We start from the raw sequence: 283,524 nt of genomic DNA on the forward strand, positions 1-283,524 counted from the left end.
CGAGCACCGCGCTAACACGCCAGCCCTGCACCTGCTTCTCCAGCACTGTAACAGACCGGTGGGCTGCCAAGTGGGAGCAATCAAGCAATCAGCTTAGTCACAACAGGACCTGACAGAAAAGAGGGAGACGTGTGAGCGAGGGTGAGAGTGTGTTTTCACAAGATAGGCCTTTTAGTGGCAATCTTAATTATTTTTACTGCTCCCTCAAGAAAAGGCAGCAGAATTTGCAGCCAGATGCTAGAAAAGAAATGCATATATACTGTACATATTCAACACTACACACAAACATATATAGCTCTGTAAAAAATAAGAAATCACTTAAAAATTATGAGTTTTTTTTTATTTATTTTCCCTAATTGAAAACCTCTGGAATATAATCAAGAGGAAGATGGATGATCACAAGCTATCAAACCAAGTTGAACTGCTTGAATATTTGCACCAGGAGTGGCATAAAGTTTTTCAAAAGCATTGTGAAAGACTGGTGGAGTAGTGGAGAACAACATGCCAAGATGCATGAAAATGTGATTAAAAACTAGGGTTATTCCAACAAATATTGTTTTCTGAACTCCTAAAACTTTATGAATATGAACTTGTTTTCTTTGCATTATTTGAGGTCTGAAAGATCTGCATATTTTTGTTTATTTCAGTCATTTCTCATTATCTGCAAATAAACGCTCTAAATGACAATATTGTCATTTGGAATTAATTTGGAGAAATGTTGTCCATAGTTTATAAAATAAAACAACAATGTTTATTTTACTCAAACATAAACAGCAAAATAAAATGTCACATTACGGCCACCTCTCAATTTTCCAATTCTAGAAACACTTTCTAGTTCTATAAGCCTGTAGTCCTGTATCTGTTTCTCTACATACTTTATTATCCTCTTTTCACGCTGTTCTTTGAATGTCAGGACTCCACCAGATCCACACCACCACACCACAGAGCAGATATTATTATTTGGGTGGTGGATAATTTTTAGCACTGCAGTTTCAATGGCATGATGGGGGTGTACTAGTAATATTAGTGTGTTGTGCTGGGATGAGTAAGTGAATCAGACACAGCAGTGCTGCTGGAGTTTTTAAACACTTCTTTCTGACTGCTGGACTGAGAATAGTCCACCTACAATGTCCTGTGGGCAGGATAAATAACTAAAGGATGACCAACACAAACTGTGCACTAACAGATCTCTCTCTCTGAATTTACATCTACAAAATGAAGCAGTTATAAGTAGGAGTGTGTAATAGAGTGGAGGACAGTGAGTGAACACAGTGTTTAAAAACTCCAGCAGCACTGCTGTGTCTGTGGTGCCCTATTTTAGGTTTAGAGCTAAATGCAGTCTGATGTTTAATAAAGCAAGTTTTAATTGTAGCTGTAAAGATTAAGGCCTAATCACATTCGATCCCTTGGCCCTATCACTTACCCATACCCCTCTGTTTTGTTTGCTTAAAACAAATTAGTTAAAAATTACAATAACCGCTGTATTAGCATGGTGTATTGTGTAGTTTAAAAGTTTTATGGACATTTGTTTTTCATAACAAGCATTAAAACATCACTAGCAGTCTGTTTCAGTAGCTAGCTAGCTAGCTAAATTTCCTATTCCACCTTAAATAGTGCACTTATATGGTGCAGACAGCAATGGCTGTTTCATATAAGGTGGAACAGACAAAGGAAAAAATAATTCAGCTCCCCATCACAGATAAATTAATGATGAATAATTAATTGCTGCACCACCTACACCCTTCTGAAGACATACGATGCTCTAAAGTTAACTAAACTTCAGCAGCTAGGTTGCTGAACTTTAGCGTTCCACTGCAATTCCATCAGCCCACAGGGTTGCCTACAGGTGACCTACAGGCTTGAAGGGTTGTCCTAATTCTTGGGGGGAGAATTTAACTCCTTCCCCTTGTAGCTCTGTTCCACAGGGAAGGGTTACACTCAAAAACAAGGGGCCAAGGTTTAGGCAAATAACATAATAGTTAATAATAATCTTAATCTTAAAAGGATGAAGACAATTTTATAATACACCATAGCTTTCTCCACACAGTCTGGGCTCCATGTTGTGCAGTATGTGGCGTTTTCGTTTTTATGGCGCTGCCCTCCAAACAGCCTCTGAACCACTGAAAATATATCATCACACCCTCAAAAAAAAGGGCACAGAATTCACAGCCACAGCTAAATGTAAACAAGCTGAAACAGGACCTTAATAACAGCTCACAGCCCTGCCCTGCCCTGACCTGACACCTGTCCACTCCACCGCACTGACCCGGCCTGCTTCTGTCACTCATTCACAATTAAACACACGCCTCCATTCAGACTGAATGGGGTTAGCGCACCTGCGCATCATGTTGTTAACAGTTCGTCTAAACCTGTTTGGGGGCATTTTAATGATGGTAATGCATTATTAATTAAGTAGCTGTGGCGAATTAAAGCATAATCAATTCCTGCCTAATTATTCCAATAATATTCATGTTCTGGAATCCTGTGTCTTGTCTGTCAGGTGTGAACAAAATTAATGTTGCTGCGCAAAACCGGGTACACCATCAACACATTACTCAAGAATGGTAATGTGACATTGATATGCGCATACCAGCGCAATTAAAATATGCAAATACGTCGCGACAGAAAACAACCTCATCTGCGCGTGTGCGTCAGAATAGACGGGCCGGTTAAAAATTCATGACACGGCGTCTCATTTTCCACATCAAATGGCTTCCTATTAGCAAACAGAAAGACTTTACCACGTTGCAGGGAAACAGTAAGTTAGGGGAAGTTCTTCCTCGTTCTCTGCGGAAAATTGGTAGAGCCACGGCTGACACTGTACATATAAACACATATAGAAATAAACATAGAGACAACACTGGGCAACTATTTTACTTTCTTTCTTTCTTTCATTTTTTCTTTTCTTTTTTCCCTTACAGAACCGCGCTGAAAAAGGACTGGAGCGAGGCTGTGAGGTTCGTTAAAATGATTAGGGGTTACAGGAGGACATCAGATCCGCTCAGATCTGTCTTCTGGAAGTAATTAAGCTGCTCAAAAGAGAACGACCAAAAAAATCCCTTCAGAACATGAAAGTTCTTTCCATTTTGTCGAATGTAAATCAAAAACATATTCATTAGCATCGGAAAACTAACATGCAAATCCGCGCCGCTCCGAAAGGCACGGCTAAATATGTACAAGAGCATAAACAGGGGAGCCATCTGGTGCCATGTGTGGAGGGGTCTTCTTCTCCGAGTTCGGGGTGTTTTATCTGCCAACCCCCGTCCTCCACCCACCCGTCCTCCACCCACCCGTCTGAGGGGTTTGGTTGCGGGGAGCCGGGCTGAGCTGCTAGTTGAGGGTGACGTGTGATGATAAGCCAACGTCCAATGTGTTTTACGCTTTCTTCCCAGTTCAAACGACTCCGACACCAAATAATGATGTCCCACCATGTGAGAAATACACCACTGATAGGGAAATAAAGGTCTGTTTAGAGAGCAGCAAACCACAAGTGCGCAGAGAGAGAGAGAGAGAGAGAGAGAGAGAGAGGCAGAGAGAGAGAGAAACAAAGATAAAAGGGAGAAAGGCACAGAGAGAAGAGAAGAAACAAAGAAAAAATAAGAGAAAAGAAAAGGAATGAGGTAGAGAGAGAGAGAAATCCAGAGACACAGACAAAAAGTGTGTATGAGAGAGAAAGAGTAAAGAAAGACGAAGAGAGACAGGGAGAGAAAGAGTCAGAGACAGGAAGAGAAAGAAGGGCAGAGTAATGTGACTGTAGGAAAATGAAGGAAAGCAGAAAGAAAGGAAGCACAGAAGGTGCAGGGTTTAAAGCGTCGGACAGTCTCTGATGTGATGAGGCAGCGCTTGTGCCCAAATTAGGCCGGGGTCTGGGCGACAGAGGGCAGACGGGAGGAAAGGAAAGCGCGAGAGGAGAGCGGGAGAATGTGTTACATCACTGACAGTGAAGAAGGTGTGGGCATGGCTGCCCTGCAGTGGCTGCTGTTCATCTCCAGGGAGAGATTTACTTTGCGTCTGGCACAAGCACAGCAGCCCTCTCTGATCTGCCTTCCCATAAATGCCCCCCCCCCTCCCTCGCTCCCTCCTAGTGTCGGTCTGGGCCTGGTGATGTGTGTGTGTGTGTGTGTGTGTGAGTGTGTGTGTGTATGGGGGGGGTGGTGTTAAGGATGGCACGCATCTCATCAGTCATGCAGCGCTCGTCCTGCCAACACTGTGCCCAACAGAGAAAGACCACAAAACTCTGAAGTCCTGTTTCTGCTTTTCTTAAAGTGATAGTTTGGCACAGAATCAAATTCACACAATTTCCCCCATTACCTCAACTGCACAAAGTCTCTGATGTGCAAAAATTGCTTTTCCATTTCCCCACTGAAGCTACAAAGCTACTGTAGCTAGCAAGGAATGGATGCTCATAAACATCATACAAACTCGCACATTGGCTTTAATCTAAACTGAGTTGAGCTGTTATTTACAATAAGATGGACTCAACTGTGTGCTTTCTTTCTGTCACTGTATGACACACTGCTATCTGCTATCTAAAAATGGACCAATGTATCAGCAAAGGTCAGGCTTTAACATGACACCAATGCTAATATCAAGCTTAACTTAGTTAATATGGGAATTTTAAAGGTAACAGCATGCAATTTTCGGTTATAATCTTGATGTTGTTCGAGGTAAGCGTGTGAAGATGCATTATTCTTCTTAAAGCTAATTGGTGTAAAATAATTAATGTTCATTATTTGGAAGCTATATTAGCATCATAGCTGCATCCTTACCATCTATCTTCTGATTTCCTTCCTCAAGGTCAGGGTCACAGTGGGTCCAGAGCCTACTCAGAATCAATGAGTGCAACCCAATCAGAGTGAAAGTCCTAAGAGTGTTCAGAAACATTTAAAAAAGGTTTCATAAATCACAAAAAATAACAATTTTTTGACATTCTGAAAGCATTTGACTGTCACGCCTACTGGTTATTCCTCCATTCAGAGATTAGCTTCTCCAGACTATTGAACTGAATTGAATTGACTCCTCCCACACACACACACACACACACACACCTGTTTGGAATGAACTCATTAGCCATCCCTTTAACACCTAACCTCTTACTCTGCCTCGCTGCAAGGTATTTCCACTCTCTGTGTCAGTATCAAGCGTTATTCTTGTATTTCTATATGTTTTTTTTTTTCTGTTTTTTGGTTTTTGACCCCTCGCCTGTCTGGACTCTGATTTTTGCCTTGTGTATTTTGTAATCGGGTTTTTAACTTTTCGCCTGCCTTGATTTGGATATTGCCTTGTGAATTTTTGTTATTAAACTCCTTTTTGCATTTTCATCTTTAAATCTTTGCCCTAATGTGATTAACAGCACTTGAATATCTGACAGCTCCGTGATGTCATCATGGAGGAGTGGAAAAGCATTCCAGTGACAACCTGTGAAGCTCTGGTAAACTCCATTACTCAGGAGAGTTAAGGCAGCTCTAGAAAACAATGGTGGCCACACAAAATATTGACACTTCAGGAACTTTCACTAAGGGGTGTACTCACTTCTGTTGCCTGTGGATTAGACACTAATGGCTGTATGTCGAGTTATTTGGAGTGAGGAATAAATGTACACTGTTATTTAAGCTGCACACATTTTGTCAGTGTTGTCCAATGAAAAGATTTACAGTACAGGTCAAAAGATTGGATGCACCTTCTCTTTTTCAATGCGTTTTCTTTATTTTCATGACTATTTACATTGTAGCTTCTCACTGAAAGCTTCAAAACTATGAATGAACACATGTGGAGATTTATGTACTTAACAAAAACAGGTGAAACAACTGAAAACATGTTTTATATTCTAGTTTCTTCAAAATAGCCACCCTTTGCTCTGATCACTGCTTTGCACACTCTTGGCATCATTCTCTCAATGAGCTTCGAGAGGTGGTCACCTGAAATGGTTTTCCAACAGTCTTGAAGGAAGGAGTTTCCAGAGGTGTTTATTAGCACTTGTTACCCCTTTGCCTTCTTCACTCTGTGATCCAGCTCACCTCAAACCATCTGGATTGGGTTCAGGTCCGGTGACTGTTGAGGCCAGGTCATATTTTGTTAAGTATAAAACTCCACATGTGTTCATTTATAGATTTGATGCCTTCAGTGAGAATCTACAATGTAAATACTCATGAAAATAAAGAAAACACATTGAAAAAGAGAAGGTGTGTCCAAACTTTTGGCCTGTACTGTACTTAAATGTCTGCAGAAATGTGAGGGGTGTACTCACTTTTGTGATACACTGTACACAGTACTTGTAGTTCTGAATTTTTACATCAATATTCAAAGCTCGTTAGAAACGTTACTTTTAGCAATAGGTAAATAAATGTGACTGTATGTAGAAGTATACTTTACTGAAGAGTGTTTTGGTGTTGCATCCTTTGCTTTTTTTTTTTTTAAGACTCATCACAATGCTCTAAGCATGTTGGGTGTTCTCAACAAACACACAAACTTGCGCTGTTTCCTTCATTCACAAAGCCTATAGCATCTCTAAAGAGCTGTTATGTTGTTCCACACTCCTCAGCCCTAGATGTTCTCTCCAGCAGTCTGTGTATGTGTGTGTGTGTGTGTGTGCGTGAGTGTGAAGGTGGTGGTGTTTGTGTGTAAAGGCGTGTTATATCCATCACTTTCTTGCTGCATGGTTCGGCGTGGCTGACCTCCCAATCGTGTTTAGCTAGTTTAGCTCAGGCCCTTTTTAACCTCGGCCAACAGGGCTGGGCCTGCGGGCATCAGAGGAGTTGGGGAGAGTGGAAAACCCACGCTTGGCCCCTAATTTGTTTACCACTGGATTTTACACAGCACTCATACAAGAGGCGAAAAACGCAGAGCCTCGCACAATGCGGACAGTCTGCAGCTTTCACCTCAGCTGCCTCCATCACCGCCAGCTTTCAGCTGTTAACAGCAGAGGCTGAGCTTCACTACAAAGAGCCACACAGTTCAGAGCATACACACACACACACACACACACACACACACACACACAGAAGCTGTCAAATAAGCTTGTGCTATCAGCTAGATAATCCACTTAGGGGAACTACTTGTTGAGGCTCAGTTAAAGTTTCAACAAACACCTTTAGAATGAGCTGCTGAGTTTTAGAGGCAAACTAGTTGTTCTCAAATCCAGATTTTTCCTTTACAAAGTTTAAAGTGGGCTATAGTCCCTATAGGAAAGTCTGTTTACCTGACAGCCATCTTTTTAGCACTGCCGGGCACTTCCTGTCAGGTTGGAACAGGAAGGAGACATGGAGAGTGGACACAAGTGCAAGTTTTTTTCTTTAAATAAACACAAATAAACAACAACTAACAAACCAAAAACTGAAGAAACAAGGAAACACTAAAAAAAAAAAACACTACATAGAGATATAGATAACAAAGGAATCACAAAAGCCGACTGACGATAAACACACAACAACCACAGACAAGGGAGACTAGAACAAAGGGATCTATATACGCACAAAAGGGGACAGGAAACAGGAAACACCTGACGACAGGTAATGAGGGGGCGGAGCTACAAATGAAACACAAGTGAAAACGCTTAAGGCGGAGACACAGGAGGAACACACACGATCACATGGGCATGACACAGGCCCGCCCAGGAGGAGGAAGGTAAATAAAAAACACAGAGCAGTAAAAACACGGAGAAAGACAGGAGACGACAAGGAACAGGGCAAGAATGCGACACCTACTTCCTGTCACACAAGACCCCAGGCTCCTATTTCTATGAATGAGAAGAGACAAAAAAACAATCAAATTAAAAGGTCTTCACTTACTACAAAATTCACAATGGACTACCTTTCCCTTCCTATTTTGTAACAGGTCAAATTGACCCGTCCTGAAGTATGAAGATTTAAAAAAATAGTTAAAAGTATTTGTACTTGCCTTAATTAGTGTAATTAACATATAATATGAAAATGGTTCATCTCACATATTTGCAACCACCCCCTGTAAAAACTAAACTAAAATAAAATTGTAACGCTGTTTCAGTTTTATGTAAAACTGTTGTGTTTTATATATTACTTTCAAAAGTAATACAGAAGTGAACCTCTTTTTTTTTTTTACGAAAAAAGAGTGAACTATCCTAATTGAACCATTACCTGTTAGAGGTAAGAAACACTATTGCACTAAATATTGCTAGAATAATAAACAATGGAGTTAATAATGAAATACTCACACTGCTTTTTAGGATGCTTTTGGTTTCAGACATCTTTTGACCCAGGAACACCATTGCTGTTCCTGACAAATGAACATAACAGGAGGGTTAAGATGTGCGAGCAGAAGGTTTATTCATTGTTAAATTGTTAAATCAATTTGTGGATAGAGTTTAAATGAGCAGTGCAGCAGGGCTCATTTGGGGCTCATGTGGGTGAAACACGAGCTGGGTGGGTTTCAGGTTGGCATAAACGCTGATATGGACTTCCCAAAAGGGCTCCATAATAAGAGCCCACTTTAATCTCAGATATACAACACGGTTGGGATCGATGTTTAACCCCTCCTGGTCCCATCATTGACCCTAATGGTACACCATCAATGACATTTATCACCTTTCTGTGATCGTGTTGGACTCCTTACGCAGGCCCCACATGGACATGTAATCTGTAGAGTAGTACCAGGAAGATCATGAAACTCATGTAGATGTATACCCTTCATAGACAGAACAAGACCTCCACAGTATTTTGTCAGGTGAAGCTTAATGGTAAGTAAAGTAATGTTTAAACATCGCCTCAGAGGTTCAACCAATACATTATGACAGTGTGATATATTTGCTGAAGCCTTCCAACTTCAGCTGATGCTCAAACACTTTTCTGCTAACATTGTTTGCAGACTGTGAGCTCACTGCTGGAGTTGCTATCAGCTCGTGGAGATCCCACAGGGTCAGCGCTTACTCACGGCACTCCTGCTGACGGAAAGCTTCAGCTCCGAGTGACGGCCGGTGATTTAAAGCACCTTTGGGCAATACACTCAATCTCCTCCAGTTCCTGCACTCACCCTGAGAGCTTGTAGCTAATTGTCACAAAACAAGATAACACAGAGGAAACGCTCCCCTAAGGTCTGTCTGCAACAAAGGAGAAAAGCGCCTCTCTTCTAAACATCGACCGAGCGCAACAATAAGGTTATTTCAAGCAAAGAACACACAGCTTAAAGGGCTTTAAATGAGTAAAGAACATTTAGAATGCATTGATGGGAAATGGCTGTAAATTGTGTCTCTAATTCTGATTCTATTTTATACGGTACTTTTACCTTATCCATTCACCCTGAAGTTATAAGGGGAGTTTCAGCATAGACTGATCCAGTTACAAAGGAGTTTACATTTACATAAAGCACACTATTTAGAAAAAGTAATCGAACACCAGATCATTCATGGTTCTCTAAGATCAAGGGTATTTGGTTATGGGTCAGGGTATTAAAAATATAGAGTATATCATTCACAAAGTCACTAAAAACAATAGCATATTTAATTCTAAATTGTAATGGTTGTAAACGGCTTATAATATATATTAGTACAAAATGATGATTACCTTTTAAGTACATGAAAGACTTCATTGGTAGATTTCAAAGGAAACCATTTAAAATATATTTACTAGAGGAACTAGAGGAACCTCAGTGTTTCAGGACCTAAAGTGTTGTGTGCAATAAGGAGAGTAACTGAGCTTTTTCTTACATGGGAAAGATTTGGTTAAGTTAATAAAAAAAGTTTTAGAATCAGCAACTAACTTTTCTCAAAGAAAATCTAAGAGGATTTATAGTTCTCGGAAAGTGTAAATGCAGAATGAGAGATTTCTGAACTTAATCTTTTTGTCTGTTTGTTTGGTTTGTGAAAAAAGAGCCGTTTGAAGCGAAATTCATCTTCTGAGCTTGCTTTGTCTTTTAGCATCTGTTTATAATATCTGCGTTTTCATCAGGCAATTGCAGAACCATAACCAGAACAGTCCAAACACCATAAATCCCCACTTCCACAGTGAGATTTTTAAACAAATTTCTCATTTCTTTTGAAATCCACTCGACTGTTGGGGCCACCTCACATGTTTCCGCAATCTGACAGATTCAGAGAGTAAATAATAAGCTCAGGAACACCAACGAAGGGGGAGGCATGTGGCAAACGATGAAGCAATTATGCTCATTTGCAGATATCCTCACAACACGCTCGACTGAGCATAGCTTCACGTCAGCTCGTGCTGTATGCCTCAATCACACCGGGACAAGGTGGCCAGAGCACGGCTCAGCCTGTATCTGCTCTACCTGCACTATAGATACACTCAAAGGTTCAGTCATTCTGTTGGGTCTTATGTTACAAACAAGAGAGAAGGAGATATTTTACTTAATTTTCTTCTTTATCTCCTTGTGGACTGCAGGACATTATATATGCAGTATATACTATATATACTATATACTATATAGACAAAAGTACTGGGACACCTGGAAATTCGTTGTTTTCCCCAAATCAAGGGCATTAAAAAAGTGTTTATTCAGCTTTTGTTGGAGTAACTGTTTGTACTGTTACTTTATCTTCAACTCCAGAACACATCCCAAAAGTATTAAATGGTGCAAAATCATTCCAGAGAACATAGTTCTACTGCTCTACAGCTCAGTGCTGGGGTGTTTTACCCTGGCATTGGGAATGATCCCACAGGTTCATGATTTAAATCTTTACAGTGTGCTATTCTATTGGCACCTTCTACTTTATACGGAGCGTCGCAGTACTCATTGCTATCTTACACCTAACCAACAACCTATTTTCATGCCTTGCGCCTGTGTAGTTTAAATAGCAATGGTGCTTGTGAATATATCTACGCTGATGGGTGTGGTGGTTTGGAGGTGAGGTGTGTTCAGGTAAATTTCTGGCTTGCTGCTATTTTAGTAACATAAAAAAACACAGATGCAACACTGACTGATTAAAACCCTGATAACAGTAAATTGTCAGATGTTCATTGCTATCTTGGCAACGTAGGCACACCACTTACACACAAATGTAAAAATGAGTTACTCGTGCACCTTCACGTGCAAGTCAGTTTCCTCCTAATAGCAATCCACCAATATCTTCATTTTTGTTGATTTTTTAGTTTACTACTGTCACGAATGAGAGGAATGGAGAGGATGGACGTAAGTGCAGATAAATAATTGTATTTGTTTTTCTTGTTTATTTAATAAATACAATTATTTATCTGCACTTACGTCCATCCTCTCCATTCCTCTCATTCGTGACATAATTGTTTTGTTATTGTTCTGTCTCCACCCTAGCCCCGCCCTAGCCCAGCCCTAGCCATTAGTGTTGTCACCTTGTGTCTTGTTTGTAACCCCGCCCCCTCATTACCTGTCTTCACCCTCCTTGTGTATAAATAGCCTCTTGTATGAGTGTTTCCTTGTGGAGTCTTTTGTATCTATGTGACTGTATATTCGTGAGTAGAGTTTGTGTTTTGTGTTACTTAGAATCTTGGTCAGTTGTTTTGTATTTTCTAGTTATTCTTTGTTTAAAGTTAGAGTTTCTAGTTTAATTAGTTTTCCTTGCATTTGTCTAAGTTTAATCCTTATCCTAGTCTTGTTTTTTTTGTAAGTTTTTCATAAGTTTTTTTGCATTACCCGTGTTTTGTTTTCTGTATTTATTTTTCTTGTTTATTTAATAAATACAATTATTTATCTGCACTTACGTCCATCCTCTCCATTCCTCTCATTCGTGACATAAGACTCCACAAGGAAACACTCATACAAGAGGCTATTTATACACAAGGAGGGTGAAGACAGGTAATGAGGGGGCGGGGTTACAAACAAGACACAAGGTGACAACACTAATGGCTAGGGCTGGGCTAGGGCTGGGCTAGGGCGGGGCTAGGGTGGAGACAGAACAATAACAAAACAATGCCATGTGCTCAAAAAAGCACATGGCTGGAGACACAAGACAGGAAAACAGGGCAGGAGCACAGAAAACCAAAAGAGGGAAAAACACAGGACAGACAGGCTAATATGTGACAACTACACAATTTGAACAGACAAACTGTCCCTTAAGGGCCAAAAGAAATACTTAAAAATGACCTGAAATAAACTATTTTTACATTGACTTCCACTGAAAGTCTAGAATAATTTTTCTCTCTCCTGTAAAGTTGCTGTTCTGGAGATACTGTTTTTTCATTGGAGAGCAACAATATGAAGGATTATAATGATTGTGACCAGCAGTGTCTGGCTAGAATTGTCCATGTGTCCACAAATAAGCAGCTATGGCATAAACCACACCCACATTGAATGCAGGAGGACCATCATGCATATCAGTACAGTATTTTTTGGCTTCCATGGGACATGGCAAAAGTCATGGGAGTCACACTAAACTAGTCAATACACTAGTGTGGCATGTTAGTGTCCAAGCTTAAAACACAAAGGGTTCTTCTATGGTTTTGCCCAAGAACACTTTGTCACTTTTGCATCTTTATTAATAAAACTAAATTATTTCACATCTTGTAATAATTAAAAAAACTCTGGATTGTGATTTGATGCAGAAAGACAGATCACACCTGTTGATCATACGTTTGGAACTCGTACAAAATGAATCATTATTTACAGACAGACCATCTGAAAGCACCCAACACGGCAGCATTTGTTTCCTCCCCGGTTTCCTGTTCAGGCCCATTTGAGGAGCTCCTCCGGCTCATTGATAATTTAATACATGGTGCCAAATGCCAAATTGTCACTTCCGCTGAGTTATAACAGTAGGCTGAGTGAATCCTCCACGCTGCTAAATGAGGGTGAGTGAGCGCTGACGTCAGCTCCATTTCTCCACTGATGTGCGGGCCTTCCTTTAATGGGGCCAGATCTCTCGCTTATGACTAAATGGACGAGAGCACTGACAGTGGAGTAGTGACCTCTGTGTGCTGAGGTGAAGTGTGTAAAAGCCTGTGTGTCTCACACAGTGTGGGGGTTTCAGGGAGAACTCCCTCAGGACTGCACTTTCTGCAGAATAGTACAGATGTTTCTGCATTCACTAATGGTGAAAGATATGGAGGATGGAGCTTTACAAAGTGTTTAAGATTCTTCTGTAGAAAATATGAGATACAGTAACTATATGTACACTAACAGTATAGTGCCATTTTTTTTTGCTTGTTAATAAGTAAAGAAAGAAGGAACATGTCATTTTTTTATTGTTGTTACCATTTAATTCAAAGGACATTTATATTAAACATGAACTATGGGTAATGATAATGCAATGACATGCAATAGTAATTTAAAAATAATATTGTAATAATGTAAAACAGGAATTATCGAAATTATTTATCAAACTAATTAAATAGTTAGGTACAAATTAACACTTGTAATTACCTATGCATGCAATATTGCCATACAATATACTAATGTAATAATGTGTTGTATACAGATCTAGAAAGCAGTGTGTAAGACTGGTGGAGGAGAACATGTCAAAACAGGGTTATTCCACCAAATATTGGTTTCAGAACTCTTAAAACTTTATTAATATGAACTTACTTTCTTTGCATCTTTTTTGTTGTTTCAGCCATTTTTCATTTTCTGCAGATAAATGTTCTAAATGACAATATTTTATTATTGTCTTATATCTTATTTTTATTATTTTTTATTTATCTTGTTTTTTTCCATAGCTGTATATAATGATATATCATGTAATAACATTTTTGGCTTTAAAAAGTTGTTTAAAATAATCTTATTATTAATTAAACATGAAATAATTAGAATACAGCATTATCTAATTCATACAAAGGACCATGTACTAATAATGTAATAGCATGTAATAATCACATTTGCTAACAAATTAAACAGGCTTGAAGATGTCTCTTGTTGGTTATCATTTGACCCAATTTTGTTGGTAATAAAACCAAAATTCTAATAGACATTACATGTAATAGCTCTGTTATAAAATGTAATTAATATTTAATAAGATTAACATTAATGCAATATCATGTAAAACAAAAAACAAAACATTTTTGCTAAATCAATGCATTCTGGACTTACTGGTTGTTATTTCCCAAATTTTAATATAGTTAACATCTGAACGTGTTGAAGAGATGTTTTTTAGAAGAGATGCTGTAAAAGAACAGATTTTAAAATAAGCAGGTTTTTCTCTGACAAACTATTTTTAATATATAACATTTAAAATATGTGTGTAATAACCATTTGATAGTCTATAAAGCACCACAGGATGTAAAAAGTATATTTATTCATAGAACAAATATAAAAAAAACATTCACAAACTTTTATGATATGTAATGGATTTTTAATAGCGTACCAATTAAGGTGTTTTCCTCAGGTTACACACACACACACATTTATTACAGTTTACTGTTCACCATTAGTCCTATTTAGCACCATCATATTTAATAGGAGACAAATCTTAGGCAAAATGAGGACCTGCTACTGAAGAGAGAGAGAGAGAGGAAAGAGAGAGAGAGAGAGAGAGAGAGAGAGAGAGAGAGAATATTTGCCTGAGGAAACGTGGGTTAGAGTACTGAAGGAAAATGTCAGGCTATTTTGGTTCCTCTAAAAAGAGAATTTACAAACAGTGACAGTGGGGCTCTGGGTACAAAAGAAAGCCGGCAGACGAATGAAAATCCCACATTATTTAGTTCACTTTTAATTGCCTGCAAAAAGAACAATCACACAGGAAAACCAGTTGAAAGAGCAAGGTAATTTAGTTACACTTTCTGCTAAACACTGTTTAATTTCAGCTTTCAATAAATCAGACACCCACCAGGCCAGAAACTTCAAATTAAAGCACAGCTCATCTCTGAACGATGGGTCTCAGATCTGTTTTCATCTCTGCTTTTTGGAAAAACGAGGTCTCTATATTGGCTCTGATGCAATCACTGATTCACTGATATGTCTTCTTGTTTCTGAGTTTTACACAGGAATAAAAATGTTTTTATTTTGTCCAGCATTATTTTAAATCTTAATCTTTTTATGAAGAACATCAGTAAATCCGAAGCTACAGTAGAGCATGTAGTCTGTTTTCTCCTGCTGAGCTGCACATTTATTTTGCATATTTGCCCTTTGCACTTTACACTGAACAGTGGTTCATCTCTCATCTCTACTGTTCACAAAACTGTTATTTTTCCCAGCTATTTATTCATGGCTGAATTAACCTCAAATTAAAGGAGAATCAACGCTGAATAATGTTTAAAAATCAATAGTTCAAATCTGACAGTTTACTAGAATTCAAATTACTGTGCTTTTACTACTCTATAAGACATGTGATGTAAGGGAAATAATAAAAGTGATATAAAAGATACAGATTATGATTAGAAAAAGCACTGAGTGGAGGGTGCTACTCCTTCATGAGCACCAAAGAGTCTGAAACACTCTAATCTCACTTGAACCAGTAAAAAAAATAGCTCTTTCATGTATACAAGGTGTCTTGTATACACCTATTCAATTTATTTCTACACTTTTTGATGCCATTTCTAATGTAATTTAGCAGTTACTAATTTCCTGATTTACTAATTACTAAGACAAACCCAACACTATTCAGTGTGTGATGGTGTGATATAAGGGTTTTAAGGCTAAGACCACAAACAAAACACACAATATATATATATATATATTTTAGTCAATAAACAAAAAAAAAAAATTAACTCAATCTTTAAATTGCTGAATAATTGAATTACTAGACTGTACACAAAACTTTGATGTGAAATGTACTGTATGATATAAATCTGCACTGTATGAACTAGATTTCTTATAGTAGAATAGAATACAATACAATACAATAGAATAGAATAGAATAGAATTGCTTCTTTGATCCCAAAGAAAACCATTTTTCTTTACTTTGGGTGATTTTTAGTTTACTAAAATATTTGAACACAGCAGATGTTTTTCATATTGTTTTCAATACATATTTCATTTTGTATGCAAAATATGTAATATCAGAGCAATAATCTAAATTACTTGGAATAAACACCTCTTTAAATTATCTCACAATGAAAGTAATGAAGGCTTTTTCCTTCTTCTGTAAGTTATTATTTTGGAGATACACTTTTTCTTTGGAAACAGAAAAAGTGTGAATCAGAGATGTGATATCTACAACACAAAAATAAAATTTATATGTACTATACATAACCAGCACCAGTAAACCTTTTCAACACATTTTCTGTTGTGAGAAAAATGTTTAATGTTGTGTATGTAGCCTGACATGTGCAGAAGTATGAAAAAAGAAAAGTTTATATTAATTTGCTCATTTTTTTTTACAAATTGGCAATAAAAACCAGTGTAAATGTGCAATAATGCTAAATTACTAAATGCTCAACATGTTTTACGATGTGCAGAACTATGTTCACTGTTTTTTTTTTTAATTATTGAAAATTCTTCAAATTTTGTGCATATATGTTTAATGTATATATCACTATTCCCTTCCTACATACATTTTTATATTAATAACTCTATATGTTTTTTTTGGGGGTTTTTTTTGGTGTATGTTTGTTCAGTATTGTTGTTTTATTGTATTTTATATATACCATCTATCCTTTTATTAACTTTTTATAGTTATATACTGTATATAGTACCATATGTTTAATTTAATTATTCTCAGATATTCTCAGATATCATATTTGTATTTATCTTGTTTAACAGTTTTCAGAGCTATTAAACACTTTAACCATTAGGTTCCATTTAAGACCACTGTAAATCTGAATTACTTTATTTATACTACAAACATTTTATTAAACACATTAAAGAGGGATAAAGAACAGGTGAAATTCCCCTTCGAGACTACACGAATCTGCAGACTCCTCTCTTACACTATGATGATTTTTGATTGAATCCCTGTGCCTTTCTCCATACTACACACAATTTCCCTCATCCAGAGAATAAAGTGAGTTCAGATCCTGCATGTCCTGAGTAGTTTGATAGTTGTTAAAAGGAAAGAAAGAGATAAGGAGCTTCAGAATCAGTAGATACAGAAGATCTGTTACTGTCAGCTGATCTCACTGAATCCCACTGTTCCAGTCTGGAGCTGCTGCTGAGAACTCAGTCCTCTGTCCCATAACTCAACCAGCCCAAATATCTCCCCCTGGTGGGGAGCGCTGGTTCTGTGTCTGCTGAGATCTCTACTCGGAGATGTTCAGGGATTCTCTTACAATTTCTCCTCAAACACATTTTAAATTATATGATTTTATTATGTATATGTTGCACTTCTTGCAAAGTATGCACTGACTATAGTCACTTCCTCCACTTATTCATTTTTGGCTGTTATCACGGTTGGGTCGTTCTTTATACAGTTCTGGAAACCACCAGAAACCAGTTTCTGAAGCAGTTTCTCAGATTTTGCTATTTATAGGTGTATAATTGAGTAAAATGAACATTGTTTTTTATTCTATAAACTACAGACAATATTTCTCATAAACTCCAAATAAAAATATTGTCATTTAGAGCATTTATTTGCAGAAAATGAGAAATGGCTGAAATAAGAAAAAAGATGCAGAGCTTTCAGACCTCAAATAACACAAAGAAAAGTTTTAAGAGTTCAGAAAACAATATTTGGTGGAATAACCTGGTTTTTAATCACAGTTTTCATGCATCTTGGCATGTTCTCCTCCTCAAGTCTTACACACTGCTTTTTTTTTGGAGCATTTCTTTTGGGTCATTCTTCATATATGTGATTTATGATGTTAGTTCAGGTGAGCTTCTGATGGAAATTAACACATTTACTAGGGCACTGGCTTTGTGAAATTTGTGTTTATTTTTTACTGTATTTATGTTCATCAGAATCTGCTCTAGGTAATCTCTTTTACTACTGAAAGAAAAAATGCTTTTAAATGTTTTGTGATCATGTGAATGTGGCAGTTGTTCTTTATATTGTCAATGTTATTGATTTCTTCTTAAATAAGCCAATATAAATGATCAAAAATGAATCAAACCTTTTTATACTAACTTCCATCGAAAGTGAAAACATATATTTGCTGTAATGCAAAAACTGTAAAGTAGAAGGAACAATCTTTTTAACTTTCACAGTATATGAGTAAATACAACCATATTCAGTAACATATTTCAAAAAATATTTAAAAGAAAAAAACACAAACACATATCTCAAAAATTGCAACTTTTTCTACCTTAAAATTTTAATATAAAAGTGATTGTATTCCAAATCATTCTGAAGTTCTTCTATTGGTCTGTTAATCCTGCTAGATACATTATTAGTACATCAAAAAAGAGTGCAGAGGATTTAGACACCTAAGTCTGGTCTAAATCTGAATGTAAATTATCTAAGAGAGGTTTAACTCTGATCATATTAGAACAGATGGAGGAATCACCAACTCGCCTGATTTAACCCAAAATAACACATGGTGATATTTGTGTTACAGACCCTTTAAATGCTGCGTAAAGTCCCTTACAGCACTCTGTACTTTACTTTAACTCATGAAGTTCCTACACAAACTGAACATCCTGAAAGCATCAATTTAGTGTGTGAATCTGTGTTTATTTATATGAACTTATTTACAGAATGTAATGTAGAAGTACTGGGTTAATTCTGATTTAGCTTATTATAAAAGTCTATTTAAATTAGCTTTGACTGCTCTGTTCCAACCATTTAACCATTCAAATGCTTTAATGAAGGTTTTACATTCCATACAACTAGTTCTGACCTGATTTCTAGAACAAAATGTTAATAATAGTTATGAAATTGTCGTTTTGTTATTGTGTTACATCATGATTTTAACCTTAAAATATTTAGTCATGTGCCCGAAATAAGAAACAAATATGAATGAGCTGCTCACTGAATTTATGTGAATAAATTTTAAATTAAAATGGATAACCCTCTAAATCCTAAACCCTCTATAGCATGATTTTACATTTTTTATACTTTTTTCTTCTGTTGAAAATTGAAAATTAAGAACCACTAATTTAGCATGCATGCCTTATTAAGAAACTACATAATGTTTCCCTAAGGCAACAACTTAAAAACACTGTTTTAGATAGTACATAAAAACTAAATGGCAACATCAGTGCCAGTCAGAATTTTTCATTATTTATTACTTTATTTTTTTCTACATTATAGATTAATATTAAACACATAATACAACTAAGGGACACATATGGAATCCCTAAACCTGATGAACTGAGACTGATGTGATTTGAGGTGATTTAATTGAGATGAGTTGGAGCTTCACAGCCTGAAGGAAAAGCAGCAACTATTGTTCAGCACCTCCAGAAACTCCTTCCTTCAAGATGCTGAGAAAACTATTCCAGGTGACTCATGAAGACACTGAGATTAAAATACCAAGAGTATGCAGGTCTGTCCTTAAAGATAAATGTGCTACTTAGAAGAATCTAAAATATAAAACTCTGAAAATTCTGTTTAACACTTTTTTTTTAGTTTACAAAATAATTCTGCATATAATGTCCCTGAATAGCTTTAATATTAAAGTTACGATGTAAAAAATACAATATAAAAAGAAAGAAAATACTTTGAATGAGAAAAGGTGTGTCCAAACTGGTATTTTATTGTTCCAGAAACAATTGTGATAAATTATATTATTGATCAATTCATTGCAATTGGAATAATGATAATATAATAGCATAGTAAAGAGGTTGTATTCATTTAAATTTTATAATTAATACAATTCCCGAAATTGCAGGTGGAATATTTTTTTTATCCTAAATAAAAGAACTTTTGACTGGTACTGTATATGTCCAATAATAATAAATGAAAACAATGAAAGGGCAATGAAAACACCATGCTATACAGAGTTAAGCTCTGATTTACCAAACCAAACTTTAACCATACCAAGTTATAAACAATTATATCAATTATTATAAACTTTGGACAAAATTTCTCCCAAATTCCAAACAAAAATATTGTCATTTAGAGCATTTATTTGCAGAAAATGAGAAATGGCCAAAATAACAAAAAAGATGCAGAGCTTACAGACCTCAAATAATGCAAAGAAAACAAGTTCATATTCATAAAGTTTTAAGAGTTCAAATTCTTAATTATTATTTAATGGAATAACCCTGGTTTATAATCCCAGTTTTCTTGCATTTTAGCATGTTCTTCTCCACCAGTCTCACACACTGCTTTTGGATAACTTTGAGCCACTCCTGGTGCAAAAAATCATATATATTCATATATATATATATATATATATATATATATATATATATATATATATATATATATATATATATATATATATATATATAATGTTCATCTTTGTACACAGTCACATTTTTTTTACTTCCTGGAACTTTTAAAAAACAACAAAATACACAAGTCTACACAATCCAGGAAGTGAAGCAGTCTGTGGCCTGTGGGATATTAGTATAATGTGTGATTATATTTTTAGCGATGTGTTTGGACATTGTAAAGACGGAGAGCGCCGTGCCTCTTAAGCAGGGATTTGGATGTATTGTGTTTGTATTTATGCTCCAAAATATTTGTCAGGAAATATAATACTCTCGCTCACAGCAGGGCGTAGCAGAACAGCCTGCAAGTGCCACTTTCCATTCGGCCGGCAGATTTCATTCACAGAGACACACACACACACACACACATATATGCCCACATACACACACACACAAGCTCTGGTGTTTGAGGCGAAGCGTCTAAAAGTCTTGGAAATTTAAACAGCAGAAACACTTTCCAGCCTCTTTCCAGCCTCAGCGTGTCTGGACTGAACAGCTGGGCTGATGGCTGCTGTTATTTGTAAGTATACTGCAGTCCTTCAGCAGGCGGTGTGTGTGTGTGTGTGTGTGTGTGTGTGTGTTTCCAGAGGACGTGGTGTGTGATATTACCGGGTAAAGCATCCAGACCTCAAACAGGTGACAATCTGTGTGTGTTTTAGCCAACATAATTGCAGATTGATGGTTTAATTGCAGCGTAACCTAGGCTGGGCTTTCTTTCTCGAGCTTTTCTCCAACGGCTTTCGCTCATTCACCCGATTTTCACTGCGACTTATCAACAACCGGCTGGCTTTCCTGAGCTGCTCATTCTGATGATGAATTGCTTGGCAAATATGCAGTTCTACATACAAACTAATTTATCAAAATACACCTGAGTAAACAGTTTGATTGCCTTTGATTGCTACTTAGCTCTAGGATCCATATGTTTGTGATTTACAGAGATTTTTCACATTTTCTATAAACTATTTGACAACAAAAACTCCCTCAAACGTGCAAATTTATTTAGCACATTTTTCACAGTTCACAACTCCACTAACTTCATTTGAGCTGCACTACAGCCTGGAACTGTTGCGTGTGTTATGTGTGTGTGTGTGTGCTGCTTCTCTGATACTGCTAAAAGGCTCACTGTTTAGGAATCACAAGGGAAATATATATATGTATATATATCCTGTCCTTTAAGTAATACACTATTTATTAAACATGGTTCTCTGAGTAAAGGCACAAAAAAAACAGATTTTGTTGTATTAAAAAAATTAAAATGCAATTTTATAATTCAAATGTGTCAGAATTAACCTTCCTTAAGCCTTTAAACACTTCTTTAAACTTTAATACAAACATCTTTTACAAGCATGGTAATATATGTGTGTCACAGAGCCTTTAAACGCTGTGTAAAGTTCCTTACAGCACTCTGTCTGTTCTTTACTTTAACTCATGAGGTTCCTGAGTGACACATGCTAAACATTCTGAGAGCATCACTACAGGACAGTGTGTGTGAATGTATGTTCATTCATCTGACCTTTACATTTACAGAATGTAGGAGTTCTGGGTTAATCCTGGAGATAAACGTAAATAAAGCTCATTTAAAAATGTTTATAAATTAGCTTCTACTGCTCTGTTCCAACTATTTAACCATTTAAATGCTTTAATGAAGGTTTTATAAACTATAAGACTAGTTCTGGCCTTTATTTCTTGAATAAAATGTTAATAACAGTTATCAAATTGTTTTTGTGTTATTTGTTAAACTTCAACACATAGATCTATTACAAATACGGTTCATAATTAGAGCTGCACCTGATGAGTGTTCCTTTCAAACTATTAATTATATATTAATTATTTTTTACTGTACAATTATTCTAATGACTACAATTTACAGATTATTCTAAAGGGTTTTTCGCGGCTGGTTTATAGTAATTAATGATTTATACTACACATGTGTGCTCTGTTATAATATTTTAACCACAGCAATAAAATAAATATGTAAGTAATGACATTTAAAATATATATTATTATTATTTCAATATTTGCTTTAACCATTTTCTCTTGAAAAAAAATACATAGCATGCACTCTAGAACATTATTCTCTGGGTTATGTCATAGCATAGCAACACACTAAATAACCTATAACTTTAAGCATTAGGCTGTGACGTTGGTTTAAACTATTCTCTCACTCGTACATAGTCTTTAAAGATTAGGACGCTTGCATTTTGATTGCTCGTCTGAAGCATTTTCTGCAGCTTGCTCTAAATCCATGCCTGCGTCCCAAACCACACACTTCTACACTTTACTCACTTTTCTCACTGCATTAAATGAAGCACTTCTGTTTTTATCATATTATTTACAGTGTTAATGTGTGAATTATTGACGGTCCCTGTTTTCAGAGGGCGTGGCCATCTTTGCAAAGCATTAATGCGTGTTATGCAAATCGACATATTGATATGCGTAATCAGTGGCATCATTGATGAGTTGCCCCAGAGTCTTCCTAAACTTGATGTTGTTGATTATGTTACATCAGTCCTATTATTTAAACATAATCCAAACTATATTGCTTAAAGACCCTTTTGTAGCACCTCTAGCTTTATTTCTGGTTTACCGTATAGACAATAAGCCTAGTCCTAGATTTTTTCTACATTAAATGGAAAATCTCCATTCAAAGTGCTGTGTATTCCAGGACTACACTTAATCCCAGTCTGAGAAACTGATCCAAAGTGTGTATATTAAATGGTTAAATCAGAAATAATAAAAATGAACAGAAATCTGAGATATAAATACAGCTGTGAAAAAAATAAGAGACCACTTCAGATTCTGAATCAGTTTCTCTGATTTTGCTATGTATAGCTATATGTTTGAGTAAAATGAACATTGTTGTTTTATTCTATAAACTACGGACAACATTTCTCCCAAATTCCAAATAAAAATATTGTCATTTAGAGCATTTATTTGCAGAAAATAAGAAAAAAAAGGAAAGATGCAGAGCTTTCAGACCTCAAATAACGCAAATAAAACAGGTTATATTCATAAGGTTTAAAGATTTTAGAAATCAATATTTGGTGGAATAACCCTGGTTTTCAATCACAGTTTTCATGCATCTTGGCATCATGTTCTCCTCTACAGTCTTACACACTGCTTTTGGATAACCTTATGCATGTACTCCTGATGCAAAACTTTTAGCAGTTCAGTTTGGTTTGACGGCTTGTGATCATCCATCTTCCTCTCGATTAGATTCCAGAGGTTTTTGGTAAAATCAAAGAAACTCATTATTTTTAGGTGGTCTCTTATATTTTTCAAATTCCCAAACAAATATGAATAAATATAGAGCAAAAATTAAACTATGTTTAAGGCAATGAAATCTGGTTACATTTGAACAGAAAAATACATGTTTATTTCTGTATTTTACCAAAATTACCTTTCTGAATTTCTGGATTGTGATACCAGCCTGAGTGGAACCTGAAACAAGGGAACACAGCTCACAGGAACCATAACCAATACTTATCTGCACTTTTCTCCCAGTTAAACATGCTGAACTGCATTGTGCCATATCGCCTAATGTAAGACGTGTGCTTTTCAGCCTGGCTCACACGCAAAAATAACAATCCCTGGGTTCAACTGACTCTAATCACATCGCTCCCTGGCACGGTCCCTACGTTTCCCCTTAAGAGAGAATTCATAATGAGTAGCGTACATAAATCAACTCTATTGAGTTCTACACTGGAGGAGGGGGGAGCGAGCCCTCCGCTCCGAGCTCAAATCATACACGTATCTGTAAAAGCAGAACGGCAAGTCTGTAATTCACTTACAGCCGGGGCTTCGCTGCTCAATCAGCGCTGAGATGGAGGGTCGCAGGAGCACTTCCAAAGCCCATGTGCTGGATCCATTACCTGCGCTCAGGCCCGCGCCACATGTGGGATGAGTAATATATTCCTATACATCGCTGTACATACCATGTATTTCCTGGCAATGGCACTCCATTGCCAGCGTAATAAACATATTATTTTATCCGGCGCAGACAACTGTGCTATTATTCACAAATACGGGGCTTTTTACTGCGGCTGCTGGTTTTGATTTGAAGGACAAGCCGTGGTACGTGAAACATATGGGCAGCAGGTTTTTCGGACTCCGGTTTTGGTGTATTAATAAAATCATCGCTGCAGTCTCGGCCATATTAACAGATGCAGGGTTGCAGCCAGCGAGAGAGAGAGTGTGAGTGTGAGAGAGAGAGCGAGAAAGAGAGTGTAGAAGAGATGAAGGATAGTATTTAAAAAAAAGTTTTCCATGATTGTGGTAGTCTCAAAAAATAATTAATAATAATTAATAAATCCTTTTTATTTTAGTTTTTCTTTAATTATTGAAACTTTTTATGTCCCCAGGTTTTAAAATGATTTATTCTTTATTATTAGATAAATAGCTTAATAGCTATAAATAAATTACATACCACCAGAATGTATAGAAATATATATCTCTTTGGCTCTGTCCCCCACCTACAATTCGAAACAAAAACAATAGGATTACAGAATATGTTATTTAGCTTCCTATCTTTCCAACTTTGACATATTTTAAACAATATATTTGTAGCTTTGTTATGTTGTTGTTTACTTGTTTGATGTGATGCTACTTCTTACTACAATGTTGTAAACAAGGACTGACAGATAACCACATGGCTTTCTTGTATTAGTAAAATCTTGATGTCTGAAAAAAGTGTGTAATTAGTTCATTAGCTCTCCTGATCAAGGAGTAGATTTATTTAGTGCCACTACCATTTATTATTTCATGCAATAATAAAGAATAAATATAAAACTAACTGTTCAGATTGGTTTATGTGTATTTTAAGTGCCTGTACTAACTGTTCAGTAATTGTAGAAAAGCTATGATCAAGGATCTTTTCTCCAGAAATGGTAAAAATTGTCATTGTCCTCAAAAAACTACACTTTTAAAACAATTTTTTTGTTTATGAACTTTATGTGCTATGCCACTGAAAGCAAATATAAAACATTTTAATTGTATATAAAAAAAGTTTTGGCCATCACTGAGTCTTTTTTATATCATCCTTAACCCTTGTAAACTCTGTATGTGGCTTCACCAATCATAACTATAGGAATCATAAGACAATAGGAGGCTGTTTCTTGGACCCTAAAATAGAGCCCTGAATTATTCCGCAAAATTCAATTAATTACCCATTAACATTATAACGTTAATTGTGATAATAAAGAGAAATGTCTTAAATTTCATGAGTTTGTGAACAAGAGAAAAGTCTTCATATGAAAAAAAATATTAATGTAATTACACGCTAATTTCCAAAAACACGTCTCCGGTTTAGCTCTTTTATGTTCTTTCAAAAGCAAGCGGAGGGCCGCAGATAAAAGGTGGAATAATAGCAGGAAGAGAAGTTGAGGAAGATGCAGGGAACATGACTTTGGAGCGTAAAGTAAGTGCTCCTGACAGAACGTCTGTGTGCATTATTCATCTTAGCTCGCCCTTCAGAATGGGCCTGTGAGTTTTGAAACTAGTTGCAGCTCAAAGGTGCTGGGCATTGTTTGTTCTTTCCTGCGCCGGCCTGTGTTCTAGGTGAGCGGCGTCGGGCAGTCCGGTCTTATCAGCAGGACTGCAGGGCAGGGGCGGGCTAAGCCTGTCTCGCAGGGGGCTTGGAGGGCAGCCACTGGGTCACTGGCTGCCCCGTTGCCTCCGGGGGACAAAACCCTGCTCGCTGGTCTCTGGAAGCGAACGTTTCTCCCTGGCTCTGAAGGCCTGTTTGGCCGTCCCCTCGCTTCGATTCGCCCGGACCCCCTTCCCTTTCCTATCCTGCTCGTCCTCGTCTTGTTTTGTGGTTGTTTGTGTGTGTGTGTGTGTGTGTGTGTGTGTGTGTGTTAGACCTGGCATCACCCCAACCTTCTCTCTGAGGGGGTGGCCGTCTGACAGCCTCGGCTGCTGTGAAGATAAAATAACACTTGCTCACAAACAAACATGGGCACACACACTCTTGCTCAAACACTCCTGGGCATATCGCCGGCGCTGATAAACAACAAAACAACACAACAATGATGATGTCTCTTATTTACAGAGAAGACTCTTCTCAAGTCCATGTTAAGATCATTGTCAAAAATAGAGATGGACACGGATTCCCTCCACTGTTCCGCCCAGAGCATAACACCAACACCAGGCAACAGATCGACAAGCAGCCAGTCATTTACTCTTAGAAAACACAATTTGTAGGCGCGGTAAGAGGCAAATTATATCAAAACAAGTTAATGAAGAGTCTGCCCACTTCCTGTTTTCCCCTTTATATCAGAAATCAACTGCAAAAGCTTGAGGGAGAGCAGAGTCCTCAATAAATGGAAAAAAACTCTAATTTAAATATATAAGTCTAAGTACAATCCTTTCATTTGGAAAGGAGAATGCAGAAGTTTGCTTAAACAGCAAACAAAAACAAACAAAAAAAAACATATATATGTCTATTTTTCTAGAATAAGGCATTAAAGGAGCTGACTGGTTTGTAAGCTGATGCTGAGCAAAGAATTACAGCATCTTTAGGCTGAAACCTAGAGTGTCTTAAAAGCTAGGAAGACATTTCCAAGAGGTATATCTCCTCTCTAAACCAACTGGCCAAACAAGCCTTTGGAACCAATCACAGACATGGGAGTCCGAGGTCCCCAGCCATTGCTCTCTGAGCTTTTGCTAGCAGAGAAGCCCCCCTTGCTGTGGAGATATGCGCAGGTGCAGTAGCCATTCAAGCCCAAAAAAAACAGATTTTATCAGTAATGTAAAATTAGTTGTTTCAGTAACAATAATCTGACCTTCAGTTTCCAGTACTTTAGTCCCTCCCTATTCAAACAGACAGGAGGCTGGTCTTGCATGGCTGGAAATAACTGGCTGTCATGTTGCAAAGGTGCCTATATGGACTTTAAACACACCCACAAGAGATGAACTTGGGGGCATTGCAAGCAACTTCCAAGTCATCTGCCAAAACCTGCAGGGTTAGGCCACTGATTCAGCCTTTCAGCTATTCTAGCTGCTTTTTATTTTAGATAGATAGATAGATAGATACTTTATTTATCCCGAAGGAAATTTAGGCAAAATTTGATCAATTATGAAATTGATAACAGCATTTCTCTAACATTCTCAGCAACAGAAAAGACAAAAGTGCATAGAGCACGGAGCGCGGAGCACCCGCGAGTTATCCCAGTGATCTACGTTTTCAATATGCACGTATTGATTAGCAATAGAGCTAAGGACAATATAAACTTAAAACACGGTCATAAAGCAAACCCGAAAATGCGATGTCGCCCAAAGATAAGCGGCATTACTCTGGAGCGGCGGGCCGTAAATATCCCCGTCCCCTGACTAGCGCTAGCTAGTTACCCGGATATTTATAGTTATGGCCAGCTAGGTGAAAATAACCCCTCTGTTAACCTGTGCACTTTATTATGAAGTTTATTGGGCTTGTCTGCGGCCGTGGAAATTGCGGATCTATATACTTCATCATGAGGAGTGAGCCCGCGGAAAAAGCAACATGCTATTTACTCCAGTCAATTTATTTTACGGGCTCTGCGGCTCCACTCACCCTGTTTATGTGTTGAGCAGCCAATTATTTCCCAACGGTACACAGGCCCATCCCCCTCCCCCTCACACCTTCTTTTTCTACTTCTTCTTCTTTTTTTTCTTTTTTTATTTATTTTGATAATGGGCTGGTGTGTGAGAGGTCTTACAGTCTTAAATTTGAATACTGGAGCAAAGAATAAATACAATTCAGCGTATATTGGAGTTTCAATTTAGATGTCTGCAGCGAGGCAGGCTCGTTATTTAGAGGTGGAGACAGAGGAACTGGACTGGCGGGCTCGGAGGGTCCCCTGTAAGGGTGCAGGCAGGTGGAAGGGCTCCGGACTGAAAGCCAGTGAGCAGAAACAGGTCATACGTTAACAAGCTCTATAAAAGCAGAGTGTCTCCTGGGCTTGAGCTGCAGGCTGCAGGTGAGTGTCGGCTTTAGATAGGCTGGAGGAGATGATGTCGGGGGGAAATGGGTTTTTTTTTGTGCTGTTTTTTTGTTCCTTTTTTAATGTAGTTTAATTGACACGTTTCATGTGCTGAAGTTTTTTTTTTTTTTAGGTTTGGAAAAGTAATGCTCAGGAGAAGAACTGAAAACTGATTTAAATTCTTTTGGCATCTACAGTGGCAAGAAAAAGTATGTAAAGCCTTTGGAATTTCATGGTTTTCTGCCTAAAGTTGTCATAAAATTGTTTATTGTATTTATATGTATCGATATATTTTATCTTTTTGTAACTTTGTGTACTATACATACCTGCTGCTGGATGTCTAGAATTCCCCCTCGGGGATCAATAAAGTGTCTATCTATCTATCTATCTATCTATCTATCTATCTATCTATCTATCTATCTATCTATCTATCTATCTATTAAATGTGATCTGATCTGAGCTGGTCATGCAAGTCAAGGCTATTGACAAATATAATGTTTCTAAAATAATTACAAAACATTAAGATTAAGAACATTAACAACTATAAAACCTCATAGTGCTCATGAAATAGTATGTGAACCCTTATGTTAATGACTTCTTACATACCTGGTTTCTTGCTAGTTTGACAGTGTGGACTAAACCACTTAACTTTTCAAGCTTGCTCTACACAAGAAGGACACGCATATGTGAGAGAAAAAAGAACAAAAAAAGAGCTTTCAGAGAATCTAGAATTTTTTATTTATTTATATGAAGCTGGAAAGGATCACAAAGTGATATCAAAGAAGTTTGGGACTTTTTCTACTCTGCCAAGAAGTGGGCACACAGTTAAAATGATCCCATAAGCACATCATAGACTCATCAACGAGGTAAATAAGCAACCTGACAGAGACAGTGAAAGATTAGAAGGCATTACTGGTACAGAATAACATCTGTGTTTAAGAGTCTACACTATGTAAATCTTTAACTTCCTGGTTGTTTGTGCAAAAAAATGATACATGCCCTTGAAATCAGCACTAGGTTGTGGTTAGTTTGCTGTGTTGGGAAGCAGTCTGACCAATGGCTTATGTAGATACAGATACATGGAAAAGGCATGGCTTTAACAGATATTTTAGTTTCAGTTGTGAATATCAGCACACAGCACACAATCAGCAGAGCGTAGAAGCCAAAGCTTATGTAAAATCAATTTTACACAATTTAGCTAGTTAGACACACTTTTTACATCCCAAGAAGATCCCAAACAGGTTGTTTAGTGTTTAGTGGTCTTCAGCCTAAAATGTATAATGCAATATTAAAAATATAAAAATGTATAAATGCAATATTAAGCATGTACAGCTCTGTAAATAAATAAAATACTTAAAAATAAAGAGTTTCTTTAATCTTACCAAATTGAAAACGTCTGGAATATAATCAAGAGGAAGATGAATGATCACAAGCCATCAGACCAAGCTGAACTGATTGAATTTTTGCACCAGGAGTAAAGGCATAAAGTTATCCAAAAGCAGCGTGTAAGACTGGTGGAGGAAAACATGCCAAGATGCATGACAACTGGGTTAAAAACCAGGGTTATTCCAACAAATATTGATTTCTGAACTCTTAAAACTTTATGAACATAAACTTGTTTTCTTTGTATTATTTGAGGTCTGAAATCTCTGTGTCTTTTTTGTTATTTTAGCCATTTCTTATTTTCTGCAAATAAATGCTCTAAATGACAATATTTTTATTTGGAATTTGGGAGAAATGTTTTTCATAGTTCATAGAATAAAACAACAATGTTCATTTCACTCAAACATATACCTATAAATAACAAAATCAGAAAAACTGATTCAGAAACTGAAGTGCTCTCTTAATTTTTTTTTCCAGAGCTGTATATCGGTGCTGTTCAATAAAAACACTTATCTCCACTTTTGTCAATTTTCAGTTTACTACATAATTTGAACAGACAAACTGTCCCTCACACTTTGCCAGTTTTTGTTGATGAACAGACCAATAAAAACTATTCAAAATGACCTGAACTTAATTCTTTTTACGTTGACTTCCATTGAACGTTTACAAGGTTTTTTCTCTCTCCTGTAAAGTTGCTGTTTTGGAGATAAGTGTTTTTCATTGGACAGCGACGATATATTCTAGGCAGATTTCTTCTTAGATACTACAGATAAAAAAAATCTACACAGACTTTTCCAACTGTCATTCAGGCAACACATCTCCAGAGCTATTGCCAAATCAACTTTCAGCTTTCTCAGCCCCCCTTTACCAACAATGGCACAATAGATAGATGGGAACACCCCCAGAACAAAGCGCATTAAAAACGTTCTCAGGCTACTATTGGGACTGTTTAAGATCTGTTCACGGGCATGACTAACAAGGCTATATAACTCACTCCAGACTAGCAGCATTCTCTTTAAACACCACGGTGGAAGCCTTTAGCTTCACACAGAGCATTTATCTCGATTAGCAGTTCCCTCCTCTTTTCTCCTCCATTAGCTGTGGTCAGACTGTCACAGTTATTTAGACGAACAAAAGCCTGCTTGTTTTGACATATGGCTTCTTGGTTTTGTTTTTGCTGATAATGAGAACCACGTTTTCTTGGCTGCGAGTGCAGAAGCATGAAGCGCCGCTGTTGCCTACAGGCTCGGAGAAGCTGGGAGGAAATTACCTGAGGCATTTATGCTGCTTCGCATTCGGCACCAGCTTCGCTAATACACAGCGGGTGCCTCAGAACTGCCTATAAAGCTCTGAGTGACAGATAAGCTGCAGAGTGAGCGGCTGGATAGGCTAATGCTGATAGCAGCGTTCTTTGACTAGCAACGATAAACAACGTAATAATTAATTAATAAACAATTCAATACATTTTCAGAAAATACTTACATCCCCTCCCACTTCTATAGCTCAGATAAGTTGCTAGGCTGTAGCTACATATCATTGCTGTCCAATGAAAAACAAGTATCTCCATTTTTGATGAATTTTAGTTTAATACATAATTTGAACAGACAAACTGTCTCTTACACTGAGCCACAATTTCTTAATGAAGGGACCAATAGAAATACTTCAAAATGACCTGAAATAAACTCTTTTTACTTTGACTTCCATTGAAAGTTTAGAAGGTCCTTTCTCTCTCCTGTAAAGTTGCTGTTTTGGAGATACTTGTTTTTCATTGGTGGTTGCGTTGGTAACCCAGGTGGTTGCTAACTGGAAGCTATAGTGTTGCTAAGTGCTTGGATTGAGGTTTCTATGCAGATTTTGCATTATGCCTGATGGCTGCTGTGTTGTTTCAGGTGGTTGCTACAGTGTTCCTACTGACAAGACACCCGAATTTACAACTGTTGGGCACACAGATACACTTGTGAGCACAGCAATATGTCATGAGCACACGTTTATGGAGTATTGGGCAGCCAATGTAGTGAGGATTAAAGGAGAACTTTGGTGTAAAATAGATTTTTGGTGTAGTAAAATATGATAAAGAGCACTAACTTTTGTTTAATAGCTCACCTTCTCTCTCCCGCAGTTTTCTGAGATCCAGTTATTTTGTACTTTTTGCCCAGCACTCTTTACAATGGCCGCTTTTGGGCTTCCACTTGCCCCTGCAGATAAATTGCTTTTTATACCGTTATCCAAAAAAATAGCTCCACACTTCATTGGTAGATTGCGGAGAGCCCTGAAATTTAAAACGAGGCATTAATAACTATAAAAGTAAACAAGAAGCTTATTAAAATCTGTGTTTACACCAGTTTTCTTCTTTAAGAGCCATCCTCAAGCACCCAACAGTGTCAGCTTGCTAAACCCAGCTATCAAACCCACAACATTGCACTGTACAGTACTGTAAGGTTTGCATTTCATTCACTTCTATGAGAGAAATCCTTACAAAATCATTTTTAAGTTTACAGAAATCATGCTTCAGAGAAATTAAACTTTTTTAGTTTACTGTTTATTCCCATCTGTATATTAAAATCTTTTGACAAGCAGGCAGTTAGACAGTCATCCTACTCTAAAGCTGCAGCATCATATATATATATATATATATATATATATATATATATATATATATATATATATATATATATATATATATATCGATATCAAAGAAGGAATGCAAAGGTAATTATAATCAAAAATGTGTTTTTATATAGTGTTATTTTACAGCTCTAGAGTGGCCCTACTGTCAAACTGCTGCTCATCAATTGTGAGGAGATTAAAACAGCAGCAAGGTTTCATCACTCAGAAAGAGCTCATCTTCTGAGGCTGGTGATTTCATGTGATAGAATATGTATTAATATGTATTGTTGAAAATATAGAATATAAGAACTAAGTTGATTGAATTTGATTTAACAAAAATGCTCTGTGATCTGTAAATCTCAGTAACTACATCATTTTAAAATTGGTGTCCTTTTTTTACAGTGTGTGTAATCTATTTGATATGACACTGTTTAATTACATGCGTGTTTAGCAAGTCATATCAGGTACATTAATGTTTACTAAGCAACATCTGCTAAAATAAATCATACCAATCAACAAGCTATGCTAAAAACCGCGCAGGCAAATCTCCTGCGAAACACTTCCTGGCAGCGTGCCATCATTGCGGTGCTAATGAGCTAGTCTGGCCCGTGCTTGTGCATCTCTTCGTCTGCTGCAATCTTTCCGTGCAGGTGCATTAGAGAACGTGCACACAAAGGTGCTCCTGTACGGGCCGAGTGTGTGCTGCTCTGGCGGGGCTCATATTTTCCAGCCAGAGTCTGGACCTGTATTATTTTTTTCTTTCCTCTCGAGCCTCAGATGGAAGAAAAGCTGATTCTGCTTTAGCGGACGGTGGAAATGGAGTAATTTGACCCTGAGCCTGTAGAGCTTGACCCGGCTCCTCAGACGAAGGTCTTCTACGTCCGCTCAGGGTTAGCAAGGTACCTAATCAGCCTCAAAACTGCACCACAACCAAGAGGGAAGGACAGAGAGAACATGTGAAAGAAGATGAGAGAAGTACCCAATGTTCAGGTGTGTCTGTGTGTGTGTGTGTGTTAGAGCCATAAATAAGATTTTATATTTGTTTTATTTGTTTTTGAGTATTTTGTAATATTTGTATTATTTCATGAAGGTAATCCTAATGCCAGTGTAATTGAACTGTAAATTTAATACAGGACTCTTATTTTGATAGTGAGCAAAAGGATGCTCTTGAGCTGGTAGAGCACTAGCTGATTTAGTGAAGGATTGGAGAGCACGGATTCACACAGTTTTTTGACCGTGCTTACTGTGTTTGGAATTGTTGAAAGGGAACTGTAAAAAAGAAGATTTTTGATTTACATTTTTCTTATATAAAGACTCTTTTTTGTTGAACTCACAGTTTCACGCGTCCATTACTTTTCTGAGTGCTCTTAAATCCTGAATGGCAAAGATACTGGATCTGCTGGCATAACAGTGTGTGTGTGAAGGGACGATTTGGCAAACTTTTTTTAATGGAGAATCTATAGCTAGTCAAATATAAAATACAGCAAATATCTATTGTTTTTTATTTTTAATTTAATTTTGTATTAATATATTGTTTGTTTGCCTGTTGGTCTGTCGCTCCTTAAGTTGCTTTTTTGCTTTCTAGGACATTACAGTAAATAAGAACTTGTTCCTAATGACTTCTCTGGTGAAATTAAATATACTATATTTATTAAAAATAAATAAAAAATGGGCAAAGCAAATAAGGCCTCATTTTATTTAAAATCAGGGTTAAGAAACAAAGCCAAATGACATTAGAACTGTAAACAAATAAGGGGTACCTTTATACCTATTTATAAGTGAGGATGGTAAAACTAAACTAAAAAAAATGGGGACTGTTAAAAAAAAACTTAAAGATTGATGTTAAATAGAAAAATAATCCTCACTCTACAAACAATCTGAAGACTCAAGTTATGTAATGAAGACAGTGCTCAAATACAAAAATCCTTACTAATTAATTTAAATGCTCTTTACATTTGTTAAGTTAAAACAGTTTAAAGAGGAAACAATGAGATGTTTTATTTGCCACAGAAGAACAGAATCTCTTTTGAGATTTCATTTTTCAGCCACTTTACTCCAAACTGGAGTCACTGAAGGTACTTCAAATTCAGGACATAAATCAGCTTTAAAAGTGGGCACCTGGCATGGCAAGACTTTCAAGGTCATCCTTCTACTGTGGCTGTTTCTGAAGCCTCCAGGTGCAGCGAGTGAGGATACGTCAGACTGTCTTCAGTAATCACTGTCAGGGTCCTGATCAGGATGTGGGGAACATCCTCCAAGTCTCTACAGTCCCAACAGCATTCAAAAAGGCCAGTGACAAAAAAATGAATATGGTACTCTATGGTACCATACAAATGTGGCTGGTCTGTGGAGGACTCGACTATAGACTCTAAAACCACTAAAAGAAAGAAGAATTTTTATTTACCATATCCATATTTGTTTTATCATCAACTGTGTAGAGTAGAACTGTTTTTCTACTGATTTTAAAAAGCATTAAGCCTCAAAATACATTGAACATGGTAATATCTAGAATGTTTTCTGCTACATGTGTAAGAATTTCTCATTTAGTAATTGTGCTACATCAAATATTAAATTAGGTTAACAAAAATAATTAAATTTGAGGCCTAGATTAAGTCAAGTTAAGTCAAGTAGTCTTATTGTCAATACTGTATAGGTACAGGACATACAGAGAATTGAAATTAATAATTAATTTATTCTCCTTCCCAAAAGTTACAACAAGTACAGAAAATAAGATTATAAATATAAAAGAATGGGAGAATTGTGATGGCCTCACTTATTATGCTTTTCTACAGACATCTGGTTAAACAAGTTGCATACCTAAAAAAACATTAGATTTGAAACCAGATAGAAATGTGATATGAATCTGATTGGAAAAATGAATAAATTAATAAATGAATGAAGTTACACTAGCACCTTTCTAGAAACCCAACAATGCTTTAGAACCACACAACCATTCAAACCAAGTACTCATCAACACACACACACACACACACACACACCGGTGAGAAGTGCCGGCCAATCGTGCACAGCATACTCTCAACCGGAAATAGCCGTCCATCTGAAGGACTGTATCGGGCCAAGTGCCAATCCATATTTGGGCATTTACACGTACATACACATACAAACCAGAACAATTTAGTTTTCTAGTTTACCTGATCTGCCTTAATCAATGTTTATTACTACTCACTACATTGATGTGCCAAAAAATATGGAACAGGAACTAGTATTGTGTCCCATGAACACTGCACTGAACTGCAAGATGTGGGTGTGGGGTCTATGAAGCATTCCCCATACACCCATATATGTGATGCTATTGATTGAGGAATATTAAACACCCACAATTTTGGAAATGGAAAAAAATCACTCACAAGATAATACCTCAGAATGTATGTTACTGGTGTGGGATTTACCAAGCTGCCCCTTTGGTAACACTTTTATGTGTGAAGTTGCCTATTGGTATCCCATGACTTTTGGAATAGCACTATGTACTATAAGTACAGGAGTATGTGTGTTAGAACAGTAACAGCAGTTCTCTAGCTATAGCACTTCTACTGCTCTAATGAAAGTAAATTAAAGTCATTTAAAAGTCATATTAGAAAGCCGTTATCTATCCTCATACTGCGTACCTGAGTAAACAGGTAAATGATGTACAGCAGTGATGTGAACTCTGAGACGGTTTTTAATCATGCTTATCATGTAAACAGCAGACGAACGAGGCAACAGAAGAGCTGACATCAGCACAGTTCCGGGAAGAAGCACCCTGATGACTGTCTATTGCTTTATTCGACCTTGGCAGGTCAGGCTGGAAAGTTTCTCACTGTTGGGGCAGATCTTCTCTGATCCAGCAGCTCTTTTCATGCCTCTGCGTGGGTGTCTTTAAATGCTGCCTTTTGAACTGTCTGCCTGCTTTTCCTGCACTGAAGTTAAAATGTTCCACAGACTATGATTTCACTGAGCTGTTGTTTAAAAAAAAAAAAAAAAAAACGAGTTGCTTCAAATAGTTTATTCTACATATTTGGGGGAAAAAAATACTTACACTGTAAAAAGAAAAAAAAGCTATAACCTTTATTTTACAATTTTAGTTGCCAGGAAAATTATTATACATTTACATTATGAGAGTGTAAAATATCCGTAATTTTACAGGACTAAAAATCACAATGACAACTTATAATATAATATACAGTATGGTCATGTGATTAGATTACACTAAAGCTAATTATTTATATTTTTGTAAAATTAGGATTACTCAAAGCTAAAATAAGCCCAATTATTATAAATTAAGAATATGGCACTGTATAATATTTTAGTGTAGTTTTAGCATAGTGTTTATAAATAAAGAGTACAGTAAATATGTATTTACAGTAATCATTTCTTTTATAAATCAAAAAATAAATCTGAACCTAAATATGTTTTTATATTGTTAATTTGCTCAAAGACATGAGAATTAAAATGACTAATATTCAGGAACGAAAACGAAAAAATCAACACTTTTACAAAGTGCAACACAATATATAAGCTATAAATATAAATACATTTAAGATGGGATATCTAATAGACAAACAATTTAATGTACTAACTGACTAAATGAACAAACAAAACCTACAGTATTTGTATACAAATGAAATATATACAGTTAAATTACTTTTAAATATCAGTTTAGTTTCTAATACCTTGAGATAAATGGCCGCAAAAGGGCACTTGCAGAACACAGTAATATAAAGTAATCTCTGAATTAATAATGTAAAGGTAATTGTACATATTGTGTATTCGTGTACATATAGTGTACTTTTGTTTTACTCGCCCCCGCCCCAGTGTCAGACTGCAATGGTTTTCTGAAGTTGTAGAGGTTCCTAATGATGTCCTACAATAATCTATCCTATTCATCTTAAATATTACAGCAGGTTTTGAGATAGGGGTGGAATGTTAATATCGTGTTCTATAGCATCCCACACATTTTCGATCAGGAATAGGTCTGGCGATGTGGCTGGCCATTATACTCTGTGTTTTTAAGGTAAGCTCTTGAGATGACAATATATAGACCAGCATTGTCCTGTTGGAACAACATAGATAGGGCCACTGGTTGCAGGACCATGTTAACATAATGTTTGGCTCTCAAAGTGCCTGTATTGAAGACCAATGTTGATCTTATATTGTTTAAAATTGCACCCAACACTAGGGTGACACCAGACCTTCTTGATGTGTGATGAATGAAAAAAAACATAAATTTTGGCACTGTCCACACTTGGTGTAAAATTGTTATTGAAGATCCTATTCATTTAGTTTATTAGTTGTGGTCCCTTCAAAAATATATATATATATATATAAAAGATTGGGTCAATAAAAGAGATGTCAATACTCTTAAATTATAACTCCCAGTTTATACTATTGAACTTGCTTTTGTTCAATTTCTAATTCAGTGTGGTACAGATATAAAATAAAAAAAATATCACTGTCCATCCACACAGGGACAGAAGGACTGTAATCCTTGTCACACTCACAAACATCTAATTATGACATCATGATCCAACAGTCAAATAACTTTAGCCTTTCTCCTCTCAAACTGCAGCTTCTGGCAATCTCAGTCCTCCATTGTTCCATCTGTCCACAACAAAGCTGACCTCTGAGCATGTGGCCAGATTACACAGCTAAAGCACGCTGGGTTAAGAAAGCTAAACTGAGCAGCCCCAAAAAACAAGCAACATTCACAGTGACAAATTGGCAGCGTGTTCAGCTCTGTAACAGTCCAGGGCAGGCGCTGCACAATGACAGGATAATATACAGTAAACCCGAGCACCCGTTTTTGCCTGACTGGAAAAATGACAAGAAAGTAGCAGGCATTTAAAGCCTCATTCCCCAGGGCGAGCATTTCCAGCAGCAGCTGTATCACTCTGGATATTTGTGCAGGGATAATTACGAGGTTCTGCATTGTCGACAAACACATGAAGGTTTGTTTGAGAGGAAGATTTCTGCATATAATCCCATCCAAGGTTATTAGCTGAGCTCACTCAGACGCAGCGGCTTGGGGGAGATAAAGGAGCAGGGCAGCGTGGGGCGAACCCATAAAGGCATCACCTAAAGGCAGGCAGGAACAGGCACCAGGAGATTTGCACATTTCCAGTAAGTTACATGAAGGTTATTGGAAAGGGATGAACAGAAGCGTCCACAGAATTATGGAGGGACGCAGAGTAAAGGATAGCTGGGGTTCAACCAATTTCCGTAGCAGAGACTCTATCCTAGAGAATTTATCCTAGAACTTCCCATCCCGTCTAGCTGTCACATGGGTTGTTAAAAAGTGGCGTGTCGATGAGAATTTACAGTGTCTCGGCCTTGGGCAGGGCACAAGGACACGTGGAGGAGACAGGTTGGGTCCAAAACAGGTACACATTCCCGAGAATTCAGGATCACCAGTCACACTGCTGCACTCCAAGAGACAGATGCATCCCACCACTGGCTGATTACAGAAGGGGTTGTGTTTTATTCACATGGTACAATATGCTGTGTTATCTATTCATGGGCAAGCTTCATACACAAGCCGACTGGCTCATAAAACATTTACTATGTTCTGAGACCGAGGCAACCTGTCGCGCTCCTTGCCATGACATTAAAGGGACATGTTTCTCCAGTCGTACAGACAAAGTGCCATTTCAGATTTGCTCAAAACACACCAGTTTACAGAGCGGCACAGCTGTGCTGTCAACACGCAAGTCATGAAACAACATAAGCGTTAACACTGTCCAGAAATGGCCCATCTGTAAGAATGTGTCTCTTGAAAACTCCCACTCTGCCCAAGCTCCATGCAGAACCCTGTCCCTGCCACGCAAATGCACAGAGGGGGCTTGCAATCGATCGGAATGGCTGATAAAATATTTTCCACCGGGACTTGGCACAGGACGGGCCCATTTGGCAAGCCCGACGACCGTGGAACAAATGTGTATGTATACTGTGTGCATACGGATTACGGAGATAAAGACCAGATGCAGGGGGAAAGTACGGACTGAATTTAGAGAGGCTGTGATTGAGATAACACTCTGTGGAGAGAGAGAGTGAGAGCAAGCAAGAGTGAGAGTGAAGGAGCTCAAAAACAAGCTTTTAATGACCTGTTCCAGCTCTGCTCTGGAGGACTGTGAAAGACCTTGCATCACCCGACCAATCACCAATCAAGCCCTGCCACGCTTGACGGAGCTGCCAAAGTCTGCCTTTTTCGGCAGCTTCACTCCCTGACTTAGATCTAAAGCAAATATGCAGAGTGTCTCGGCAAGCCAGGTTTGAGAGATCCCATCATTCATTAGCGGCACACTGCTACTCTTCGCGCACTTTGTGACCTCCGTGAAGCTTAGGGAGAAAAACATCGAACATTGTTGCATCGAGTCAAACGCCCACGACCTCCCTGCGCTGCCTGCCATCCTCTATGTTCCCTCACACTGCCTCCCTTCCTCACATCAGACCACATGTCCTTTCTCCTCTCTTTCATGGAGGTGGAATCCAATTAGTCCAGATCGAGGAGATAGGAACGCCGGGCGACATCAGGATGTGAAAGCTTCAAAGCCAAAAGGGGGCAACAGAGGAGAGAGGATAATGAGGAGTGCCTCCCTCTCTCTTCCCATGTGACGTGTGGGTGGTTGGTGACAGCCGGGTTCTCAAAGCCACTCTCGCAGCTCTATGGGAAAGGACACACCTCCCTTATGCTCCACACCTATAGGTAGTCCTAGACAAGCCACGCCATGCCACACCATGCCACGTGCACTTACCCCCTTTTCCTACTCAAGTTTGTGCTGGAGTTTGCAGCATCCCTATGGCCTGCATCTTGTTGGGGTTCTCCTGCTCTTATCACTCAACATTAGCTCTGTTATGTGATCAGCATGCCGGGTCCTGGCAGGGCAAGTGAGTTTTACAGCAGAGTTCTGTTCATTTAATGGCCTATTCAGTTCAATGAGGACATTCCTATTTTCGGAGCAGTTCCCTTCTCTTCATCTCTACGCGGAATCGATGGTCAGCATGCCAAAGCATACAGCAGGTGTTCTGCAACTTTAAGTCGGACAGCATGCCAAAATGCACAGAAAGTGATGGGGTCATGCCTCTAAAGTTTCAGAGCCAATAGATCTCTCTTTGAGGTTTTATCTCACTACACTACAGGCTACAGGCAAATATCAGATAAACCTTAGAGGATGCAAGAAGAAGAACCTGTACTGGAGCTCGGACTGTCTGCTACGTCCAACAGAGCCTTATATGGTCAATAACTTGTTGGTAGCGTGCACTGAGGACCTGAGGACCTGAAGACCTGCACATCTCTCACTTCATACTTCATACTCTGCGATCCGGTGGGTGTTCAGGGCCAATTTACATAGCACTCAGCAGTAATCTCCTAATCTGTGGACAGTTCTTTAATGATCAGTGTGATTCCCAATGCATTGCTCCCTGGTGGAGTGGTCTCTAACCTTGAGTACACACATTTATCCTTAGCATGCATGTGCACGCCTTTTACCCCTGCCCATTAGATCATCACCATTTCTCCAGGCCAGAGATCAATAATTTGCAGGTTTGGGGATATTTACAGGGTGAGTTTTGAGGGCGCTGTTTTCACATTATTCAGTGCAGTGCCTTCAAAGCTGAGAATCTTTTTTTTTCAGTTTCCATGGTAATGCAAAAGGAAGAGTGAGAGCAAGAGAATGAAAGGGCTGTGTGGGAGAGAGTGTGTGTGTATATATGTGCATATATATATATATATATATATATATATATATATATATATATATATATATATATATATGTATATATATATAAGCATATATATATATATACATATATATATATATATATATATATATAAAGGGAAACAAAGGGGAGTACAAGTGATTATGAATCAAGTGCATCTGCATTAGTGCAAATAAAAGTGACAACATCCAACATCTGCACCAGAGAGAAAACAGCAAGAAAGAGAAACCCTATAAAGGGAATGGTTTTACTGGAGGTTGCCAGTGACAAATACTCTTTACTTATCCCTTCTGACTGTTTCTTCTCTAATTTTGCATTTTGCATTTTTATTATTTGTCACATGAGGCAGTACCTGCAGCCCTTTCACGTTGCACTACTGGGTCCTCTACTGGGATCTGTACCCACAGCCCAGCTTCATGGCACTTCAATGGAATTCACGAACAACAGAATATAAGAGAAATATAAGAAAGGGAACGTCAGAGAAAAGCAAAAAAGCAAGAAAAAGAGGGAGGGGGTGCAGTGGCGTATGCATGTGGTATAGTGAGGAGGTCATGTCAAGCCCAGAGCGTTCTCATGGTATCACATCCACTGAAAAAAAAAGTCCCTCTCACTTACTCTCTTCCTCATCAAAGCTGACACACACAGCGCTGGCAGACTGCAGAGGATCTCTGTTATCTGCTGCAGCCCCTCCGAGGGACACGTCTGAAGTTGCTGAGCTTTCACAATGTCATTGTTGAATGAGGATTATTCATTTACATACAAATCTCATGGAAGCGTTCACACGCCAACACACAGGAGACTCGCGCCATTGATTCCATCCTTCTCATTCATATCATCGTCCCCCTCTTACACCATCTCCCAGGCTTATTCCTGCATCCTGCACTCGCAGCAGAATCACGAGCGTCTCCGGGTGTGTTTGCACATAAGTAGGGTCCTGAAGCGAGGGGTCAGCCAGGCCTCTCTCCCTGCCCCTGGCTCTGAATTTACGACCTGCCGGCTAATTCCGCATCAAGGTTATCAGGCACCTCGGTCTTAGGTGGAATTGATTTGAAGTAATGCTTCTTCACCTCGCCACATAAGTCTTCATTAGCCAATCCCCCTGACCTGCACTAAACCCCATGTCATTACCCCCCAAGCCATCATCAATATCCTCCCCCGTCCCCAAGGCAGGGTCCAGCTCTCCCCCTCTCAGCCTAGCCTTAATCTCGCCTCTGTCACAAGGCATAAACATGGGCCAAGCTCAATGCCACTCAGCCCTCCGAATACTGTTCCCCCCAGACGGGCCCAAACGCAATCCATTAAAGAAGTGTCCGGTGCAAATCACGTGAAATGTAAAGGGCAGCTAAAACAGGCCCAGTAAGCAATTAAGGAAGCGGGTAAAAAAAAGGAAGTAAAGAGAAGGAAATAGGAAGAAGGTAAGAAAAAAGGAAGGATGCAGTGAAGGACGTAATTAATTAAAGAAAAGAATGGAAATGAAGAAGGAAGGAACGACCGAACAGGAAGGAAGTACTGTAATTAAGAAGGGTAATTAAATTTAAAAAGAGTACACAAAGAACAGAAGGATGCAAGGAATGAGGGATGAAATTAAGGCATTAAGTGTGAAATTGAGGAAGATAGAAGGGGAGGAGGAAAAGTAGTGAGGAAAGGAAGGAAAGAAGGAAGGAAGGAAGGAAGGAAGGAAGGTAGGAAGTACTAATGTCAGAAAGCAAGAATTAAGTAAATCATTATGTAAGTAAGAAAATCAGAAGGGAAAAAACAGAGAAGGATTTAAAGAAAAATAAGTAAAGGAAGAAAAAGACAAAATAAAAGAAAAAAGCAAAGAAGAAAAAAATTTAAAAGAAAGGAATGGAGAGAGAGAAAAGTAAAGGATAAAGAAAAAAAGGAGGAAGGAAAGCATGTATAATTAAGAAAGACACAGACAGGATGAAATAAAAATAATTATTTAAAGGAATTAATGAAAAAAGACAGAATGAAAAAAGCAAGAAATAAAGGAAAGGAAGTAAACAAAATTCTCTTTCAGAGTAACTTACAGATTTACTTACAGTAATCTTAGACTACCAACATTTTAGCGTGGTTAGCAGCAGCGCAGTTAGCAGCAGTGCTAGCAGCGGTTAGCAGCATTTAGCACTAGTAAATGTCACTCGATAGATACAAATCCAGCTGGAATAACTTCATACATCACTGTCTTTTCTCCTACATGTTTCTCCAGATTCTTAAAGGAAGTAGAAGGTTTTTTAAAAATATGTTTAAATAAATATTATATTGTCCTATTATATTAAAAGATTTTTGTAGTACTCAGTTAGTTAACCTAGTTGGGCAGTCAGATCTTTTGGTTGGTTCAAGTATATGGTCTGTGGGGAAAAAAATAAAAAAGTTGCTAAATGAGGAGACACAAACACAACTTTATATATAAAAAAAACCTTTTTGCAGATGTATTTTCAACCAGCTCACTAGACTACACATGAACCAGGAGGCAGAGTTCACAATCAGAATCAAATATGGGTTTTTTCTTTGATAAAGTTGGTAAGAGAAACTTTGCCGTAAAATAGTGCTTCGACTTGGATTAATATTAAAAATAATGCGAGTTGGTAAAAAAAAATATCTTCCATCATATCTGCTGTATTTTAAATCACTGGAATGAGCAGGTATACAGATTATTTTAACACACAGGTTGATGTTAGACACTTTTTAGTACCTCCTCACCGCAGCTCACAGGTCTTCAGTCCTAATGCAGGTCTTCTGGTGAATGAGCAGAGAAATGCTTCTGGTTGGTAGTAATGACTGAATAAGCATGAGTCATCATGCCTCATTGGATTTGAAGTGCACGGTCATGGTCAAGCTGTTAATGGAATAGTTTGATTTGGCAAATTGAAATTTATAGAGGCACTTCAATCTGGTTACTTTAACTCAGAAATTATTGGATGCCGGGGCCACTGGACATGCTCGGCCTTTCCCGCGAGACCTCTCCAACGGCAGGACAATTCACAAGGTCTTCATAACATCAATCAGTCACTGTGACCATCAGCGGGTTGCTCGGGCCGGCGACTCGGCGGCAGACACGAGCGCACATTAATATGGTGCACATGGGCTTGAGCTTAGCCCACATGAGGAGCATTCAGCTCACACGCACTGACACTGCAGCGGCGTGAGGCTTACTGAAGAGCCAAGGCCAGACAGAGGGCAAGAAGACAGACTGGAGAGATCAGTCAGTGGAACGAGAGAGAGAGAGAGAGAGAGAGAGAGAGAGAGAGGAAGAAATGAACACTGAACACTCCTGTCATTTGAAAAGTATAGCCATGTGGGAGAGAGAGGAGGTGGAGGCAGCTCAGGAAGAATGCAGTTCAGTGGAAGACGGATCGGCAAGGACAACCATCAACTGTATAACTGCAAACTCAGGACACACACCAGTGCAGATCATGCGATATCACCCCTATACAAAAAATTACTATAAACTTTCCAGAGCAGATTTACAGAACGCTCAGTAATACTACAATTATACCACACTAGTACTCTAGTACACTAGTAAATGATCACATTTACATTTAAGGTAAGTGTTAACTTATTTACTTAAAAATATCCACAGCTAGTTTGTAGAGACTAGGAACAAGAAATACACCAAGCTAGATCATGTTTAGAACCCTAGGAGAATTTTTATTTTTTGGATTAGTTTAGAAACTCAAAAAAAAAAAAAAAAGAGTCTTCAGTCAGTGTTTGAAGACCACGAGTGACTCTGCTGTTCTGACATCCAGTGGAAGTTCGTTCCACCACCTTGGTCCTCTAGCACAGGAAAGAGTTGGGATGTTTGTTTCCTGTGGGTTTTGAGTGATGGTGGTTTAAGCCGAGCCGTACTGGAAGCTCTAAGAGCTTTTGGTACAGATCTGGCTTTGACCATCAGTGCCATCAAGTGCCCTCTGTAATACTCATTTAGTTAAATTCCTTTTTTGATCATAAAACAATCATTTGTTTAGTATCTAAAAACTAGGAATGAGTATCCTGTCCCATGACTTTTGCCCTGTCCAACGGAAGCTAAAGAACAGCGTACTGACCATACTGAGTCACTCGTCGCGGGGCCACCAGTGGACGGCAGTTGTAATGCACACTCAAAAACTGACGTACAGGAAGTACAGATTTGTACCATTTAACCAGCCTAAAGGTATAATCAGTATTCTGTATCACTGTACTAATAAACAATGTATATTTTTCATTAAGTTCATGACACATTAAGTTGATGATAATGTTTATAAGCTTTATAATATTTACTGGTACAAAAATCATGCCTACAAAAAAAGGATTTTCACGGCAAGGTATTATATTGTACCTCAATGTAAGGTACAGCCCCAGAGACAAGTTTTATCTTCTTTTAAGTACAAAACTGTACTTATTTTTCTTAGTGTGTGTGAATCATTAAATATGCACACTTTCTTCATCTTTCTCCAGGTCCACTTTTTGTTTAATCTACAGTATTTGCATGAACATGCATAAGCTGATTAACATGTAATTTCTGATTGACTGTTTTACTGAGGTCACGCATTTAAACAGCATCGAATGTAGCATTGTTACCTTACACATTTCTGAATCTATATATAACATAACACCATCTAACATTTTGCTTAAGATCTCAGCACCTTCAAAGTACACTGTCTGGCCCCAAAAAAAGGGTTCAGTATGTGCTGAAAGAATGAGATCAGCTGACTACCTGAATATACTGAATATAGACCAGGTTATTCCATTTCAATGGATTTTTTCTTTTCTGATGGCACGGCCGTATTTCATATTCAAATTGTGAAAGAGTGGTTCAGAGATCATCATTTTCACACATAGATTGTTCACCACAGAGTCCAGATCTTAACCTCATTGAGAATCTTTGGGATGTGCTGGAGAAGACTTTGTGCAGTGGTCAGACTCTACCATCATCAATGCTGCTGCAAGATCTTGGTGAAAAATTAATGCAACACTGGATTGAAATAAATTGTGATATTGCAGAAACAATGCCACAGTGAATGTGTGCCGCAACAAAAGCTTAATGCGATCCAACCAAATATTAGAGTGTGTGACCTTTTCTTTTTTTTTGGCCAGGCAGTGTATTTCAGTTTTATATTTTATACACTTCATAAAAGTAGTAGGAGTAGGAGTAGCCTTTAGTTTTACCTGCAAAGTCTTGTTCTAGTCCATTTGCTGTTCTTTTCTACAAAGGTTATTTCAAAAGTGGAGCAGACTAATTTCATTTTTATTAACAGAGCCCAGAACTGAGGAATCTTTACTGACTTTCTATAAAAATCATCATCAAAACTGCAATCGCACCTTCTTCAAGAGAATTGTCATTTCACAGCAGTGTAAGGATCTGCAATAATCTGCTCTGTGGTCACTGCTGGTGTGAATAAAACGCTCACAGACATTATGAAGAGGCTTAGATCAGTGTGTAATTTACTATTCTGCCTGTCTGTACTGTTTCTTTCTCCAGGTTGAAAAGTGAAATTGTCAAAATTGGTTCATTTGAAGAGTCTGAATCCTGTCACACAATGAGTAAACTGTTAAAATCCCTTTGACTCAAGACATACGTTTCTGAGAGCGCACAGGGTGTATAGATTTTAACAAGGTGTTTTAATTATTCATATTATTTCAACTGTATATATATATATTTTTTTACAACAAATGTCACAATACACCATGAACCAGGAATAAAATGGTCAACACCAATTTTTTTAGTTCTAAAACTGTGTAAAACTAATATATTTTGCTGCCAATTAAAAATATATACATCTTCTTAATATATATATTTATATACATTTATTTTTAAATGTTTTACTTCATGTTTTTTGAGTATCAGTTCATATTATGTCTAATTTATATCAGGGTGCCTATATAAAAATAACATGTACATACCCCTGTATATGTATGTATATAAACTAGTGTAGCATAATATTATAACCCCTATGAGGGGAAATGAAGAGATGAGACCTAAAGCACATATAAGGCAGCAAATAAACAGTCAGTTTTTGAAGCTGATGTGTTGGAAGTTGCACAAAAAAGGGGCAAGTTCAAAAAGTCTATAAACTGTAATGAGTAGAAGACAGAGAATCAGAATTATAAATATATATATATATATATATATATATATATATATATATATATATATATATATATATATATATATTGGGACAATAAATTATTGTGGTCTAAACCAGGTGTTTCACTTTCATTGTCAAACCTCTGTATATATATATGTGGTTTTATGTTTTTTGGATACAATCCGGGTTAGCATCCGAACATCCCTTTTAGACAGCTTCCTCTTACAGCGTCCACAGTTAATCCTGTTGGATGTGGTTGGTCCTTCTTGGTGGGATGCTGACATTACCCTGGATACCGTGGCTCTTGAAACATCACAAAGACTTGCTGTCTTGGTCACAGATGCTCCAGCAAGACGTGCACCAACAATTTGTCCTCTTTTGAACTCTGGTATGTCACCCATAATGTTGTTTGCATTGCAATATTTTGAGCAAAACTGTGCTCCTACCCTGCTAATTGAATCTTCACACTGGTGCAATGTGCAATTAATGAAGATTGGCCACCAGGCTGCTCAAATTTAGCCATGAAACCTCCCACACTCAAATAACAGGTGTTTCAATTTCATTTTCCAACCCCTGTATATAAACCAATTATATGTGAGATTCATATAATTCAAAATTCAAAACCCACCGAAGGAAACAAAAAAAACAGTGCATTAACATGTTGAATTTGTTACAATTTCGCAACTTTCATTATAATTTGATAAAAAAAAACATGCTACTGTCATTACCTGCCAATCTAATGTGCAGCTCATCTTCAACAAATCTGTTTACATGTTGCTTCCTCTATTAATGAGAAGTGAACAGTTAAAAAAGCATGCTATTGAAATACAGGGACCTCTAGTGGACAGTGGATACTGTAACTCTGCTGATTGTTAGAAATGACACAATTAAGTTGAGCTAGGTTAAACACCACCGTCGAATTGAGCTCTACCAAAAAGTTGAGCAAAAAGTCGAATGGTTAAGAATACTGTATCTGTCCATTCATGAACCAGAAGGATGAACGAATGAGGTGGAAAATAAGAGCAAATGAATGAGAAAAAAGGAAAGTAATAGGAAAACATGGATGTCCTGTATAGATGACTGAGAGGAAGTGGTGAACATCACTGGGGCCAGAATAACAGGATATCTAAATGTACAAACTCTCAAGGACCCACTCTTTTTTTCCCCCTGGAAAGTATGGACTGACCGGGTTTATACTATGGTAATGTGTCATCAACAGGAAGAAGAGTGGACAGAGTGGTTTAACGACATAAAAAAGGTCATAGCATGAGACCTCTGCTTCCAGAACAGTACTAATAATGATGCTGTGGCCGGAAGTCTGTGTCTAATAAAGCAGTGACCAGAAAGTGAACAGCACTCACAATTCCTACAAACAGATCAATCTCATCACATGCTTTATTTGAAAGAGATAAGAAAAAGAATGCTTTGGTCCAGACAGCAGGGCGGCTCAGAATAGATCTGTAGAATAGTGACGAATTCCTCTTTAAAAAGATACAAGAAACAACAGCCTTTTCTCTGTACATTCATAACAGTGCAGTGCTCCACAGAGGGGAAAGAATCAGGCCTTCATCAATAATAGAGTAAAATCAGGAGCATGTTGATGCCGCCGCGCCGAAACAAACACAATAGCCACGCTCAAAGCAGGGCCTAATGAGTCCGACCTGATACCAGCACCTCTCCAATCAATGTCCTCAGTCTCACTCGTACACACTCAGATCAATGAGGCTTTGGGGAGAAATTCATTCCTCCATGCTCTTCCAGAAAAAAAAAACCACCACACCAAATCAGATTATCAGCTGTGAGAACTGCACCATAATGAAGGTCTAAATTAACAGCTGCAGAAACACACAACTCACCGCTGAGCCATTTCTGTTAAAGGAACACCAACAAGAAACAATTGAAAGGTTTAGTTCTCACTGTTCTGGAAGAAATACAGCTTGGTACTGACTGTACACTGCAGGGGTGTGACGAGACACTCATCTTACGAGACAAAACGAGACACGATACTGGGTTCACGAGAACGAGAGGCGAGATGATTTGAAATATAAGGTTTTATTAGACAAATTTCATATTTATAACACAAACTCAACAGACTGGTTTCTGTCACAAATTGAGTCTATAAAATAAAAAATAACACTTTTCTAGGTCCTATATAGTGCAAACAATAAGAGCAAACCGCAACCAGTCATATTAAGCCTATGATTACTGTTTTTTTCTTCTGAGTCTCTTGTAACTTAACTATGTATAACCATAACCAATCATATTAAGACTGTGCTTGAAGTGCAAATGGAGACAGATTTTTTAAAAAAATACAGTACAGAGCTAAAGGATTAGTAAAACTGCCTATTATACCGTCATGTTTTTTCAAGAATATCAGCATGTCTACATTTTCTGGAAGCACTTGAGACCTTTGGGCACTAACTATATCTCTTGCAGTTAAAAAGACACGCTCACTTGGGGCAGAGTGTTTTTCGTTGCTGTCTTATGCAAAACACTTATCTCCATTTTTATCGATTTTTAATTTACTACATAATTTGAACCAACATTGGTTCCAACACTGTCCCTTACACTGTGCCAAAATTTCTTCATGAACTGACCAATAGAAAAACATCAAAATTATCTGAAATAAACTCTTTTCACATTGACTTCTATTAAAAGGTTACAAGGTTTTTTCTCTCTTCTGTAAAGTTGCTGTTTTGGAAATAAGTGTTTTTCATTGGACAGCGACAATTTGAACTGTGCTTGTTTTAGCCGTGGTGTACGGCATAGTTCTCTTACAGTACTCAGTGCTGAGAGCTGCTCTGACTGCTCAGCCACTGCACTAGCCACTATCACTACTGTGTTGCCAGATCCCTCCTAACAAATCCACACTAAACTGTTTTTTTTTTCTTTCCACGAGAAAGCTTAAGCTTGGCGAGAAATGTCGTCACGTGCCACAAGATCTCGTCACACCCCAATTACATTGTTACAGGTGTAAAACCACTCCAGATGATCCAGAATGCAGCAACACGTCTGGTCTTCAACCAGCCAAAACGGGCACATGTTACCCCGCTGCTCATTGAGCTCCATTGGCTACTAGTTGATGCTCGCATCAAATTCAAAGCTCTTACAATCGCCTACAAGGTGATGACAGAACAGGCTCCTTCCTACCTGCACTGATCACTACTGAAGGCTTACGCTACCTCCCGGCCGCTGCGCTCCTCCAATGAACGTCGCCTCGCTTTACCAAACAAACATTCACACAAAGCAATCCAGACTGTTCTCATACAGAGTTCCCCAATGGTGGAACAAACTACCTTCCACTACCAGATCAGGAGAATCTCTCACTATCTTTAAGAAACTCCTGAAGACAGAGCTCTTCAAAGAGCACTTACTCTCCTAACACCTCTAACACACTAACTACTTCTAACCTCATTTCCTTCCTCCCCTCCTTCACTTCTCTAATCCATTATTTCCCTTCGACCTCCTTTAAGCCCTATCTAAGTATGTTTTACCTTTAACTTCTATTACTTTTGTACTTGACTATTGTAAGTCGCTTTGGACAAAAGCGTCTGCCAAATGTAATGTAATGTAATGTAATGTAATGTACATTTATTGAGGAATGTTATAGCATCCTTTTAATATGAAACTGTACACAGAAACCCCACACAAATCCAGATATTTTTGAAAACAAATGTTTTGTCTGTGTTTTGGAATATCGTCTACACAAAAATGGCATTTTAGGTAAATGAAAACTGAGCTTTTGGAATACTCTGCTGCCAGCAGAGCCATGTGAACAGGGTAAACACAGTTTTATTAAAATGCTGACGTCACACATTGTCAACAGGGCCTTAAAGGTTCCTCAAAGCATCTTAAGGGGTTCCTCCACAGTGAAGAACCCCTTAATATTTCTAAAGGCACTATTTCTACTGCAAGAATTTTGCTTCCATGTATTTCCATTAGAAATTAGAATCTCTGGAAGCAAGAGTCAAATTTCTTAACTCAACTTAATAATGAAGATAAGACGGTAAGAAATACCTAAAACATGTTTTCTTAATCTACTGCAGCCAACATTGTGTGTACAGCATCCCAGTTATAGAAGCATTGCTCATTAAAGCACGACTGGCTAAAATACTGTTCACTGTTATATATGTGAACAAACATACAAATAAACACAAAAGACGATATCACGATTATCAAATATTATTGAGGTCATTTCCATTTATTGTACAATAAGTCGATAATGTAATTATCGTGACAGGCCTACACTGCATTAATGTTAACTGTATTTGTGCACATTCTCTAAAAGCTTACACAAATGGATGGAACGGAGCTGTAAAATAAACGTAAAATCGTGGAGGCACTGCAGCCAATACAACCACTGCCATACTGACACAATGAATAAGAAACAACACTGTTTACAGCTGTTCACAGTACTGCCTCTTTTATCATTTTTTGTGTGATAAATAAATGACCCTTTCCATCATGTTTGTTGTTGTCAAAGATGTCGGACTCTAAGCTGCCCTGTAGTGGTTTAAATACTGGCTAAATCCAGGTCAGTGTTCAGGATGCGCTGAAGTACATCAGAAAGGAACTCTTACCACATTTGACACTGACATTCATATTCATGTGTAAATCGAGTTTAAATAAGAATAAGAATTTCAGCTCTAGATCTGCACTCTTTTAAAAATCGGACAGGGGTAACAGCATTTCCTCTGATTTTATCTTAGCTGAACTATAATACTGCTAATTTTACGGTTTGGGCAAAGAAAATATGGACTAAATCTGTCATCCTGGTGATAAAACTTACTTATGCATGAACTGCTAATAAACCAATAAAACCAATAAAACTTCCTGTCGGCGGCGCGAGCAGTCGCAGCGGCCACTCCGGAAGCAAAACACGGTGCTTTTGTTTGTTTTTCTGTGTAAATAATCCGATCTGAACTCACAATCATGCAAAAGTTTGCTATGGGAACAACTTACGACCGACAGACCCTGCTAGACCTGCAAAATCAACAAAAATTTGTACTTACAGACGGTCTACGAGCGGAGCTACGCGCGCTAGGCCTGCTAAGATCCGCGGCATTTCCTGAGCCTGCTAGCCGGAAGAGGTCTCTCCGCAAGCGTTGCGCGAGGAGCCAAAAGCGCGGTAAGAGAGCCGGAGTCCGCGCTAAGCTAATGGCTAACTCCAGCCGGCCAGCGGTTCCATCTCTCCTTCTCTCCAACGTTTGCTCCCTGCCGAACAAGATTGACTATCTCCGGCTCCAGCGGACATCCCAGCGCGAGTTCAGAGACTGCTGTGTGTTCGTTTTCACGGAGACGTGGTTAACGGACTCCATTCCGGACTCCGCGATTGAGGTGAGCGGCATGCTAAGCTACCGCGCGGACCGCGACGCTGGCCTCTCGGGCAAAGTACGTGGAGGTGGGGTGTGTGTTTACATCAACACAGCATGGTGTAACAACGCTGCGCTGATCTCCAGCTACTGCTCGCCGCTGGTGGAGTTTGCTGTAGTCAGAGCCAGGCCATTCTACCTGCCCAGAGAGCTTAGCAGCGTCTACATAATAGCAGTGTATGTAGCACCCAGTGCTAATGCTAATGCTAACGGTGCTAATGCTAACGCTCTGCAAGAACTGTACACTGTTATCTCCAAACTCCAGAACTCACACCCCGACGGACTGTTTATTGTTGCTGGTGATTTCAATCACAGTAATCTGAAGGCTCTGCTGCCCAGCTTTCACCAACATGTGGATTTTCCAACCCGTGGAGCTAACCTGCTCGATTGTGTGTATACTAACATTCCCGGTTCGTACAGAGCAGAGCCCCGCCCCCACTACGGCTACTCTGATCATATTTCTGTCATGCTCATCCCAGCATACAGACAGCTCATCAGACGTGCCAAATCAGAGAAGAAGCAAGTTACAACCTGGCCTCCAGGAGCCATCTCTGCTCTTCAGGACTGTTTTGAGCACACTGACTGGGACATGTTCAGAGAAGCTGCTACTTCTGATGACTCCATCAACCTGGAGGAGTACACAGACTCAGTGACTGGCTACATCAGCAAGTGCATTGAGGATGTTACTGTCTCCAAAACCATCACATCCCGCCCCAACCAGAAGCCGTGGATGACTGCAGAGGTGCGTGCGCTGCTGAGATCCCGAGACAAGGCCTTTAAGTCAGGGGACAGGGCTGGCCTCCGAACAGCTAGAGCCAAGCTCTCCCGGGGGATCAGAGAGGCAAAGCGCACCTACGCAAAGAAAATCCACGCCCACTTCCATGACACTACTGACACTCGGCGCATGTGGCAGGGCATCCAGACCATCACCAACTACAAGTCACCCTCCCCTGCTTGTAACAGTGATGCCTCCCTTCCAGATGCACTGAACTCCTTCTATGCAAGGTTCGAAGCACAGAACTACACGACAGCAAGGAAGACTACACCTCCTCCAAACGACCAGGTACTGTGCCTGTCCTCAGCTGATGTGCGGAAAACTCTACTCAGAGTCAACCCACGGAAAGCCCCAGGACCAGACAGCATACCTGGCAGAGTGCTCAGAGGATGTGCAGAACAACTCACGGATGTTCTCACGGACATTTTCAACATCTCTCTGAGTACTGCAATCGTGCCGACGTGCTTCAAGACGACCACCATCGTCCCTGTGCCGAAGAAGTCTCAAGTGTCCTGCCTTAATGACTACCGTCCCATTGCACTTACTCCCATCATCATGAAGTGCTTTGAGAAGCTGGTCATGAGGCACATCAAAAACCAGCTCCCGTCCTCGCTGGACCCTCTGCAGTTTGCGTATCGTCCAAACAGATCAACAGACGATGCCATCTCTACTGCGCTCCACCTGGCTCTCACCCACCTGGACAACAAAGACTGCTATGTTCGAATGCTGTTCATCGACTTCAGTTCAGCATTCAACACCATCATCCCTCAGCATCTGATAGGAAAACTGAGCTTGCTGGGCCTGAACTCCTCCCTCTGCAACTGGGTTTTAGACTTCCTGACTGAGAGACCACAATCAGTCAGGATTGGAAACAACGCCTCCAGCACCACTACTGAGCACCGGCACCCCCCAGGGCTGTGTGCTCAGCCCACTGCTGTTCACTCTGCTGACTCATGACTGTACTGCAAAGTACAGCTCAAACCACATCATCAAGTTCGCTGATGACACAACTGTAGTTGGCCTCATCAGCAAGAACGATGAGTCAGCATACAGAGAGGAGGTGCAGTGGCTGACGGACTGGTGCAGAACCAACAACCTATCTCTTAACGTGGATAAAACCAAGGAGATGGTTGTTGACTTCAGGAGAGCTCCAGGTGTCCACCACCCGCTGAACATCAACGGCTCTGCTGTGGAAATTGTGGATAACACCAAGTTCCTCGGTGTTCACATTGCAGAGAACCTCACCTGGTCCCTCAACACCAGCTCCATAACCAAGAAAGCCCAGCAGCGCCTCTACTTCCTGCGGAGACTGAGGAAAGCACATCTCCCACCCCCCATCCTCACCATGTTCTACAGAGGCACTGTAGAAAGCATCCTGAGCACCTGCATTACCGTCTGGTTTGGGAATTGCAACACCTCAGACCGCAAGACCCTACAGCGGATAGTGCGGACAGCTGAGAAAATCATCGGAGTCTCTCTTCCCTCCATCACTGAGATCTACACCACACGCTGCATCCGCAAAGCCACCAGCATTGTGGACGACCCCACCCATCTCTCACACGGACTCTTCGCTCTGATGCCGTCCGGCAGAAGATACAGGAGCATCCGAGCCTCCACTACTAGACTCTGCAACAGCTTCATCCACCAGGCAGTCAGACTTCTCAACGCACAGAGACAGAACTGAACCCCCACCCCACCCACCACTCACCCAACACACTTGCACAAAACTAAACTGTACACCCCCCCCTTTACACAAAACTAAACTGTACACCCGCCCCCCCTTTACACTCACAAAGAACTGAACTTCACCCACACACGCACACAGAGGCTGACATGACTTTATTTGCTGCACTCTTAAAAACTATAAACTCTACCTCAGTAACTGCTGTGATTATATATGTTCTATATGTTACAGTATGTCACACATCTCTGCACCTTATCCCAACTATACACTTTATTATACCGTATCGGTACTGCACTGTCCTGTCTTTAAATTGTCTCGTCTTTTGTATTTATTGTATTTATTGTTATTTAGTGTTATAATTTTATAATTTTATGTTGCACTGTCATCACTCCTGCACTTTATGTTGTCTATTGCTTGTGGTTCTATGTTGCACCATGGTTCCGGAGGAACGTAATTTCATCACACTGTGTACCTGTACTCAGATGTAATGACAATAAAAGCCTCTTGACTTGACTCTTGAAAAGACGAAAAGTGAAAGAAGAAGAAAAAAGAAGCTCCTCCAAATCTTTTCACTGCAACACAAGACACTTGAGAAAGATAAAACGACAGGGGAAAGATTATGATTTCTGAAGAATTATATGTGAAGAGCAGGTCTTTTTAAATAGCTTTTTCAGGGTAGATAATTGTCCATTTATTTGAAAATTAACAACCCTAAAACGAGTTCAATTATAAAAAAGTTTTAGGGGATGATCAGAAGTTCATACACACACTGCCTGAAACGTAGCAGAGCCCAGTGGATGAGAACACGGCCATCACCATTGCTAAATGCTTTCCTTTTCATCTTCCAAAACATAAAAGCTTCGCAATTTTCTTTCCATCACCACAGGACATAATGTATAATTACAAGGTTATGTGGTCTGCGCTGTGATTACCGTTCACCTGTGGAGAGCAACAAAGGATGTGATTCCTGGAAAAAGGACATAGCCCTCTGGAAAGGTGGGTTTTTTTTATTAGTATTCTATTTAGTATCTATATTTTTTGTTTTGTAGAGGCACAAAGGCAGCTGCTTCACACAGAACGAAATGCACCCAGCCGCTATCAGGATGGGAAATGTTGTGGAATCATCTGTCGGGGTGATTAAAAAAGCGTAAGCCATGACAATAAAACCCTCCATCTTTAATAGTTCCTAGTCAAGCGGGAATAAATTAAAAGCACATTCGAGCTGGACTAATGATGCGGGAGCATGTAGATCGTGGGTGGGGGAAAACCAGTACAAATTCAGTCCTTAACTCTTCTATAAGCAGTGGGCAGAAATGAATTCCCATCGCTACACGCTGGGCTTGACAGGAGCAAGAGGGCTCCTTCACAGCAATATACCTTAATTACAAGCACATCAGCTCTGATTCGAGTGAGTGCTCTTGGTAAACCCTACGCCGCATGCGTCTGCATGCTGTAAACGACCCCTTTTCTATTTCATGCGATGAGAGTGGGACTTCCAACCAATCAAGGCCAAAGAGGGCTTCAATACAGGCTTCACAGATGGGCAAATGCATAACGGCCCTTTCTCCAGGCGGATGGGGTAATTGTAAAAATGGCTGAAATCTACGCTCTCGTGAATGAAATGGGATGAAAGTTAACGCCAAAGGAAAAAGGGGAGAAGAATAATTTGTGGGAATTTGAGCTACAGGCTCAAATATAAGTAGATTTGTCAAGTACAGCAAAAGCGCAAGTTAAGAAAACGAGTGGAAATAGCTGCAGGTTAGAAAACAGACCATATTCTCTGAGATTTCCTTCTTTTCTCTCCTCTTTTCCTCACAGTCCTGAACTAGAAACATGATGAGACACATAAAGATCTGACCTATAGATTTTTTACGTACTTAAGCAAAGTAAAAAAATATATAATATTAATAATAATTAAATAAGTCACATGGCACAACAATGAAAGGTGGGCAAAATCCATTTAATTATCAAACCTTCAGCATCCCATTAGAAATCCTAATGAAAGTAACAGCGACTGATATTGTATAATACTGCTAATACATGGTTTATTGTAATAAATAAAAGCAATATACACAGTCATATGAGAATACTACGACCACATTTCTGTTTCAAAACTTACTGTCCAACTTATCAGCTCCTCTGAAGTAGTTCTATAATTACAGACTGTAGTTCTGTGTCTGTTTCTCTGCATACTGCATACTATTTTTTCCTCCTTAAACCCCGTTTTTCAATGGACCGGACCCCACAGAAATACAGCTATTATTAATTGAAGGAGAACTCTGGTGTAAAATGGACTTTTGGTTTAGTAAACCATGACAAAAAGTACTTACCTTTGATGAACAGCACACCTCCGCTCTCCCACAGCGTTCTGAGATCCAGACATTTTAACAGTTTGTCCAAACACCCTTCAGATTTAAAACAAGGCATTAATAACTTAAAAAGTGCACAAGAACCTTAGCATTATGGGATGTAAACAGAGGTTTTTAATAAGGTATAAGAGCTCTCAGGACTCTAACAAGGTGGCGTGGAGCTACTTTGAGCTGGATAACAGTGGAAAAAGTGATTTATCAGGGCAAATATTGCCCCGCGTCACCCAGTCTGAAGAGTGTTTGGACACACTGTTAAATTTTTTATCATGTTTTACTACACCAAAAGTCCATTTTACACCGGAGTGCTATTTTAAGTGGTGATTCGAGACACTGATTCACATTGTAGGGGTGTATGAGGTGTTAGTGTGTGTTGTGCTGGTATGGGTGGATCAGACACAGCAGTGCTGCTGGAGTTTTTAAACACTGTGTTTAATTACTCACTGTCCTCCACTTTCTGCCTTGTACACAAAAATAAAAGTCAGAGACAGAAAGCTCTTTCTGTTGTTCACCCTCTAGTTCTTTATCAGTGCCCACAGGATGCTATTCTCAGTTCAGCAGTAACACTGATCTGTTTAAAACTCCAGCAGCACTGCTGTGCTGAGAATAACTCACCACCCAAATAATACCTGCTCTGTGGAGGAGAAACAGACTGTATACAGTCTGTAGTTATACAAATACTAAGTGATCCAATAGTGTAACTGAAGATGATAAAAGAGTGGACAAAGAGTGTAAATGGTAAAACTATAGATGCATATCAGGATGCAAATGTACTGATCTGTACATATATCTACAAATATCTGTGCAGCAACTCTTATTATTGGGTATTATAGCTCTTTCTTCTAAAATGATCCTTCAAATCTTCAAAATCTTCAATGCAATAAAATGATAAAACAAAATCTAACTCTTCATCCATTGGTGGCTAGAGGAAAACGCTACTCTTAAGCAATTACAGGAGTCGCCCCAGGAGAGCCAGGCCTGTCTCCTGTCCTTTAGCTGCCATGGCCTTGGAGAGCCTCTGCCATGAAGAGCTTCCCCAAGTTCTGAGCGGTGAACTCTTTCACTGTCTGGCAGTATGTGTTAATTTGCCCTAAAGAAAAAGAAAAGAAGAAAACGTCTGATTTGGATTTACCTCTGGGAACTTACAGATCACTGAAAGAGCCAGAGAAAAAGGGAGAGACAGAGGGGCATAAGAAAGTTAGACGGAGATACTGTAGATAGACAGAAACAACAAAAAAAAGAGCCAGAGAAAAAGAATAAGTATTTGAAGGAGAGACAAAGAAAGAGAAGAGATGAAAGAGAATAATAGAGTAGAGAGACAGAGGAGAAATGGAAAAATAGATGGGAGAAGTAGAGAAAGGAAAACATACGTAGCACAACAAATTAAATAGACAGAAAAATATCTCACTGAAAAAAATGTATCAGCATGAGGGATTAGCAGCTAACACACACCACACCCCAACATTTCCACTCAATCCACTGTGTATACGTGCAAGAACATCTCACTGTACAAATGTATAATTAATAACACTAAAATGTATATTTAATAACATTTAATAAAATGCATGTTTTTTTTAAATATATACTTGGTCATTGTTGTTTTTGAAAGGCAAAGGAGACAGAAAAAGAGAGAAAGAAAGACACTGACCAACAGACATAAGAAAAGACAGAAACAGAAGAAGAAAAAAGACAAAGAGACAGAAAATAAAAGAAAATAGAAAGAATGAAAGAGGGCCAAACAATAGAACAACAAAAAGAAATATAACAAAGCAGAGAGTGAGAAACAAAGACCGAGACATAAAGAAAGGCAGAGGGAGACAGAATAAGAGGACAGAAATAAACAGAAGACTAAGAAACATAAGACAAAGAGAGACTGTGAGACAGATAAAAATGAGAGAGAAAAACAGACAAAAAAAAGAGAAAGAGACATAAATAGACAAAGACAGAAAGAAACAGAGTGAGGCAGAGTAAAAGACAGATAGATAAAGAAACAGAGAACAAACAGAGGGAGAGAGAAAAGGACAGAATATAGAGGGAAAGAGACTAAAAGGGACAAAGTTAGAAAGAGACATAGTGAGTCTCGAGACTCACAGAGAAAGAGAGAGAGAGAAAGAAACAGAAGACAAACATAGAAAGAAACAGAAAGAGAAAAAAGACAAGGATGGAAAGAAAGAAAGAAAGAAAGAAAGAAACAGAAAAAGATAGAAAGAAAGTAAATAAGACAGAGAGAGACTGAAAGAGACAAATAAACAGAGAGAGAAACGACAAACAGAAGAGAGACAGAAAGAAAAAGAAGACGAAAGAGGGAAAGAGGCATTAAGGGAAAAAAGTAGAAAGAGAGAGAGAAAAAAACAGAAGACAAACAGAAAAAGACAGAAACAGAAAGAGGAAGGAGACAAGGAGAGAAAGAAAACAGAAAGAAAGAAACAGACAAACAGAAGAGAGACAGTACGAAAGAAAAAAGACAAAGGGATAGAGACATAAAAGGACAAAGAGAGAAAAAGACAGCGAGACACACCAAGAGAGACAATAGGAGACAAAGAGAGACTGACAGAATGACAGAGAGGGACTACAATAAAAGAAAGGAGCAAATAAAAACCAGAGAAAGAGAATAGGGAGAGTGAGAGTGTGAGTTAGAGAGAGTGAGAGAGGGTGTGAGGTGTAGAGGTAGGAGTTATGACAGGGCTGCCTGGTGAAGCGGTTCAGTCTTAATGTCCTCCATTATGTTTTGAGGGCTGGCTGCAGCACTCCTAAGTGATTGGCTTTCTGCTTGGCAGGGCCGGAGGAGAGCACACTTCTTGCCAGGCCAGGTCTGAGAGTTCTTCTAAAAGCCCTTAAGAGACTAAAGAATGAAGTGCAGCCCTCTGCAGCTCCCACAAGCACTCCATCACCCTCAACATCAGCCCTGCTCTCTCCACACACACACACACACACACACACACACAAACAAACAGCTCTGACATGTCTGACTGATCCTGGACCAGCTCCTCCACAACCTCTCCGTCTCTCCTCTGAGCCCATCCTGAATGTTAAAGCTGCATTTATCTTAAACATTCAAGCTTAAACACTGCCATCCAAAGTTCAGGCACGGCTAAACTTTTTAAAAGTGTTTTTTTCTTTGTTAGTTTGAATTAAATCAAGTTAAAGTGAACACATACATTTTTGTCACTGCCATTTAATGATTAATTGATTATAGAAACGTTAAACAGAAAAGATTACTACACTAGTAGGGGTGAGTAGGGGAGTAGAGGAGCGAGTGAGGGAGTGAGTGAGGAAGTGAGTAAGGGATTGAGGGAGGGAGGGAGTGATTGAGAGAATGAGTGAGGAAAGGAGGGAGCAAATAGGAAGCAAGTAATGAAGCGAGTGAGAGAGTGAGTAAGGGGTAAGAAATGAAGTGAGTGAGTAGGGGGGGTAAAGGAGTAAGGGAATGAGTGAGGAAGTGAGTAAGGCATGAGTAAGGCAGTGAGTGAAATAGTGAGAAAGTGAATAAGGGAGTTTAAAGTAGCAAGGAAGTGAGTGAGGGAGCAGGTGAGGGAGTAAGTAAGTATGGGAGTGAAGAAGTGAGCAAGGGAGTGAGGGGGTCAATAAGGCCTGATTAAGGCAGTGAGTAAGGGAGTATGTGAGAGTGAGTGAGTAAGGCATAGTTTAGGCAGTAGTAAAAGAGTAAAAGAGATTGAGAGAGGGAGGGAGTAAGGGGTGAGTAAGGGAGTGAGTGAAGGAGCAAGGAAGTGAGTGTGTAGGGGAGTGAGTGAGGGAGTCAGTAAGGCAGTAGTAAGGAAGTGAGTGAGAGAGGGAGTAAGAAAGCGAGTGAGGGAGCAAGTAAGGGAGTGAGTGAGTGAGGGAGTGCGTCAGGGGGCGAATAAGGAAGTGAGGATGGGAATAAAGACGGGAGTAAGGCAGTGAGTGAGTGAGTGAGTGAGTGAGTGTGTGAGTGAATGAGTGAGTGAGGGAGTGCGTAAGGGGGCGAATAAGGAAGTGAGGATGGGAGTAAAGACAGGAGCAAGGCAGTGAGTAAGGGAGTGAGTGAGTGCGTAAGGGGGCGAATAAGGAAGTGAGGATGGGAATAAAGACGGGAGTAAGGCAGTGAGTGAGTGAGTGAGTGAGTGAGTGTGTAAGTGAATGAGTGAGTGAGGGAGTGCGTAAGGGGGCGAATAAGGAAGTGAGGATGGGAGTAAAGACGGGAGTCAGGATGTGATGAGGGAGCGAGTGAGTGAGGGAGTGCGTAAGGGGGCGAATAAGAAAGTGAGGATGGGAGTAAAGACGGGAGCAAGGGAGTGAATAAGGCAGTGAGTGAGGGAGTGCGTAAGGGGGCGAATAAGAAAGTGAGGATGGGAGTAAAGACGGGAGTAAGGCAGTGACTGAGGGAGAGAGAGAATGAGTGTGAGTTTCATAGAGTGTGAGAACAAAAGATCATGCTAGCGAGATTAAGATAGCTTTAGTGTAAGACTAAACCTGTTGGTGAGTGCGTAAAAATGTAAGAGTGTCAAAGTGCAAGTGTGTGAAAGAGTGGGTATGCGATCTCAACAGATAAAAAGTAAAGTAAAAAGATAAAAAGTGAGAGTGTGTGTGCAAGAGTGGGACTGTTAAAGTGTAAGTGTGAGAGAGAGCATGCAACCGTGAGAAATAAGGTTCAACAGTGTATGTAAGTGTGAGAGTGTTGAAGAGATAAAGAGATCTGTGAGAGATAAAGATAAAGAGAGAGCGCGAGAGAGAGAGAGGCAGTTTTCACTTTATTTGGGGTGGGTTCAATTTTGGATGTAGACAATCAAGATGTGGTGACTGCTAATGCCCCTGTGGTGCCCGTGCTGAGAAACAGTGACGGCTGACTTTGATGGAGTGTGTGTGAGTGTGTTTGCGTGAGTGTGTGTAATTACAATGGTGACAGGCAGATGGGGGCTATGAAGACTTTCCTACAGGATTGTAATCAACTCCGGAGCTTCAGCACGGCCTCGGATGCTATTAGCTACAGCTGTCTCTCACACCTACTCATTAAAACCAGCATCAGTCAATTTGCTGTAGAGCACGTCTTTTTTTCTGCTGCGAATATTGTCAGAAACACGCATTACCAAGATTAACAGCCAGATAAAGCCTATACTTTAAAGCGGTAATTCCTCAGATCATCTCGCCTACTTCGTCCTTCATGGTTACAGTGTGGCGAGCCTGATTAGAAGACCAGAGATCATTCCCAGCAGCTGATCTGGAACATGGTGCTTTAATAATCAGCGAGAAAAACAACGCTTCTAAATCTCTCTTTGTATTTTAGGCAAGGTCTCCTCAACGTACAACTATAAATTGCTGCTCGTCGCTCCCTCCCCAACCCCTCAGCGGGGGAGAGCGGATCAGTCCAAATCTTTACAAACCCAGATTACTCAGACTAAATAAGGAAATGAATCATTAACACGGCTGAGTTCTCACAGCCTGCTCAACACATCTCTTCACTGTGCTGAGGAGGGCTCATCCCACATATTTAACTCAATCAATGAAACCTTCATAGCACCTTAATGACCATAATGCCTAAATCCATTCTAATGTAGTTATATTAAAGAAATGTAGGTGATGCAAACAACAGTAATGGCACTGAACCTGGAACTGCACGACTGATGCAACACGCGGCACATTGGTCTCTACCTTGGCTAGCGAAGCATTTTAATCTAAAGTCCATCATTTTTCACACACGTTCTGACCACTAATTCATTTCATTACAGGAATAGATGGGCAAAAACTCTAATTCGAGCTTAATCACTTCCTCCTTATTTCAAAACTAGGTGAGCACTCCAGAGGTTTGGTGGATGGAATGTGCTTCTCTGAGTGCTTAAAGAAGCTATTCTCATACTTAAACTACTGGTCAAAGGTTTTAGAACACCCCCAATTTTTTCAGTAGTCCTCTTGCAGTGCTGCATTGCCCAGACAAGCCTGCCTTTCTTTTGGTGCCTCTTGGTAAAGACTTTCAAACTGCCATGTTGCTCCAGGTTCTCCCTTCAAACCTGCAACTGAGACCTCATCCAGTGTTGTCACGTGAGCTGCTTATCTAACAAGTTGTTGACTCTCAGAATCTGGTCTTCCGATGCTGGATTGATGTGGATTTGACGGTTTCAGATCTGGTTGTTCCACAGTCTCAACTGGACCGAGCAAGTCTGGGAAACCACTGCTCTCCAGTTAGAGCCATTCAATAATGGAACAGTTTACCAACTGAGTTAAGAATGGAATTTTAAATATAAACTGAAGACATGGCTAAAAGCAAAACAAATCTGCAATCACTGATAACCATATAATGTATTGTAAAAAATAGAATATCTGTGAAAAGTTACTGAATGTGAAGCTCATATATTATATAGATGTATTACACACAGTGTGGTCTATTTTAAGAGTTGATACCTTTTATTGTTGTTAATTATGGCTCACAGCCAATGAAAACCCAAACATCAGTGTATCAGAAAATTAGGATACAATTATATAAGATTAATTGTTACTTCTTGCAGTGTGGGCAGTGTGCCAAGTCCTGCTGGAAAATGAAATCTGAACCTCCTTAAAAGTTGTCAGCAGAGGGAAGCATGAAGTGCTGTAAGATTTTGTGGGAAAACACTGCACTGACTTTAGACTTGATAATAAAACACAGTGGATCAACACCAGCAGATGACACGTCTCTCCAAACCATCACTGATCATCAGTAAATTTTACATTTAATTTGGAAATCAAGAGACCAGAGTCTGGAGGAAGAGAGGAGAGACACACAGTCCAAACTGCTTGAGGTCTAGTGTGAAGTTTCCAAAATCAGTGATGGTTTTGAGAGTCTAAAGTCAGTGCAGTGTTTTCCTGGAAAATCTTACGGCACTTCATGCTTCCCTCTGCTGACAACTTTTATGAAGATGCAGATTTAGTTTTCTAGCTAATTTTGTGAGACACTGATCTTTGGGTTTTCACTGGTTGTAAGCCACAATCATTAATAATAAATAAAAAATAATAAATCATCTCTTGAAATAGATCACTCTGTGTGTTATACATCTATATAATATTATATATATATATTAGTTTCACATTTTGAACTGAATTACTAAAATAAATTTACTTTTCAATTATATTCAATTTTTTTAGAGACTACAGATGAAAGTTAACTTTTCAGCATATTCTGGCACATTTACATTGATGTAGGAACTGAAATAGATAGGTAAGGGATGGGACTAAAGTTTGCAAGAAGACAGGTCTCTATGAGCAGGGTTAGAGAGCACGGCTGTAGATGCTAAACTTAGAAGCTACGTTTTCTTCACTGACCAGCGATGAGCAGAGTGTCCATGCGTGGGGGAGCCTGAGGAGGTTTGAAGAGTTTGGACAGGTCTTCTTCCGGCAGCGGCGGCTCTCCTCGACTCTGCCTCTGAGCGTTCTCCTGCTGACGCCTCTGGATGTACTGGAGGAACCAGGCAGACATAGAGAGAAAGAGAGAGAGAGAGAGAGAGAGAGAAAGATAGGGGAGAGAAAGAGATAGAGGAGAGAATGCAAACAGTTAATATGAACTTGATATCTGCAGCTCTTGTCATTAACCTACAGGCAGCCTGAGCTGATTCAATTATCACCCGCAGAGACAGAACCTTTAGGATGGACCTTTCATGCAACGAGGGGTGGAGGACAGGAGAGAGGGAGGGGACGCTCTGTCTGAAACAAGGAGGGGATGACAGGTGGAACAAAAGACTGTAGGTGGTAAGAAAAAGGGAGGGCGAGGTGTCTGAGTAAAAGTAAAGACATCATTTACAGTATCTCACAACAGTGAGTACAACTCTTTCATTTTTGTAGCTGTTTTATTTATTTTATTTTATTTATTTATCTTTTCATTGGGCAACACTGAATATATAGGACTCATGTCATAATATAAAGTAGTTAGTGTGTAGCTTTTATAACAGTGTTAATCTGCTGTGCTTGCTATTGATATTAATTTTAAAAATCAGAATCATTTTTTTCTTAACAAGTGTGTCACACATAAGGGTGCACAAATATATGGCATGTAATATATGTTGTAATTGTTAACAGACCAGACATACACACACATACACTTCTGACAAGTATTTCAACTAGAGAAATCAAGGTAATTAAAAAAATTACCTGTGGGACCCGTTTTCATTTTTCATCAAATGATACCAAAAAAATATTTTTTTCTAACTCAAACTCATTGGCATTGGCTCATTTTTTTGTGGGAAACATATATCAAAACACATTTTCGATAAACCCCCCCCCCCCCCCCCCCACCCCTAACCATTTATATTACATACAGTATGTTTGGCCAAGGGCTAATAAGCATTGCTTCATTTGTAAATTTAAAACTAAACAAATTTTCTACTCATATCTTGAGTTTAATTCATTTTCTTTTACATTTTATTAAAAAACTAATAAAAAAAAAAAGAGTAGCACTTTTTAAAGAAATGTAACATAAGAAAGGTAAAGGGCAAATATTAACTATGTAAGCTGTTTATATTGCTTGCAATTTAGGTGAAGCAAGCATGTGTAAAGCATTTTATTGTAAAATTGCTAAATTTTGCTGAATTAAATAGAAGTAACAAAGTAAACGAGTAACAAAAATATGAACACCACACAAGGGTTAATGATGGAAAGATGAAATGGCTATGAATCAATATATCAGCCAACTACAGTCATACAATACACTGCTTAGAATCAAAAGTGTATGTCAATGCACAGCCTTACTCTACATATATAAAACATGTACACATGCTGTACCTACTATAAGACATTTGATAAAACATTTGTACAATTGGTTCAATCAATAACAGACCTCAGAACATCTAGTCCAGCACCAAGGCCACACTGACTTCACGCCAACAATCTGATAAAGGTCCTGATCCACAGCAACTTCATCGATCTCCTTCAAACTTCACTAATATCACAGAGCTGTTCTGAAAGAGACTCCGCACTCAACTGGCCTTCACTCCACAAGACCAGAGATATGGACACCTCTGATAACAGAAGAGTGCAGTAAGTGCAGGGGTGTGCCAAACTTTTATTTTGTTGCAGTAGTTTTACAGCTCTGGAGACCAGTTCAGTTTCTGAATTAGTTTATTAGATTTTGCTATTTATAGGTATATGTTTGAGTAAATATTAACATTGTTAACATTGTATAAACTACAGACAACATTCCTCCCAAATTCCAAATACAAATATTGTCATTTAGAGCGTTTATTTGCAGAGTTTTCAGACCTCAAATAATGCAAAGAAAACAAGTTCATATTCTTAAATTTATCAGAGTTCAGAAATCAATATTTGGTGGAATAACCCTGGTTTTCAATCACAGTTTTCATGCATCTTGGCATATTCTCCTCCACCAGTTTTACACATTGCTTTTGGATAACTTTATGCCTTTACTCCTGGTGCAAAAAATCAAGCAGTTCAGCTTGGTTTGATGGCTTGTGATCATCCCTCTTCCTCTTGCCTTTATATTCCAGAGAATTTCAATTTGGTAGAATGAAAGAGACTCTTTATTTTTAAATAGTCTCTATTTTTGTCCAGAGCTTTATTCTTAAAATTCAACAAACATTTTTCAGTGTTTTGTGTCATAATGTTCTCAAAAATACCCTAAAATATCATGATTTAATTTTAGGGCCATATCATCCATCCCTGGTGTTATAACCTTGCTGAAGCCGAGCTCTTCTTAAATTAGCCTCCAAACTAGCATGAATACACAACCTAGCACATCCACACATAAAACACTTCATAACTGAGAGTTACCCGCACAGTGTGGGCCAACATCAAAGAGCTGTTGTGAAAACGGTGATACCTCTTATCATTCACGCAGCCGCGAGAGAACGCAGAACATGCGGTGCAGCCAGGACCTCTACATCCCAGACGCCTAATTGAATTAGCACTGAGATAAAGTGAGCAGGCTTTTGAAACAGGACAACTAATGCAAGTATGCCGTGCCTTTAAAGACAAAATACTCAGAGAACCAGCACAGCCCATCAAACCCACCCTCTACTCCACCCCAGCAGCTGGGAGAGAGATAGAGAGAGAGAGAGTGCACCTGAGTGATAATTATTGATTTTCAATCAAACAAGCACGGTTTGGCTCCAGCAAAGAACAGCACTGGAACGTTGAAGAGAAGATTCATTTTTCTACCCCAACATTCAATTCGTCAGGCAATGTTAGAGCGAGCGGGAGCTGGAGGGCAGCGCGCCAGGCCGACTCAGACAGCAAGAAAAGGTACGAAGAAAGAAAAGATGGTCGGGTGGAACAGCAGGTGGTTAGGTTAGGCCTCGGACTCCAACATGGACGGGAGAAGATAGGAAGACCTTCATTCTGACCCAGTAATTGGGTTTGGAAACTCCGCGACTTGCCATTCTGCTCAGGCTGAGCTGAGCACAGTGAAGAGCAAGAGCTCAGGAAGACTCAACTACTGGGATTACAGTAGACGAGGTCAAAAATGAGAGGAGAGGAGTAATTCAAGGGCCACACACACTCCATTAGCAGTGCTCTCTTATACAGAGCAAGGGTCAGACACAACTATCTGATAAATATTCATTATGAGCTTCACGCTAGATAAAGTCTGTGGGGTGTTTTGGGATACAATTCAATAGTACAGATCCAAACTAAAATGCAGCAAAACCCCTGGATCAGCATATTTTAGGGTTTTTATCACAAAAATAGCAGCCAACAGCCAACCTCCAACAGCATTTCTGCGTTCTCCAACAGCAATCCAGACTATTCTAATACAGAGTTCCTCAATGGTGGAACAAACTACCTTCCACTACCAGATAAGGAGCATCCCACAGACATCTTTAAGAAGCCAGAGCTCCTCAAAGAGCACTTACTCTCCTAACACCTCTAACAAACTAATTACTTCTAACCTCATTTTCTTCTTCCCCTCCTTTCCTCCTCTATCCCACTATTACCCATTCGCCTCCTTTAGGCCCTGTCTTGCATGTTTTTTTTTTTTTTTTTACCTTGAACTTTTAACTCTATGTACATCATTATTGTAAGTCGCTTTGGACAAAAGCATCTGCCAAATGTAATGTAATGTAATTTCTCTCCAATTGTATACTTAGTCACTCATTACTGTAACTATACTATAACTATACTCGTAACTATAACCTGACTATTCTTTCACTAACAAGTAATCTAATGTGTTACTATTCCCAATCCAGTAATCAGATAAAGTTACTTATCCAATCACGGTGCATTACTTTTTTTATCATTTTCCTTACTAAAAAGTTGGACGCATTGAATGGATGGACAAGACTAAGTAACAACAGGCTAGCCAGCTAACAAGCTAACAGGCTAAAACTAGCACTCGGGCTGAAAACACACACACTGCAAGCGCCCCTCTCTCTTTACCTCTCTCACACACACACACACACACACACATACAGCGACCTTGCGCTCTTTTCCTCTCACACACACAGCGAGCACCCCTCTTCCTCCACCCCTCCCCCCCCACACACACACAGACACACATACATTGAGCCGCTCTCTTTCTCCACCTCACACACACATACAGACAGACCCCACACTCTCTTCCCCTCACACACAGCGAGCACCCCTCTCACTTCCCCTCAAACACAAAAACACACACACAGCGACCCTCCCTCTCTCTCCCCCTCACACACACAGCGAGCACCCCTCTTTCTCCAATCACACGTTTGTCTTAAACCGTAAACACAACATTTTTAACAGTGTATTTTTAACAGTCAGTAAACACAGAACATTACTGCAGATTCATTACGGTATATTTTTTACTTTCTTCTTGCGTCTCGCGGAGTGATGTCTGGCCTATGCGACAAACATGTAACACCACACAGCGATAGCTGGAAATACACTCATTATTGGAGTTTGTATCAGCTAAAGATGAAAATATCAAGGTTGGTTGTTAAATCTGTGCTGGCAATAAAGAAAACACAACGTCAAATTTGAAGAAATGTCGCAGAGGCACACTTACACTGAAGATAACCCTCATAAACATATGGTTAGGGCTGTGTTTTGATATGTATAATAATTAAGGGTGGGACAACATATTGATATCATGATAAACATTATATTGCCAAAAGTATCAGCTTGCCTGCATTGTGTTTGTTGATGCAATGCTTGGAAGGAGCTCCTCGGCCATGGAAACTCTCCATTTCATAAAGCTCTCTACGCTCTACTGTCCCTGAGCTAACCTGAAGGACACGTGAAGTTTGGAGGTCTGTAGTGCTAGACTCTGCAGAAAGTTGGTGACCTCTGCACACTATGCTCAAATAAGCTACAAGAAGCTCAAAACAGGAGAATCCCAAACTCTATCCTTTCCTGCAACAGCACATTTCTGTAAGCTGCTCCGGTGAGCCGCAGGGAGGAAGTACCTGGTGTTTCTGCTGCTGCTGTTTGCTCAGGCTGCGGCTGTAGTTGTTGTATTTGACGATGTCCTGGCTCATATCATCCACTCGGTCCATTAACATCTGCAGGCTCTTCTCTAGATAAGAACTGTGGAGAAAAGTGTAAAAACAGAGCACAGTCACATGATTTATGCAGTACTTACGCTCAGAGAATTCATTATTGCTTCATATTTCACATCATATTTATTAAATTGACTACAATCATTGCATATATTTTAAGATTTCTGTCGATCTTCCAGGCAACTGTGACTATTTGGATGAATTCACAAATATGGAAACTTCAGCAGTTGCTGCTCTTTTTTATGCAAATATCAGAAATCAGTCAAATCAGTCAGTGTATGCAGGAAAATGTGCATGTAAAATAGTACAATTAAATGCATATCGTCGCTGTCCTATGAAAAACACTTATCTCCATTTTTGTCGATTTTCAGTTTAGTACATAATTTGAACAGACAAACTGTCTTTTACACTGTGTCAAAATTTCTTGATGAACGGACCAATAGAAACTCTTCAAAATTACCTGAAATAAACTGTTTTTACATTGACTTCCATTGAAAGTTTACAAGGTTTTTTCCCTCTCCTGTAAAGTTGCTGTTTTGGAGATAAGTGTTTTTCATTGGACAGCGACGATATGCAGATTGGTATTAAGAAGATTATCTGATTATATTTATTCAGTGATGTGATTAAAAACCAAGATATTTTATGCAGTAGTCCAGCACTACCTATACTTTCTGTCAGAGCGCAAACATACTTCAAATACTGGTCTGAATTATTAGTCCAATTATTGGAGAGAGGCCTGTCATGGATTTTCCTTTTGATAAACAATACTATTGTCATTTTAAAATCATTTAATGCCACTAATATTAATAATCATATAATGGCATTATTATGCATTTATACAATTTTAAAGGGCAAATAATTATTGATAATTAACAATATTCAAACGTGTATGTAAAGAAAGTATAAATAAGCATTTAGTCTGTGACCCTCAAATGTAAACTAGTTTTTCTGTGCAGTTCCTGAGAAAGTTGATTTGCTTGTGAATTTTTTTATCAAGTAAATATTAGCAAGTGTGAATTACTAAGTACATACAGTATAAATACGTATATACCTTTTTTGTTTTATCATTTAAGAAAGGTATCTAGTTGGAGAGGTCTTTCTATGTAATAAAAATATGTTTATATTAACTATCATCATGTGCAATATTTCTCACCTTTTCATCTACTGATTCTTTGCTACTTATTCACTGTTAGTCTCTGTTCAATAATACTGGTCACAACCTACCATAATCATAGCTCCTCTGACCTTATTTTAGCTGCACTAGATGTATATATATATATATATATATATATATATATATATATATATATATATATATATATATTACTATTTTTGTTGTATATAGATTTATTGTTATTTGTTTATATATTTTCCTGACCTGTTTCTCTGTCCTTTCCTCTGTGATGCTGTAACATCACAATTTTCCCCATTGTGGGATTAATAAAGGATTATCTTATCTTATCTTATCTGATCTTATCTCATCTTATCTTATCACAGCAAAATATAATTATCTCCAAAATTGCAACTTTACAGGAGAAGAAGAAAAAAACTTTTAAATATTGTCATTCCACATTGGTTCACGCATCAAGTTGTTTTTTGCACAATTTAAAGAACAATGTAACTAACAAATTTACACTATATAAAAAAAAAATCAAATACACAAAAATGGAGATACAAGATTTGTATCTCTTTCTAAACCCTTTTATCTCCATTTGATCTATACACATGGATTTACAGCACAGTATTTATATGCGCATTTTAAATGACTCCTTTACGGGAATTCCATATGATCAAAGCATATCTCAATTACCCAGAAGGTGGAATACACTAGTAGGAGGAGTTTCATTAGGAATCAAATAAATGATTCATCGTATCCAGAATACATCACAAGAAAATCAGCATATTTCACGCAATATGCTAATTTTTGTGGCGAGCTGCCATTCATAACGCAGGACAGCGAAGTCAAGGACTGAGGCAATAAAAGGGGAATTTCTTCACCAGCGTTTTACCAGTTCCTCCGAAACCCCATGCATGGCCTTTTTATTCCCCGCACAGCATTAATCTACATTAGCAGCCAATTAGCCACCATAGCATGTTCCATTAATCTTCCAGGAAAATTTCCAAAGTCAGTTGGGAAGACGGATGAGACAGGATCTTGGGGGGTAAGGACAAAATTTAACTGATTCATTCACACGTTACCCACAGCGTTACACTGACAGCAGGAACAGGTAACACCAACCTGACAGCACAGGTTGCAGAACAGCTCCACAATTTATTATTAAACAATTTAATTACATATAACTGCTTAGACCTGTCATTGAAGTTATTTTTGTTTGGATTATAAATTATCCCTAAAAAGTATTACGATAAATTATACTGATAAAACGATTTTACAGTGAGGATAGTGGTGATAAAACACCTTTTATTACTTAGAAAGACCTCTGTAACTACATGAGATTATTTAGTTACATACACATACCTTTCTTAAATAATAAACCAAAATTACTCAGTAATATATACTTACTTATATTTACTTGATGGTCACAGACTAAAGGCTGATTTATCATTTTTCCTACAAAATATGTGCTTTCTTTTCAGTGATTATAACCATCACTGCCTATAGAGGCAAACATGGGGAAGTAACAGAGTCTATGGACAGAAAGCTCAGCCACTGTTGCTATTTGTATTTAATTTTAAATATGAATGACCTTTTAATAAGCTGATAAAAACGTAGTATACATTTTGACATAATAGCAAAAAAGAAAAATGCAATAACACCTTTTTAAACAGTTATGATCCTTTAATAAGCAAGAATATTCAGACATTGGAACTGGACTATAAATACTTTAAATATTCTAAATAATTGAAACACAAATAACTGTTCTTAAACAGAGCTGATCTACCAGTTTATTCACGTTAATGGGTTCTTCTCGCTAAGAAAAACATAATGGACGAAATAAAGATCAGCGAAATCTACTGAGGTCATTTTCATATATTGTTCGATACGACTATAAGGTAATTATTGTTACAGGCCTGTGACTGATTCAACTTTTAGGAAGCAGATTACATTAGATTAGATATTTTTTATGAATTTTATTTTGTAGGGTGGCAGATGAGACAAGCACTTATATTGGTCCATTTATCAGATACATACTCCTCTCCCCCTCCAACCATTTCTCCCATTGTGATTATATTGTGATTATATTGTGATTATTGTGCTCAGCCTCCTAATGTCGGGAGCTTTGCAAGAGATGAGGGAGTCCTAGTGAGTGGGAGGGTTAATTGGCAGTTTAGCTAAATTGTGGAGAAAACTGGATTAAAATTGGGAAGACCTTCTGCTAGATTGTGGAGCATTGCTGTGAGGATTTGACTGCATTCAGCAACAAGATCCCCACCCCACCTCTTTTTCCCAACTCACCCCAACTCCCAACTCATTTCAAAAGTATTGGATAGAGCACTATTTGTGCAAAGAAAACTGTTTGACTGCTCTACAACTTAATCCTAAAGGGCTTTTTACCCCTCTAACCTACACCTGGTATTTACATTTACAGGGGTTGGACAATGAAACTGAAGCACCTGTCATTTTAGTGTGGAAGGTTTCATGGCTAAATTGGAGCAGCCTGGTGGTGAATCTTCATTAATTGCACATTGCACCAGTAAGAGCATAGTGTGAAGGTTTAATTAGCAGCATAAGAGCACAGTTTTGCTCAAAATATTGCAATGCACATAATGGGTGACATACCAGAGTTCACAAGAGGACAAATTGTTGGTGCACGTCTTGCTGGCGCATCTGTGACCAAGACAGCAAGTCTTTGTGATGTATCAAAAGCCACGGTATCCAGGGTAATGTCAGCATACCACCAAGAAGGACCAACCACATCCAACAGGATTAACTGTGGACGCTGTAAGAGGAAGCTGTCTGAAAGGGATGTTCTGGTGCTAACCCAGATTGTATCCAAAAAACATAAAACCACAGCTGATCAAATCACAGCAGAACTCAATGTGTGCCTCAACTCAACTGTTTCCACCAGAACTGTCTATTTTCCGACCCCTGTACATTTAAGGTATTTACAGACACCCTTATCCAGAGCGACTTAGAACAGTGATTTGTTGTTTACTTCAAAATATCCAGAGCTAGTTTGTAGACTAGGATCAAGAGATACATAGAGCTTTATAATGTTTAGAACCCTAGGAGTTTTTTTATAATTAGTTTAAAAACTCTTTGAAAAGATGAGTCTTTAGTCTGCGTTTGAAGGCCACGAGTGACTTGTTCATTCCACCACATTGGTCCTGCAGCACAGAGAAGAGTCAGGATGTTTGTGGATTTCTGTGGGTTTTGAGTGATGGTGGCTCGAGCTGAGCCGTACTGGAAGCTCTAAGAGCTCTTGGAACAGATCTGGCTTTGACCATTAGTACCATCAAGTATGAAGGAGCTGGTCCGTTTTTTGCTTTGTAGGCCAGCGTAGGGGTTTTGAATTTAATGTAGGTGGCAACAGGAAGCCAGTGGAGGGAACGCAGCAAAGGAGTCACATGACTAAACTTCGGAAGATTGAAGATGAGTCGTGCTGCCGCTGATTCTAAACTAGTTGCAGGGTTTTTGGTGTCTCGCAGTGGAAGACCTTCCAGTAGAGAGTTGCAGTAGTCTTGAGTCTTGAGATGACAAGAGAGAGACCGCACAAGCACCTAAGTGGCTTCCTGAGAGAGAAACAGTCGAATTCTTTGGATGTTATACAGGAGAAATCTGCGCGACTGGATCAGATTTGCAACATGGCTCGAGAATGATAACTGGTACTTCTGAATGATAACTTTGTGCTTCTGCCGATGGAGTGATCAGTAAGTTCTCAAAAGAGATGGAGAGATTGAGACTGTACGTCCTGTTGTTCCTGGGATGAACAGAAGGTCAGTCTTGCTGGGGTTGAGTTTTAGTTTTATTGATGAGAACTCCTCCACGATGACACATCGCTGAGACATGCTGAGACATGCTGAGACATACTGAGACATGCTGAGATGTGGGATGAAACCTGGTAGGAACAGAGCTGAATTGAGTAATTCAGCTCTGATGAATGAGAAATTGGTACTATTCTAGTTGCAGTAGAAGTTGTGTAGGTGCATACATGAATGCATTGGGTAGAAGGGGTGTTTAGATAAACCACATATAAATCACAGCCTGAAAGCTTAAGGTATTTAAGCAGAAATGTGGAATAATCAGAGATACCTGGTGAAAGATGCAGATGCATATAATCTGGATGCCGTGCAGGAGGGAAAAGCGTATAACTGATTTTTTTTTCCTTTAACTTCCCCTACTGGGCAAATTATAGAGTTTGCTGGCTCTGCAGGTTTGGCAAAGAGTAAGCAAGAGTGTGTGAGCGTGAGTGTGAGTGTGTGTGTGTGTGTGTGTCTGTGTGTGGCCCTGGAAGGAGTTTTTAATGTTTCAGAAGAGGCTTTCTGTCGTGGCGCGCCAGCTCTGATGAATGAGGGCAGGGATCCCAATATGACCTCCATCTTTTACCATGCACCTCATTATTCAGCCTCCAATGAGCGTGCAGAACCTCGCTCTCCCACACTATCTGGATCACACACACTCACAAACCCTATACTACATACAGTACAAAACATAATGCACACACACATTGACTCCACGCTGTTGTGCGGGCATGCACATATATAAACTCTGATCACACGCTGACTGTTTGTTTCTACATGCTTCATGTCTCTTCCATACATGAATAACAAACATCTTACGATACGGCTGGGGTTTATGCTCAAATCACAAACGTGACATTCATAGGATTCAACGTAATTTATTACTCTATTTTTCAAAATAAAGGCTTGCTATAAAAGAAAATGTTTATTTGGAGTTTTATTTATAATAAAAGAACCACTATGGTGGCAAGAATAAGCGTTAAATACTGCACATGGCTTTTCAAAACAACATCCTGTAAAATTTTCTACTTAAAAAGTAGAATTGGGGGTCTCTAAGTGGCTGCCACTATGATCAGGAGATCGTCGGTTCAAATCCTATTCATGTAGCTTGCTATCTTCCCACATCACTCCAAAGGGTGATGTCGATCAGCATAAGGCATCTGTGAGCTGATGTATCAGAACCGAGTTGCTGCGCTTTCCTCCGAGTGCGCTGTGATGCTACTTAGCAATGCTACATCAGCAGCAGATTGAAAAGAGGCAGTGGCTGACTTTACATGTGTCAGAGGAGAAATGTGCTAGTCTTCAGCCTCCTGGTGTTGGGGCATTACTAGTGATAGGGGGAGTCCTAATGAGCAGGTTGGGTAATTGGCTGTGTAAATTGGGAAGAAAATGGAAAAAAAAAAAATAAATAAAATTATTTTTTTTAAAAAGTAGAATCGGTTGGTACTCTGCAATCAACATGGCAAAACACTGAGCTATGCAACTTTGGTACTTCAGGCAGCTTCAGGCAGAATAACAGTTAGAATTAGAATTAAGTAACGTCATATTTGTGCGGAAATCCTGTAGTATTGCTTTACCACATTATTCTTCATTCTTCTTTTATTGTCAGTGATGATTCTGTAACCCTCAGCTTTCCTAGAAAAGTGGGTTAACTAGGGGTGGCTTAAAATGTGAATTACACTTCCCAACAATAGATGGGGCCCACAGGCAAGAAATGTTAATTTTCGCATAATGCTGCTTTAAAGATTAGCCTTTACTCACAATTGCCCTCATACCAGAACTCAATGATGTTGAGGCCTGGACTCCTGGAGTCCATTGTTTGAGTTCTGTTCATTGTACAGCGATGGATTTGCTGAGGTTCCTTCATTTTAAATGTATTCACTGAACAGCTCTACAGGCAGTGCTTAGTTTTTGGATTACAGTGTAAGGATGGATAAAAATTCTTGAATTCTTAAACTTTCAAATCAGAGGAGATAGGAGATCTTGAGTTTTTTCTGGCTCTCAGTTAAGATTTTTTCTTAATCAGATCATTTTAGAGGTCCCAATTTCTCTGTATTTTCTATATATTTTTATTATTTAATTTAAGAAACTCTAAACAAATAAATATTTTACCAATTAGGTTTGTGTTGTGTGCTCCTGTAAGAAAATGCACATAGTGCACATGGACCATCTGAATCGCCTCAGATACAGATGCTTGGAAATTTGGGAAGTCTTTAGAAATGTCTATATTTCTGCGTAAATTTGACCTAAAACATTACCAGATTTTACACAAATCATAGAAGTAGATAATGTGAACCAGGTTTAACAAATTTGAAAAAATGACACAAGGGTAGCTTCTAAGCAACTGAAGGCCTCTCTCACATTGTTTAGAGTTAATGTTCATGAGTCCGCCATCAGGAGCACACTGAACAAAAATGGTGTGCACGGAAAAAGTTATTGCGCTCCAAAAAGAACATTGCTGTTCATCTGTAGTTTGCCAAAAAAATCATGTGGACAACCCAATGTTTTATGGACAGGTGAGACCAAAATATACCTTTTTAGTTTAAATGAAAAGCATTGTGCTTACAGAAAGAAAAACACCTTATGCCATTTGTGAAACATGGATTGGGCCTGTGTTGCTGCATGTAGGCCAGGGCGGCTTGCCTTCTTTGACGGAACAATGAATTCTAAATTATATCAGAGAATTCTACAGGGAAATGTTTGAACATCTGTACATTAAATGTACAGAATCTCAAGAGAAGGTGGATCATGCAGCAAGACAATGACCCTGAGCACACGTCATTCTACTTTCAAAGAATGGATCAAGAAAAATAAAGTTAAAGTATTGGAAGAGTGAAGTCAAAATCTTGACCTTGATCTAATGGAAATGTTTGGGAAGGACTTGAAGTGAGCAGTTAATGTGAGGAAACCGACCAACATCCCAGAGTTGAAGCTGTTCAGTACAGAGGAATAGGCTGAAATTTCTCCAAGCCGGTGTGCAGAACTGATCTACCGTTACCCAAAATGTTTAGTTGCAATTATTGCTGCAAAAGGGGTTACACAAATACTGAAAACAAAAGTTTACTCACAAACATGTCATATTGGATCCTTTTTCATAATAAATAAATGACTAAGTATTATTTTTTGGCTAATTTGTTCTACTTTTAGGACTTTTAGAAAATCTGATGCTGTTTTAGGTCATATTTATGCCGAAACAGAAAATTATTAGAGTCACAAACTTTCCAGTGCCACTGTTTATCTACTAACATGTACAGAACTTGATTAGAACTTAAACAAATGAACAAAAAAAGGCCTCTGGACTTTGGCATGGTACTGCACACCAGTTAAAGATTTTCTTAGAACCATACATGCAATCCAAGAGCAATCTAGGAACTGTTGTTTTTAAGAGCATGTGACAGAAGAAAAGCAAGATCATCCTAAAAAAACATTTTGCTATGGAAAGGTTTGTAAGGAAAAGATGGCCATTTTCCTCCTTCCATTACCGTAACTGAAGCAACTCGGTGACGCAGGGACATGGTGTCCCAATAAAACCTGCAGTATGCCACAAAAAGGTGACTCATTAAAGACAGTGTTCTATTTTGGTGCTGGACTAATGGAAGGTTTAGGTCATCTTGGAGCACGGCGACAGCCTTAACTCACATACACACACAGTCTAGCAGCACAAGCCAGCAACAATATCAGACGCAACCCGCGACACACACACAACTGAAGGCTGGAGAGGCGCAGATGAGAGCCTGGACAAGATAAAGAGGGGGTGCTAGTTGTTGGGGGCAGCAATTATTCCGTGGTGACTGATTTCAGCACAGGAAGCTGAAAGAGGCAGACCGGGAGATAGGCTCCTGGTTGTGCTTTCTCTCCTCCAAACTTGCGCTGTAATGAGAAAAATACACAGTGCACATCTCAGAATGCTTAAGGGGAGAGAAACAGCATAGCATGTCAAGAGCTACAGGAAAACCTGCACTTTACAGGGGCGGCAGTGCTGTACGAACAGCTGGATTAATTTACACAAGCACAATCATCAGCTCAGCAAACACAGCCAGCGCTCTCCAACAGAACACATCACTGAGCTCCTTTAGTCCAAGTTAGCAGCTCAGTCTTCTGCTTGGATTAGATCCTCTGATTTGAAGGCCAATGAGGCATTAGTGGTTCCAGAATAAGGATGGTAGCTGTATTTTAAATAATTGGGTTTTTGGGTAAGACGTGCTTAGAATTTACAAAGCATATTATACATCATCTTGTCAGATTGAAATAAATTAAGAATCTCAGCGAATACAGTATTAAGGTACAACCAGGGTTAATGTATTTCACAATAAAGAGAATATACTGTACTACTGTAAAGCTACAGCTCTGGACAAAAATAAGAGACCACTTCAGTTTCTGAATCAGTTTCTCTGATTTTGCGATTTATAGGTTTATGTTTGAGTAAAATGAACATTGTGTTTTTATTTTATAAACTATGAACAACATTTATCTTAAATCCCAATGAAAACTAATGTCAATTAGACAGTTATACAATTAGAAATAGCTGAAATAAAAAAGCAGAACTTCCTCAAATAATGCAAAGATATAGAGCCCCTAAGGTGACCTCATGTATAAAAAAAATAAATAAATAAATAAAAAAGTGACTGAAACGAGATAATTAAGGTGTGGTAGCGAGATACTAATGCGTAGGAACGAGATAATTAAGGCGTGGGAACAAGATAACTAAGGGGTGGCATGACTTATTAAGGTGGGAACGAGTTAATTAATCTAGCAAATTAATGCTCATTAAGAAACTGAATATTACACACAACTCCTTTAATCCAGGGATAATCTTTAATAAGAAAATGGAGTTTAAAAATGGTTCCTTTTTATTTTAATCTCTGAATGAATTCGGGTGATATTTTTTTGAGTCCCTTGCAGTGAGACATGTTATAATTCTAAGTAAAAGACACTTAATTCTCATACTAAAAGCTGATTGGTTCAGACGCAGACAGTATGCAGACCCGTTTACCTTCCTTAAACAGTCATATTGTGAAAAAAACCCTGAGAGCTGCTTGCTTTGTTAACTGTGAAACAAACCTTTTGGCCACGCAGCAATGCCTTCGATTTCATGAACTCGTTCCCACACCTTAATAAGTTGTGGCTACGCCTTAATGATCTCGTTTCCACGCCTTAATGATCTCGTTCCTACGCATTAGTATCTCGTTTATACGCATTAGTATCTTGTTCCCACACCTTAATCATCTCGTTCCGACACACATTCTTTTTTTTACATGATGTCATCTTAGGGGCTCCTTATAAAGAAAACAAGTTCATATTCAGAAAGTTTCATAAAGTTTCAGAGTTCAGAAATCAATATTTGGTGGAATAACACTGTTTTGTAATCACAGTTTTCATGCATTTTAGCATGTTCTCCTCCACCAGTCTTACACACTGCTTTTGGATAACTTTATTTCACTCCTGGTGCAAAAATTTAAGCAGCAAGTTTTCAATTCGGTAAAATTAAAGAAATTTATCATTTTAAGTGGTCTTTTATGTGTATTCCAGAGCTGTATTGTCTAAGTACATTTTAACCAAGTAAGCTTATACAAAAAGCCAAATTCTTGCACCAAAACATGTTTGAAGTTATGCTCCACCAAAACAAAGAGTGGTTTAATTATTTAGGCTGTGCGGTTGGCTCATGCTAGCCTGGCTGCCTTCAGATGAGGTAAGGACTGATGCCCTTGACGTTGGCAGACCCAGCTTCTCACTGACAGACAGGAACAGTGTGTGTGTGTGTGTGTGTGTGTGTGTGTAAAGAAACGGTGAGATACCTCAGCATGCTGAACCTGGAGCTGCGCTGGCTATAGAGCGCATGCATACATTCATGCAAATGCACTCGAGAAGGAGGAAGATTGAAGGTGCCCAGAACACCAGAACATAACAGGGATGGAGGGACTGGGGGGAGGCGGTGGGAGGAGGTGGGATGCAGACAGAGATTGGTGGGCCCCTCCAGAGAGGTGAGCTCATTTAAAATTGAGGCTACATTTGAACACTACATTCTTTTTTCCCAGCCAAGCCAGGCTTGCAGATCCTCCCAGCTCTCTACCCGCTCTACCACCACCACACACCCACCACCACCACCAGCCCCCCCCCCCCTTCAACACACTGTAAAACTCATAATTCTTTTTTCATTCAACGCTGGAAAAAGGAATTCAATTTAGCCCCCAGATGAAGAGAGCTGATTCGATGTGAACCCTCTGGGAAGAAGGGAGGAGGGAGGGAGGGATGAAGAGAGAGAGAGAGAGAGAGAGAGAGAGAGAGAGCAAGGGAGGGGGAAGAGAGAGAGAGACGGAAGGGGGAAGAGGGAAGGAGAAGGGGGGTGAGAGAAAGACAGGGAGGTATTGTAGTTGGGCTGCAGTGGTCCAGTGTTTGCTTTGGTTTCTAGGGGTAACAGCAGACTGCAAAGAGATAACTTAAACAGATGTTGAGAGAAAGAGAGAGGAGAAGGAGGAGAGAGAGAAAGAGAGAGAGAGAGAGACAGAGGAAAAGAACGTCAGAGCAAAGCCACTGATAAATCTGCCATGTCTCTGAGCTTTTTTAGTATTCCAGTCATTAGAGGCTGAGACAGCACGGCCAAAGATAGACAGGCGAAGAGAGAGAAAGTGTGAGAAAATAAAGAAAAAAGAAAGAAAGAAAGAACGAACGAAAAAAAAGAAAATGCCCAAAAGAGTGGGCAACTCGTTCTTTGGCTGTAGAGTCCTTGTGTGCCTATATTCACACTACAGTACAAAAGTTAAAGGCTACCCTTCCTTCAGCCAATTTCCAGGCAAAATAGCATCTAAGTACATGTTCTTCATTCATATCAGATCATTTTTGAGAAGATTAAATATACAAGGTAGTCCATGTTCCAAATAAAGAGGTTAGAAAAGAAAACACGTGTTTAAAACTATTAAAAAAAAGATTAAAAGGTAGTAGAAAAACATAGAAAGTCTTTCATCTTTGGACAAAAATTATAAAAAAAAGAAAACAACCTCACCAAATCTCACTTCAGATCATATAAAATCCAACTGTGTTTTAATCCACAACATCTGGACAAGCCAGAAGCTTCAATATCCACAAAAATATCCACTGCTGTGGATTGATGAAGCCGAAAAATAATTATTTGACACCTTAAAAATCATGAGTTTCTTTGATTTTAGGAAATTGAAAACCTCTGGGATATAATCAAGAGGAAGATGGATGATTACAAGCCATCAAACCACCAAGCTGAACTGCTTGAATTTTAGCTCCAAGAGTGGCAGAAATTTATCCAAAAGCAGTGTGTCAGGCTGCTGGAGAAGAACATACCATACCTATATATCTATAAATAGCAAAATCAGAGAAACTGATTCAAAAACTAAAGTGTTTTTTTTCTGGAGCTGTATATCCTATGCCTGATTCGGAGAGTCCTATTCTTTTGGAATTTTTTCTCTACAGGCTTGCTTGCGAAACTTGAAGTCGTTGGATGCATTTACTATTAGAAGGTGTGTCCACAAACATTTTGACATATACAGTACAGTGTATATGTTTATAAAAAAAATCTCAGCCCTGCTGTTCACAATTAAAAGTAATCTGTTAGTGACAAAAATGGAGCAGTGAACAGTAATGCCAGCAACTGATCAAAAAACGAGAAAAAGCTCCCATCAACATCCACATTGATTAGAGATAACTAGGTTGGTTTTACAGACACGATATGATGCCAAACAAATTCATTTCTGTTATTAGCGAGGCTTAAAAGCTTTTATAGCCGGTAGAGGCCAAACACAACCGTCTTAATTAATTTAGGATCAATTGCACGAAATGAAATGAATATTATCCAATTTGGCAGTTACAATCAAAATGACCATGGGGACTGAGGGAGCGCGTGTGTTTAGTTGTGTGTGTCCTCACGCCTTTCCTTAGAGAAGGGCAAGTAATTGGCAATGTATTCTTTCAAGTGCTTAACAGTGCTGCCAAAGCTGTGCCTTTCATCCAGCGAAAACATCTGACAGGTCTGAATTAAGAGAGACAAATTAAAAAGATAAAATTCCCTTTCTAGTCTGCCGGGAGAGACCTTCAAACCCACGTGGACCTTTGACAATGAAAAAAAAGGAGCTGCAAAAATTAATATTTCTGTCCCAAAAAGCAACACGTCAACCATGTCTGCGCAAAACGTAATTAAAAATAAAAAATGCTAATTGGAAACGTGAAACTTCCCATGAGGAGAATCCTAATTCAAATAAAGGAAAAAGATAGGAGCCGATATTTGAATAATCGATAGCATTACACTGACTGATTGATTCACCTGCTGAACAGAAGCTGAACAAGAAAATCAAGAAGCATACTGATCCAGAAAAACACATTCCGCCATAATTAAGCCAGACATTTTTGAAAGTTCACTCAATTTCGAAGGTAAGGAAAGAGACAGAGCTGTCAAAGCTGCACCAGAAAAATGGATTTGAGGGGTTTGTGTAGAATGTAAAGAATTGTCTGTCTTTTAAAGTAACAATAAATCTAATTTAAAGTGTAAGAAGTTAATTGCTGCTGCTTCTTTAGGTGTTAAGAGGATCAGTTGAGTTGAGGCCAGGAGAAAAACTCGGCTACTTCAGAATTCATCCGGTTGTTTCTATCAGTGGATCACATACCGTATTTTTCGGGCTATAAGGCGCACTTAAAATACTTATTTTTTCCCAAAAATCGTCATTGCGCCTTATAATGCAGTGCGCCTTGTGTATGGATTTTGCTTGTGTTTACTGACCTCGATTTTATGTGGTACACGGCGCTCTGTTGTGCAGAATTCCTCACCCACGCCAGAAAAAGATCCCCCTCTTGGGCTAGCGCACGGTTACCTTTGACTGCCGTACTGCCTCTCGGCTGTGGCTCAGGGTAGCTAGTTTCCACTGTAGCTCCGTGGCCAGAACAAGGTGCCGGTAAACTTTCCTTTCCACCCGTTCTGGGGTAATAGCACAAACTGTTTCTTTTTAGCGCCCACTTCTAAGTAAAGTTAACCTCTTAAAACGCGCTGGCCCACCGGCGGGCCAGAAATATTTAATATTTCATAACTGGCTGTGTTTCTGAATAGTTATGAACAGTTACAGGTTCAATATAGACATCCAATATACCATTTTAAAGCTTAGAATCTCTGCTTTTGAGCTATTTAGCCTATTTAGCGGAATATCCTTTCAGAAAATAAACATTTAGGGCGAAATATGCCTTGGTTATGATTTTAATAATTCATAACTCTCATATTTGCGTTTATCGTTCGTCCATATTTCATCGAATGCGGTCATGTCATACACCATTCGAACCGTCTGGCTCTCCGGATTCCAGAACTGTGCTTTTACTGTAGGATGTATGTTTCATGAATTAGAGCTGCGTCAGAGCGCATGTTTCCAGTAATAAAAGGCTCTCCTTTTGTCCTGGGGTAACCTCCGGTCACTGCCGCCACCCCCGAACACACACCCGCGCTCAGCCACAGGTCCTACCTTCAAAACGCGTCCAGACTAAAGAGAATCCATCAATCCAGTCTCCTGTAATCCACAGTTATATCCAAACAGCGCTGGAAATCACTTCATCCAGAAATGAAACTTATCCAATCTTTATCTCTGTTTTAAAACCGTTTTATTCACCGAATTCGGCACAACACGCTATTATAGTCAGAAGCCTCGCGGAGTAATGCGGTACTTGCTGTGCTTCAACATAATATTATGGTCTGTCGGAGCGTTGCGGCTACCGTTGTCAGGAGCGTCGCGGAGTAATGCGGTACTTGCTGTGCTTCAACATAATATTATGGTCTGTCGGAGCGTTGCGGCTACCGTTGTCAGGAGCGTCGCGGAGTAATGCGGTACTTGCTGTGCTTCAACATAATATTATGGTCTGTCGGAGCGTTGCGGCTACCGTTGTCAGGAGCGTCGCGGAGTAATACGTACTTGCTGTGCTTCAACATAATATTATGGTCTGTCGGAGCGTTGCGGCTACCGTTGTCAGGAGCGTCGCGGAGTAATACGTACTTGCTGTGCTTCAACATAATATTATGGTCTGTCGGAGCGTTGCAGCTACCGTTGTCAGGAGCGTCGCGGAGTAATACGGTACTTGCTGTGCTTCAACATAATATTATGGTCTGTCGGAGCGTTGCGGCTACCGTTGTCAGGAGCGTCGCGGAGTAATACGTACTTGCTGTGCTTCAACATAATATTATGGTCTGTCGGAGCATTGCAGCTACCGTTGTCAGGAGCGTCGCGGAGTAATACGTACTTGCTGTGCTTCAACATAGTAATATTATGGTCTGTCGGAGCGTTACGGCTACCGTTGTCAGGAGCGTCGCGGAGTAATACGGTACTTGCTGTGCTTCAACATAGTAATATTATGGTCTGTCGGAGCGTTACGGCTACCGTTGTCAGGAGCGTAGCGGAGTAATACTAACTGTGCTTCAACATAGTCTTACGGTGTGTGTGTAAGGACCGTGAAATGGCTCCAGTTAAGAGACATGCTTAAGAGACATTTAGTGCGCCTTATAATCCAGTGCGCCTTGTGTATGGACTAACACTAAAAATAGACCGTTCACTCATCGTGCGCCTTATAATACGGTGCGCCTTATAGTCCGAAAAATACGGTAATCAATAAACACCAGTGAGCTAGTAAGCCAGTCCCATTGGCAGCCATACATGCCCCTGCCATAGCATTGCTTTAGGCCCTACCTTTTCTTCTCCATGTTAATCATATATTCACTTCTTCATGTCCAATTAAAACCCCCTGATGATTGCTGACTCCACACTTAGCTCAAAAGAAAATTGATTGGTAGGTTCGGAGGGGCACTGGGTGATGTATGGGTTTAGAGGCAGGGCAGGAGGGAGGTTAGGAAAAGTTTCTAAAAGGTTTAATGGTTGCCAGATTGACACACAGTGGAAAGCAACGTAAAGAGGCACTACCTTCCTACGGTAGCCATGGTTATAAATTACTCAGCTATGATCAGCAACCTTGCTGAAGTTAAGTGATTACTTCTTCAGCAGAAAAATAACCAGCTTGCCCATTTCCATGGCTGCATTTACTACAGAAAATTCAATTCTTAATGGTCCTTTAATCTTAGCTTTATGTGTTTTCTAGTAAAGAAAGTAAAAACATAAATTTGCCTGTGGGGGCAGTGGGGGCTGGGGGATTGGGGATGGGTTCATAGGGACCAGGATTGAGGAGCCCTGCTCTAGACTGTAGTCTTTGACAGTCCTATACCAATCTACATCTCTGTGGGCCTCATATTATTCCAATGAACACCTACTGTGAGCAAATTCAACACTTGGAATAAACGTCAGACCTTTTAAATTCTTCGTAGTTTAATAAAATATGAAGGGACCAGGCCACACCTGACCATTAAAAAAACATATTCTCAATATATTGTCCAATATATTGACTCCACAAGCATAACCAAGAGTGTTTTCTTTAATGTTTCCGTGAGACATGGCACGGGAAAGTCACGGGATATAATACTAGTTTCTGTCCTATGTGTGTCTGTGAATTATGCAGGAATGTATGCCATAGGTTTCTACATTATTATAGGACTAATGCAACGCATATTTAAATACATAATTTAGATCAGGCCCAGACTGGGGATTTCAAATATGGACATGATGCTGACTACTGAACTACTGATTGACACACAACTTCAGCAGCACTGCGCCACTAAGCAGATCTAAGTAATCACAGTTTAAAGAGGACATCCTCGATTTCTGCTGCTCTCTGTGCTCTCAGCATATTCCAGAAATCCATGTTGGTGGGAGGGGTGGATAAGAAATGTGTGTACGGAGGCCAGAAGGGATATTTAACTGTATTCTCATTCCACTGTGCACACTGCCAACATATGACAAAGATACTGAGATGACTCTTATGTCCACTGGTGTCCCACAAACATCCGATATCATTGTATTCATTGTAGTATTTTACAATCATTACAATCCATTTCACCTGGAGTCTCTGGCGTGTCTCTGAGGAGCCTACTGCGTTCAGAAGCACACTGCAGACTGCAGGAAATGACCTCCTGCATAGCACACTCAGCAGGTTACTGCTAGCACGAGATAACTCAACACATTCATTTAGTAATATTTAGACTGCTTCAGCAGCTCTTCTCTGCAGTATTGACGATAACCAGGGAGCGTTTAGAATACTGAGAGGCGGCTCGTAAATCGTGGCCAGAAATGCTGGCTAACGCTGACAATGGAAGACAATTGTAATGCCGCAGATGTGCAGACAGCAACCTTCTGACTGATCACATACAAAGCATTACGCAGCTGCAGCTGGAGAAGTGCTTTATGGTGTTTTTTCTGAATGTGCAATACAAAAAAAAATAAATATTAAATTACAACACTGTGTACGCAATAAAAATCTGAGAACGGTTTAACATTAGAGACGGCACAAAGTACTGATATCGCCAAATATCGTATTTTTTCGTTTGTGATTAATTATTGATATGGGGCGTCACCAGTGATGTCAGTTACTCTAATCTGACCCTTTTTTTCAGTAACGAGTAATCTAACGCGTTACTATTTACAATCCAGTAATCAGATTAAAGTTACTTATTTAAGTCACTGTGCGTTACTCTCTCTCTCTCTCTCTCTCCACCTCATCTCCTCCACACACACACACACACACACACCGCTCCCTTACCCATTCCCCCTCCGCTCTTCCCCAATCACACGAGTCTCTCTTTCTCCCCTGTCTCTCTCTCTCGCGCTCGACGTGTCTTTAGTTTCCGCCCGTTTTCGTTTTTCGCCAGTTCTCGGGCTCTCTTTATAAAGGCGTTTTTTTGCGGATTTTACACCACACGTGATTGGAAGTTCACTGTGGCGCAGAGCGCACATACCGTAAAGACAAGAAAAGTTCCGGTGCTTTAAATGAACACTGTCAGAATTAAATCCTTCTCAGTAGTTGGACCCGGACCGCAGTCTGCAAATATGTGATCCCTGGTCTAGACCATATACACGGTTCTGTTTTATAAAACCACTCCTTGCTGCCCTGCAGAGAACAACAGGGTCAATGTTCAGTTTTACAGTGTTAAATATGTCAGGTCAAGAAAGACTTTCTTTATTTTATATATTTTTTTATAAAAACAAGTATTTATGTTTAGTAAAATCAAGAAAGACCATATTTTATTTTTTATAAAAAAAACTTATTTTTTTAAGAAATAGTTCAACTTAATAGAGATAAATTGTTGCTGTTAAAAATGCATTTTCCAATAAAGGGAGTATTGGCAAAACTGGTTATAATGTTTATGTTAAGGCGGCGGGAGGTGGTGTCTGCAGCTGCTGAAAGTAACTAATAATGTAACTTGTGAAGTAACTTAGTTACTTTTAAAATCAAGTAATCCATAAAGTAACTAAGTTACTTTTTAAAGGAGTAATCAGTAATCAGTAATCGGATTACTTTTTAAAAGTAACTATACCATCACTGGGCGTCACATATATATATATATATATATATATATATATATATATATATATATATATATATATATATATATATATATATATATTTTTTTTTTTTTTTTTTTTTTTTATTGAAATATATATATTGAGTATAGAAGAATGCTGTGTTGTGCTGCGTTGTGCTGTGCTGCCCTGCGCTGTGTTGCGCTGTGCTGTGTTGTGCTGTACACTGTGCTGTGCTGTCTTGTGTTGCGTTATGCTGTGCTGTGTTGTGCTTTGTTGCATTGTGCTAAACTATGTTGTATTGTGTTATGCTGCGCACTGTGATGTGATGTGGTGTGCTCTACTGTGCTGTGTGCTATGCTGTGCTACGTTGTGCTGTGTGCTATGCTGTGCTGCATTTTGCTGTGCTGTGTTGTGTTCCACGCTGTGCTGTGCTGTGTTGTGCTGTGCGATATGCTGTGTTGTGCTGCACTGTACTATGTGCTGTGCTGCACCGTATTGTGCTGTGTGCTGTTCTATGCTTTGCTGTGCTGCAATGTGCCATGCTGCACTATACTGTGTGCTATGCTGTGCTGTGCTGCATTGTGCTGTGCGCTGTGCTGTGTTATGTTGTGCTGTGCTGTATTATGCTGTGTGTTATGCTGTGCTGTGCTGCATTGTGCTGTGCGCTGTGCTGTGTTATGCTGTGCTGTGCTGTATTATGCTGTGTGTTATGCTGTATTATGCTGTGTGTTATGCTGTGCTGTGCTGCATTGTGCTGTGCGCTGTGCTGTGTTATGTTGTGCTGTGCTGTATTATGCTGTGTGTTATGCTGTGCTGTGCTGCATTGTGCTGTGCGCTGTGCTGTGTTATGTTGTGCTGTGCTGTATTATGCTGTGTGTTATGCTGTGCTGTGCTGCATTGTGCTGTGCTGTGTTATGTTGTGCTGTATTATGCTGTGTGTTATGCTGTGCTGTGCTGCATTGTGCTGCGCTGAGTTGTGCTGTGCTGTGCTGTGATGTGCTTTGCTGTGTTGTCCTGTGCTGTAATAACCTGGCTGCTGATTACATTTTCTCCTTTGTTGTGCACATTGTGAGGATTTGCATTCTACAGTAAGTCAGTGTGGCTGTGCTTTAAGTGTGTGTTGTAAGTGTGCTGTAAGTGTGTGTTGTAAGTGTGTTGTAGGAGTGTTGTAAGTGTGTTGTTATAGTGTTGTAATAGTGTTGTAAGTAGGAGTGTTGTAAATGTTGTAAAAGTGTTGTAAGTGTGTTGTAGGAGTGTTGTAAGTGTGTTGTAAGTGTGTTGTAAAGGAGTTGTGTGTTATAAGTGTGTTGTGTGTTGTAAGTGTGTTGTAAGTGTGTTGTAAGAGTGTTGTAAGTGTGTTGTAAAGGTGTTGTAAAGGTGTTGTAAAGGTGTTGTAAAGGTGTTGTAAAGGTGTTGTGAGTGTTGTGTGTTGTAAGAGTGTTGTAAGCGTGTTGTAAATGTGTTGTAAGCGTGTTGTAAGAGTGTTGTAAGTCTGTTGTAAGTCTGTTGTAAGCGTGTTGTAAGTGTGTTGTAAGTGTGTTGTAAGTGTGTTGTAAAGGTGTTGTGAGTGTTGTAAGTGTGTTGTAAGAGTGTTGTAAGAGTGTTGTAAGCGTGTTGTAAGAGTGTTGTAAGTCTGCTGTAAGCGTGTTGTAAGCGTGTTGTAAGTGTGTTGTAACTAACCCGCTGGAGAGGCCGAGCAGCTCATGTTTCTCTGCAACAGTAGACTTGTCCTCCAGCTCCCACAGAAACACACTGATAAGGTGAGAGTTCCTTATGACTATGGGCACCTCCTCAAACATGCTCTCAAACCCCACGTTGGCCTTCTTTAACCTGAAGGAACAAACACACACACACACACACACACACACACACACATATCAAACAATGACACGGACAAAATGTTCAACTCTCATAACTGTCCTCTCCTAAAAAGAAAACGCTCAACTCAAAACACTTAACAGCAGTTTAGATACATCTCACGTCTTGTATCCCCGACGGCACCGGAGCGCGTTCTGCTATCTGTTCTGGCTGTGAAGATTTTGTGCGCTCATTATTTGGGCAATATAACATTTTATCTCTGATTGTTTTGGTAGATATTGAATAAAAAACCCTATCAAAACTCTTATTCAAACTCCACCAAAACTGAAAGAGTCACTGTTGTAACATAAAGCAACAACCACATTCGGGTCGGCCACTGCAATTAAAAACGGCCTTCAGAGAAGATGATGTCTGTTTTGTTTTTACAAGCTTTCACGACTGTTCAAAACAAAATGATGTGATTGTGTGACTAAAACTTCATTCTGAAATGTATGAAAATGAGGTCAATTTAGATAGATGGACTTTCTAATCATTTGATAGCAAGTTGGCTGAGTATTAACTCATCTCCATTAACTCTCTCCTCAGATAAGTGATTCAGATCATTCTCTGGATATGGAGAGAGTACAGAGTTATGAGGAGGTCACTCATATCAACTGCTACCATGCTTTCACATCTACGCCGCCACTAATCTGTCCATTAGTAGGAGCGGTCAAGGTTAAAGTCGACACTTTCTCGGCACGGAATTGGCCGGTGGCGCTCTCAGCTGCTCAGTAAAACAGCTTCAAAGCCCAAAGTGGGTTTGATCAGAATTAGTGGCACAAATTCAGAGAATTCGGGCAGGACCTCAAACGACGGCTCGGGAGCTGGGGAGCACTCTGAGTGTGATATATAAACATACTGTAGATGAGACTGCACTAGTGAACATCTCTTGTCTCTTGTAGCATGGCCTGACCTACCCTTCAGATGAGAAGTCCTTCTCTTTGCAGATCTCCATAAGTTTGGGGGTCAGTCTGTAGGCTTTGAGGGACAGGGAGCCCTGAGCTGTTTTAATGGGGTCTGTAGAGACAGAAAAAAAAACAATAAAAAGGCACGTTTGTACTTGTTCAGACTTATTCACAAAAATATTCACAATTGTTCACAGGTGTTACTGTTTACAACACCATCATCATCACTTCTTCTTTTCTTTCACAGATAAGTCTTTTCACATCTTTTTCTCAGTTAAGAAGTACTATCACAGTAGAGATTCACCAATCCAATATTAGGATCTGCTAATACCCCAATATAAACAAAATAAGCTGAACTGTGTATCATATAATCAGGTCGATTCACTCACTAAGCCTGATGCCTGCATTCTGGACAGCAACAAGATCATATTCTAGGCTTTAAAACTTAGTATCAAAATAACCTACAGACATGATGCACATACAGTGGTTCTTGAAAGTTTGTGAAACCTTTGTGAAAATTTTCAGTCTTTCTCTATGAATTTGACCTACAAATGCATTAAACTTAAATCCTTAAAACTTAAAAAGTAGACAAGGAGAACCAGATCAAACAAATATAACAAAATATAAGATTTGGTCACTTATTTATTGAGGAAAATGATCATATATAACCATATAACAACCTAACGTGATCCCCTTATACAACAATAACCGTAACTACACATTTTTGGTAACTACACTATAGTCCTGCACAACCTCTTGGAGGATTTTAGCTTATCGTCCACATGAAACATTTCTACTGGATTAAGATTAGAACATTGATTTGGCCATTCCAAAACATTCACTCTTTTAATCTTTAACCAATCATTGATAGAACAACAGGTGTGCTTAGGGTCATCATCATTCTGCAGGGCCCATGTTCTTTTGAGACTCAGCTCATGCACAGATATTATGACACTTTCCTTCAGAATTTGCTGGTGTAATCATTTGCAGGTCAGAAATCATTGTTCCATGAAAGATGGAACACAAATCACACTTTACTATAACAGTGTTTGTGCGCTGGAATGCACTAATAAATACATTAAAAGAAATCTATTTTATTTTTATTTTGGTGGACTAATGTCAAATACTATAAATAACTTAAAAAAACTGATTCTGTCACTTTAATCAATCAGAAACAAATATATAATCACATGCTACGATATTTGATTTACTTATTCTTCAAAAGCAGGTCTCGACTGATGCACAAATTATCGAAAAACTGAAAAAGTCTGATTGGTGCACCCCTTTCAGTCAGTTTACAGAATCCAAAGTAAGGGTCAAACTTCCAGATGCCACTGCACTAAGCAACTAAACGTGCAACGACAACAACAATAAAACACTATTTCTCAGAGCTCTGTCAGAGACACCACTGTACAAAAATTTCAATTCTGGGTTATGAGGCCTTCAAAGGTGCTGACGGATGCTAATGTTTGTAGGGAGGAGATTTATAAGCTAGTCGTAGTGGATTAATTCCACCATCAGCAGGAGGACATCCCGCGTCAGAATGGCTTTATTAGTGTTCCGCTGAGGCTTGCTAAAAGCTGCCAGTCACCTGAACATTCTGACAGCCAAAAAGAGGATTTGCAAATCTTCAGCACAATTCTGTCCACCTTTCCCTGCATTCTGTCATTCCAGAAAGCAGTCAATTACCTGACTTCTCAGAATGTGCTTCTATTTGGGGACAGAAGAAGACAAAAGTGGTGCACGGCAGCGATACAGGGAAGGAAGCAGGAAATGGAGGACCTATTCAGAGACAAGTGACAGGTGATATACGGCATGAAAATGAATTAAAGCAGGAGCAGACGAGACGGGACGGCCATCTCTGTAAATTCACAAACACACAGTGACGTGTCTGCAGTGTGAAAGCAACATCAAAGTCAAGATTAGCGGATATGCAACTTCATGTGACTATTAAAATATTGCTTTCTCACTACTCTTACCCAGCATCTATAAAAAACTGCGTCCAGTCATCCATCTACACTCAACCAGAAAGTCAGAGTCAGTGAGAAAGAAAGCAAGAAAGTAAAAAAAGAAAGATAGAGTCACAAAAAAAATAAACATTCATCCTGGACCAGACAGCAAGAAACCAAAAAAAAAAAAAAAAAAAAAACAGAGCAAGAAAAACCCTGACGGTCAGAAGCCCAGCCTCCAGGTTTAATCCATGTCCAGCCTTACATTATTGATGGGAAAAATACTGAGCAATCCGACCCTCGGACAGGCCACGGACAGACCACGGCTTCAGGGTCAGTCACTCAAAATGTCCCAAATCAACCTGCCGACCACAATCTATACGACTCCTCAGATACGTACGGTATAAGAACAGACACACCCTGACCTGACCTTTAATAAACACTGGCCAGGGAGAAAAGGGCAGATCCATATACACTGATTGATAGGATTACCAGAACTTGAGCTTCCAGTCAGTTATATATATATAATGTAACACTGTCTCAGGTAGAGAGCTTAGCGGATGACCCGGATAAAGGATATGGACACAGCCTGCAATCCTGAGACTGAGGCCCTGTTATTAAAAAAAAAAGAAAAAAAAAAGGTATTTTCTGCAACACTGATTCTGTTGGTACATTTTTTACATATGTTTTGGGAGTTCAGTGTGATTTCTAAATGCCTGGACTACATTCTACTTACAATTTCCGATATGCTTGAAATTCGTACTCACAAAAAAAATCCATGTCTTTGTTTATTAGGTGATAATTTTATGTATATAAAATAATATAATATTATATTTTATATTTACAGTTTAAAAAGAGACTAATCTTTGCTGTCTTAAAAGCAGCTAAATAGACTATAATATTTAATTGGTTTAATTCCAAAACAAGACTCTCAAAACAACGGCTGTTATTCTATTATGACATTGTCTCTCTTGAACAGACTACTGCAATGATAAATAGAGCTAAACAGCTGCAGCTACAGCTACACTTGTGGGGTGAGATACCATTAGATCATATCAACTATTTCAGAAACGATGAGAATAATTGAAAATAACTAAAATATACTTGATTTAGATAAAGCTGGTTTAGACAATAGTAAAGAAAATAGCTGATTTCTCCAAAAAGGAAAATAGATGCTTTTTAATATTGTGTTTAAAGAAACACAGAGGTTTAATCCTAGTTTACATGAGAACACTACACTATAGTAGTAGTAGTATACTATGCAAGACAAGAAATTACAGTTTCTAAACATAGAACAACATTTATATTTATTCCTATATCAAAATCTGAAATCTAGCACTACTTAAATGTGTAAATGTTGTACTTTACAACTTGTGTAAATCTGGATATGTGTGAACAGGGCTTGAGAATCCAGTCACTTGGCAATATCAGGTATTAGCAGCATTAATGACACCATTAGCTGCACACCTGGGAAATAAAAATACATAGTACATAACCATAAGCCACAGGCTCCTTTAAGATATATGGTTAGCGGCTACAGTATATTCCTCATTCAGGTCAACGTGCCAGCAGACTTCATGCCAGTCTGCACCTTAGCTGGGGCACCGTGAGCCGAGCTGAATGGCTCGATTGTCCGTGCGGAGCGGGTGCAGGGTGGGGGTCCTGGCAGCTGCTGGGTGTCTGATCTAGAATGGTGTTGTGGACCTGCCTTCTGGAGAAGGAGGCTGCGCTCTGATAGGGAGCCACATCTGGCGTGAGGGAACGACTGAGGAAACTTACTGACAGCAAGCGGACCAAGAGGGAGGGGGCTGAGAACACTTGGAGTTTTGTGCTCGGCTCCCCTTCGGCTCCCCCCAAGCACCCGCACCCCCCCACCCCAAAGCCCAAAGCTGGCTGGACTAACAGACCTCCCACCTCCCCGCCTGTAGCCCCTCCGTTCAATCGCTGCTGTAATCAGAGAGCCGGGATGGCAGAGGCAGGGGCAGGAGCAGGAGCGGGCTCAGCTGAGTGAGAGTGTGTGTGCAGGTCTGTCATAAAAGTGGCTACACACTTTCAGACACAAACACACACAAACACACACACACACACACTCTCTTTCTCTCCGGTGCCCCGACCCATTCCCAGCCGTCACCACATGGCCATCTGGTGCAGATCGGTGGCGTGCTGTACTGGATTGACTGGTACTGAAGAGGTGGGGCAGTTTTAGGAGCAGGGGGGAGAAATGGTAGAGGGGTGTCCAGTGAGCCAAAGCCCTCCAGCATTCCTAAAGGTCCACATCAGCGCTCCGATAGCAGGCAAAACAAACACAGAGGAGGAAACCCTGTCTAGACGGAGCTGCTGTCGGCCCACTACACACACCAAGCCACTATTTACACAAGGGGGGGCTGCTGTCCACAGCCAGTGGAGAGAGAGAGAGTGAGTGTGTGAGTGAGTGAATGAGAGAGAGATAGCAGAAGCTAAACGGTGGAAAAAGCAAGTGTGTGTGTGTGGGTGTGTGTGTGTGTGTGTGTGTATGAATAAGCGACAAAGACAGACAGGGAAAGAGAGCAAGAGATAGACAGAGAGAGACACAAGTGAGGAAGAGCGAGGTGAGGCAAGGCCAAATGAGGGAGGTGTTAGCACAGAGAAAGCACCAGCACTCCAGACCAGCTGGTGCATGGAGAATAGAGAGAGAGAGAGAGAGAGAGAGAGAGAGAGAGAGAAGCAATGGAATATTGAGAAAAGCAAGGGAAACAAAAACTCAGACCTGAACAGCTCTCATTAGTTCTGATAAAAAGACAGAAGATACATAAGGGTAAAGATCATACCATAGACGAGCACCACAGACTCCTCAATGGCATGCTGGTAGCTGAACTGAGAGTCCAGAAGTGCTCGGCTCACGAAAGAACCATAGAAGGTAGACTGATACCAGCCCACATGCAGATGATCGATGTTCACATGGCGAAGGCTCCTCATCATCTCCATCTGATAATGAACTGTAAAAAGAGAGAGAGAGAAAGAGAGAGAGAGAGAGAAAAATATGTTGTTGAATTGTTATAGCAGTTATAATGTACTGTAATGTGTTTTTGTATTGTTAGAACATATTTATAGACTACAGTAAAACATCAATGTAACCATAGCTGCTTAAGACTAAGCATCATAACTGGGAAACATGGACCTCAGGCAGCTTGTTTGGCTGCTTCGTGAAACTTGTTCAGACGTTCAAAATTGAATTTCAATTAAAAAACCTATTGGCAAACACATCATGGTTGTAAAAATTACTAATATAATAAAGTATCATCATATCATGCTTGGCTTCTTGATTAATAAAGGAAGTGGTGGGTGTGATGACCTCAAATTAAAATCTCATTTATTTGAACACTACACCTCAATTACAATTAATTAACACATATTTTAACAAACAACTGACATAGTATATGGTATAACTTGGTATAAGTACTTTGGTATAAGTTGCTGGTATAAGTTGTTGATTTTTTTTATTTTAAGTTAGATGGTTATGCATAGTAGGAAAACTATTAACCTAAACTATTAAAAATGAAATATAATGATAAAATAATTAACATGGGCAAGATTACATCATTTACAAGGTTTGAACTGTTGGTTTCAATTTATTTTCCATTACTTTCTGAGCCCTATATCAAAAGCACACATTCTTAATTCAGAGTTGGCATGTAACTATTGGTATCAGACAGTAATTCACATTAAATTATTAAACACTGACCACTAGATAGTGCTGTACAAATGCATTGTTCTGATTTTATAAAGAGAAAACTTTCCTTTCTTTTAGATTTTATAACTATGATAAGAACTTTTTATACTATGACAGTTATCCTATATTTTAATTCAAAAAGACACAGTACAGTATTGCAACATACTAATCTGAAACCCCTATATCATGAGGGTTCTTGCTAATACATAGTTCTACAACACACCCCAGATCACTGGACAACAAGACAACCATAGGGACCACACTTGATGGAATTTGGTCTATGCTTTTAAAAATGATTTGTGCCGAAAACCGAAGCAGTTAGGTGCTGCAGTGTCCAAGAAGCAGTAACGGTTAAGGGCCCAACAGTGGCAGCTTGCTAATCACAGGGATTGAACCCACAACCTTTAATCCATCTGTGCAGTGAACACACACATACACACCAGTGAGTACAGTCACAAGATAAACACAGTGATATTATGGAACACGTGCCCAGAGCGGTGGTTTGCCATCGCTGCAACGCCCCAGAACAGTAAGGGTTAAGGGCCCAAGAGTGGCAGGCTCCTAAATCAGTGTATTCAACCCACAACTGCTGAGCCACCACTGCCCCTTATGTCATGACAGCGAATGCACACACACACAGAATATACACAGTGCCATGAAAAAGGATTTACAGATTTAAAAGAGAATTATATTCATTATTGGTAATAATAAAAAGAGCAATCAAAACCAACCTGGCCCTGTGTGAAAAAGCTATTGCAACAACATCTAAAGAACTGCAGGCCTCACTTGCCTCAGTTAAGATCAGTGATAATTATTTAATTAGCTCACATTTGCCAACAAACAACCCAGAAAAATATTATGTGGAATGATGAGACATAAATGGAACTTTATAGAAGGTGTGGTTCCATAACATCTGCCGTAAAAATTAACACAGAATTTCAGCAAACGAACATCATAAGGACTTGGATAACTACTTAATTACTGTAATCTGTAATTAATGAAACCATGATTTCTGCTGTTTACCAGACAATCCTGAAATATTTTAGGATCCTGAATGTCTGACCATTTGTTTATGACCTCAGCTAAAACGAACTTGGGTTCTACAGCAGGACAATGACCCAAAGCACACCAGTAAGTCCACCTCTGAATTGCTAAAAAAAAAAAAAAAAAAAAAAAGAAGGATTTGGAGTGCCCTAGCCTTGAGATGCTGTGGTATGATCTTAAACAGGTGGTTCATGCTCGAAAATCCTCCAATGTGGCTAAATTAAAACAATTCTGCAAAGAAGAGTGGGCCAAAATTCCTCCACAGAGATGTAAAAGACTCCTTGCCTGTTATCACAAATACTTGATTGCAGTTGTTGCCAACACGTTAGGAGGCATTTCATTTTCATATAGATGCCAGGTTGGTTTGGATTGAGTTTTTTCTTTAATAAATAAAACAATCATTTAAAACTGCTTTTTATATTTATATCATCTTTGAACGATGTGTTTGTTACATTGAAAAATGTAAGTATAATAAAAAAGAAAAATCAAAAGAAATCTGGATGGGGGAATTATTTTTTACAGAACTGAAAGCTCCGCGTAGGTTCTAGCGGGAAACTCGAAATCACGCCACTTTTCTCAGCCAACTCCCACCTGTCCTTAAAAGACCTCCCTCATACCTGTTCTCCCCTGCTTGCAGACGCTGACATACGTTTTCGGGCGCCGGTCGTTGCAGCGTGGCTTCATGGTGTTTCTGCCATTTGTCATTGCCTGCTCTCAGTTTGCCGTTTTCGCCCGTCTGCGTGGCTGCTCGTTCGTAGTTGGCTCGATTTCCTGCTCGTAGGATCCATGTTGGTTTGTATTGCTCTCTGTTCTGTCGCTGGCGTTTTGGTTAGATCCTCGCTCTGTTTGCTGTTGGTGGTCTGGGTTCCTGTTTTGCTGGATCACGTGACCGTGTCGCGCTTGCCTTCGAGGCTTGCTGCTCCGATGCTTTGTCTCGGCTCGCAGCCGTGTGCTGAATCGTGCTGGTTGTTTCGGCTCAGTGTCGATTCTGTGGCGTTCTGGTCTAGTGCTGAGGCTTTTCTCGGCGGTGTTCGGATAGTTGCTTGGTGTTTCTGCGTTTTCCACGGCTCTGTCCGGTGCCTGTGGCTGAGTTTGTACGCTTCGCTCGAGAAGTCTGGGCTGGAGGGCTGTTTTTAAACCCGCTCCTGCTGGCACCCGATAGTTTTAGCCCCGCGCCCGCCCTCCGTTTTTTACGTTTCTGCCGCTCCGCACGCCTGCTTGTGTTGCTTACGTTTAGTGCTCGAAATTAACTTGGGTTTTTTATTGAACCAGCAATGTGGCGCTGATAGCCTGCTCCCTTCCTACTGTCCACACACACACACGCCCACGCCTCAGTGGAGCTGACCCTTCAGGCACTGCTTGCAAAGTGTTTCGTTCATGCAGCACCAAAACCTAATTTGATCGATGATAAATAAACTTAGTGTACTTGGTTAATCCTCGTTCGTTGTGATCTCATTCTCGCGACGCTCCTATGGTTCGTTTATCGGTCTTGGGCTTTACTGTTGCTGAATGTTATTGATGTGTCGTTCGCGATCGATCCGGCTCAGGAGCCGACTCTTCGAAGTCACCTATTGGAACCGGCTCTATTATGTGTGCCGTTTTCTCCATTTTATATACCTTCGTATTTTACACATTAATTTACAAGCACTGTATTTGATATTTGTATTGTGGCACTTTTTTGTTGTGGAGCTGCTTTAATATTTTTTCGTATTGGGTGATTTGTATTGACTGTTTCATTTGTTTTAAGTTATTTTGTCGAAGTGGCGCTATTTTGTAAATTTCATAATTGGTTGTAATACGTTTTTTGTTATAAAGCATTGTTATGCAGCTGTTTTGCTCGTCGCAAGTGCCTATTGCGCTGCTTCTTATCTCGGACCGTACCCGTTCAATTGCTTTTCTGTACTCGCTTCCGTGCTGCTTATTGTCTCAGGCCGTGCCTGCTCTACTTACTGCTTTAATGTCTAGCTTTCTGCGCTGCCTATTATCTCGGGCCGTGCCCGCTCTAATGCTTTAATGACTCGCTGTCCGCGTTGTTTACCTCGGGCCGTGCCCGCTCTAATGCTTTAATGACTCGCTGTCCGCGTTGTTTACCTCGGGCCGTGCCCGCTCTAATGCTTTGCTGTACTCGCAGCCCGCGTTGTTTCTTATCTCGGGCCGTGCCCGCTCTAATGGTTTACTGTACTCGCAGTCCGCGTTGTTTATTATCTCGGGCCGTGCCCGCTCTAATGGTTTACTGTACTCGCAGTCCGCGTTGTTTATTATCTCAGGCCGCGCCCGCTCTAATGGTTTACTGTACTCGCAGTCCACGTTGTTTATTATCTCGGGCCGTGCCCGCTCTGCTGGTTACTGTACGCGCAGTCCGCATCGTTTATTATCTCGGGCTGTGCCCGCTCTAATGCTTTACTGTACTCTCAGTTCGCGTTGTTCATAATCTCGGGCCGTGCCCGCTCTGTAATGCTTTAATGGCTCGCAGTCTGCGCGGTTTCTTATCTCGGGCCGTGCCCGCTTTAATGGTTTGCTATACTCGCAGTCCGCATCGTTTATAATCTCGGGCCGTGCCCGCTCTAATGCTTTACTGTACTCGCAGTCCGCGTGGTTTATTATCTCGGGCCGTGCCAGCTCTAATGCTTTACCGTACTCGCAGTCCGCGTTGTTTGTTATCTCGGGCCGTGCCCGCTCTAATGCTTTACTGGCTCGCAGTCCGCGTGGTTTATTATCTCGGGCCGTGCCAGCTCTAATGCTTTACCGTACTCGCAGTTCGCGTTGTTTATTGTCTCGGGCGTGCCCGCTCTAATGCGTTACCGTACTCGCAGTTCGCGTTGTTTATTGTCTCGGGCGTGCCCGCTCTAATGCTTTACCGTACTCGCAGTTCGCGTTGTTTATTGTCTCGGGCGTGCCCGCTCTAATGCTTTACTGTACTCGCTGTCCACGTTGTTTATTGTCTCAGGCCGTGCCCGCTCCGCTGCTTGATTGGACTCGTGTCCGATGCTGCTTGTATGTAAAGTACTGCACAGGTTCTCGATTACGTGATTCGTGGACTGCACTGACTCCGTACCTGGTCTAATTCTGGTGATTTGCTGCCTTTTATTGGGTTAATTTTGTGTTGCCTGTGCTATGTTTTGTTTCATGATTGGCATGTACCTTTCTTGCAGAAATTCTACTTTTACGATTCCGTGTTTTTACATATTCATCAACGCCGTGGGCAGCGGTTGCTATTGCCTTAGAACTTTTTTAGTGGCCGAAGTTTTGCGCATTTACCGATCACGGGTTGCTTTGACGTACTGCTGTGCAAATTCCGTGCCTCAATGTTACGTATCCGATCCGGTTTGTCGTTGCTTTATGTCTTATGGTTTGTGCTGATGTTAATTTCCCTGGTCCTTTGGTTTTGGGGGTGTTCTCCAAGGACAGTCTGTCCTTGGTTCTGCATTTGGTGCTTCCTGACATTTGTTTTGACATTAATTTCGCTACCCCTGTTATATTTGCTTTGTTCGCATCATGACTTACAAGGTGTCTAATAACAATCATCAGTAAAATGTTATAGCAGTCAATGATAATGGAAAGTTTAATTCTCGGGCCGTGCCCGCCCTAATACCCACTGGACTCGTAGTCAGCGCTGCTGCGATCACGGGCCGTGCCCGCTCTATTAACCTGGACTCGTAGTCCGTGCTGCTGCGATCGCGGGCCGTGCCCGCTCTATTAACCCTGGACTCGTAGTCCGCGCTGCTGCGATCGCGGGCCGTGCCCGCTCTAATAACCACTGGACTCGTAGTCCGCGCTGCTGCGATCGCGGGCCGTGCCCGCTCTAATAACCACTGGACTCGTAGTCCGCGCTGCAGCGATCGCGGGCCGTGCCCGCTCTAATAACCACTGGACTCGTAGTCCGCGCTGCTGCGATCGCGGGCAGTGCCCGCTCTAAATACCCACTGGACTCGTAGTCCGCGCTGCTGCAGTCGCGAGCCGTGCTCGCTCTTATACCCTCACCCATCTTGTTCGGGATACCTGATGTTTGAGTAAGTAATTTATGTACATATACAGTTGTGGTCAAAAGTTTACATACACTTGTAAAAAAACATAATGTTATGGCTGTCTTGAGTTTTCAATAAGTTCTACAACTCTTATTTTTCTGTGATAGAGTGATCGGAACACATACATGTTTGTCACAAAAAACAGTCATAAAATTTGGTTCTTTCATAAATTTATTATGGGTCTGCTGAAAATGTCACCAAATCTGCTGGGTCAAAAATATACATACAGCAACAAAATTTGTCAATTTTGGTGATGTAGCGAGTTGTGTCAATCAAATTAGCTTCATGTCATGGCCTCTTCACTTCTTGTAAGTGATTCTGATTGACTACAGCTGTTGACTTCTCATGAGCCCATTTAAATAGGGCTCATTTGACCCAGTGATTAGACTCAGCTACAAAAGCTACAATGGGAAAGTCAAAGGAACTCAGTGTGGATCTGAAAAAGCGAATTATTGACTTGAACAAGTCAGGGAAGTCACTTGGAGCCATTTCAAAGCAGCTACAGGTCCCAAGAGCAACTGTGCAGACAATTATACGCAAGTATAAAGTGCATGGAACAGTTGTGTCACTGCCACGATCAGGAAGAAAACGCAAGCTATCACATGCTGCCGAGAGGAGATTGGTCAGGATGGTCAAGAGTCAACCAAGAATCACCAAGAAGCAGGTCTGCAAGGATTTGGAAGCTGATGGAACACAGGTGTCAGTCTCCACAGTCAAGCGTGTTTTACATCGCCATGGACTGAGAGGCTGCCGTGCAAGAAAGAAGCCCTTGCTCCAGAAAAGGCACCTTAAGACTTGGCTGAAGTTTGCTGCTGATCACATGGACAAAGATAAAACCTTCTGGAGGAAAGTTCTCTGGTCAGACGAAACAAAAATTGAGCTGTTTGGCCACAACACCCAGCAATATGTTTGGAGGAGAAAAGGTGAGGCCTTTAATCCCAGGAACACCATGCCTACTGTCAAGCATGGTGGTGGTAGTATTATGCTCTGGGGATGTTTTGCTGCCAGTGGAACTGGTTCTTTGCAGAAAGTAAATGGGATAATGAAGAAGGAGGATTACCTCCAAATTCTGCAGGAAAACTTAAAACCATCAGCCCGAAGGTTGGGTCTTGGGCGCAGTTGGGTGTTCCAACAAGACAATGACCCAAAACACACATCAAAAGTGGTAAAGGAATGGCTAAACCAGGCTAGAATTAAGGTTTTAGAATGGCCTTCCCAAAGTCCTGACTTAAACCCCATTGAGAACATGTGGACAGTGCTAAAGAAACGGGTTCATGCAAGAAAACCATCACATTTAGCTGAACTGCACCAATTCTGTCAAGAAGAGTGGTCAAACATTCGACCTGAAGCTTGCCAGGAGCTTGTGGATGGCTACCAAAAGCGCCTAGTTGCCGTGAAAATGGCCAAGGGACATGTAACCAAATACTAATGTTGCTGTATGTATATTTTTGACCCAGCAGATTTGGTGACATTTTCAGCAGACCCATAATAAATTTATGAAAGAACCAAATTTTATGACTGTTTTTTGTGACAAACGTGTATGTGTTCCGATCACTCTATCACAGAAAAATAAGAGTTGTAGAACTTATTGAAAACTCAAGACAGCCATAACATTATGTTTTTTTACAAGTGTATGTAAACTTTTGACCACAACTGTATATCTATTTATTTATATATCTATTTAATATATCTATTTAATTGCAAACAACTGGAGGCGGTTGTAAGATTTTTATACAGACGTCAAATGAATATACTGTTATAACGTACTGCCACGACAGCTCGCGCTCGCTCAAATATCCTACTCCTTATGCTCCTAGATATCAACACGGGCCGTGCCCGTTCCTATGCTCATAGACTCATAGTCTGAGTTTTTTCTGCACAGCGGGCCGTGCCCGCTCTCATTCCCTTTGGACTCGTAGTCCGCGTTTTGCTACGACGGCGTCCAAAAGTTGTGCCCCTCAAAGGCTTAATGTATTGTTAGTCCGCAGTGTTTTCTCATGCTGATCACGTCAACGTTACGCTTATCATACGCTTCTACAATAGCCTCAAGCAGTGTATACAAGTACTTTGTATACAACGAACCTAATAAATGTATGCTATCAAAACATGAGCGCAACTGTAATACACACGTACTCAGCAAATAACACTTTAATCTTGAACGCCTTATTCAAGCTTGTTTATAACTGTTTTCCTTCCAGAATACGTGAACCAGGTAAAGGACCCTCCTGTGGGTAATTATATCTTTTTATATTTTTGGGGATAGGCTCCGCCCCCGCCGTACAAGTACGGCAGGATCTGCGAGGTTCCAGACGCTGCGGACCTGGGCTTCGACGGGGCTTTCGCCAAAGACTCTATATACACTATATTCACTATTACTAATTGTCATACGTGTTTATTGGGATTAAATCTTTCTTGCTGCACTTTGTTTCTAGAGTTATCCTGCTAGAACTGAAAGCTCCGCGTAGGTTCTAGCGGGAAACTCGAAATCACGCCACTTTTCTCAGCCAATCACCAACTCCCACCTGTCCTTAAAAGACCTCCCTCATACCTGTTCTCCCCTGCTTGCAGACGCTGACATACGTTTTCACCCTCCTCCTTCCCCACCGCCTCCAGTTCGGTCCCGCCGGTTGCCCAGGGGATAGGCTCCGCCCCCGCCGTACAAGTACGGCAGGATCTGCGAGGTTCCAGACGCTGCGGACCTGGGCTTCGACGGGGCTTTCGCCAAAGACTCTATATACACTATATTCACTATTACTAATTGTCATACGTGTTTATTGGGATTAAATCTTTCTTACTGCACTTTGTTTCTAGAGTTATCCTGCTAGAACTATATAAACATGACATCCTCCAACCTAACATTCTCTTAACCAGTTGGTGGCCTAAGTGGCTTGCTACCGCTGCATGTGACAGCCTTTAGTACTCTTTCTAAGCCTGCTGTTATTGTGACCTATGTAGCTAAAGCTTTCTTTTCTCTTTTTTTATTGCCTCAGGAAGAGATTTCTGTGGAATGAAAAGGACGAACATTTTTATAGAAGATGAGACTGAGATTCTCTCTTCAGCTGCAGTTCTTGTACAAAGCAGCATATCCAGAGAGTGAGGCATCAAGTAGAATATATGAGCACAAATGTGAACAGGCTGTAGTCCATGAATGCTCTAGGGCTATACTGTAGAGAACTTCAGTGCTTGCGGCTTTGCACTGACAATTCTAGCCAGACGCCGCCAGTCACAGTCATTACCACCTACTACCTTACTACCTACTGCTTTTTATTTAATCAACTGAATATCACTTTAAAGTTATAAAAGTATTAAGACATTGAGTTCCTTTTGTGGTTTAACAAGGATTTATATATTACATATTCATAACTATTATTCTGTATACTAATCATAAGTTTTAGAGACCCAATACAAATATTTCAGTTAGTTATAGACCTCTTTATATTTTAATTAATTGAAAATTAATTATTGATAATTTTTTTTCAGTCAACAAGTGAACAATATTATACCCTGAAATATGATGCCATATCACCCACCCCTCATTATCACATCAATTTACTATTTGAAAAAAATGACACATTGTTCTCATTTCTCATTATATATCTACATTATATATCTATATATCTACTATCATTTATTTTATTTGAATCCTGGATATATGGAGATATTTGCAATTGCATTACTAATATCATACAATTGTGTTTTCTTAAAATACCTTATTTAATTCATTATTTTAGAGCCCTATTGCCCACCCTTAATCCTATGTTGTAGGAACAAGCTGAGAGGGTGACATCATCAAGTACACAGCTGTTCCAATTGCAGAATAAAAGTCCTGCATCCTTCCGTCCTCTGCAGTATGCACTTCTCCATATTGAGAAAATTTCCAATTAGTACAGGTATATGCATTCCCAAGTCATCACCTGAAGTAACTCTGTATAATCTTTCTGCTGTCCCATGGCTTTTGGCATGTCAGCGAAAACTGGGTTTAACCTGGATTTCTATCTGACTAAGGGGAAATGGGAAATGGGATTTTTGAAAACTGCTGCAATGATGCCTAATATAGACATGAGTTCTAGTATCTAGTATCATGTCCCATGAATTTTGCCATGCTTGTGGGATCTCCTTCATTAGATGTGGATATGATCTCTGCCAAAGGTGGCTTGTCTGTTTGGATGGACAACTTTAGCCAGACACTGCCGGTCTCAATCATTACCACCAACTGCGCCTTGCTGACTAGAACACACATACACAACAGAAGAGACACAAGACACAACACAAGAGACAGAGCGAGCAAGATAGAGAGAGAGAGAGAGAGAGAGAGAGAGAGAGAACACAAGAGACAGAGCGAGCAAGAGTGGGAAAGATAGAGAGAGAGAACACAAGAGACAGAGCGAGCAAGAGTGAGCAAGAGAGAGAGAAAGAGAGAGAGAACACAAGAGACAGAGCGAGCAAGAGTGAGCAAGATAGAGAGAGAGAGAGAGAGAACACAAGAGATAGAGCGAGCAAGAGTGAGCAAGATAGAGAGAGAGAACACAAGAGACAGAGCGAGCAAGAGTGAGCAATATAGAGAGAGAGAGAGAGAGAGAACACAAGAGACAGAGTGAGCAAGAGTGAGCAAGATAGAGAGAGAGAACACAAGAGACAGAGCGAGCAAGAGTGAGCAAGAGAGAGAGAAAGAGAGAGAGAACACAAGAGACAGAGCGAGCAAGAGTGAGCAAGATAGAGAGAGAGAGAGAGAGAGAGAGAGAGAGAGAGAACACAAGAGACAGAGCGAGCAAGAGTGAGCAAGATAGAGAGAGAGAGAGAGAGAGAGAGAGAGAGAGAACACAAGAGACAGAGCGAGCAAGAGTGAGCAAGATAGAGAGAGAGAGAGAGAGAGAGAGAGAGAGAGAACACAAGAGACAGAGCGAGCAAGAGTGGGCAAGATAGAGAGAGAGAGAGAGAGAGAGAGAGGGAGAAAAAGGCTTTTGAGGACAGCTTTGATTTGCTTTATCACCATTGCTGCCCCACAGCAGTTGAGCTTACCAGCAGATTAAGAGTCTGACAGAAGTGTGCAATGGCTAGTGTATGTGTGTGTGTGTATATGTGTGTTTGTGTGTGTGTGCGCGTGTGTGTGTGCGCGTGTGTGTCATAGATGGTCAGTGAAAACGCAGCAGGCAGTGCAGAAAGTCTTTTTTCTGAGGGCAGGTGCAAAGTGGAAGCGTGAAAACTTGGCTTCCAGCTCAGACCCTCTGTAAACAATTACCACCGAGCAAAGAGGAGCATGTGCTGAGAATCGGAGCGTGTATGTGTGTGTGTGTGTGTGTGTGTGTGTGTATGTGTGTGTGTATGTGTGTGTGTGTTTTCACAGTGTTTTCACAAGTTCACACATTAGAAAATCAAGTACCCAGTTCTAAGGCTGATTTTATACTTTCCGGTGCATCTCCACACTGCACTGTCTCCCAGTCTTTTTCAATGGGAAGCATCAGTGTCATCAGCCAAGTGGTGAATTATGAGTCGCGTGCATCAAGTCTGGAGGATGAAGTAGAGCAAAAAGTTCTTGTTCAAGTCTGTTAACTTCACAGCCATCTTTGCAACAAAGCCAGGCAGTTATTTCCTGCAATGTAAGACCAGCATCCTGTGTGTTTAAATGGGGAGAGACTAAAATCCTGGACACTGAATGTCAAATTTTTGACATTTTTAAATCTCAGAAAAATCCCAGATTTGAAAAAAGTATGAATAGCATTTGAATAAAAAAAAAAAAAAAAAAACAAGCAGATTTGTTCTGCATGTTATGGCTACTGCGCTTGTGCAGATCTCCACATCGCACAGGGGCTTCTCCACTAGCACACTGACCCTTCTTCACTTTCGACACAACCAGCAAGCAGACTGGATCTTTTGTTGAAGGGTGGGATTTTATCTGTAAATAGGTGTTGTGAGTAATACAGCCAGAAATTCCATTCATACTGCAGTCAGTGGCTGTTCTCCTCATTACTAACATTTATTTTGAGAAAAACTTTAGGAAAACAAATCCTGCCAACTTTATATGTGGATCCAATCAGAGGATACACCGAAATATTATGATATTAATTTAGGGCCATATCACCCACCCCAATGTGAAGCTATCTTAATGACCATAACAGTGTTATGTATGTTATGTAATGTATGTGCTAATGAGAGATGCACATACTTGTTTAGTAGTGTAAAACAGTTGAGCTATGGCTACAGAGTGTGTATGTTAGAGTGTGTGTGTGTGTGTTCTTAGAATAGGACAGTTATTTCAGGAGTATGGTCTCATCCCTCTTTCAGACGTTACGCTTTACCGTACGTAGCACTGACAACACTACCACAAATGTCCCTGTAGACAGCAACCACACACACACACACACACACTCTTTCTCCACGCTGATGTCCAGTCCTGGAAACTCCGACAGGATTCACAAGCCGCTGAATTTCCTCTCTCTGACAGCTCCAGCTCAGCAGGAATATGTGATGGGAGAGCAGTATCAGTGCTGAAATTACAGTGTGCATGTCAAGCAGAAGCCCCGCTACACTCCCTGCCTTCATTTCAGGAGCCAAGGCCGGCCCGACCGCTCGCATAATTTCAATTTATTGACGACAGCAAAACACCTTGTTTCAGAAAGAGCTATTTTTATGAAACCTGAGGAGCAAACAGCATCTTAAAAGCAGACACTTGCAGCAGGAGAAGGCCTCAGGCTTTCTTCACAAACGATGGCAGATCGAATCTGGTAGGAAAGCACAGCGGAGCCAAACGCCCGCCCTCCTCAGAGGCTCTCTCTCGCAGCTCGTACCAGCCTAACGCTCAACTATAAGAGAAGTCTGTTCAGAGCCGGGTCTGCAAAAGGGAAAACAATGTGGCTTTCAGAGAGAATACATGCCGACTTCTAAAGCGGAGCCGGGGCGAGCGCACACACTCCAAAAACGCTGCGCAGATTTTAACCGCGAGTCGGATTTGTCTCGGACAAACGGAACGTGCTCTTGGCCTGAGCAGAAGAAAAAAAATAAATAAGTAAATAAATGAACAAGATGGAGGACAGAAAAAAAGAGAAAAGAAACAAACAACTCCAACTCCAACCCCAAACCCACCAAAGCATTCAAAACAACAACACAAAAAACAAGATAATGAGAGTCTTACCGATCCTGTCCTGTAATTAACGGCTGTTTTGGCGGGCAGAAACACACCACCCGGAGAAATATAAAAGCGGGGCCAAAGCCACCAGATCACAGCATGAAAGAAAGTGGGCTTTTCTGTAGAAAATTACAAATACGATCTAAGGCCTCTCTTAACTTTTTCACTTGTAATGCGGACACTTTAAAAATGTGACGGTTTAAGAGAAAAAGGAGGGGCGGAGGGTTTAAAAAGAAAAAGAAAGAAAGAGAGAGAGGCTTCTAACAGGCAGGAGAAGAAAAAAACGCACGACAAACCCTGCCTGCCAGGATGCATGCAATCAGATCTGTCACACCGACGACAAGTAACCAAAACTACACAAATGTTCTGTGCTCGCTTACAAATTTCAAACGGTCTGCTTGGTTACAGCGTGGTTTTACATAAAGTAATTGAAAGCCAGAGTATACCGCTGTCTCCTTCCATCCCAGCAGCAGGTCAGGCTGAATTTGCCTAAGTGGCTACAGCAAAATTTAAAAGAACAGTTTGGAAGCGTCTCAAGACCCGACAGCAGTGTTGTGCTGTGTTCTGGAGGAGAAGTGCTTCGTGGTAAAGGCTCTGTACAGTGCAGGGCTGGAAGAAACTGAACAGGGTTTATCATGTTCTTTGTTTCATTAAACAATTGAAACATTTCATGCTGGCTCATGAGTCTGGTAAAAGAGGTAACACAAGGGTTATAGAACTAATATGGAGAACAGAACTTTGGTAGTATGGATGGTAATGTGATATTAGATAGATGGATGGATGGATGGATGGATAGATAGCTTTCTAGTATTTAACTTATCTTTTAGCGTAGTGCTACTGCTCTATAGGTTTAGGTACTTAGGTTACATGACAAGAATCCATCATGTTTCTGGACTTCTGGACTGCTGTATTGTTCTACTCTTGGACTGTTTCGTCACCCATGTCTTGCACATACTCGACTGAAGAACTGAGAAAATCTCCTTATCCAAACTTTTCCCCGTCTATAATATTTCCAGCATTTTTCACCTGCAACTTATTCTTCTCTTGCACGTAAGATTCCTTCTTCCTTTCTACCTTGTGAGAGTTGATAATGACCTCGATGCAGGTTTGCTCAAAGTCCTTGTCCTGTTGGACCTCACTGCTGCTTTTGACACCATTAATTATGACATACTCATTTCTAGACTCTCCTCATTTGGCATCATAGGCCTAGCCTTAGGCTGGTTTAGGTCCTATCTTGCTATTAGACAACATTTTGTTTCTATGGGTTTTCATAAATCATCTACAGTCATTGTAGAGCTAGGTGTGCCCCAGGGTTCTGTCCTTGAACCCCTACTCTTACATATATACAGCTCTGGAAAGAGAAGGGATTATCATAGGAAATCATGTTCTGAATCAAGTTTCTGAATCAGTTTCTCTGATTAAACTATATATAGGTAAATGTTTGAGTAAAATGAACATTGTTGTTTTATTCTATAAACTACGGACAACATTTCTCCCAAATTCCAAATAGAAAATGAGAAATGGCTGAAACAACAAAAAAGATGCAGAGCTTTCAGACCTCAAATAATGCAAAGAAAACAAGTTCATATGCATAGTTTTAAGAGTTTTAACCCTGGTTTATAATCACAGTTTTCATGCATCTTGGCATGTTCTCCTCCACAAGTCTTACACACTGCTTTTGGATAACTTTATGCCTTTACTTCTGGTGCAAAAAATATAGATCAGCTTAGTTTGAATGCTTGTGATCATCCATCTTCCTCTTGATTATATTCCAGAGGTTTTCAATTTGGTAAGATCAAAGAAACTCATCATTTTTAAGCACTGGCTGCATTAAAAGTGCTTTAGAAATATAGAAATGAAAAAGTTACTACTAGGCTCCAAAAAAACTGGTTTCACAGTAGCCAGCGGTAACACACCTGTCTAGTCTGCACTAGTTATCAAAAACCTCAATGTTCTTTTTGATTCCACCCTCATCTTTGAGTCCCATGTAAATCCATTAACAAGACCCACCATTTCTACATCGCATGTCTTCGTCCTCTTCTTACTAAAACAGATATAAAAATGCCGGTACATGCTTTTATTTTTTACTACAATTCACTTATTTTCTGTCTTCCTACTACACTGCTCGATCACCTTCTGTAAGTTTACTTTCACTAAACGCTCTGCCCACATTACTCCCGTCCTCAAGCAACTTTACTGTCTGCCTGTCCTCCCCCGTATTAAATTCAAAATCCATCTGCAAACTTTCAAAACCCTACACGGTCTTGCCCCTTCATACCTCAGTGAACTTATTCACCCTTACTGTCCCCATCGTACCTTTCCATCATCTGGCTCTGGTCTTCTGGCTGCTCCTAAAATAAAATGAAAATCTGTGGGTGGCAGATCATCCACTGCCTCAGCTCCTGATCTTTAGAACTCTTCACCACATCTCTTCGTGACTGCGCCGCTCTCTCCTCTTTCAGAGCTAATCTGAAAACGTTTCAGCACATTTCAATACTTCTTAACTGTGTTATTTATTTATTAATATTGTGTTATTTCCCACTCTATTGCCATTGTAAAATGTCCTTGGGTTTGTAAATTATTAATATCAATTCCAAAATGGACGCTGGACGACAAGTCTGTACCCAGGTCCACAGTCCAAACCAAGAGTGCTTTTATTAAATTTTACACATTCAGTTTTTAAAATTAGTTTGGTTTCACACTGCAACATGTCAAGGTGCTGTGCTCAATTATTTTTTAGTGACAAAATCCAACACAATTTAAGGACACAAATCATGCAAAGGAATGAGTGTAACAGTTTACCCTCAGATTATTTTATTTTGGTTTATAAATAAAGTAGATACAGCTAGATACAGTTTTCAGATACAGAGTTTTCACAATAAACACTTAAAAAAAGAAATCTGCTCACATGACATAATTGGGCTGGAGGCAGAGTGAGGTAGAGCAAGACAGAGCCAGGTAGAGGTCCACAGTGAGTACATACACCAAACTACTTCTTATCCTGGGAAGAAAACAAGGAATCTTAAACTATGTGTGTAATGTGTGTAAAAGTTTACCCTCAGATTATTTTATTTATTTAATGTTTAATCTACAGTTACAGTAGATACAGCTAGATACAGCAGTCACATGCATAATATGTTGCACGCAGGCTAATGTTTTTTTTTTCTCTATTGTTTAATGGATGAAAACAGCCTGACTTAATTATCTGTAACTGCTCAGTCCAATTGACAGTCAAAACCATCTTAAATGTTTTTACACAGTGCAATTAAAATAAACAATGGTTCAGCAGATCAGGACTAAGACCACCTCCTTCAGTGCTTTAATTCGAACCATTGTTTGCATTAGGGCAGTAAGGTAAATCAGATTTTTACTGTTATTGTGATTTTGTGAGCTTTCGCAATAAACACATAAAAAAAGCTGCTCACATGACATAATTGGGCTGGAGGCAGAGTGAGGTACAGCTAGAAAAAGCCAGGTAGAGGTCCACAGTGAGTACACACACCAAACTACTTCTTATCCTGGGAAAAACAAGGAATCTTAAACTGTGTGTGTAATATGTGTAACATTTACCTTTTTCTATTGTTTAATGGATGAAAACAGCCTGCCTCAATTATCTGTAACTGCTCAGTCCAATTGACAGTCAAAACCATCTTTAAAATGTTACCAAAAACGAACCATTGTTAGCATTAAAGCAGTAAGTTAAATCAGTTGTTGACTGTTATTGTGATTTTGTGAGTTTTCACAATAAACACGTAAAAAAAGAGTGAGGTAGAGCAAGACAGAGCCAGGTAGAGGTCCACAGTGAGTACACACACCAAACTACTTCTTATCCTGGGAAAAAAACAAGGAAGCTAAACTAATTTAGGAACTAATCTTAATTTATCAATATCAGAATATCCAACAGTGTTTTTGCACTTTACACTTTGTGTCCAATCGACAATAAACTGCACTACAGCCTATTTCTTATTCTTGATGTGCTTTCAATCGCTCTCTCCTCCACATCCATCCTGCACAAGATGTAGAGCGAGGCTGAAGACCTGGATGCATGAATTTCTCATCACAAACACAAACCAATAAAAACAGAGCTTAAAGGCTCAAACACACTCTCCTATTCACCGCCTTCCTTTGTCTTGGGTTTGCTGACGTTTGTTGCTGAGAGCTAGGCTTTGATGCGTGATCATCCACTCCATGGTATTCTTCGACCACCCATCCCCCCTCAAAAGGAATAAAAGATGTAGATTCTCGAGTATTATGAAAAGCACGAATGCAAGAATACAGTATATAGTTAAGACATATCCCGACAGAAAAGCCGGAAAGCGCACAATGGCGATTAGACGGCAGGAAAGGCTGTGCTCTGGCAGAACAGTTCCGGAGTTCATTACATCCCAAACACTGCCATTCACTGACAGAGAGACATCACTGTGGTGCGCGGTGCCATGCTCGTGTAAATAGAAGAGTGTATATTAAAAAAGGCTGGCATTTGGGCTTATCAGCTCATTGGAGCTGTGCCTGCTGCATTGTCAGGCCATTATTTAGAGCGAGGGCTTGGGGATTTACGCTGAAGGGGATGGAGAAGGGGATTTGCACTCCAGCACATGCAGTTAGCAATAGATACCTCCACACGGAGGAGTGGGGAGTTATCCCTCACTCAACGAACAACGAGGGAAAGGGGGATAAAAATAAATAAATAAATAACCCAAGAGGAAGTCAACGGCGTCCAACTGTGGGTTATGTTAGATGAAGGGCTGAACCCAAATCAGAATTTTAATAGTCGAATCAGATTTGGCCATTCAGAATATTCAACTATTTGTTCATGTTTTTCTGGAGTATGATTAATTTTTTATTATGAAAATCACTAGTAAATTTAACATATACTCCATATACTGAAGTAAATGTTAAGCAGAATTAAATGCAATTCTCACTTAAAATTTATTTATTCTATACTTTACTTTGTAACACGCTCACTGAAGTATATTATAGTAACTGTATCTGTAAATGTAATCCAAGCATTATGTATTAGCATGTTTCTGGCATTATGTATTAGCATATTGGGCATATATCCCAAGCCCTCACTCACCATCAGTGTGTAGTCTTGCTTATCAATGCTACCTTCCATTGGGTTTTCAGACAATAACTAGCAAAAAAGGGAGTAACATGATTGCCAGTAATTCTTGCCAGTTTTTTAGTCACAGATTGTTTTTGGCCGTTTTAGAACTTGTGAAAGGCGCTCAAAGAGCGGCCCGGCAAATATTCAGCATGTTTAATATCTGACCCAGTCAGCGACTGGGAGTCAAGAGCAGAGGCTACCTATAGCTGGCCAGAGCTGATTATGAAGAGTCTGACCACTTTCTGTGTCTTTTTCTGAGTTTTCCTTTCCTAATTTTAGAAAGTACAATACCGTATTTCATTATAAAAACAAAGAAAACATACCTGAATTCTTTGTATTTTTCTACCGCAAATGGTTTTTACACAGTACAAATGTTACTGTGCATTTCTGCTACTGCTGTGTACTATGTTGGTGAGCTTTTGCTGTAGATACAGCAAAAGCAAGTTTAAAAGGTTTAAAACTTAAAAAAAAAATACTGCACAACCAATCATGTAATGTGAAAAGCACAGAAATCTTACAACTCAAAAAAAAATAATAATGTAGTGTGAACCAGGCTTTATTCAGGGACGGACAGATTGTGTTTTTTATTTCTTTCTTAATACAGTAGAAAATGGCCTTGCCTACTTTTCGCATTAAATGTGAAAATGTATATAACACAGCATTGTATTTCTCAGCCAGCATGAAACCACTCTTTCAGTACAGGAAAAGGTAACTTGCTCCTATGGCCTAAAACACTGTAGCCAGGCAGACAACCATTATATAAAATAAAATACTGACTACATAAAAAAAAGAACTCAGTAGCTTCCTTTCCTTTTCCCCCATCGACTGCTTGCAAAACAATTCTCAGTCAACCAAGAGGTCTCCGAATGAAGATTTGACTTGTCGACTTTCAGGGGGCAGCCCTAGTTAGGTGTTTCAAACTTGCAGCTTGCAGGAACGGTTGTTGGATGCAAGATCAAAAAGTACTGGGAAAAAATAAAGATGTGTGCTCTGACAACAATCATTGCACCCCTTTTAATACCCCCACCCGAATGTCAATAGCTTCTCGCAGCTTTCAGGAGCTTGGAAATCCTGGAGACTCGGTGCCACATATATAGGTACCGAAAGAGGTAATAAGAAGCTGTCTCACTTTCGCTGCCCATCTGGGCTTATTTTCTCTTTCTGAATCACTTTCATATCTCTTACCCTCTCTCTCACACACTCTCTCTCTTTCTCTCTCTCTTTTCTAGGAGCTCACAGTCTTACAGAATTGTTAAGAGAGATATTTGGACACTGACAGCTTGTTAGGTCCCTGAAATTGGGCACCTCTGTCCTGCCACAGATGTTGACACCCACAGTGCAGAAAGAAAGACATGTACATTTATCCTGTTCCTTTCCTATTCTTTTCTTTTCCTTTCCATTTCATAATCAAATGCAGAATGAAATACTAAATCAAAGTACACATGCAGTATATAGTCACTTATATTCAAGGTAAAAGCACCAGAATCTGATATGCAGGATTAGAAGAGATGTGCTACATCATGAATAATTGATCAGACATGCATTTATTTAATCATTACTGGCAAGATGTTTGCTCCGTATGAAGCACCATTTTCTTGCTAAAAGACCAAACCCATTCTAGCTGGTCTGCTTTTAGCACATTTTTGCACATCCACCACTCACAGGGGTCTGCACATCTGCATATACAGCCATTAACCTGCTGCTGTTGAGTGTAACTGCTGTGAACTGCTGGTGAAGGCTGAATACTGGTGAACAGAGCATGAACATGAGAGGAACAGGCAGGAATTTTAAATGTGCTGCGCCGTTTCAGGCTCCACTAATCAACCACATCAATGCACATACCCACATCTACTACACCCACCCCCACACAGGCAGAGAGAACCAAAACGAGAAAGAGAAAGAGGCTGAGGGTTAAAGCCCCTCTGCTCACTGTCATTTGCCTGTTTTAAATAAGTTCACCGACAGCAGGGGGAAAACGGAGGCTGTATTTGCTCACAGTTTGGCCAAACTGAAGAGCTACAGCTCCATCTAGTGAAGGAACTCTTCTTTCTTCTCAAGGAAGATTCTAAAAGAAGCTTCTCAAGAAACTGAAGAAAATGGGCTCCAACATCTACAAGCATACAGCACTGAACACACTGATTCTATCATCTCCAAAGACTTATGTCTTCAAACATGCTTGGTGGGGAACAACCGATTTTTTCCCTTTATTTTGGTTTGTATTAGAAGGTATGAACGCTCTAAATGAATTATTTAGTAGTCTTGGCCGATTACTGAATGAACCCTGCGCTAGTAGACCATCTGTGAGATTGAAGCATACAGCACTGCACTCACTAATTTTAAAATCACCCAAGACCCCACTAGAGGTGCTTTTAAACATGCTTGGTGGGAAACACCTGATTTTTTCCCTTTATTTCGGTTTGTATAAGAAGGTATAAACGAGTCCAAATGAATTTTTTAGTAGGGCTGCAGCGATTAGTCGCTATAATCGACAATGTCGATTATTTAAAGTTGTCGACTACAAATTTAATTTTTGACTAATCGTTAATTTGTAACATTACCACATTACACAAAGTGCTGGGGACAAAAGTGCAATGGGAAATGGGTAAACAGTGCCCAAACACAACAGATTACATTTTAAATCACTAAATATTAGTACTTTCCATGTTTAAACAACATTCAGATATTTAAATGCCATTTAAATCTCATGTTCTGTTGTTTCTATCATTGTTAGAGATGGCAGAAATAATCATTGACTAATCGACTAATGGAAAAAATAATCGTCAGATTAGTCGACTACCAAAATAATCATTAGTTGCAGCCCTACTATTTAGTCGTCCCAGCTGATTACTAAATGAACCCTGGGCTAGTCGACCATCTGTGAGAATCTGTGAATCTGTAGGTTACATTCTTATAATAAGGGTGTTTCAAAAAGGATTCTCACAGCATATCCACAAAAGAACCACTTTTGGTTCCATTAAGAACCATGTTTTTAACAGAAATAAAAGTCATCCTTTACATCAAGTGATTTTCAGAAGGATTTTTAGATATCTAAATTGTTTTCCCCCATTTAATCCATGGTTTCCAAACCAAAAGTGGTTCCTCTATGCCACTGTTCATTCAGAGCCCCCCTTTTTAATCTGAACAACGCCCTAGCCAGTAAAAGAACCATTCAAGCCCTAAAATGCTCTAAAATAATTTGACAATAATGAAATCATTTTTGGTGCTACACTCAGAAATAACAGTGCTTAGGTGGGTTCTCCCAGCGGTACCACAGAAGAAACATTGTTTGTAATGGAGAGCATCAAGTAATTGCTCCTAAAATCACAGACTTCTCTTCTGTGGTTCTATGGTTTGGTTCTATGGACTAAAAGTGGTTGATCTATGGCTTCATTCAACAAACCATTTAAAGCACTTATATTTTAAGATTGTATTCCTTTAAACAAAGGGATTGCACATCGGAACATTCTAGCACTGTCTGCATAATCTGCCTGTTTAACACACTTAATTCCCCACACATTTATATAGGTCCTGCTGCAGGAATCGCTGCTAATAAGATTAAATGAGCAATAAATGAATACAGTCTAAATGCATTTATTTTCTCATATAGAGCACAGAATGTCGGTTTAATTGGTTTGGTGACCTAACCTGGCCCTAATGAAATTGTCATGCACAATTAACTCAGTCAATCATAGATCACTTAGCTCGTGAATCATTCTGTAGTTTTTTATTATGCCCATATTTGGTCCTCCAGGTCTCCAGGACATTGAATGGTATTTATTTCAATGGCAAGAGTAAATGAGGTTTTAAAAAAAAGAATGTTTAGAACACTTTGTGTTTTGTAATTTATACAATTTTCTCCAGTACATTATTAGAACATCTGAATTACAAATTTTAAATATAGCTACATGTAAGATACCGCACACAGAATTAATGTCATTAGACTGCAGTAGGTTAAACGACCACACAGGCATGATGATAATTTGTGTGGTTGTTTAACCTACTGCAGTCTAATGACATTAATTCTGTGTGCGGTATCTTACATGTAACTATATTTAAGTGTGATATTTAAATAAGTTTAAATAGAAAACCCTAGTTCTAGTCCATCAATATGACCAGCTTGTTCAAACTGCTCATCCACCCTGGTTAGACTGATAGACCAGCTCTACCTGCTCAACACCGCTCCCTTCTATTGGTCCATTCATCATCAAACTTTTCTAAAATGTGAAGAACAAATGCCATATTACAATTTTATGAAAATTTTTAAAACTATAAGGCAACAATATAGTTTTTATAGTTTTTATAGTTTAAGCAACAATAGTAAGGAACAAGGGTGTCGCCATGTTTCTATTCTTACTCAACAGGTCCCGTCACTAGGGGTCCCTAAATAAACAAAACTTTCAAAATCAAACGAGCGCTGGATGTTAATCTACATCGATTTCTTTCCTAAATACTGTTTATTTGGGTGAGTAAAGCGCTTCCATTTATTAACAGTAAGCATAGATTTCCAATATTTTAGCACAGCAGCACTAGTTGTGGTTAGCAGCAGCGCTAGCCATGATTAGCAGCACTTAGTGCTAGTAAATGCCGCCCGACAAAGCTACACTGAAGAACCCTGAGTGTTGCACTGACCCAGGTCGCTATCAGCTAGCGCTTTGTCCCACGTAGTTTGTTTTAACACAGTAAACACAAAGACTACAGTCCAATACACTCACCTCTGACATTGAAAGAACTAGCGCTGCGGTTAGCAGCTAATGCTGTAGAGTGGCTTTTACTGCTCCTTACAACCTGATTTGTAGAATTTTTTGGAAAATTAAAGGATTTTAAGTGCATCTTATAGTGCGAAAATACAGTATATAGAATAGAAATATATACACCAAGATGAGCTGGTAAATGTTTAAAGAAACAAATGAAAGAAATAAGGTATCTGCATCCCTTCTAAATTTGAGATCACATTAGCAGATGATTGGCTGTTTCCTCTGAGAACAGGCAACTTGTATGTGAAATTCAACAACAAGTGATTTGAAAAGCCGATGATGCGACGAAGCAGCAAAGTAAATGATCGGCTCCAACAAATTCCTCGAGCCAGGAGACATAGGAGACACAGGGGATGCGGGAGTTCACGGTTGCCAGCGTGCCTCTGTGCTAGCACCCGCTGCTTCCATCATAGCAACAGCAATCACATTACTTCACACTGGGTTTATTTTTGTATGGGAGGGACAAAAAACTAAGCTAAGCTCTTTTTACTCTCAGGATTTTTTGTTTGACCACAGTTGGGCGATCTGCTTGTTAAGCTCTGCTGTCTTTGTGGAATAGAATGGACATCGCCTAAAAAAAACACTTTCCTCTAGCCTTCTTTCTGACTAATAATAGCTGGTGAGTTTGACTTTGTCTATGGGTTGGAACGGTTGTACATTGTCAAGATTATTTACATTTTAAAAGGTTCTGCAGGCGTGCACATCTTTTTGTATACCCAATTGTACCAAATGAAAAACTTACCCTAACTTTGGCTCATTATGACGACAGAATCCATATATTAAAAGCAGAACTGATCTCCTAATTCTTTGTAAAAAAAAATAAAAAAAGACAGTCACTCACATACTACACATACACTCATTGCCTAGTTGTTTGTAGACACATGTGGGGGAATAATTAAGAATTTGGCTCCGAGTGGTCCAGCGTGCTACGCGCTGCCACTATGGTCAGCAGATCGCTGGTTCGAATCCTGTTCATGTAGCTTGCCATCGGCTACCAGACCCCTGAGAGAGCATAATTGGCTTTGCTCTCTCTGGGTGGGTAGATGGCGCTCTCTCCCCTCATCATTCCACAAGGCATCTGTAAGCTGATTATTACCAAGTCGCTGCACTTTCCTCAGAGTGCGCTGTGATGATACTCAGCAATCCTGCATGAGCAGCAGTTCAAAAAGAGGTGGTGGCTGACCTCACATGTATCGGAGGAGGCATGTGCTAGTCTTCACCCTCCTGGTGTTGAGGCATCACTAGTGATATGGGGAATCCTAATAAGTGGGTTGCTGGCACATCTGTGACCAAGACAGCAAGTCTTTGTGATGTATCAAGAGCCGCGGTATCCAGGGTAATGTCAGCATACCACCAAGAAGAACCAACCACATCCAACAGGATTAACTGTGGACGCAAGAGGAAGCTTCTGAAAGGGATGTCCGGGTGCTAACCCGGATTGTATCCAAAAAAACATAAAACCACGGCTGCTCAAATCACAGCAGGATTCAATGTGCACCTTAACTCTCCTGTTTCCACCATAACTGTAATTATTGTGGTCTGAAACCAAGGGTTTTAGTTTTATTGTCCAACCCCTGTATATTGCTAGTCGTTTAAATGGTGATTAAAAACAAACAAAATGGTGCATGCACAAATAAATGATGATGGTATCAATAAAAGGAGTATCTAGCTACTATGAAAACTACTATGAAAACTTTAAATATTCAATACACTTATTCTTTGCTATCTTTAAAAAAGTGATTCCATAAGAAACCAACTGTAGTCCTTCTACAGCACCACCCTGAAGAACTTCTTCTGGAATCATTACTTTTCAGACTGCAGTACAGCACCTGTCAGACTCTGCGCTGTCCCACCGACTGAGTCGAAACAAGGAGCCCTATCAGTATCTCTACACCTCTTAATAGCAGTTCGTCCTGAGGCACAAGGCTCAAGCCCTGCACCCTCTTACTCTATGGTCGGCAGGCCGGGCTAAGCCGCTGGAACACGGAGGGCAGGGAGGGCTCTAAGCCGGGCCTGTGCCAGGCCCCTGGGAGGGAGGAGGGGTGCTTATTTCTTCCTAGCCTCCTCCATGCTCTCTGCCTCCTAATTACAACAGAGAAAATCATCTTCGGCACATCACAAGCCCCTGCCCGCCTGTCAATCAGCTCTCTGCCAAGCAGCGGGCCATGTCTTCTGCCTCCAGGAGGAAACAAGAGGAGGAGGGGAGGATCCATACCTCCCCTGGTGGCGTCTGCGAGCTCGTTGGTAAAAGTAGAGGTGTGTGTGTGTGTGTGTGTGTGTGTGTGTGTGTGTGTGTGTGTAGGGGAAGCACTGTAGTACTCCAGCACTTGCTATGCTGAAGCATCCGCTGCTGCGGAAACCCAGAAGTACCTTCATCCCCTTTTTTTTTTTTAGATTTCAGAGGCAAGGATGCTTGATGTTTCCGTTTGATGCTGAAACACATTGCTATATTTGCTCAAATTTGACCTTAAAAGACATTTCCTACTTTAAAATCAGTGCACAAATTTCTAAGTTCCCAAAATAATTAGAACGTAAACACAAAATAACACATAAAAAATGTAATCACATAATACACTTAGTTTTCTTCATTGGATTAAACTGGATAAGATACAGGTATGATTTCATCAGTAAAACTACATTCAGGGTTTTTTTTATCCACAATGACACGTGTATTAGTAAAACTTCAGCCCACTTTTGGATTAATAATAGAAATATTTACATTTTAAAAGGTTTTGCAGACTTCTGCACATCTTATTATATACCCTCTTGTACTAAAGATTCCTTTTAACGTGAAAATAAAAAAAAAATACATCCAACTTTGGGTCATCATTACTCAGAATCTATACTGTAAAAGCAGAGCTGGTCTATTTTTTTCCTCATAATTCCTTTGTTAAAAAAAAAAAGAAAATATGAAATTTAATTCTGAGGCAAAATAACAGTGTTGTAAATAAGCTTGTAAAACAGCATCTGAGCATTTTCACCTCAATGACAGTCACAGTAATGCTACACTATATCTCCAAATATTTGTAGTCACATGTTTTTCATAGTTTTTTTTTAATCAGGGGTAATAATTAAGAGTTAGGAGTGAGGATTAGTGAGGATTAGTACGGCAACAGTGGCCTATCCATATTTAACGCAGGAGGACCAAAACACATACCCTTAGATCATTGCAGCATCCTTGAGCTTTAATCAAATCTGGCAAACGTCAAGGGTGTTGATGACATGTGACGTGTGTATATGAATATAGAGAAAACTCTTGATAATAAAGCTATAATGGACTGTTGCTATACTGGAAGCTCTTCAGAGAAGGTGAGAGACTACTCTGCTGTTGCTTCTGTTGTTTTTCTTTACTGTTTATTAATTGCTCTATCGGTGTATAGGCTTATCGATTTTACCATCAATGAATAAATAGTGCTCATCTGAAAGCTGCAATCAAATTACGTATATAATGTGTTGGTCCAAAACTACCCCTTTACCCCTATATCTGCCATATCATTTGTACCAGGTGAATAAAAAAAAATATTGATTGTCATTATCTAGAGTGGCACCTGTCAAGAAGTGGGCTCTACATATTAAGCACCAAGCAAACAGTCAGTTCTTAAAGGTAATGTGTTAAAACAGAAAACAATGGGCACACTTAAAAATTTAAGTCACTTTTCTACCTCCCAAAAGTGTTCCTATAAAGAAAAACAGTGAATTGGCATTAAAGTCGCAAGCACCCAATTCCCACTGATTCATGAAGACCCCACTTTACAACATACAGGACACATATACACTCTAAAAAACAGAGGTACGATATGAGTACTTTTTTGTACTCGAAGGTACATTCTTTATAATTGTACCCTCAAAGGTACAATATTGGTCTTTACAGGGTCAGATTTGTTCCCTTTGAAGTACAAAGTCATTTCTAACAGCAATAAGTACAGATTTGTACCATTTAACCAGCCAAAAGGTACATTCAGTATTCTGCATCACTGTACTAATGAACAGTATATATTTAAATTGCACATTTTTTATTTGAAAGCCAGACAATTTTGTATCATCAAGTTTTTGAGCCATTTTTAGTTGATGATAATGTTTATAATCTTTATAATCTATACTGGCACAAAAACCATGGGTACAAAAAAGTACTTTCACTGAAAGGTACTTTTTTGAACCTTAATATAAGGTACAGCCCCAGCGACAAGCTTTGTACTCTTTTAAGTACAAATCTGTACTTATATTTCTTAGAGTGTAGGACACCTTTAGAGGTTTTGTGCCATGATAATAAATCAAATGGTTAAATCTGTTGAGGGGCACTTTTAATTCGATTTTTTTTTATTTTCAATATTAGGCAGGTAATGTTAATGCTATGGCTGATTGGTGTATATTCAACATAAACAAAGCATAAACAAGACTACAGGAATAAGGAAATCTTTTCCCCCCACTCTATTCACTCTGTCACAAAGACAGAAGAGTCTGACAGGTACATTTTCGCCCAAACGAAAAAACAGTGTGGAAAAAAAAGTGATTGCTGTTGCTACAAGAAAGCGATTGATGCCAGCACCAGCAGCTTTCACTTGCCCAACACATTCTTATTCATCACAGGCAATCGAGCAATACTTATTGTTGGTCTCTGGAGAGCATCTATGGTGGACAGGGTAGAAAACAAGTGAGAAAAACCAGGAGTACGCTGCCTTTAGGGGACGGTTTGAAAAAAGCTGCATCAGGGAAAGAGAGAACAAAAAAGATGGCAAAATCTAAAGTGAGAATTAGAGGGAAAAAAGACTAAGATATATAAATGTGAGAGCCCCAGGGTTGGCGCGCTGGCCTGGAGCTGCCATCTTGCCGAGTCTAACCCAGGCAGGCCTGAATAAACAGCTTATATCCGTCATCGAGCTCTGCTTTCTGTCAGGCTCTGAGAGCAACGCCCTATTTTATGACATTCGGGCCCCCCGAAAATAAAACACGCCACAATAATGTTCCAGTGCGCTCTGTCTGTGGTGAAGGAGAAGGAGGAGGAGGAGGCCAGGGAAGGGCTTGGTGGGCGATAAGCGTGGTTTCTGGGAAGTCCATCCAGTCAGCACTTTCAGAATGAGTGCCCCAGTGCAGACTAGATCTAAAGTCTAGAGAAATACCACTCGCCAAGTTGGGCACAGAATACACCCCAGAAAGTGTGAGGGACCACAGAAATCCTAATGGTGACACAAATGGGGGGAAAAAGGTGCATTAACCAACTATTTTTGAGGTGAGAGCAAAATTAAAATAAGTCTCGATAAAGAACAGTGCACTGCTCTTCTTACGCAATGGATAAACAACTTTATCTAATTAAAAATATGACTTTGATTTTGGCCCATGCTTTAAAGCCTTCAAATACTCAAAACTTCTCCAAAATGTGTCAACAATTACTAATGCTTAACTAATGATTACTAATTACTAATAATTAACTAATGATGACTCTTGTAGTCAACTAAATACTTTTTAGAATAATTGATTATTTAATGGTTATTTCTGCCATGCCCTTCACTATAATGTTCACCTAAAAATGACAAAATATTTAGATGTTTTTAAGAAAAAAAAATCCTAGATCAATATGCAGTGTGGTCTTCAAATCAGTCCTTAAAACAACTCATGTCATTTGCTTCTTTAAACCTGCAGCCACAGCCACCAAACAAGATTGGACACCCCCGTTGTAGTGCATCCCAGTTATAATTTAACAACTAATTGACACTGTTACAAGTTCCAAATTGCCAAATTTGTATAACCAACTATTCGTTGTAGAACTAACAAGGGATATATCCAATTTTTTCAACTATTATTATTTAACTCTTTATTTTAAGTAGACAAATCTTGTTTTTCACTCCTCAAATGACCTTTCAGTCAAATAAATGTGCAGTTGACTAACTGGGAAAGTCTTCTTAATTGAGGGAAGATGACAACCATGGGCATAAAAGAAGTAATTTCTATCTGCCTTTCTTTCTAAACAGACCTGACAAACGTGAGGGTCCTGTCTATGTAACTTAAACAATTAAACAGTTCAAAATAGGTGTTTAAGGCCATTAGCAAGAATGTCTACATTATGATTTAATTTTATAGGCTTGAATGTGGAGTCATCTCAAGAACATCAGCATTCAACAGCTTTTTCAGCTACTGAGATTCAAATCTCATAAAACTCTACAGCTGAAATTAAGCAAGATCTTGATGGTGGTGAAGATGGTTGAAGATCAAGAACACACATGGATGGGTGAACAAAAACATTCTCAGCACAGTTCCCTGGCTCCAGTCAAGCATCCAGGTCCCTATACGCCAAGCAGAGATTGGTTTGGACTTGGTTTGTGTACCAACGTGTGCAGGAGCTTTGTTCTGGCTGCTTTAACCCCGGACAGCTTGCAGCAGAAACATGCACCTATACAGAGGAGAAAATCCCCATTTCTCTCAAACAAGCCCCAGGTGGTACATCACCAATCAATAGCTCTATTAGCATCACCAGTCACATTACAATTATGCATCACAATAGCAAGAAAATGCTTAAATTAGAGTTTAAAATTAAAGTGTATATATCCGCATGATGTAGCTAAAATCTTTGTTGGACCTTAAGGGTGTGGATTTGGAGGTTATCAATAGCTCATTAGCAGATCATTAGCTGGAAATAAGAGGGTAAAAAAGGACAAGATAAGACAAGGGAATTCACACACCATCTTTAATTGCAGCTCGCAGTGCAATCGTAAACACTACTGGTAACACAAGCTTTAATTCGATTCTCTGATGGTTTTAGTTTTCACTAGAAGCAAGACTGACTGCCTGGCTGCTGCCACACTGGTCTCAGAATTTGTGCTCAGTTAGACTGGCTCTAGAGACGAACACCCACCTTGGCAGGAATCACAGCTTACAGTCTTCCAGTTCTTGTAGTTGGAATTTTTCCCACTATTCTTTAGAGCTTTTATTGGGATTTCTTGCTAGCACAGCTTCTGGATGGTCCATTCAGAAATTTACTCTGGTGTTTAGACTATTCCAAAATCTTCAGTTTCTTCAGTTTCAGTCTCTTCAGGAAGCACATGCTGGTGGTGAGGCAGGTTTTGGACCAGTATTCTGTTGTAGAAGCCTTTTAAAACAGGAAGTAATTGACATATACATCCAAAATGTACTGGTACATTATTTGGACTAAAGTATTGGGACACATGCTCATTCATTGTTCTTCTAAAATCAAGAGTATTAAAAGAGTTTACCCAGCTTTTGTTGAAAGGTCTCCTTCCACTAAAATCCATTTTTTCTTGTTCTTTGTGAAATACTATAGGTTTCTCTGAGTTGTGTATGCATGCTGCATATGAAACTGTTTCTCAGCCTTCCTTGTCTGCAGTAGCTAGTAAAAAAAAAATCCTCAGAAATACGAGTTGATTAGAGAGACGTTAGGGTGTCTACGTCAACCTGTGACTACATGTTTACAGAGCTAGTTAGAGTTAGCTATCTTGTGTAAGTAACTGTAGGTTTAAATCGGATCTCCAGTTGATTCTGCGTTTTACCGAGACCTTAAATAAACACTAGTGAAGCACAGTTTGACAAGGTAGCACAATTCAACAGAACACTGGTCAAAGCCAGCGCCGTTCGTGTCAGATTTCATGATATAGAGCGGACTCTAAGCACCGAATCACCAAGTCTGAGGTAAGAGTAGGGACGGGGGGAGGTGGCGAGAAGAATCGCCATTTTGTCCTTTGAGTTTTAGAGCTACAAAATTGACTGTGGGGAAAGGCAGCTAATCATTCTCTGCTGCAGTGCTGTTAGCCAATCAGCTTGCATGTATGAATATTCATGAGCAAGAGCCAAATGCTGTCTTTCTTCAGAGACCTCTAATTCAGTGATCTAAAGCAGGGCTAAATAGAAACACCTGAGCACTTTTTTTCCACAATAAACAACTCACATGGCATTCATTCATACTAGAGACAACAACTAGACTGTTTAAAATGAATTAAAAAAAATGGCATGAGACCTTTGAAATAACTGTCTCTACTGTGCTGTATGGGTTTGTGCACTGACAAGAACTGGAGATTACCATAAACATCGCAATAAAGGGGCTTACAATTGTATATACTGCTACATATACTGGATACAGTATATATAAGTAAGGTGATATGTTGCTAGCTTTATTTGTATAAAACACGCTATCTCTGGGTTTAGCATGCCTGGCTTTAGGCATGGCGCCAATCGGTTCATGTTTATTCGTCCCTCAAGCTGTTGTCAATGTCACTGGCAGAAACACAACACAAAATATAATAAATCCGGTCCAAAATTAACAGATCTTTTTATTAACTGCAGTAACTTTTTTTTCTCTCTTTAAATATTTCTCTGCTGATTGTGGTCTAAAGAGGTTTATTTTGACCTAATTAGTCCATGACACTGTTGACCCAAAATTCACCAGGATTGTTCACTAGGTTTTACTTCAAACGCTAAGCTGTTACACTGTCACATCTAAGGTTTCTTTTTTTAAGACAAATTCATGAAGATTATGGGTGTTTTTACACCAGCACTATTTGATCTGGTTAAAACAGACTGGTTCGTTTGCAGCCTTAATGCGGTTTAAATAAATAAGTGTGGAAACAATAATTGCACCCGGGTGCGGAACCGGACCAAGGCCACCTCTCTAGCAAGTAACTCTGGAGTGGTGTGCCTGTGGTGAAAACGTGATCCGGTCTGGATCCGACCCAACTATCAAATATACTCCTTTTATTTGAGCTAAACTGCTGATAAGGCACAGTTTAGTCTGATATATTAGCCAGATAACGCTAATTACCACAGCTATGAACAAACACTGTCTCTGCTCCATGCTGTTTACACGCGCTGTGTGTGCTGCATTCACTACTCGCAGCCGCGCGACTGCATTTACTGCGTGTAGCATTAAGTGTTAAAGCAGCTTCACATCACACAAATATTCACAGAATCTTCTTGCTTTATTTACTTTCTTGCTCTCTCGCCTGACAGCTCCGACCAATCAGAGGACACAATGTGCTTGCTTGGTTAATTTGGTGGAATAGTGGAGTATTTATCAACTCTGGTACTGCCCTGCTTTTTTAGGGTTTTCACTTACTCCCAATATCATAACTTAGACTTCAAATTTGGGTTAAAGCAGTGATAAAACAGTAAAAGCACTAACACTGAATACACTGAAATATTACACCATCCTCTTGACTCTCATCTTGACCTCCATCTCTTAACATTCTGCACTGTGAAGGTTTTTCTTAAAACATTAATACGTTTCTTCATACACTTCTTTTACATACATGGTTCTTTAAGAAAGCAAAATACGTAGCTAATACAAAAAGTGGCATCACTCAAAGAACCCATTGTGGCACCTTTATTTGTAATAAAGCAGAGGCGGCCGTGCACAGGTAGCAGTGGCCCTGAAAACCCTTCATTAGCGGAATTAGCCTTTTCATCCTTTTTGTTGTCACTGTACAAAACAAGCCCTTTTAAAAGGCTTTCCGTGCTGCCTCCGACCTCAGCAGCAGACGCAGCAGCACACCAGCACTGCGCTCAGCTGTAGAACCCGCCTGAGCTGTGGGGACTGCTCGGTGCGTGCCGCACACAGATAAGTTTATCGCCCGACACAGACATGCAAACACACTCAAAGGACTCGAGTCCGAAGCATGTCAAGCAACCTCGGCCTCTCGCAAGCCGCTCAGCTCCCGACTAAAACCCTTTAAAGCGGAGAGGTGCCACGACAATTAAACAAGTGTGTAAATGATGCATGAGGAAGATTCCGAATCTGGGCCAGGACACACACTGAGCGCTGAAGACTTCCAACAATGCACGAGCAGACAGAGCTGACACTAGGGATCTACTTCCGCAGATCTGATCTAAGCCTCGGGGCTGCCGAGGAAAGCACGAGTAATTTCTCTGATGGCATTCATCTATTCAAAATAAATCAGAGGAAATAAACACAGATCAATGAATAATTCCACTCTAATGCGAGGCTCCGATCTGGGAGCGGAGGAGCAGAGAAGTGTCGCAGTCTTTTGATTTAGCAACTGGATAAACGGAAGAGGTAAAAAAGAAAAAAAAAAGAGGTAGAGTACTATCAAATTCAACCCCCAGCAACGCAATCATTAGTCATAGCGGGTAAGCAAGCACATGCACCTTTGATATACAACCACAGACAGTCCTGCACTTTTTCCTGCGGTCTTCCGGCCCTGGCCTAGAACAGGCTCGCCTCGGGGTGGGAGGCAGCCCCAACCAGTGAGACGGCTCGGAAACATTGGCCTTGTGGGCACTCATTACCAACCCAGAACCATCCTCCGGGCCAGACAGCAAGCGAAAAAACGGCACAAGGTAGCACAATGAAGGAAAACAGCCTGGGGGTGGATGCGATGAGGGGAGGCGGAAAAAAGTTGTTATACCGCAGACAAGCAGGGGAGCAACACATTTCAAAGCTAATATTTCTGGGTTGTGGTCATAGAAGAAGTCGGAATGCTGAACGGCCCCGGGGGCCGGCGCTCGGCTGATCTGATCTAACCGGAGATTAAGTGTTGCTCTAATCTGTGCCGCGAGCCACAGCGAGAGGAGGACCACCGTTCAAAGGGCAAGTGAAAAAGCCACGTGCCAGAATTCTGTTGAGCAACAACTCATTAGCCATTCCTTCACTTCACAACACTGCATTCCATTTCCTCAGGTCACTGCTTTACAGGACGTTTAACTCTTCCGGCTCTGGAATGCATGTGTAGGAAATCCTGCGGTGACTGAGAGAGCTTCCAGAAATGGTTTGCTCCTAGATGTCGAATCTCAGAGGGAATCTCCAAGAACCCACTTTTGACCTCTTTTAGAAGTGGTGTCATGCCCACACTGTGGCACTGTGAAGGAGTAAGAAGGGTTAGAGAAACTGGCACAATATTAAAGGACTCAAGTAAGACATTGTTTTTGAAGCTGGCAGTTGTATTTATACAGTGTGAAAAGTTCATGATGAACCAAACAACAACAATACAAAATATATATATATATTTTACACTCCAGACACCAACTGAAAGGTAACTCACGAAATGTTCTTTCAAGGTCATGGGTTGATAAGTGTTATATGAGTTACTGTATGTGTGAGTGAGGTTGAACACTGGTCAGTGTGCTCATGGCAAGACAATGTAAATTACAGGATTTTTAAGTGTGGCCTGATAGTGGGTGCCAGATGAATGGGACATTCAATTACTAAAGTCATGCAGGAATTTAACATTCCTCAATCCACGGCGTCTCATGTGCACCAGGAATACATCATAAGCATAGGTGAGTTGGCATCTTGCTAGAATTGTCCATGTCAACACAGAAGCGACAGAAACAACAGGAACGCAAGAAAAACTCTCACAACTAGCTCTAATCGACAGGATCGTGTCAATGTCACAATTAATTGAACATTTTACCTCGTTTCAGATTCATGAATGATTATTTTACTGGCAGCATATTTTTTCCTGGTACAAGCTGGTCCTATATGTTCATTCCATGTTGTTGATTGAACGTTGTTGAGTCATGTGACTACTCATATATAAAAGTAGCATGTTTTTAAGCAGACAGTATTTAAGTACTAACAGAAATGAAAAAATAACTTTATTCAAATTATTAATTCATATTATTTTAGGTATGACTGTGCAAGATAATGTTGAGGCAAGACTGTGTCAGTTATGCAATGGTTATAAGTGGAAAAATTAAGGAAAAGCTGTGAAAAACTGTGTCCAGTATTTGGCACTTGGCCTTCGAACAAATGTTTTACTATGTCTGCTTTCGATCCATCCTTAACAAAATTCTTTTAACTTTTTTCTAGGCAGTGTGGAATTACAGTGTGGCTGAAACAGTCTACATGCTCAAATTAACCATTTTATTATGTTTCCAATATTTTGGATTACATTCTTTTTGGACCATATTCATATTTACTATCACAATCTACCGTAAAACAGGTACACATGAAGATTACATAAGTAAAATAAAAAAGCCCACTTCAGATTCTTTGCTACTCTCCAGTAGTACAGACAAGACAACCAGCCATCAAATCCTGCACAACAACAATCTTACCACAAGAGAGCTGCACCCCCCCCCCAATCAAGGACACAGACAGAGCAGACCATGACCAGCTCTGGTTCATTTGGGAGATGAAAATAAGAAATGGAAATGAAATTTGCAGGCTGGTATTTGGAGAGGGAACAGGGGAATTTAAAAACTTCAGCACAGGCTGTTCAGATGCAGTCAGGAGAGGCTTTAGGATGTTGTGCCCGAGGCTGCGGCAGTTCTTCATTGTTTAAGAGCAGGTGCTACACAGCACACATCCTTTAAGAACGAACTGTCCCCATATGAAACCATTTGTCTCTGCGGTTGAAGATGCATGGTGACCTGCCCACTGCCAGGTCCCTCGAGAGCCCTCCTGTCCTCAGACAGGCAGTCCCGCTCGCTTCAGATTCTGACTACAGCTGAAGGGAAATTGAGGGGCTGGGCTGAGAAGAGAAGCTGAACATGTAGCAGCCTTCACTACAAACAGACTGATCAATCACTGCATTTAAATAATCAATAAGACAAGAGGGAAGCCTTAAGGCCCGAGGACAGAAAGACTCCTAAATCAGGCGGCAGGGTCTACCATCTGTCAGCTCCCCACCTGAGGCAAAGTTATGTCTATAATGGGCGTGTTGTAGATCACAGAAATGCCACTCGAGAAACCGTGTCCATTTTTTCCCCTCGTCATCGCACCGCTAACCAGCATGTTTTTTTTTTTTCTCTCCCAGTCCCCAGCAAGAATGCGAAATCACCCAGCGAATCTATCACCCTGGCGACAGCAGCGAAGACATAATGCTCTCCTTGTCAGCCAAACACAAACTAACAAACAGCTTAAATGAACAATCCATTCCCAGCACACCTTCAGCTGAGCCGGTGTTAATCACGGAGATCATTTACACAATGAATACTCAAATTTTATGTCAGGAAATATGGGCCGCGGCTCATTTCCGACAGCAGGAAGCTGCAATCTTTAAATCAGACGCACTTGTATTTATGTGTTTATCAGAAAAACCGCACAGACGTCGTTACTTTCTGCCATCCCCTCAGACGGGTATTGGATATTCTCTCAGATGCTCCCACACTGCCACCTGATGGAAGATGCCAGTACTCCAGCACTCAGCTTCAGCTTCCGAGCACACACACACACTTCTTCAGCCTTTTAAAGGCACTCGTTCAGGTCTTTGTTAGCGCTCGATGCTCGTCCTCCCGTTTACCCGTGCTCCTTTAGCCAGCACTCCCTCCATAGCAAGCAAGTGCTCAGACGCAGAAGAGAAGAGGAGGGTGCACAAGACCTTGTTTGTCAATCAGAGAAATTAATAACAGAGGCCTGACATCAATCCCCCCCTCAAATCCCCAGCTCTCATCCCCCCAACCCGACACAAACCTCATTCATCCGGCTGCCTCCCACCCTCTTTTTGTGTAAGCACCAACAACAAACCTATTACAAAAGCTGCTAATTAACTTCTCATGAGCGAACAGCATTAATGCGTGATCTTTTCCATCGAGCCCGCACTGCGAGCGTCTGGGGCTTAAGAGCGTACTATAATTACTACTGCCGATAAATCCAGCTAATGAAAAAGACCCGGGCCAGAAGCCCAGGGGAGAGGCAGCACAGTGGAGCTCTACAGCTGGCAGCGGCCGAGGGAGACGGGACAGCTTCCAAGTGCTAGGACTGCTGTATCATGATGATGCAGTCATGTAGCACAGGAGCACACTCTCGCTAGGATGTATGGAGGTTACTCTGACTTTAGTTATTAGTTGTACCGACATTAAAGGGCTCATATTTCACTATTTTAGCATTTTCTTTATGTTAGAATTAACCCCAATGAATAGCTGAATAGCAATCATTTCTCTCTGTTGAGAGAAATCTTTTTTTTTTGTTTTCTTTTGTAAGTTATTTTATTTAAGTATCTTCCTAAATAAAGAAATCTAAAAGTCTAAATTGTGGTAAACATTCATGTTTGTGTGGATATTTTTGTGAATAAAAACCTATACTTCTTTTCACCTACCAATGTCTCCATTCCATCTGTAGAACTGATCTCTATTTCAAGGTCACTTAAATGTTTTAAGCATATAGTCTATTATCATTATTATTTTTATGGTTGTGCATTCCAACTATATTGTTATCTGATTTATATTAATTTTCTTCTTCTGTTTTACTCTTTTCGCAGTTTTGCATGAAACAGATTTTCTTTCCATAAGGATAAATTGGGGAGATTTTTATGTGCCAGCAGCCACTCGATAAACCACCAGAGACGCCACAGCGACCACTTGTGATATCACAGCAACTACCTGCAAACCACCCTGGCAAAAAATAAACACCACCATAGCAACTACATAAAATACCAAAGCAGCCACAATGCAGCACTTTTATGAATTTACATTTTTAGATTTCTAAAACACTTAAATTAAAATGTCTGTCTGTCTGTTTCATTTGACTCAATGGCATTTTGGTAACACAACCAGCCACTTATACGCCCTCCTATCTGTTTGAGTGGGGAAAGACCAAAATACTCTAAACTGATGGTTAAATTAGTATTTGAACACCATATTTTACATCACTGATAAAATCGGACAAAATTCTGATAAACAGTTTGTAACCTTTGGCTCAAAATGGACAAATGGACACCCCACCCACCACTCACCCAACACACTCACACAAAACTAAACTGTACACAGCACCCCTCCCCCTCCTTTACACTCACAAGAACTGAACGTCACCCACACACACACCCAGTCAGCACACAGAGGCTGACATGACTTTATTTGCTGCACTCTTAAAAACTATAAACTCTACCTCAGTAACTGCTGTGATTATATATGTTCTATATGTTACAGTATGTCACACATCTCTGCACATTATCCCCACTATACACTTTATTATACCGTATCGGTACTGCACTGTCCTGTCTTTAAATTGTCTCGTCCTTTGTATTTATTGTTATTTAGTGTTATAATTTTATAATTTTATGTTGCACTGTTGTCACTCCTGCACTTTATGTTGTCTATTGCTTGTTGTTATATGTTGCACCATGGTTCCGGAGGAATGTAATTTCATCACACTGTGTACCTGTACTCAGATGTAATGACAATAAAAGCCTCTTGACTTGACTTGACTTGACTTGACAAAAAGCGTGATTTTCCGGCATGTTATGGCTACTGCACCTGCGCACATCTCCACAGCGAGGGCGGCTATTTTTTGTTGATGGGTAGGACTTCATTAGCATTATGAGAAATCTAATTTATTCAGAGGTGAATTAGTGGCCTGACTCTTCAATAATAAGGTTTCTGACATAATTGCTGTGGTCATGACTTCATAATTAGCCATAGCTCTATAGTTTGTGCCCATCACATTCTTATATTCATAAATTAGTACCTGTTATATTAGCCATAGTTCACATTAATTCTCTGTACTGTTTTTTTTCTGTTATTTGTTTGTTGTTTGTTTGTACTGAGCGGGTCAACCCGAGTAGGATGGGTTCCTCGGACTGAGTCTTGGTTCCTTCCAAGGTTTCTTCCTCTTAAAGGGAGTTTTTCCTTGCCACTGTGTCACCATAAAATTGGCATCTCTGTGGTGCTGCTCATAAGAGGCATGGACCTGTTTTTCCTGTAAAGCGGCTTTGTGACAACCTTTGTTGTAAAAAGCGCTATATAAATAAAATTGAATTGAATTGAAATGAATAGTTTTTGACTGGAGACATTGTTCTGCCCATTGTTCTGCTATGAGCTTAAAAGGTCATGTACTTTCAAATTTTTCTATTTTCTATTTTATTATTTTATGCACATTTTCTGTGTATATTTTTGTGAATATCATAAATACAAATAATTTCATATACTTTTGTAAGAGGGTTAAATTGAACCATCTGTCTTACACTGTTGGCTTTAAAAATGTTGAAGAAGGAGAAGAGAACTAATCATTTCGATTACTATACAGAAAAAGCAACAAATTGATAATTGATAAAGAAATTGCTGTTAGTTAATCCACCCACAGAGAGATATCAGTGAGGAGCATGATAAGCCTAAAGATGTTATTGATCTTTGTGTGTTCTGGTCCAGATGGTTGTAGGACTGAGACCATCGGGCAGAGGAGTTACGGACCACTGCAGCCAAACTGCTCAGTCCCACGCTGCTCACATCAGCTCGCACAAACGGCAGCTGGTCAGGAGAACACTTGAGCGCCAGACATGAGACAGCAGGATTATGAAAATATCAGCTATCACATGACCTACCTACACTTAACCACACCACTAATCTCCACAGGAGGGACAGACAGACACACCGACAACAAAAGAGACAGAAACTAACGAGTGAGACACAGTGGTAGAGGACGACAGAGCAAACAAATGAAAGAACAAAAAAACAAAAGAAAGAATAAAGTGATAGGGAGAGATAGAGAGATGTAGACAGCTGGAAGCAGCGCTGGCCAGGCTGGCCTGTGCAGGGATCCTGGCTGACGGCACGAGCCATAATTAGACACAGCAGTGCAGTAAACAGCCAGCATCAGTGAGGCAGACGAGGGTGAAAACGCTCCAGACGGACGAGCGGCAGGCCAGTCCGCAGATTCTGCTGAAAGGGTGGAATCCGCTATTGGAAAAGCTCAAGCATGACGCTGATTTATACGCCAACACCTTCTGTTCTCCGCATCAAAATGCATATGCTTTAAACGAGGGGATTCGGTGGTGTTAGTGTATGTGCATTTTGATCAGACTCAAACTTCCTGTGAACATAGAGACTTTGAAAAGTTTTTAGAATGTTTTTCTTTTATAAAACTGAAAATTGTTCGTAATATTTAATAAAAAGGTTTTTCAGTCCAACTTAGCTACACCAGGAGGATGAAGACCATGACTGGGTAGAGAGCATGCTCTGAGGAAAGCGCAGCACCCCAGATCTAATACATCAGCAAACAGATGCCTGTGCTGACCAACAATGAATAAGAAGTGATAGAGAGACAGAGAGAGAGAACGACCAGTTTTGCTCTCTCTCAGAGTCCGGCTGCTGATGGCAAAGCAACACGTTCAGAATTCAGATCAATGATCCTCAGATCATAGTGACTGCACTTTAGCAAGCTCACTTCCAGGCCCAGTGAAGCTGTCATTTTAAAGTCATTTTAAGGTAAAATTGCTACATAATGTTGTTAAAAAGCGTTTTCAGAATTTTTAAAAGAAAATGTAAGGAGAGAGGGAAAGCACCAGAGAGAGAGAATGGTCAATTGTGCTCTCTCTCTGACTCTGGCTGCTGATGGCCCAGCAACATCTTCCAGAATTTGAATCAAAGCTCCTCATATCATAGTAATAGCGTCTTAGTCTGCAAGCCCACTTCCAGGCCCACTGAAGCCGTAATTTTAAAGTCATTTTAAAATAACATGGTAAAATTGCTATATAATGTTGCTATAAAGCGTTTTTAATCAGTAAAGGAGAAAACAATAGCATTTTTCAAGATGGGTTTTCATTTTATTGCTTGTAAACAATGGAACTGTAGCTTGTGAGAGGAACATTCTCTTCCACAATGCCAAGCCAACTGTTCAAAACTGCAGCAAGAATTAGACTCTTGACATTTTCCCCACAACCGTCGCTCAGCACCTGCAGGCAGCCTGCAATCCTTCTTTAAAGTCACATAAACAGACTCCACACAACCCCAGTTAGTCTCTTCCCCCGAGCCCTGACGCCCCCACAGGTGAAACGCGGTCAGGAGATGAAGGCTCAGAAGCAGAATGTTTGTTGAGGGAAGGAGCTGAAGGAGGTGAAGGAGAAGACGAGACACTGGGTTAATAAACAGGTTTACGCTCAGGTAAATAAGGTGATAGCGTGGTGGGAGGGAAAAGGGCATGTCTGCTCATTAAAGAGTGAATTTAATATTTTTTGCAGCTCGTATTGCTGAAGGCCGTTCCCACTTTGCTGCGTATGAGAGCTGTTTAAGCAGTCATTAGGCTTCCATCATTTTTCCAGTTATAGCAGAGGTTTAGGAGGTGCAGACAGCCAGCCCTCAGAGCCTCATCATTTTCATTAAACCATCATCATTAATTAACATTTCATTAACTCTCACACTCCGAGGCACCCACACATACACACACACACACACACACACACACACACCCTTACGTCTTGCAGCAGAGCGGGCAGGTGTATACACCACGGAGATACATTAGAAGCTGTTGCTAATCTAATGATGAGGTTATGGCTGGGGGTTGGAGGAGCGTGGCAGACTGGATCAGATAGGATTGTGCTGACTGCTGATTGATGGCAAACACTGGTGTTCAAACAATGCAGCTGCATTAAAACAGTATAATCAACATAATGTCCATTCTCTGTAATGCGTTATTATATCACAAAGACATACTCTACCAATGCAGCATATTTAACAAAGTTTTAATGCAATGTTACATCCTTACCTTAACAGATATTCATGTCCATGTTAAAATAATTACAATTAAATTTCAATGAGCAATTTTCTACAAAAAAAAAAAATTATACAGCTCTGGAAAAAATTAAAAGACCACTTCACCGTTCCTGAATCAGTTTCTTGATTTTGCTATTTATAGGTATATGTTTGAGTAAAATGAACATTGTTGTTTTATTCTATAAACTAATTCCAAATAAAATTCCAAATAAAAACATTGTTATTTAAATCGTTTTTTGCAGAAAAAAAAAGATGCAGAACTTTCAGACCTTAAATAATGTAAAGAAAACACGTTCATATGAATAAAGTTGTAAGTGTTCAGAAATCAATATTTGGTGGAATAACCCTGGTTTTTAATCACAGTTTTACTGCATCTTGGCATGTTCTCCTCCACCAGTCTTGCACACTGCTTTTGGATAACTTTATGCCACTCCTGGTGCAAAAATTCAAGCAGTTCAGTTTAGTTAGATGGCTTGTGTTCATCCATCTTTCTCTTGATTATATTCCAGAGCTTTTCAATTTGGTAAAATAAAAAAAAAAACTCATAATTTTTAAGTGGTCTTTTATTTTTTTCCAGCGCTGTATAATAAGTCCAGACAGTTTGGACTTGGCCTGTTTTACAGCTCTGGTTTAGCTAAACAACAGTGTATGAGATTCATAGTTTGTCAAATCCATATACTTTTCACTTTAGGACACTTTTAATTTCCATACATGAACTGAAGATTGAATTTTACTACATTTCAACTAGGATGAAAACTGGGACACTTTAACCAAAAGTCCCCCATTTAATAGAAGATCATTCAGATCATTTTGCAACAGTCTCCGACATCACATCTCTAATGCACAAGCATCAGCTTGGTAACTTTTGCCCACCCCCCTCTCTTTCCCCCTCTCGGTCCCTCAGCAGCAGCCTCTACTACATTCTCAGTAATGCCTGGTCGCCACTCTCTCCCACCTGATGCACTCCCTGTTTCCCTGGCTACACCTGCACACTCACAGACCATAAAATCCAAGCAAACAGCGCACACTCACGCTCCCTTTCCCTCGTAACAAGCCCGATCTCCCCCTCGCCTCTCCGTCGAGCGAGCTGATGAGGCGCTGCTCTCTGGAGGAACTCAATAAAAGTGCAGCTCCCGAACCTGCACTCCAATACAGGGTTCGGCTGAATTACACTGCAATTTACCACGCCTTTTACTGGCCCGCCTTATTGACAATGACATTTTTCTCCTTTAGTGATCATTGAAGAGCTGGCAGGCGGTAAACTTGGGAATGGAAGACAACGTCAAGTGGGGTGGTAAAACACAAAGGACGGCGCTTCTAGAAACATTAATAAGACTGGCGGCTCACGAGCGGCCAAGGTTTCAGCGTCTCACTAAACACAACTTCACGGTTGAAGAGTCTCAGACTAGAAAAGAAAGTATAACCTAGAAGTATAACTTCTTTTTTACTGAGACTTGTGAGACTAAAATAACTTCAAAAAACAACTTCTGTAAAATTCATTACAGATTCACAACGAATAGGAAATCTCAGCATTGATAAAGTAGATGGGAGTAGCTTCTTGATTTATGATTTATGCAGTACTGTCTTCTCAAAAACATCATGAAGACAACCAATCCTATGTATCACTTATCTTTCTAATGAAATCAGAATCAGAAGTCAGAAAAGTAGCAACCACATTTTTTGCTACACAATGTTATGCCTAAAGCTGACATAAGCTTTGTGCCTCTAGGGAGTCTTTTGGATCATCTCCAGAATTTCAGAGTGTGGTACCTCATATAGCTCCTAAGCTTTGCCACTTGAACAAATTTAAGATATCTCTGCCAAGTACACCAAAACTAATTGCTTCCTCGAGTGTGTCCGTACTCAAAAACAAAACATTTTCCACACGATATGATGCAATATTTACTTATGTCGATTCATATAGGATAAATAATGAGATAAGTTGAGGTCATTTTAGAGTTTGTTTTACACAAGACTGGAGAATCTTCACTGATGTGGGGGCATGCAGTCTGTAAAAAAAGACTAGACTAAAAGTACAAGACTAAAATCACTGAGAATCGTTGGTAATGATTGAATGACCCCATCTCTTGATGTAAGACTCACCCAGTCCACCAAACAGGGCCTAGGATTATAGAATAAGGGCCCAAATAAAATAATTTGGCTGATAACAATTTACCAGGCCAGTACATAGTATTTATTTTGGACTTTCTGGGCTTGTAACAGGAAACAGACATCTATATGACATTCTCTTCTTCCTGTTTTGGAGAGCTTGAGAAAAAAAACTTTGTATTTATTGGTTGATTACTGTACCACGATGACACACAGTAACTACATTATACAGCCAATAAAGAGAAGACATATAATAATAAATATATTTTTTGTAACTAACCCCAAGTTGGGATAGTCATGGTGTGCAGGTGAGTAGCTGAAATGATTGGCAGTTACCTGGGTTAGCTTCTAGCCTAGCACACTTGGTCTCAAGCCAGGTTACTGCCCTGCTTGGTTTACACAGCATATTTCAAAAGAATCGGGCAAGTACACAATGTTGAAGCCTATGCTATAATTCTGTTTAACAACCAGCAGTGTAGAGCCAAATTTATTGGAAACTGCATCCGTCAACAACTTTTGGGTCCTTAAAACTGGCATCAGCTGTACATCCGTATATCGAGTGGGCCTTAATGAGAACTGCCCTTCTCCCTAGCCATGGCAAACTTCACGAGTTGAGTTGCCAGAGACATTTCTGTCTCAGACTGTGACTCTGCAAACACTTCCAATGCACAAACCCACCGCTGCCAATTTAATTGAGAGCATATGCCAAGCTGTTATGACAGGTCAATACTCCAGTGTGCATGACGCTATTGAGTCTTTATGCCAAGAACAAAGGCAATTATATTAACCTACCAACAGAAATTTAATAACGGCCCTCACACAGTGATAAAAAAATCAAGTGTGAAGAGTCTCTCAAACTCAAGCTCAACCCGGCAGAGTTCGGAGGTTTCCTGCTGAAGGGCTGGTTAATTAGATGAGTGGTTCGATCAGGTGTGGAGCAGCAGAAAAAGAACAGTAAACTCTGCAGTGCAGAGGGACACCCAGGAGCCGATCCAAGAGGCTTCCCGATAAACAAAAGGGATACAACAATTTGCTGAGGGCTGAAAACAAAGCCGGCCCACCCTGTACCTCTCTGTGGTCCACCTGATAGTATTAAGAGAGAGAGAAAGAGTTCTTAAACAAAATGAAAGCTGGACATCCTTGACACTCTCCCCTACTGAAATGCTGAAAACATAAGGCTGCTCAGTCCTGAATTTGGTTTGCATTTATACTTAACTGTAAGTCCTGATACTGTCAGTATTCCCCACACTAGACTGCCCTGACTCTGTTTAACACATGATGCTGCGTTCCTGCTCCCCCGGTTACTGATTGTTCACACCTGGCCTATCTATTATAAATACCACTAAGTTTGCTCTGTTCGCTGCCGTGTATTGAATCTAGTTATCTAGCTCTTCTACAAGGCATTTCCTTTATTCATTACCTTTTGTTAGAGACTAGACTCTCGATTTTTGCATTTCCCTCTCTATTGTTTGTTCCATCGCTGACCATTTTTGTATTGTTGACTCCTCTTTTGCCTAAGCCCTCTCCTTCCTGGATTTACTGTATACGACCCTGTTTTTTTCCTGACTACTCTCTGGTATGTTGTTTATCTTTTGCTGCCTTACTTTTCCTGCCCCTGCCTGCCCCTAACTACTCTTGCAAGCCTAGCCCCGTTTTTTAATAAACTGTGTGAATTGTATCTGCAAGTGTCTGTCGTGTCTCTGGCCAGCGTGACATTAACACTTTCATCTTTCAGCATGTTGATATATTGCATGTTAGTAATAACTAAAATTGATACTATTAATAGTCATGATTTCCATGCACTGATTGAAGGTCCTTTATAATTTACTATTTACTCCATTTCTGAAGTTGTGTTGGTGCACACGTCACATGTTACAATCTTCCTAGAATTGTCACATTATGACAAAGAATAAAAAAATAAGCAAATATGGAGACACAAGGTTTGTAACTGACAGTAACGAGATTCACAGGATATACATGGACAACTGAGAAGTCATGCATGTATAAAGACACCCACAGCTGTATAAGTTGTGAGGAGTTATCTTGTGAGTGAGGCCTAATAAGGGGTGCCAGAAGGATGGGACATTCCATTTACAAGTTGTGGGTGCACTTGCAACACAGATGTACTGAAAGTACTTCACAGAAGGCATTACCACCCACAGTGGACAGTGTAGCAGGTGGCAATGATTGTGACCAATGACAACTGGCTGGAATTTTCAGTTTGAACAGACAAGTGACTCAAAAAAGACTCAGGAGTCCCCACATGCACATCCTACAGGTCAGCTAGCATGGACAATATACTAGTTCCTGTTCAGTGACTGCATGTATGTCAGTGTATACTATTGTACACTCGTTATCAATCAAAGAAACTCATCATTTTTAAGTGGTCTCTTATTTTGTTCCAGAGCTGTAAATTGCTTGAGATGGACACATTCTTGTTACAGTCAGTTGATGGTGTATCTGTGAGTACTGCTCTACGAAAGAAACAAGTAAGTTTAAGGTTCAGTCCCTTCTGTTCCTTCGCCGATGCCTTGGGGCTCCCAGGAGCTTTGAAGTCCTTTCAGAAGTAATCTATCACAAGAGCACCCAGGGATTTCATTTCTCACCCTACCTGCACGTGCACACGTGTGTGTGTCCCCGTTTAACAGGCCATTTCTCTCTTCTAGGAGGCTTCAGCTTCTGTACTCGACTACAAGCAGTCTTAATCCCTCTTTCTGCTTCTCCCAGTCTCTCATATGCTTTCTCTCCTGCTGTCTGTCTCTAATCACTCCGCTGATGATGGGGTCCACCTTTTCCCCAGAGCTTAGGTGGCTCACGTGATAGTTACTGCGTTTCCTGTGTGAGCACACGTGATAGCTGTTCCCCACAATCTCACAGTGATGTTTCTATAGTGAGGATCTTCTATAGTGCTTTTCTCTTCTTTATTCTATATCACTTTATGCAGTTTCTCACCTTGTTCATTAGGCCAGTATTCAGTCACAGTTTTGATTCATTGCTGGTTTGTTTCTGTATGTGGCATTCACTGAATGCTTTACATATTTTAATACTTATTGGAAACCCTTAATCCCTGGACTCAAACTCAAATTTAAGACCTATTATTCATTAAAGTGGCAGTCCGTATTATTTTGTTTCTAAACTGAAAGCAGAAGCATTTCTGAATGGTGAATTGGCATCATATTATGTTTAATTGTACCAGTGTGCTGGAACAACCATCCCTGCTAAACCTAATATATTCATTCCAACAACTGGGGTGTCGGGTCGCTTTTTCTGGGAGTTCTTCAGGCCACGTTACACGTCTGTCTTTACGTACTTACGTCACACGTACAGTCCCTGAAAAAGGATCCAACTCAGTTTTACTGAACGCGAGCGGCTGGTGAAGCAATGTAGACTTCAGAAGAGGAAACTCAGAGCTCAGTAGCTCATTTACTGACAGTAAAAACAAAGAAATTAAGAAGTGAAGTTTCTGACTGAGCACTCTTTTTCTCTCTCTCTCTCTCTGGCTGAACATAACCTGGAATCAGATTCATCTGCTCTGAAAGGAGACCGCATCACACCCGTCCAGTTTAAAAGATTCTTCGGCATCCTCTGTGCAATTACCCATTCTCACCAGAGAGGGCCAAAGAATTAGTCAGTACAGCCTAGTCATTATCTACTATGAATTATTAAAAAACACTGTGGATTTGTCTAAAACTACTTTACATTGGTCAGTGTCCACTATTAATTATTATTTGACTTATTCAGAATCTCCTTACTATGAATTCTTCACTATAAATGACTCAGTACCAAATATTATTCAGTTTTGAGTTTTCATTTTGTATTCCTTCAGAATTATTCAACAGGGTCAGGGTCACGGTCAAATACACTGCTGGGAAAACGCCCTTATAAGGAAATAGGGAGACCAAGAACGGACAGAAAATGAGAACGAGCAGAAACTAGACAGAGACAGGAGAGGAATGTAAACAAAAGCTCAACAGAGAAGCATTTTATAAACTTATAAACTTGTAAACTGATGCACACCTCATCTGTTGTGTCCAAAGTTTATGTTTTTACTAGCTGTAAAGACCTGTAAAACACAACTTTCTGTGTGCAGTATAAAAACAGACATTGGCCCAGTCAGTCATACCCAATCAGAGCAGAATGTGTCTTATCTGACTTGTAAACGTATTCCTTTCACATCCATATTTCATCAACACTGCTATTTCTTATAATCATACTGCTGCATTTCAAAGTGAAGATATGTTTAATCCTATCTGAACACAACACTTCTCATCATTCAGACACAGACAGAAGAAAACAGCTTTTCACAGCTTTGATCTCCAAATATTGTCTCAGTTAATAAAGATGCCCAAATATCTGCAGCTTTAGGTCTACAGTTCACAAATGCTCAACACAGGGCATCTGGGGACATAATGAAGCCTCGCTGCTCAGTGCAGATATTTTTCCTCTGATTTGACAACCCTAATTCTTGCACTCTGTGATAGTTTTGTTGTATTTAGGCAAAATCCCAGTGGCTTTTGGCACATGGTTAGGAGGCCCTCACTTACCCTCATCGAAGTCAGCATCGTCCTCAGTGTGCTGCGGGAACGGGAAACAGTTTGTGATCTCCAATCGGTCGTCTACTACCAGACCCAGCAGGACACCCTGTACCACCTCACTGCCCTGGCCCTCCTCCTGGTAGTGTTTGATGATCTTCAACACCACCTGCAGGTAGAGCACAGCAAACCTTTACACACCTAGAAAAACACACTGCTTTTCCCCTCACACACACACATACACTGGAACTATGCCCTGTGCAGAAATGATCAGAACAATTAAGACTCTCCCTTAACCTGAATTAAGTTAAAGGACTGTTAGTGTGCAATGTTAATATACAGCTCTGGAAAAAAAATGAAGAGATCACTTCAGTTTCTGAATCAGTTTCTCTGATTTTGCTATTTATAGGTTTATATTTGAGTAAAATGAACTTTGTTGTTTTATTCTATAAACTATGAACAACATTTCTCCCAAATTCGGAATAAAATTATTGTCATTTAGAGCATTTATTTGCAGAAAATGAGAAATGGCTGAAATGACAAAAAAGATGCAGAGCTTTCAGACCTCAAATAATGCAAAGAAATATAGTTCATTTTCATAAAGTTTTAATAGTTCAGAAATCAATATTTGGTGGAATAACCCTGGTTTTTAATCACAGTTTTAATGCATCTTGGCATGTTCTCCTCCACCAGTCTTACTCACTGCTTTTGGATAACTTTCTGCCACTTCTTGTGCAAAAATTCAAGCAGTTCAGCTTGGTTTGATGGCTTGTAATCATCCATCTTATTCTCGATTATATTCCAGAGGTTTTTAATTTGTTAAATTTAAAGAAACTCATCATTTTTGTGGTCTCTTATTTTTTTTAATCAGAGTTGTGCAAATTAAGTGTGTGATTTTACTAAGAATATATTTCATTTCAAATAACGATATTTATTAAAACATAGGCGCTCTAAACTCTTTAAGACCTGAAATAAACTTACTGCTTCATTACTTCACGTAATGGCGCTAATTAATGATTTGGGTAAACCTGCGGCGAAGAATGCTGTTTGTTAAATTATGTGAAACTGACATTAATAAAAAATATCTGACCATAATAATAATATGATTGCATTATTAGATGCCTTGTGCTCCACCCCTAATTATTATTATTTTTATTATTACTATTAAGAAAAAGAAGAAGAAAAAGAAGAAGAAAACTATATAAAGTCACTATATTGTGGAAGTCAGTGACAGTCCCAGACTAGCCACAGAGTCCACTGTATTGAATTCCATTAGGAAAGCTACACTCATAGCTAATAAACCTGCTCACTGGGACTCCAGTGTGCACACAAGAGCTACGATTAAGACAAAAGAATAAAACTAGCTTTCTGCCAGTGAGAGAGACTGTAATTAAAGCAGAAAGAGACAGACACTGCGTTTAAGAGGGAAGAAAAAGCTGCAGGCCGGAGTACTCTACATAACCCTTTTAGTGATCACAGGGGAATACAGAGCCCGGCCACACGGGTGGGGATCTCTTGCAACACTGGTGATAAGAATGCAGGAGCAGGGCTCGGCCTTTTTCTTTTTTTTATATAGAAAAATCTAATTCATCTCCGGCAAACAGGAGCAGAGCCTCCATCCTGCCAACAAAGCACTATCGATCTCCCATGTCCGGGAGGCCTGCACCCGCTGCCGTAATACATTCTCCAACGTGACCACCACATTCACCCTCATTTAAATCTTAATAAAAAACAGGCCCCAGGAATACATTTTCTGATGAGACAAACCACGAGCTGGTGTGTGGAGATAGTGAGCAGCATCCTGGACTGTATTTACTACAAGTACAGTCAAGTTACAAGGGGCAAAAAAAAAATGGTATCCTGGTTCAAAGACCTCTGACGTGGGCCCGTGCTCACGGCTCCAAGAGGTTGACCAGGATTAGGGGCCCACCAGGGTTGGTGGGAGGAAAGAAGAAGAGGGGGAAAAAAAGAAAAAGAAAAAAAAATCAATACCACACGCACAATACATTAATCTAAAGCACCCTCCCTCTTCACCTTGGGCCTGTACTTAGAGGCAATTTCTCAGAGACCAACGGCTTCTCTCAGAAGTAGCCTCAAAAGCAATCTAAAAGAAAAGGCCAGGAGATCGACAGCTTTTGGTCAGTATTTACCTTTGGACATGAAGTTAAGCCCTTTTATTTCTATAATGTGGAGAACACGAACTAAATCATGAATCGTGAGTCATAAAACAGATTTCAGATAAAAGGACGTAAATTCCCATCATTTTACTAAACAAAATGTGTATTACTAAAAATATAGTGCATTCATTAGCGGCATTAACTTCACATGCAGACATGCTACTGTCTTTGTGTCATATGTCAGTTGTGTCATTATGGTGTATTGCATGGGAATAATGGTAAACATTAGCTTCAGAATTGCTGTTAACAAAATTCAGAACACAGCAGAAGCAATGCAACTGTTTCCTGCTCAAGCATATTGTTTAGCTCTGGAAAAAAAAATTAAGAGACCACTTCAGCTTCTGAATCAGTTTCTCTGATTTTGCTATTTATAGGTATATGTTTGAGTAAAATGAACATTGTGGTTTTATTCTATAAACTACAGACAACATTTCTCCCAAATTCTAAACAAAAATATTGTCTTTTAGAGCATTTATTTGCAGCAATCAATATTTGGTGGAATAACCCTGTTTTTTATCACAGTTTTCATGCATGTTCTCCTCCACTAGTTTTACACACTGCTTTTGGATAACTTTATGCTACACCTGGTGCAAAAAATTCAAGCAGTTCAGTGATCACCCATCTTCCTCTTGATTACATTCCAGAGGTTTTCAATTTGGTAAAATCAAAGAAACTCATCATTTTTAAGTGGTCTGTTATTTATTCCAGAGCTGATTATTTTCCTGTCAGTGGAGAATCTCCATTCAAAATGATGCACAGTCCAAGACTAGGCCTAATATGGGAAAGTCTAAAACTTGCCTCAAGATCACAGCAAAATTAAGTTGAGTGAGTTGGCCAGACACAAGGCGAGCGAGTCTGTGAAGGATTCTATTCTAGTGCAGAGTCAGACATTCCACTTGAACAAATGAAAAATATACATCCTTTTGATGAAATGCTCTAAAGATGAGAATAATATAGTATGCTGTTTTCTGGCTTCAAACATGCACTTCACTGCGGGTGTATTTCACTCTTTTTCAAATGGTGCACACTTAAGCTATGAGATATATGATACCCTGTCCTCTGGTAGAGAAACTAATGAATTAAACTATATTGTATAGATGCCTGTAAATAAAGTCTGAATATTATAGAGTCTTTTTGCTATTGTTTTTGTAATTATAGTTGATCACCCACATAAAACCTACATATTTAAAAAAATGAGGAATGGGGGGGAATAATTTGGAGAAAAAATAAAACAGATTTCATTGGGCCAAAAATAAGAAAATAAGTAAATCCAGTGGTGGATGAGCTCAAAAAAAATCAAGCAAAGAGCAAGTAGTGAATGTTATTAAAAGGAATGAGGTACAAAATGAGGTTCTCTTCAGAGGGAGGAGAGGGGATTAAATCATGATCCTGTGAGAATAATTTCACAAGTCATCCCAAACGCTGAACTGTAATAAGCCCGGTTTTCAGGTTAGCTATATTGCAGCTATTATAGAGAATAATGAAGAGCCATGGGGCTGAAACGGACCCAGAGATAAATTCCTGCCCACTGGTACTACAGACTTTACCAAAATGGGGAAAAGAAAGAAGCACAGCCACAGATGAGGGCCAAGGATTTGTAGATGATATGTGTTTAGGAAGGCACATTTATATTTATATGCTAGTATTCCAGTTGACAAAGTCATAAACATACTACACTGTAATTAGAATCTATGTTTTTACACTTAGGATTAAATTAAATTAGAGCAACACCTTCCATCAGCTGACTGGCAACCAGGTTAGATCACTGCTCACAGCCAAGAGGTCCATAAGGACAAATTAGACCTATTCATCCCTGCGTGGAAAGCCTGGCAAGCCTCAATAAGCTGACAAATCCATCCTATTAACTCAGAAAAATAGCATTTCATTTATCCATCAACGTGTTCAATGCCTCCTTATTTCCAACGTGCGGGACGTGTAGACAGTAAATAACAATCACAACCTCAGGGAGTCCGGCACCAGCCATTCATGCCCAGAAAGAGCAGCTAAAGGCTCGACTTGACTCCGATCTGGCAGCTATTCTGTTCTCCCGGCTCGGGGTGAACTGGACGCTTGCCATCCGATTATCAATAACACTGACAGGCCCTAAAAAAGAGGTGCAGGGGCCATTAGGCAGGACTCCAGGAGACTGAAGGACAAGCACAGGCTTCCGTCAAACACTAGGCCTCATGTGACCCTGTGGACCAAGGCTGCACTCACCGGATAGAGAAGAGTATAGTGGAGATGTGCTACAGTGTATCATATACAATCATATTACCTATTAACCTTTGAAACAATAGTAAAAATCTGCCTTGTGATAATAGCAGTATTCTGTCTTAAAAAAAGAGTCAAAAGAAGTCAATCTGGATGCCTTAATTTCCATCAGGATAATCTATCTATCTATTAACTTGTATATTAGTTTTGCTAATTACTGTGAAAATGTAAGGATATTTTTGTATAACTGTTTATGTTTGCAATTTATATGCATGCATTAAATATTGTTGCTAGATTATTTTTGTTACATTAAATTACAGTATTACTTGGCAAGTTACTGTACAGAGACAGAACCCCCTAAACGTTTATTTATCAAAGAAAAGTAAAGAATATAATTTAAATATGGGTTTTGTTGAAGTAGTATAGACTTAAAATTAATAGAATATTTTTCAGTGTTTTGCCATATTTCCAAAAAAAGGTTATCAAAAACATACCTTTTAATATTGTGATATTATTTTAGGGCATATCACCCAACCCTACTGTACAGAGACAGAACTTTTATTTAATAAAACTTTTATTTAATAAACAAGTAAAGAATAAAATTTAAAAATGGGTTTTGTTTTAGTAGTATACACCTAAAATTAATAGAATATTTTTAAGTGTTTTGCCACATTTCCAAAAAAGGTTATTGAAAAAATACCCCGTAGTATTGTGATATTATTTTAGAGCCATATCACTCAACCTTACTGTACAAAGACAGAACCCCTTAACAGATATCAAAAATGTAAAGAATATAGTATAAAATGCATTTTGTTTCAGTAGTATACACTTAAAATTAATAGAATATTTTTCAGTGTTTTGCCATATTTAAAAAAAAAGGTTATCGAAAAAATACCCTGAAGTATTGTGATAATTTTAGGGCCATATCACCCACCCCTACTGTACAGAGACAGAAAAAAACTGAAGAGACTTCATGGCACAATCAATTACACACCACTATAACCCCACTTTTTCTACCCGAAATAGAAAAGTGTACTATACATCAAATATAAAGAAGACAGTGTAGGCGAGATGGAGGTGAGGTGCCATCCTCCAGGTCTCTTGCAGTTTATTCTGCAGCTCTTTCGTCATGGCCTGTTTCTGCACGCTTCCTCACACTGGAGAGAATCTGCTTTGAAAGCTCAGAGAGGGGAAAAAACGGGGTCGCCCGCGTAATGCTGTGATGGGGCCCCACTGTGAGACATGGACGGGGAGCATGTTTGCCATCCCCAGGAGGCCTGTTTACACAGGTAATTAGCAGTGAGGTGACACTACAGAATCTCAGAATTAATGCCACGCAGCGGAAAGCCCGGAGTCTCTCTGCCCCAGGACACAGCCGAGCCGGCAGCTACAGGAAGGAGGGGGGGGGGAGGGGGGGGGGAGGAGGAGCTTTAAAAATGTACGGGCAAAAAGGCAAAAAATAAATAAATAAAACTCCACCATGCCAGCTTGCAGCATGTGTACAGCAGAGCTTCAGCAAAACAGCCAGGCCAACTCTGGCCAACACTATGTGTGCCCAGTTAAACAAATGATAACAACCATGCCATGAGCGCATTATATGAGGAGGTAAGCAACGTACACGCTACTGTAGATGCTAAGCAGGCCATCTCTGGTGCTCTACCAGTAATTAACTTCGCATTAGGGCTGCAGCGATTAGTCGATATAATTGACAATGACGATTATTTAAATTTGTCGACTACAAATTTAATTGTCGACTAATCGTTAATTTGTAACAGTGCCACATTACACAAAGTGCTGAGGACAAAAGAAACTTGTTCTGTGTCTCCAAAAGTGGCCAAACACAACAGATTACATATTTATTCATTAAATATCAGTACTCCCCACGTTTAAACAACATGTGAACATTTAAATTCCTTTAAAATCTCATGATTAGCTGTTTTTCTGTTGTTTTTAGAGGCACAAATAATCGTTGACTTAATGTTATGGTAAATTCCCTCCTCCCATCTATGTTTTTTTCAAGAGGCATGCATTCAGATGATTTTCATCCGACGTTAGTGATAGAGAGTAAGATATTTTATGGTTGTAATTTACCTGATGTTAGTGTTTGTGTGTTTAAATCAGGTGCATTATTTTTTTTGTTAAGACATTACCTGTTAAGGAATACCTGATAGTACTTTTTTATTTTATGTGATGTTGTATGCTGTAAAATTAAAGAAGGGTTCCAAAACTTCCCAATTCAGTGTAAACCCAATGTTAGTGATGGTGTTACTAATTTTAACCTTAGTGTTCTGGGGTTAACTCAGCATTTTACCTAGTGCAGGGAAGTTGATAAAATTAATTTGTCTAATAAAATACTGTTTTAATGCGATTTTCTAAATGGATAGTTTAGATTTTGCATATCTACATACAGAAGCTGCCAGAGGGAACCTCAGTGGATAGGCCTGAAATTCTTTATAAATAGGGCTCCAAACTAACATAGTTCCGCCGTCCCAGGGACGATAAAAATAGCACTTTAGACTAAATTAAAGCTGTTTCGGGATGCTTTTGGAAAATTCAGTTTTCAGTTTAGGACGGCTGCCAGAAACAATCGAGACTGTTCTGGGATATCTGTGCGAAAATTTGGTTTGAAGCCCTGATTAGGAGGTAGTTTTTGCATTGTGTTCAATATAAAAGCTGCTTGTTAGGTTGAAGGGAGCTGCTTATTATTAAGCGTAATCTAAAATAGCTACATTAAACCTTTGTTTTTTATTTTGGTTTCATTAAAATTGTATTGTGCTTGCATGGTTTTAACTCCCTTAAAATGAAATGTCAAATAAAATAAAAAAGTGTTTGTATATTTGATAGCCAGCCCTAATTGTACCTCAATTGTGCATAACAAATGGTAGACAGTAATTTTTTTTTTCTTAATGTACAATCTACAATCTCTCGAGTTGCTCAGCTGGTTGGGTGTTTGAGTTCTCCTCCATGTTCCTTTCATGTTGGAGACTGGATGGCCATTGCTACTCAAAGAAAAACACACATCTCCATTTTTTTGTTAGCTTTTAGTTTACTACATAATCTGAACACAACAGCTGTCCCTCACATGATTACTGGAACAAAAACATGCATGCATGAAAAATGCCTTAAATTGTATATTTTCATTTTTTGTTCTTCTTCTGTAATGTTCCTATAATGAAGACACATGTTTTTCTTTGCACAGCAACACCACACTGTATTACAGTCTCCACCAAAATGTGTAATGGATCTGTGTGGATCTTTATTTCTACTCTAGACTGAAAATTGCATTCAGATGTTAATACCTGGAAACAAACACTGAAATGTTGTTATTCATCTTTTAATGTCAGTCCCAAATGGTCTCAGTCTGCAGCATAAATAAATGGGATTGGCCTCACAGTTCCAATACTTTTGTATGTATGACTGTGCCCTGGTGAACGGTTATTTCTGGTTGAGAATACGCTATGCACTATTAGCTGCCTCTTTTCACTGGTGTGTGAATTTATAATGAGTATGAATGGCTGTGTGTAAAACACGTAAATTGTAAAGCTTTCTTGGGTTTCTAGAAAGGCGCTTTATGTGTGTGTATAAGTGTAACTTCATTCATTCATTTATTCATACTTTTGGAGGTGATTGTACGTTTCACCAAAATTAGACACTGGAGCATCGAAAAAAATATGAAGCTGTTATTTAATGGTGAAACTGCAACATAAAGTTGCTTTAATCTCTTACTTCTCTCAAACTGTAATGGGATTACTTTGGTGATTATCTAGAAAAAGTCCCACAACTCATTACTTAACTTCTAAATTACTTTCCAAAACCCACACAAATCTGAAACCAAGCCAATCTCAGTAAATATCATTTAAAAGGCCCGTCACTGTCTCTGCCCTTGCTCTGAACACACAGCCGGTTAAGCTAATTAAAATGATAAAAGGCTAATTACATTTGAGCCAGAAGTTCAAAAACAGCTGCATCGAAAAGAAAAAAAACACACACACAGTTATGAATAAGAACTAAAATCGAGTCTGGCTTGTTGAAGTGAGGATGAGGGTCTCTTTTTCAGCAGAGACTTTTATTTATCAGTTCAGTTTCATATTAGCATGATTAGAAGCTTTGACAGATTGCTTGCTCTGAAAAGGTTTTACCCACTGAAGCTCTGTGTTGCTTACACTCACGGCTGAATCAGTGCAGTTAGCAGACACTGGCATCACACACTCAAATTACGTATAAATTCAGGTATAAATACATATAGATGTATTTCTTTTAAATAACATGTGTATAGCCTAAAATATCTCTTCATATCAAGAGTAAAGCAAGTAACAAATTCAAATCCTGCTGATGAGAAAACATGTTTAATTGCATCCCGCTTGCGATGTGGGTAAGGCAAAGTAACAGAGCCTAGATGGGGAAACTGAGAGCAGTTTGCTGATTTCTCAGCTTTAATACAGCAACTAAACCTGATGAATAGGGCTGTAACTAATGATTATTTTTCCTATTTGTTTTCGATTATTTCTGCCATGCCCTCCATCTCTGCTTCCTGTGGGTACATCACATCTGATGTTCCTAACTTTCTCTATCACTTCAAACCAATAGAAAAAGACAATTATGTAAGTAAAGTACCCTTTAAATTACCAGAAGACCCGTAAGTATGAAATGTGCTGATATCTACTGAGAAAATCTGTTGTGTTTGTCACTTTTAGTGACCAAATTGAGTGTTCTCCACCACTGTGATGGAGCACAAAACATCATTCAGCACCCATGTTAACGCCTACACCTTTCGACACGCCCACTACTCCAGTCTGCAGAGACCTATACTTGTGTTAACTGGCTCAAATTTTCACACAGGTCATGGCAATGTGTCACAGGCTAGTCCCAGAAGAGAACAGGCACTAGAACAAGCCTAGAAACGCTAATTAAATATGCTTTAAAACTAATAAAAATTATTATATCTGCTATAAAATGTAATGATATTTTACAATGAATGCCCATTAACAAACAAAGTACATCTGAATCATGTGGTGCTTTACACACATGTTCATGGAGCTCCAAAGATGGCAGAAAAGGAGGTTTACTTTTTGTATGTGACTGTACAGAAAACTGCATAGGAAAATTAAAGCCAGATTATGTGTAGTAGAAATGGGAGGCAAGGTCATGTGACTGCCCAAACCCTGCTCATATCTGTTAGGAACTGAGCTTAACTTACATTGGAAATAAGAAAATGTGATTATCACACAATGACTACTTGATCAACTGAACCCCAAGTCTGTAAATACACTAATATTCCATTTAGTGTCTTAAACTTCAGGTGTGTCCACAATATAATTTTAAATCAAAGCTATATTTCTGCCCTTTTTACTTACATGGGATAGGTAGGGGATGAAAGCTGTACTACAGCCAGCCACCAGTGTGCATACAAGATATTTTAGTACGCTTTTAAACTGCTGTCATCAAGTCCACTTATATAAAGTCTACAGCTGTGTCTCGAAGGCTAGACTGCAGCAGAGTTCCAAAGCGAAGGCTCCTTTACACAGCCGAGAAATGCAGAGGACATTCAGAGCTATTTTGAAGATGTCTCTGATCTGATATCTCCCTCAGGCTCCTCGGTTACCCAAAATTCTCTGCACGCACAGCGCAAACGTGAAAACAGTTTGTCACAGAGTTTGTTTTAAAATGTTAGCTTTTATGGTTATAATTCATTATTCATCATGTGAAGAAATGAAAAGGGACACCACTAGGCCGCTGAGACGGCTTCATAGGACAGTTCTACTGAGGGCCAGTCCTGTCTCAACCAAGTTCTTTAGGACTTAAAATGCAGCTTATGTTTCAAACCCTGGTGCTAGTGGAGCCACTGCCCTGCACATATCAGTGGTTTTCTGCTCCAACACTCTACACTCAACTGCAAAAGTGCTTTTATTTAGCTAGTAAGATACAGCTCTGGAAAAAAAATACACCACTTAAAAATTATGTGTTTCTTTGATTTCACCAAATGGAAAACCTCTGGAATATAATCAAGAGGAAGATGGATGATCACAAGCCATCAAACCACCAAGCTGAACTGCTTGAATTTTTGCACCAGGAGTGGCATAAAGTTATCCAAAAGCAGTGTGTAAGACTGGTGGAGGAGAACATGCCAAGACGCATTAAAACTGTGATTAAAAACCAGGGTTTATTCCACCAAATATTAATTTCTGAACTCTTAAAACTTTATGAATATGAACTTGTTTTCTTTACATTATTTGATTTGGACATATTTTCATTTGGAATTTGGAATTAGTTGTCCGTAGTTTATGGATTAAAACAAGAGTATTCATTTTACTCAAACATATACCTATAAATAGCAAAATTTAGAGAAACTGATTCAGAAATTGAAGTGGCCTCTTAATTTTTTCCAGAGCTGTAGATCAGATGTTCAGGAGGTCCTCCAGAGCTGGGGATTTTTAAATAAACTTTTTTTAATAAACACATTTTAATAAGTCGGGTGGTGTTGGACAGCTGTGTCAGACCATTTGAATTGTAGATGGGGACCAGGCGAATACAGCATTACAGCATTACTGATAAGCATGTGAAAGCTCCAACATCTGGTGGGCTTGCAAATGCATCTGTTAACTTTCACCATGATGGGCTCCTAGTGTTCACAAGACGAACCTGTGCTGGCTTCAGACTAGACACGCTCCACATGGGAGAGGTCTCCACTCACGTCCTACAATTCAACTAAAGATGTGAGGAAACATGTCAACAACTCCACGCCCCTGCAGACGCCCGGCCAGGGATCAGCCCCCCGAGCCCGTCCGTCATCCTCGGGGGCCCGAGCCTCAACAAAGCCAAGGTCACAGCTAGGCAGTCAGCGCAGATCCAGACTGAGAGTGGAGCGGAGTGCTGAGTGCAGATCCCACATGGCCCTCTGTCAGGCACACTAAGCTTTCCAGACCCACAGGGGAAGAGGTGTCTTAACGCCGAGCTGAGCAGAGGAAACCTGACCTTACCAAGCTGTTCCTTCAATCACTGATGTAAGACCTGGTAGGTCTACAAATCGAAAACTGAAAAGCAATTAAAGAACAGCGTATCTAACTAAATGACCATATATCTAACCTTAATTTAACCTGTTAAACTCTCATTTTAATTAGTAATTCAGTTATTAATGCTAAAGATAAAGATATTTTATAACTGTTCAGTGAACCAGACTAATTGGAGTACCACAAAGTTACACAGCTCTGGAAAAAAATAAAAGACCACTTTAGTTTCTGAATCAGTTTCTCTGATTTTGCTATTTAAAGGTTTATGTTTGACTAAAATGAACATTGTTGTTTTATTTTATAAACTAAAGACAGCATTTCTCTCAAATTCCAAATATAAATATTGTCATTTAGAGCATTTATTTGCAGAAAATAAGAAATAGTGCAAAAAACAAGTTAATATTTATAAAGTTTTAAGAGTTCAGAAATCAATATTTGGTGGAATAACCCTGTTTTTTTTATCACAGTTTTCATGCGTCTTGGCATGTTCTCCTCCACCAGTCTTACACACTGCTTTTGGATAACATTATGCCACTCCTGCTGCAAAAAATCATCTTCCTCTTGATTATATTCTAGAGGTTTTCAATTTGGTAAAATAAAAGAAACTTTAGATTTTTAAGTGGTCTCTTATTTTTGTCCAGAGCTGTATTTTAGAGCCTATTAGATTTATGTAAATTATAAATGTAATCAATTATGGGCCTACATATGGGGTTTAGTGGGTTTACAAACATTAGCACACACATGCTTTGTAGAATTTTGGTAAAACAAGTAATGTATTCAACAGTAGAACATTATATAAAATAAAATATGTATACATTTAAATAAAACACCCTTTTTTTAGGCCAATGAGTGATGTGTGACATGTTAAGATCGAAGTTCCTTTCAGAATTAATGAACAATAGAAAGTATTTGTGGCAACCACATCAAATTATGATAAATTATAAAATACAATAAAAAAAATGAAAATATTATTTAATATGTACCATTTAAAATATATAAGGGAAAATATCTAGGTTAAGAAAAATGACTGAGATAATATACATATAGATAGATGGATAAATAGGTACTTTATTGATCCCAAAAAAAAAATCTGGAGGGATCAATAAAATATCTATTTATCGACTTATATATTGACTTTATTTGATATACTGTTATCGATATCAAGATATTATTTATAACATATATTGTATGCTAACTCGATAATGCAGTTATTGTCACAAAACTGATATCTAATTAAATATTTTTTTATTCTGTTTTTAAATCAATATAAAACGTTTTCCAAATGTGTATGTTCATATACTTCATACTACTACATGTGTAGTCATGTGACTCAACTCATTTCATTAATAATAATTGTGGTAAAACTAATAGTGATGTTGATCTGAGATCATATCGCCCAACATTAGCGTCCTCTCGCTCGGTGGCCTCCGTCTCTGCCTCTGGTCACTTCTCACATCCGTGGAGACGTTGTGGCAGGCATCCATCTGAGCATGCTGAAGGACACTGTGAGCCTTGCTCCTGCTTTATTTCCTTCTCTCCTCGCACTCGCCTGCCTCTTTTTTTGCACCCTTTGCCGCAACACAGCCATCAATCTCTTTTACTCCTGCTTCAGAAGTGCTGGGAGCTTACAGCGAATCAAGCCCTGCTCCAGCACTATTAATCCACGCTCCGGAGCCGAGCGCCGCCGTTCCCCCGCTCCCCAGGAAGCCATCAGGGCAATCTTTCAGCCACACTCGCACACTCACCTCCTGCCACTTTTCCACATCTGCCAATGAATTATTGCAGCTTCTCAACACACCAAAGCATCCTACACACATGTGCAGGGTTGGAAGTCACTAATGGAGCTTGTATCACCCATCTGGATAATGAAAATCAAAAGCATGTGTAGAGGGAAAAATAGAGAGTTACCTCTCTCTCTAAAGCAGGGGTCTCAAACTAACACATTACGCCTGTGAGGCAGCTTTATACGGCTCCTCACAGGTAGGCCTATAACTGAGATAACAAGAGATAAACAATATTACCGTCATCTTAAAACGGTTTTATGCCACTGATATAGTGATAATATTACTGAATAATAATGTAATTACACCATATTGAAGAGTAGTACACTCTTTTTTAAATTAAGAATATTACAGGCACTGGAACTGTGATATAAAATGTTTATATCCTAATAAAACTTGTATAAAATATCATTTTTATACCTGCTCATTCAAGTTAATGGGTTCACCTCACTATGTACACACAATTAGCAATATATAACTAATGAAAAAAAAACTATTATAATTATGTCCAGATATACTGTATAATAACTAGGCAACGACGACATAACTCATGATAAAAAACTAATGCAAGACGGGAGGATGTCTAACACAAACTTTGCAGCAACAGATTCAGAGATTCTGTCTCTGACTTTGCTTTCTCTACAAGGCGGAGCAGCAATAGGCAAGAGTCGGCATTTGAATGCTGACTCTGAATAATTTGGCCAAGTGGATCAAGCTTTCTTTTTTTTTTTTTTATAATTTTATGTTAATTTTTTTTCCATTTTCTCCCCAATTTACACGGCCAATTACCCAATCCACTCAATAGGACTCCCCCTATCACTAGTGATACCACAACACCAAGAGGGTGAAGACTAACACATGCTTCCTCCGATACATGTGAAGTCAGACAACGTCTCTTTTGATGTGGTGTTACAGAGTAGCATCACAATGCACTCGGAATTAAAGCGCAGCGTCTCGGTTCAGATACATCAGCTCACAGACGCCTTGTGCTGATCGACATCACCCTTTGGAGTAATGTGGGAAGAGAGAGCACCATCTACCCACCCAGAGAGAGCAAGGTCAACTGTGCTCTCTCACAGCTCCAGTAGCCGATGGAAAGCTACATAAACAGGATTCGAACCGGGATCAAGCTTTTTGATAAATCTTATGCGTAGCAGCATCAGCACAAGCATGAACAATAATGCTCAACATGCTGTATTAAAAAGAGAAATAAATTAATGATTTTAAGAGACTTAAAATTACTAATAAACTGCATAGTGTGTCCAAGAAGAACTGTGACAAGAAATCTCAAGATAAAAATGGCATTAGGACTTAAATGTGTCTCGCGACCAACACACACACACACACACACACACACACACACACACACACACACACACATACAACTGCTTGTCTGTATCTGCTAAGTTTAACACACTGTTCCGTGTTTGCTGTTTTAACTGCAGAGCAATGCAGAATGTAAAGGCAACAAGTTAAGATTTGGTCATAGGTTGCCAGGTCTTTATAGAACCATAAAGAACCCTCACTGGGGGATTGTGACAATAGTTCTGTAGGTCAATAAGTCTGAAGAGACTCATGTGAGATCACACATGAGAGAAGTTGTTGGGTTTATGGTAAAAGCTGCTGAAGTATTTGCATAGTGTTCTATATTTTACTGCATGTGATAAATCATACATAAAACCATAAATATATTGTTAAAAACTCATCTTGTCTTGTTCTCCTAAACCCAATACCATGTTTTATTTATAAAATGAGTGTCTTGTCACACGCCCACTTACATTAACTGACATATTCCAGGAGTTGCGTGATGTCAATGGCCGTATATGTTGGAAAGCTGATAATGGAGAAGATTTTATGTACACAGAAATGTACCTCCAAAAAGACAAATTTAAACAACCTTGACAGTTCTGGACCCCCTTGAAGCATACTGCCTGGCTAGTGCACCCCAGGTGATAAGAGTTAGAGACCCCTGCTGTAGAGTAAGACCTCAAACCTTAAACTCTTCTGCCCTTCAGTAGCTAATTTAGGCCAGTAGTGCTGTGACTTTTGGTTCTCTTCCATTAGATCCCATTGATCACCCTGCTAATAGAGAGGGCACCAGTTCTAAAAGCAAGCAGATGCTTCTCTTGAACGGCTTGTCACTCTTTATGAAGTCTGCCGTCCTATTCAATTAATACAGTCCCAAAAAAAGGCAAACTCTTGCGGGACGTTCATTAAGGGCTAAAGTTGATCATGATGCAAGTTAATCGAGGGGTCTGTTTATAATGCACTATTTAGCGTCTGATTGACCCAGAAGAGACAGAGCTCCTCCTCTCTGCTCATCGCTACAACCCCCAGCAGCTCTGACGCAGTTAACACGCTGCCTCTAGAGCTCTGGAGAAAAACACAAACAGCTGGCTCTGTAATGAGCTAAAGAGCGACTGCCCTCCACCTATGACAGCCTGCACCGAGCTGTCTGCTGAATGGCTAATCCACCACTCCACTCAGGGACACTCATGCTCTCATACTCCACTCTGGCCATTCAGAAATCTGACACAACCCTCCACAAGACAATCGGAACCACAATGAAAACATCTTTCCTTCTATTAAAACTGCTACACTGGAAGAAAACCAATTGCTAGTGGTGTATCTAAAATAGCATTATAAGAGCTCTCACAGTTCACCATGTTTCAGGCAGCTTGACATCTAATCCTGCTGTTTGAAATGATAGGCTACGAGGTAATGTGTGGACAAACCTCAACCACATCCAGGCTTTCAGTGGAACAACTCTGCCCCCTGCCGGCTATCTGCACCACTGCTGAAGTCCAAGCCCACTGCTCTGAAATGAACAGCATTTAACAATTTAATAATAATTACAGACATTGAAACTGTGCCTACATTTATGCTTGTATACCAGATCATTTTATACCTGCTAATTTACTAAAATTGTCTCACCTCGCTCTATAAACACAATGGACAATATTAAAATAAACAAAAATGAAAAGGACTGATCCATTTTTTTCTGGAAGATATACTGTCCGTGAAATAATTTCAATAAACAATATAATGTAATTTTAGGACCATTTTACTCATACACTTATGTAATAGTAAAGAAAAAATACCATTATGGTCAGTGTAACACTTGTCAGGTTATTTTCTGAACATTTGAGGATGAATTCAAACATATTACACTCAAAAATATCAATCAGATGTAAACCTACATTTATTGTTTTACCCATCTGTTAGAGTAAAAAAAAAGAAAAGAAATGGAATTTAATTTGTTTGTACAAATTTCTAGTTTTATTTTTTATCTCTCAAAATCAGAATCTCAAAAAGAGCAAGAGCAAAGGGTTGTTTTTTTTTCATTCTCATTGAAATTCAGATTTTAAAAGGCAATGGAATGAAAAAGTAGAAATTTGGCAAAACCCAGTTTTATACTATACCAAATTAAAAAACAATAATTTATTTTTTAGTTTTACCTCATATTCTATTTCTGCATTTATCCTCAAACACTCGTATAATAGAACTGATAAACCTTACACTGCATTAACAGATTACTTTAAAACAGCAATAAACTTGTAATTAATAAGAATATTTAGGAATTGGAAATGGATTATGAAACGTTTAAATATTCTAAATAACATAAAATTTAGTTTTCTAACTTAATTGACATGCTCATTTTCCATTACATTAATGGTATCTTCTATATACTAGGTAAACACAATGGGCAATACTGAGATTAGTAAAAGATTATTAAGGTTATGTCCACAGATTCAATGATAGGTTGATATTGTAATTTCTGTGACAGGTCTACTTCCTCACCCACCGGGAACACTGCCTGGGTGCTGATTTTGATACTTAATTGTCGCTTTTTTCTACCTGAAAGGTCAAAAAGTGAGAAAGTTTCACAAAGCAAAGATGTAAAGAAGAGAAGCAAGACGTGTGCTGGCAAGGATTTGTGGAGCTCTCCATTTAAGCTGCTTACCTGCCACGATGCAGCTGTGGCTAATCCACCTGCATTATATGTCGAGGCTATTTGTAGTCATCAAACAACTTGGGTGCATCAGCTAAGTGGAGCACGGTCCTCAACAATGAGAAACACTGAACAGCAAATGAGAGAAAATACTACAAAGCAGCAGCTTCTATACATCTCAATGTACTGACTGTCTTTTATTGTTTTATTAATGATAATGCATTAAAATAGGATTGAAGCTTATTTATGCTAATACAGAACTAACAAGAATCCCAATATTCACCTGACCAAATCACCAAATCATCAAATCGCCAATAAAACAACACTATTGTTAATCAATCATTGCCTTGTATCACCATTATCACCCAAAATCCTTCACATTAAAGACAAGCACAGCTAAACACAGTGCTTTGAATGAGGGTGGTGAGCAGAGGGACGGACTCCCTCCTCTCAACTGGATGCCAGCACCCCTTAATAAAACAGGACCCAATATTAACAGAGTCAGACACTTGAGGGAAGTGGGTGTTGAGGGAGTACACAGCTGCTGAGCTGATAGCTCCAGAAACAGCATCGCTAACACGTGCCATAAGTAGAATCCACACATGGCAGTCACTACTGCTGACTCTTATTGCACCCAATCATCTGAGGATATACAGCCCTGGAAAAAATAAGAGACCACTTAAAAATGATACTTTTCTTTGATTTTACCAAAAACACTGAAAAACACTAGAATATAATCAAGAGGAAGATGGATGATCACAAGCCATCAGACCAAGCTGAACTGCTTGAATGTTTGCACCAGGAGTGGCATAAATTTATCCAAAAGCAGTGTGTAAGACTGGTGGAGGAGATTAAAATCCAGGTTTATTCCACCAAATATTGATTTCTAAACTCTTAAAACTCTATGAATATGAACTTGTTTTCTTTGCATTATTTTAGGACTGAAAGCTCTGCATCTTTTTTGTTATTTCAGCCATTTCTCATTTTCTGCAAATAAATGCTCTAAATTACAATATTTTTATTTGGGATTTGTTAGAGAGGTTGTCTGTAGTTTATAGAATAAAACAACAATGTTCATTTTAATTAAACATATACCTATAAATAGTAAAATCAGAGAAACTGATTCAGACACTAAAGCGGTCTCTTAATTTTTTCCAGAGCTGTAATATTGTTTCAGGAAATGTTACAAAATCATATGACAATATATATATATATATATATATATATATATATATATATATATATATATGGCAATAAACAAAAGTTCAAAGCTGTAATCCAATAGTAATAAAAAGAGTGGGCTGGTTTAGTGTCGCTGCAATGCATTAAAACAAAGTTTTATTGAGGATTTATAAATACTTAAAGGTACTGTATATGATTTAATTTAGCATATGTTTCCTCACAGTTTGCTAGATTTCAGTCTGCAACAAAAAGTCAGATATTCATACTGACTACTGGCCTTGTAAATGGGAACCAATGTGACTTGGGCTGAGCAACATTACTCCATCCAAAAGAAAGCAGGTTGTGGGTGAACAGGGTGGGGAAATAGAAGAGGTAGGGGCAAAGAACACCCTTAAGGTATTATGACACATACACAGATATGCCAAAAATTATGGGAGAGGAACAAGTTTTGTTTCCAATTACTTTGCTCTCTTCCATGAAAGCCAAAGAACATACATTGACATGTGGGATATTTTTGTGGAGTCTCCTGCATTGAATGTAAATGTGATTTCTGCCAGAGTTGCCTCTTTGTCCAGGCACCACCTGTCACAATTATTACCACCACCTGAACTGTCCACTGTGGATGGTAAGGCTTTCTATGACGTATTCCCAGTACACACTGGACACTGTGGATTGAGCAATGTTAAAATGCCCGAACAACTTCGGTACTGAAAGGTCACATGCATCTGGCATACACTATCAAACCTCGCTCAAACTTCGATAATTAGTGTTGCCTGGCCATGAACACACTGCCCAGTTTACAACCTCACTCCCATGATAACACCTCAGAACCTATACAGGAGTGGGCATCCTCAAGCTGCCCACTAAGGTAACACTTCATGATGAATTTAGACACTGTTATTCCCATGAATTTGTAGATGTTGCAGCAGAGATAAGCAGAGATGTTTTTCTATTTAGGCTACATTTACATTACAAGCCACATTCCTCGAATCCGATTTTTGCTCGGATCGGATTTGGCTATCTTGGCGGTTCACATTCCCCAGTGTAAGTGAGCTGTATCTGTGTGTAATGTGAGCGAATCTGTTCCTGAAATGCATCACATGCTCACATCGGTACATGTATAAACGCCGCCTTCTTTACCAACAACAAATAACTCATAATTGAGAGACGACTCGTAGCTTTATAAAGGGAAATGGATGTGTTAGCAGCTCATATGTGGAGCAACTTTTGGTGGAGTGGAGATAAAAAAACAGCTGGTCTGAAGTACATGCTCAGGCAAAAAAGGCCAGGTGTTTTGCTTTTGCTGTTTTTGCAGCTATAGCTGCACAGCTGCACCAAGAGATGTTTGGGTACGAGAAAGAAGCATGTAGCGCATGCGTAAAAGCAAAAAGACGCATGAATTCTGATTTGACTGTTCACATTTACGTCGCATGTCAGATTAAGGACCACATATGAAAGTGACTCAAATAGAATTTGAAAAAATCTGATTTGGCACATTCACACAGCCATTAAAAAATCAGATCTTAGCTACGTTGATTTTAAAAATCAGATTTTAGTCACTTCAGCCGATAATGTGAATGTAGGCTTAGATGTTGCTCTATACAGGGTTAACAGTAATTTATTTGCTGTTTCCCATAAATAGGTCAGTACTGTTTGTTCCATTTATGAATAATTGTGACAGATAATCAAAACTGTTTAACAGCACACGGAGCAACAGTCATGAAGTGCATGAATTTGGGGGTGGAGCCTCTGAAAGGGCACTGAAGGGAATGATGTGTTTGTTTTGCTGCTGAGTCATTCTCCAGAATCATACACAGCATATTAATAATAAAAGAGAAGCACAAATCAGAGCAGTGTTTGACTGTGCAGGACGTGCAGCCTCTGGTAACTTCTGGAACTTTTGTGCTCAAGTTCATTCCCACTAGCCATGGTCGATGGTGCAGGAGATCGTGTTAGAAATAGATGGCCTAGATTCTCACTGCCTGTTAAGTATAGAGTGACATGCAACCAAAACAAGGATATGTGCTCAGAGCAAAACAACTAATCAATAACTACAACTGAGCAACATGTTTATCAAGTAGTAGAACACTAGAAAGTTGTCTTTTAGTTATTTTAAGTTGCATCCATTGCAAATGCACACCCACAGCTTGTCAAGTCCCTGTAGAGAAGAAATGCCAATAGAATAGGACTTTCAGGAGCTGAAAAACATGAACCTATTGACACCAGAAGAATACCATGTTTGTCGCACTATGAGGTGCACTTACAATCCTATAATTTTCCACAAAATCGTCATTGCGCCTTTTAATCCAGTGTGCCTTTTGTATGAATTTTACCAGTCAGGTTGGACAGAGCAGTAAAGCCACTCCACTGAAGTACAGCGTTATACAGGAGGTTTAGTTTAGTTTCTCCAGCACCAAGGCTGGAGCAGTATTAGCTTTAGCACTAACAGCAGTGCTAGCTTTTTTACCGTTCAGAGGTGAGTATATTGGACAGTAGCCTGCGTGTTTACAGTGTTAAAACAAGCTAGGTGGGACAAACCGCTAGCTAATATCAGCCTGGCTTACACGCTGTTGGGAGACATTTACCAGAGCTAAGCACTGCCAACCGTGCCTGGCGCTGCTGCTAACCACGATAAAATACTGGAAATCTAAGCTTACTTTAAATAAACGGAAGCACTTTACTCACCCAAATAAACAGTTTTCAGGAGGGAAATCTGGCAAGATTAACATCCAGTGCTCAGTTGACCTACAGTTGAATTATAATTTTGTTTACTTAGAACAAAAGTAAACAGCGGCTCTGTGTAAAACGCAAAGGCGGGACTAATTGAACTAATGAACTAGTGAACTAATTACAGCTGCAGCTGTCCACGTCATGCTCTGCATAGTTACATTTCCAGGTAGGTGTGTTTCGAGCTACAGCGTAGGGTGCGTGGCAACGCATAGGCTGCGCTGTAGGTTTGATGCAGAAGTATAAATTTGCCTTTAGAAGAGAAAACATGGCAACACCTTTGTTACTTACTATTGTCACTTATTTCTGTATTCCAGTCGATACACTATAATTCTGATATCAATATGAACAGTTTAAAAACAAAACACTTGTTAACAGTAATCATATACTGACACAGCTGGGTGAAACTATAAAAATATTCATCACAATAATTAAAGACATTTTTACGATATACAGAATTTATTGTATTTTGACATGCCAAAAATATGTATCAGCAGTGGCGAATTCTGCTACTCTGTTATTAAACACTAAACACTAATGTATAGTACAGTGATTGTTATTCCACTTTTGCTGGACATTAACAAATTAGACAGCATTTTACACTCTCTGTAATGAAATGTACAATTGAGCCAATGTTCTTTAAGCACTGATTATCTCATCAAAAAAAAATAAAAGCTGTAAAACTTTAGCGAGCTCACAGACAGGGTATCTAAGGTTAAACACGTGAAGATTAAACCATAGTGTGAAGGGAAGCATGGTTAGAACCATTCAAACATCTCCAGGCAGGAAGGCACCCTGTGCTGAAGACTGAGGAGAGGCATCTATTGGAAATCAATGATCTCTGCAATGGCAACTTCACTCACAGCACCTCTAAAGCAACAGCCTAAAACAAAATGTGCTCCTTGAGCATGAAAGTAAACACACAGACAGTGCCTGAGAGTCTGAAGTTCTGACTGAAGGTTCCCTCAAAAGCCCCATCTGATGCAGTAAAAACTGCTTATAAAGCCTTCAGACAGTAACTATAGATAAGGGGAAAGTCAGAATAAACTCCATTTTAACTGTACCAAAACCACAGATGTCTAGAACCTTGTGTTTTTCACAAAGAAGAGATCTTTGATGAAGAACTACAAACATTATACATCTATTTCATCTGTTCTTCACCCAATGGGCCTTTTAAGCTTAAGGGAATCTTTGAAAAGTGGGTAAATGTACACGTAAGGCTTACTGAGTTTTATTCTGTCTCATCCTAAACCATGCAATATAATAATTTTCAAGAATATGTTTGAGCAAATAATAAAAATAACCTATTCCCTAATGTAATCATGCTGAATTTAAATATATACTTTTTTTATTAAATTGAACATGATCACTTCTAGGTATACTCACTTGTGTTGCCAGTTATTTAGACATTAATGACTGTGTTGAGTTATTTACATGTATATAATAGTCTATTACACATTACTTAGAGACTTGGCTCACATGCATATTGGATAAAATGGATGTTTACTTTCTAATCCAGTCCTGTGTGAGGATTCTGTTGTGTATTGTACAATTTAAAATACGATTAATGAGACATTCTGGTCCCTATTTATAATAACTATCTGTGTAAATACACATTAACAATTCATATAATAATAATAATGTGATGAAGTACTGATGAAGTACGCATTGTTACAAATTAATTACAGATGTACAGTTTTATATTATTACACGTGTCAGCATCAATTTTGACATTTTGATTTTAGTAGGGCATGTGTGTGTGAATTTCCACATGTATACAAATATACATTTCTGCAACAGTTATTGTGTGGTGTGAAGTTAGGGATGTGATTGTGTTTGAATACCAAATATTCATATTCACATTTAATTATTGGAAGATTAATAACATATTCTGCAGCAATATGTATTTCACAAACAGTTGCATTGTTATAACATAGATTGTTAATGTGTAACTACACAGTCATTAGAGCCACTCATTAAAAAAATTGAAGTGAAATTATTTTAGTGTAGAGTAACAGAGGAAATAGGGGAGAACTGATTTTATTAACTTGAACAGACAAATATCACATGATTACATATTCAGAGAAAAAATACATTACATTGTTTTTTTTTATATTGCTTGGTGCCTGTTATTGTTATTTCAAGTCTATTTTGAGAGGAATGTGTAAAGCAATGTAAGGTACAGCCCTGACACTATTGCTTCTTATAATATACCCAAAGAGTGCACCATTCTGTATGACCTGCATAGTGTATCTCATAGGCAGGATGAAGCACTGACATTTAGGATGCATTCAAAACCACATACTGTACAATACTATACTATACTATACTATACTATACTATACTATACTAGAAACAGGTGTGTGTTATTTTAACATATTTTAGGGGTTCAACAGTCTGTTTGATCTGATACTGAATCGTTGTGGTATGCCTTGCTTTTTCTTCACTCTCTTTTCTGTCTGTCTGGCTATTTCTCTGTTAATCTGTCTCTCTTTTTTAAGCTTTGCTCTCACTACTTATTACACTCTGTATTGGTCTGTCTCTTGTTCTTTCTCTATCTGTATGCCTTCCCTCGCTTGTTCTCTATCTGTCTTATTAGCTATCTCTCCTCTTCTGTTTGTCTCTCTAATTATTTATGTGACTATGTCTCTCTTTATCTATCTGTCTGGCTGTTTCTTCCAATCACTTATTTGTTCTCTTTCCCTCTGTCTCTCTATCTATCTCTTATTTCCATCTCTAACTCTCATCCTTTCCTGTCCCTATCTATCTGTCTTCCATCTTCTATCTCTAACTCTTGTTCTCTCTCTTTGTGTCACCCTTTCTAAGATTTACTGTCACTGTCTCTCTCATTGTTTTTCAGTCCATCTCTCGATTTACCTACATATGTCTGTCTATTTATCCCTTTGTCTTCTATCTCTATTCTCTTTCATACATTTCCTGACTGTCACTCACTGTCTGTCTGTCTCTCTCATTCTTTATCTGTCTGTTTATGTCTCCCTTTATCTGTCTGTCTCACATATCTCTTCTACTGTTATTTATGACTAATCGTCTCTCTCTTTATCTTTGTTTATCTCTCTATCTACACATCTGTCCGTTTCTTGTGTTTTCTGGCTGGCTGACTCTGTCTCTCTAACATTCTTTATCCGATTGAACATGTCTCTCTTCATAAATATGTCTTTTTCTGTCTCCATCATTTATACCCATCTTCTATGTCACTCTTGCTGTTTTTCTTTCTCATTGTTTATTTGACAGTCTATCTTTCTATTTATCTATTCATGGGTTATGTCTGTCTACTTCTCTGCCTCTCATTTTCTATCTCTTTCTATCTCTCTCTCTCTCTCTCTCTCTCTCTCTCTCTCTCTCTCTCTCTCTCATAAGCCTGTTAATCTCTCTCTGAGTCTCCGGCTCTCTGTATAGACTCTCTCTCCGGTATTAAACCGGCTGACTCTCGGTGGGTCGGTGGTCCCCCCGCTGCTGTAGCTCTGGGGGAGAGCTGAGACTCACCAGCCCCTCTATCTGGATCTGTTTAACGGCTGAATCCAGGCTGTTCGCAGCAGCAGCAGCAGCAGCGGGCTCTCTGCTCAGCGCCATGTTTACCAGCACGAGGAGTGCAACGCCGGAACCGGACCGGCGGAAACTCTCAGGAACAAGCGGTCCTACTGAGAGCAGATCCTGAACACAGAGTACAGAACCCCCGGATACTAATACAGGATTACTCATTACTCATTTATATATTTAACACATTTATTCAGCCGGTAGAGAGTCAGACACGCGGCTGGTGTTTTGGTTCGCGCCTGTAGTAGCTGGTGTGCTGTTCTGTATGGGGAGCTGTGGTTCCGTGTTTCCGCACGGAGCGGTGTAGGGCGGGCGCTGCAGAAGCAGCACGCTAGATGTGTGTGTGTAGAAGGAGCACAGCGGAGCAGATTAACCAGTTTATATCAGATTATTATTATATTTACACTCATATTGAGTCTCTCAGGGCATTTTCAGCGTTAACTCCAGCAGCAGCCTCGCTACAATGAAGATAAAGCGGCAGAAACAGGCGAAGAAAACTCTGAGTTTTTATAAATATAACTTCAATTTTCGGGAGCCTTTTCAGATTTTAGTGGATGGAACTTTCTGTCAGGCAGCTCTGAAGAATAAGATACAGATCAGAGAGCAGATACCAAAGTACTTCATGGGAGAAGTTCAGCTCTGCACGACAAGGTATTCATCCTTACTTTCTTGAAGGATTAGACCTTAAATTCTGTGTTTTTTCATTATTTCAGGACTTCATGTTGCAGCTACTTTCCTACTCTCCTTTATATTTTGTGTATTTATCTATTTCATTATATTTTATTTTATCTTTATATTTATCTGTTTTATCAATTGCTATTTTGGGTGTTACAGGACCATGGAAATACAATTTCGTTTCACCCCATGTACCACATGTGATGTAAATGACAATAAAGTCAAGTCAAGTCAAATTTATTTCTAGAGCACATTAAAAAAAAAAACACAAGGGACAACCAAATTGCTGTACAATACAGAAGTACAAACAATTAAATGTATAAGACTAAACAGCAAATACGTTGATTAGTCTGAGTTTGTGTCGGCAAACAAGATTCAGTTTAATGCCGGACTTACAGATAACTCAATAGAACTTACTAAAAACACTGAAAGGCCTTTGAGTGCAAGTATGTTTTTAGATTAGAATTAAAAACAGAGCTGAGTCGCTGCGCTTTCCTCCAAGCGCGCTGGCTGCTCGGCAATGCTGCATCAGCAGCAGCTCGAAAAGAAGCGGTGGGTGGCTTCACATGTATCGGAGGAAGCATGTGTTAGTCTTCACCCTCCTGGTGTGTTGGGGCATTACTAGTGATAGGGGCAGTCCTAATGAGTGGGTTGGGTAATTGACCGTGTAAATTGGGGAGAAAATGGGAAAAATTAGAATAATAAATAAAAACTATAATGGTGGGAGATGCCCTAATAAAAACAGACAAACTATTCCACAGTTTGGGAACTGCAACAGAAAAAGCTCTGTCACCCTTTGACTTCAGTTTAGAATGCGGCATCTCCAGGAGCAGCTAATTTAAGGATCTTAGGACTCTTTGGGTTGAATATGGACGCAGAAGGTCAGAAATGTATGGTGGAGACATGCCATTTAAGGCATTATTTTTTTAAAAAAAAGACCTTAAGACCTTAAGCATCTGTGATCTTTATAAGAATACAAATTCAATATGTACTTATTCTCTTTCTTATACAGCTGTGCACTGAAGGAACTTGATAGCCTTTCAGAAGATCTTTACGGCGCCAAACTCATCTTGCAGAGATATCAAATACGGAAATGTAAACACAGCAAGGAGCCTGTCCCTGCGTCCCAGTGTCTGCTGTCAATGATCGAGAAGACAAATCCCCATCACTTCTTTATTGCCACACAGGTAATTCATATTATTTAAACTATTGTGTTTTCATTACAGCAGTAGTCACCAGTTCTATTCTCAAAGAATCGGTGTGGCTGAAGCTTTCCATTCAAATCAAGCAGAAGCACATGTGATCAGCTGTCTGAAGACCAACTGATTAAACAAGTGGAATCAGGTGTGCTACTTGTTGTTAAAATAATAAAACGGCAGTGGCACCAGCCCTATAAGCATATGAGGTTTAACCCCCTGGCATTATAGATATTCCTTAAACAAAGTAAAAGATTAAATAAAGACATGTTTAATCTTAAATTCTTCAAATTGGTATCTTGTAAGTTTCATTATTTAGTAATTACTTGAAAATGAATGCAAACAAGGTGAATTTTTTTTACATAGCAGTGAGAAGCCGAAGCCTGAAATAACAAGCAGCCGTTAAGAGATTAATATAATATAATATTAATATTAAAACATAATTCTCAGCTCTGGCTGTTTACTGCAGTAGCAAAATAATGCTGAAGTGATTCATGCTACAAAATTTGATTTGTTTTTTTATAATTATAGCATTTTATTACATTACATTTTGCGGACACTCACAAACAATGATGTACATTTAGCAATGGAGGACATAGAATTTCAAGGCAAAAAGGCATTTTAAAGCAGGGCCTAAATGAGGCAAAAGGATAGTGGAATAGAGGAGGAAAGGAGGGGAAGAAGGAAATTAGAATTTGTGTATTAAATTAAAAGTATTTTGCTTTATGTATATTCTAAATAATGCAAGATGATGCAAGCTGAGTCATTTTCAAGTTTTAAGTGATAATAATAATCTCTGAAAGCCTGAACCTGTCCTGATAATTAAAGCAGTCACAAATAACACCATGCGTGTTTCACCAAGCTTTAGCTGAATCTACATGACATAAATGTAATATTTATCTTTTCTGCTTTAATTTGTAGGACAGAGAGCTGACGAAAGGCGTGATGGAGACTCCTGGAGTGCCTCTGATCTACATTATCCAAAACACCATGGTGTTGGAGAAGCCCTCGGCGTGTTCAGTGAAGCATGTGGAGGCGGCACAGCTGGGTGAGCTGGTGAGCCCGACCGAGCAGCAGAGCATCCTGAACCTGAAAGCTGAGCAGGGCCTCAGCAAAGATGGGGAGGAGCAGCAAGGCAAAAAACGCAAGAGGAAATCTGGCAACCCCAACCCTCTGAGCTGCCTGAAAAAGAAAAAGAAGCCAATGCCACAGCAGCCCAAAAGGACAGAAGGGGGGAAAAGGAAAAGGAGCAGGCACAGGAAACCAAAACCTGCTGGTCTGACTCTCAGCACTAACCCAAATTCCTCTAGTGCTCAGACATAACCTGTGTTCTCTATATCTGTACAAATGCTGCGGTGTGATAGACTGAATTTAAAAGAATCCATATCCAATCCCTGTTCTGTGAGCATCATATTTTCTATTAATATGTGATATCAAATAAACAGCTGTCTGTTGTAGTAGGTGGTTCAGTTCTTTTTAATGTGATCAGATAAGGATCTACATCTACTGATTCAAGAATTATATTTAGTAGCATAATTAGCATGACTGTAATGAGTACAATATTGCCAAGGAATTACAGCAATAACAAAAGTGACTAACTGCAACAACTAAAACAGTACTGACAGAAGTACTGACAACAGAAGTGTACATGAAGAGGATAGTAATAATATAAGTAAAAGTTTTGGTGAATTTGTTAAAGATATATCTAAAATTTAAATAAAAGTTATCTTTCTTTATATTCATTTGTACCTCTTTACTTTAGTAAACAAAAAAGTATAACATCAAGTATCGCAGCAAATGCTGAAGCACTGAGATATAGTGTTTTATTTTCTTTTTTTCAGTAACACACAAACTTACAGTTCTGTGATGCAGTGAGTCAGAAAAAATAAGGGGTGTGGGGCTCGTACAATATAAATATATACAATATCAATTTATAGACATAGGTTAGGGCATGCTGTAGAGTAGGAGAGACGTTTTAGGTCTGCAGAAATTTAAATATAAATGTGTTGTATGTTTAATATCAGGGGGAATCAGCCTAATCATGCCATGCATGCACTTGTTGCAGTGATCCTGCTTGGTACTAGATGTGATATATTACATTCAGCTCTGAACTTTTACAGTAGAGTTCATTTGTTAAGGTGTGTGACCCTTTAAAACAGTGTAGATGTTCCCCATCACCACAAGGGGGAGGTAAAGGGGTTTAGATGGGATTTTTTTTCCTTTTACGTTTTTTTAAACTGATAACTACAGATATAGATTTACTGTAGATGATGAGGGACAGCTCTTGCCCTTTAATATGATGCAGTAGTTACAGATTAGGTAATTAACCCTTATGTTGTGTTCCTGGTAAATTCACAGTTTTGTCCTTTAAAATTTAAATTATATTTATTTAATCTGATAACCCGTGAAGCATTCATGACTGCAATACAAAACGTCTGTGCCAAAATAAAACGCAAACTCTGACACAAAACAATCTGTAATAAATAGCACAATCTGTTTCATCTAAATATTTTTACTAGTAAAAATAACTAAAAATGTTATATGAAATAGAGGGGAAAAATCTCCTGTTTCACAGTTGCCTGCATTAATTACAACAAACGCTATTGTGATAAATATATACTTTGCTGTTCGCTTTTAAAACCCACCTGTTTGGTTAACTTTATTCCTCTTCAAAAATAACTGACTCATTATAATATTACATTTTTGTACATTAAGAAATTAACACGGTATACATACAGCTCTGGAAAAAAATTGAGACCACTTCAGTTTCTCTGATTTTTCTATTTACAGATATATGTTTGAGTAAAATAAATTTACTCCATTTTAAATATACATTGTTGTCTTATTCTATAAACTTAGGAATTCAGAAATCAATATTTGGTGGAATAACCCTGGTTTGTAATCACATTTTTCATGAATCTTGGCATGCTCTCCTCCACCAGTTCAGCTTGGTTTGATGGCTTGTGATCATCCATCTTCCTCTGATTATATTCCAGAGGTTTTCAATTTGGTAAAATCAAAGAAACTCATCTTTTTTAAGTGGTCTCTTATTTTATTCCAGAGCTTTATATAGGCAGTTATTTTTGACCAGAAATAAAGTGAACAAAACAGGAGGGTTTTAAGAGCTAACAGCAACAAATAAACCAGACTGCATGTAGAGTTGTTCTGTTGTGTTGCCAGTGGTCTGAGTATTCCTCTTTAGGGGCATTAATGCAGGGTCAGTGGGGTAGCTATTGGCTGAGAATCAGCAGACTCCAATAAATCACCCTTTCAGGGAGTCTTGAAGTCTTCTGGTGACGTCAGAGAAGTTGTGAGATCTTTGTTGGACTGAATTGAATGGTTGAATAATTCAGGTTTAAATTTAGCTCGACATGTGGTGTGGCTATTTTTGTCCTGTGCTTAAAACTGTCATTCATTTAAATGGATTGCTATAACACCAAGCAGATACAGGGTGATGCAGTCGGTTGACCCAAAACCTGTAAGACCTATTACTTGAAAACTTCTAATTGCTGGTTATTACACAAATATAAGAAAAAGTATATTTGACATTTATCATAGGAGTCGTTATCACTAAAATATGTGTAAAGTCTATTCCTAAATCTAGAAATACTGACAGAAAAGTGGTTTCTTAATGCAATAAGTGGCCTACTTACTTTTCTATTGTTTATCCAGACCTGGTTGAAAAACATTTAATTTTGACATATTATATTTTAATCAGTGTAATGTTTTCTTTAAAAGTACATTTTACCACAGAAATAATTATGTAATAAAGAATTAATAGAAACAGATCAGTAGTAATAAAATCTCATAATATTCATACATATAGGACTTAAGTAGACCCCAATAGATTTTGTATGAAGATACAGTATTTCGAATGTACATACTTTATAATTCACAAATCCCCTGTCTACTGCTGACACTATTTTGTTAAATACACACAGCATATCTTCCATTTATTTCAAGAAAAAAATAAAAAAACAATGTCACTACAGTTACATTCATGTTTCTTTTCTCTGTTATGGCGCTTCTTCAAAAGGGAAGAAGGCAGAAATTGTAAGAATTTATATTCTAATATACTTAGTGTTAGAGTAAAGGTTGGGTTATGTTTATGTTAGGGTACGTTTAGGTCTAGGTTGAGGTGTAGTAGGTTATGTTTAGGTGTAGATTAAGTGCACTGATAGTATTCAGTACTACCAAAATTCCTAAATCTGTAGCCTAAATCATCTATCTATCTATCTATCTATCTATCTATCTATCTATCTATCTATCTATCTATCTATCTATCTATCTATCTATCTATCTATCTATCTATCTAGCACAGATGTGAAGTTATGGTGGTGTTTGAAAAAGTGAATCAGAGATTTCTGTTGGTTTCTAATTTCCATTCTTTCATGGATACCACTGCCAGTGACAAAATAAAGACAGCAATGAAAAGCTCAACACAAGGCCTTCATACTTAAACCTAACCATTATCAGATCCATAAAAGAACCTAGGTTTCTCTTTCTTGACACTACTTTAAATGAAGGCAATTGTGGTTGGCTGATGGATGGCGTAGCAACGATGGAGGCCATTCTTTAAAACAACTGTCCTGCTTCTCTTAGCATAATAAGGCACAATTTTATGTAGTCTGTTACCTGCTCAAGATTTCTGTGAGTGCATTATATAGGCATATTTTCAGTAGCAGTCAGCAAGCTCTCACCAGGAGGTACACTACCCAAAAGTAGCCTTGGAGAGCCTTTTATACAGCTTGTGTCTAAAAAGACCACACCTGTAATCATTTACATATCTGCCTAAAACCTAACTTGCAGCAATCCAAGGTGTGTTTTGTCAATGCTTGCATTAATAAAGCTATTCACTATCTGGACACTACAACAAAAAGTGAAGCAAAAATCGACTTTTTTATCATTTTTATTTCTAATTTATTTCCCATTTCCCCCTATTTGCAAGACCAATTACCCAACCCTCTCATTAGGACTCCCCCTATCATTAGTGATACCCCAACACCAGGAGGGTAAAGACTAGCAAATGCCTCCTCCGATACATGTGAAGTCAGCCACCACCTGATGCAGCATTGCCGAATAGCATCAGAGTGCACTCGGAGGAAAGCACAGCGCCTCGATTCCAATACATCAGCTCACAGATGCGTCACGGAGTGCGCCTTTGGAGTGATGAGGGGAGAGATCACCGTATACCCACCAAGAGAGTGATCAATGCCAATTGTGCTCTCTAAGGGCTCTGGTAGCCGTTGGCAAGCTACATGAACAGGATTCGAACTGGAGAAAATCGACTTTTAACCTCAAAATTGAACATAAAAAATGTCAAGAAATCTGTATCACTACACCCAATCTCGTTGATCTACACAGCAGGACTACCTCATCCACTTCTGAATAGCTTGATCCCAGATTGAGTCACAGTTCTTCTTTGTGTAAGTTTCATTTCCAGTGTCTGTGTCTGTATATGTTTTTGTGTGCGGAATCAGACCATCTTTCAACAGATGTAAAGAAGAAGTCCCACTCCATCTTAGCTCTTTTGTTGCTTGCTGTGTCTTCAGCCAGTGCCAAGGACATTCCTCAGCCTGCCCAGTTGTCCTGAGCTCCACTGCTCACAAAACCATGGCAACTCCATGTCCACATGTCCACTCTCAACGAGGGAGGGACCGCCATGGTTCAAGGTAAACACAAACGTCAGCAGGTCACACAATAGACAAGAGCTGACGTCCCTGCGTCTGCGTCACTCTCACACACTAACACACACAATGCTACTCCCAATAAGTTGTAGCTAGAAGAGACAGAGGGTCCGCCACTATATCCCTCCCAGAGGAGACTGGGAACCACCACTAACAGCTCAGTTTCTCTCACTTCTCTTAGCAGGCGTAGGCGCAGGTAGAGCTGTCAAAGGAACAAAAATAGAAACATAGAGCTTGGGAGACAAAGCTGTCCTCATTACAGCTGAGATAAAGCACTGCAGATAACACATCTTCAGAAGTAAAAAAAAAAACATCCCAGACAGAATGGAAGTGGTGCTGACCAGACTCCGAGATTTCTCCTGTAAGGAAGCTTCCTTCGAAGACCCCAAAGCAGCAGTGATGTTCAGAGAGCGTCCAGCAGCAGAGAACCTCTGCAGGCCAGAGAACGTGGGCTGTGACCAGACCGGACGACTGGACATCGAGAGTGCTCTGGCCTGGCTGAGACGAGAGCTGGTAAGACCTGATAAGAGGGTTTTATAATTGTGCAGTTGACCATTTAAAAAGTAGCTTTGCTCTTGTTTTAATGTTCTGATGATTGTAATCTGTCTTTCTCAGTCCTGGACAAACATTATCTTCACTATATTCTTGAAAATAGTATTTAAAATCAATATTATATATCATGTCATAAGAAAAACTCAAAGATCTTTACAGGTAAAGAAAAAATCTCTTTTAACTTTTAGTAAAAGTGAGTTTCAATGTGAAAGATTTTATCGCAGATCATCATGAAATACAGAAATATAGTGAAGCACAGGCTACTGTGTTTAAATAAGGTACTAAAGTAAAATTGATTACTTTTTTCTTAGAACAGTGACAATATATAGGAAACATTTCTCACTGAAATATGCAAAACATACTTTTGCAAACTAGTCCAAGGACTTTTGACCAATTCTCACATTTAATATTAATATTATGCTTTCCTCTAGTAATGTACATTAGAATAAATGTATGAAATTATTGTAAGAATATAATTGTTACTCTCTTCAAACTTACTGTAATATAATTTAAAATGAAATGAATCACGTTTGGATATTTATCTCATTATTATTTTATTATTTGTGTATTTCAAGAAATAGTTTTGGCACCCGTCAATAACATACTTTTGCAAACTAGTCCAAGGACTTTTGACCAATTCTCACATTTGGAACTAATGTTATTCTTTTCTCTTGTAATTTACATCAGAAAAAAAAATAAATTATTGTAAGAATATAATTGTTACTCTATTCAAACTTCAAACTATTGTAATGTAATTTATACTGAAATGAATCACATTTGGATATTTATCTCATTATTGTTTTATTATTTGTGTATTTCAAGAAATACATTTTGAAACAAGCTATATTATCTGATAATAGATCAAAAGGCTGGATAGATGTGAAAAGTCTAGAAGTTAAAGTCTAAGTTAAATATTTAAAAATATATCATTAATAATATTTCATGAGAAATTGAATAGTTTTGGCAACCGTAAATAACATACTTTTGCAAACTAGTCCAGGGACTTTTGACAAATCCTCACATTTGGTACTAATGTTATTCTTTTCTCTAGTAATTTACATTAGAAAATAAAATTATAAAATTACTGTAACAATATAATTGTTACTCTATTCAAACTTCAAACTGTTGTAATATAATGATACTGAAATGAATCACATTTGGATATTTATCTCATTATTAATTTATTATTTGTGTATTTCATTAAATAAGTTTCAAAACAAGCAATATTATCTGAGAATAGATCAAAAGGCTGTATAAAAGTGAAAAGTCTAGAAGTTAAAGTTAAGGTTAAATATTAAAAATAAAAATAGTATTTTTATTAACTCATGAGATATGGAATAGTTTAGGCACCTGTAAATTACCACTAATATCACAATAAATACAAATAACACTCATACAAAAGACATGAATTTACAAAGTAACTGTGTTTATTAATACGTCTCCATCATAGAGTCTAGTATAATTTGCAATTATCACTATATCAACTCCGGGTTTGATAAATCAAAGCTGAATGATGTTTAATCAGGTGAGCTGCTGATGGAACTGAACACATTCACTGGGACACTGGCTGGGGATGTCCAGGAGAAATCTGGAACTAAACTTAGTTCTTCCAACTAGATCACAAGATCTCAGCTACTTTCTTCTCAATTATAAATACGTGTTATTTTTTGTGTGTTTATGTCACATCGGAATCAATTATTTGTACAACATCTTCACCATAATGTACTTAGATATACTGTATCTATATGAAGATCATAAATATCCTGTTTAGTATACATTGTCAGCAATTTAGTTCCTTTTTAATCAGTCACGTCCAGCAGAATTACAACAGTTAAGAGTTAGCCATTTAGTTTTCTTGTCGAGGATGGTCTACAAAAACTCAGGGGTGGTCTCCAAACACAAAATAACACCAGTGTGTTTTTATGGTGACTTCAGGCTCATGCAGGTCAAAGCCATCTCAAAGCCCAACAACAGCAGAGGCCATCCCGCTTGTTTGAGAAGTTCCTGCCAGACAGTAAAATCTCACTGCGTCTTTGTCACTGACACGCAGAGGTCACCATTACAGCAGCCCACACCCAGCACTCCCATGGGCAGCGGCAGATAAATCACCTGGCATTTACAGCCGTCATCCTCACTCGAAAAGACCTCACAACAAAAGTCTCAGATATCCACGACACCAGCAGCTGAGACAAACCAGCTGAAGAATGACAGTTTAACAGACTGGATTTTTTACTTTTTGACTTGATAAATCTTCTAATTTTATTCATATTTTAGAACCACACTGTATAAAATATGTAATAATGTGTAATAGGCTGTGAAGGCCAATAGGCCTTATTTACATAACGTATTTAGCAAGTAAAATAAGGTTATGTTATGTTTTTGCTTATAATTACACTATTATATGTCATTGCAAAATAATAATGTAATCAGAAGTGGAGATTACATAACAAATATTTTTCTATTTATGTTACACTGAAAGAATGTGGTGTGTAATTTACCTAAAAAAATAAACTTTAAAACTGCAGGTAAATTTAACAGACTATTCAAGTTAATGTCACTCATAGTACTTGATGAGTTTATTTAAAATTTCTTTAGTAACTTTGAAATACTGAAGTTCACTGCATAACCTCTAACCCACCATCAGTGTGTAGTTTTTTCGACAAGGGCTACACTGAAACAATTTTTACAGTGTCCCTGTTTACCTAAAACTGTATATATGAATGTTTATTCAGTATTTTTATACTTAAATGCACATTTTAATTTAACAACTGAATGAACTTTACATTTGAATTTGCAAACATATTCAGATCCAATAATCTGGTCATAATCAGGTCATGTAAAAGTATACTCTTAATTTCTGAGATTAAATAAAAGCCTAAATCTGATTAATAAATCTATTTAAGTACATAATTTTAGCACACTACTCAGGTTTCTCAGTACATGTTTATGCTTACTCTGACTTCTATAGAACAACAGATGTGCATCTAAACTGAGCTCATCTCTGGCTGTGCAGTAATACTGAAAAATCTTTAAAAAGGTAATTGTTGCAAGCTATTAGATTTATTTATAAAATTAGTGTTTTTAAAATCCATTCTCTACATTTACACCTAAGATACATAAAATGCATAAACAAATACTAAAATGGGATTATCAGATTATAATTATAGACATCATGCATGCAACATAATAATTAATGATGAATGCTGTTCTTTCTGTGTATGTGTCAATCATCAATTAACCCTAATTTTAACTAGAGTAAATTGAGGGTGACCGCCATTTACAATGCCGCCGAGCATTAACAGTATGAAAGGGATTAAAACATTAGATAACAGATTAGAAATAGGCCATGAATATAATGATCATAAAAATTAACACATAAAAAGTAAAGAATTTATCAAATTTTAAATAAAGATAAAATATTAATAGTAAAAGTAAATAATGAAATAAAATGAGAGGAGTGATAAGAAATGGTAAAAGGAATAATGATAAAATTAGATAATAAGAATAAATAAATAATAAATAAATAAAACTAATAAATACAAAGTAAAAACAATAAAAATTAAAATGAGAGTGGGTGATATATATACATATATCATATGTATATCATTATTTTTAGGTAGCTTTATTATAACTTATTGATTTATTATGTATTATGATGTTTTTGTTCAGGATTTTTTTTTATTATTGATTATTTAAAAAAAGGCCCCCATAGTTAACGCTTTTTTGCAGTCCCTGATTCCAAACCTCACTGGAAAACATGATTGCAATAGAAGTTGACCCCTGCCACTCATTACTATCACTTCCTATCAGATCTTGTGCTCATCTTTTTGAGTGGTCAGTGTAAAGCAGTAGTAGAAACACAGGGCTGGCTGAGCATTGTTTTCTGCTCCCTCCAACACAGGACATTAGTCATGGTTCAGTCTGCTGCAATGGCTGAGGCGAGAAGCTCAAGGAAGCTTAGAAACATGCAGGAAAACAGCAGCTAGCTAGCACATGCACTCGAGTGCGGGAAATGTTTCCCCAGAAGGTTCAGAAAGGTCTCCAGCTAAAAAAAAGCTTTAGAGAAAGTTCCTTTCCTTTTCTTAGAGAGAATTCTCTACAGAGAAATCCCAGCACAAGTGTCTTTCACTGCAAACCCCAACACATTCATAACAAAGCAATTAGTGTAGAAAGGAACGATTTTGGCGGGAATGTTATGTTCTCCCTCCATTCCTTGCATTGGGACCTGCTCAGGGGTGGAATGTGCTGGAATTTGAGGATATTATTTCCTCACAATGAATGCAATTAGACTGCCTCGGCTCCTCATAAAGCCAAAAGACGAATAGAACATTAGCATTTGAAAGAGACATTGTTAGGTTTGAAATAGTTGAAACACTCGCTCCACTGAAGGAATGAGCTGAAGCTCAGTCAACGCTCTGGTACCTTAACCTTGGACCGGCACTGTGGCGCTGCTTTGGAATAGCTAGTGGGTCTCTTCTGTTTACACTTATGGTAAATGTGTCTGTTTGAGTCATTGTTTAGACTTAGATTAGCCTGACTTTCCATTGAACCTTAAAAAATGTGTTTTGACAGTATGTGAATACCTCAGCATCTCAGCACTCCTTAATGAGCACTCTGCAGGGTGCCCGCTGGCTGTCTTTTAACCAACCTGAAAGGGTAGAAGGGACGACATTGCGCAACACGTTCATACAAACCCTTAAACTAACTGTAAACAGGCTAAGAATAAACAAACTGGCCTATTAGCGTACCTATCTTACTTAGTATGCACTATACACTATATGGACAAAAGTATTGGAACATCTGCTCATTCTTTACTTCTTCTGAGATTGAAAAAAGTTTATATACCTTTGTATAGCTATCTATACTTTCAGTGTGGTCTTTGACTGTATTTTATCATCTACAGTGATTTCAAGGTACTGGATGCTTTAACTGGATTAATTCAACAAGTATCTATTCATCCATCTATCCATCTAAAAATATTGTGACCTGTTTTCTTTTTTCAATTCAGTTTTGGAGCATTGCAATGAGGATTTGGTTGGATTCAGCAATAATAAGCATTAATGAGGTCAGGGTGTTAAATTATCGTCACCTCATCCCCTCCCCAACCCCCCAACTCTTCCCACCAAAAGTACTGGATGTAGCCCCATTATTCCAGAAAACACAGGTTGTTCCACTGCTTAATATTTGAGGGCTTTATGCTCCTCTAGCCCACCCCTGGAATTAGACATGTTCAAGTAATCTGTCAGGAGGTTCATGTTATATGTTATAGACAGTCCTATTCTTCTGGCAATGCCTCTCTGCAATGACTAGACAAGCTGTGTGAGTCTGTCAGCAATGGGTGCAACTTAATGTAAATGAACGTAGGGTTGCATGCCACTTCTGGTATGTGTTCTTACACTAGGGCTGTTAGAAAATATTGATATACAGCTCTGGAAAACAAAGAAATCTCTTAAAAATGATGAGTTTCTTTGATTTTACCAAACTGGAAACCTCTGGAATATAATCAAGACGAAGATGGATGATCACAAGCCATGAAACCAAGGTGAACTGCATGAATTTTTGCACCAGGAGTAAAGGCATAAGGTTATCCAAAAGCAGTGTGTAAGTCTGGTGGCGGAGAACATGATGCCAAGATGCATAAAAACTGTGATTAAAAAACAGGGTTATTCCACCAAATATTGATTTCTGAACTCATTATTTGAGGTCTGAAAGCTCTTCATCATTTTTATTATTTTAGCCATTTCTCATTTTCTGAAAATAAATGCTCTGTATGTTATACAAAACAAAAATGTTTATTTTATGCAAACAAATACCTATTAATACAATACTGTATTGATTTTCAAAAACACACATGTTTTTTATATGTATAAATGGGAATCAAACAGTGGTTTATTTTGTGTTGCACTCTGTGATTAGATCTGACTGTCCTGATTGGATTAAAAGAAAACTTTACTCAGACTTTCTTACTATGGCAGTTTTTTAGCTTGAGCTGTACTAAAGAACATGGACAACAACGGATGGTTAATTAAATTAAAGAAATATTCCAACATTTTTCCAGACTAATCTCTACCTGCTATTTACAGCATTGCATATTATAACATCTGTAAAGCATATGTTACAGTATCACAATATATGGCGATACATTTAATCGTAACCCCTGTATCATGATATATATTGTACCTCCAGGTTCCTGTCAAAGGTTGCGAAACCGCTTATGTGTGTGAGTAAGTGTGTGTTCACTGCATGAATGAGTTAGATGTCGTATTCCTCTGTGTTTCAGATGGAGATGCGCTCACAGGACCAGGCTCTAGTCCGGCAGCTGATGCACCTCCACGCTGGCATCCAGGAGCTGAAGCAGGAGTGTTCTCTGGAATATGAAGATGATGAAGAGCAGGAGGACGATGAAGAGCCATGCTGGGACTCAGGAAGCGAGACAGGGGGGAGCAGTGCCTCCTCTTATTCAGGAGAGATGTGTTTTTACCCCTCTATCTACTCCCCCTATCGCAACAGTCCACTTCCTGTAGGCTGTATACCAAAGAGGGCCTTCTGCCGGCGCAGCTCAGTGCCTTAGAGAGCTGCTGCACGTCATCTGAACAAACATTTTTTAAACCTGTGCTGCTCTCACATTCATTTACACCAGGGGTCTCAAAGTAGCGGCCCGCGGGCCACATGCGGCCCGCGACGCGGTTTCATACGGCCCCTCACGGGTTAACAAAATAAACATACATCTGGCCCGCAATTCAATTTAATTATTTATGCTTTATTATGTTCGTTTTCATATTTTATCTTAACTTGTATTTTGGTGTGTGTGTGTGGTTTTTGTTTTTTTTTTTGCTTACGCTGCGTTGCCTGCTTTAGTAGTCTTCAGTAGCCTTCAACAGTCTAACCTTGCAGCCGTGGTGTGTCCACTAAACTCCGTAGTTATAAACATCCTGAGGTTAGCAGCGCGCTAACTGACCTGTTTATAATGTAATCCGAGCAGTGCCTCCGTGACGCTGCTCTAAACTGCTGCTGTTAGCTGCTTGGGCTGAAAGATGAACTGTAGAGAGCTGTATTATCCGGTTAGTGGGGTTATTTTATTTCATACACAGAAGAACTTACAAATTTTTAAAAACGCTCCAGACTGGCTCAGCTGAGCCCTGTAGCCCGTGGCTGGGCTGCAGCTCTGACTAAGCAAAGACTGCGGGCTTGTGGTGCTGCAGCTGCAGCTCCGACTAGTGGTTGGATGAGGAACTGCTAAATCTGAGGAAATGCTAAATCTGTCACAGCTCACAATTTTTGATTTTATATTTATTAAGCCTTATTTCAGTATCAAACGTTTTGATCAAAGTTAATATAACTTATAAATTAAAAGGATTTATGTTAATAGAGCATCAAGCAACCATTTTTCCATGCAACTGTAATATTTGATTGAATAAATAGTATATTGAGAGTTATTTAACATTAAGGAGTAATTACATTCATTTTGTATTACATCTGGTTACATTTTCTTATATTTATAAGTTACGTCTGGCCCTCAGAGGACAGCCAATATGCCAATGTGGCCCTCGGCAAAAATGAGTTTGAGACCCCTGATTTACACCATTCACACTTCACTATACTGACGTATCAGATCACCTGACGTATCATCTTACCGACGTATCAGCTTACCGATGTATCAGCTTACTGACGCATCACTACCTGCATTCAGCGAGAAATCATAGTATGTGTATATGGCTAAGGTAGAGGTGTGTGAATTGACGATATGATATCATTATCATGATAAATCACATCACAATAAGCATTTCTGTGCATATTGTTTTTACAGCCCTGACCAATATATAGGGGTTAGACAATGAAACTGAAACACCTGGTTTTAGACCACAATAATTTATTGTCCCGATGGACAGTTCTGGTGGAAACAGGAGAGTTGAGGTGCACATTGAATTCTGCCGTGATTTGGGCAGCCGTGGTTTTATGTTTTTTGGATACAATCCGGGTTAGCACCCGAACATCCCTTTCAGACAGCTTCCTCTTGCGTCCACAGTTAATCCTGTTGGATGTGGTTCAGCTTCTTGGTGGGATGCTGACATTACCCTGGATACCGTGGCTCTTGATACATCACAAAGACTTGCTGTCTTGGTCACAGATGCGCCAGCAAGACGCGCACCAACAATTTGTCCACTTTTGAACAAAAATTGAACAAAAAGCAAACACAGGAAACGCAAAAAAAAAAAAAACCAAGTAAAAACACTACAGACACAAGGGATTACAAATTACACAAAAGACTTAACAAGGAACACTGAATTAAAGGGGCTTATATACATGACAAGGGTGAGGAACACCTGGGGAAGGAATCAAGGGTGCAAGGTTACAAACTATACACAAGGGATTACAGATGAGACAGGTGGGGCTAGAGCGGAGACAGTACCTTAGAAGCCCTTAGGAGCACATGGCAAGAAAAACAGGACAGGAAAAACACAATATAGACACGGGCTACCGTGTGACAACCTTGACTTCTAATATAGAAGTCATAGATTAAAAATGTGGACCATCTGAGGGACCCTGAGGACCAGTATGAGAGCCAATGTTTTAGTGAAACAGTATAAATGGGTGCAAATGCTGTGCTTTTTTTGTCATACTGCAACTCCTACACTAGAGTAAGGCTTGCATTCTGAAAAGTGCATGCTTTGGGTTTCAGTAGCAGTAATTCATATTGAGAGTAGGCCGGAATGCTGCGTGAATGTGAATTGTGATGTTATCGCAGCTCTAAATCAGACAAGGCCTCTGGAGGACAGAGGCTGCTGTTCTCTGTGGTGAATGTCCTAATTTTGTTTACTGACAGGCTTTCTTTTGATGGAGCTCTCTGTAGATATAGAAGTTTGTGTGTACAGTATGTCATGTGTATGTAGCTAAATGCTTGGACAAATATGTGCCTTATACCTCACAGACAACTAGTGTCATCCTCATAATCGTAAAGCATGGATTAATGCATATACAACAACATTCAAAAACACTTCTTTGGGAGTTAATAACACTACACACATGCACACACACCATACTTAATAAACAAAAGTGTTGGAGCACAACTGTTAATCACTGAATTCAGTTGATTCATTCAGTCATATCGTCAGTCACAGGTGTATAAAATTAAGCAACTAGCCATGCAGGCTTTCTTTAAAAAAACATTAGTGAAAGAGTCTCATTTATTGTTTTTATTTTATTTTATTTTATTATTTTCTACATTGTAAATTAATATTGGAGACATCAAAACTTTATATAAGGAATGCATATGCAAGTATGAAGTAAACAAAAAGTGTCAAACAAGCCAAATTATGTTTTATATTTCAAAGTAGCACTTTGAATTTTTTTTTTTTTCGTTTTTTCCCCAAGTTACACATCCAATTATTCAACCCACTCATTAGGACTTCCCCTTTCACTAGTGATGCCCCAACACCAGGAAGGTGAAGACTAGCTCATGCCTCCTCCGATACATGCAAAGTCAGCTGCCTCTTTTCAAACTACTGCTGATGTAGCATTACCGAGTAGCATCACAGTGCACTCGGAGAAAAGCGCAGCAACTCGGTTCCGATACATCAGCTCACAGACGCCTTGTGCTGATCGACATCACCCTTTGGAGTGATGAGGGGAAAGAGTTCCATCTACCCCCCCAGAGAGAACAAGGCCAATTGTGTTCTCTCCAGATCCAGAACATTCCATTCTACTAGGTGGACAAAAGCTGTTGGGAGCATATATCATCCTATTCTAAAGACATTAAGAGTTGTAACTCTTTTGCAGCTTTAACACACATATTTAGCTAAATCTGATGATTAAGGGATGTGTCACAATACTTTGTTTTCAAATATTATACAATTATAATACAGTAATACATGCATTATGTGTGCAATACTACAGTTGTATTAGAAGTGGCTGCATCTTAGAGTGGCCAGTTTAATTAAAAAGGAGTGTCAAGATATGTTCAGATGTTTAATGTAACTTACCCATAAATAATTAATGGGTAGCCCAGTGTTTGACTGGGATAAATAAGAGGAATTGAAGAACAGAGAAGAATAGGTTTGTGGTACCATCATATGTTTATATTCTTTTAGATTTCATCTGTATTGATTTTGATTGGCATATAAATCACATAACTCCAAGTTGACAACCCAGACAAGAACATGCTAATTTTCATTAATTACTGAAATTAATTTACTAGATAAATACATGGACATGTACAGTACCTAAATCTGTTGTTTTTACTGTACTGAGGATGATCTTGTGACGACACTGTTTTGATTGTGAAGATGGAAATACTTGTGCATTTTATGTAAATTCTCTGGGACAGAAATCACACACTGAATGTCATTATAAAAGACTCAATCATTCAATGGTGTGGCAATTTCTTTTATGATCTGTAGCAACACTGCTTTACAAAATAGCATGCTCTAAGAATAAGCACTGTACAAACAAAACCATGAATCTCCAAAATAGAGAACAACATATAGGAAATAAAGCATTAGCATAGCTTTTGATGCAAGTTATCTCCTTCACCCCTGTACTTCAGCTCTTAACCCTTATAACTGCATTACTCTCATACTTAACATCCGTTTCATAAACCCTAATATAGAACCCTGTGGGTCTCTGTTACCAAATACTTCAGAATAGATTCTGTGTTAGGATTTACAGTTATACAAATATAATGTAAGGTGTTTTGGGCATGTGCTTACTGTTGTACTTCTAAACAAGTGCAAACCTTTCTTATAGACAGATAAACTTCATTCATTCATGCTGCTTTTCATTTCATTTATCATATTTTACATTTTTCTTCACATAATAAAGCATGCTTCATTTGTTTCATAAGCAATATTATATCATCACATAAATCACCTTAAAAAAAAGCAAATAATAAAATGCGAAAAAGGTGAAGGAGTGAATGCAGATTTTGGCATTAGCAACTCAAGTACACTCTTAAATAAAGGTACCAAATAAGGTATATTGGAGTTGTGTAATTGGAGAAAGACCACTTTTGACTCCAGAACCATAGAGGAACCCTTATGTTTGCTGTAGCTTCAAAAAGCAGACAGAAAGCAGAACACTATGTGCAGAGAAAGCCTGTCAGTCTGTCCAGCTGAAGTGGATTCTCCTGTGCTTGGTCAGTGCTGGTCAGTGCTGTTAGAGTCCAGTAGAACCGGGTCGCTCTCCCGCCGCAGTCTCTGGATCTCAGTGTTGAGGCCGAGCAGAGTCTGGGCCAGCTGCCGGTCCTGAGAGCGCATCTCCAGCTGCATGTTAATGACAGGACAACACATCAGCATTTAACCACTGTGAGCATTCAGCAGTGTCAGGTCAGGACTCAGTGCCCGTCCTGTTAATCATCAATAGAAGCAATTTATAGACCATTAAAATATGAATCTGACATTTCTACCAGCATTACCCTTGAAAAAAACAGAAAGTAAACTTAAGAGCATTTAAAGTATGTTTAAATTAGGTAAAGAATACTAAAAGTGCATTTTCAATTTAATATACTTTATGAAAATACACATTAAATATACTTTCTCTGTATTTTCATAAAATGTATTTTAAGCAATATGCTTTAAATTATACGATGTGTTAATAGTATATATATATAGTGGCATTAAGCAAATGCTTAAATTGTTTATTTAATTGGGAAATTATTTATTTCCCAGTAGCATTAAGGTTTGAACAATATGGGCGTACAAACGAAAGCAGTACATTTACAATATACTTCAAGTGTATTAAAATAAGTATGAAAAAAGCACTCAAAAGTACAATTTAATGCTTTCATGTTGTGTTTAAATATAGCATAATTACAATTGAAATATACTTAAGTTGCCATAAGTTGTATGTATTTAAGTACACAGTTTAAAATAGTATGTACTTTTCCATGTTAAATATACTTAAAAAAAATACTTAAATACACTTTTCCTTTACAAGAGTCGTTACCTGTATAAACTGGATATGGATCTAAATTTCACTTTTATGTTTCTCACTTTGATTCATATTATATATTATATAAATGTATAAAACAAGACTAGACACCAACATAACAGTTTCTAAAAGCTTGCGTTATTTTATTAAATCTGACAAACAGTTTAAAATGGCATTTAAACAAATGATAAAAGACACTATGATAAAATCAGCCAGAACATTAAAACCACAGAAGGGTGAAGTAAACAGGATTGGTTGGTTACTGCCAGTGGCACTCTAGGCATGGGATCTACATTATTAGGCAGCAAGTGAACAGTCAGTACTTGAAGATATTAAGTTGGAATCAGGGAAATTGTGATGCTAGACGACTGGGTAATAACATCTACAAAATCTCAGGATCTGTGGCAGATTCCCAAAGTTCAGTGTTAATAACAATTTAACAATTTACTGGTCTTAAAAAAACCTGGTGGTAATGTCTTGGTGCCTAATACCACATGATACCTTCAGAGGTCTTGAGGAGTCTAGAGTTATTCTGTTCTCAGAAGAGAGAGCTACATAATATTAGGCAGGTAGCTTTAATGTTATGACTTAGGAATTATATTGGAAACCACTGTGTTCCTACAGTAAAGAATCAACGCCTTCCAGTAAAAGGAATTTCCAAAAAAATCTGAATAGCTGCTATTATATATTAATAACCACTAATAAGCATATGCATATATGCATATATACATTATAAGCATTGCAATATGTGCAATTCTCTTCTGGTAAGCTAAAAAAAATGTAATATAAATGATAAATAACTTGAAATTGAAGATTTTTGCTCTTTGAAGAGAACAAGGAGAAGATGCTCAACATCCTGACCAGATAATAACTGAGCCTTTTTTTACCCTCAAATATAAATTTTTGTAGAGATCCCAATAAGCTCACCAACCTGTGGCTAAAGAAATGCAACTAACTCACCAGTTCTGAACGCAGCCAGCTAATGGCTCCATCGATCTTGGCTCTCCGAAGTTCTTCATTAGCCTGCAGACTCCTGCTGGAGCTGAAGGGGTCTGTGCTGCTCTCTGGAGAGGCTCTTGGCTCGGCTGTTGTTCTGAAGGCGTGCAGAAGTTTGTTCTTGATGTTCTCCAGAACCATGATGGACACGGAGTCCTCGTATTGAGTCTCGGGGTTCATTGTGACGTCCACAAGTACAGGAACGCTGAACGAAGGTGTGAGAGAACACTGTGTGAAGATGCCCTGATCCCTGATGCCACTGATGGGCCCTCCTCAGGGGACTGGCTGGCCACGTCCACACTACTCACACCCACCCACACATCTTCCAGGTCCGGGATGTGTCCAAGACTTTTTGATTTTCCTTTTTTTCTTCTCCTGTCTTGCTCTTTTCTGCTCTTGTACCTCCTGTCCACGTTCCTTTGACCCTGACTCCCCTCCGGATTATTTTCCTGTAGGCTCTTTATCGTTAATTCATCGCAACACACACACATACACACACACACAGGATCTGTCAGTGGTGAGCAGCAAGTGTTTAAGCTCCTCTCTCGTCCTCGGCCGGCTTGTTTTGTCACTGTTACTAAGGAGAAGCAGCCCCACCACAACCCCTCCCTCCGGGAACCCCTAAAAAGAATGGAGGCACATTGTAGACAAAGGCCATTGTTGTGTCCGAAAGAAGTGAAGAGGTGCAGAGGGGGTTCTCTCTCTCTCTCTTTCTCTCTCCCTCTCTATCTCTCTCTCAGTCTCTCTCTCTCTCAATCTCTTTCTCTCTCTCTCACACTCTTTCACACACCCCCAACTACGAGCCCATTCAGCCTTTGTGTGAGAAATGGGCTGTGAGAGAGATCTCAGTCGAGGCTTTGTGATGGAGTACAGTGTCTCGACAGCTAGTTTTCTCCTGACCTTTAGACGGGGTTTGCAGCCTGAAAAGGCCCCGGCTCGTCACTACTGTGCGTCAGACAAGCCCGGCAGTTAAGAAGCCGGGCTCCTGCACTCTTCAATAGGGCCACACTATGAAGCTCGCTGCAGGGAGACAGAATTAGCTCCACTCTCTCCCAGGGGCAATGAATCTACAGCCTCCTGGCAGCCTTGACACTAGCCTTTCGCTCCCTCTGTAGAAACAGGAACAGTAGGCTAGTGTACTCCTCCTCCTCTTACTCCCTATGTAGGCTACAAGCAATGCACCCTCCTGAAGGAAAGCAGCCAAAAGAGAGGGAGGTGAGGCTCCAGGTCTGACCAACTTTAAATTGGCCTACTCCCAGTTGAGTTCATTCTCATCCCACAATACTATGGCTGTTTTCGAATTTAGATCTGTTGAGACGACTGTTCACACTGTTATTTGTAACAGCGTAATCAGATCAGATTTGCATGACTAAACATCACAAAACTATCTGCAAGGGTTGCTGTAGCATTAAAAAAATAAAACAATTTGCAAAAATTTGCAAATTTCACATGGTTTCTGTCTGTCTCTATGGCAAAAATTGGAATTGAGCCGGCAAGTGAAATTATTGGGCCATGAATGGCAAAACAGTGTGTTCAGTGTTCATTTGATTAAGTGAAAAGACATACATGTATACCAAACAATGATTTTTTTTCCCTTTAAAATAAAACAAAAATTAATCTAGGATATTTAATCTGTATAATTTTCTAAAAAGTGGCAAAATGAATAAACACTTAAAAAAAGTTATTCAGCCTTTGGCCAAATGTTTCATTTGTTCTGTTTTAATTTTGTTTTTTTGTGAATTAATTCATAGTTGACACCCCTTCACTTACACAGATGTGTAAATGCACATACATACGCATACACAGCTTGTTCAGTATTGGGAGTATTGCCAATAGAATTGAACAGAATCTGGAGCAGAAACAAGCAACCACTAAACTACTAAGCACCATGCTGCCTATAGCCAGGTATGAGTTAGACTGAGGGTGTATAAAGCCCCCAGTATTGAGCTGTGGAGCAGTGGAACTGTGTTCTCTGGAAGGTTGGAGCTCCATCCCATTCAATACATTCGGGATGAGGTTGGTATTTGTTGATGAGGTTTAAGATCATCCAACACTTTTAGTGAGTCACTGGAACAAATCTGCAGCCGAATACATTCAAATCCACTGAATGCACTTCAAAATCTAGTAAAGACAGTTACTTCAACAAAAGCAAAAACTCTTAATAATGAACTCTTTTTATAACGCTTATTTCAAAAGAGGCAATAACAACAAGCAGGTGTCCTGATGCCTTTGCCCATAGAGTGTATAAATCTGTATAACCTAGGAGTTGCATGAAAGAAAGAGTGAGAAAGAGTGAGAAAGATTGAGAGAGCCAAAGAGTGAGTAAGCGAGCAAGTGTGAGAACCAGGGCTACAAAAGGAGTGACAATAAGACAAAGGGGAAGAGAGAAAGACAGAGAGAAAAAGAGAGAGAGAGAGATTTAGCTGTGTTGTGGAATACTGTGACATTTGCACTGGGGTCATTAGAGCGTGTGCAAATGTGAGACTAAGCCTTTAGGTCAATCAGCAGAGCAGAACATGGCAGTATAACAGAAGACGAATGACCAACCATTAAACTCACAGTGACACTCCGGAGAAAGAAGACATTTACCGTCTGTAGAACCGCCTCCATTTTAACAGTTGTACGTAAACACTGCTTCATCATGCTTTCATCCAAAGCAAATGAATGAAGCAATAATTAGTGATTTTGTTAGCATTTAAACAGGTTTAGTCACAACTGTTTATGAATATCTCACACTGCAATTCATATTCATTCATTTTTATGTAGCATTAATGCATCGATCATACATACAGTATCAGACCCACCAATCAACAACTCTAAAGAAGCATGGGTAGATACAGTATGTAGGTCTATCTATTCATTATAGGCCCCGACCCTGTATTAATTACTATACAAACTATTTTTTAAGCAAGTAGTGTAATTTACATTAAAGTGCCAAAGGTGAACAGATACAAAATTCCATTAAGCATGCTCACAACAGATCGGTTTATGAGCGCGGGTTATTATAGACATGATTATGCCACAATCCAATGCAAAATGGAAAGGGAAAAGTTACTTATATCTAAATGATACAGTGCTAAAAGTGCAGCAGCAATGATAGGCTGGAGAACCTGCACTGATTTGTTTTGGCATTTCAATGCTTCATCACTTCCTGTAGGTACAAAACAAATTAGCATTAAGATTTTGTGCACTAACCTGTCAAACCTGCACTATTAACATTAGTATATCAAATATGCTTGTTCACATTGTTAAGTAAGAAGATAATTTTTAGTTATGTAATTAAGTATTTATCAAATGTATTTTTAAAATGTACAAAAATGGCCAAAATGTATCTTAAATATATTTGACATATACATTTAAAAAAATATATATTTACTGTGTATCCATACCTATGAAACTTAGTGACCATGTGGACTGTAGAAATTAATCTAAAACTCAACCTTAAGATATGCGACATATCTATACTAAATATTTTTAAATAAATGCATTTATTTGGTTCAAGGCAATTTAAAAAAATACATTTTAATGTGTACAATGTATTTTGGAATAAATAGCAATGTTTTTAAAATCTATAAAAAAGTGTTTTTATTTCATATGGTCTAACAGATTCTAGGGTTCTAATGTGCATAAAGGATTTTTTTAGATAGAAAAAGCATTTTTAGACTTATTTTAAGCCTATTTCTCACAGAAAAGAAGTTCAAGGACTGTGAATGCTTGTAAGTATACTGCCTCTCAGTGGTGGTGAGGGGTCAGTACTGGTTGAGGTTTAAAAATCCACTGAATATTCTGTCATGTTATTCATTTGTGGGTCATTAGAAAGCGTTTACAAAAACAACCAAAAAACATACTTTGTGATATATTATTCATTTTATTAAAATGCAACCATTAAATATAAATATTTACAAGCAACGGTGATCAATTCAGATGAACTGTTATGAAATTATAAAACGTATTCCAAACAGCATATCATGTACAGTATGAAAATATTTAGAAAATAGATTACTTTAATAATTATACGCTAAACTGAATAAACTTCAGTAAAAACACTTCTTCATCAGTCAAAGTAATAAAAACTCAAAGGCAAAACATCTCAACAAATCACGGCACTCCCACAGGTGTTCTGAGCCAGCTCACGGTGCTGGGAGTGCTGGGAATTAGCCGTACGGGTACTTGTCTGATGCCGCTCTGTCGTTAGGAGTCATCTGGCCACTCAGCTTCATCAGTAGCTTTACAATAAGACCTGCCTGTGAAGGACACATACATTCCACTATTATACAGCATGTGCACTAAAGTAGAAAGTTGTTTGTAGAATGTTTTAGAAAAAGTTATTCGTACCTGTTTGGTGTGCACTACGAAATTCTTCTTGTTCTCTAGACTGTGGATTTGGACATACTGGTCAGCCTGTCCCAGTTGCCACATGAAGGTTCCATATTCAAGACTGAGGTGGAGCACCTGCAGCACACAGGGAACAGTTAACCTGGGCTATATTCAGATTGCAGATGATTCAGTTTGTTTCCTAAATCAGATCTGTTTGGATTACTGCCTGCACTGTTATTCGCAAGTGACTGAATTGGATTTGTATATCTGGACATCACACATCTATTTTTATGGTTTGCTGTGGTAATGATGTAGGCATCATAAATGTCATAAAAAGTAGCCTTATTGTTGGATGGCCGCACTTCTGTCACTCTAAATTTGATGTGGCCAGACTGAGCCAAATCTGTCCAAATACGATTCTAATACTGTATTAAATCTAAAATCTGAAAAAATGTAGTTCAGACTATCAAAAATCAATCTGGATACAATCTGTTTATTTTATAAATCAGATTAGTTCTGGTCTTATTTTAGCATTCAGTATTTTTGTAGCACAAACAGTTTTACTCTGTTAAAACTGAATCAACTAGGACCTAAATAGACCCTATTTACTTAGTCAGTTAATGGATTATATCTGGATTATATCTGGGTTATACTGTAATAAGTGATTAATAAAGAGTCTTTCATAATTTTTTTAAAGCTTTAAACTCCAAAAAAATATTAAATTAAATAGCTTATCATTTTTATATAGTTTGAATCTAGAACTTAATGTTTCAAAGCTGCATGATTACACCTAATCATGCACTGAACAGACCAATAGAAGATTATTTTAACACTGGTTTATTTAGTGCATCAATGATAGGAGGCTTACATCCTTTTAAACACTTAAATTTTACTTCTTACTAGGATTAAAATTTACTAGCAATAAGTAGTAATGGTAGCTTTTAATGTTAGAGCTTTTTTAAAATCCAAACGTAGGACTTATTTTTAATTGAGGCCCAGAGTTAACTATCTATTGTACTGTTGCGTTAATTTGATCTATTTCCTCACCTTGGTTTCCATGTTCATGAGGTGCAGGCCTTTAGTGTTGACCCCAACATAGACACGGATGACTTTGTGGGTGCTGGAGCTGGCCTTGGTAAAAACCTGACCAGTGAAGAAGGCGGCTCCATAGGTGGGGATGTCCCAGCAGTTCTGCAGGAAGAGCCTCTGGAGGTGATGCATCTCTTTACTCACCCCCTCACTGGTGCTCAGACTCTACAAACAAAATCACATAAAGGGCAGCTTAGATCAGTAAATAACATATTCTCATGAGATATAAAGTTATGTAAAGCTATAAACTGAAACTCAAACCTACCTTATACTCATGAAGTATCCTATTGGTCCAGTGATGTGCTTTACTCTTCACTTTGGATATTGGTACTATTGACCTCAGGTTTTCCTCACTATTGAAAACAGTAAAAATAAGAACGATACCTTTATGTGTGTAGAACATCTAATATAGAGGAATTTAGAGTCAAAAAACACCTCTCCTTAAACTGATACTAAAACTCACTTTAGAAAGCCTTGTTTGTGCTTCTTGCTGTCGTAGTTGCCGTAGATGATCTGCAGGAGAAGGCTGGCTAGAGTAATGAGTTTGCTGTCTGGTGAGGAGAAGAAGCCTTTGAGAAGGAAGTGGCGTGCTTCATCAAACAAAATGAGGATTGACAGTGGGTCTTCAACCTGAAAGAGATATACATTTAAAATTAATTTTATGGGCTTGTTTTTTCCTCTTTTTTTTTTTACGGGTTACATAATTGAAGAAATTTGTACAGTACCTTTTTTTCAATGTCTAGAGGCAGGCGGACGTCTCTGCGCAGGAACAGCTGGGGGTTTTCTCTCTGGGGGTCCAGCGCAGTGAGGTCTGTGACAATCTCAGGCCAGATGCGTAGGTGTTGTAAAGGTTTGTGATAGGGTTTCAGTTGCAGACCTTAAAGATGATGGGAATGCCTCAGTTACATAATTCACTGACATTATTCACTGTTTCACTATGTTGTAAAATTACAGGAAAACAGATTGGATAATTTGTGTTTATTGGGTAGATGTAGAAAATAGTCATATCAATATTTTTCATGCGATAAGAAGCCTGTTAAAAATCATAACTACAGGTAAAGGGACTCACTTAGGTTCTCAGAGCAGATCCAGATGGTGAAGTACTGCTGGGTTTCCTGTGAGAGCCGCATCCCCTCCATGATCTGCTGCACGGTGGTGTTGTTCCCATGCTTTAGCTCCACTGAGCGGTACGAACCATCCATACGGTAGATTCTCACCTTTTCATACTAAAGAAATGCAAAAAAAGAGAAATTACAGAGTGCTCTTCCACACATAGGAACTGGCCCATTCCAAAAACCCTGTTTCAGAACAGTCTTGTTTTGTTTTATTTACATCTACCTAAGTGTACATAAACCCAGTCCATGAGCAACAGTTAGAGGGAGGAGGGAGGGGTCAGCTCTAAACGATAATGCAAGCTGACAGTTTTCTATCTCTCCTTTGTCTGCTCCCTCGAACACGAACTGAAAACAAACTGGAGCTAACACACATAAATGTACATCTTAGCATGTGTGGCTCCAACCCAAATCACAAACATACAACTTCTTTCAACTTCAAACAACCCAGCAGGGAATCATACTTACTGGTTGAGTACTGGCTTGTTTAAGAAGTTTCACAGTCTCCTCCCAGTTGTTCTGTTTGTTCTCCTCACAGATTTGAAGGGGTGAGTGTTTCTGCTGGTCCTCAATGTGCTTTACACAAAAAAGAAAACAAAAAGGAAGACTTAAATTGGAGGTGTAGTTCCATGTAACAGCAATAATAAAATTAAGTCTACAGAATAATATAAATATTTACTCACTTAAACCTCAAATGTAGCCTACTGGTGTCCACAAACTTGCCTGTGCAACAAATCTGATGTTTCTCCATCTATACTAAGTTTGAATCTATGCAATAATATGGTAATAATACGGTTATAAGTCTTCTGGCGCTAGAAAAAATCTTAATAATTTCAAATTAACCCTCCAAAACTAGTTTCACCATATTTCTATCCTGTGTTGCAAAAATAGAAATAGAAACATCAAGATGCTCTGATGCGGTGAGTTTGTGGACTCCAGAGGATTAACATCCAATGCTACAGCACTAGAGCTGTGACAGGTGTGACTCACCCTGTCTATCTCAGGATGCTTCAACAGGAGCTCTACAATCTCAGAGTGTCCCCCACCAGCTGCAAAGTGCAGCGGGGAGCTGAGTTGTCCATTCAGCAGGTTGGGGTTGCAGTTCCCTTTCTCCAGCAAAAGCTTTGTGGCCTCCACCTTTCCATGCCTGCAGGAGCACAACATTCCAACATTCACACCTTCAGTCTTGTGATGATGGTTACCACTGTGTGCCACTGGGGTCTTATAAAGTGGTCAACAAAATGAGCAATCAAAACATGCAGCAAAGGTTTTATGCTAATAATTTAGCTAATAAAGGCACACTTTATACCAAGGTATAATCGATAAATGATGAAAGAGCTAATGTTAAATACCCTCTATTAAGCAAGCCAGACCAGATTAATCAGTGAGAGAAAAAATGAGCAGACAGGACGTACCAGCATGCATAATGAATGGGGGCCCAGTGGTCACTGTCTAGCTGTTTGACAGAGAAGCCACTGTCCAGCAATTTGGACAGGAGCTCTGTGTCTCCTTCACAAGCACTGCGGTGCAGGGGGAAGTCGTCCACCCACTGGCGCTCCCTACAGGACAGAGAGAGCAATCACACATGAGCATGGCTGCCTGATAGCACAGCATTTACAGATACTGTTACGATAAAAAAAAAAATGAGTGCTGGTAAAAACATTCAGTGCTGTGGAGGCCCCACACACATATTCAACAGGTCAATGCAGTGTTCTTTAAATTACATGGACATGGCAAAAGTCATGGGACATGATACTAGCATCTGTCCTATGACATTTGACGTCAGTGTTAGTATTATGGTACCACAGTATAATAAGGCTCTGGCTTTAGTGATAATGTGGGTTTGAAATGATTGCAAGTAAAAATATTAAACTCATCCAAAATATTTAGGGTAGTCAAAGTGGAAGTAGGAGAAAAAAAATACTCCAGTAGATACAGATATTTTAGTACCTAAGTACTTTCACACACACACATCCAGTCAGAAACGTAGTGTGTGCTTCTTTATGGGGTTACACCATAGTCAATGGGTGTCTGTGTATAGATTTGGGGCACAGATGTAACCAGACGTCTGTTTGTCCAAATAATCTCCATAGCACATTCTATGGTCGCCATTTCAAATGAATTTTCCTTATGGATTAAAGGCATACTAGGAAAAAACAGGACACATATGGAGGGACTGTGTTCTAAAAGATGGGTAAACATACAGTATTTGATGCTTTTCCTACTCTGTTGCCACATTGTTCGTAAACTGTATATCCAACTCCAATAAAAAACATTATTTAACCATTGTTCATTATAAGATTATACAAAGTAATTCCAATCTTCTCATTTTAATTTGTAGTTGTGTGAGTCTTGCCAGGTCTGACGTGCAGTTGAAAAGTAAAATAGATACACACATGGAAGTGAGATTCTCTATTTGGTTGCATTGTTTTCAATTCTCATATTAAGCAAATGTATGCTGTATGGTAAGAGTGGTATGTTAAAAAAAAAAACGTTTTTGAAAAAAGGACACTGGAACTCATTATAATGATCTCTAATAATACTGTCTTATAAGACACTGTAGTAACTTTAGTATATTTGTACAGAGATAAAATAAAACTGTAGGAAAATGTGCTCACTTGTCCTCTGTTACGCTGGTCATGCTGTGTTGCCACTTCTCTCTCTTCGGAATCTGGATTTTGGAATAGTCTGGCGCTCCTAAGCCAAAGTACGGATTAATGATGACCTTATCCACCTGCAAACACCATTCAGAAAATGCTTACAATATACACACATAATAAAAGTCAAAGTGAATTGGGGTTGTGGACATAATGACATGTTTTCAGGTACAATCAGACATAAGAATTTAAAAAATCCTCATAAAATACAAGCTCTTAAGAAAAGAAAAAGGCAGCCTGTATGTGTCTATTAGAATAACACTATAAAGAATTGTTACATAGCATTGTATTTTACATTAAAATAACAACATGTTGATGCACAGCTGGGCTTTGAATGCTTATTATAATGTAATAACTGTGTAACACTACATAACCTGAATCAAAAACCTGTTTAATCCTGTAACTTTACCATGCAAGCCTCAATCCTCATGATCATTTTCTTTTTCTATGATGATTATGTATCTCATAGCTGGTCTAAAAAACATATCTATTGGTTCAAAGCACAAATTACACTTCCAGAATGTAAGGGAAGAAGAAGGCCAAGTAATTCCAGCTCTACTGTATTTGTTAGAATAACTTTTTTTCATATTTACATTTTATCTGTGCATAATCTTGTATTGTGCCTCACCCGGTTGGTGTACTGCAGATCTGATCCATAGAGCGGATTCTCAATGCACATATCAGCCTTCTCCAGAGACATCATTTTGCTCTTGATCTCCAGTGCAGTGTAGCCCATGTGAAGCAGCCCGTCACTCTGCTTGCTCTCTGTGGTGTAGGCTGGGTTGCTGACGTTGGTCTTCACTCGCTCTATAGGAGCAGGTCTGAAGAGTGCCGGGATTGCATGCGGCACACTGTGCTGCTCTGCTAACCACCTGTGAGCAGCAAAGACACAGAATGGCATAAGAGACTGGTACTCTCTATTTCAGATATGAGTATTACTGTACACAAATTTTCCCCATTCAGTTTAATATCTCTAATAAAAATGTGGATCATGTGATTGGTTCATCAAAGCACTTCACTGCATCCTTGCTGTTATTTAACACACTGCACAGAAACTGAGGCATATAGTGCTCTGTAATGCTGTAAGTGAGGGTCTGTCCTGGCCTCTATATTAAGGTATAAGGGATATGATGATAATATGACGCTGAAACCTACTTGTCAAGGCCGAGCAACATCTTTGAGGTGATGGAGGAAAAATGGGCACTGGTTTCACTGCACACACGCATGATGTCTTGAAGACAGTAGAAGCTAGGACTCCCGGGGTGATAGACAGGCTTGCTGTTATCTGTAATACAAAAGAAATAATAGATTTAAGAATTACATATTTTAAATGGCCACTACCCAATGGGGCTGTCAGGTATAAGCTCAGGGATAAGCCTCAAAATTATTGCTGGTGGTAATCATTAATATAGTATAGATGTGGCAGAGTTAAAAAAAAAATTAATACATACACAAAAGGCATAATCTTACCTTTAACATTAATTGGCACAATAAATAAAGAGGCTTCCTTTCCCTCATTTTCCCCATCCAGAGGAAATTTCTTCATGTGCACGACACGTTTCCCTGCAAAAGGGATTTAATCAGTATCTACATGAAACTTCTATGCAGCTAATAATTAATTACAAATCCACTCTAACTCTTCTTGCTGTCAGAGAGGTGATACTGACCTATTATTCCTTGGTTATTAGATATGGGTTTAGTTGTTTCGTCCACATATTCAAGGATTGACTTTGTTTTGTCACTGTCCGCTTGTATTTTGGTTCCTAGAAGAACTTTCTTCCTCTTCTTCTCTTTGCCCTCCAGAGGAACTTCAATCAACAGGATCTATAGACATAAACCAGCACACAAAGAAGACCACAATCATATTCAATTAAAAAATTACAGTTTAAATGTTTCCTTTGGTTAGTGTAGTTACTGGGGTAGCCTAGACTTCCCAAATAATCATTGTGCTCTTCATTAAATAAAAATCCAGAGATTTAGATCTAACCCTTGCTTGTTTGGCTCTGTTAGATCAGCAAGCAACACTGTCTGTTGCTTCATGACAAAGAGACTTGCAATGCATTTTGGTCTACACCGCTACACTGCAGTGATACTGCTTTAAATTTTTATTAACATTTTAACATGAACACCCTGTAAAGCCTAAAGCTGGGGATTGACACATTGAAATACTAAGTTTTGACATAAACACTACTAATAAAATGCCTGAGCAGTTCATCAATGGTAAGATATAAAATAAAGTGTTTTTTTTTGTTTTGTGTATTAATTCTTAAAGTAATTGTTTTTACACATTTACAATCAAGTATTACGTAATTTGCACATCTTTTTGAGCAAGTTTCACTATATGTGACTTCCTTTGCCATAAATAATATGGGCCCTTTAAATGATTTTAGAAAGCCTCGCAGTGTAACACAGTAAAAACTCACCTCATATGCTTTAGCTCGATATTCTTTAGAGCTGAGGCTGGCTATGTTCTTTGGACGTATAACAGCTACAAACACATCTTCCAGGTCTTGATTTCCCATCCCGCAGCTTTTCAGTTTCTACCTGATGTGACTGTTTTAACACCATGCCTGCAGTGGTCAGTAGTAACAAAACAGGGAAGTCATATCACCATATCATTTTTAAGTTTATATGTCAATATATATGTCTACTACTATACTAGTAGGTTTAAAGTTTAAGTTCATATGCTATTATAAAAGCACTGTAAAAATAAATCTATACTTAATTATATGGGTAATGCATTTGTATGAAAACCACCACTGTAATGACTGTGCTGTATAATTGTGTATATATGGGTAATATATATGTTATAACATGTATCATGAACCCACTACTATAAAAAAGGTTTAAGTTAATATTTTATTATAAAAAACACTGTAAAAATGAGTTTACTTAATTTTATGGGTAATACATGTGTATAAAAATGCGTATACATGGGTAATAGATTTGTATCATAAACCATAATTATATGGGTAAAACACTTGTATGAGTGTGTATACATGGCATGGGTGACATATATAATAACATATACCCCCATTATAAACCCATTACTATAGAAAAGGATTAAGTTAGTATGCTATTATAAAGGCACTGTAAAAATCTGATAAATATAAAAAAAGATAAAATAATTATATGAGTAATACATTTGTATGAAAACAACTAACTTACTATAATGACTTAAACGTTCTGTATTAATGTTTATAACTTACATGGGTAATAGCTATGTAATAACATGCAAGTTATTATAAAACCAACACTATCAAAACTTTTACGTTAATGTTCAGAAAAAAATGCGCTTTTATATGTGTTTATACATGAGTAGCAATGTATAACCTAACTATATAACCTTAAACGTTCTTATTAATGTGTATACATGGGTAATAGCTATGTAGTAACATGCAAGTTATTATAAAACCAACACTATAAAAACTTTAATGTTAATGTTCAGGAAAAATACACTTTTAAACATGTTTATACATGAGTAGCAATATATAACCTAACTATGTAACCTAGTAACATGAAAATATGCTAGTCAACAAAAGTTAACGTTACCTAGTTAAGCTAGCTAGCCTACAGAAGACAGTTATAAAAAGTACCTAAAACTGCTTTTATCACAAAACGACTGTTAATATAAGAAATAACCCACCCTAAACCTTAATAATACAGAGTAAATATGAAGTATGATGAACGCGAATGTTGTGACAGAGCTACGGAAACGCGACACCCACCATCGGCCAACTCCTTGCTAGAGCTAGCTGTTTGCTAATAATGGAAAATCCAGGTCCAGGAAGTTTAAATCCGCTCCAGGATTTTCCCCCGACTGCCTGGGAGGACCATCTGCAGCTTGGCTCCCTACCAGGCAGTCGGGGGAAAATCCCGGAGCGGATTTAAACTTTACCGGACTTTACACCTCTAGTTTTCTACTGGCTAATTAGCTAATAACAAAGCTAATCTGAATAGAGGTGGATTTCGTCGTTAACGAGTTACTAAGTGTTTATAATACAACACGCGACTATAGATCCTTACCTGGACAGTCTTTCTGTAACTTTATTCCGTGTTGAGGAGAGAAGCTAGCTCGCTGAAGCTACAGCAGATCAGTTTTCACTTCTATCATCTTCCGCTGCCTGACTGCTGCTGCTGCTGCTGCTGGTGAACTCTCAGAGAAGAATAGGCAGAGTGAGTCAGGGCGAGTGTGTTGTTTTTTTATTTCACACCCGTTTTTCGGCAAACCCCGCCTGCCTGTTGAGCTAATGTAATTTTTTCCATTGAAGATAATTCTACAAAAATACTAAATACAGATATCTTAAACCAGAATGGTTAGTGTAACGCTTATCAGTTGAATTTGAGGCTAAATGCAAAAATGTAAAATTGGATGTAAAATAAATAGAGGAAATAAGTTTTCATAAATTTGTATAACATTTAGCTTAGTTTTCCTTCTCTGCCCAACACAATCAGAATTCTAGGGGGAAAAAATCCTTATTTTCAGAAATAATATTTTCCTTATTTTCAGATTTTTCTATTTTTTTTAAAGTTTGTTGGCTTATTCCATCAGATTTGTGTAAAAAAATCGAGAAAATAACCACTTTTTGCCATTTCAGTAATTTTCTAATTCGTATTAGGGCAAGCCCTACTTAACTAAGTAAAGAAAAATAAATATTTAAAATAAATTAAGGTCATACTAACTAAAAAAATATCAACTTTGAAAGTGCCAGCAAGTGCAGTCACAAAGTCCATCCAAAACATTGACCAAACTGGCCAGAGACCATTAGTTGTCTGTTTCACAGGATTTGTTTATCAGTTACCAGCCTCAAAAACTGCAAGTTAACAGCTCCCCAGAGCACCTAAATGCTTTACAGTATTCTGTTTTGTTTAATTCTTCTAAGTTTACTACATGATTCATGTGTTCCTTCATAGATTGGATGACTTTAGTATCTGTTTAATTTATAAATTTGTGAACCTATATAGAAAGTGTAGAAAATGTAGGAAATGACTTATCAATGAAAAAGTGTTAAATTGGGAGAATGAATTTTTAAATCAAATGAGCAATTACTAAATTAAGGGAATGGATTTTTATATTTAATTTTTTTTTTATGTTTAAAATACAGGGCCAGATTTATAAACAGAGAAACTAAAATGTAATGTTAAATTGAGGGAATTATTAAAACGTAAAATATATTAAGGAAATAATTTATTAAATTTATGGAATGATTTACTAAACCACTAGTAATGATAATGTTAGTTTTAAAATCAATAAAATAACTAAGTAAAGCAGATTTTTAAGTAAAGAATATTCAATTGAGGGAACAGCTTCTTAATGTATTTGGTTCTGCAAATTTTAGCTTACCTTTAAAGCCCCACTTTTTTGTGTAGTACATATCATAACCCACACAGCGCTAGTACGGTCACATAATTTCAAATATACATGCCTTTTAAAAGAAGGAATGAGCAAAAAGTGTCCAAACAAGTCTTTCACAAACTTTGGGGTGTGTTCCTCAGAACGGAGTACTGAGCATAGGTCTATCTTTTTTTATCTGTTTCATCTTGCATTGTCTTGTATTCACTGTGAGGGGAAAAATGTTGTGTCTTGTTTAAAATAAGAATGAACACACTGGTCTAATTTCATAATTTTATTGATGGCAATTACCCATGGTTTTTATTTATCACTCGTCCAGTAATAATTATCATGGCTTTAAAATTAAAGTAGACGTCCTTATTATCCAAAGTCACCCTAGTCCATTTAAACAAGCAATAGAAAAATATATACTTAATACTTTTTACAACACTGCTTTTGGTCCAAACAAAAGTGGATCAGAAATGCCAATATACCTTTATGTCAAAGGATCCCCAATTTGCATTTAAGGTTCATTTTTAAATGGATTTGGGCAACTTTGAATTAAGGGCTTTACATAATAAATTCTAAAAGACAAAAATTCTGAACGAAAAGAAAGTTGGTTTAACACACAAAAACTTCACAGATTAAAAAAAGTTACTATTTACAATTTTAATAATATTCAAAGGCCAATTGAGAGAGAGTGCGAGAGAGAACGAGAGAATGAGAGAAAGAGACAGAACATAAGACTGGGAAAAGTCAGAACAAAGGAGAAGGAGAGAGCAGGTACTGAGAGAAAGAGTACTAAAAGGGCATAGAAGATGAAGGAAATGCAGATTTACAAAGGACCTCTGCAGCAGAGCTCCAGGGTTACTTTCTGTTTCACCCATCAGTCTCCACAGCGCACGGGTGTGGCCCACACCACCCTGCCCTTTCCTTAAACACATTCATTTGCCTCTCATGTCAAGACATCAACCAGCACAGTTCAGCATGTACAAAGAAACCACATACACACAATCTGCGCACAAAAAAAAGAAAAAAAAGGAAAAGAAAAAATATCCGAACACTTCAGGTTCATAGAAACACTCGCCTCAGAACATACAGCAACGAGTCCTCTTTTTTACCTGATCACTCCAAGCAAAACCTACTTTATCAATTCCCTAAAGTTTTGCATGTTTTTTTTTCTTTACAAAAAAGTCATGCGCAAATCCTGCCAAGAATGCAGATGTTGAAAATATATATGTACACATACACACACAAACACACCTTTCCTTTTCAAGGTCAGGTTTTTGCTTGATTGTATTATTTTGCATTTTTGAGTCTTGGTTAGATTTTGTCAGTGGACCAGGGGTCCACAGCCTACTACTGACCATCAACTGCAAATGAAACCACCTGCAAACAGAGCCATCAGAGTGCCATGCTCACAATACTAAGTACTTCAGTGTTTGTTCAGAGATGAGACAGCGGATGTAATTTCCAGCTTTATTTCCTACGTCGGACGGCGGTTTTTATCTTGCGGCCGGAGATGGTGTGCTGTGTAGCAGGTGTTGCACTTGAAACACTCTTTGTTGACCTGGAATGAAAGATAAGACATTAAATCATGTGCTCAGACTATAAAAAAGGTTCATTTTGTGACATCAAAACTAGGAAAATATATTCCTAAAAGTGGTAGTGCTATTTCTTACCCGATATTAAAGGCTGGGGGCTGCGAAAAGCCGAAACCTCCACCAGCTGCCACAGGCTGTGCAGACATGACTGGCGAAGGTGCAGAATTGGCTGCATTTCCTGCTCCTCCTCCAAAAGTAAAAACAGCACTGTTTCTGTTTGGTGTGCCAAAAGCACTGGCTCCTCCAAACTGGAAACCTCCTAGATGTTACAACAGTGGAAAAAAAAAGTATGTAACTCATTTGCCCTGATCTTGGGTTCATTTGATAATGTGCTCCAAAACGTTTTGATAGTCTGCCTCCTCAACGTGTTGAGCTTCTTTTAAGAACCTGTAGTGTTTGCATGACCAGCTAGCTCAGTCAGAATATATTATAAAATATGACACTATAAATTAGAACATTTAAGGAAGCCCACACCAGATATGAATCTGGCTCAGTTGTAAGTATTGCTCAGTATTGAGATACTTACACTTAAATGGAGGATGCAAAAAAACTTATGTCATTCTCATGTTTACATATTACTTTAAATTACTGTTTCAAGATATGAAATAAAATTAAGTTTTCCAAGATTTGGTCCTATTAAACAATGCAGTTTTTTACCTTGGCCAGCAGAGGGAGCTGAGGACCCAAAAACTGGAGTTGCATTAGGCTGTTGACCAAAGCTAGGAGCAGCATTGGGTTTGGCTCCAAAGGCGGGAGATGCTGAGTTTGTAGCTGAGAACGAGGGAGCAGGTGATCCGAATGCGGGAGCGGCAGGCTGTGATGAACCTTGCCCAAAAGCAGGTGCCTGACCAGAACCAAAGCCAGTTGACACAGTGGCAGACGAAAACACAAATGGAGAGGGGGCTGCTGAGGGCGCAGGGGCTAAGGGGAAAGAGGCAGAAATTAGCTGATCATAGGAGGAAAAAAAAAAAGTAATAAAAACATGTTACAAAGCAATTGGGCAATATAAATGTGTCCTCAAACATAAGTACAGCACTAACCTGCAGATGCTGGTGTAGCTGTCGCTGCCCCTCCAAAAGAGAAGGCAGTAGAGTTGGCCGTCGAGCCAAAGAGGAAGGGCTGAGCAGGGGCAGGAGCAGGGGCTGCAGCAGCAGCAGGAGCAGGAGGTGCTGCAGAGGCCGGCTGGCTGTCTTGTTGTCCAAACATGAAGGCCTTTGCAGGAGGAGCATCAGAAGAAGCGCTCTGCCCAAACATAAAGGTGCTAGTTGGAGCAGAGGTGGGTGCTAGTGTTGAGCTACTACTCTGAGCACCAAAGATACTGGGCGCAGGGCTGGAGGAGGCAGGGGTGCTTGATGAATTGACCATGAAGCCAAATGCAGGCTTTGGTGTAGCCGTATCTGAATAAGAGAATGTGCAAAATTAGTGATAATAGCATTCAGCAAAAAGCAACCAAAAAAAAAAAAAAAAAAAAGAGAAATGTGCTTTTACTTACCTGCTGCACTTTGCCCGAACCCAAAGGCTGGTGGCTTAGGGGCTTCTGTTGACTCAGCAGGTTTTCCAAAAGTAAATGCAGGTTTAGGAACTTCTTTTGGGGGCTCCGGTTTACTAAAAGAAAAGCCTAAAGACGGGGCCGGTTTGTCAGCCTCCTTTGCTGCGTTAAACACAAATCCAGATGATGGAAGAGCAGCATCTTTCTTCTCCTCTGGTTTACCAAAAGTGAAAGTGGAGGTTGCCAATGCTGGTTCTTTGGCAGCTGGTTCACCAAACGATAGTGTAGCGGTCTTTGGTTCGGCCACTGTTGGCTTGCCAAATACAGGGATGGTGCTTGAAGCTGATGTGGAGGAAGCTGAACCTCCTGTGAAAGGAGGATCATCTTTCTCAGCCTTGGCTTTGGGTGCTGAGGAATCAAACTCCAAACTGCTATTTGCAGTGTTAACCAGTTGATCCTTGGGTTTTGGCTGTTCAAAAGAAAAGCCTCCAGTCACAGTTGTTGATGTGCTAGCAGCTGTAGAGCCAAAAGTAACCCCACTGCCTCCACCAAATTTAAAACCAGTGCTAGAATTTGTAGAGTCATTCTTATTTTCTGTATTTGTTGATGCAGGTGTTGCTCCAAATTTAAAGCCATCAGAGGACCCACCAAATTTGAATCCCTCTGAAGAACTTGTGCTTGTGGAGGTGGAGTCTGAGGCTCCACCAAACTTGAAACCTCCAGTACTGTCTGCAGAAGAAGCTCCAAATTTGAAGCCTCCAGAGCTTGAGTTGGAGTCTGAGGTATTGCCCATTTTGAAGTCCAGAGAGTTGGAGGAGTTTGTAAAACTGCCACCAAATTTTAGTCCAACAGAGGTTGAATTTGAAGAGCCTGTACCGAATTTGAACGCAGAGGAACTTGAATCTGTACTAGATGACTGCGTGCCAAAAGATGACACAAAACCTGAAACACAGGAAGGAAAATATTAATATAGACACTTTATAAAACTGCAGAGCAAATGGAACTTCATATTTTTTAGATGTGTTCTGGTGTGTAAAATCAACACTGCAAATGAGGTACATGTATTAAAAAACTCCTTACCTTTGGATTCTACTTTTGCACCTGGTTTAGGTGACTGGCAGGCCACACACTGCTGGTCACCAGATTTGTTCTGAACACAGCAAACATCACAGTCCCAGCTGCCTTCAGGTTTCTTAAACTTGTCTCCAAATCCCAGCAGGGGTGCTGTACTTGCTGGTTTGGGTGCTGCAGGAGCCAGTGATGAAGGTGCTGCAGATGCAGATCCTGTTCATATTAATACTAGACAATTAGATTATGCAGCCAATGTGTGATAAGAAAATCAGCATCTTGTACCATTCCACTATATTATCCTACAAAAATTTACAAAAAACAGAAAAATGTGCACTGAGGCCTGTATGACTAACAATTAAAATTAAGCAATATATTGCGATATTAATTTTGGCAAAGTAATTCAGATATCAATACAAACTCTATAAGACACAGAAAAACTGCAACATCTGTACCTACAAACACCTAAAAAAAGGAACTTGACAATTAATATGTATTAGAATAATTACCTTTTCTATTGCAATATACAATTGCAATATACAATAATATTAAATTACTGCCCAGCCCCATTCACAATCTCAGAAAAGTATACAGCTTGGGTAAAAAGCACAAACACATTGCCTAGAGATGAAATTTAGGGCAAAAGTGCATGTGAAATATGCAGCATTTGAGGGTAAGGATTACTGAATACCTGAGGTGTTTTTGTTTATTTGTTGGTTTTCTACTACAAAGTAATTTAAATTTTATAGACTCACCTGGTTTAGCGGTCTGGCAAGCTACACATTTGCTGTCCTGTGCTTTGTTCTGAACCATGCAGACATCACACTCCCATGCCCCCTCTGGCTTCTTAAACTTGTCCCCAAAACCAAGGAGTCCAGATGTGGTACAGCTAGAAGTGCTGGTCGTAGTACTAGAAGATGAAGCACTGACAGTGGAGGGTGTCTCCAACACAGGTGGCAAAGTCAGGGTAGGTTTTACTCCTGTCCCAGGTTTTGCAGTGTCACAAGCTACACACTTAAATACCTCTGGTTTGTTTTGCACCAGACAGGTGTCACAGTCCCAGGTTCCAGGAGGACGCGCAAACAAAGTATTAAGACTAGCAGCAGGAGCTTTTGCAGGTTTACTGTCCGATTTGGAGGAAGATTCTTTGTTGGGCTCACAATTCCATGTTCCCAGTGAAGGTTTGAACTTGCTGCCAGCTGAGGATGAGGATTCACTAGCAGACCTCAACTCTGGGACAGGGGGGCCCGCAGCAGGGGATGCAAACCCTGTGAATATGAAACAAACAAAGTTAAAATCTAGTGTTAAAAAAATTTCAAAAAAATGTAGTGACAAATCCGTACAGCAAGCCAAACATGAGTAGACAGCCAATTCTAGTCCAGTATTACCTGGTCCTTTGAGGATATCTAGAACACTGCCCTGCTTCAAGACTTTGGCAGGTTTGAAGGGACCCTCAAACTCTTCCTTGCATTCGCGGGCAGCTGGTTTTACTGTTTAAAAAAATAAAAAATAAATAAATAAAATACACCAATTAAGAAAAATCTGAACAAGCTCCAAAGAAATTATACAAAACAGATACCAGGCAACAACTGATTTACCTGCAACTGCTGCTGGAGCCGGTTTCCCATTTGAGGCAGAAGGTGTAGTTTTCATAGTGGGTGCACTGAAAGTAAATCCCGTCTGTAGGAAATCAGAGTTACAACTGAGCAAGTGTTTCACACAGGAGAAAAATAATAATAAAAAAAAAATTATAAGGACGACTTACAGATGGAGAAAAAGATGGTGGACTTGCAGCTGTTGCCTTGACGATAGGTGTGGAAAACGTAAAGGGGGCATCAGGGGTTGTGGGCACTGTGGGGGCCTGCTGTATTAAACAAAAATACCTTTAGAACATACAAGCTGGAACTAAGGTATATAAAATAAATAAAATAAAAACAAATAAGCTGTTACACATTATACCTCCTACATTATTCCCCCCAGCAACCACCTCAATATTTTATTTAAGTTTTTAAAAACTAAATCATACACCAGTCAGCATTTATGATTTATGAGTAAAATAATGGAAACAAATAGGCTTAAATAGATCATAGCGGTAGTCATTCACAGCTCTCGTAAATTTACTTAAGAAAAACTATCATGTTTTTAGATGAGAATAAAACATTTTTAGTATGAAACATAGTAAGAATTAAACAACGACTGTATACAGAACAATGTAATTTGATTCATGACAGGTAGTCATACCTTGCTGATGGCAGGTTCTTTGGGGATGAGGGTTGATGGTTTATTGTTAGGTTTGAGAGTGGATGTAGGGGGAGGAGAGGAGAAGCTGAAGGTAGGTAGAGGGGAGTTACTTAAAGGTAGTGAGATGGCAGGCAGATCTGGAGCTTCAGAGACCTGTTAGGAGAAAACGGTTAAGGTACTCTCCGTAACAGTCAAATAATTTTTTGTATTAAGGCTACCAAGATTTTCACGAACCTCATCATCAGTCTTTTTGGATGAAGGACGAATGCTCCTCTCCCTCTTCATCTTGCCTCCTCCAGCACCTGTGTTGCTGGTGGTAGGCGTGCTGGACAGTGGGTACGACAGGCCGCTTGTGCTAGAGATAAAGATATGATTTAGTGCCTTTAATAATCTGAATATCCTGCTGCTATCGGTGTGGAATAATATAGCTTGTTTCCCCCCCATTTATGGTAGAGCACTACACTAACCGTACAAGTAAGATTCCTTTACCATCAATGACTGTGAAAAAATGGTCTTACCTTGGTGGGGGTGCAGGGGCATCTGGTCTCTTAGGGGACCTTCTAACAGGCTAAAGAGGGAACAAAAATGGTTGTCAGTCAACAATTTACGCCTGGAAAACAGGTTTTTCCATTTGCTGTATAATCTTAAAATCTGAACAGTTCATCTGGAACCTGATGCCAAAACTTTCTTCTGTACTACTACAAATTATCAGTTTATTAACAGGCAAACAAAATAAACTAAAAACATTATATGCAAGTAATCACAATGTGCATCATTAACAATAAGATTCCCATTACTTTTTTTATTTAAAAAAAATCAGATTTTCTGTTATGGCTGACCAAGAAAGAGAAAAACTAAATCACAGATTTCTTTCATACTGGGCTGAAAATCCATTATTTCACAGCCAGACTTTTTTTTTTTAAATAAAATTAGGCAGCCATCCTTTTTCACAGCTACTGAACCCAACATTTCATATATCTTGTAAATAATAAGACAATAACAGGGCTTTCTGTATTTACAATGTAAATGCACTTTAATTTTATGATTTTAATAGCTAAGAATATTATTTTGCCAACAATCACTGCTTTTTATGTCATTCCTTCTGGTCACCTCACAAATCGCTGTTCTCTGCTAGGCAATCAAAAATGAGCTGCACAAAAAAAAACAGAGCACTCACTGTCTCCTTGTTGCTTTTGTCCACTACTCTGCTGACTGATCCAGGAGTTAACGAAGGGCGGAAAGACATGGAGCGGTTACTCGCCACAGACGCAGCAGCCGGTATCACCAGCTTCTGCACAGGCGGAAGAGCTGGCTCCACCTGCAACACGAAAGAGAACCATGAGTCCATGAAAATTGAGGAAAATAAGCAAACCAGACAACAATATCCACACTACTAAACATATTGCAAGATCCACTTATCTATAACCTGTGGATGAGAGAATTAACCTGTTTTGAGAAAGACCTTGGTTGAAGTCTAACGTGCCAATGTGTGATCAGCCAAAGACAATAAATCAAAAAGTGCTATTTTTTTTGCTAGTAAGTAAATCCTCAATAACTAAAGACCTATCAGGGCAACAACTCCAAACGCAAATGGACTTCCATAAGCTGCAAGAGAATGAAGGACTCATTGTTGGAGTTTAGTGAACAGCTGTCACAGCTGCCTGAAACCAGCAACTTAAGCCTGACAACTTTCACCCTGTTTAACGGAAGAGAAAGTATTACAGCAGCTGGATAATGCTTTGACAATAAAGGTCTTACAACAACAGATGTTCTGAAGGTAAACAAGCCATAGACTCACAAAAATTCAACAACACAGATTTGTTTTATATGAAATGTTCCTACTAATTTCAAACTTCAATTTGTGAAATTAACTATTTAAAAAAATATTACACACCTTTTATCACCTTCAGTATTACATATATACTTCCCAATGTATTGTGGGGATATTACTTTATTTGAATTCAAACAAACGATTAAATTAACCACTGCACAAGAATTTTCAACCTGCTGAATACAGACATGTACATACCTTTTTCTTCTTTGACTGAAAACTTGAAACATCTAGATCGCTGTGATTCAAGGACTAAATGAAGAGAAAAGAAAGCACTTTTAGACTAACAATTTAAGTGTAGATACAGAACTGGGCTTAAGCAAAGAATAAGAACAAGTTCCTTACTGTTGATAAAGGAGAAGAAACAGTTGAAGGGATTCTTTTCGCATCCTAAAACCACAAAAAATAAATAAATAAAACTTATGTGCAACACATTTTTTTCTTTAAAAGAATTTTTACTTTACAGTTGGGCTGACCGATATTACAAACTCTTACATTACTCTTCAGTGCAAGTAATTTTAATAATAAAAACATTAAACCCTGTTTTGTGCGGGGTACGTTACTGAATCAGGAAATTGCACTGAATTAGGTTGAGATGGTAAAATCAAGGGCAATATTACAAAAATGCAATTTTTTTTTAGCTTGTACAAAATTATTTTGAACATTAGAAGTACTACATATTACCCAGCTCCATCCAACACCACAAGTATGTGTCCTACATTTTATATTGGAGAAATTTATTTAAGCAGAACCAATGTACTTACTGCAAGAGGGCTGGACATGCGCTCCAGGGACTGGAGGATGCGTCTAGCTGTAGCACTTGTCACTCCACAAGGCTGAGCTCCTGCTGGTTTTGCCTTTATCTGTCTCCTCACCGGAGCATGATAAGGGGTGCCGGGCCGTGCACGACCACTTCTGGCAGCAGCAGCCCCTCCATAGGTAGTCTTCCCTGGATAGAAAGGAGAGTCCCCCAGCTGACTGGAGTTCAGCACCGAATTGTTCATGACCGACTGAATAAGAGGAAAGGAACATGAAGCAAAAGTTGTGAGACAGTATGCAGCATACAACTGACCAAAGACATACAACTAGGTACAACTAATTTTTTTACCATATGAGAATATTAATAGATAGAAAAATCCTCAAACACTGAAAGGTTGCCCCTTAACTTTCTACCTAATGATTCTTGCTTAGTTTGACAGTTCAATGCTTTAGGTGTGTTTTCAGCATATAAACCTAAAGCTTATTATATGAATTAGTCTTTACAGACCTTAAACTATACTGCATGTTATTTCTATACCTCCTTTTTTATTTGGTTATAGATCCTAATGGAAAAACAATGTTCATTTTAATGTAACCACAAGGTTAAAATTACACAAGCTCTATGTATTTGCTACACAAAAGCTGCAGCGCAATGTGTTTGCCTTAAAAAGTACTTGTTTCAGCTGCTATGCATTGTTCTCAACTCAAATAATATGTATACTGATTTTAAACACTCAACAAATTATATTAGCACACTTAAGGGCATCATGCTAAAAATCAAAACTATTTTAACACATACAAATGCATATGTAGTGGGGCAATTACAAAGACTGCAAATACTTAGTACAATGATTTGTAGTTAAAAAATCATTTGTTTAAACAAGACCAGGTATATTCTTTGTAATGAAACGTAGTAGTTTAAGGGTTAAGTATGGATATCCAAGTACTGATATCCATTATATGCTATATAAAGCATTCTTAAACTAAATAGAATATGGCAAAACTGTCATATTGCCCACCTCTAACAGAGAAAAAATGTTTTACAAATTAAATTGCTCTAAATGACTGGCAGTCATAAGAGATGCAGCCCATCACCAATAACATTGGTGATGTTAGGGGAAATAATTACTTAAAAATTAAGACAGTATTACTTACTGATGAGGAAGTGCCAAAGACTGATAGGTTGAAGGCAGGCTTCTTGAGACCGGTCTGTCCTGACTGCGATCCAGAGTGGGTGCGATCTGTCTCTGGGGACCAGAGTAGTGGTGCAGTCTTTGAGGTTGGTACATCTGAAAGAAGATATTGGAAGCCCTATACTTAGTGCTATCTAAACCTAGTTTGAGCATTACACCCAGACTACATCAATGCTGAGAATTAGTGAAGATATTCTGCATGCTGCTAAAAAACTACAAACAGAAGCTGAACATTTTGATACTGGTCATAAACAAAATTGTGTGTAAGATTCATGCATACACTACATATATTTCTGGTCATGAACTGTTATGGATTTCTTTGGAGCAAAATATAACTGGGAGCAATGGTTCTAGGGGAATAAAAACGTGGGGATTGTCAGACAAATGTTACCAAACTACAGCTGTGTCTTACCTTTATCAGACGCCCTTGATGAGAAGCCACTGGTAGTGGAAATGTTGTCGTCCTCATGCTGAGAGCTGGAGTCCTTGATCTCCTTCACTAAGGAGAAGTTGGAGGCTACAGCAAATGGGCTTGCCGCGAAGGAGGCTGTGGATGTGGAGGGCTGCGAGAAGAGAAAGTTTGACACCCCTAGTGAAGGGGAGCCATCCTGGGTGGGGAACTGTAGGTGGGAGCGGTTGAGAGGGGGTCGTGACAAAACATCCTGGAAGTTCAGCGATGCTTTGCTTGTAGAGGGTTCTGGAAATACAGGAAAAAAATTGCTAAATATTTATGCAAAAAAATAGTTTCACACTGGGTAATGTGTGTCGATAGAAGCCAACTGTAATATTCTTACCTGCATTACTGGTGCTAGGCTCTGGGGAGTTGCGTCCATCTTGGAGTGGGGCAGGATCTTCGTTGCCATTGGGAGGAGGGGCTACATTGTTCTGTTCCACGTCTACTCTGGCCTCCTCACCTGCGGTTAGCTCTCCATTTTTGAAGTACTTCTGTAGCCAAGAGGGGACTATGCTCTTCACTGTGTCTGTCACTCGACTGATTAGACCTGGCTGTTGCTGAAAAATAAAATAAGCCCAGTTAACAGTGCAAAACTTCTACATCTACATTTACATTATATAGATTAATCAAAGTATAGAAAAATACAAAGAGCTCTGCCATATGTTAATTTGTGTAAGGTAATAATTCTGTAAATTCATCCATGGGTTAACAGATATTCCCATATACCATGTTTGCATTACATTTTATGTCAACAGACCAATTCTACCAAAGGATTTGTAGCCCAGAGATCTTATGCACTCACCAAATAATTTTTCCATGAATTAATATATATATATATATATATATATATACACACAATGTACATTAAATGGAACAAGTGTGTAAAAATGGTCCTGAAATATTTGAAGAGGAATCAATCAGCATAAAATTGAAAGAACATGGGGGCAAATGCACTGGAGCTTTGGCTGTATACAGACAGAAAACCCGTTATGACTGCTTTTGTAATCCTTTAATCCAGAGGTAGGCAATTTCAGTCCTGGAGTTCCGGATTTCTACTCAGTTTGGTGATTTTAATGCTCAAGAACACCTGAAATTTTAACTGACTTATTAAAGATTGGGTTTATTTGTCTGTGCAGTACTTCAGGACCAGAACTGGCAACTACATTCTAATCATCTACAAGTGCTGTTAGTATCATAAATAGCCAATCAAATCTGTCTCATAAAGTAAGGTAAAGTAAGGTGTTACAGGCTTAATATAACAAAAATAAAATCATACAAGAAATGCAAATCTATACCAAATTGTGTATTTAGGCCACACAGAACAGAAGTAAATTCTACTAATGTCCTCCATACTTGCACTGCTAAAACTCATTGATCAGAACTAAATAATTACCAACAACGTAATTTAAACATGTCATATAACCTGGTATTTTATTTTTTTTACAATTAAAGCTGAAGTACCTTAGAGAAAAAAAACGTTTAGTATAGTATTAACATTTCGTGAAGTCTTAGGAAGGAATCCACGTCTATGAAGCCAAACTAACTAACAAGTCATGTCTACTCAGCAATAAAAAAATGAGTCAAAACAAGCCTATTAACATGTTACCTAAATGCTTAAGTCACAGTTACATTTTACAAGCTGTCTAAGTCAACTATTTAACCTGCGTTTTTTAAAGCTCTATAAACCATAACATGGCAGAAACAGAAGTACATTTTTTTTTAACGGGGGTTTCCTGATAACCACACGCTTCACTTGCCTTCTGTTTATCTATAGAGTCTAGTCATCAGTACAACCTACAGGTTGATGACAACATTCTAACCAAACTGAGCAAACTCATGTTTTCCCCTCAGCCTACAAACTGCTTTATTTGAACAGGAACGCTAGCTTCGAACTCTATTAGATGAGCCTGTGACTGAAAGAATTTGAGTGAGCAGCAGTTCTCTAGTCAAAGGGGCCACACGACAGACATGCTACATACTCTATACACACACTCTTGAGACCCTTTGTTCTCCAGTAGCACACCAGGGTCAGGTATAGTAGACAGATTTCAGACAGATTTACTAATAGCATCTACTTGTTTGTAGCTATATTTGATAACAGTATAACTACATTGCCCAAGTCACTTTTTTGCTCTCTGATACAAAAGGAAAACATCAATTCTCATTTTCCATGACATACTTATCAGAAATGTCATATCTGCCCGATATTGTTGGATACACAGAATGCATTATCGTGACACATTGGATCATTAATATCTGATAAAATATGAACATTTCACAGACTTATTTAGTTAATCCTAGTTGATCATGTATATTTTAGTGTCCCTGATCTACATGTCCTAGTGTAGTGGTTCCCAACCTGTATTTCTGCCGCCATTTTAGTGGGTTTCCTTTTTAACTGCATACTAATTAGTAATTTCAACTAGGCCGACTATGTAATCTAAAAGTGTCAATGTTGAGTAGACTGAAACATCCACAATGCATGTTTAGAACTGTTTTTATGAGTGTTAGTACAATTACAATTAGTACAATGCAAGTACCTTATAGAATTGGTGATTAGCACACAACAGGTATGCAACCGCTCTTTTACTAGAAAATTACTGAACTCGCAAGCTAGATCAAATGCATTAAAAACAATATAAACACTTTTAGTGTAGTCAGGGGTGCTTGCTCTTGATCCTGGAGATCTACCAGCCTATAGAATTGTCGTACCCCATGACCTCACGCACCTGATCCAGGTAATCAAGGCCTTCAATGAGGGAGGTAGATCCCCAGAACCAACCCTGTTCTTAATCACGCAGGGAACAGGGCTCCTTAATGATCAGGTACTACTGCCATAATACGTTCACTTCTTTAGTACACCAGGTCCAACAAAACAGGCTGTTTAAAGAACACCACTCTACAGTTCAGAGCAGTCTATAGATTAAAGGTTAGTTATGTTTTATCCACAATAAAAAAAAGGACAAATACAAAACCCTAAAGTGCACTGAATGTATAACTGCATGGAAAGAGAGAAAAATCTGCTCTGACAATACTACAGGTCTTTAGGGAATACATGAAAAGAATCGTAAGAAGATGCAGAGCTATTTGCGACATTAAACTAGGTATTCCTGTATACTTTCTGTGCAGGTGTTTCATTAGATGCAGAAATCACTCCTGCACATGCTCTACATTTTCTTACCTACTTCACTATAAAATGTCAGTTAGTTAGTCTGATTGCAATCAGTGAACATACCGACATGTGAAACTCCCTTCCTCAAAATCCATCACAACAGACAGCCTAATCCCTACTGACATACGTTATGCATGTGGTGTGACTGTCTGAACATTGAGTTAATTAATAAAACCAATCAAATGACAGCACTCTGATGTGCAGGGCCCAGCACACACATTTATTAGAGGCATTGCCTGCTGTAGCCATCAAATCCCCTGCATTCAAGTACCTAAAAAACACCAATGACTAACACTATAGCTCTGGGAATAGGAAAAAGGACCGGTTGGAGGGCACTGCACACTAGTCAACCTTCAACACAAGCTGCATTGCGATATAATTCACTTCCTGAACACAGTACACATATGGAGACACAAGGTCATCATTCACACTGTACTTTAAAGTGGTATGGGTTCAGTACACTACAGGTGGACACCTCCATACAGATTCCTTTCCCTGGGAGAGACTGAAGTTTGATAAAGCTGTCCACTAGGGAGGTACAAAAGTTGAAGTGTGCAAAAAGTCTTCCGTTAGAAAATAAATAAACTAAGCTGGTTTCCACATTCTTTCAGTAAAACTACACATCACAACTTTCAGTACTGCTTGCCCTATAGCCCCCACTTATATGACCATGGTGGTACATGTAAAGTGTTACAGTAAGGCTACAATTGTTGGGAGCAACAAAAACACTAAAAAGGACACTGGGCTTTTAGGAGCAGGGATGGGAAACACTGCCTTAGGAGAGAACTATTGAATCTGTCCACTATATTCACTAGGGCTGGACCCGAATATTCGGGTATTCGGATATTCGTTCGTTGAGTAGGTATTCGGTTTTTAATTTTGGTATTCGGATATTCGTTTTTTTTTCTCCTTTCCAGAGTTCCACCTCACTCTAACCACTTCTGTTCTCGCGGGTCCCGTCAGAATATCTTGCGCGCGGGACAGAACTGAACTGTTATTGGCTGGAGCGGGAGTTTAATCCAGACGATGCGGGAGCAAATTAATAAATAGTTAAGAAAACTGTAATAATTGTAAAAAAAAAACCTAAAGAAAACTCTCAACGCGCAGGATGGACCGACACACACACGCACACACCGATGGTGTTTGGACTGGGGTAAGCAACGGGACCACACTATTCAGCGCTGCTGTTTTAATAAATATATAAGTAAATTTGAAGCATTAAATGTAGTTTATTTAATTTATATTAGGAACGTGGGGCGGGAGCGGCAGAAATGTGTATGTGGCGGGCGGGCGCGGGATTAAAAGAAGCAATTTTTTTGCGGAGCGGTAACGAGACAGAAACGCGGGAGCGTGGAAGAGTGGGTTTAAAAATCAGTCTCGCGCAGACCTCTATTATACATGATAAAAAAAATGCAGGCTCTTCGAAACTGATTTATATAATAAAACGTAAGGGGTAATGTGGCAACAGTAGGGGCTAAATCGGTTACAAAAGCCTGGCCTACAAAAATGATGTCTGAACGAATTTCCTCTTATCTAATATAATTTAAAATGGTTTAAAAATATAAAATAATTTCTAAGCAAACGAAATATTTAATATTGAGCTTATAGCCCAAGTGCAAAAATACAAAATCAGTAATACGGCTATGCCCTGCACAATGCTTAAACCGAAATAGACCAAGTACAATAACGTCATTAACAATGACTTTCCTCTACTCTAATATAATTTAACATGGTTTAAAAATATAAAATAATTTCTAAACAAACGAAATATTTAATATTGAGCTTATAGCCCAAGTGCAAAAATACAAAATCAGTAATATGCCCTGCACAATCCTTTAACCGAAATAGACCAAGTACAGTTTACAATGACTGTCCTCTAATATAATCAACAATGTTTAAGAATATAAAATACTTCCTGAACAAACGTTTTTTTTGTTTGTTTTTTTAAGCAAATAGCCTAAGTGTGAAAACACAAACAGCAATTTACTGGGCTGGCTTGCGCAGCGGAGAAACCGTGCAGCAGCAGCCTCCTAGCCTGCTTACGCAGCGGATAAGCCGCGGTGTAGGGCAGCAGAAATTCCGGGATGAAAACACAAAGAAATCTGGGCTAAAAACACAGAAAAAATATGGGGTGAAAACACAAAAATCCGGGGTGAATATGTCTCGTCGGTCAGAGCAAATTGAACATTTTTCAGTGGATTAAAGGGGCCGTGATTTGTTTTTTTTTTTTTTTTACCTCTTTTTAAAAAAACGAATATTCGAATATTCGCTTCGAATCAGTGCCGAATATCCGGAGCTCAAAAAACGCTATTCGGGCCAGCCCTAATATTCACATTGACACCACTGCTTCAACTATTAAGATACTGCTGACTATTACATTAACAGTAAAGATGCAGAGCTTAACAACAGGACTGGGTTCATGTCTGACATTTGTTTTGCCAGCTAGTCTACTTCCATTGTTAGTGACACTGAATTTTTAATCCAAATACAAAACTAAAAGACGTTCGTTCAGTTATTAAGCATTTTAATAAATTAAAAAAATTACCCTATTTAAATGACCAAAGTGATACATGTACTATAAAACAGTAGAGACGCTAATCTAAAAAAAAGAAGAACAATTTTAGGTCTGACATTTATTTTTCTGGCTACTGTACTTCTGTTTTAGGTGTTCAACTCTTAGTCCATATACAACAGTAAGATGTTTGGCCAGTGTCTATGCCTAGTAGCAGAATAAATAGAATAATGAAAAATCTCCATTTAAAATTATTTCCAGCCAAAGACCAGGCTTAATCTCTGTCTAGTAAACTGCCCCGTAATTTTAAAACATTCCTGTGTCACAACTGCACCTAAGTTAATGCCTCCAATTTGTTTGAGCTGACAGCTCTTCAAACACAATAGAAAACAAAAAAATAAGGTTTGGACTGTTGTAAATAGTGCTGGCTGTTCTCAAAAGAACTAAGCCACAAGACATATGTAGAAGTGTGTACTAATTGCACCCACATCTAAACTATGTAAAAATAGTTTGTTCCAAGTTTTATTGTGCCTTTTGACATTTTAACCATTTAAAAATCAACAGCCAGATGTATATGCTGTAAATATGAAGACAAAAAAAAATGTTTTTTTGAACATTTTTGCTTAATATTGACGTTTTACATTCTTTAAGTTGCATTATGTTTTCACAATCTAGCAACAAAAATATATTTGACTCACTTACACCTAAATATACGATTTGTTTGAATACAATTTTAAAATCAAAGAACTTGTTTACCCATATGATAAATCTTTATTTAATGGCTCCCACACTAATGTAAAAATCCCAGACTCTACATAGGTAGTTACCTATATTTTAAGAGCAAACAAGATGTTCCCAGTCATTAGGGTATATTACACTAAAATGTTTTAAATAAGGGGTGAAATTATCATCCCTATGTTTGCAAACGCTACTTGTACCTGGGTGCAAATAGTCACTTCCAGGAGCTAAAACATGCTTGTTTTTATTTAATTATACAATTAACTAGTTGACTGACTATATCTGCAACTCAATTTAAACTCACAATCACCTTCACTGTCCCAGGAGGATTGTAGCTACAGAACTGAAGAAAAGGCGATGTGTGAGAAAATGGATTTTAACGCACAGTCGTTTAAGAAACATTGTAAAATTACCTATATTAGCTAGTTGAGAGGCTAAATCTCAGTGTGGCGCATGTTGGCAGGAGACCACATGCGTTTCTGAGGATAACGGAGGTTCAGCTAGAGACTCCTAACGCTCAACACGACTGGAAAACACGCAGTAACACAAACATACAGCATTTTTATTTTCTGTATTTACTGTAAAAACGCAATGCCTAGTTTCCAGACGCATTCTAGCCCCGTAAAGATGTACAGGGAGAGTGCAAGGCGGGAGAGAGCAAACCCGAGTCAACATGGTTGACTACTACACAAAGTGCTAAGCTAACTAGCCTGGCTAGCTAATGCTGTTGAGGTCCATGTGCGGGCCCTGGCCGCCTTCCAGCCGGAACGCAGCTACGCCAGAGCGGCAAACAGAGGGAGATGTGTCTGCTTCACACTTTTAGCCAGCTATCTTACCGTCTTATCCCACCATACACGTGTTAATTAATCTTACAGAAGGCATTGTTTTAGCTGCAGTTGCTGTCACACAACCGCAAACTTGCTAGTTAGCTAGACTGCTAGCTAGCCTAAATGTGAGTTCAGGGAGAGTCAGTTTATGCAGAGCATGCCCACTCCCCATCTCCTCCGCTAGATCAGAAAATTACTTCAAACCGCTAGAAGGAGCCCACGAGGGAGTCCTCAATGAATGGGGGTAAATGGAGCTAAACAGCTCAACACTCAAAGTAAAAATTGTTTAACAACTGATCCAAGATATTCCATTAATTTAAAAGAGTAAGAAAGAATTTTGCTTAAACAATAATCAAAGACAACCAAGCTATACCTTTTCATATTTGTACAAGTTTTAAACACTAAAGGTGCTAGCATTTCTGCTACTGTGTGCAGAGAGACCTTTTGGTGAGCAAAGAACTTAATATTCATTGGAGGGCACCACAGCTATGCTACCATTATTTTAATTGACTAATAAAATATAACCACAGTAGTATAAACGATTGAAACATCAATGTATGCATTGTCATTTGAAAACAAGACATTGTGATCAAGGTTTCTAAAAAAACAACTTTGTTTTAATTTAAACTGAACTAATTGAAACTGATATTTTATACTACTCAAAAACTTTAAAACTCGTTAGCTATAAACGATATGGTCCCACTCCATCTCCTGTTCTCTGTGTCCAGATTTGTTCTAAAATAAAAATATACAAATATACTAAGTAATATTATTATTAACTAAGTAAGAATAATTTACATCTAAACATCATTAGCTATGTTTGGGTGCATTTTGAAAGTCCCTGTATACTGCAGGGGACATGGGGTTTGCCAGTTCAATTTTGACATTTAAGACTATTAATAAAACTTCTATTTCTGCTCCACACAATCAACACTTAAGGAAAAAAGAAAAACTAAACTAACTGAACTTACGTTTTACTCTATATTTTTGCAACTAGTAACAAAAGAATGTTGAGTAACACAATCAGATTTTAGTTACAAGATGCAAAAAATAAAACTTTTATTGACCTTTGAGTTCAAGAAAGGGGGCAAAATGAAAAAATAGAAGATTAGAAACGTTGATATCCTATTTTTCTTCAATATACAAAAAGGAGAACATTAAAAATACCCCGCAATTTCTGACTAATCTGCACCCCAAAAATAGTTAACAAATTAGCAAACCTAACAGTTTTTTTTTCAGCAACCCTAAGTTATTACAGTCTTGTAAAAAAAAAAGTCTTGTGTGGAGTTTAAAAGATTATAATTTTGATTTAGTCTCCGCTACTGAAACGATTAATATCGCTATGTTTTGAAAAACAAGTACTTTTCAGAATATTAAATCAGTATAAACGATTAACGATTTACTGAACTAAGATTTCCCCATGTAAAACCATTCATTGGGCTCTGGCAAACCCGGAAAACACGCTAAAGTGGGCAGTCTCTTCTCTACAGACTCTGCGGTTTAGTTACACACTAGCTAGCGCTGTGGTGACGCTCATACTAACGGCTAATGCTAGTTAGCTAGCTAGGCTAATTAGCATTAGCAGCTAACTAGTTCTCAAACTAGCTACACATTTCGATGTAAAACGGCTATTTATTGGAATTTAGCCGCTCTCTGAAACTACACTTCACCCCGCGTCACACTTCTCTTCACACCGCCGCCCACCAAACCACACACTGCTCCCCCCAAAGAGCTGACAAACAAGCCGAAGCTCATCTAACATTCCCCCGCCGAGCCCGGAACTCAAAGCCCAGGCCTCGCCAGGCAGCCGAGTCTCTAGGCCGCGAAAAACCGTCTCTACTAAACAAAACAAAAAACCCGAAGCCAGCTACGAACCCGCTGGAGCAGCGCGGCACAACACGCTCACAACAGCTCCCCCGTACCGGAGACAGGCTGTCTAGTTACCTGTTTGCCTTTGGCATAAGGTTTAGAAGCGATATGGTATCTCCTTGTTCTAATTTTCCCTCCTCCGGTGGCCGCCATGGCTGAGTGAAGTTTGCGCGCTGACCGCCTCGCGCTCAGAGCGCTCTTCTGTCAGCTCAGCGCGCGCACTCTCACGCGCACACACCAATAACGACGCACGCACACACACTTTACCTCACAGCACACACACACTGGAGATTGCTGGGAAACTGAGTTAAGCGGTAACGTACTTTAAAAAGAAACACACACGCACGTCATTCCCACTGTGTAAAAACATTTAGTACAACGTAGAACTGTGTATAAATGTTTGTGACTTTAAACTAACTCAGAAAACCTCTTATTGTAAATTTTAATGGTATATTTAACACAGTTAAATGAGTTAAAAGTTCAAATTAAAATTTAAAATTAAATTTTGTACAAAAGTTTGTACACCTTCTCATTTAGTGTATTTATTTATTTATTCACACATTGTAAATGGTCCAGACTATCATCCACACTATAAGGAGACACAAGAAACCATAGTAAACAAAGGGAGTCCTCAATGAATTGGGTAAATCGAGCTAAACAGCTAAAAACTCAAAGTAAAAAACCTATCTAATTACTCATTCAGGATTTTCCATTAATTTCAAAAGACAGAAGACAGAATTTTGCTAAAATAGCAAAAAGCAACTATATCTAGCTATATCTTTCCATTTTTCTACAGGTTTTAAACACTAAAAGTGATAGAATAGAACTGTGTGCAGAGACCTGTTGGTGAGCTGTTGTTGGAGCCAAGAACTGGAATTTGGAAGGAAGCAAATCTATGGTACCATTATTTTAAGTAACTAATAAAATTATAACCATAATGGATTAAAAGAATAAAACATTTATGCATTGTCATTTAAAAACAAATCAAGACATTGTGATCAAGGTTTCTAAAAAAAAAAAAACTCAAAAACTTTAAAACTCGTTAGCTATACACAATATGGTCCCAATCTATCTCCTATCTAAAATAAAAATATACCAATATATTAAGTAGAATAATTTACATTTGAACATCAGTAGCTATGTTTGGGGGCCTTTTGAACGTGCCTGTATATTAGAGGGTATATGGGTTTGCCAGTTCAATTTTGACATTTAAGACTAAATTCGAAAAAAAAAAAAAAAACATACCCCATTTAGTATAGAGAAGATTTTAATTTAAAAGTCTACAGTACCAGTCAAAAGTTTGTACACACCTTCTCATTCAGTGTTTTTATTAATTTATTCACACATTTACACACGCAGTTAAAAGTGCTAAACAAACCAATATACTCTTTAAAGCATATAGTTTGCTCTTGGTGCTGTTAACTTGTGATTTGCTTTCAAAGTTCTTGACATTTTTCATATTGACTGACCTTCATTTCTTAAAGTAATTTTCCTTTACTTAGTTGATTAGTTCTTTCCTCAAATAGGGCTATTGACTGTATACCAACCATACTTAAGAGACAAGAAATTCAAGGATTTAACTCTGGACAAGTTCAGCACAGCTGTTAACTGAAAGCCATTCCAGGTAAAAAAAAAAACAAACCCATTAAGCTGACTACCCCTAAAAATGACAAGATGTGCAAAGCATGTCATGTAAGCAGGAAGAGCTACTTTGAATAATCTAAAATATTGAAAATATACTGGTTTGTTCACTTTGTTTGTTGACCTTACTATTAATGTACAATGCAGAAAATTCAGAAATTACTTAATTGCAGTTGTAGCTGCTAAGGGTGGAACAACCAGTTTTTAGGTTTAGGGGGCAAACATTTTTTCACACAGGGCCATGTAGATTTGGATTTTTTTTCTCCCTTAATAATAAAAACCTTAATTTAATTTTGTATACTTGTGTTGTTTTGAATTAGTTTGTTAATCTGAAACATTTAAGAGTGACAAACATGCAAAAAAATAAGAAATCATAAAGAAAACACCTTTTCACACCAGTGTATTTATTTGCAAATTAACTAGCTCATGGTTGCAATTTTAAATTTCACAAATGTATTTTCTACAGTCTTCAAATACTAATTAGGGTGCATTACAATGACTTTTCTACAGTCATAGGTTAATAACTGTACGTCAGTATAGTCAATATTACTGTACTTTAAGCAGTAGTGTTGTTGAAAAGTGCATAGTGATATGTTAAATGGAATAATAGAAATGCTCAGACTTGGAATCAGTTCTTTTTATATTGAATTTCCCTGATTAACTACCACAAGTTAATAATGTTGACTATCCTTCTGCTGTTATTATTTGAGAAGTACAGTCTAATCAACTAGCCAAACAAACAATATATTTCATCAAACCCTTACACTTTCCCAATTAAGTAAAAATCTCAATCAACCTGTAGAACATATATTTACAAATATCTGATGTTTTTTCAGGTATAAGGTATTTTTTGGATTAACACTGACGAAAGATTTATTTAACTTTATCAGTCTAAATAGAGCACTCATCTGGCTTCTCTACATGCTCTGTAGCATAAATTTCACAGGTAAGATTTACTTCTTACTTCTTATTTGTTTTTATTACTCTCAGAGTTCTCTTGCACTCTTTATGTAGTCGCTCAAACATCTGCACATTGTCACATGAGTGATTTTAACATTTAACATTTTAAAAGTCCAAGAATTTAAACAAATCCTCATTTAAAAATGTTTTATTTATTTTTTTCAAAAACAAAGATTTGGTATTTTGTGTATTTCTGTATGCTGCTGCTGTCCAATAAAAACCACATACCCCCATTTTTAGTTTTCTTCCCCGTTTGAACCTTTTAGCTGATCTGTACACTGAGTATATAACTCTGGATGGATTGATCAATAGAAATGCTTGAGAATTTCTTGGAAAAAACTAATTTGACAAAGACATTTTTATTTATTTATTTATTTATTTATTTGCACCAATAAAAACAATAAACACAAACTGGAAATAGCAATAAACAAAATAGTGCAGGTAGAGGCAAAAAATGCCTCTACCTAAATGATATCAAAATCTATTATAACAAATATAACATCAAAACAAACAAACAAAACAAACAAAAAAAAAAATCACAATTTAAACATGTAACAAAAAAATATATTCACAATACATTCATCAGATGATCTTTTAAACATCTTTTGTTTTACATAATGTTTTACAGATGTACATTTTTTTGCCAAATGATTAAAATTATTCCACAGTTTTGTCCCCCTATATCTTATTGAATACTGACCTCTACAAGAGAGAAATTTAGGAAGATGGAGATCTAAAGACTGACGGGTTGAATACTTATGTATTTCTGCATTTGTAATAAAATAATTTATAAATTGTTCTGGAAAATTTTCCTGATTCGAATAAATTTTAAAAATAAAGATACATATTTGGAATATATTAATATTATAAATAGAGAGAATTTGAAGTTTCTGAAATAAAGGAGCAGATGAAGTGTTTAGATGTGATCGTGTTGCAATACGGACAAATCGTTTCTGAAGAACCAGAATTTTACTAAGACTAGTAGAATATGTACTCCCCCAAACTATATTACAATATGAAAGATATGGATAAATAAGACTATAATAAAGAGTAAGAAGACATTTTGTGTTAACCAGATAACTAACCCTCCTTATTATACCAATAGATTTATTTATTTTTCTACTAACCCAGTCTATTTGCTCTTTCCAACTTAAGTTTTCATCAATAATGATTCCCCAAAACTTAGAACTTGACACTTTAGGCAACACCATAGATTCCATTGTAATTTTTGATAAGCTTTTAGAATACATTTTTCTTCCACTAAAAATTATATAATTTGACTTTTTTATATTTAAAACAAGTTTATTTAATTTAAACCAGGTTACATAAGCAGCTAAACCAGTATTTGCATCCTTAATCAATGTATCAAAATTTGAATGGCTATTTATTAGAGTTACATCATCTGCAAACATTATTGGGGAAAAATTGGGGAAACATTAGACAAGTCATTAATATAAATAAGAAATAACAATGGTCCTAGAATAGAACCCTGTGGGACACCACAAAGCAATTCAGCTCTACTAGAATAACAACCATTTACACAAACAAACTGCCTTCTATCTGAGATATAGCTTTTTAAAAGATTATATGTAGTATCCTGAAAACCATATTTATGTAACTTTTCTAATAATATATGATGGTTAACTGTATCAAATGCCTTTGAAAGGTCTAAAAAAATACTACAAACAAATTTACTTTTTTCTAGTGCAGAGGTAATTTTGTCAGTCAGATGAAGCAGAGCCATATAAGTAGAATGATGTTTTCCGAAAACCATACTGATGTTTGTAAAAAAAACTGAATTAGAATCTAAATGAAAAATAATCCTTTTATATATTATTTTTTCTAATATTTTTGAAAAACATGGCAAAATTGATATAGGTCTATAATTTTTAAAACAACATGGGTTATCTGCTTTAAACATTGGAATAACTTTGGCAACTTTTAAATCTGATGGCACAATACCAGTTTTTAAAGATAATGAAAAAATATAAGCTAGTGGCTGCAATATTTCATGCTTCACCTGTTTAACAAGAAATGCAGAAATATTGTCATGACCAGCTGAAGATATCTTTAATTCATCAATTATATCACTTATTTCTTGGATATCAACAGATTTAAAAGAAGATATAACAGGAAAAGTTCTGGTTATAAAGTCCAGTGGGTTACCATAACAATAGGGAATGTTATTTACTAATTCACAACCAATATTTGCATTAAATATTTGCATATTTAAACTGTTAAAATGATTAGCAATATCAGATGGATTATTGAAATGATTTTCACCATCTGACATAACTGATGGTACCTCTATAGCAGCTTTCTTCCTTTGTAACATCTGATTTATCACTTTCCATGTTGCTTTAGTATCTTGTGAATTAATCATAATTTTTTTACTGAAATATTTCTTTTTCGCATATCTAATAAAATGAGTATACTTGTTTCTATAGTTTTTATAAGTACTATGTGTTAAAGGAGTAGGATTTACAACATATTATCTATACAAACCATTTTTTTTCCTCAACATCCTTAGTAAATCTTTAGTAAACCAAGGCTTATTAAAATCATTACTGTTTTTTCCGAATAAATAACACTTTTCTCCTATAAAGAAAATGTAAATCACTATTTCAATCATCTATGCAGACAAATTTAACCACGACAAGAAAGTGATACTTTGTATTAAAGAGTCCAGGCTGAAAACTTTTTTTTGTAACACCTTTATTATTATTAGCTGCAGCTCAGTCAAAATCCACTTGGTGGTGCCCTTTGTCCACATCGTACATAAAATCTGTGATAAATCAAATGTCGTTCACACAATAAAACATTTGAGATGGCCTGACTGGAAATACTGCAGTGACATCTTCAGATCAAACAGATATTCAGTCAAATCTCACAGAGAACAATACATACAATGATACAAAAGAATCAATTCAATATGTTTCCAGAGGGGGTAAGCAGTCACTCATTTAAGAGAATAATTCTCAAAATCATTAGACCACCAGAATGAACACACTTTTAAATGGTGCTGCTGTTATTTTTGGTCCTTATAGAGCAGGCATGATCGGCCTGAAAACACTCCTCAAGTCATGACTTGAAATATGTACACAAAGAGTTATTAAACAGTACCTTAAATTAGCATTTGGTAGCAATAGATCTACTAACATTTATCAAGTATTAGAAATAACAAGCGATAATCTCAAAACAAAACACACTTGTGGAAACAAAACTGTGATAAATACAAATATTAGTCAAAAACTGACAGAAGTCCAGGTGAACTTCTTTAAGGCCTCTTAAAGCAAGAAAACAACAAAGTTTGCAGCGTTTTTTCCAAACACACAAAGCAACATACGGAGGAATGGTTCACAATTTGCAACAATTTTTTTCTTTGGAACACAGAAAATGAGCATATGTGACTCCAATCCACAGCAAATAAACACAAAAAAAATCAGGCGTCTACATTAGAAGTGTCCAGTACTAGACTGACATGCCAGAAATTATGGGATAGCAGTATGTACACTGATTATAAAGTGTTACCTCATGGTATGTCTTGGGAATGCCCACACCTGTATACGCAGCGAGGTGCTATCGTAAGTAAGGGTAAACACTGACATGGCAAAAGTCCAGGACACTATAGTATTTTTTCTCCCATTACATGTGGCATGTCACTATAACTGTAATGGACTGGTTTGCTGTTGGCTCTGAGGTTTCAGCTCAAACAAACTGGCACACACCTTACTCTATTTGTTTAGTCAGTTGATCACATGCTCAGGTTGGCAGGAATGAACACCAGCCACCTTGGCAGCATTTTGCGGATAAACTTAGACACCTCTGGTCTATGTTATTGCATAAGCTTTAGGTTAATTTAAGAAAAAAATAGGAAAATAGAAAATAGAACGATTAGTATATATCTAAAGGTGCTTCATCTGGTTCTTTAGGGATGCCACAAAGAAATCATCCTCCATAAGGGAAAATATCAGGAAAAGACCAGGTGTGTTCCAGGTTGGCTTAAGCATGTGTTTTTACTGGACACCAGTTGGGCGTTCCAAATCGCTCCATCAGCAGTGTACAACCCAGATCGGATTGATATTTAATTCCTTCTGGTCCCACCACTGACATCCATATGTGGTTTAACATGGAAACAGTATACAAAACGTTCTGATTCCCAGTTGATCTACCCATACAGATCCCACACAAACATGTTATGAGTTGAGATGTATGTGTGAGTGTGTAGAACATCTATAGATCTAAAGAAACTACACCTCATGTTGAAACTCTGGACCAATTTAAAGGTTCTTCACACTTAGACACACACAACATTATAACTCTATTATAAACAAGCTTTTATCCTGAAGTAGATCTTCAATCCTATCACTCAAAGAACCATTTAAGGCACCGTTATTTTTAAGGGTGTACAAGAAATTACAGCAAATAATCAGAAAAAAGCCCTTGGTGTAGTAAGAAGGTCAAGAAGCCACGTCAGCTTTGGTGAATTAATACAACTGTACATCAGTCTAAATTGTACCTCATAACAGGAGAGTGGTCAGAGTTGTCTTTGGTACAATAGCTTTTTTTAAATTTTACAAGATTTTTGATGTCAACTATTTATCTTATTTTACATCCAGACCATATATTTTTAAGAGAAAGCAGATTAAAATGTCTCACAGGGAAGTATACAGGCAATAAGGGGGTTTGCTATTGCAGAAAGAAGAAACAAGAAAAGAGTGTAAACACTCATATCAGAATATTATGACCACGCCTTGTTTCCAATACACAGAGAAAGAGATGGACTACAGTCTGAATCAGAGTGCTCTCACATGATCAGTGATGCTGTTAAGACAATAAGGGTAGAAACAAGGAGGTGGTCTTAATATTCTGGTAAGACTTTGTGTAAGAATGTAGCTTCTTTAAATATATTTAAATACACTCAAAAATGTTGTAAAATGGACATATTTACATATACTCTTACATATAGAGCTGCTACAAAGGGTTTTTTGAGTGATGCCATAGAATTACCAGTTTTGACTCTATTAAATAGTACAATTATTACAGGTCTGCAGAACCTTCACTTTATGTTAGCAATTTAAGGGTTCTCCACACAGGTTATTCAAACAAGGTTCTTAAATGGCAGTGGTTTGCAACCTGCAACCTGTATGTTAAATGGCCTTCAAATTGCAACAAGTTTTAGAACCCCTGTTTTATGGCAGTCCTCCAAGAACCCTTTGTAGTATTTTTATTTATAAGAGTGTACCGAACTGTCCCATAAGGAACAGTGCTAGAGAGAAACAAAGCAAAAATGAATAGGTGCCAAAAGAAGTGGTCCAAGAAAAAGCAGTGCCAAACAACAACAAAAAAAAAAAAAAAAACACACTTCTATTTACCGTATACATAAAAAGTATCTAGACACCCCTAGAAATTAGTGAATTACACCTACAAAGTAATTCTGAGGTGGACCCAACTATATGGACAGCTTGTAAAATTTCCAGAGAACAGAACTTAAAAAATAGGATGCTCTGGAGCAGTTACATGAGTCTATGATCACCATGACCAATACAAAACAATGATTAGGCACATAATAAAGCTCCCAATATTGGGACATAAAACCGTAAAACTGTGTTTTTTGGAGTGAGACAAGTATAAAGCAAACATCCGATGTAGGACCAGAAATCATCAATGGTTACAGTCTTCCTCACAGCAATCTGAGAAAGTGTAAGGCATTCCCTTATTAATACTTATGATTTCAGAAAAAACTCAATCAAGTGCCTACAAACATACAGAACCTTAAAATGACCAATAATCAAAAACACGTTTCCTGTGAGGGAATGAGATCGACTGGCATGATAAGCTGTACCCATATTCTGTACAGGGAGTGCCATTCAGAACATACCCAGTGTGCCTCCAACCCTAAAGCTTATCTTTCAGCATTGTTTCTTCACTAGTGCTCTGATGATAAACCTAGTGCTTGTGCTGAGGAGTGCTGTGTGCAGGCAGCTTTTGCTGTTTAAAGGGCTGCTCTCACTCCTCTCTCTCTCTTCCTGTTATTAATATTATTATTACTGTCCTTGTAAACTCTTTACCTTCTTCTACAGTTTTATCACCTTGAGCGTCTGGGTGTATTGGGAGAATGCTCTCCCTGAGCCACAGCTACTGCTTGGTGCTGGTTCCGTTAGCTCTTCTCGTGCCTCCTCCTCCTCTCCTCCGCCGGGACGTATGGGAGTGGTTGCTAGAGTTTCTTTCAGCTTTATAAGAAAACCAGGTTTTAAAAGTGAACAACAACTTTGAGACAAATCTCTAAAGACATTTTTTTTTGGAAAACTCAAATCAGTATATCTTTACCTTTAATAGTTTCCGGAATGTAACCACATGAATCAATGAAGCTTCCGTCGTCACAGTCAGAGGTGCTCTAAAAGAAAGGATTTACCAGGGTTTTAGGTCAGTGTAACATTTATCAGTTGAATTTTCTTTTTTTTTTACATAAATGTATTTATTTAGCTAAAATCCCATTTCCCCCCCAATTTACAAGGCCAATTACCCATCCCACTCATTAGGACTATCACTAGTAATGTTCCAACACCAGGAGGGTGAAGACTAGCACATGCCTCCTTTAATACAGGTGAAGTCAGCTGCTCGTACCACACCATCCCATACAGGCAGAGAGAGGTAATAAAGGCCTGACAGAAATTGAGAGGTGAGTTAATATCAATGCAGCAGGATCACATAACAGAACAGGGCTGGACTTGAGAAAATGAGAATGGATGAAAATAGATTAAATAAAAATGTATTGACTTGACTTGCCTTTTTATCATCAATGTGGACCAAGAAACATATACATATACATTCATATAGTATACTTTCTCAAAAAGCATGATTTGATAATTGCCCTTTAAGATGTTTTCACCAAAACACAGAAGAAGCATAAACATCCCACAGTACTTACCACACACAAAAGCCACAGGATCACATACACCACCTGCGTTTTAGAGAACAGGTCCTGTCCAAACTTAACACAGGCCAGGGCTTCCAGGAAAGCAATGGCTCTGTTTACAAGAGAAAAAAATGGAGTCAGATACAAATTCAAATGCAGCAATGTGATCAGTTTTAAAAGATTATTTAGCAATGCAAAACAGCAATGACAGACTGGAGAGAAGTACTGAGAGCTGCTGTTTTGCATTTTTCAGTACAATGCACAATCACTATTGTCAGATAAAATTGACTTCTTACTTAGATTTGAGATAGAAATTTTAATTTAATTAAATTTAATTAAATTTAATTACACAGCATTACAGTATTCAAATGTACTGAATGTACGCTATTGTCAGAAGAGAACGACTCCATTCTTAAGATTTGAGATGGTAAAATGTAATCATTTTTAGTGCATTCTGCTGCATTAATGTGTTCAAATGTGCTGAAATAGCCTACAGTATTTAATGTCCATAGAAAAATCACCACCAATAGAATGGAATTCTCTGGAGAAGCTGTATGAGCCAAATGTCACCATGCTCAGTGGTGTCTGTGGTCCAAAACTGTTCATCTTACATCAGCATCTGACCCTAATAATGACATTGTGGCCAAAAGCAATCAAATTCTCACAACAATGTTTCACAAACTACAGTAATGTAGTAATGTAATCTTAAAGTAATGTAAGAGAATGCAGGGTGTTTCAATACCCTTGGTTTTAGAAGAAGCACTCTCGTCAAATGTCTGGCAATATTGTGTACTCTGATCAGTCACAACATTAAAACCATTTGCAGATGAAGTGAATATTCACAAAGCTCATTAATGTGATTGATGGAAGCCCTCCTTACATTTAACAGAACCTCAAGGATCTGATGCTAATGTCTTGGTGCCAAATAGCACCAAGAAAACCTTAAGAGGTCTCTCAGAGTCCATGCATCATTGAGTCAGGGCTGGTTTGGCTGTAGAGTGGGGCATACACAATATTAGGTGGGTGGTCATAAAGTTATGGCTGATTGGTGTACACATACAGTAAATCTTATATACATTTCCATCGTAAAAATATCAATTTTACATGTTATGTAAAAAAAGACGTTCTTTTGTGGTCTCCACTACATACACTATATGGACAAAAGTATTGGGATGAATGCTTGCACATTCATTGTTGTTTTCTGAAATAAATGGGGTAACACACAAACACACACACACACACACACTACTGTAAAACAAAAATAGAGGCAATGACAGACTCACCCAAACACCCAACACTGTGTTCCCACTCTTTTACACTGCGTGTCTGTGAGGTATGCATAATACTGCCTAAAACAAAACAGATATTTATGTATTAGATCAACAAAACACAAGATAAACTATATCACAATAATATAATAGCAGGCATAAAGCTAAAACTGTCCCATTTTACCATTACACACAGCCATTATCCCAGTGTCTGTAACCTTTAAAACCCCCAGTTCACAGCAAAAACCTTCTACTCCTACCAGCTGTGTTACCAAACACACCAAAGGAGGTATTGTTGGACCAAAATAATCCTTTCACGTCTACACTAAAGGAAGTGTTTTAACATGGTTTCCAAAATACACAGGTTACGGAGAAATTCACACTGTCTGTTATGCCAGTAAAGATGCCAAAATGCCAAATGGACGCTCCTCTCGAATTTGCAGAGACTTTGCTAAAGCCTACCTTTGATTTCTTACACTTTTAAAATTGTTAAAAAACTTTTACATCAAGGCATTTTTAGAGCCTTAACCCTCCTGTTATATTGAAATGCAGCAATAATGTTCCCTTATCATGTTTGACAATTCAAAAGTAGTTTAAAAGAAAGTGTTTATCTAAAAATATCATCATGTAACCTAACTGTCCTCAGTGCTCAGTAGCATGTTCTTTAGTGGTTTGGTGTTTTAAACTGCAAATTACACTTCACGACTGCAGGGGGGAGCCCAGAAGCAAGAATGCTGCTTTAAACAGTTTTGTATAATGCTGTTTTAAAGGTGTCTTTGCACTTATATATATCAATTACATGCATGGTTCTTTATGGAACAAAAATAGTTTTTTCTCTGATATTCACAGATCCATTAGAAGACCTTAGTTTTTTAGTATAGCTACGAAAAATGTGCAATGCACACAGTAATAAGGTATTAGCAACAGTTTTCACACTGGTACAATTCCAGGTTTTAGTTTACAACACTATGAAAAGATCTCCTTCTGAGCAAAGTCTTTAGTATAATGAGCTTTGGAGACACGAGTTTCAAGAACATGACCCATTTTTCTTATGCCACGACAATATAATACTCAGCGAACAGCATCAACAGATTATTCTCCTGTAGCATCACTCCTGTCCAAAATTCTTAGAATGAGTACAGGTCTGCTTCCTGCATACCCGTATAAACACTTAAGCTATTGTTTTGAGAAGAGCTGAACAGGAGAGCAGTTAGGGTTTTCACAGGTATGAAACAACAGAAAGACTATACCGCACTGTGGGGGCGGTGATGATCCCGATGAAGAGAATTCGACACCAGCTGAGTGGATGAGACGCCTGGAACACGAAGATGTGCTTCAGGAAGAAGGTGTTCAGTTCTGTAAGCTGGTGCCAGGAGAGAAGACACAAATGTTTTCATTCAAACTTTAATAAATGAACTCAGAAGACATGTGCATCCTGAAATAGACACTGTATGGTCAAAAGTATTGGGACACCTGCTCATTTATTGCTCTTTCCAAAAAACAAGGGTATTTTAAAAGACTTAAAATCCTGCTTTTGTTGGATTTACTGGCTCTACTACTAATGCAGGCTTTCTGCTAGATTTTGAATCAATGCTGTGAGGATTTGGTTGCACTCATCTAAAGCTCATCAACTTACCCACAAGTATTGGTACTGGATGCACCATCATTCCACAGAACACAGTTCCAGTGCTGTACAGCTCAATGCTTATTACTTATTACTAATGTTTCAAGCCCACACATAATTAAAGGAATGGTGCTTTCATTTTTTCGGCTCCACAGAGTCACATTTAATTGGCAGTACAGTGACTAGACAAGTTACAGGGACTAGACAAGTTGGGTGCAACTTAAAACTAACGCTAGCTGAATGCATTCTTTAGAAGGGGTGTCCACAAATATTTGCACATGAAACTGAAAGCATGTCAGCACAGACAAATTAACATACATTATGTATATCATTAATAATAATCACACACCTGCCAGACGATCATGAAGAGGTAGATTCCTGCCACCCTCTGGAAGGATGATTTGGGGTCAAACCAGCGCACATAGGTCCAGCTGGCAGGGGTGAACTGAAGCACAGCTCGCTTTAGCTTGCCTGTAGTGCTGTGGATGTCCCTGAACAGACAAACAGGCACATAAATCAGAGTTCAGAGGAGAGTTATTTGTTGTAGGGTTGTGGGTTTGACACCCAGTTTCACTACACAGTTGGACCACTTAAGGATAACTCCGGTGTAAAATGGACTTTTGGTGTAGTAAAACATGCGCCGCCATATTTGTATTGATAATGTCATAGACATATGCTGTATATACATAGATTCTGCATAGCATAGCAGCCGGCACCAGGAGCTATGTATATATAAGTCTATGACATTATCAATACAAGTATAGCTATAAACAGGGGTTTACATAGAATCTAAACAGTGGTTTTTAATAAGCTTTTTTGTGAACTTTTTAAGTTACTAATGCCTTGTTTTAAATGTCAGGGCACTCCGAATTCTAGCAAAAATTGTGGAGCTACTTTGAGCCTGGGTAATGGTGGAAAAAGCAATTTTTTGGGGCAAATTATGCCCCGTGTCACCCAGTCTGAAGGGTGTTTGGACAAACTGTTAAAATGTCTGGATCTCGGAACGCTGTGGGAGAACGGAGCTGTAGGAGAAAGGAGGTGCACTATTCATCAAAGGTAAGTACTTTTTACTTACATCATGTTGTACTACATCAAAAGTCCATTTTACATCGGAGTTCTCCTTTGTATATCTTCATTCCTTTTTACATTATGTAAATGTGGCACTTGATCTTTACACGGTGACAAAATAACATAATAAACAGACCACCATAAAATGTTCTAACATCACTTGGAATGAAATATTTTTACATCAATTACCACTGAAGAGTAAGCAGGCATTGTCTTCTTCTGTAAAGCTGCCATTTTTGGAGATGTAAGGTTTTTGTCTGACACTGATAATATGCAATAAGCAAGAATTTTATTGTACTGTACAAGTGTATAAATATAATGACAATATATCTTGTTATATCATTGTTACATAATTTAACTTGTTTAGTAAGTTGTATTGCATTTTTTCATGTCCTTCACAACCATTATTTTCACCGACAAAGTCTGGCAAATTGTTTAATTATGGGTTTATAGTTTTTATAAAGAAAAGGCACAAAACTGCACAAAATCAATTTCACTCTGCATAATCACCTTGATTGTACTGTTGTCTTTTTACACAGAATTGAATCACTTAATAACAACCAACATGGAATATTCCAGACTGCATTGAAAATAAGAATTACAAAAGAAAAAAAGTATGTATATATAATGATAATTTATTACGTATACAGCATGTTTAGTCTGAATTTTCATAAGACCTCATTTTGCCTAGTACAAAAGCTACACTGCTCGGGTCTCATCTTAAAAGAACCCATAAAAAACACATTTTCAAACATTTCAAATCAGATCTATTCAAACTAAAATCCGCTTTTTATCAGTTATAATTAATCCAATTAATGTAACTAATCAACTTGATGTAACTAATTGGTCACTTAATTTTTTTAAACACTCATCTAGTCCAGAACAGAAACTGGATTCAAGGTCCCGTGTTAAAGATCACTTTACTAGCAGGATTCAGCAGAAACTGCCAACAAGTCATCACTAACACTACAGTCTCCCTCTTTAAATATTTAGAACTGTTTGATTCTCTGCAGGCTGGCTACAGGCCTGCTTTACTAATGCAGCACATCTGAAGACTCCTGTCTCTCCAGGCTGTGTGATTAGACTCTGCTGATCTTGCGAGAATGACGCAACTGGGACTAAACTAGTGAAACAGGTTTTCAGATGTATCACTACAGGCATCAGACTGCATGATAAAACTAATCTGATTCTTCTCCATCTCAACCTCTAGATCTCTTTATTCTCAGGTAAAAGTTTTTGACACTGTGGATGTTTTGTGTGTCAAAGGTCACGGCAATGCATACGTCATCATCTCTTTGTATTCTGCCTGGAATTTAGGAACTCCATTATCAAGAATCAGCAATAGGAACACCAGTGGTATAGGGCTGAAAAGGTTACTAACAACGTAATTTTCAATTAATTTAGTAAATGATTACCTAAACTAAAATGTGCAAGGGAAGGGGTCCTCCCGAATTAGGGTTGAAAAAACAACATAATTTCTAAACAATTAAATAATTCTAAATAAACTTATGTATTGTAGCAATAACTCAATATGCACAATGTTTTCTTTTTTTTCTTCTCCATTTTCTCCCCAATTTTGCACAGCCAATTACCCAACCCACTCATTAGGACTTCCCCTGTCACTAGTAATGCTCCAACACACCAGGGGGGAGAAGACTAACACATACTTGTAAAGCCAGCCATGGCTTCTTTTCGAGCTGCTGCTGATGCAGCATTGCCGAGTAGCATAACAGCGCACTCGGAGGAGAGCGTAGCGACTCGGTTCCGATACACCAGCTCACAGACGCTCTGTGCTGCAGACATCACCCTTTAGTGATGTGGGGAGGGAGCACCATCTACCCACCCAGAGGGAGCGCTGGCAGCTCATGGCAAAGCTGCATGAGCAGGGGGTTCGAACCAATATGCACAATGTTGTGACACATTGCTGTTCTGTAGAGAGACACCTGTAGAAATTCATTATTACAGTGTGCAAAGCTTACTTGATACTGGCCCAGTGGTAGGTGCGCATCTCCAGAAAACGACACACTGTCATGCCAAGCCAGATGCCTCCTCCGTTACACAGCAGGATGTCAAGAATGACCTGATCCCACCAGCATTCAGCAAAGTTAGGCAGTAGGTGCATGAAGAACAACTGAAGAGAAGAAGGAATATGTGGGGATTTAAAATCTAATAAAATTTCAGAAAAAAAACTGTATTACCTAGAAAAAATACCATCAAGTTAATAAAATCTGAATAAAACACTTTTTAATAGAGGGATCTAACGACTGCTTCAATGTACAACACTGCTTTCTAGGGTAACAGTGAAAAATGTGTTTAAAAAAACTCAATGCAGTATTGCAAAACAAAATATAGCATTCTAATACAATATCAATATCTTCTTACACCCCATACAGGTGACCATAAGCAACTATATAAACCAAAGGCAATGTGGCCTTCTTAGGGACATATGGACATAAGTGCTCCATCTGGCAGATGTCTGTAACTATGTCCCAAAGAATAAGGCCAATAATTCCACATGTGATTTGGGTCATACCTCTGTTAGCTCCCAAGTAATGCTGATGGTCCAGCAGAGTCCATAGCTGCGGATGAGCAGGGCCTTCATGCCCCAGCCCCAGAAGTGTCCAAACGCAAAAATGTCAAAGTGACTGAGGATGCGCTCCCATGTGATCACATGACAGTTTACTGCATACTCCTGTATAAAATACAGGGAGGAAAAGAGAAGAAAAGCAGTTAACACAAAAAAAGGAAAAGAGAGAGAGAGAGAGAGAGAGAGAGAGAGAGGATTCCCAGTCAATAAGTCCTTATATCATTACAGCTGGGAATCCCAGCGATTTTCAGTTGTTGGATGAATAGTTGAAGTTGACATAACAGGGTTTTCCTCCAATTTGGGCAGCTGCCCAGTGACCAGCCAATCATGTGACTCAAAGGAGGCACATACTGGCCTTCACCCTCTTAGCACTAAGAGCTCTGTGTGAAAGGGACAACCTAGGAAGTGTATGAGCATTGGAAATATCTATATGAGAGAGAATTACAATACAATACAATATCTGCTGTAAAAGGAGTCACATGGTATTTATCAGCAAGAGGCACTGCAATAGTTTTTTGTTTGCGCAATGCATATATATATTAAAAGGTACAGAATTATTCACCTAATTGCATATCAAAGACTGAAGTAAATCTGTCTCTGAAAAATATTAGGGATGCGCGACGATACCGGAATTAAATCATATCAGCCAATATTTTTTTTTTTTTAAGAATAATCGGCATTGGCCAATATGTACAATATTTCAAACTGGAAAATTCTTCTTTAAAAAACTCTTAAGCTCATTTTTATTGCTTTTTATTAGTTTTAAAGCTATGCAAATTATAAATGTGTATATCAGTTATGGGATCAGCAGATAAATACACGCCTAATATGGGATATCAGCATTGTTTCACAATTACCACATGCATTCCTACAAAATGCTTACTGCAAAAGGAGAACAGTGAGAATTTTCTTTTTGTTCCAAACTGTGTTAAATTTGCATTATATGATATTGCATGTCCTGCGATATGACTATTGCATATATCCACATTGCGATAATGATGCTGAAATTATATATTGCGCAGCTCTAAAATCTAAACAAAAAAAGCAGTATGAATTATATGACAATCGGCCAAAACATTAAAGCCACTGACAGGTGATGTGAATAACAGTGCTTATCCAAGTACAATAGGTATTCTCAAGAGGTGGGATAAGTCACTCTGATGTTCTAGATGACTGGGTCAGAGCAACTCCAGAGCCTCAGGCAGGTCTTGCTTGTCCAAAGAAGGACGACCACTGAACTGTAGATAAGGGCTTAAGGTTCTCAAGTCTCATTGCCTTTAGAGGACTTGTAGAGTTTATATCTCAGTGAGTAAGAGTTGTTTTGGTGGTACAAGGGAAACCTATACACTTTAAGGCACACAACGGCTTATTGTTCTATTTGTAACCATCCACAGAGATGGATTTTTAAACTCACTTTCTAAAAACTTATTTCATAGCTGACTCAAATACCAAGGAATGTCTAGTTGGGTTTTGGGAGACAACAGCCACAGTGTCCACAGCAGCACTCTCAGCAACAGAACAGTATTGAGAGTAAGAGCTACAGCCTGAGGCTGAGGGCCAAACAGTCAGTAATCCAGTAGCTGTGCAGCCTGACTGTCCTCGCCGGCAGGCTATTGTCTCAGCCGCACATTAATCACATTTCATTGGATTAGAGCTGCACAGTGTGGATCTGACTGGCCACCCTCTAATCCCTGTATTGTACCATAGGTCTGGCGGTGGTATTAAACCTGCATTAAACTGATCAGCTTTTCTTACAGGCCTGTATCAGATTCTGACAGAGGTGACAACAGTGCAACAGGGACATGACTGTTGATCTGATCTATGTACAGTGTTTAAATGTAAATGCCCCTCACTTTTTTACAGGTATTTTCAGTTATGCTACAAAAATCACAGTCACAGAACAATGTCTTTATTTTGATTAAATCAGGCTTCTGAATCATGGTGATAATAGAATACTGAAAACAACAAGAAATTGTTGCTAATTACTTGAATTTTTTTTAGCACATCTAGGAGAGACTTTCAAGACTTACAAAACTGATGCCAGGGATGAGACTCACATGCAGGGTCTAATTATCATTTAATTTAATTTGTTTATAGAACAAAATGCTTTGGCATGCGTGACAAAGTACCGCTTAGTTCCTCAAGCAACAAATTAACTAAATTGATAAGACTCAGCTGATGGAACACAGCCAGACTTGCAGGACATTCATACAGCCCTGTTAAAGTAATTCATAAATTCTTATTTTTAGCACAGTTTTCAATCTGGGTACATCTCATATGACAAAAATCTGTGTGAAACTTTAAATGTAAAACAGTTAGAATACAAAAAATATTTCCTGTCTCTGCCAGGCAAATACTGGGGCATAAAAAGCTCCAGTATATCACAAATATAGCTAGGATACTAACATTATTGCAAACATTAAACCATAATTCAAAGAAAATTGAAGAAAAGCTAAAATATATCACATTTAAAAGGATAAAAAAATTAATGTCTACAAAATATTTAAAAATTTCATTTCAATTAAAACATTGTATGGCTTACTACACAGTTTCAAAAGAACTGCCCTACTGCTCTCATGCAGGAGCCACGTTGCTTGAACATACAGTAACATTAAAACTGTTAGATCTCAAAACAGTAATTAGTTATGATATCTATAAAAATATAGATAACTCAATATTCAATTCGTATTGATGACGAATCACTTCATTATGCAGTAGCTCTGCAGTAGCTCATTTATTTAAATTGGTCTAAACACCTTGTTTCCTGAGATATTTTAAACTGTACAAACTGTGCCCCAGACATGTATACATGTATTCCAGACAGACATGGTCTGCATGAATATGTGTCTGCCATGCTGTCTTTGCGTTATCTAGTGTGTACACACACTGAATCTCAGGATCACAACCTAAAACAGGTTTACGTCATGCCTGTTAAAGATCTCCGTCCCAGATCATCTCAGATTTTAACAAAGAGCATGGTAGGGTGATGACAGCACCGTTCCCTGTCTATGACCTTTTGACGTTTTGTCCTTGCTCCGAGTGTAAGTATTTACATGCTGAATTACTCCCACTACAACTACTTCTACTACTACTAGAACTGGGCGTAGTCGTGTCACAATAAGTGCATTATCAGGTTATCTTACAATATATCTTACAATTCTGACTTCAATATTGCCCATTATGTTTACTTAGCAAGAAAAGCCTATTAACATGAACAAGCTAGTTTGTCAACTTTAGAAACAGTGGTTTTATTTTATTTATGTTTTGTTCATTTGGGTTATTTAAACATTTCACATGCCATGCATAAATGTATAAATATTTATAATTAAAAGAATGCCATTGCATTTTTATAGTAGTGGTATAAAAATATTATAATAACAATATATAATAAATAATCCACCAGTAGCAGCTTATTTCTTTGCATTGATTTGTATTAAAAAATAAGCTGCACTTCATCCAAAACCAGAACTTGAAGACCAGAACCAGCTGGTTCCGAGATAGCTTCTTCCCCCAGGCGACCAGGCTGTGGAACAGCCAGTAGAACAGTGTTCTGTCCAACCCAATCCACTGCCATCTATACAAACTCTGCACCCTGCACTTTAGTAAATACTGGACCTATCAGACTTTCCCATGTTATCCCACATACAGCATTCTGCCCCCTGTTCTTCCCACACATCTTTTTCTGTACCCGCACTTTACTCGTAATTATTCTGTCACCTATTGGACTTTTTCCCTCACTTCAACACACTCTAAATAACTGCACATCTATATAGCATTGTATATTATATATTCAGTCTTACTTAACATATTTCCATGCAATACCTACCAGTTGGTCTATAGTGTAAGTTATTGTGTGTATTGTTTTTGTGAGTATTAAGTATATTGTAAAGTTATCTGTATATTCTATTTTATTTTGCTATTCTACGTGTTGGAAATACTGTTCTCTGCACAATTGTGGGAACCTGCACCCAAGTTTTTCACTCTACTCTATTTTACTGTACACTGTGAAGTGACAATAAAAACTAAGCAAAGCTGATTACACTACTTTTAATGATGTGTTTTGTTCACCAGTATATTGTGTATTGTATGACAGTAGTGGCCACTCACTCACCATAACATCAGCCTCACGGGTTGCATATCTCAGATCAGGATCCAGCCAGTACATGATGATCTTCACCTGGTCCCAGTTCAGGAAGATGAGGAACACCAAAAAAAGGAAGTAGAGGACACTGAGACCTGCAAAACATTCAACCAGCAAAGCATGGCTCAGTGGTCTCAGTCAACAAAGCTGCTGTCAAGAAGGACAAACAGAGCCGCTTCCAGCAGACCTACTCACCGAAAACCATGCGCCATATAGCTGGGTGCGGCCTGGTAAATGGACCTGAAAAAAGACTGCAGCCATTTAGACGCCACTAAGACTTTAATACTGACACAAGCCTTATAATCCAGGTATTCATTAGCCCAAGGACTGTGCAAATGGTTTGAAACACAATACAATAGACCATAATTCAAACCACAGTAGTTAGTAATTGTGTTTAACAGCAAATATACTTGATTACAGTGACTACAGTTTACATGTAACCTTCATTAGCCTTTATAATGACAGTAAATGAGAGTGAATGAATTAAATAAATAAATTACTGTGGCTACACAGATCTGTTTAAACAGTGCTGAATGCAAATGCAAGCGACAGAAGTGTGTACCATTAGGGAAAGCCAGAACACTAATGATGAGGAAGAAGGAGACGACCAGAGCGATGCCCACACGCAGATTATTGTCAGGATCTGAATCGTTTCTGTCAGAAAAGAAAGACAGAAAGACAGAAAGAAAGGGGAAAAAGTAAGATTAACAGCAACACAATTACTATAGTCTATGAACATTGGCAAAATATTCGGTGCCCCTAGTATAAATGCCTGTTTTTAGTGGGTAGAAAATGAACTGATCTATAAATCTATAAATCAAAATATTTTTTCCAATATTTTAATCAACATTAGTGTATTACTAATCTTTTATCTGAATTTATATTACAAAGGAAATATAAGGAAAACAAGGAAAGAGGTACCACATAAAGGCTTAGAAACCATTAGATGGGAGCTTTAACCAATACTTTAACTTTTTACCAATTAGTTAGGCTTTTTTCAAATCACCATACATTTTAGAGTCGTGTTGATGAAGTGTTTTCTATATATGGAATATAGATGCAGTAAATTTGTGAATTTGTGATCTCTCTATTTCACCAAGTAGCTACATGTACAGTATACACGTATACTTCATTCACCACTGCTTTGTATACCACACACGCCACACATTCCAGGCAGAGTCACCTGGAATAGTTTCTCAGAGTCTTGAAGGAGTTCCTGGAAGAGCTGGAAGTTGCTGCTCCAGCTCATCCCAAATCACTATCTCAGTTGATCAGATTTAAATCAGGGGATTGTCAAGGACAAACCCTTTTATTGTTTACTACGTAATTCCATAGGTTTTCATGTCTTTAATATTAATCATCAATGTAGAAAATACATTAAATAAAAAAATAAATACTTTCAATAAGAGGGGGCGTGTAGAACACAGAATCACAGTCCTCTGATGAGTATCATGCCCTCAGCCCTCGTGTGCTCACAGGGATGACACATACAGGATGTTACAACATCCTCATAAATGTTCCAGCTCACACACACACACACAAACACACACACACACACACAAACAAAACCTGGCACAGATCTACACTCTACAACCTCACAGCACTGCTGGTAGATAACTACTGCCTCTGGAACTGTAGCTAAATGACGTAGGAGAGGATGACACCTGATGACTTTAATGACTATGATTTACTGTCTCAACAAGTGTGGAGCTCTTTCCTCATGCGCTATCCCAACTGTCCTCAATGAAGACTTTACTCCCAATTCGTCTATATATATACTCACTCACACACACACACACACACACACACACACACACACACACACACACACACACACACACACACACACACACACACACACACACACAAATCAGGACGACACAGCCTACCTGGTGAAGGCGAAGTACATTATACTGATGACGGTGAAGGTGAGCAGGGTGATAGTGTGCGGTTTATAGAAGAAGTTCAGTGTGATGTCCTCCACCTGCTGCTCATTGATCATCCGAAAGTGTAACCTGTAGTTGACGTCATCCTTGCTGAGCGTCCGCGAGCCCTGTGTGGACGCCATGGTGGACAGGTAAGCTGGTGGACAGGTAAGCTGGTGGACAGGTGAGCTGGTGAGCTGGTGCTGCTGGCCGCAGACTGAACTCCAGCGCCACATCCAGCTTCCCCTCCTCGAGCAGCTGATGGAGCCGAGGGGCGGACCTTCACGCGGGCTGCTCTACCTCACGGAGCTCTATTGGCTGAAGGAGCTCGAGCGGTTACAACGCCTTCTCCCATTGGATGATCGGAAAGGAAAAAGCAAAGGGGGCGGAGTTAAATTTCCGTAGTGTTTCTGTGAGTTTGTTTTCTGTGGTTTCATGATGCAGGTAAACACTGACTCAATAGCACCACATTGTGGTCTGATTTGATTAGTATATGAGAAGATATGGATTGTGTGAGTATTGGGACACCTGTCAGTAGTCATAATATATTCCAAATTGAGGGTATTAGAACTTTTTTATCATGCTTTTATTGTAGGAGTAACTGCCTTCTGTGATTTTATTGAAAACTTTTGCTGTGAGGATTATATTGCATCCAGAGAACATGGCCCAGTTTCCCCAAAAACACAATTTCTTGCATAAAAACACTAAATAAATTCAGTGCTGTGTTTTTCAGAATTTATATATGAAGTACTTTGATATATATCAATGTGTTCCTACATCCCTAATGATAACCATACTGCTTATTTCTGCAGATGCTAGGTCTGCTGTAGTAATGAATAGAGATTTCGGCACCTTTATGTCCTGTAGAATCATGACGAATTCCACAGGGACCTGTATAAACTGGAGAATAGTTTGGAGAAAATGGTTAACTAGTTACAAGTTAAATAGTCTTTACAATTAAAGGATAATAATGCATAATGTTTTTTTTTATGTATAAGATATATTACACATGATAGACAGTAATATAAGAGAAATATCTATCTATCTATCTATCTATCTATCTATCATATATATATATATATATATATATATATATATATATATATATATATATATATATATATATATATATATATATGAGGAAGTTTACTGTTTGACACATGTCAACTGGCTGCCAAAGCAACATAACAATATAGAGGGTTTTTTTTCACACCCATATTCTGCCAAACCCCGCCCCCTGAGCTGTGATTGGATATTACTTCACTGGCTGCCTTTCAAAGTGATAGTTTACCTTGGTATAGATGTGGGATTTAGACTTTTTAGGTAATATCGAAAAACTAGATGCGCATACCCTGCTCCTCACTTTGTCACAAAATAAATCTAAACTAACTAATTATAAAAAGGCAGAAAAAGACTACAAAATTTCCATGGAAAAAATTTGTTTCTGGTTAAGGGGGATCTTCTGAGGTGGAGTTAAAGGCAGCATTAGCATCCAGGATAATGTAGTGATGTGTATATTATATATAATATACAGTTTTTATGTGCTGTTTATTTTCTGGCTAAATATTTAATCCAGCCAAAATGTAAACAAATGAACAATTACAAAAATCCTACCATGCTGGAAAAAAAATCAACATTACCAGCTCTCAGCAGTTGACCAGCTTTTTTTTAAATATAATTTACAAAAATTTTGAAAATGTTACTGTTCGCATTGATTTCTTCAAGTGGTGGCACTAATTAAATGAATAGGGTGTACCGTCAGTGAAGAATATTGGTAATATATTGGATTATATGTATTGTAGAAAATAGTTTTCAATATACAGAGTACACGATCATCATTGTTATCGTAGGAAACGTATTGTGATAAAACCGTATCATGAGATGCCCTGTGATTTTTGCCTCTAGTCAAGAGTTTCTCAAGCAAGACCGCCATTATGACCAAGCTAGTGATTAAGATGTTTATAAACTGGTTAATCAGTTAGTTTACCAGAGTATGGTAATGTTTTGCCTGATTCTCTGTCCTGCGATCACATTTTTGTAAAACTGTTTTGTGAAATCAGTTGTAAAAAGCACTATACAAATAAATGTGATTTGTTTTTATCTTATTGTGATATGTTTTCATATGGTATGTTTCTTAGTACATCCAAAACCAGCAAAAGCTGCTCTTGCTTCAGCTGGATTGATTCAGCAGGTATAGTTTGAACTTTCAGCCAATCCCAGCACAGGGGGCGTGGCCTGTCCAAATATAGGTGGGCTGAATAACAGGGGTCAGATTTATTGTAGCAACGAGCCTTAGCGACGCAGAGAGTCCGTGGAGACGGGTTTCCCGGGGTCCTGGTGGAGTACAGGAATGCAGCACTTCTGTAAAACTTCTCAAGCACCAGTCTGTGGATAGCAGCTGCTGACACATCCCAGCATTACCAGTAAACAGTGGACATGGGGTGTGGGAGCTCCAAAATTACTGTGGTTGAGCCGGTTAAACCCAGCAGCCTGGAGGAGAATGAGGTAAGAGACTGGTCCACAGGTATTTAAGTTACTTAAAATTCGAAATATATTACAATTAGTAGTGAATTATGTGATTTAGGGCTGGGCGATATGGAAAAAAATCTTATTACGATATAGTTTTTCATATCAGCCGATATCGATATGTATCACGATATAAATCAAATCACTTTCTGTTACACTTAAAGGTTTCTATTTTTACTCAGAAGTGACAGAATAAGGGAGTTATGGACAAAATCACTAGCAGGCTCAGAGCCTTGTGGACAGACACTAGGATGTTAACATCTTGCCAGGTGGGTACAGCTTTTAAATTAATTTTAAAAAGGGGACAAATATATAAACTAAAAAATATGTAAGACCCTTTACATTATATGTCTGTTTAATTTAAATTGCAATAACACTTTATTTATTTTTATAAAATTATATTTAATCAAAAGATCATTCCCCTCCCTGAATGCAGGCAACTACATAAAGCAAAATACAAGAGTATATCACAGTGTTCATTTTGACAGGTGATTTTGATACAGTCTTAGTCTTTTCACTAAAATGTATAATAGTTTTAGTTACATTTTAGTCTATCGGATATTATTAGTTTTAGTCAGATTTCAGTCTAGTTTAATTTTGGTCATATAAAAAGTATGTATTACATATGTTTTACTGTTTTTCTATTTTCTATTTGTTGTAATTTTAGATAATTTACTGCTTATGTTTTTTTTTAAATAAGAGCCTTTAGTTTTTTTTTCATTTAAATTAAGCTAACATTTAAATATTTAAAAAAAAAAGTGGCCTATAATGGAGGTGGGAGGAATAAAGTCAAGTTTCTGAAATGATCCACTTCTACTGCAGTACAGATTTATACTAACATTACTGGCTTTCAGTAGACTAGACTTACATTACTTAAGTGTATTTAAAACTCCAGTTCAGTAACAGCAATGTTTAGCTCAGTTCAAATACAGCTAGACAGATTATATAATCTTCTGTATTTAGTAAAATATCCAGCATAACAGACTCTCTATCTGTTAAAAACTATAAAACACAAAGACAGAGGAGAATGCTGCCCTCAGGGTTTTCTAACAGAAACAGTGAGAGTTAGGAAAAAAGATGGAAAGTGCTTCCTTTCTGTGTGTTTATATACTAACCCCTCACTCGTGCTGAAGTTAACCTTAATTTACACGAAACGTGGATTAACACAGCTAACGTGCGTTACCCATTAGTTTATTAGAATGTAAAAAAGCAGTGAAAGCATCTTAGCTAATGATGACAGATTGCACAGATCCCTTTTACACCTAAACATCGCTAACTTTAAACTGGAGACAAGCTAATCTAACTAGCAGCAAACAGAGCAGCGTTTACCTGCCTTCAGAAATCTGAACAAGCTCACCTCTCTAAATATCTTGGAGACGCATGCCTCATATTTAAAAGGTGAGTTTTCCAGTGTAGCGCCGCTGAATAGTATAAATGAAGTTTATCCAGTAAATGGGAGAGAAGGAGCCGCTATGTGAGGAGTTCAGAGTGGAGGGGCTCGGGGGGTGGGGCGGAGGGGGATGGTGGAGAGGGGAGGGGAGGGGTTGTACTGGGCTGAGCAGCAGTTCAGCGTGCTGCCTGATCTCGTGCTGCGCCTTTTCACAACGCTACTTAAACGGGAAATAGAAAATTTAGTTTATCGAATTTCTCGCCCCGACTTATCGCGATATATAGTTTCCTCGATAACTATCGATATCGTTTTATCGCCCAGCACTAATGTGATTAATCGATGAATCTGAAAAGTTTGTTGAGTTGTAAATCCCTAAGCCCTGTTCTGTTGGTATCAGAAACATTATTAATACTTAATCAGGCTGAAGTTACCTCACCAGGACGTTACGTTGTGTCTGAATTACTAGCCGACAACATGCTCAGGTGAGGCTCACCTGGGTGAAACTTGGCCCAGGTGAGTTCCATAAATTCTCATAAACCTCTGTTTTTGTAGACAGATGAGACCAAATTAGAGCAGCATGTTAAAGGGATTTGGAAAAAAACTAGGAACTAGTTAAATAGTCCATATAATCAAAGATTTGTAATGTAAATATGAGCTGTCAGACCAAGGTGAACTGCTTGAATTTTTACACCAGGAGTGGCACAAAGTTATCCAAAAGCAGTGTGTAAGACTGGTGGAGGAGAACATGCCAAGATGCATGAAAACTGTGATTAAAAACCAGGATTACTTCACCAAATATTATTTGATGCCTGAAAGCTCTGCATCTTTCTTTGAAGAAAGGAAAACACAGCATTTCAACATGAAAACCTTATCCCACCTGTGAAACATGCTGTTGGTAGTATCATGGGTTGAGCCTCTTTTACCACATCTCAGCCTGCCATCATTGATGGAACAATACATCATGAATTATACCAGCAAAATCTAATGGAAAATGTTGGGACATCAGTCATTGAGATAAACCTCAAAAGAGCATGGGTTACACAGCAAGACAACAACCCTAAGACCACTGAGACTTCCACCAAAGACTGGATAAAATTAATATATTAGAATGGGTCAAATTCAAAGTCAAAATTCTGAACTTAATCCAGAAAAAAATATTGTGGAAGAAGCTGAAGCAGCAGTTGATAGGAGTTTAAGTCATTTTGTGGAAATGAATTGGCTAAAATTGCTCCAAACCGACGTGCAGGACTAATTAACTGTTACCAAAAATGTTTAGTTGCAGTTATTGCTGCACTGAAACAAAGATAAACACACTTTTGCCATTGACAAATATGTAATATTAGATCATTTTCTTCAATAAATATATATATATATTTTAAATGTCTCTTTTTTTAATGGGTCTCAAACAGGCCCAATCATTACAGTCCACTTTAGGCTCACAAACATATGATCTTGGCCTCTTTTTCAGTGTACAGCACAGTTAAGGCCCATGTACACTGACATACCAATGTAAGGCTAATATGGAACCAGTAGACAAAACTTCTCAGTTTATATGGAGCCCAACTGGTTCTTATACAGGCCTAACACAGTCATGTTAAGTGGGTCACTGTGTGCTTCTATGCCTTCATTAAAAGTCTTGTACCTTTTTGGTTTAATCGCAGTGTATAGTGGTGTCTGGAGGAGCTCGCGGTGACTCTGCTGTGTCAAAGAAGACTACTGACAGTGGACTGGGTCTGGATGCCGGAGAGACCACCGGCCTGCCTGGGGCAGTTCCCAGGATACTCCCACCTTTAAGAGGTAAGAGGACAAAAGATGTTAGTCATGAGCCTAACCTGCTGAAAAACCCAGCCGGAGACCAGCTTCTGCTGATTCTTCTAGCTGGATTCTGAGTCTTTGATGGGTATGGAAATTATGATTTGTTTACTTCACATGCATGATTTAATGAGTAAATCTCGTTTTTTCTACAGTGTGCAGACATTTTTATGAGAAATTATTTAACATTTACAACCTTTGAAGCACAAACTTACAAGACCCCTCACTGAATTGTGCAACTCTCTCTATTGTGATAATTGTGGTCAGGCTGTACACATTTTTGTTCAGGAGGATTGGCTTTAGAAAGGAGCTGGGATATTTTGAAAACTAGCTTACCCTTGTAAAAGAAAAGTATATTTAAGTATATATATTTTTGAGTGCTTTTTTGTATACCCTCTACACACTTAGATAGATTTAAATATGTGTTTTTTAAACATAATTTTTATTACACTTGAAGTATATTTCAAATGTACTACTTTATTTATTTATGCACATATTGTGTACACTTAATGCTATTGGGAAAAAATACACTAAAATTCACTTTAAGCAGTTTTTAATGACATAAAGACATATATATATATATATATATATATATATATATATATATATATATATATATATATATATATATATCAACACAAAATTTAATTTAAAGCATACTGCTTAAAAACATTTCATGGAAATACAGAGAAAGTATATTTAATGTGTATTTTCATAAAGTATATTTAATTGAAAATGTACTTTTAGTTTTCTTTACCTAATTTGAACATATTTTAATGCTCTTAAATATACTTCCTTTTCACAAGGATACACTTACTGATTTCTACAAAATGACCTAATCTATCTGTTATTTGGCACTTGTAGGCAAGTGTATGTATGTGGGAGTCCACTAGGTGGAATACTTTCTTAATGTTTTTTTATGGTGCAAAAAGTAGTAGTCTTTATTTATCTGAAACAGTTTAATTAAGGCAGTTAACAAAATGTTCTTGTTGTATTTGATTCTCATTTGGTCAGTGTGTTTTCCTACTTTTCATTTGTCAGTGGTGCTCTGTTCATTCATGAGTCTTTTGTAACTATATAACTACAAGAGACCCCCTGCAGTGACCAACTCTTCATGTCTGTAACCTTAGCTCAAAGTCCAGGATTGGCCCATGACAGCCAGAGGGCGGAGTCCAGCGCCATCCTGGAGGAGCTGCTAAATCAGGGAATCATCCCAGCCCATCCTAAAGTGGCAGGCAGTGGGGAGGCCTACAACATCATGGTGAGCAGTGTGATGTGGCACAACCACCCAATCCCACACCCATCACCAGTTGTTTTTAATGTTCTGAGGTCCAATCACATAATTATGTGATATATAAATGCTTTCTATAGCTGGATGATGCAGACAGGCCGAAGAGGAGACCCCCGCCTCGTCTAGAGTCACTAAAGGTTCATAAAGAACAAGAGCTCACGAGAAAGGAAGACATTGAGGAGAAGATGAGACAAGTAGAGGAGAGGAGAAAGGTACAGCAGACATCATCACCAGTTATCTCAGTGTTCATCAAACATCAACTATAAACCACTAACCCCTGACCTGAATCCCCCCTGGACTGCGCAATTTAGTGTTTTACCTCTAACAAGAAATTTTCTGCTTAGTAAGCACTTAATAATGATCTAATGCTGTGACTCAGGTGTGTTATAGCAGTAGAAACACAACAATGTAGCATGGAATGGAGATCTTCAAGATTGGACATCCATGCCATGCAATTTTAAACATTTCCTGCATCAACATCATGATCAAGATCATGAAAAGATTGGTCACTGATAGTTAGTTGAATGAAACTCCATCAGGCATCGCAAGTTAGTTTAAAATCTGAATAACTTTGAACTAACATTGAATAGACTTGAATTTTGGTTGAAAATGAAAATTGAGTTGATAGGTAAAAACAAAAAAAAAACTGAAAACTAACACTGAGTTGACATCAAACTCCAAATTTAAACAGAAATAGATTTTTGGTTACAAATCACAGTTGAAAATCTTTTAAGACCAGCATATCCATATCCAGCTCTAACATTAGAAAGATGTTGAATTTGGACCCTTAATAAATCCAGCTGGCATTGGACATCGGATTGACGTCAAAAAGACATCAGACACTGATATGACAGACCTTTTTTACTTTAAATTGTGTTGACGGCAAATCCTAACATTGTGTTGGCAGATGTTAAATTTAGTTTAAAATTAAAGTCACCTATCTTTTAAAAACACCATTCAGTTGACATCAAGCTCTAACATTAGACAGGCGTTGGATTCTGTTGCAAATCAAAGTCACATATCTTTATAAAGTAAAGTTTGGTTCACATTAAGATCCAAAATGTAATAGATATGAGATTTTGTTTGGAAATCAAAGTAAGATATCTTTTAAAAAACACTATTTTGTTGCTGTCAAAGTCCAAAGTTTTATAAACTTTCTCAAACAACTTTCTCCAACATTAGTCTTCGAAACTGCAGAAGCTTAGGCTAAATAGAACTAAAGTATACTCAGGTTTTTAAATGCTCTGATAACATCACTACAATATCACGTCAGTGTTTTAATTTTTATTAGAAATGTTACTTTTAATGTTTTCACAATGTTAGTATTTGTCTAGATGAAAATGCAATGTGAGAAACTTTCTAATAACGCTGTGAGGCTAACTACTATTACGTCACAGGTTTTCAGAACATTTGTGGAACATTATTTCTGTAACATTACAGGTTAACCTTCAATGAACCTTTTCAAAATGTTGCTCAACTTCCTTTTAACATTCTCTGTTAGCTGGGTGTGCATGCCTTTTCAGATGCCATTCAGCTGAGCAGAAATTATCTTTGATGATTAGTATTTATGAGGCTCATAATGTGAACATTACAATGATGTTTATAATGTTTTGTTGCAGTATTACACACCTACACTGAAAATAAATTCTCACCAACTCTAACCAACTTAAACAACCTAAACTTAACTTGGTCTAAATAAAGTTTGGTGGGATGCATATTTTAAGTTCTGCTGACCACCTTAGAATTTGGTTCCAATCAAAGAAAATAAGTTGAGTCAATGAAATATCTGTGAACCAAATATACAAATATACATACATTGGTCCAACACCATATTTTGCATTCTGTCAACTAAAATAATAACTTTGTGTTGTTATTTCGCCACATTTAGGTTTTATGAAATGTGTTTTGTTAGTTCTGCTGACTATCCTTTAAGAATAACTAAAACAATTGTGAAAAACTTGTGTTAACCACATGTAGTAGTAGTAGCAGAGTAGTTGGCTTGGCCTAAACTAGAGTTCAACTACAACTGTTAACATGAAACTCAATAATGTTGTTTAAGCTAAGTAGTTTAGAGTGCAAGCCAATATTTCTTGTTCAGCTGACTTAAAAAATACATTAAATGGAATCATTTGAAGTCTTGTTTTTTACAGTGTAATTATCACATGCTTCACTGATATGTTATGTTTTTTTTTTTTACAGATGATGCTCTTTAGATTAAATGTATGGTACATCCCTCTAAACCAGCATGTCTTTGTGTTTAGGTGCGAGAGGACGAGCTGCGGACCAGATTGAGGGCCAAGTCTGCACGGCCTCGTGGAGCTGCTCCAGTGGGGGCTGAGGTTCCTGAGGATGTTCCTGACGTTCCCCACCTCCCTCCTGCACCCAAAGAGCATCACACAAGCAGCAGTTCAGAAGAATCGAATGATAGGATACTGACTGACTCTCCAGAGCTGGAGAACGACTCAACATTTCAGCAGCCTGAAGATACTGACGGGTTTTTCTAGCAGAGGGCTTTTCCCAGACCACCACAATGAAGCAGGGCCAACAGACCTTATTACTATTACTTACAATACATATATAAAGTATATATTTATATATATATATATGCGGCACAATATAGGTATAGATGGGAGAGGGGGATGTTCACAAGCATCAGGGTTTTTTGCACTTGCACTTTATGCTTTATACTTTACACTATTTAGCTTTTTAATACTGGACAACAGTCCCATAATTAAAGGGACATTGATGAAGCTTATCATTCTTTACTACCTTTATTCTTTGTTATATTCCAAAGAAATAAGAAATCAGAGCATCTCTCTTAGACAGCTGTTAATTAATCACAGTGATTATTCTTAAATGTAAAATAATATGTTTATCTGCTTATATACAATATATGTCCAAGTGTTGGTGTTGGACAACCTTGCTAATGAACGCAGCCAGTTACTTTATGTTGCACCCCTTGCTGACATGTATATTGAAATACACACAAACACACACACACCTTGTCTAATTCCAGTAAAGAGCAGTAAGGAGAGCAGATAAACATCCCAGCTAACAGAGAACATTATAAGTTCCTTTAGCAATGTATGGAAAAGGTTCCAGGAAGGTTAGCTTGTAACATTCTGAAAAAATCTGCAGGGTTCATACGGTCATGAAAAACCTAGAAAAGTCATGGAAATTCCAGGCCTGGATAAGTTTTGGAAAAATAAAATAAAAAATACCCAAAAAGTTTTGGAAAAAAATGATGGAAATTTGGTCTACTATCCTTTGTGTTTCCGCTTATCAATGAAGAAAATCTATTTTGAGCTACCAAATACATCAGCTCAGAGTTAATTCAGTAAATTTGCCCCACACAATGGAGCTTTCACGATCTGACACACATTATATTATTAAAAATTGTCTGTCAACATTATTAGTTTCAGTTTAGTATAACCAATTACTATAATCAATTTTTATTATAGTTTTAGTTGATTTTTGGTTTTATTGTCCATGTTTGCACTGGTGTTTTAAAAATCGTATGGTCATGAAAATATCATGGAAATTTTTTGGTTAAAAAGTATATGAACCCTGCATGTGACACAATAATGATTTACACAAAACCATTTTTAGACCTTTTCCCAACCAGACACTCCAGACTAATGTTATGTAAATGTTAAAAGTAACATTCACAAAACTTACAAGTGACTTTGCATTGATGTTACCAGAACATTTAAAATCGTTAAATATAACTGGATAGAATGTTCTAAGAACATTAACTGTAAATACCGGTAAATACTCTGTCTTTACTAATGCACGAATGCTGTTGAAGGCACTGAATGCAATCAAATAAGGAAAAAGCAGCTGTTCCAGTATGTTATACATAACAGGTTGGTTTACCAGACAGGAATTTATTTTCCTTTTAACAGAAAATATTTTTAATAAATCTGTGTAGATCAAGGCTAGGCTTAATCCCTGTAGGAAACTGTCACATAGTGTATCACAATATAATAATATATAATATATATTATATATTATATAATATATAATATATAAATATATAATATAGAATAGAGAGTATGGATCAATGTTTTTGATTGAAAATGAATCTACACGCAATAAACAGATTTGTTTTTCCATTTGAGAGATCTCATTGTCTCAGCTTTACAATCTACCCCATTAGAGTACATTTTTAAAAATTGGTGCTTTCAAAAAAGAGATTTTTTAACATCTGGAAGTTTTCCTTTATATTGTATAAACATATCGTGAAGAATTAACCAATAGAAATGCTTCAAAATGGATTGGAATTAAATCTGTTTACACTGACTGTCATTGAAAGTTAAGGTTTTTTTTCCTTCTCCTGTGAAGTTGCAATTTTCCACATAGTTGCCAAGGTTTCCACATAACAGGTCATATGCATAATAAGATAAGTATGTGCAGAGGTAGAACAACACTACCTTCTGCCAGATCAAGCATGTTTTAGACTGCTTTCATTGAGTCCATCCTGAAATATATACAGCGCTGGAAAAACAATAAGAGACCACTTAAAAATGATGAGTTTCTTTGATTTCTTTGATTACCAAATTAAAAACCTCTGGAATATAATCAAGAAGAAGTTGTATGATCACAAGCCCTCAAACCAAGCTGAACTACTTGAATTTTTGCACCAGGAGTGGCATAAAGTTATCCAAAAGCAGTGTGTAAGACTGGTGGAGGAGAGCATGCCAAGATGTATGAAAACTGTGATTGAAAATCAGGGTAATTCCACAAATATTGATTTCTGAACTCTTAAAATTCAAACATATACCTATAAATAGCAAAATTAGTGAAACTGGTTAGAGCTGGTCTCTTTTTTTCCAGAGCTGTATATCAGCATAACATGTATCTTTACAGAAGAGAGATAAAACCATCTTAACTTTCAGTGGAGGTCAATATAAAAAGAGTTTAGTCATTTTGGAGAACTTCTCTTGGTCTATTCATCAAGAATCAATAAGTATAAGGGACAGTTAACGTGTTCAAATTTTGTAGAAAACTAAAAACTGAACACAGATGATATGTAGCTTTTATTTGTGTGTATTATTTATATATAAGTTTTTACTAATCTGTAGGCATATATAGCCACTGATATTTAACAGTGAAGCTTTTCTCAAGAAAATTAATTGGGGCCATGTATTGATGTATCTAATCCACAAGGTGGCACTATAGGGTTATCTGGTCCAGTGTTCCTGTGTATGTGTGAATCTGAGAGAGATCTTTCAGGTGGTTAGTGTACGTAACTGTATCTCTGGGTAATCAGCAGAGTGGCTCACAAAAATAGGTCTAATTATATTGCTGGGTGTTTTGCTTTCATACAGATGGATCAGGTGTGTCTCTGGGGTGTCTTTGCACAATTGACTACCAGTAATTTGTCTTATCCTCAGGCATCGGTCAGAAAATTCTGTCTGTTACGAATGTGGTGAATGGCCTGCGGTCAGTGGGGCATATTTTGGTTTAGCGTCAAATGCACTTTCAAAAACTTTGATAGGTTTCAGTGAAAGTCAATCATGTAATAAAATGTAATATAAAAATTGTTAGTTGGATCATTTCTATTGGTCCATTCATCATGAAATTTGGACAAACTGTGAAGAACAACTGGCAGATTCAAATGTTAATGGACACACACACACAGTTAATGGATGCACACACACACACAGAAAGTAAAAACTTGCATAAAAAAGAAAGAGAAAGAAGTGTTGCCAATAGGACACTCTGGAGCAAATAAACTATTAATTTATTGACACTTTGCCTAATGTCAGTGCTGGGAAACTTACAATTGCTTGTGTCCAAGGATGTCCTTCTCTGGATATTACAGACAAAAACTGCAGATTGAACTCTTTTTTTTAATACCCATGATATTAAAAGAAACAATGAATGAAACGGTGTCCCAATACTACCATATACTGTATGGTAAAACATTAACAGCAAAAATAGAGATCAAACATTTTTGCTACACTTAAACTTGTAGTATGTATCTTTCCTTGTGCTTTTAAGACATGTACACAACTTAGCTATTTGCCACTGTGACCCGTGACCTCTGACCTGTGAGTGATGTGTGTGTATGTATTAGCGAAAGAGCTAGAGATAGATAGAGGGAATAGATGGATAAAGAGAAGAATTAGAGAAGACTATATTTGTACACTTATTTTTAGACACTCATGCATTGTTAATAAAAGCAGTAAAAAGGATCATATATACCAATTATCAAGCTTCAAAACCGCTTGATTCAATATGCAAATGAATGGAGACAAAGGTACAAGGGAATGCAACAGGATATGTTCCCATTGTAATTCTACTGAAATCCAAACCTATCTCTAATGCAGCGGCTCTGCTCTGGGCTTAACTGACCATGAATAAGTTAGTGGAGCTGCTAGCATGCCAAAGACGATCTCCATGAGCTTCATGTCACGCCTCCATGGCTGGTCGGCTGCTGACATTTTTTTCCTGTAAAGCTTCACTTATACATCCCAAAGAGTTGGGCGTCAGAAGCCAAGCGAAGCGTGGTGGGCTCCACCAAACAGACGGCCTCTCGGGTTGCACGCATCCACAAAACCCACAGCAGTCGAGTGATATGGAAGTGCACTGTCTAAATGACGGGCTGAATTAATAATTCAGTGGGTGCCCTATTGAGTTACCTACCTAGTTAGAATTACAGGTAGACCTAGAAAATGAGGCCTATCTGCTGTTTTTGTTAGTCGGAAGGAGAAGCACTGAGTTCAGCTGTACTGATAAGGCCTGCACTCTTAAAGTAAAAGGTTTATCCAGGGTAAAGGTTCAAATATAGAACCTTTTGGATTCTTAAATGATCCTTTTTCTAGACAAACCCTTAAAAGTTAAAACTTTATAGCACCAAACAGGGTTCCACCATTGTTACATATCAAATTATAGTACTTTTTAGAACTAAATAGAACCATTTTTTGTTTTGTTTTATTTTAGGGTATTACTGACAGATATAAAGAGAGTATATTATTACGGTCCTATAAAAATGATAATTTTTTAGTTTACTAAATAATTTAAAACCACAAACTGTCTCTTACACAGTGTTTTAAATTTCTTGATGACTGGACTAATACCAATTCTCTGTTACATTGACTTCTTTTACAAGTTAAAATGTTTTTTCCTCTCTCCTGTAAAGTTGCTGATTTAAAGATACATATTTTTATTATACAGTGATGGTATGTGTGTATACCGTTGTATGCAAATGTGTGAGCTTTCTTAGGCACATTTAGTAATGTTTAAATAATAAACAAAGCATTTAAAGGCAATCATTAAAACACTGTATGTGTAAATGTATTTCCTGTGATCTGATACAGTCACAATACAAGTCTTCAGCACAGTAAACAAAGGCAGGCGCACTTGGAGAAGACAAGGTTTATTTGCATTTCGTGAAAAACACTTTTCAAACTGTGAAGCATGGGGGTGGGTGCTGCCACAGGCGCTGACAATATTGCTCTGATAAAGGAAAAAATGGGCTCCAAAAAATACTAGTATATCCTGGATAAAAATATCAACTCTTTGGTAAATATTAAAGCTTATGCCTATCAATCCACCATGGGCCACTGAAGGTTTTAGATGGCATTCACAGTGCCATGAACCAAACATCACACATACCGGTAATTTGTGGATTGACATTTAATAAGCTGTTTATAAAAATGGCTAAAAAATCAATTACAAGAACTGAAAGACTTTTAGCTGCCACAGACAGCATTTGCAACATATAATTTCAGCCAAAGTGACTGTTATTAAGTGTTGACTCTGCTGTAAGATCACACAGTCACATGCAAGTGAAAATCCCAAGGTGTTGAACAGTTTTTTGATTGGCTGAACTTATCTAAAATGTAAAATCTAAAATATTTTACAGTATTACACAGCCTTCTTGCCCTCCTGCATCAGTGGAAGTCAATGATAAAAAAACGTTTTTGGTTATTCCTTATTGCCATTATCATGGTAGATGTAGGTTTTTCTAAGGTTTTTCTAATCACTTTTATAGTGTGTTTATAAAGTGCACCCAAATAGCAAACTTTTGCAGGTTCAGATCTGGCCTACCTCCACCTTTCTTTTGGTCCAGTTGCCACATGGAATGATGGGCCAGTTCCGGCCTATTTGTCTGCAGATCTCTAGCCAAATGTTTCTCAGAAAGCAACCAAAATAAGCCCAGAAAACAGCCACAATTACCAGAACTGAGCCAGATCATAAACGACAGTGGTGTTGCACAAAACAATAAGTCTTTTAATCTTAAACAACAACATTTTACTTATGTTAAAAATTCAAAGTAATCCAATAGAGTATAGATGCACCAAGATACACAACACTACATGCACACATACTGTATTTGTAGACACCTCTGTTAATGAATGCATTTATGTATAGTCCCTGTATTGAAGTAAAAATAAACAATTGGACTCCGTAAAAAGCAGATTAACACTCACCTATTGGCACCATGCTAACACCAGGAATGGACAATGAGAGGGGAATAAAGTGCCCAGCATTGAGCTGTAGAGCAGTGGAACTGTGCTTTCTGGAAGGATGGTGTTCCATCCAATACTTTTGAGATGTGTTTTGCCAATTAATGCAATCAAAACCTTATAGCTGTGCTCAAAAATTTAGTAGAAAGCCTTCCCTGGACAGTAGAGACAGTTATTCCAACAAAAACAAGATACAAAAAAATGTTAATTCCCTTAATTTTAGAAGAAATACAATGAATGAGCATGTGTCCCAATACTTTTGCCCATATCATGTATTTGACACACTTAGACCAAGACACAATGACGAAGGGGAGACACATGCTGGCACATAGGCTGCTTTGTCCTCTCGGTGAAACATCATCTGGAAGGCACGAGTCCTCTGGATCGCACCTGTCTTACAGTGAGGCCGCCGTCTCTCTGGCCCAGGGGGGAAGGCTTCTTAACACCACTGTGACCACCTGTCGTGCTGTCCCAGACGACACACTGACCATTTGGTTGGCTTTAAAGAAAGCCATTCTTTAGCTGACATCTTTCAGATCCTGAACTTTACACCTCTTTAACTTCATTAACTAAAGGTCTCTCACAGGCAGGCCTGGGCTTTATGACGATATTTTATATACATATATACATGTATTGTGATAAATTTTATAATTGTTACACACAATATGCTTTTCAGAGTATACTGCAAATATGGTCAGTGCTTAGAAAAAACACTGACCAGCTGCACATTTTAATACTAATAATTAATAATAATTTGTCCTGATTCATTTAAATAAACACAGCACTTTCTGAATAAAAACACTCTACTGAATATCAGCTTTAATTTTGACCAGGATAAGGTATTATTTTGTTTGGGTTTTATGGTTTAGCTGAGCTAATAGCATAGCAACCTAAACAAGATATGTAACCAATTTGACCAAGCTTGACCAACATGACTAAGTTGGTCATCCAAGTTAGTTGACTTGCATTTCCAGCATGACCAACAAATCCAAGTTGTTTGGCTAGCAAGACCAAACTGGATGACCAGCATAACCAACAAGGCCAGACTGGTCAACCAGCAATAACAAACAGGTTGACCAACAAGACCAAGTTGGTTGACCAGCATGACCTCCAAGACCAAGCTGGTCAACGAACAAGACCAAGCTGGTCAACCAGCATAACCATGCTTTTTGACTATCATGACCAGCAACACCAAGCTGGTTGACTTATCAAGACCAAGCTTTTCGACCAGCATGACCAGTATGACCAGAAAGACCAAGCAGGTTGCCCAGCATGACATAGCTGGTCAACTAGTATGACTAGTATAAGATGATAAGATGTGAATCTTTCTTTGGGAATCTTTATCGCTCTAATGCTTAGAATTTAGATGACTAATTTGTTTGTTGTGTTGATTAATTTCTGAATATTTGAAGACAATATGTTTTGTTATTGTTGCGGATGTTTATTTTTGTAATCATTGTAATTATACATTTTCAATAAGGTTTACTTTAAAAAGCAAGCATTGACGAAAATCAAAGGCAGCATACACTTTGCTGGTTAAAATGTAGTGAACCAGTAAATTACAACCAGCTTAGACCATCCAAAACCAGCTACCTGAAAAAGCTGATAAATTGTGAGCTGGATGTATGTTGTTATAAAAATTGTATAGCATGAAAATGTCTTTAAATATCATGATAAGTATTTTACTGTATCGCCCAGCTCTACTGACAGGAACGCCGGCTAGCTAATATTGCAACAATACAGGAGTTGATGTGTGATTTGTGAAAGCCTCACAAACACGCACACACACACACACACACTTATCAAAGCAACAAGTGTTCTTGGACAGCCTTGTGCTTTTTCAACACACACACACACACTCACACACACACACACAAAACCGCCCTGTTGTGCCGCTGCCCAGCTGTTGGAAAGCGCGTGCGATGGGCGTGACATGTTAAACACGCCCCGCCCATTCCCTGCTCTGAGTGGGCGTGCCCTCTGCAGGCGCATTTAGCGATGGGGTCAGAAGCACTAAGCAGAAGTAACGTCAGTTATCTACGCAGGGGCGTTCAGACCCACCTGAGGATCTCCGGCACAATCCGCTCCACATTTCCTCCTGACTGACACTAAATCTACCTCGTTTGTAGCCTGAAGCCGTGTTTTATACTCCTCAGAAGCTGTTTTTTTTGTTTCGGAACTCGTGTCGTGCGTTTACCAGGGTTTTTTTTAAGAATATTATAAGTATATATAAGTATATAAGTAAGTTAACTAGCAGGAAAGTTGCCTCGACTTTGAATTATAATACATTGCACTAAGTTACGTTGTTTTTTCTCCTTAACTATTCGTTTTGCACTTGAGTATAGCTCTATTTTTGTACAGAAAATAAAAAACAACAAAATAAGGATGCATACCACCCAAAAGGACACGACCTACACCAAGATATTCGTCGGTGGGCTCCCCTATCACACCACGGACTCCAGCCTGAGGAAATATTTTGAAGTGTTTGGGGAAATCGAGGAGGCTGTGGTGATTACAGACAGGCAGACTGGGAAGTCCAGGGGGTATGGATTTGTAAGTAGCCAACATTCACTTTATTCTTTATACATTTTATCCATCCAGTGTAACGCCAGAGTTACTGAGGATTCACACATGTTGATATGACATCACTGTGCTAAAATACCACTGTGCTGTGCTCTGTGTGTGCGCTGTGAGTGTTTGTCTCTGTATGAGTGTGAGAGTGTGAGTAAGTGGGTTTGTGTGTGTTTGTAAGAAAGAAAAAGATAGAGAGGAAGAAGAGTCAGTCCAAAACATGCATTCTGCTGGGCTCTAAATCAAACCAAACTCGGCCAAACTTAAGCCAAACTCGTGCTTCTCCTCCTTCATTTTCTCAGGCTTGGGTGGGACAGCTGATGACAGTGCGATTAGCCAGCTAAACCTAACTGTTTGGCTGCTTGGGGGGTTTCTCAGTGGGGGAAATCCAGCTGAAACCCAGCATGGCCAACCGGCTGAGCTCTTGACCATTGTAGGGTATGTTTTGGGTTGAGTTTGCTGGTTTATCTGATCTGGAAACATCAGTGTTCTTTACCATTAAAATGTTCAAGCTTGGTCATGCTGGTTGACTAGCATAACTAACATGCCCAAGGCTGGTTGACCATGATGGCCAGAAAGACAATATGATTGACCAAACCATAAAAATACACCTTGGCAATCAAACAAAGCTTAGACCATCCCCATCCAAAACCAACTTCCAGTAAAAGCTGGTCTTGAACTGGTTATCCAGCTTGGTTACCAGCATAGTGTATGTTTTTCTGGATGACCACCACATTGGCAATTAAAAATAAACTTGCACCATCCCCATTCAAAACCATGTTCTGGAAAAAGCTGGTCTTGAACTGAACTAGGATGAACATAATCAAATGCAACATTTACCTTGATGGTCAAAAGCTGGTTAACCAGATTGGTTGGCAGCCTTGTGTATTTTCAACCCTGTTAATTAATAAAATCCAGCTTAGACCATACGCATCATACATATACCAGATCTACCAGACCTACAGCTTCCAGCAAAATCTGTTCTTGATATGTAGCATACACCATGCTGTTCAAAAACTGTTTAACCAGATTGTTTGGCAGCTTAGTGTATGTTTTTCTCAGGATGACCAGCTTTTTAACCACATTAAAGACAAGCTTATTTTCACCCAAAACTAACTTCCAGCAAAAGCTGATCTTAAGCTGGATTTTCTTGCTTTACCAAGCAACACACAACTAATCTGACATCCCTCTTCACCACACTGTTTTTGCCTGTTTGGTAATGGTTGTTAACGTGAGCCTGTGAGCTCATGGTTATCTCTGAGAGGTCGTGCCTTTTGTACCCATGGGGAAAAAAGACTGGAACTTAAGTTGGAAAGCTGACTCACTTTTTGAGAATAAATACTTCAAGAAAAACGAAACTACAGCCATTAGGCAGTGTGGATAATCATGACCCATCTAACTTTACCCTAATGGGGCTCTGTTGGCTCAGCTGTGGGGCTAAGAGCACCCTGATAAAGCCTTTCATGGTCAGAGAGTAAACACTGACCATCCACACACAGCTTAAGTGGAGTCTCACAGTTTCTCTGATGTGGTGGGATTTCAAAACAAACTGGCTGTCTGTTCGCTAGCCAGCTTCACTGACCCAACAGTGGCAACTTGTTTGTGTGTCTGTTTGTGTTTGTTTGTGCGTTCTTTCCATGGTTTACCATTTAACATGTTCTGTCAAAAAGTGATTCTAGTAATTGTTCCTAGCATCTATATTTTAAAAGTATGCCAGATCTGTACCATTTTTCTTTTGGTTCAGTTGTCATATGAAATGCCAGGCTAATTATGGCCCACTTGACTCCTGCCATTTCTTAGCCAAACGATTCCCAGAAATATAGAAATTAATTCAGCCACCATTACCCAGATAAAAACATAGTGATGTTGCACAAAATTATTATGTACTATGTATAAAAGAATAATCAACCTCAAATGTATAATTGCCTCCCAATTCCATACCTAGAGCACACGTCAATAAAAAGGATGTATTATGATTGTTTGTAATCTCCACTTATGTCTGTGTTACATATTTTAAGACAACCAAAATGTCATAATATATACACAATGAACAGTATTTTATAACAGATAATAGTAGTTTTATTTATTTATTTATTTATGTTTTTGGTTTAGTATTACTAAAATAATTTTAGTAAAGTATAATTAACCACAAACATCTCTATATTCCATCAGTAGTGCACACATATTCAACTAGTGTCTCATTCTGGGTGTTTTATGATATTTCTAGCTATTTATGGGTTATATTAAAATTTGGACTGTATTTTTATAACATGTAATACAAACGTGCCACCTATACTGACCAAATATAAGTCATTTTTTAACAGTACTATAAGCTATAAGAGATGTACATATGAAAGTATAATCAATCTAAATTGTCCTCATGTACCTTGTATAGTAGACACAAGTTATTAAAAATGTAATTTTTTAATCTATTGTTTTATTATTTTTAGGTATTTATTTATGTGTTATATCAAGGCCTAATATATCATAATCTATCCAAAATGCACATTTTTTATAATCTATGATATAAAATAACATTTTACATTACAGTATTTTTGTATATTAAGACATTTATGTCTTTTTTTTTTTTTTTGAATAATGCTGCTTTTAGAAAAATATGGGCTGGTCTAATGAAACCAGTCAGTTGATTCTTACTTATTTAGTAATCCTAGCTAATTTTTACACTGCATTAGTGTAACAATTGTTCCTGAAATGTTTAGCCAAATGTGTAGCTTCTACATCATATTTAAAACTGTACCCCAGGGAAATCCTCTAAGAGGAAAAATATCACTACAAAAGTCCGTTTATTAAGGCTGTAAAAGATGCTGGCAGTATTAGCTCAACATTATGTTCAGTGAGATTTCTTTATCTCTGTCCTGCTTGTCTGAACACAGGTGACTATGGCAGATCGCTCTGCAGCAGACAGAGCTTGTAAGGACCCAAACCCCATTATCGATGGCAGGAAAGCCAATGTAAACCTGGCTTACCTGGGAGCCAAGCCACGAGTGATGCAGCCAGGTAAGGGTTTTAGTGTCTGCTACAACTCTGTATTCATTTATAAACATGATACTGGATTTAGAATAGGCAGCTTTGTATGCTTTAATAAATTAAAATAACTAAAACTAACTGTAGGTTTTTGTTTTCATGAATTTGTGCACAGGTTTCACGTTTGGCGTTCCCCAGATTCATCCAGCTTTCATCCAAAGACCTTATGGGTAAGTGCTGGCAGCTCATTCCACAGAATGAGAAAAGTTGCTGACTGTGTGTGTTCAGGGTGAGAAAGGTTCCAGCCGTTGTTAGTCATATTATGTCTATATCATACAAAACTAGCCATTTAGATTTAGACTATTCCAGTACCTTCTACACAAGCAGTCCTCTGGCCATTCCAGATTCAAATAATACATATAAGACCTCCTTCCCTGCAGCCTTCTGCACATAACAAATTGTACTAAAACTTCCATTTAGAATTTTCCCAGTACCTGCTAATTGCAGTCATGTAGAGACACCACGTCCAAATTATACTAGAACATACTCATTTTCTGTTTGCATTAGGACTATCCTGCCATATCCTGCCACTGACACTGTAGCTCTTTGAAAAGAGCATGTCCAGCTAATTTTAAAACTTACTTTAGACTTGAACTTAAGACTATCCAGTAGCTCCTACACTGCAGCCCTCTGGACATACCGCATCCAAATCATACCAACCTGCTATATTGACCTAGACTTAGGACTGTCTCAGTACCTTTACCTTCTACACAGCAGCTTGGCCATACAGTGTCCAAATTAAGCCAAAGTTGCCTTTCACTTAGATTAAATACTAGCCCCTATTTCCTATACTGTGCTCTTCTGGACATAAAATGTCCAATTCAAGTGCTATTTTGACTGGGATTTAAGATTATCCCACTACCTCCCACATTATAGATAGATTTGGATATTTGGACCAAATCATACTGAACCTGCTGTTTAAGTCTAGAACTAAGAATATTTTAGTCTCTTAGACTTAGACTGCAATTATATGGCCGTGCCATATCAAATAATACTAAAACTTCCATTATTTCATTAGATTTTATACTGTCATCAGTATCTTCTACTACTGCAGTCATCTAGAGGTACCATGTCCAACTCCTACTAAACATAGTTCATTTAGATTTTAATTTAAAACTGTAAAACAGTATCTCCGACTCTGCAGTCATTGCACAATTTCTAATGCATTCCTAATTTACCATTTTAGATTTCGACCCAAGACTATCTAGGTACATTTCAGGCTGCAGTTATATGACTATACCATTTCTAAATAATATAAAAAAGTCTTTCCATTAAGTCTTAGATCTTAAACAGTTCAGGGACCTTCTACACTGCATTCATCTGTCTAAACTATGTCCAAATCATACCAAACTTAATAATTAGGCTTGCATCTAAAACCAGAATTTGGATTAAGACTATCCCAGTACCTCCTATTCTGCAGTCCTCTCAAGATACCATTTATATACAAATAATACTAATCCTCCACCATTCTTAGATTTAAGCTTGTCCTAATACCACCAAGACTGCTTAACAAATGCAGATATAAAAGACAATTCCATCCTGTCCTTATGCTGAATATGGTCACCAATACCTGACCTCAGGTTCACTCCTCCTACTGAATAATTGATCAGATTAGGTAAGCGCTAAAGAAAGCAAGAATGTTACATGTGTGTAAGTGAGTGTATTAGAACGTGTGTGTGTGTGTGTGTGTAAGTATGTGTGAGATGTTCTTTAATTGGCTGTAGCCTGACTCAATGTTGTCTTTCTCTGGTCCGACAGGCTCGATATGGGTTAAGCTAACCTATGGTTTGAGGAATAGCACAGATCAGTAGCTACTGTACCTGTAAAGTCAAACACACACAAACAAGCTCGAAATGGTGATTACAGATGCATGTATGTTGTTGTTTTTTTTATTATTTTATTGTGGTTTGGACTTTCATTTTTAATAGTACATAGAGCTGTGTGTGCCTTTTTTACCGTTATGAAGTGGTGTTAATAGCTAAACTGTGTGCTTTTTCATTTACTAGGGTGGGGAGGGCTGGGAGGCTGGTTTGGGGGTGTTGGTTTTCAGTGTTGTGGAGGAGTAATAACTTTGCTAGGGGCAGCAAAGTGGGGTTTTCCCTTTTGATGCTTTTTTTACTTTTATTTTATTTGGGTTTTTTTTTTGCTGGAGCTTGTTTCTTTGTTTTCTGGTGTCTTGTTTTTTGGAGTGAGTGCCATCTTCTTTTGTGTGTGTGAGTGTGTGTGAAGTTGTTGAAACCCCTTTCTTCCACCCAACCTCCACTCAACCAAACAAACAACCCAACAACAACTTGCCTGCACGTTGCTGTTTTTGATTATTTTATGTATTTTTTTGGTTGATTGGTTCCCACTCACATCTGTAGTGACTGTGATGGACTTGTCGCTTGGCTCTCCTTCTCTCTTCTGCACTCTTTCTCTGTGATCTGTTCATTTCTTGCTCTCTCTCTCTGTCTCTGTCTCTCTCTCTCTCACCCTATAAGGCGTCCTGCAGTGGATCCAGAATCCCTGGAGACCTTCAGTTACTGATGTGTTGTTGTACGCAAGGGCGAGCAGCGGGCCCGCCTCCTGAGACTCCTTTTTTCCCATTTTTTTTAAACATGTTGAAGTAGAAGTTGTGGAGAAGGACTAGTGAACAATTAGAGAAGGAAACATTGTTTTCTCCCTTTTTTTCACGTTTCACACTCTTTCGTCTGCTGTGTGAGGAGTGAAAGTGTGTGTATCAGTGTGCCTGCATGTGTTTGCGGTGTTGCAAGGCCCCCATCACCTCACCCCACCATCCCAATGTGACACAAACAACTGTCTGGATGGCACGGCCCCCTGAACGAGCCTTCGTCACATGGCCCTGTGCAGCGTTAAGGAAAACAAGCTTCTCCATTGTGCCACACAAAGGCCATAATGCTGACACTGCAGTCGCATAAAGCCTACTCCCTCACGCCCTCTCTCTCTCTTTCTCTCTCTCTTTCTGTCTCTCTGTCTTTCTCTTTCTCTATCTCTCTAGCTTTTGGGGGCAGGGTTGCTGCGAGCATGTAGCAGTGAGATCCACTGTGAAAAACAGGCCCCGCTGTGATGCAGCGTCACTTTAAAGGCATCTCTCGCATAGCAACAGTGCATGAGCTGATGTGAGGAGTGCTGTCAGGAAGCAGTGCAGGGCGTTTGAATGGGAACCTCATGGTGTTGACCTTGGAGCAGTTGGCTCATGCTGACCCAAGGCCAAACCCAACACGGCAGTGTCAAAATGAGACAACAGTCCACTGGGCTGAAGTCACAACAGCTATGGGCCAGCTGCCTTTTTTTTTTTTTTTGTACAGTAGTGTGTTCACACTGCAGTTGTACATTTCTAGATGATTTTGTGTGTTTAGTGGCTTTTCTAGACTTGATGCAACTATAAAGTCTTTTATGTTGGTTAATCAATGCTTTTCAGCAGCCCACACTTTTTATTAAGGTTCTACCTGAAAGAGCCATTCCTTATTTCTCTTTAATCATTTTGAATTAAAACCCCTTTTCAGTGTTTTGAAATAACTTTGGCTGTTGCTACAAAATGTGTGTAGCGAAACACTGTGTGCTATTTCATTAAAGGCAGAAATCCTAGCATGCATAGAGCTAAATTAGAACCGTGATGTGATGAACGAAACTATGCAGTTATTAGTGAGCTTAAAATGCATCTGTTACTCCGGCCCTGTTGGACTTTTGAAGGTCCTGGATCTCAACACTCGGATTTCAGCAGATGCCAACAGGTGTGCTCCCTGGAGGCAGATTTGATGGAGCCTGTCTCCATGGCATTAGATCTGAAATGAACCTTTATTTAGATATGAACTTTAATGAGACTGCCCGCAACAGTCCAGTCCAGTCTAGTAAGTCCATTATGGGGGAAATGTTTGTGGCCTGGCCTGGCGTGGCTCTTGGTAACAGTAGTATTTTTAACCGGTGCCTGAGGAGGAAATGGCCTCCTGAGTCCCACAGGACGTGCACTCTATTTGCTTTACAACTGCTGGGCCACAGTATTTGGCATAACCCAGCTGTTTGGTGTTCACTATCACCTTGAATCAGTGATTCACTGTAGCAGTTACTCAGCAGAAAAGACTGGTCCTGTAAAAAAAATCTGAAAAAACTGAAACTGTATAATTAAGTTTCGGTTTTCAGTTATGAATATCAGTTCTTACAGCTCCTCTCAGCTCTAATGGAAGGGCTATTCCAGTAGTTTAAAGTGTAAAAGCTAAAGGCAACATCAGCCATTTTTTTAGTCCAGCTTTGAGGAGCAATTTAAATAGATCCAGTGGATCTAGGCGATCTTACACATCACAAGCATTTTTGCCATCTGGTTCAAGGCAGTGGATTGCCTTATAAACTATTAAAGAGTTATATAAATCAATAGGACAATAGGTAATATAGAGCCAGTGTAAATACATAAAATGGGTATAATGTGTGCTCTGCTTTGAGTTTTAGTGAAAAATGTGGAGAGAGAAATGGCCAGGAAGCTTAAAATTTGCACATCTAGCTGTACAAGGTTTGTTTGTTTGTTTGTTTGTTGGTCAAAAAGACATAGGTTAGATAAATTGCTGTGGTTTTGTGTGACAAGATAAAAAGATAAAAGGCCGTTTGTGGATCACTTGGCCTGAACAGCCTTCAGGAGATGTTTAGAAAAGGCCCTCTCTAGCCACAATAAAACCTGATCCTAAATCAGTTCTCGTGCTCTAAAATGTGTTGAGATTCTTTGTCATAATGCTGAGGTAATCATAAATGATTCTGCTCTGAATCTTTTTGAAAGAAAAGAGAACGTGGGCAAACAAGAAGAGACTAGTATGGTGTGATGTTTTTTTTCTCTCAGGCAGGCTGTGTTTGGAACATACCACAGCAGCTCCTGCTGAAGATGAAAATAGCCCAAGTCCAGCTTCTCCTGTCACTCAAACGGAGAGTGAGCTGTGGAGGCTATGGGGCATTTAAGTAATACGATCCTGTGCTCCACACATCATGTGTACAGTATGTGGAACATGATGTTATAGGAAGTGATTTCTAGAAATGTCAGGAAATCACCATTTGGAAGATGAGTCACTGCTGTAAGAGGTAGGCTAAGGTGGACAAAATCTTCCTTTTAGCTTCTTAATTGAGAAGTGAACAAGTGAAGCAACCAGAACCAATGTTAACTTTTTTACCACAAAAGAAAAAGAAGGGTATGAACTAAGGGTGCTTTCACTCCTGCACTTTTTAGCCTTACTGCGATTAATTTGAGCAGGAGTGTATAGAAGTTGGATACGGACCCAAACAACTAAACACCACGACTCTTAACCTGGAAAACTTAAAACTACAGAGAAATCAGCACTGCTTTTTTCCTGTATTTACTTTCTAGCTCTGCTTCAGACAGGCAGACAGAGCATTCTCATGTAGTTTGTCTTGACACCTTTTGGCACACTTGGCAAACATGATTTTTTCCTGTTGGAAAACCAATCAAACCAAACCAAGTGAACCAGATCAAACAAACTATAGGCTGTCATAGATTTGGTTATGCTCTTATAGCAACACAATTTATGAATTTTGACAATTTGTACAAATATCTGTACCCATATTCACATATGTTCTTTCCTTTTTTAATTATTTGGACACTTTGCTTTAATCCCAAAACATTTTTGATTACTGATTTATCCTTAAAAGTCATGTAACCAAGTTCCAATGAGAGCTACCGATGATGAAGCACAACCACCACACTACAGGGTTAGTTTTACTATAGCCTCTCAAAAGAAACAGTGGGAGTCTAATGTCTAATGTAAAACGTCCCAAGCTACGTTTAAACAACACTTTTATATACTATTATACACAGATTCATCTGGACATTCATACACTACATGTCCAAATGTTTGTGGGTACTTCTATTAAGCTGTGGAGCAGGGGAACTGTGTTCTCTGGATTGATGATGCTCCAATTATTACTTATGGGTTAAGTAATTTTGGGGTGAGACAGGGTGATCATCAAACCTCCTGTCCCCTCTGATTGCTATCAAGTCCTCACAGCAATAATGATGTTGGGTAATAATCAGTAGGTCAGTAGAGTTAGATAACATGTTTAGAGAACATGTTTAATACCTCTGAATTTAGAAGATACAGTAAATGTTCATATGAATACTTTTGGCCATATAGTATAAGTCAGATGTTTAATGCAGAGGAAAGCTGCTCTGCTACTGGTGAACTGCATGTTTATAGTCTATATGTTTGTATGAGTATCTTATTTATGATGTTTAGTCTGTTGTTATTTATACTGTAAGTGTGTGTGTGTGCTTTTTACTTTATAAACTGTGTTCTGTGTGTGTGTGCTGAGTCTGTGGCACTGTGTTGTGTTTGTAACCCTGATTTTTGTGTGTGTGTCGTCCTAAACTGTTAAGTATCACTATTCTTATTCTTGATGTATTTATTTTTGTCCGAATACATTAACTAAAGTGGAGCTGTTACCTCAGGCCGGCGAAGCGTCACCACAGGAGTTCATAAGAACAGCTTTGACCCGAGTGGAAGGAGCGCTGGAGATGGCTTCCCCCCCCCCCCCTGTATTTTTGTGCTTTGTGTGAGTGGTTGGGTTGTGTTGAGTTGGTGTGGGTGACGAGTATTTATTTTGTTTTGACGCCTGTGTTTGTAGGCCTGCTTCTTCATCTGGGGCCATGGTTTTTGGTTTGTTGTTGGTTTGGACTGTATGATGGTGTGCTGAAAATAGGGTTGCCATGATAGAACCTTTTGACAACATATGATGGAAGTTTAGAAAGACTGTATGATGTTCTGACAAGTTTTCATTTTCATTGACAGTATTCTTCTCAATCCTTTTCTACATTGATATTATATAAAAAATATGACCATATTTCAAAACACATGGTCAGGAAGCGCTATATAACAATCCATTTACAAATTGACATAATTAAATTTCTGTACATTTTACAATGAATGGCTCAATAGAAACTCTCGAAAAATGCTGTGAATAATATCTCATTAAATTGACTTCTGTTGAAAGGTAAAATTGTTTTCTCCTGGAAAGTTAGAATTTTGAAGTTTTTTAAATTAACAATAATATAATATAGCACCGCAATTTTTTTAAAATATTTCCCTTATTACACTAAAAAAATATTACAATCAACAAATGTGTCTCTCATTTCCCAAAATTTTCTTTCCCTATTTCAGATTTTAGATATTTTAGAGATTTAAGCTACTAAAGGCAAGTTTACTTGGTATAGCACCTCTACATGAATGCAGAAAACAAAAAAGGCATAGACATTCGTACCTTCCTGAGATACAGCACCTACGAAAGGGTTTTAATAAATGAGGGAGAACCAAAAAATCAGCCTTTAGGCTGCTAATCAACTTTTAAAAAATTAGTAATAATAAAGCAAACAAATAATAAAGCTAAGGATAACATAAAGGTTCTAAGTTGGAAAATGCAGCAATGGCATTTCTATTGCAGCCGTAACCGACTCATTTCTTTCTTTGCTGTAATGACAACCTCTAAGCTGTTAATCAGTAATTTCTAAGAGTTTTCCAATTTGAGGTTCATCAATTAAAAACGCTGTGCCACTGCCAAAGCCAGCAAGCTGATATGGGAAGCAGAAGAGGGGGGAGGACCTGTCGAAGTGCAGTGGGGTACGTAATGAAAGGCAGAATGTGCTCATTGTTCCTGATTGCTTATTTAATCAAAACTCCCCTCTGTGTGCGCTGTCCGGCCTGAAGCTCATTGTCTAAGCACGGAGGGGGAAATAGCCAGCAGCGTCCCTTTTTGAAAACTGTCCAGCTGTCAAAGTGGCAGTGACAAGTTCACAATGCCCCCCTCATCTTCTCTCCGTTTCCCCAGGGTCCTACCTTCCCCAGTCGCAGCGGCCCACAGCGGACCCTGTGATTTTAGGGCAACATCTGCCAAAACGGGGTCATCGCTAATCTGGTCCACAAATAGATGGTGTGGCTACAAGGTTTACTTTCCAGATGTTTCATTCAGTTGTCAAAGTGGAAACAGCTGATTAAACAAATACAACCTAACTGGAGTTGGAATGAAAATCAGTTTCCATGCCAGGCCTTTGTGGAAAAGGTTGGATTCACATTTCTAGAGTATTCTCTGGAGGTCTTTAAATCCTGTCTTTGGGAGCTTTGTGCAGCTCCAGTGTATGTTTAATTTCAGTGATATATCTATTCTGGCAACCCTATCTGTCTCTAATAACCACTAGCAGGCATTTCCTTGGTGTTACTGGACAACGGGATGGGGTGTTTCTTGGATTGGGGTAATGGTGGGTGGGGGGGTGCTTGGCCGCAGTGTGGGTTTTGCCCTGTGGTTGTGGTTCTGCAGTTTAAAGCTCATGCGGTTTGATGCTACTTAGCCTTTGTGGCAAACTGACGCCTGTGCCTTTGTGTCTCGCAGGATTCCAGCTCACTACGTGTACCCGCAGGCCTTCGTGCAGCCCAGTGTGGTCATCCCTCACGTGCAGCCGACCACTGCCTCCGCCACGGCCTCATCACCCTACATCGACTACACTGGAGCTGCATATGCACAGTATGCAAGCGCAGCAGCCGCTGCAGCTGCGTATGAGCAGTACCCCTATGCAGCATCTCCAGCAGCAACCGGATACGTGGCCACCGCCGGCTATGGCTATGCCATGCAGCAGCCTCTGGCAGCTGCTGCCGCCCCAGGCACTGCGGCCGCTGCTGCCGCAGCTTTCGGCCAGTACCAGCCCCAGCAGCTGCAAGCCGACCGGATGCAATAGCAACTACTGGCATGGAGAGGAGGAGGAGGAGGAGACACCAGGGGAGCGAGCCAGCGCCCAGCGACTGCTCATCAGCTGTGAAGGGGATGTGGATGAAGATGATTATTTATGATGATGATGATGGTGGTAATGATGAAGGGCGTATCTATCGCTGGAGGAGAGAAAAAAGGAGATAATAAGAGAGAGAGGAGAATTGATGATTGCTGGAGATGATGATTATTAGTGAGGTGGGAACTCCATTGCTTTCCAACTTGCTGTGATTAACCAAAAAAAATTATAATAATTATAACAATGAAAAAATGAGAAAAACAGAAAAAAAGAAAATGTGGGAGAAAAAAAAATCACAGAAAAGTGTAAAGGAGGGCGATTTAACTTTTTACCATTATCATCAGTAATGTTACTGTTATCTTTATGATTACTAGTGAAGTAGTTTATTATAAATATATATATTTATTGCTAAAGGAGAACGCAATGACTAATCACTGTGGATTGAAGATGTAGAAGAAGCCTTAAGTCCCAATGCTGTCATTAACGTAGGAGACCGTTCTTCATTGTTGTCGAAGGACGTTAGGTGTCCCCCACAGTGTTTTGGATCTGAAGCCCTGTAACTTATACATATATATATATATTTATTATCATTTATTTGAGGGCTCTTTTTGTTCTGTCTTCTCACGTGCATTGCGAGTCGTTAACGTTGTTGTTTTTTTTCTGATGATCAGGGAAATGGAGCATTTTCCAGCGAATTAGTAAAGACAAACTCTGCCAATCAGGGAATAGTAGATGTAACTGTGGAGGAATGGAGTAAAGGAAAGCGTAGTCGTAGCTTTGTTTCACGTGTTCAGAACTACCTTTGTTGTTGTTTTTTAATCTTCCTGATGCTGAATGTTCCCCTTCTCTGACTCCTGACTCCTGTTTTGACCTCTTGACCTATGCAAAGCAAACAAGCCACCAGGAGACAAAACAAACTGCAAGAAAAGCAGAGATTTTCTGTCGACCCCTCTCTCTGAAGGACAACGAACAATTTGAGGGCGCTCTGAAAGGACACAATGATGTTGTATTATTTGCCTGCATGGACAATACACACACACACACACACACACACACACATACACTCACAGGTACATACATTTAAGTATATCTATACACACAATACTATACTTATTTCCTTAACACTGTTTAAGTGAGGGGAGGGGTATAAACTCGTGTATATATGCACACAGAAACAACTATACATACATACTTGTAGAGAATAAGAAACAGCTACAAACTCAGCTGGAGGCTGGGAGTTGGAGGCAGGGAGCAGCAGCTGCTGTTGTGTGGGGAGTTACATACAAGCACACACACATACACGCACACACACACACACACAAGCGGATGGCTCTGGAAAGAACGCATCACTTGTGCTCGTTTGTTGAGCTGTCACTTTTTAATCCCTGGGCCCGTTTGGGAACAGGTCCTCTACAGCTCTGTCAGCAATTCCACCTCTGTCCTAGAGAGGGGCTGGAGGCTTAAGCACAGGCCACCCACCCTCTAACACATGCACACCCTCTCTAACACCCATCCCGGCCTCCCGGTGTGTCCAACACCTCTCCCTTCTGCACAGCTCCTCTCTGGAATGGGACACCAAAGCGCAACAAGGGAGAGAGAGAAAGATAATGGAGACACACACACACACACACACACACTTACTTATAATCACACACATACACATTATCCCTGTACCTATGGACTATTATCAGTCAACCAATCCATATCATTGAAAATGATCTCTGTTCTTTTTTTGTGTTCTTGTTGAAAAACCAAGCAAACACCTATATGTCTGCACACCAGCATGTCTTTCCTAGTGAGAGACAAATCCATTCTCCATTCTCTCCTTAAAAAAAAGAGCTAACCTTAACATCTGTGTGTTAGTAAGCAGCACTAAAGCCGAGAGTTCGAACTCCAGTACGCGGGTTCTTTGTGTGCCTTACAGTTGTAATGCTATTTAAAGAGGAAAAAGAGATCTACTATTTAAGATATTTATTTTGAGAGTTTGTATGTTGCGCTCTGAGGACAGACTACTTGGAGGCGGTACTGTATTAATATAATGTATTCATTCATCTCATGGCATATTATTATTATTATAAGTTATTTAATAGATTTAGTTGTAATATTATTAACATACTCAACCAAAAAAAAAAAAAGAAATGTTGATGTAGGACTTATTTAAGATACAATTCTGTATGTGCACTGTACAATTCTATTTTTTTCTATATGCCTTTTGAATTTTAGAACATTGCATTATCGGCTGCAGTATCGGCTGGGTTTAATGCCTATTGTAAGATGTTTATTTAAAATGCAGGCCTGTTTGCAGGCAGGTTCTTTTCTTTCGTCATATCTAGGACTGTCAAAGATTTCGGAAAAAAATACAAAAGCTACACAAAAAAAAAAAAAACGAACAAAAAAATCTCCTGGCAGAAACTAAACAACATGCTGCTTCATACACTAGAATGTATAGTCCTTGTCAAGGTTGAATAGCTGTGCTTCTACTGCTTTTAATATTCATCAGATGGGCTATTTTACACTGTTGGGAATTTTTATACTTGAACTATTTCTTACAAGGGAAAATATGAAAATGAATCACAAAAAAAAACTTTTTAAGGAAGATTTTCATTGTCACTGGATTTGGGCATGTAAGGTGTTATATTTACTATTTAACGTAAATCCAAAGGTCCTCTCGGTAAACCTTATTTAAATATTATTTCAGATTTTCAACACTATTTACTCTAAATGGAAATAAAAAGGTTCTATATTTCAACCTTAACCACTGTGTTTCTTTGTGTGTTTACTCTGACTTTACTATCATACTATCATGACTTTACCATGTGATGGTTTCTAAAATGTGTGTTGCAAAAATTGATGAATGATTTGATCCATTTAGACATTGCTAAACTTATGCATGCTGATCTAGGATCAGCGTAGACATGTTACACATCACTAAATGGGACTAGATGCATCATATCTTTTAGAGGCTGTGCTATACTTGATCAAACAAATTGTTCATTATTAACTTTTTAAGATTTGCCATCTGAATGCCATAGGATTCCAGAATTGCCAAAATCTGTGGAAATGAGCCTGTTATTTTGGCATTATAGGTCTTTTTTCTCATCTAAAACTTTCCTGATTCTTTTTTCATTGTATACATTTCATTCAATCTGAATAGATTTGATTTCACAGTTCCGTTTAGTAAAGAACTTTAAAGTAAGAACTTTCGTAATCACTTACCTGGGCTAAATTCCCCTACTTCATACTGATTGGTTTCTAGAAGATTGTGCATTGAACGATGGTATATTGTCAGTTCCTTCCTGGTCTTTATGGGTGTTATCCCTGCCAGAATTCATTAAAATCCTTTGATAACTGTTTATACAGGGTTAATCTACAGTTACAGTAGATACAGAAATGACCATCATAATTTGCTGTGCCCAAATCATCATTCTCAAACCATGTAAAATATTTACTTCCTTTTGAAGATTAGAATTCTGGCATTGGGTTCAAGATTTAAACATTTACATGATAGTGTTGAAAATGGATCGTATCAGATTACACTTCCCAGCTGGCATCTCAACATTTGGTGTTGATTTTAAAAAGTGAATCAACTTTAATGTGGCAACATTGTTTCAACGTCGTACGTTCAACTTTTAATAAACCATAGCTCACATTCTGAAAAATTGTATGATCTGATGAAAAATCAACTATTTTATTTTTCTCTCTCTCTCTCTGAATGTACATCTCTGAGAAGTAGGAACTGTACAATTACAAATACCAAGCTTTTATTACTGCAAGCAGCTAAAAGTAGAAAATACTATGGTTAACATGTTAACATGAGTGTTAACAGTAAACTTACATCACTTTAGTAAAGCTGAGTATAATGAATGTTACCCACCACTACCAATCTGACTCAACATCTGATCTCCATAAGCAATTACTGCTGAAGGAAGTAAAACCACTTTTTCATCCCTCCATCCAACTGTTTTTTGAAACTGTCTGGTGATGAAATGTAAAATACTAATTCAAAAGACAGAAGGTTGAGGACATTGTGTTGATTCAACATACTTCAATCATATTTCAACCACATTTCAACATGAAAGGTTGGTTGTGTGCCAGCTGGGCTTTTTCCCTTCCAATATTCAATCCAGTGATTTTGGCCAGAATGGGACCAATACAGCACACCCCTATTATAAACTTCAGTCAATTTGGGACCTCATTTTTTCACCACTACCCAGTAGACACAAATAAAGAAAATTTGAATTTGAAAATGGCAATTAAGGTGCCAAAGCATGGAGTCAATGCATAATTGAAAAGTTACTGTCAAGAAATGAGCAGAGGTTATCTATCTTACAGAACATAAGTAGTGAAACTGCTGGAGGATCAACTGTCCTATCTATCTGATGACTGAGTGACCAAGCTACTGGCCTGCACTCAACTATGATGATGCAACCTGAAAGGCAAACGTGCTTGTTTACAAACATGAAATCTTTCCATTGAGCCCTAGATTCTGGTGATAGCCTTTCACTAGTGCAAGGTACATGATACAAAGTACAAACTGTTTATTTGGGTTGAAGTATCACATATCTGTTCTGTCACAATGGCAAAGCTGGAGACTTGCTCAGGGTTTCCATGTTGAGCAATGGGCACATCAGATGTGGAGGATGGGAATGTTGTGACCAGCGAAAGAAATGCCTGGTGGACTGCCAGTCCCAACAAACACATCCATTAAGCTTTATTTATGACCTTGTTTATTCTGCTTGGTTGAAACTTGATTTCTTTCTGTAAACACCGATGGCTTAAATGCTCTATATTTAAATACACTATGCATACAAAAGCATTCAGACACTCTTTTTAATGAGTGACTTAATCTACTTTATGGTGCATCCACTACTGACACAGGCAATTTTGATGGTCTATATAACAGGATGCTTTGAAGTCTAAAGCAAAGGTGGTACATTTCAGTACTGGAAAGTCTATATTCCTGTAATGTTTTATGCTTTTCCTGCTCAGGCACATCTGATTTAATTTACCTGTTAATTACCGGATTGAATAGGTCTGTTAGAGCTGAAAAATTAGGACTCTAGCCCCCATTACCCCCCCGGTCTAAAATTCCCATGCTTCCAACCACTGTTTAAAGTGCAGGAGCAAAATAATATAAAGGGCACCCACTGCCCAATATGGGGCATTCATATACTTTTCAAACCTGAATTGTCTCCAGTGATGGAAATAATGTAAGAATGCTGTTTTCTGTCTGTAATACGCAGAAAAAATCTATTTAGCAAATAAATCCAATTAACTACAATATGTAATAGTTCTTTTATTTGTTTATACATAAACCATCCCTAAACAGTAAAAACATGATTGAAGTGTTTTAAATCACATTTAATTTGTAAAAAATAGCTATTACTTTAGCTGTTTCATTGGTTCATAAACTTGTTCATTGGCTGGTTGATGGTCTATTCTGATGGACAACAGCTCTCAAACAGTGTTATGTGCAACAAAACATTTAAAAATAAAGGATACTGTCTAGTAGAATTGGCATAGAGGGCAATTCATAACAGTAAACTTTTCTACTGGAGAGGTAAAAGTGCATTATCAATAGTTCTTGATCTACAGTGCACATAATTTCAATTTATTGCAGGAAGGGCTTTCCTACTGGACACTATATACATTTTTCCCACAAGAAGGGCAAGTAATAAGCCAAAAGGGCATTTTGTCTGTTTTGGCCTCTTCAAACTTAATAATAAAAATAAAAATCTGACTGGTTTACCTTGCTTAATGTTATAATGGTCTAAACAATGGTGTCTCTCCTCAAAGTAAGTTAGACCTTTTGACTGATTTAGCATACAAATAAGCCAAGCACAGTAGCTCTCACTGTGGACAGCAGAAGATCTAATCAACTTATGATAGCTGTGATCAGTAACCCCCACAGATATGTTTGAATATGATTAATCAAATCAAATCAAATCAAATTTATTTGTATAGCGCATTTTACAACAGGTGTTGGCACAAAGCAGCTTTACAGAAACATGATTACAGGACAAAGAATCAGGCAAAACATTAAACATAGAAAATACAGAATACAGATCCCCAGTCAGCGCGGAGGCAAGGAAAAACTCCCTCAAAACTGCAGGAGGAGGAAGAAACCTTGGGAGGACCAAGACTCACATTTGAGGGGGGACCATCCTACCACTGGTCAAACGGCTTTTAAATTAAAATTTAAAAAGTCTTTTATACATCCATATAGGTTTTATGTATTCAGGAGTGTAATAGCGCCACTAATGGCTTGGATGTAATCTGTAGTGGAGAATAAGATGGACGATGAGCAGCTGATCTGTGGTGGTGGTGGAGAAGAGCTGACTTCAGAAACTTCCATCAGTCTGGCCGGATAGGAGACGCGAGAGCCTGAGGGTCCAACATCGGTATCGGGTCAGACAGGTGGGCAGTCAGTAACTCGGAGGAAAGCAGAGAGATGGAATTAGTTTTGACTGGATTTATGCAAAACTGAGAATATTAAAACATTATCAGAGTGTGGCAAATGACTCCGGCAGAACTGAATAAAACAGCCTAACTAAAGGCAGAGAGCCAGAAGGTAACATAGACATGGAGGCTCCCTGAAACACTGGCATCCACCCACTCCACCGTCCACAAACCTGAGTGACCGTGTGCAGTGGGAGAACAGCAGCACCAGCATCTCAGTTTACCACAATTCCCTCTGTCCATGAACCCCTGAATCTGCAGCCTTATCTAAAGGGAAAAAAACATTAATTACCAAAAGCTAAACTAAACAAGTAAGTTTTCAGTCTAGACTTAAAGATTGAGACTGTGTCTGAGTCCCGAACATATTCGGGGAGATTATTCCAGAGTTGAGGCGCTTTATAAGAGAAAGCTCTTCCTCCTGCAGAGCTCCTCTGAATTTTAGGGACTACTAAGAAACCAGCACCCTGAGATCTAAGTAATCGTGGTGGTTCATAAGAGGAGATGAGGTCTCGTAAATACTCAGGAGCGAGCCCGTGTAGGGCTTTATACATTAACAGGAGAATTTTATAGTATATGCGGAATTTGACTGGCAGCCAGTGCAGTGCTGATAGGACTGGACTAATATGGTCAAATTTTCTAGTTTTAGTAAGGACCCTGGCTGCAGCATTTTGAACTAGCTGAAGTTTATTTAAGTGACTGCAGTAACATCCAGACAGTAGCGCATTACAATAATCTAGCCTTGAGGTAATGAAGGCATGGACTAATTTTTCTGCGTCATGCAGTGATAGGGCATTTCTTAGCTTGGCGATGTTACGTAGGTGTAGAAAAGCTGTTCTAGTAACATTAGATATGTGTTTATCGAATGCTAGATCTGAATCTATAATAACTCCAAGGTTTTTAGCTGCTGAACCAGGTGTGACTGAGAAGTCGGCCAGATTTAGCATTAAGTCTGATAATTTATTTCTAGCAGCTTTGGGGCCTAATAGGAGAACTTCTGTTTTTTCACTATTTAATAGGAGGAAGTTGTGCGACATCCACAATTTCACATCTTTTACACAATCCTCGATTTTCTTTAATCTCACTCTGTCGTCAGGTTTGGCTGATATGAAGAGCTGCGTGTCATCCGCATAACAATGAAAATCTACGTCATGTTTTCTAATAACTTTGCCCAGTGGGAGCATATACAATGTAAATAATAATGGTCCTAATATAGAGCCTTGTGGAATTCCATATCTTACCTTGGTATAACTGGAAGACATATCATTTATCCTCACAAACTGATCGGTTAAGTATGATTTAAACGATGATAATGCAGTTCCAGTTACACCAACCATGTTTTCTAGTCTTTCTAAAAGGATAGTATGATCTATTGTATCAAAGGCTGCGCTCAGATCGAGAAGTACGAGTAGGGAAGCACAGCCTTGGTCGGCAGCTGTAAGTAGATCGTTTGTTATTTTAACTAAAGCTGTCTCAGTGCTATGATGAGGCCTAAATCCAGATTGAAATTTCTCATAGATTTGGTTTCTTTGCAGGTAAGAGCAAAGTTGTTGGGCCACAGCTTTTTCTAAAATCTTAGAAATAAACGGTAAGTTTGAAATAGGTCTATAGTTAGACAGTACAGTAGGATCAAGATTTGGTTTCTTGATCAGAGGTTTTATTACAGCTGTTTTAAAGGCTTTGGGTACATGGCCCAGGGTGAGTGATGAGTTTACTATCATTAACAGAGGTTTAATTATATCTGGCAGTACCTGTTTTAGTAATTTTGTGGGAACTGCATCAAGTGTGCAGGTTGTGCTGTTTGAAGAGGTTTTCTCTAGTTCTAGCTGTGGAAGTGGGTTAAAGACTTCAGTAACAGG

At 38.6% G+C, this 283,524-nt stretch overlaps 9 protein-coding genes and 1 long non-coding RNA gene across 14 annotated transcripts; 4 read left to right on the plus strand and 6 right to left on the minus strand.

The window, feature by feature from the left end:
* Positions 1 to 56,642: 56,642 nt before the first annotated feature.
* Positions 56,643 to 167,953, minus strand: eif3hb (eukaryotic translation initiation factor 3, subunit H, b). Its single transcript, XM_022683322.2, has 8 exons — positions 167,855 to 167,953; positions 143,326 to 143,482; positions 95,331 to 95,498; positions 90,587 to 90,686; positions 89,493 to 89,642; positions 69,397 to 69,517; positions 64,337 to 64,469; positions 56,643 to 58,157 (listed from the first exon to the last, which is right to left on the minus strand). Exons 1-8 carry the CDS (start codon positions 167,939 to 167,941, stop codon positions 58,060 to 58,062), a joined length of 1,014 nt encoding a protein of 337 aa, XP_022539043.2. The 5' UTR covers positions 167,942 to 167,953; the 3' UTR covers positions 56,643 to 58,059.
* LOC125799249 (uncharacterized) lies at positions 99,015 to 99,590 on the minus strand. Its single transcript, XR_007438084.1, has 2 exons — positions 99,315 to 99,590; positions 99,015 to 99,201 (listed from the first exon to the last, which is right to left on the minus strand). It is a non-coding gene; the product is annotated as an uncharacterized LOC125799249 (long non-coding RNA).
* Positions 167,954 to 168,099: 146 nt separating the features above from the next.
* On the plus strand, positions 168,100 to 171,233 carry utp23 (UTP23 small subunit processome component). The gene is made up of 3 exons (XM_007245735.4): positions 168,100 to 168,556; positions 169,593 to 169,767; positions 170,698 to 171,233. Exons 1-3 carry the CDS (start codon positions 168,369 to 168,371, stop codon positions 171,097 to 171,099), a joined length of 765 nt encoding a protein of 254 aa, XP_007245797.1. The 5' UTR covers positions 168,100 to 168,368; the 3' UTR covers positions 171,100 to 171,233.
* Positions 171,234 to 175,507: 4,274 nt separating this feature from the next.
* On the plus strand, positions 175,508 to 182,648 carry LOC107197541 (uncharacterized). The gene is made up of 2 exons (XM_015604911.3): positions 175,508 to 175,976; positions 182,296 to 182,648. The coding sequence occupies exons 1-2, from the start codon at positions 175,788 to 175,790 to the stop codon at positions 182,584 to 182,586; spliced, it is 480 nt and encodes a 159-aa protein (XP_015460397.3). The 5' UTR covers positions 175,508 to 175,787; the 3' UTR covers positions 182,587 to 182,648.
* Positions 182,649 to 183,589: 941 nt separating this feature from the next.
* On the minus strand, positions 183,590 to 189,558 carry LOC103025891 (protein FAM167A). The gene is made up of 2 exons (XM_007245736.4): positions 188,901 to 189,558; positions 183,590 to 187,273 (listed from the first exon to the last, which is right to left on the minus strand). Exons 1-2 carry the CDS (start codon positions 189,114 to 189,116, stop codon positions 187,148 to 187,150), a joined length of 342 nt encoding a protein of 113 aa, XP_007245798.1. The 5' UTR covers positions 189,117 to 189,558; the 3' UTR covers positions 183,590 to 187,147.
* A 3,248-nt stretch (positions 189,559 to 192,806) lies between these two features.
* krit1 (KRIT1 ankyrin repeat containing) lies at positions 192,807 to 202,295 on the minus strand. 2 transcript variants are annotated; one of them, XM_007245737.4, is made up of 17 exons: positions 202,138 to 202,295; positions 200,535 to 200,681; positions 199,779 to 199,935; positions 199,582 to 199,674; positions 199,267 to 199,396; positions 198,740 to 198,983; positions 198,073 to 198,188; positions 196,870 to 197,013; positions 196,445 to 196,601; positions 195,923 to 196,030; positions 195,412 to 195,568; positions 195,068 to 195,219; positions 194,806 to 194,972; positions 194,608 to 194,695; positions 194,301 to 194,507; positions 193,272 to 193,388; positions 192,807 to 193,180 (listed from the first exon to the last, which is right to left on the minus strand). In XM_007245737.4, the coding sequence occupies exons 2-17, from the start codon at positions 200,631 to 200,633 to the stop codon at positions 193,091 to 193,093; spliced, it is 2,226 nt and encodes a 741-aa protein (XP_007245799.1). In that variant the 5' UTR covers positions 200,634 to 200,681; positions 202,138 to 202,295; the 3' UTR covers positions 192,807 to 193,090. The 2 variants fall into 2 exon arrangements, with proteins under 2 accessions (XP_007245799.1, XP_049331428.1); XM_049475471.1 differs by lacking the exon at positions 200,535 to 200,681 and having other exon boundaries at positions 202,138 to 202,274.
* Positions 202,296 to 203,723: 1,428 nt separating this feature from the next.
* Positions 203,724 to 223,460, minus strand: nup153 (nucleoporin 153). 4 transcript variants are annotated; one of them, XM_007245740.4, is made up of 21 exons: positions 223,276 to 223,460; positions 214,423 to 214,639; positions 214,041 to 214,325; positions 213,591 to 213,682; positions 212,441 to 212,686; positions 212,022 to 212,066; positions 211,875 to 211,928; positions 211,023 to 211,163; positions 210,364 to 210,413; positions 210,080 to 210,200; positions 209,846 to 209,998; positions 209,370 to 209,468; positions 209,203 to 209,284; positions 208,993 to 209,094; positions 208,360 to 208,872; positions 207,617 to 207,820; positions 206,540 to 207,478; positions 206,088 to 206,444; positions 205,705 to 205,968; positions 205,126 to 205,306; positions 203,724 to 205,013 (listed from the first exon to the last, which is right to left on the minus strand). In XM_007245740.4, exons 1-21 carry the CDS (start codon positions 223,351 to 223,353, stop codon positions 204,923 to 204,925), a joined length of 4,314 nt encoding a protein of 1,437 aa, XP_007245802.3. In that variant the 5' UTR covers positions 223,354 to 223,460; the 3' UTR covers positions 203,724 to 204,922. The 4 variants fall into 4 exon arrangements, with proteins under 4 accessions (XP_007245802.3, XP_007245801.3, XP_022539045.2 ...); XM_007245739.4 differs by having other exon boundaries at positions 209,370 to 209,465; positions 213,591 to 213,724; XM_022683324.2 differs by having other exon boundaries at positions 208,993 to 209,085; positions 213,591 to 213,724; positions 223,276 to 223,459.
* A 5,045-nt stretch (positions 223,461 to 228,505) lies between these two features.
* On the minus strand, positions 228,506 to 245,606 carry ptdss1b (phosphatidylserine synthase 1b). The gene is made up of 13 exons (XM_049475472.1): positions 245,298 to 245,606; positions 243,971 to 244,062; positions 243,604 to 243,648; positions 243,379 to 243,503; positions 239,214 to 239,372; positions 238,660 to 238,811; positions 235,962 to 236,103; positions 235,239 to 235,351; positions 234,004 to 234,069; positions 232,733 to 232,832; positions 232,395 to 232,466; positions 232,132 to 232,198; positions 228,506 to 232,034 (listed from the first exon to the last, which is right to left on the minus strand). Exons 1-13 carry the CDS (start codon positions 245,567 to 245,569, stop codon positions 231,940 to 231,942), a joined length of 1,500 nt encoding a protein of 499 aa, XP_049331429.1. The 5' UTR covers positions 245,570 to 245,606; the 3' UTR covers positions 228,506 to 231,939.
* A 2,005-nt stretch (positions 245,607 to 247,611) lies between these two features.
* Positions 247,612 to 256,472, plus strand: stmnd1 (stathmin domain containing 1). Its single transcript, XM_007245743.4, has 5 exons — positions 247,612 to 247,838; positions 250,911 to 251,046; positions 252,192 to 252,322; positions 252,433 to 252,564; positions 254,614 to 256,472. The coding sequence occupies exons 1-5, from the start codon at positions 247,770 to 247,772 to the stop codon at positions 254,854 to 254,856; spliced, it is 711 nt and encodes a 236-aa protein (XP_007245805.2). The 5' UTR covers positions 247,612 to 247,769; the 3' UTR covers positions 254,857 to 256,472.
* A 6,366-nt stretch (positions 256,473 to 262,838) lies between these two features.
* Positions 262,839 to 277,964, plus strand: rbm24a (RNA binding motif protein 24a). Its single transcript, XM_015604909.3, has 4 exons — positions 262,839 to 263,382; positions 266,295 to 266,418; positions 266,561 to 266,615; positions 274,819 to 277,964. The coding sequence occupies exons 1-4, from the start codon at positions 263,215 to 263,217 to the stop codon at positions 275,159 to 275,161; spliced, it is 690 nt and encodes a 229-aa protein (XP_015460395.2). The 5' UTR covers positions 262,839 to 263,214; the 3' UTR covers positions 275,162 to 277,964.
* Positions 277,965 to 283,524: the final 5,560 nt, after the last annotated feature.

Source organism: Astyanax mexicanus, chromosome 3 (genome assembly GCF_023375975.1).
Source record: "Astyanax mexicanus isolate ESR-SI-001 chromosome 3, AstMex3_surface, whole genome shotgun sequence".
In the NCBI taxonomy this organism is placed as follows: domain Eukaryota; kingdom Metazoa; phylum Chordata; class Actinopteri; order Characiformes; family Acestrorhamphidae; genus Astyanax; species Astyanax mexicanus.

Bases quoted from the DNA above. Each gene is read 5' to 3' on its own strand.
- eif3hb (XM_022683322.2), bottom strand. From the start codon at position 167,941: ATGGCGCTGAGCAGAGAGCCCGCTGCTGCTGCTGCTGCTGCGAACAGC. The intron at 89,643-90,586 runs GTAGGTCAGGCC...TTGTTCCTTCAG, and splicing joins AAGGACTTCTCATCTGAAGG to GTTAAAGAAGGCCAACGTGG. The intron at 69,518-89,492 runs GTTAGTTACAAC...TTTTCTCCACAG, and splicing joins CTGCTCGGCCTCTCCAGCGG to TTCTTATCTAGAGAAGAGCC.
- utp23 (XM_007245735.4), top strand. From the start codon at position 168,369: ATGAAGATAAAGCGGCAGAAACAGGCGAAGAAAACTCTGAGTTTTTAT. The intron at 168,557-169,592 runs GTATTCATCCTT...TTTCTTATACAG, and splicing joins GTTCAGCTCTGCACGACAAG to CTGTGCACTGAAGGAACTTG. The intron at 169,768-170,697 runs GTAATTCATATT...TTTAATTTGTAG, and splicing joins ACTTCTTTATTGCCACACAG to GACAGAGAGCTGACGAAAGG.
- LOC107197541 (XM_015604911.3), top strand. From the start codon at position 175,788: ATGGAAGTGGTGCTGACCAGACTCCGAGATTTCTCCTGTAAGGAAGCT. The intron at 175,977-182,295 runs GTAAGACCTGAT...TCTGTGTTTCAG, and splicing joins CCTGGCTGAGACGAGAGCTG to ATGGAGATGCGCTCACAGGA.
- LOC103025891 (XM_007245736.4), bottom strand. From the start codon at position 189,116: ATGAACCCCGAGACTCAATACGAGGACTCCGTGTCCATCATGGTTCTG. The intron at 187,274-188,900 runs GTGAGTTAGTTG...ATTAACATGCAG, and splicing joins GCTGGCTGCGTTCAGAACTG to CTGGAGATGCGCTCTCAGGA.
- krit1 (XM_007245737.4), bottom strand. From the start codon at position 200,633: ATGGGAAATCAAGACCTGGAAGATGTGTTTGTAGCTGTTATACGTCCA. The intron at 199,397-199,581 runs GTAAGATTATGC...TTTGTATTACAG, and splicing joins TGTGCCAATTAATGTTAAAG to ATAACAGCAAGCCTGTCTAT. The intron at 193,181-193,271 runs GTACGAATAACT...TGTCCTTCACAG, and splicing joins TCGTAGTGCACACCAAACAG to GCAGGTCTTATTGTAAAGCT.
- nup153 (XM_007245738.4), bottom strand. From the start codon at position 223,353: ATGGCGGCCACCGGAGGAGGGAAAATTAGAACAAGGAGATACCATATC. The intron at 213,725-214,040 runs GTAAGACACAGC...ATCTTCTTTCAG, and splicing joins ATCAAGGGCGTCTGATAAAG to ATGTACCAACCTCAAAGACT. The intron at 210,201-210,363 runs GTAAGACCATTT...CTTTATCTCTAG, and splicing joins GCCCCTGCACCCCCACCAAG to CACAAGCGGCCTGTCGTACC.
- ptdss1b (XM_049475472.1), bottom strand. From the start codon at position 245,569: ATGTGGCGCTGGAGTTCAGTCTGCGGCCAGCAGCACCAGCTCACCAGC. The intron at 239,373-243,378 runs GTGAGTGAGTGG...TATTTTATACAG, and splicing joins CCCGTGAGGCTGATGTTATG to GAGTATGCAGTAAACTGTCA. The intron at 235,352-235,961 runs GTGTGTGATTAT...TCCTGGCACCAG, and splicing joins TCTTCATGATCGTCTGGCAG to CTTACAGAACTGAACACCTT.
- stmnd1 (XM_007245743.4), top strand. From the start codon at position 247,770: ATGGGGTGTGGGAGCTCCAAAATTACTGTGGTTGAGCCGGTTAAACCC. The intron at 251,047-252,191 runs GTAAGAGGACAA...CTGTAACCTTAG, and splicing joins GATACTCCCACCTTTAAGAG to CTCAAAGTCCAGGATTGGCC. The intron at 252,565-254,613 runs GTACAGCAGACA...CTTTGTGTTTAG, and splicing joins AAGTAGAGGAGAGGAGAAAG to GTGCGAGAGGACGAGCTGCG.
- rbm24a (XM_015604909.3), top strand. From the start codon at position 263,215: ATGCATACCACCCAAAAGGACACGACCTACACCAAGATATTCGTCGGT. The intron at 266,419-266,560 runs GTAAGGGTTTTA...ATTTGTGCACAG, and splicing joins GCCACGAGTGATGCAGCCAG to GTTTCACGTTTGGCGTTCCC. The intron at 266,616-274,818 runs GTAAGTGCTGGC...TGTGTCTCGCAG, and splicing joins TTCATCCAAAGACCTTATGG to GATTCCAGCTCACTACGTGT.